Consider the following 285142-nt stretch of genomic DNA (forward strand, 5'->3'; position numbering starts at 1 on the left):
CACTAACTTCACACGTGCCTCATATCCCTCATCCCTTAATCGTCCCTTAAACGACGGGGCGCGCCAAAAGTGCCTCAGGGGTTCTTCCGATCGCGAAAATAATGGTCCCAGGCGATTCCCCGGGTCTATATCTAGCCGCACCACCACTAACTTCACACGTGCCTCATATCCCTTATCCCTTAATCGTCCCTTAAATGACGGGGCGCGCCAAAAGTGCCTCAGGGGTTCTTCCGATCGCGAAAAGAATGGTCCCAGGCGATTCCCCGGGTCGATATCTAGCCGCACCACCACTAACTTCACACGTGCCTCATATCCCTTATCCCTTAATCGTCCCTTAAATGACGGGGCGCGCCAAAAGTGCCTCAGGGGTTCTTCCGATCGCGAAAAGAATGGTCCCAGGCGATTCCCCGGGTCGATATCTAGCCGCACCACCACTAACTTCACACGTGCCTCATATCCCTTATCCCTTAATCGTCCCTTAAATGACGGGGCGCGCCAAAAGTGCCTCAGGGGTTCTTCCGATCGCGAAAAGAATGGTCCCAGGCGATTCCCCGGGTCGATATCTAGCCGCACCACCACTAACTTCACACGTGCCTCATATCCCTTATCCCTTAATCGTCCCTTAAATGACGGGGCGCGCCAAAAGTGCCTCAGGGGCTCTTCCGATCGCGAAAATAATGGTCCCAGGCGATTCCCCGGGTCGATATCTTGCCGCACCACCACTAACTTCACACGTGCCTCATTTCCCTTATCCCTTAATCGTCCCTTAAATGACGGGGCGCGCCAAAAGTGCCTCAGGGGTTCTTCCGATCGCGAAAATAATGGTCCCAGGCAATTCCCCGGGTCGATATCTAGCCGCACCACCACTAACTTCACACGTGCCTCACATCCCTCATCCCTTAATCGTCCCTTAAACGACGGGGCGCGCCAAAAGTGCCTCAGGGGTTCTTCCGATCGCGAAAAGAATGGTCCCAGGCGATTCCCCGGGTCGATATCTAGCCGCACCACCACTAACTTCACACGTGCCTCATATCCCTTATCCCTTAATCGTCCCTTAAATGACGGGGCGCGCCAAAAGTGCCTCAGGGGTTCTTCCGATCGCGAAAATAATGGTCCCAGGCAATTCCCCGGGTCGATATCTAGCCGCACCACCACTAACTTCACACGTGCCTCACATCCCTCATCCCTTAATCGTCCCTTAAACGACGGGGCGCGCCAAAAGTGCCTCAGGGGTTCTTCTGATCGCGAAAATAATGGTCCCAGGCGATTCCCCGGGTCGATATCTAGCCGCACCACCACTAACTTCACACGTGCCTCATATCCCTCATCCCTTAATCGTCCCTTAAACGACGGGGCGCGCCAAAAGTGCCTCAGGGGTTCTTCCGATCGCGAAAATAATGGTCCCAGGCGATTCCCCGGGTCTATATCTAGCCGCACCACCACTAACTTCACACGTGCCTCATATCCCTTATCCCTTAATCGTCCCTTAAATGACGGGGCGCGCCAAAAGTGCCTCAGGGGTTCTTCCGATCGCGAAAAGAATGGTCCCAGGCGATTCCCCGGGTCGATATCTAGCCGCACCACCACTAACTTCACACGTGCCTCATATCCCTTATCCCTTAATCGTCCCTTAAATGACGGGGCGCGCCAAAAGTGCCTCAGGGGTTCTTCCGATCGCGAAAAGAATGGTCCCAGGCGATTCCCCGGGTCGATATCTAGCCGCACCACCACTAACTTCACACGTGCCTCATATCCCTTATCCCTTAATCGTCCCTTAAATGACGGGGCGCGCCAAAAGTGCCTCAGGGGTTCTTCCGATCGCGAAAAGAATGGTCCCAGGCGATTCCCCGGGTCGATATCTAGCCGCACCACCACTAACTTCACACGTGCCTCATATCCCTTATCCCTTAATCGTCCCTTAAATGACGGGGCGCGCCAAAAGTGCCTCAGGGGCTCTTCCGATCGCGAAAATAATGGTCCCAGGCGATTCCCCGGGTCGATATCTTGCCGCACCACCACTAACTTCACACGTGCCTCATTTCCCTTATCCCTTAATCGTCCCTTAAATGACGGGGCGCGCCAAAAGTGCCTCAGGGGTTCTTCCGATCGCGAAAATAATGGTCCCAGGCAATTCCCCGGGTCGATATCTAGCCGCACCACCACTAACTTCACACGTGCCTCACATCCCTCATCCCTTAATCGTCCCTTAAACGACGGGGCGCGCCAAAAGTGCCTCAGGGGTTCTTCCGATCGCGAAAAGAATGGTCCCAGGCGATTCCCCGGGTCGATATCTAGCCGCACCACCACTAACTTCACACGTGCCTCATATCCCTTATCCCTTAATCGTCCCTTAAATGACGGGGCGCGCCAAAAGTGCCTCAGGGGCTCTTCCGATCGCGAAAATAATGGTCCCAGGCGATTCCCCGGGTCGATATCTAGCCGCACCACCACTAACTTCACACGTGCCTCATATCCCTTATCCCTTAATCGTCCCTTAAATGACGGGGCGCGCCAAAAGTGCCTCAGGGGTTCTTCCGATCGCGAAAATAATGGTCCCAGGCAATTCCCCGGGTCGATATCTAGCCGCACCACCACTAACTTCACACGTGCCTCACATCCCTCATCCCTTAATCGTCCCTTAAACGACGGGGCGCGCCAAAAGTGTCTCAGGGGTTCTTCTGATCGCGAAAATAATGGTCCCAGGCGATTCCCCGGGTCGATATCTAGCCGCACCACCACTAACTTCACACGTGATTAAGGGATAAGGACGATTAAGGGATAAGGGATATGAGGCACGTGTGAAGTTAGTGGTGGTGCGGCAAGATATCGACCCGGGGAATCGCCTGGGACCATTATTTTCGCGATCGGAAGAGCCCCTGAGGCACTTTTGGCGCGCCCCGTCATTTAAGGGACGATTAAGGGATAAGGGATATGAGGCACGTGTGAAGTTAGTGGTGGTGCGGCTAGATATCGACCCGGGGAATCGCCTGGGACCATTATTTTCGCGATCGGAAGAGCCCCTGAGGCACTTTTGGCGCGCCCCGTCATTTAAGGGACGATTAAGGGATAAGGGATATGAGGCACGTGTGAAGTTAGTGGTGGTGCGGCTAGATATCGACCCGGGGAATCGCCTGGGACCATTCTTTTCGCGATCGGAAGAACCCCTGAGGCACTTTTGGCGCGCCCCGTCATTTAAGGGACGATTAAGGGATAAGGGATATGAGGCACGTGTGAAGTTAGTGGTGGTGCGGCTAGATATCGACCCGGGGAATCGCCTGGGACCATTCTTTTCGCGATCGGAAGAACCCCTGAGGCACTTTTGGCGCGCCCCGTCATTTAAGGGACGATTAAGGGATAAGGGATATGAGGCACGTGTGAAGTTAGTGGTGGTGCGGCTAGATATCGACCCGGGGAATCGCCTGGGACCATTCTTTTCGCGATCGGAAGAACCCTTGAGGCACTTTTGGCGCGCCCCGTCATTTAAGGGACGATTAAGGGATAAGGGATATGAGGCACGTGTGAAGTTAGTGGTGGTGCGGCTAGATATCGACCCGGGGAATCGCCTGGGACCATTGTTTTCGCGATCGGAAGAACCCCTGAGGCACTTTTGGCGCGCCCCGTCATTTAAGGGACGATTAAGGGATAAGGGATATGAGGCACGTGTGAAGTTAGTGGTGGTGCGGCTAGATATCGACCCGGGGAATCGCCTGGGACCATTATTTTCGCGATCAGAAGAACCCCTGAGGCACTTTTGGCGCGCCCCGTCGTTTAAGGGACGATTAAGGGATGAGGGATGTGAGGCACGTGTGAAGTTAGTGGTGGTGCGGCTAGATATCGACCCGGGGAATCGCCTGGGACCATTATTTTCGCGATCGGAAGAACCCCTGAGGCACTTTTGGCGCGCCCCGTCATTTACTTTTGGCGCGCCCCGTCATTTAAGGGACGATTAAGGGATAAGGGATATGAGGCACGTGTGAAGTTAGTGGTGGTGCGGCTAGATATCGACCCGGGGAATCGCCTGGGACCATTATTTTCGTGATCGGAAGAGCCCCTGAGGCACTTTTGGCGCGCTCCGTCGTTTAAGGGACGATTAAGGGATAAGGGATACCTGCTAGGGCAAAATTAATGTCATATTCGTGCTCCCCGTCCCCGAATTGACCAGATATGACGTTTTCAAGTGATTCGATACTCGACGCTGAATACGAATCCGAATCCGACGCCAACTTCACGCACATATTGTTCATCATAAGACAAAAATTTAAATTCATATTTGATCAGACCCAACTTTTTTTTTTTAAATTTAGTCTTCCCGGCATGCCTAAGGCAACCGCCAGGGAAGGGGAAATTACTAAGGCTGGCAATGAGCCAGATCTTTCGTTTTACTTTACTTTACTGTCAGCTTTACTGCTCAGATACCCTAAGTTACCCGATTTATGTGATTTTCACCCGATCGCTCTCGGAAGGTTTAGTTCCAAGCGCCTGGAAGAGATCCACTGTTGTTCCGCTGTTTAAGAAAGGTAGTCGCTATGACCCTCTCAATTATAGGCCAGTGAGTCTCACTGCTGTGTGTTGCAAAACGTTGGAGCGCCTTATTGTGAAGCACATCTACTCGTATTTAGAAGCCAACGAACTACTGTCTGTTCACCAGTTCGGGTTTAGACAGGGTAGATCCACGATGGAGCAGCTTATTCTTGTATATGAGGATATCTCAGCCAAAGTAGATGCAGGGCAAACAGTGGATCTTGTGCTTTTTGATTATTCAAAGGCTTTCGATGTAGTATGCCACCAAGTTTTGCTTACAAAACTAGAACTCATAGGCATTAAAGGTCAACTTTTATCATGGATCTCTTCTTTTCTCTCTGACCGTCTGATGCAAGTGTGTGTTAATGGACTTAACAGTAGCACCAGAAATGTCTACAGCGGTGTTCCACAAGGCTCCGTGTTGGGACCTTTGTTGTTCTTAATTTATATTAACTTTATAGGTTCTAAACTGTCCTGTTGTTACAAAATATTCGCCGACGATTTAAAATTGTACGCTTCAGTTACTGCTAACTCGATGTCGAATCCCCACACTGATGGAGTGTTACAGAATGACATTGATGTGCTGCACAAGACATCTGTGTCTTGGGGCTTGAGGATGAACAAGGAAAAGTGCGTTGTGTTACGTTTTTCCCGCAAATCTAAAAATCAGTCTGTTCCTATGTATACTATGGATGGAACTCCACTTCCTGTGTGCCGTTCACAACGCGATTTAGGTGTATTAGTTGATGTCTCGTTAAAGTTCCATGATCATATTGCTTCTGTGGCTCATAAGGCTTCTGGATTGTCTTATAATTTTGCTAAATCTACGGTATGTCGTTCTCGAGACTTTATGTTGTTTTTGCTTAAGACGCACATAAGACCTATACTGGAGTACGCTTCCTGTGTGTGGTGTACAGGCTTCATTGACGACATGCGTAGGCTTGAAGGCGTTCAGCGCAGATGGACAAAGCAGATAGAAGGCCTTGAGAATCTGACCTACTTGGAGAGGCTGAAGGAACTGGACCTATTCTCAGTGCAAGGGCGCCTTCTTCGTGCTGATCTCATTGAATACTGGAAAATTTTCCATGGGAAGAGTTCAATTGCCCCTGGGAATATGTTCGTTCAGCCTCTACATCGGGGAACGCGTGGACATAGTTTAAAGATTCATGTGTCGCGCACTCTATCTGACCTGCGTCAGCGCTCTTTCTCGCAACGTAGAGTCACTGTGTGGAACAGCCTGCCAGATGATGTCGTGACTTCAGTAGATGTATCCACATTTAAACGGCTGCTGGCCAGAACGTTAGGCGATCTGCTATATGATTATGTTTAGTTACACCTACTAGAACTGATAATGCTATTGTGATATAAATGTAAACACTCCGTATTGATGCATTATTCCTGTATTACACACTTAGGACACACATTTCCAGTTTTGGAGTTGAGTAGTTGTATTTACCGTCTTGTTCATCTTGAAAACTGGCGTGTCCCTTTGTACACGGGTTTCCTTCTACCTCATCCCTTGCCTGACCTGAGCTGCGAGGTGGAGGAAACCCCACCAGGTAAGAATACCAGGTAAGAAGCTATTTAATTCTGACCCAAGCAAGAGAGAGAAGCAAACTTTACTTTAATTCGGCTCATGTGGCGTCCGATTAACAAGGCAAGGGTGTCCAGAAAGGGGTAGAATATTCATACTTGCTGCTGTAAATCTTGCTGCTGATGGTGTGAGGTGTTGCAATGTGTGATGTTTGTTGTGGGATGTATTTACCAGGAAAAGTCCTAACTAGAAAAAACCTGGTGCCTAAGTCAAGGGGCAAAAACTGTCGAGTACAGTAAAAATCCCCGCAATAGTTACGTTACGTTATATCTCTAATGTGGACAGTGAAAGTGTAATTGCGCAGGCTGTTCGCAGGGATCGGCCAAAATAAAAACCGGCCTACCGAGTGAGACAGCCAGCGGGTTATGGCAGCCGGTGTGACCCGGGTGCCCCAGTCATGTCCCGCCCGTCTCAGGGGTACAACTTTGACTGGAATTTGGTGGCTCTGGAGGAGTAGCCGTGAGGCATAGCTCGACTCCTAGGCAGCGATGTTGGTAGGGCTAGTGGTTACCCGTTGGAGGAATTCTCTGAAGGAAGATACGGCGTCCGTGGTGAGGGGGTCCGTCAAAATAGAAGCCAGCCACGGCTGCCCTGTACGCTTTGGATTCTGGGCGAAGGTCAAGGTCGTATAGTCGGATTTCATGGTCAAACCAGTAGAGGGTGGAGGGAGGGTAGGAAAGTCGCCTGCCGCTGGCGTACTCAAACTTCAGCGACCCGATGTCAGGTGGAGGGATCTCACCCCTGGGACGTCTCTTCGGGATCAGGTCTGGATCGGGATCGTCGGTGTCGTTTCGGGGGCTGTCAGGCTGGAAGCTCGCCGTGTAGCCTCGGGTGAACGGCCTGCTTCGAGAGCAGCCGAAGTCGTCGGGGTCCGTGGTTGGTGTCGGTGAGTCGGGGGTGTCAGTCTGGACTTCGGCAGAGACCAGTCGGGCGGGTCGAGTTTGAGAGGTCGAGTCGAAGGTGGTCAGTTTGGTCGTTTGGGTGCTGGCGTCGGTCGTCTGAGAGCTGGCTGTCTCGGTCTGGGTCTGAACAGGGACTGCGGTCGCGTTAGGGGCCATGACCTCACCATCTGTCTGGACAGAGGCGTCTGTGCGAGCCGGAGGGGGCTGCATCGTTCGGTGCTGACTCTCAAGTGGAGGCCAAGCTGTGGAGTTGAGCGGCGGGGGTTGGAATGGCGCTCGCTCTCGAGTGTCTCGTTTGGTGGTTTTCCAGACGGGGCAGCTGTTTCGGTCCCATGCTGGGTGTGGACCAGAGCAGAGAGGGCACTTTGGGACCGAGGTACAGTCACCTGTGGGGTGGCTGTCCCTGGCAGAGCACTGCCCGCAGACTGTCTCTTTTCGTCGGCAAGAGCGCATAGAGTGGCCTAGCTTCCAGCACCTACGGCATTGCCTTGGCAGCTGGATCCAGGGTCGAACAGGGACGGAGAGGTACCCGCAGAGGAGCTTTCTTGGGAGATCGAGTCCTTTAAAGCGAAGTCGAATCAGGGGGTTTGGAGTTCGATCCTTGGATTTGAGCCTCTGCACCTCGATAACACCCTGCGGGGCTAGTTCGGTGAGGAGCTCTTCGTCAGAGAGGTCGCTGAGGTCCGGACAGTGAATGAGACCCTGCGATGACATCAGGTTGGTTGCAAGAACAGCCGAAACAGGTTTTCCGAGCATGGTTTGGCAGGAGAGAAGGGCAGAGCTTTGGTCTTTGTTGAAGGTCGAGATGAGAATTTTGCCAGATCCGAGTTGTTTGGTTTTTTCGACTTCCGAGTCACAGATCGAGCGGATTTCCCTGATGATGGCGAACGGGTTCCCTCGCAGTGGAGTGCCATCAGGCCGGCTCATCAGGATGAGAGCGCGGCCTTCTGGTGGGTCAAGGTCGGGTGGGAGACGCGCCCCTGGAGGCGGTCCGGTCGAGTCCATGGCCATGATCGGGGTCTGTTACAGGCAAAGATAAATAGTCCGTCTCAATGGTAAGCACTTAGCAGAGCTTTGTGCGTACTGCACAGTGCACATGCCATTATTTCGCCAGATTTGCCTTTGGGAAGCCGTACTTCCACCGATTGCCGACTGCGGATGTTCCCAACCTCAATACACCTACCCTGGTTCCCACCAACCCCGCCCCATTCCCGCCAGTGCTTCCATCCCCAGCGAGCTCTTCGTCAATCTGCTGCTGGCAGTCAAATATTCGGCCGTGCCGGATATGCTGCCCTGGCAGCAGGGTTGTGCTTGACTCATGAGTCGAGTCAGAAATTTGACTCAACTCTGACTCAAATGAGTCAGATTTGAGTCGAGTCGGATAAAATGTTGAGCTGTTGAGTTGAGTCAGAGTTGAGTCAGACAAAAATATTAAGGCGTTGAGTTGAGTCAGAGTTGAGTCAGTAAAATAACTTGACATTGACTTGAGTCAAACCCCCCCCCCCCGCTTAACAACTTAGCCCTGGCCCTGCTGCTGGATTTTTTTTCACCCCCCCCGCTCAACAACTTTTTTATCTGAGTCAATTTTGAGTCAACTCATTTGACTCAACAAAAAATTTGAGTCAAGTTTGAGTCAACTCATATTTTCATTGAGCCGCTTGAGTCAAGAGTCGAGTCAAGGGAAAAAATCAGCTCCTTGTTTGAGTCAGAGTTGAGTCAGGGCTTTCTGAAGTTGAATGATGAGTCGAGTCGGCAAATTTTTTTTGAGTCGAGCACAACCCTGCCTGGCAGCCGATTCGCCGAACGGGCCATGTAATGCTACAATAAAATGAATGTAAAGGCAGGCTTCACAGACATGTAACCTCAGACTCCTGAGGCCCATAATTCGGGACGCCGGAGAGGTGTATGCGTTTACACTAGTTAGTAGTTCGCATTATAATGAATGAGCTAGCGAAGTAGATGCCATCTAGGACCGGAAGCTGGACTGTGTCGCTCTTTCTTTCCAGTACCGCATTTCCTTGGGGCCTTTGCAAAGCCCCAAGACTTACCTCGCACTTTCTCACAGCGCACGAACACATTTTCTAGCGTTTTATTTTCGCACATAATTTTACGTGAGGTCTACATGATAACACATACATAATCACCATGCACAAAGGCAGTGAGTGTGTGGAATACACAAACACCCGCCGACGGCGCTGCTGCCGGGACAGTTTCGGCGCACGTGCCACACTACTCGTCGCTTCATCGCTGCACGAATCGCACTCTGGCTGCCCGGCTAACATCGCTCTGCACGCTCGCGCACGAAGGCAGAGAAAATGCGCGAAACACGCACCTGACGCACCCTTCGGACGAACACGACAGGCGACGCATGGACCAGGCGGGTCTGCGAAGGGGACTGAACACATACACACATATATCGACGAAGTCGGGAGTTCAAACTCACTCTGCTCCCGGCGCGCCCTTGTTCGTTCTCGTCCAGTTGAGGTATCCACATTCTCATGCACATCGATTCCGAAGAAAACTTGGAAACGATAAAAGTAAAGACCGAACTTGTTGTACAACGTGCATTTCGGAAGTCCGTACGTAAAAGAACACAAGCGAGAAGCTACTCAAGAGTTATTGTCTCATTAAGTACTGAACTAACAGCTGAAATCCTTTGGTCCCCGACAGGTCCAAACTATTCTATTCACGGCAACACGATACTATAGGACTGCCGGACGATCGTGAAAGCAACGCGGTAAAAGTACGCCATAAAACCAGATCATGCGTGTCTACTACGGTACCTTGCTTCTTCGATAGACAATCATCAGGCTCAAATAAACAGACACGCTCTCAGCCGGCAACTATGCTAAAATCGTCCCAAAATATGAAGAAGTGCAAATGCTCGCTGACGAAATTCGGGCTACAGAACCATAACATTTTAATTTGCAAGCAAGACATGTGTAACATCGTATTTCGTAAACAGTTTAATTTTCTAAAAGCCGGAAAAGTGCCTTGCCAAACCTGTCAGCCATGCTGCCAAATCCCAGTCTAATGCCAGATAACTTGATCACTGTTTGGACATTGGATATGCGACCGCTTCACTGGCAGTGGAAGCTGCGGCGGCGCTAGCTCTAACAGTTAATATGGGAAACCACACAACGGCTGAAGCTGACACCACCGGACGCCTTATCCTATCGCGGTTGCTCTACTCGCTCTCACACCAGCAGCCAACTGAGACGTTGTACTTAGCTAAGCATCGGGCGCGCGCCACCGACCGCCTGCGCTGCGCGTGTCGCGGTGTGCGGCGCGGGCCCTCCTGTGCGCCGGGTGGCGGTGCGCGGCCGGGCCGCCCGTCCGCGGCCACCTGCCGGCGCCGCCGGCCGCCGCGCGCCACTCCACCCAGCGCCGCGCCGGCCCCGGAGACGGTCCCTGGCCCGGCTCCGGCGGCGGCCCAATGTCTCGCGAGGGCGCGGGCGCGGGCCACGGCGGCGCCCTGTGGAGATCTGCGGCCGGTCGGCACGGGCTGGGCGGCACCGGAGCGGCGGGCGGCCCCGCGCGCCACCCAGCGCACGCCTGCTAGTTGGGACGACGTTGAGACACTATCTCGATGTATTCCTGGAACGGATGGCCGGGTCAGTGACCTTTGGTTGGGAGCCGGCTGAGAATAACTGCACTCAGCTGTCACTAAAAACAACGAAACGACCCGAGTTTAATTGCTTTCCGACTGAAGACCGACCAACAAAGCGCAGCTGCGGCGCGCCCGGCATTTCGCCGAAAACTGTTGAAGACGACAAACACTCAAGCACAAGATCTTAAGTTCGTAGTCTTATAGCGTATGCACAGCGAATTGCGGTCATTAAAAATATCTGTCAATTTAAGTTTAACAGAGTATTTAACAATGGATAAAAAGGACAACAGAGACTGAATTACTACATCAGATTCTACCTAATAGGTACACAACTCAAAGCGGAGCCGAGCAGTCGCCGGGCGGCGTTTCTGACTCACGTCGTATCCCATGCCGAGCTTGCAGCTCTGGTAGCGGGTGAGTTTGATGCTCTGTCGCACCTCCTCCGTGATGGCGCCCCTCCAGCCGCCCTTGTTCAGCAGGGAGTCGATGGTGCGCACGTGGTCCCAGCCTGGAGCGCACAGAGAGTCAGTCAGGTCGGTGGGTGTGTCAGGTGGCGGAACAGCGACAATGTTAGGAACGGATATTGAAAGGCATAAAAGCTACAGCATGTTCTTTCATTAATTTCTTGCTAAACGTCCTGCGATGACGATTTAATTCATAACGAAGAAACTGTCTGACGTGTTACATTAAGCGTACTCCAGTAAACGATAAAAACAAAAGCAGCTAAACGATAGGTCTTCGCCGCTCCGCACACGTCCCCACCCCAAATAAACATTCACCACCCTTATACAAGTATGTACTGCTTACCTCAACTACATCCCCACAAAACGCTATCCTCGTCCCAGCTCGCCGGTCCTTTGGCGGCGCGTCTCACCCTGATCGGGCGCCACCTCCGGCAGGTAGGTGGAGGTGCGCCGTCGGCCGGCACACACAAACTCTATCCGAATGCCGTGCTTGCCCAGCTCCCAGTCGCGGTAGTCGCGCGCCGGCTCGAAGTTGGTCAGCAGCGACACATTCAGGTGCAGGCGCGGCATCTCGTCGCGGGTGATCGGCTGGAACCGACGGTCCCGGAACGCGCTGCCGGGGAGAGGTGCAGAGGTCAGCGGGGTGGGTGATTGCCGCTACAAATACGTAACTTAGAAAAATATCGAGCCGGAGTATGTATATACTAGGTATCTACAAAAGGGAAGCATCGCCGTTCGGCGACGAAATGACAATCAAATGTTACAAAAACACTACATCATTTGCAGAAACGGACTCCGATCGTTACAAGTACACCATTCATATAACTAGCAGTAGCTCTACCCAATGCCTAAGTATCACGCACCTTCTTTTCAGCTATCCAGCTCACCTAGTGAGAGCGTAATCCTTGAGGCCGGTATGAAGGTCCATCGAGTCGAAGGTGCCGATACAGCCCCGCAGGCGTCGGTCCCGGCCGATCTGCCACGTCACGAACAGCGGACTGCCGAGCGAGAGGCGACGCGGAAAAAGGTTAGAAAATGGTCGACAAGCTGCCGAGCGACAGGAGCGGCGGAAAAAAGAACGAGGTGACAAACGGCTTACGGCAATGTCAATACCACAGTCGGCAAGGCTTTAGTTCCAATCTTAATATGGAAAGATGTAAATTCAGATGTGTCCGAAAATCATATCGGATTTTGTGAGTGTTAAGCAGAGAGATTACAAGAGCAGTTCAACAAAAGCGATTGCATGATGACTTGATAAGTCAGCACATAATGCATACGTTTTTTTTGCAGCAGAGAAAACTCGAAACCAGTCTACGTCAGTCGACGTACTCGTATTTTTCTTAAATATTCCCGAGAGAAAAATGCGAGGCATTATCGCCGAGGTGCTAGCTAAATGTTGCGTAAATCTTCACCATCCCTCATTGGAAGCGTACCCACTACCCAGTCAGTCGTCTGAACTGGGAAATGAACTTACTAAGAGTCATTTGGGAAGTTCGGCGTCGGGGGCGAGTCATTGTGCAGAGAAGCGTAGAGGACATCGAAGCAGTAGACACACATTTCCTTGGTGACTGCCGAGCGGTTTTCATGGTAGCCGTTACAGGCCATTCCCGAATTCATCTTCTGCTTCTTTGTCCCACAGCAGCTGGTGGACATCATCACTGAAAGACCTGGAACAAATTGGCGACACAGTCTTGAATATGTTTCAACGCTAACTTGAGAGACATTGTAACAAATAGTAAGAAAATTAACCTCACTCTCATTCTATCTAAAAGTAAATTCCGGATTCGAAATAAAACAAACTTTTTGAGAAGCTTTCGGCATTGCGCCATCATCAGCTCTGCTGATGATGGCGCAGAGCTGATGATGGCGCAATGCCGAAAGCTTCTCAAAAAGTTTGTTTTATTTCGAATCCGGAATTTACTTTTAGATAGAATGAGAGTGAGGTTAATTTTCTTACTATTTGTTACAAATTGGCGACACCTTCAAATTAAGGGAACAGCTGTCCATAGGTAGAAGCTACAATGCTAACAAAGCGAGTTATGCAGGTGAGATAGACAGCATTCTTTTTTATGGTTTGTCTACATCAGACTTCAAAATGCTGTGATCACAGCCAAGGTAATAAAAAGATTCCTGCATATAATTAAGACCTGTAAATTTGAAGTACCGTAAGGAAGGGCTATTTGAGACAGTGGGCTATTTGAGACAGTATTTAAAATTGCTATAAAATAAAAACCACTTAAAATTTATGCTGAATTTTTTGCTCAGGCCATTTACTGCTCGATTCCACACCTCCCTGAGCAAAAATATCACACAAAAATCAAACGATCTTCATTTTATAGCGATTTTAAATACTGTCTCAAATAGCCCCACTGTCTCAAATAGCCCCACTTTACGGTACCTATCTAATTGTCTCAGCAAAGACAATAGTGTTCAGTGTGCCTTATCCATTCCCTGCTCCTGAATTGTAAAGATAAAATAGAAATACAAAATGAGGACATGGAAATGTCATTCCCATCATGTTATAGTGGCAAAGGTGATACAAATATACGGGCTAAATGTTCATAATCACAATGAGACAATGAAGTTGTTTTGAAAGCGCTTTTTCTGCTATGAGCTAATGACCCTAAATAATACATCAGAAAGCACAGCAGCATCAATGTCAGGTCTCAGGAGCTACTGATCTTATTGCACTGTTAAGTAAAATTTAATTTATGATAGCAGATTCCTTCAAGCTCATCAATGAAAAGCCTGAAATGAACAAAAGAAATGAACAAACTGAGGTTCACAAGCAGAATGAAATTTCATCAATGCTTTAGAGTTTTAAAAGTTCTGCCATCATCAAATAAAAAGACTAGGTAGGTACCAATAGACATCTTTGGGCATTAGTAAAGCAGATGTCACATGGAGGTTTTATAACCAAAGAGAGGTACTGTAGATTTGTAGGTTTGTAGGTTGTGGGTTGTAGGATAGGTTAGGTTAGGTTAGGTCAGGTCAGGTCAGGTCAGGTCAGGTCCAGTTAGGTTTGTTTTGGTTTGGTTAGAAGGAAGCATCACTGAGTATAGTGCCTCTTCTTTGTTAAAAACATTTCTGTAACGTCTGCTCTACCAATAACCATATTTGTTACCTAGGTAACAAAGATAGTTACATTACAAGCAATTGCCAATACCGACACCATTAATGACCGACTATTCAACAGACATCAATAAAGTTAAAAACAATACCCTTTATATGACCAAGCTCAGGACTAAAAATGAAAAATAAGGAAAATAATGATGGGATTGATTTAAGGACATATGAAAGACAAAGAGCCACACCAACACAAAGGAATGGGACAAAGAAAAAAGATAAACAGAGTAACTCAGAGTAACTTCTGATTGCAATTCAGTGCAAAGCATCCAACAAATCTGTTTGATGTTAGCATAGAAATAAATTGCTAATTTCAATATAATCAGTGCAACACCAAGCAAGATCCACGCAAGACGAACCTGACAAAAAATTGCAAAATGGAAATGAAAATAAAGCTGCTTCTTCTCCCAGATGTTCTGTCAGCATGAAATCTTGAGATGTTGAAAAGTTAACAGAATCATCTATGGAATTCACTGTAAATATTCATCTAAATGTAGGTCTCCAACCGGAGACCTAGAAGTCAAGAAAAATGTAAGAGAAAACTCGTCAACACACCACCCACTTGATTCTCCACCTCGGTAGAAGCGGGTAGAATGTCCCTGCGGGGCAGTAGACTTTCTACCGTTGTCATATTTCTACAAACATGACGCTTATTTTTATTTGGTTTTTGATTTGAAAAGTTTGAGCAGCAATCAAACATAAAAAAGCTCCTTTTTACCCTCATCGTTGTCATATTTACAGCTACACATGATAAAATTATCCTTTACGATCTATAAGCAATCACTGTTTAGTATTGACGTCAGTAAAAAATAATAAATCGAAATGGCTAGTTTGCTTCATAAATGACGCGTTTCGGACAAACATAATGCTGTTTGATACGTTTTTTATTAACGTAAAAAAGATATTAAATGACGTATTATATTGCAAGCAAACATTTATTTCCTTGATATTTAAAAATAATTCTTGTTTGAAATTTTGACTTTGATGATTCACACAAAATAAGTTTACAATTAGGAATCGTATGGATACTGCTGGCCCAAAAAGTACAATATTGAACATTTGACGTCATTTCTACCGTAAAAAATCAAATAACAAACGGAGATCAAGCCTAGGATTTCATGGGGGATTTAGGCCTTCCGTTCATGGAGCCCTCGCTATTTTCGATCTTTCTGAAAATTGGGTTGCGCCCAAATGATCCTCTCGATCCTCTCCCTTTCCACGCGTTACGCCGGCAGCTTGAGGAGTGCCATCAAAATGCAGCGTCCGATTTCTACCGTTATCAAGGGGCCTTTCAACTTCGTTGAGAACGCACGATGCGAACCAGTTGACAAATTCAACGACGTCGATAATCTGGAGCCATCCTCGGGGAAGGTCTTGCATAAGTTTGGAAGTTCCGGAGCCAACGAAGTGAACCGGGCTGTCGAGGCTGCTAAGAATGCTTATGAAGAATGGAGCAAAGTAAGTGGACCCTTGCAGTGGGTCGCATGGGCGGGCCGTACTATTTTCTGTCCAAAACGCCAGCTAGCTCCGTATGGTGGTGCTAGCAAAGCTTGTTTTATATCAATACCAGAGACGAATAACTTAATATCCATCTTTTAATGTTTCTATGAGTGCCATTCTACGTGTTCATGTTCATTTCGTACCGTGTTTATATCAATAAATAACATAGCTGTCGTACATCACCAGCTGGCCAGCCAGCTGATTTTATCCAGTTGTTAGTAAGGCCAGCCTGGGCCCTTATCTTGAGACCAATTTGAAGATTGGTGTTCTGTTATGGAGTGATCATATGTGAGGCCTTGCATGAATCTCTGTTTGCTAATTCTTCCATTGTTAACTTTTTGTTCTATGGTTGCAGCTGACTGCTGGTGAAAGAGGTGTTTTTCTGAAGAAGGCTGCCAACATAATAGAGAGCAATGTGGAAGCTATTGCCAAGATGGAGGTTCAAGACTCAGGAAAACCTATTTGGGAGGCCAGGATTGATGTGCAGTCTGTGGCAGACACACTTAATTATTTTGCTTCCGTGGTCCCAGAAGCTATGAAGGGTAAGTTGTAGCTTAAAGTGTGGCTCAAAATCATGTGTATGGTGATTGGGATTGAGTAGGTGTTAAGGATATAGCTGCATGCTTAGTTTATACAATCCCATACAGCTAAATACTGACACTGCTTGTGTGCACACAATAGATGAAACATTTGCTTGAATATGGCTTCAGTGCATCAGAAATCACAACATTTTATGCATTGCAATTTGAAAGCTGGATTATCTGACAAGGTGGCCTGATTTCTGTTCCAGGAACCTACAGTCCTCAGCCAGGTGGCTCATATGCCCTTGTCCAGAGGGAGCCTGTTGGAGTCTGTGTGGGAGTGGGAGCCTGGAACTATCCCATCCAGACCTGTGTCTGGAAGGTGAGTGAGCAGCAGCCATTGGCTATTTTACTGTGGCACCTTTTCTTCTTTACGTCAGTTTCCAGTTTTGTTTATCTTCTGTGAACAGCTTTAAAGATTATAGATTGCTTTGATTTTCGAATAAATAAAGCTAATGTTTACTTAGATTAAATGTGGAACTTTCTTTTATTAAGTCTTATTGGCTCCTAGAACTTCTGACAACTCTATGATTCTATCTAAGACACGACACACAATCATGAAGCATCTGCCTGCCGAATGCGCCCCTCACTGACCCGACCCTCGTCGTGTGACCCTGCCCCGGCCGTGACCGCAGACGGCGCCGGCTCTGGCCTGCGGTAACACGTTCGTGTACAAGCCGTCGCCGCTGACCCCGGTCACCGCCGTGGTGCTGGGAGAGGCGCTGGCCGCCGCCGGAGTTCCCTCAGGAGTCTATGGTGTGGTCCAGGTCAGTGGGTGCCTTCGGAAAGGTGTTGGGGTGGAGATGCGAGGTTCGACATGTGTGGGGTCGCTTTCTCCAAAGTAAGCTCCGCAATACGTTACTTCTACCGATAATCACAACTGCAAGTGAAAGGCACCGGGTAATCGCCAGTGCTTTACATGCCTGACATGGCATCGATTTCCAACGCAATAGGTGACTTACAAACATATTTATATGCATCATCAAATGCCGGAAATTCATTATCGGCAAGCAGAGTAGCCGTATCTCTCGCCAAATTACTGACGGAGAACACGTGGACATCGTCACCCTGACCGTCAATACCCATCCACACTCCACAGGGCGAGGGGGAGACGGGCCATCTGCTCTGCTCGCACCCCGACGTGGCCAAGGTCTCCTTCACCGGCTCCGTGCCGACCGGCAGCAAAATCATGACAGACGCCGCGGCATCCATCAAAAAGGTTCGTGTTCATCGGGCTTGGATAAAGCCGGGAGCGCCGCTGAAGTTGTTAATAGGGTTGGTGGTAGCAACCGAATGGGGAGTCCAGATTGCGGTAGGTTTGGGAGGGGTTTCACAAAAACACTAATGATCTTTTTTTTCCACTCTTGCGCTCGGCCTCTAGGCGATGAATGATGCATTCGTTTCATACCTCTGACAATGTACAAAAGCTATAAATGTACTACATAATAGTCCCTCTGGACCATCCCCGTATGAGCTCTGTTTCATTCCATTCTGACACGCCGCCGGACACTCCGCTGTCGCCGACCAGACGCGGACACTCCTTGTCATAAATCAGAGACACATTCCGAGCTGAGTCCCGCCAGACGCCCAGTTACTGTAGCTGCAGTGTCCTGGTCAGCGGGCATACAGCGTAGGGTTCTGGTCGGCGGGCAGAGTCCATTATTACCACATACAGCGGGTACCATGCGTCATATGTGTGACCAAGGTCACACAGATGGTAACTGTGAATAGCCGAGAGAAAAGAAAAGCGGAAAGGGACAGCTGAATGATGCGGAGGAGTCAAGCCGTTTTTATTCGTCGAATTTAATCGATAGTCTTTCAAGTTTGTTTCAAGCGTTTTATCATGATGCTTTGGGCAGTCATAAATGTACCGGGAACTACGTGATACACAGTTTTCAATTTTGCCAATATTTTAAATCAATTTCACTGTTGCGGCGTTTTGCGACGCACAAGGAAGTCAAAACCCTAAAATGTTGAGCAATGCCCAGTCTTCCGATAATATTTTTTCAGAACCTAGCTCCATAGCCCCAACACTCAGAGGCCCAATTGTCTAGTTTGTGTCCGTCTAACCCGGCTCTCCTCGGGCCATCCCGCCAGGTCACCATGGAGCTGGGCGGTAAGTCGCCTCTCATCATCTTCGAGGACGCCGACATCACCAACGCCGTCAGAGGAGCCATGCTGGCCAACTTCCTCTCCCAGGGACAGGTGGGTGCAGTCAGAATTTGGTTCATTTGTGGCATCAATGTACAGAACAGCAGTTAAAACTGTCCTATGGAAAGCAGTCTCGACGTTTCTCATTGACCGTTTAATTTGGATACGTCGTGCAAAGGAAAAATGAGTCATAACAACAGGTTTTACGCCTATGATTCGGTAGTGGAGCTTCTAAAAGCTTCACTTCTATCAATGTGCGACACCCGACACTCTAACTGGCCAGCAGGACAATATCTCTGGAGCCCGTTGTCGGCCTTTGCCTCGGGTCTGTGTTACGGTCCACAGCCAGACCTGCGGCACATGTGTTGCCTCTCACAACACATATAAACACTTGGCCGAGTGTAAACAAAGGCTAGATGGTGTCCGAGCGACCTCCCACCACAGGCCTAGGAACACTGGGTCCGCTTTTCGGAGAATGTTACCAAGTTTAGCGACCGGCTGTAGCAGAATGGAAACCAATAATAAATGTTTGTAATTGTAATTTTTTTTCAATGTTCCCCGATTATCGTGTCCGCAGGTCTGTAACAATGGCACTCGGGTGTTTGTGCAAAAGTCGATCAAAGAGAAGTTCACCGCCGCCCTGGTGGAGGCGTGTAAGAAGCTCAGAGTCGGCGACCCGATGCTAGATGACACCACCGTCGGCGCCACCGTCTGCAGGCAGCAGTTCGACAAGGTGCTCGGCTTCATCGAACGCGCCAAGAAAGAGGTAAATGGCGTACGATGTTCGTCGAAACATGGAGTATTGATTGTATGATCAAATTATGATGGGAATGATTGCAAGGGGACCGAGAAACCAGGTGTGGTTGGGTCTGGCGGATAGCGGGACACGGCGCCAAAAACTGCGATGTTTTAGTGCGCCCGCTCTTTTGTGGTGATTTGACCGGTACGTCTCTCGTGTCGTGCAGGATGCTATCGTACCCTCGGGCTAGACAGGTGGTGGTGTGACCTGAGCTGAAGTTTCTGGGCGGTGGGGTGTTTTGCGGCTTGCGGTTTGTATGAGATGACCTGACACGTCTCTTGCGTCCCTCCCCCAGGGCGCTATATGGTGTAATGCGGCGGTAAGCAGGTGACCTGACAATTCTTTCTCTCCCTCAGGGCGGTAAGATTCTCTGCGGCGGTGAGCAGGTGACCCTGCCTGGCGACCTGTCGGGCGGCTGCTACCTGCAGCCCTGCATCGTCGACTGCCCGTCGGACTCGATGGAGCTGGTCAGAGAGGAGGTGTTCGGCGCCGTGCTCGCGCTGCTCGAGTTCTCCACAGAAGAGGAGGTGGTGCGGCGCGCCAACGACACGCGCTACGGACTCTCGGCAGGACTGTTCACGCGGTGAGAGACGCGCGTGCGAGCCCCGAGGGGATGCTGGAGGGTTTGGGCCTTGGGGTTGGCGGTGCTGACAGGCAGGGCGAATGGATTTGTTCACCACCAAGATAAGAAAGAGGTTCTTAAGTTCACTGAGCTAATTGCATCTTGTTTTGAATGAAGATCAATGCCATAATTGCCATAGTTTTTGTGACTAAAGGGCAGGTGTCCGTATGAATCAACTGTGGATGTTTTTGTACTCTTTTATCGTTGATAGTTGTCCTTCCATTATCAACTTTGAGTTGTAGGAAGGTCACACGTTCCCATTTATTGACAACCTCTCCCCGTCCGTTCCCAGGGACCTGTCGCGGGCGCACCGCGTCATGTCTCGGCTGCAGGCGGGCGCCTGCTTCATCAACACCTACAACGTGATGCCGGTGGGCGTGCCGTTCGGCGGCTACAAGATGTCCGGCTTCGGCCGCGAGAACGGGGTCGAGGCCGTGGCCAGCTACACCCAGCTCAAGTCCGTGTACGTCGAGACGGGCGACGTGGACGCCGCGCCGCTCTGCGATTAGGCGGCGCAGGGAGCTGAAAATGTGGGCGCCGCTCTGCCAAGGAGGGGATGCTCCAGGCCAGTGGTTACCCATTACACTCATCAGGGCAGTGTGCAGGGGAGGTGCAAGAATGATGGCTTGGGGATTAAGAGGTGAATGTCATTGGAGGCAAGATGGCATGGCTAATGGAGGAGAGACATATGAGAAGTGGTGACCGACCAGTTTCTGTGGCAGTGTGTTATGGGGACCAGTGGGTAGATGAAGGGGTAGTTGGCCATATGTTCACTGGGATAGATGGTGTGTAAAACCTGTGCCATGGTGGTATTAGTTAAAGTGGGGTGTTAGGGGCAGTGTAGTTTATTTTGCATTGAGTTTCTGGAAGCTAGGATATCATAGCTCAATTAGCTTAATGCAAATATCTTTTTTACTCATTTTATTTGAGTTCATTTTATTGATTTGGCATCGCAAGCAGTGAATAACTGCTGTATTATTATGGACACACTTTCAGCAAGTGTCTTGAGCAGGCTTTGTGACCTGTAGAACTATGATATGTTTTTTCACTGTTACCAATGCCTAGCAAGTACTCTATAGCATGTAATGCATCTCTCAGGTTACTAGCTTTGCTTCTTATTATTTGCTTGTTTTCCAAACCTTGTGTCATTATCTCTATGATTATTACCATGTGCAATGTTGGGTTGAATTGTGCAATATGGTTTATTTGCTTCAGCCTTGCCAGTGCATCTATCTATACTACAGTATAAAACAAAGGGGCGCAGATGACAGGTGCACCTTGCTCTGCTGTTTTGCTTTTGCGCAGTGGGCCATACTCGCAGGCTTTGTTATACTTGTAGAGAGCATCAGCAACTAAGCATACTTGTCTCTATTGTGAGAAGTGTTCAATGTGAAATAATGCATAGTGAATGTCTCTGCTCACAATAGCATGCATAAAGAAATACATCCTTGTTTTTCTTTCATTTTGGTTCATAACATACTAGTGCAATTTCCCACTTGTATTTAAGGGCCATGTAGTGGTTCACACATGGCATTGAAAATCCTCACCAGATATGCTCAATAATAAGATGTCATCAAAGCGAAGCAATGCACAATTTATTTTGTTCAACTTGGTTTATGCAAACATTATGAATTCTGAGTGAAATTGAACCCTACCTCACTATCAACCCTTATTGTTGACAAAAAAGGGAAAACAGTGGCAACTTCACCTGACTTTCAGCGAAAAAAGAAACTAACAGCCAAGTGCCAACAGTCCTCCCACAAAGAATAGGAGCATTCCACCAAATATCATTCTTGGAGACTAGCTTATGTCATGAAATAGCTACCTTCAGTCACTCAGAAATACTCAGAAATATCACAATACAACCTTACGACCTTACACATTACAACCTTACGAAATCCACCTGTAAAATAAAATATCACGATATACGACTTCGATCACGATTCGGACGCCGGTGAAAACAGGGCGCCGGAGGGCATATTAGTCACGTGACATTTGGAGCTTCTCCCCCCTCCAAGGGCCTTCAAGATGCTAAATGTCACGTGTGAATTTCACGAACCTTGATCAAATCGCCCCAGGCGCCCTGTTTTCACCGTCGTCCCACGATTCTTGCGTGCCAGTGCTAGCTGCTAAGGTGCTAAGCACGGTATGTGCTAAGGGTGCTAAGCACGATGCTAAGGCAGTCATTTTCGCGAATCGTGACAGATTAGACAAGTATTTGGCGCAGTACATCTTGACCATCTCTATTCCCGAAATACTTTTATCAAAATGACGTATATAAAATGAAAGTGAAATTTGAATAAAAAATTGATATCTTTATATTTTCTGTTGTTTTTAACAATATACAAATAGAAAACAAGAACAAATATGATTGATAAAACGCAAAAAAGACAGCAAAAAGTTTGATATGACGTCAGATTTATTGTCGACTTTTACTTCTGCTGGCTGTCTGCTTGTTGTGTTGGAGACAATTATTGCGCAGACTCAGTGTTGTGGCGGGAGCCGTGCGGGGAGGTTGTGTTACGCGTCGCTCGTGGCAGTGCTGGTTTTATGTCGATTAGTTTATGGACGTTGATCATCGTGGGACTGGTGTCAGGGCAAGCAGATTGTGGCTGTAGCCTGGAAACTGAAAACTGGCTCTAATTACGTCCAGGGTGAAAAATACCATTGCGTCTACCGTTCGCCCGCTTCAGCTTGCACCAGCACCGTTTTGCGCTTGAGGCCGGAAGGAACCGTGCTGCCTTCTGGTTCTAGCAGAACCTGGACCTTTATATCCATATATGCGTGTGTGGTGACTGGTGCTCTATAACTTAAGTTTTATCGAATCTTGATTTGTCATCGTTTCACGCGCTTCCTAAGGGGATGACTTGTTCTCTGCATGAGGTATCACAAACAACAATATTTGTACATTAAGACCATCTTGATATTATCTGTGCATCATGGGTAATGCTGAAAGCATAGCTGAAAGAGAAGAATACAGAAGAACAATGGAGAAACGTTTGAATAACTACTCGTCCAGTATTGTGCCGGGCACTGTCGCCACGTCAATCTCGATGAAGGTCCCGATGCCTGACCAGGAGACGCTCGAGGAGAGGTTCAATCGAGTTTTGGTAAGTTAAAACTATGCTCCGGACGAAAGGATTTATTGTGTTGCAGGGTTCAAATGGACATTTTACGGGATATTTGAATATCTGCTCGATATGAACTGGCCGTTTTTTTATTTTTATGTCTGTTGACTGTTGGTGTCCGTCTGTTGTTTTTCCCGACCGTAGCTGAACACCGACTGCCCGCTGCATCCAAGTAGGGATTATTTAATTTGTCCTTAACAAGTTATTGGATTCGAAAATGATGTGTAAATGAACTTACCTATTTCCTGGGTTAGAATCTACGCTAAGTAGAGCTTGGATCGGGATTGCGAAGCTGAAGTACGCACCAGTATTTATCATTAGTCTGTGTCACATTGAGTCTGCGGGAACCCATAACTCAACACCTACAGACTTTAATCGGTATTAGTGCTTGAGACATAACGGGCATATTATTGTCCACAAGTCAAGCTCACGAGAACAGCCCGGCAGGGTCGTTTAGGGCCGTGCGGCTGCGGCATGGACGGGGGAGCTGCGTCACATGTCAGCTGCGTCAGCGCGGGTTCTAAGATAACCCGCTTCATTTGATCTTTTCAACAATCAACACGGGTCGTATCGTAAGATGGCCCCCTTATTTGACCTTTTCAACAGGGGTTTTACGCCCTACGGTGGCCGGCTGAGACTGCACGGGTCTCAGAAACCGATGCTGAACTCCGATCGGGCTCCGATCTGTAACATTACGCCCCGCCTGGGCCGGCCGATGTTGTGATGAGCGCTGACAGGAGGTCGACCGATACCATCAGCTATTTCGGCGCCCGGCCGGCTCAGCTCAGCAGCTCAGCACCGGTCAGCGCTGACCGCGCGGCACCGGAGCCGCTCGCCGGCGGTCAGCGGCCGGTCAGCGGGAACTCGGGGCTGTTGTTGTTCCTCTCCACCGCCCAAGACGAAACCAGACACCGCCGAGGGGCTTTGTCCGGCCGTGAGCTGCCAAGCTTTGTCCGGGTGCCGAGCTTTGTTTGCCTTGCGAAAGCTTTGTCAGCCTCGCTGTGGGCCGTAGCGTTTTGTTCGGCCTTGCGTTCAACTGCGGAGGACGGGTGCGCTGGACGAAGAAAAGCAAACATGTTGCGTCCTGGTGGTGGTGGTGGGACGGACTGCGCTGCGGTCTGCAGAGCTCCACGAGCCGGGAGGATTAGCGGGAGAGTTGGAGAGAGGCAGACAGATGGAGAGAGGAGAGAGGGACGTTCTGGGAGCAGAGGGATGCTTTGACCTAGCGCGGCGGTATTTCGGCCGACACACGATCTTGCGGTAACTGCTGCGAACATTCTGCGTGCGGTGCTGTTACACTCAACTATGGGAGTCAGAGGGGCCGTGGGATCGCCCCCAGCGCCCGGCCACCGACCTGGCCCTGGCCGGGGTTCTCACTAGTTCACTGCTACTGACACCGGCTCGTTAGCGGGTACCTTACAGCCTCGGGGACGCGCCTATAACAGCCCCCAGTCAAGCTTCGCTCGCTGGTTCGACGCATTGGTTCAAAACGCACTCAAATGAGCTCATGGCAACAACGAATGGGTGGTCTATCTGAAGAGTCGATAGTCAGCCAAGCCTGACATTCTCCCCAGATTTTCTTAAGCCATCCGGCTTTCAGTTATTTCACTGTCACCGAATCGCACCGTCCAATTTGCGGCCTCAGGCTCCGGATTTAGCCCACAAATGCCGGTGGTGAGAGGTGCCCATCCAAATCCCGCGGCGCTGAGCGGATTGTCGACTTGTCAGCCAGTGGACAGGTGCTTACCAAGGCCGGGCAGCCGCTTAACGGGAGGTTTTCACTAATCTGAGGGTGTGGGCCATCCGAGGGGTGGCGCGGGGTGGGGTTTGCCCGCGCGCTGCAGCGCCCCTGACCCCGTGTCGGCGAACCGCTATTCACGCTGTTCGACAGAGAGTCATGGCTCAGCCGGTGCCGATTTTCAGAAGTGATCCGACCCTGCACCCGTGCCCAGCTTTGATGGCTCCGTTACTGAGCGCTAGTGTTTGGCTTCAGTGCCGACTTCAGAGAGATATCTGCTCGTGGTTGCACGGAATGAGGCGTGGTTGGCAGCGAACGAGTGATATTGGTTAAACACGGGTCGGGTTTATGCCAATATGACTCGTTTGTGTTAGATGTGAGATCCAGCAAAGCGGACGCATCTTTCAATGCCGTGCTGCTTATTGACCGTGGCCTGACATTGAACACTCGTTCGTCCACCTTTCATCTAATCCAGCCGAGCTGAGCAACGCTCGCCGTCTATGGAAACCGCACAAAAAACACGTGCGCTTGTGAAAGCATTCAGCCGCCGTGTCATCTGGCCGGCCTGCCAGGGGCCGCTGTGGAGCCACCTGGCTCATCCGTTGTGTCACAGAACTTGTGTCACTTCATTGTCACTCTTTGGACTGCCGGCTGGACGCTGATGACAAGCAGTAAGAATTCACCGAACTTAGCTGGTGTCGGAGGCGGTCGGCCTCGTTAGTGACATGGGCGGGCGAAGATGATTGCCGTCTTCATTCCGTCTCGTTAGGGAGCACGATCCCGCCCGCCCATCTGCAGGGCGAGCCAGTGTTCCTTACAACTCCCGCCATGCTGGGGCGTGGGGTACGGAGGCTGAGACACGCTGTGGTTCGCCATGAAAGGCACGGGCTCAGGGCTGACGGAGGGGTCAGGGGTGGCATTCCTTGCCGACTGCAGGGTCGAGGTTAGAGCCAACTCGCTCACCGTGAGCCGGTTTCACGTGCATTCCAGGCCGTGCACGGCGGTCACGTGCCGTCACGTGCAGGAGGCACGTGCGGCGCGGTTTACCTGCATTGTCCGTGCCGGCATCTTGGGAGGACCGACCATGGAGCTCAATCGGAAATCGGAAATCGGTGCAAAGCTTTTACTGGAATATGGAATGGGGATTGATTGTGGTATGGTGGTGAAATGAACATTGATTGACGTTTTTCAATGGCTCGACTGTCGTCGCTAACTGGCGAAAACAGTAACTGGTTACTTTGAGTATACATAGACTGGTTGCTTTCTAGCAGAATCCTGCGTCTGAAGTCTGAACTATACATGAATGCTTGTGGAGCTCAGCGCAAGCTTTGGTATATTCTCCTCATACCGTGGACTCACTATGGGTTTTCCTAGCCTACACTAGCCCAGCTGGGGAACAAGATCTGCTCGTTCGGTTGACTGCCGATTTGTTTTCCAGTCTGCTGCTGATCTTGTTTTTATTGTTTACCGTGCCTGCAGTTGGTTAGTTTTGTAGCTGCTAGTTGCAACGTGGCTACTGCAGCATCTGCTTGTACAACGGGTGCTGCTTGAAATATTTGTCCTTGTGATGGCATTGGGGCAGTGGCGGCGGAAGCGGGGGGGGGGCAGCGGGGGCACGGCGCCCCCCCATCTTCCAGGGTGGGGGTGCAAACATATCTTTTTGCCCCCCCAAATTGTTATCGACGAAGTAGGGGAGAGCGGGGAGAGTTGTATCATGTCCAAGTTGTATCAGGGCGAATTGTGCCAAACTTATCCAATGGATGGCGCTCGCGACACGACCAGCCGACGAGGTTTCCCGGGCGCCATCTTTCCCTGTTCTGTCTTGTGGCTGAGTGGACGCGTCTCGAGGTGAGAGCCGATTTTATGTTTTTTTAATGTCATTCTAAAAAAATAAGTTGCAAGAAAATGTGTGTTCTGGGCATTTAGATGTGCACGAATTTGAAAGATCTCCGTAGCGGTGGTGAGGGTAGGTTCTAAGGCTGCGTGAGTGAAAACGGATTTCTCCATGGCTGTCCGCTGTTTTTTTAGCACGAGGATGTTTTTTCCAAGATGGCGGCTAGGTACATGTTGTATCAGAGCCGGGTGGGGTATGTTGTAACATGTATGTATGTATGTATGTATGGGTATGTTGCTTTTGATCGCGAAAGCTAAGCCCTGGCTCGCCTTTGTAGGTAGCTAGTCAATGCTCGTTCCATTTCGGCACAATGTGTTGGCTTCTTTGCTCTTAACGGGCCACTTTTGCGTCTAGTCTGTTGATGTTTCGTTCGGATTGCATTGACCTAAGTTTGGTCTAATAAAGTGAAGCCTTTGAGCATACCTATATATTGTATTAACCCCATTTAATGTTGTTGTTATGTTCAAAACCAGTAGCAAGCACACTCCCTGAAACGTGAAATAGTGATACAAATTACCCCACCATGTGATACAACTCACCCAAGCCATGGGGCAAGTTGTATCAAAAACATTGTTCTATTCGGGAGACCGTAGAAGAAAAACTGGTAGAGGTAGCGGAAAAGTTACTTTGCACAAAAAAGCAGAAGAATCAAGGAAGGGGATAGTATGGAAATAATGAGTTTATCACGGATAGTTACGAGGTTATGGGTCTCGGAGTAAAAACTGATACAACCCACCCCACTCTCCCCTACCACAATACTTCCATACTACGTCATGAACATATGCCAGTTTGGCTGAGTACCTTTTTAAGTTAATAGAGCGAGTAATTTGGAATGGATTGATATTGTTGTCAATGTCGTCGTACATATTTTGATCACATTGGCTAGCATTTTGCAGTGCGAGTGTTACCAACCAAAAAGGTTTGCAATAGCCAATAATTGGCTAACTTTAATGACGTCATTGGTTTAAAGGAAGCAAGTTGTTCAACGCGAACAACAGTCACGGTGACAGCCACAGCGTGCTACACGTATTTGAACTGGACTTGCCGCAGTGGCGCGGGAACCAGAGGGGCGGTTCCCGGGAACCGGCTGGAGGGGCTAGCGGGGGCTGAGCCCCTCCAACTTTTCGGCGGGGGGAGGGCTCGTAATGTAGGTATTTGAGACCCTCCAACCGGAGGAATCGAAATCGGAAATCTACCAACATAATTTCATAGATTTATTACCTTTTCGAAATGTTAACCAGAAACAACCTTCATTATGGAGCGTTCTAACGCAGAAGACTGTGACAACATGTAAGCACATATTCATTCTCTAAATATCATACATTTCCACCAAACGCCCTCCACACATAATGCTCAGAAATCAAGCAGCTATCTACGAGCTACCGGTAACCGGAAGAGTAGGACGGAACGCGAGTGGCCCGGCATGCGGACGTCACAGAAGCGCGTCTGAGCGTGCCACAGGCCTTTCCCCGCGACTCTGCCAGACGCCAGCCGGCATAGACTCGTGAGCCGGGGGGCAGCATGGGGGTAGCCTGCCCCCACAACTCTGGGGCCGTGGGGGGCGCAGGCGCTGCCCCCACAAAGTTTCATAGGGCCAGGAACCGTCGGGGCAGCTTGTCCTCCCTATATTAGCGGCCGTGGGCCTCAAAGAAAAGCTGAATGGAAGACAATACCTATTTAAGTAAAAAAATCCCCCTCTATACCTGATTTGACAGCTCATGTGTGAAAGCTTTAAACGTTTATTCCAAGTTACCAAAAAGGTAGTTCCTTGACTCAGATGAGACGGGATATCTCACTTTTTGCAAATGTTTTCGTTTCGATTTTTCGTTGTAAAGGCCAAGGGGTGAAAAATAAGTGGCCTAAAACCGGTGAGAAAACTAGATTTGGGGGTACCCTAGGTTCCGGGAAGGATCAGGTGTGCCCCCCCATCCCAAAATACCTTCCGCCGCCTCTGCATTGGGGTATAAAAGTTGGGGTACTGGGGTAACTGACAACGGGTGACCGTCACCAGGTTATGAGAAGGATATTCTGCAAAGTCGAATATTCCTGTTTCCTGCATGATCCTGTCGGAACACGGGCAGTTGGTGTCGACTTCGTTGGTTTGGTGACATACATTTGGTGCTTGGGCAGCTAGCTTAGTGACCAGTGCAGTGTGTTGATACTGGTGTAGACGTTGCTAGTTGGTGACAGAATATCGGGCTGCTGGTGCCCGGAGACTGGTGGTGGTGCGGTCGTCGCTGGTCAGTTACATCGGGCTTCTGGTGCCCGGAGACTGGTGCTGGTGCACCGTCGTTGCACGCCCGGTGACGGGTCGGCAGAGCCGTGCCGTACCGTTGGACGCTGGTGCCTTGACTCGCTGCACGCCGCTCCGGTCCCGTTTGTATAAACATAAGACCACCTCAGCACGCCGGGCCCGTCTCATCTAGAGATAAGACGGCTCGAAACTACGCTCTCCACGTCCTCCTCGAGCCAGTTCATACTGAAAACCAGTCCGCCCCTACGGTGACTTCCATTTTTGGGCATGTTTCCTGCCCTCTTGCAGAAATGTATTACAGATGAGAAGAGAATGGAAACGTCTCTGGCCAGCTTTGCTCGGCTTAGTGCGTATTTCGAGTCTCTATCCGTGATCAGTATCGGGGCTATAGCTGAGCTGAGTAACCCGGCAGTTGCTGGGGTATTTCGCCATCCACCGTTTGCTGGGGGGGGGGGGGGGGGGGCGTTTAACGCCCCCAGCCGATAACTCGAGAACCAATAGGCGCAGCGAAACGCACGAGGCGGCAAACGAAAGAACGCGACGAGACGCTTCAGATGAGTACTTTAAAGTTGAATTTTGAGGTCACAGGTCAGGTGAAGGTCAGGTCAAACACCTGAAATCGGGCTTTCAGTAGCATGGACTTTAGGACTTCGCAATGGGCGCCTCTCGTCATAAACTCTGTCAAAACGGTGCACAATCCATCATATAAGGCCTACAAGAGTGTCAGCTCCATGCAGGGGTCAGTCAAGCATAGGTCAGGGTCAAGGTCAGGTCAACCGGGCAGGCACATATCCCCGAAAATAAAAACTGATATTCGCAGCCTGTAACACATGTTTTATGGGTAATTTGGGGCGTAGAACACGATGGTGACATTCATTTTATCATATGTGTACGTGTTTGGCTAAAAAAGTTCAATTTAAGAAATTCATGTATCATGGTCGTTAAGTAGTCACGAGAAATTGCCAAGATTCAGTTCAAGATTTTGGAAAATGCGGAACGATAATCAATAATCGAAGATAGCCATTTGATTCTCCATGGTATTGGCAGTCTAATGGCGTTTACGGTATGTCTATATGTCTATTCTGTGATTTTATATGATTTTTTGAACATATGCCGTTTTTGGTCGAAAACTCAGAAATCATGACGTCACTAAAACCTCGATATCTCAAAAATTTTCCGACCGATTTTTTTGAAACTTTGTCACAATAAACTTCAGTCAATTCCCTACAGGTACCCAAAATTTGGCGCGCCTGCGGCGCGCCGTTTTTATGCTATGGCCCGGCGAAAAAAAGTGGGGGCGTTTAACGCCCCCCCCCAGCAACTCGCGGGGTAACGCTTAAATCGGACGTGAGCTTAGGCCGTTGCTCAATCCGTACCCAAAGGTCACAGGGACGTCACGTTTATACCGTGTGGCAAGCATCGCCGGCTGCGAATGTGCACGGACAGCCTGCACTTTGGCCGGTGCGGTCTGCAATTTGCGCTGTTTGGTGGCATTTTGCTGGGAATGGTGGCGTCAGACTGAGCGTTGGGCGGTGGGGCGGGCACGTCAGCCATGATGTCACCGCAACATCCGCCAGCGCTAGCTCCCTCCACAGCTACCCCCTCTCTGTCCGGGCCTCCCCGGTAACTCCCTCCCGAGCCGCCGCCCCTAACTCCCTCCCGAGCCCCGCCCCGCCCTAGCCTGCATTATTCCCGCTCTGACCGTTTTCCATCGTTCCCTGGCTCCCGGCTGCAGCTCTCACGCCACAAATGTCCAAGCGGGTGTCTCTTTTCGGTTCGTCAGTTTGTCGTTGCTCGATCAAAGGTCAGATGTTGACTATGGGCTATACCTACTCTTATCCCATCCCAGCTAGGAATGACTGCTCCTCGACTGTTCTTCATGTTATTATTCTGTTTCCTCGCTCTTCCCTTAACCCTATTAGTGGCAGGCTCCTGGCTACCCCTATTAGTGGCAGGGGGGGGGGCTGTTTACGACCCCCCCTTGATATCTCGAGATCTAACGGGCCGATTTTCAAAATTCAAACGGCATTCGATTTCGCTCAATGTGATCTACTTTTCTAAAAAAATAAAAATTAAGAAAATGTCAATAGGGGGGTAGAGGGGGGTAAAAACGGGCAAATTGCAGATACATTTTAGACTGTTTATCACGGCCAGGTTTCTGAACCAATCTTAACGCAACTTTTGCCGATCGATAGAGAATGAACCAGGAATTCACATGGATCCTAAAAATATGCATTTTCAAAAATCATAGGCGGATACAGATCATTGAGATTGGGGGTACACAAAAACTATAGTAAATAAGGTTTTTGTTGGTACTGTTTCTAAAAAGGGTGGTAATGGTCTTGTTATGTTACAATTTTCTTATGAGAGAACGACTACAATTGTATTGGTCATGCATAGGCGGTGTCAGTGCACCTATATTGGGAGGTAAAACATAACCCCCCTTTTTGGACGCCTGGATCCGCCTATTATAGCAAAAACGTGTCAAAAGAGGATGCACAAAAACTTTGTATATGTTATCACATGATACCTTTCATTCACTGTTCGTAAAACTGGTGCATACAGTTATAATACATCAGCATCGTGATCTTCGCCCAAATGACTCGCTTCACGAATAGGACCCCCAATTCCCAGTGCTCTGGAGCCGCCCCTGGTAAAGTTATGAACTTGAAATTTTCAGGGAATGTGCCCAATTTAGTCTTAGGAAAAGTCAGAAAAATTCAGCATCGTAGCTTCAGCGGTTTCGGAGATATTCCCGAAAAACCTGAGGGGTGGATGAAAACAACCCCCCCCCTGCCACTAATAGGGTTAACCCTTTCAGCCGTTACCTCTCCGTATGTCATCTCCCTCGTTCCTCCCTGCGGCGCTGTCCTCCCTCTCTGTGCTCCTCCCTGTCCTCCCTGTCCTTCTCCCTGTCCCCTCGACCCCGTCCCCCTCCCTCTGTGCAACCGGTCGCACTCATTGACCGATCTGTCATCAGTCTCCGAGAAGTCGCCTGGTGATGACAGCGGTCGTCCCCCGTCACTGGACGTTCCCCGTCCACCTTATACGGAGCGCCAGTTCCCTGGGTCTCCGTCCCCGGCCGTGGGGGACACTGGAAACGCCGCAGTCACCACTAGCAGCGCCGATTTACTTTCATTTGCAATAATCGGCGTTGCGAAGGGCGCGGGCCCGAACGCGGTCCTCAAAGGAAGGGGCCCACTGAGAGCGAAATGGGCGACGGGGCTCGGCCTCTGCAGCAGCGCTGCCGCTCGCTGGAGTTATCCTCTCAGAGAGCGGGCTGCGGGAGACGGCCGAGGCGCGATGACCTCATCTGACGCGGAGGCGTCCCGGCGTGTCGCGGGGCCGCTGCACTGCACCCAATCGGCCAATCGCTGGTCACCCTTCACCCTGTCACCCGCCGGGCGCGAGGGGCAGTGGGAGGGATTCGGCGGACTGGACAGGGGATGACTGGGGTGGGAGATGATCGGGGTGGATGATCGGGCCATATTGAGCCGCAGAATGATCGGGCTGAGTTGCAGAATGATGTGCTGCAAATTGCCGGCGTATTAGTTCACGCTTTGTCACCGTAGATAATCTCTTAGGTCACGAGGTCGTGTGGTGATGTAAAAACGTGCTGTTTACCACTGGTACGATCATTGGACATTGTAAAAACGCACCAGCACTGTCCCTTCCAATTGAACAGAGCGCGCCGCATCACTATGCTCAGCTGGCGGCGGACAACGGGACTGATAAAGACGCACGGAGATGCATCTCTCCATGATGGATGAGTGGATGGTGGGTAGGGGTTCTGTGCACTTCTGCGTGCGCGGGAGGTCGTCTTTGTCACCGGCCACGTCATGGGGACCTTGCAGCTCGTTAGGGGGCGTATTTATGGGCTGCGTGCTCGGTCCCGCACACTTCTGGCGCGCGTCTGGCCGTCGCTTCCAGCTGCAATCGTGGTTTATGGCTGTCATATAACTGGGGTACCGGGACTAGAGGAGGCTCAAATGATCATCTGCACGGCTCGGAGGATCATGCCACGTGTCGGCGAGGTCTGAAAGGACCACCGTGTCTGTAGGAGTTTGCTGCTTCGCCTCCCCTCCGACCTCACTCCTTCTTTGGGTAACTACCCCTTACTGGAAGAGCATGTCTACATGGGTATCAGTTTCATCGCATCAGTTGTAAAGTGTAAAGTATTCGGGGTCCTAATTCCATTCACAGGTGGCCTTGCCATGTTTGGACTGGCTACATGCCGAAGATATTTGGCGTGCCCTGCCAAGTTGAACGGTTATTGCACGCCTAAGGTTCCCAGGAGGCTGGTAACCCCATGTCCGATCTCATTTAACACTTGATGAATTCCGATTTGTTTCCATTATAGTCTCGTAATCGTCGAAGGCACGCGATAGCGAACGCCTGGTTATGGCCATGGGAATAATGTTGATCCTTTGTTGAATGTCGATAACTCTCCTGGCTAAGCACACTTGACAAATGATGCGTCTTATCATAAGGAAGATCATCTGTTCAATCATTGGCGCTGATTAATCTGCATTGCGAAACATGGTTGGTGTTTTACCGGTAGGCCAGCGCTCAGCGACGGTGAGCCTATAAACTGATCAATCACCCGGCCATCGTTCTGATGTCCTGTATTCTATATCCTGAAAAGCCTAGCATTGAGCCCGTATACTGGTGCCCGTTACCATCGGCCGAATCAGGTCATTAGTCTGCCGTCTCACCCCTATCGATGCGGGAGAGTCGCTGATGTTACATCACATTTGACCCAGACCCGCGGCAAGTTGGAATTTTGGTCACCCATGGAGCACTGACTAAGATGAGATTGTCGAACGCCCTCAGTGATGTAGTCACTAGTCGAGGTATCATCTCAGGGACACCGGACAGGCGGATCCGCTTCAAATGTCTTACACGTGTCTGCATGTGTTCAAGGAACCTCTCGGCTCGGACACGCGTTGAGCAACCGCAGACATATCATTTTCATGCAGCTTAAGCAGCTGACGTTTGTCTCCGAACTAGAAGGCGACGTGCTTTGACACATTAACATATTTTACGGTAATGCCGGCTACGATTCCAGCTGAGTGAGCCAAGAAATCAGAAACCCGGCGACTTGGCACGCTAGGTGGCTGCTTGGCTCTTTGTCCAGTGAAAAACGTATGAAGTGCTCGCCAGCTTCCACACGCATACCATGCAACACGCATGTCATGTAATACCCTTGAAGCAACAAGCAGTATTGATGTAAGTATGCATTAACATCGCCTACACTGGCCTTTGATCCATATAGCTGGCTTTGTACCGGCATTCTGGCGACCTTCACACGTCTGCGCGCCCACCTGTCATCCGACCTGTCATCCTGCCGGTCCGGCCATCACGCCGTCACTCAGACGTCATGTTCACGTGGCGGATCAGTCACCCGACCTCGTCGGCCGCCTCTGAACTGAACACGCACACCCTGACGCCCAGCACTCGGGGCTAATTGGTGCGGCCTGTTGGAGGTCGGCTGATCAGCGTTGGCTGGAGGAAGTGGGTGGTAGTCTTGGCCTGCTGATGTTGGTTTTGGTTAGGGGCTTGATACTTGACTGCCGCTGTGGGTGGTTAATGTTATTGGAGAGGAGATCTAAAGCAGCATACGAGCATTATCACCTACTCTGGAAGCCTCAAGAACTCCAAGTTCCTTAGCCTGGCTGGGCCTTAGTTTGACAGTCCCTTAGTGGTGTCTGTTCTTTATGACCGGTAAGGCGAAGATAGGGTGTCCAACTGTTCTCACAGTGCACACGTCTATCTCTGTCTGCTGTTCAGAATTTATCCGCATGCATGTCCAGGCTCCAGCTGTCCACAACCTGTCCGCATATTTTATCAGCTCGCCCGCCCGTCTACGCTTCTGTTTCAAACATATTCTCAACCTATGCACCATTCACACCTGCTCACAAATTTCACCCATTCGCCAGCAGCACGTCGACAGCCCCATCTGATGTCATCTCACCATACGCCCATCACATCACATTGACTCACTTATTCTTCAAGCTCTTCAGTAATCCGCGCAATGTCACTCCGCAGAAGTCGGTACCTCAAAATCATGTCGGATAGGATCAGAGGGTACGGTTCGGTGCGGTGCGACTCGGTCTAGGGGCATGTCACAATCACTTATCAGGCGAGGCCAGTCTGAGAAAGGCTCCCCGGAGCCCAGACGGACGCATTCCAGTCTGAGGCAGACTTCGCGAACCAGACAGACGGATCCACACCAGTCTGATGCAGACTGCCCTCACGGAACACTCGACAGACGGACCTGGTCTGATGCTGGCTGTTTTAACCAGCGGTACGTTCTCAGCCTGAGGAATGTGCTGGCCGACTGAGGTGCGCCACGTTGTTCACACACCCTGCAGCTGATGCGCCAGATACGTCTACCTAACGGGATCGCGCGGCGCGGCGGCTCGAGGCGTTATTTATCAACCTGCAGACGCGGCCGCTCTGGCGGCGCGCCACAGACGTTTATCGAGATCGGAGATATTTTACGGGATGGGGTGGCGCACTGCGGTGGTTTATTACGGCGTCCACAGGTGTAGGTGGGGTGAGTGGTGAGCGACTGATACGGATCACCGGTATTTGACAACTGTCCACACCTGGGCAGCTGTGCAGTGTGCAATTGTGCAGGATGGTGCGGTGACTGATGGACATTGGGCATTGATGCCGACTTCCTGGCATGTGGACATGTAGCTTACTTGCTGGTGTGATTCATCGTTAGTTTTCATGTTTCGTTGTACAGGAACGCCGAAGGTGCTGGAACCGGGAATTGGATTTTGGGTCACGCTACATACATTACAGCTTCACGAAAGCGTAATATGATTAAACTAAACAAGTTTTGGGTGTGTCACGCATTCATATTGCATTTGCATTCAAGAACAGGGAATGTTTCCTCAAGGTACCTTTTCGTCCTTCTCTAGGATGATGCACGTAGTTCCCATTGTCAAAACTGGCCAACGCGCTATGCGACAGTGTTTTCGGAAGGTGCTTAGATGAGAGGGGCGACTTCTTTCGTCTCCCCTGCTGCACAGTTTCTTGACAGCAAATCATTGGCTCTGTATGCATCATCGACCCATGTTCTTCCCTGTCTACCGTCCGCTCTGAGTCTCCGCGTCTCTCCGTGTCTCACCACCTTACGTAACTCTAAATGTTACCATTATTTTATATGAATGTCTTGTCTTTCCTGTACGTCTCACCATTCTCTTTTCTCTGTGTTTCCCCAGGCTTCCATGGACCTGCCGCCGGACAAGGCCAAGGTCTTGCGTCAGTACGACTGCGAGAGGAAGTGGGAGATGATCTGCGACCAGGTGAGTGACGATCCTCTGATCTCTGACGTCTGAGGCTGACAGAGATCATAGAAAAAGCAGAGAGAATAACGAAGAAATTAGTCGAGGAAGGCTTTGGGCTTTGGGCTCACTTATGGGATGGACCGGCTTTGGACTCACTCATGGGGTTGGGGAGAACCGTAGAAGTCCCATGCGGTGGAGGGTGACCGTAGACCAGTCCAGTGACCGGGACAGTTCATGGCACGGATATACCTCCGCCGCCGCTCAGCTGGACCGGAGTGTTGCGGTGTGGCCAGGGGTCAGCGATTCCGTAAATACCTGCGGCCACCGCGCCGTCACGGCATTCCCTGGAATACGGGAAACGCAAAACGTGATGTGGTTTAGTCATCAGACGTCATTTGTCGGCGGGAAAACCCGTATTACTATTTTTCCATCGTAGCTTGTTGGCTGACAGTACACCTCACACCAAGCATCATCTGTCGGCTCGCGCCGCAGTCCCAATCACCCATAAGAATGCTGTTAAAATTCAATGTGTTCATAATGCGTTAAAAAATCAGCGAAATACCTTTCACAGTAGCCTGTTCTTTAACTGTCATTAACTATTACCAGTATAACGCCTTTTGGGGCGAGTAACGGAGCGAGCGAGAGGGTGAGCCTTGCACGTGCGAAATTTCGAGGGGTACCTCCAATTGACTTGTGCACGGCACCCTACTAACCGGTCTCTAGCGATGTGCCAAATTTGAGCACAATCGGCCCAGCCGTTCTCGAGATCTGGAAGCGGCACCCTGCACGTGCGCACGTGCAAAATGGGTCCCAACTGACTTGTGCACGGCACCCTACTAACTGGTCCCTAACCGTGTACCAAATTTGAGCGCAATCGGTCCAGCCGTTCTCGATATCTGGAATCGACCCCTGCACGTGCGCACGTGCAGCAACACCCCAACTCTGGCACATGGATATGCAGTGCCTAGTGGGTGCCTACCTACATGCCAACTTTCAGCGCAATCGGCCAAGTAGTTACCGAGATATTGCAACAATTACAAAACTGACACCTCTTCGTTTTGCACGTGGCACGTGCATAAGGGGTCACCCACATGCATCGGGAATAGTCCAATACTTGGTAGAAGGAATGAAGCTACCCTACAAAAATTACCCCGTGTAAATCGGTCAAGTAGTTGCTGAGATATAAGCCTCGCAAAAGCGTCCGCACGGCCGGCCGGCCGGCCGGCCGGCCGGCCGGCCGCTCATACTCAGAAATTTCCGTTAATCTAAGGAAAGACTACGCTCGCTTCGCTCGCTCCGTAATCAATTCATCATCAACTTTTGTTTCTGCATCGGCGGAAATGCCTACTGATCGTGACATTAAACACTTTATGACTGTGACATTTTAAACGTTGTTGAATGCTTCAGTGACATTTAGGGTCTTGCTTCTGCCGAACTGTTAGTAATGACGTAACGTTTCTTAGGATGACGTCACTTTATGTTGGGTGTCGAGACACTGTGTAGTTAACATTGACTAGCTCAAGATGAACTAAGTTACGAATACCTTGGCCTGACTAATTGGTTGAAAAAAAATCAGTCACTAGAGACCTCAGTGGTTTCCGTGGGCGCTTGGTGGTTCATCAAATTCCCTTTTGCATCACCGTTTTGCGTAATAATATAAGGAATTTGTCACACCATGACGTTCGCCGCACTAAAATGTCCAATGTTCATGCTGCCTTTGCCTATCAGCAGAAACGAACCACTCTGCCTCACACTACATGTGACAGCGCAGAGCGCCACAGGTAGCTGCTAGTCCGGGCTCCCTCAGAGCCTAACCGGTATTATGTCTACCGTGCGGTCCCACGACACTGGTTGCCACCGTACACGGCTCACGAGTCACGGATCGGCATCCGTGACTATGCGGTCGGGAGAGCGGACTTCGGCACTGTCCGGGGAGTGGGAACGACCGTGGCTGGTGGCCGGTGGATGATGGATCACGGACGATGGACCATGGACAGTAGGCGATGGGACGGATGGTGGCTGGTGGTCGGTGGATGATAAATGATGGTGTGAGGGCTGGATGCAGTGCAAAGGGATAGAAAGGACGGTTAACGGCGGATATTGGGGAAGAGGACGGTATATAGTGAACATGAGGACAGACTAGACAGTGGATTGTTAGTCGTGAATCGTGTTTGTTGCTTGATGACCGAGAGATAGTGAATCGTGATCGTGAACTCTTGAATGGTGATCGGTGCCCAAATGTCCTTATGTTCGATACTCAATGCTCAATGTTCAACGCTCATTGTTCGATCGATAGTTGACCGCGTTCGAGCCGTGTTCGTCTGTTGGGTGGATATCAAACGTTACAAGATGATGGCGGCAGAGGGATTTTCTCACGGGCCTGGCAACTAATTGCGCTTCTGTGTTCAGCGAGAGGGCAGGAAATGCTGCGGTTACCGAACAATTTGCGGCGGAAGTTGGAATATTGATAGTTGCAGTCACGATACAGCTGACTATGGTTATCTCACCGTTGAATTCCAGGCATTAATTTGATTAATTCAACGAAAACATGCTATCCGCGAGCAGCCATGAGAACTGCATCTTTTAAAGGGACCCTCCCACCTTCAAAAAAGTTAATGAATTGGCATGAAAGTGATGTCGCTCGGTTCAGAAAGAGCAAAAACGAATATCTACCAAATTTCATCGAAAAATATTCACCGGTTTTCAAGATATTAGACTTTTACTTTTGTTTACTTTTTGGGATCTCCGCTGTTCCTTGCGACTTTATTTGAAAGTGCGGCATTTGTTGCGCGCAAAGCAGCGTATACCACCGCGTGCTACAAAACGTTTTAGTCAAACATTTAACAGACGTTCGAAAGCCTGATGACGTCATCAGATTCCCGTAATGGTTAAGAGATAGGGACCACGCTGGTCCCACCCTGCAAGTAAAGGGAAGAAATTTCTTGAACACCATAAAGCTGCGGGGGTTGCGACCAGGATAAATGGTGGTTTCTGAGCCTGGCCGCAAACTTGGCTATCTCAACTCAAAACTAATGTTAAAGGGACCCTCCCACCTTCAAAAAAGTTAATGAATTGGCACGAAAGTGATGTCGCTCGGTTCAGAAAGAGCGAAAACGAATATCTACCAAATTTCATCGAAAAATATTCACCGGTTTTCAAGATATTAGACTTTTACTTTTGTTTACTTTTTGGGATCTCCGCTGTTCCTAGCAACTTTATTTGAAAGTGCGGCATTTGTTGCGCGCAAAGCAGCATATACCACCGCGTGCTACCAAACGTTTTAGTAAAAGATTTAAAAATCGTTAGATCTCCGCTGACGTCACAAATTCTAAGGGGGCATACCAATGCACTAGCCCCTTAGAATCCGAAAACTGCAAGTTTGAAATTCCATATCTCCGAATTAAAGCATTTGTCGATATTGTGAGTGCCCAAACCGGTATTTGCAGGCCATGGCCACCAATTTGGCTATCTCAACTCAAAACTAATGTTAAGGTGGGAGTGTCCCTTTAAGGTGGGAGGGTCCCTTTAACCCTCGCCCTGGCAGGGGGGGGTCGATGCGACCCCCCCTAAGGTTTTTCGAAGATAGCGTAAAAACGGCGGCGCGCAGCGCCGCCAAATTTGGCACAGCCTATGGGGCAACCTTTTTACATATGACCTGAAAATTTCAGGTCCGGGTGACCTTGGGTCAGGTCACCAGGTCAGAAAAACCGGTACAAGGTCATGGTCAAATTTCAATTTTCTTTTTGCACCTGTCCAACTCACAGTTTTGTACTGATTTCCTTCAAACTTTCAGAATGTGCTAAGTTCACCGAGTTGTATAACATATAGTTCGGGTTTTTTGAGGTCACTGACCTGAGGTCAGTTAGAGGTCATTACGTCGTAATGTTAAGCCTATGGGAAAATACTAAATTCGGAAAATAATGGAGATATCCGCTTCTTTCTATCACTTTTGTCCTTTGAAACCACAGTACTTAGCAGCAGGTCACTTGGTGCTTCTTTGCTCGGTGTACTTATCCATGGGTCAGGTCAAATGAGGTCAACTGAGGTCAAATGACGTTTTTGCCAATAACTTGGCACATAATGACGCTAGAGCTTAAAAAATGGTATCATTGTGTTCCTGGTGATCAGCCGAATCGAATGATATGCGATATGATGCAATTTGGTTAACTAGAACTTAATTTTTTAAGTTAAGTTTACTTAAAATTTAAGAAAAACTTTAAGTACACTTAAGCAAGCTAAAAAGTATATCATTCGACGCGCCTTGACATGCTGAGTTCACTGGTGCTTTTCTTTTTGCTCTATCTTAATTAGATCAAAAGTTATAAGCGAAAAACGTTTGACCTGTTTTTAGCGAAATTTTTACATTTATACCCCCCAAAACCCCCCTAAATATTGACCTAGAGCAACCAAATTTGCACAGGGGCGAGAACTCATGGGGGCCCACCTACCTACCAAATTTGGTGTTTCTAGGTGCCATAGGAGCCAATCGCGAGGGGGGGGGGGGGTCGCATCGACCCCCCCCCCCTGCCAGGCCGTGTTATGAAAAATGCCCTGCCAGGGCGAGGGTTAAACTGGTCGCTGAAAAAATGTGTTGTTTTAATTAAGATAATATAGATTTGTTAATTTTGTTGGCGTTTTTTTCCGGCTTGTTGGTAGCTGATAATATTTGAACCCGCGAGTGATTGGGAGCTGTAATTTTATCGAAGGACTCTATCATATCCGCATGTCTTGCGTCCGACTGCCCGTCCGTCCATCCGTCAGTAAGTCCATCCCTCCGTGCGTCTGTCCGTCCGTCAGTCCGTCTAGCTTGTCTCCGTCTGTTCCTCCGTTCGTCACATCCGTTAGGCGACTCGTCTTTGATTCAACCGTCCACCGTCACCCTCGCCATTCCGTCCGTCCGTCCCTCTGTCCATCCGTCCGTTCCATCTCTCCGATCTTCTGTTCATCCGTTCGTCACGTCCGTCAGACGACTCGTCTTTGATCCACTCGCCCATCAACCGTCTACCGTCACCCTCGCCGTATCGTCCGCCGGACGCGTCTCCCTCGTCGTTTTTTGCCTCCCCTGCGCCTTCCCTCGGCCGGTCTCGGCTCGATGCACCATCTGTTCGCCACTCAAAGGAGAGTATTGATTGAATTTAATCATTTTTATTGCGGTCTCCCCCGGCTCGTAAACCTCCGAGTGGCCCATCCTGGATGCCGAATTGGCCGCGATGCGGCAATATTTTGGATTCCTGCTGGTCTAGCTATATGGAAAGTCAATTTACGCTAGCCAATATCACTGAGAGTCAATTGATATCTAACTGGCAGTCAAATGCTAATTTATTTGAATTTTGTAACACCTTTTGGAAGGGTTTGATAGCTACATACATTTTATTCTCACCTTACCCTTATGTTAGGTGAATAAAGCACATCCAATCCTCTTTCGCTAGTACCCGTATGTGTGTGGTATAGCCATTCCTCAGTGCCCCTCCTTTGTCTGTGAGGTGGAGTTTGGCGGCGGCGGTAGCGGCGGGCAGTGCCGGTCGGCTGCCGCCGGATCCACTCAGATCCGGCGGCAGCGGCCGCTCGACTCGTGGGAACCGCCACCCGTGGACGCTCCATGGGCCGCGTCACGGACACGGCTCACAGACCGCCGTCACGGAATAGTCACGGACTGCCGTCACGGAATAGTCACGGAACGGTCACGGTTGGTGTACAGACAGGCGTCACGGTTGGAGTCACGAAACAGTCACGAAATAGGCTCACAGTGCAGTCACAGATGAACGTCACGGTGCAGAATCACAGGTAACATCAGTGACAAGTGTTACACAACAGACGTCATGGATCGCCATCACTGACCGCATCTGAACTGATGCCATGAGCTGTTCGTGATATATTATATTTCATAGCATGTCACGGGAAGGTCACGAATGCCTCACGGATACCGACTGGATACGTTGCGATGCTGTGTTCTGCTGGATGACTTCAAAGTGTCATGGTTACGGCATGTAACATCACAAAAGCGTCTCCGTGGGACGCGGGATCTTTTGCGAAACAGCTCGTCACATCGTCACTCTCTTGCATCACGGACTATAGTTTTGTCTACACATCACAGTGCCACGTGAGCTTTATAAAGCCACGTCAGCTTTTATCAAGACAAGAATGGTTGTTGTAACTTGGGCATTGGCGAAGGCTTCCTTGCCATCTTCTTTCAGGGCAATCAACATCATGAAGCGATCTAAAACGCGCCTGAATGGTGAAAAGAAGGAACACGCTTCTGGTAAACGCCAAAGTCTCATAATTCCGCCTATATTGTACGGATGCACTCGAGCACGGATGATTTCCATATGCCAGTGAAAGGCGTAACTCATTGTTCGTATCGGGTGAATGGGACCATGACATCCCAGGCGCCTTTTTGTGTGTCGTCCATTTTCCGACATTATAGTGTGTGAAACGCCCCATGCTGCGGCTAGATGCGCTCCTTTACATTTCAATGGATGGCAAACTCCGATTCTAAATCCGGCATTTGACACGCTTTTGCAGCGTGTTTGAACAGGATATTCAGCTTCTCTGTAATAGGTACAACTGAAGCCGTTGACATACGAGTAGGTATGCTATGATACTGAATATGCATATTTTACATATGTATATCTTTTAAGACTTGAAGATGAGGGCCATATAACATTCTGCCTTGAAACGTCGGTAACATGTGTAACTACTTGACAAACTTTTTGTCAAACCATGAGTGGCATGGTGGTTAGTAAACTCTATGGAATGGTATGCAATGAGCGTGACCGGTGTGAGCGCTATGGGTGCGCCGTAATGTCTGCTCCACCAGGCTGCCTTTGCTGTGGTTGCGTGGACCATTGGGTTGCGTGCTGGTCTCTTTCTGCTCGCGCAATGTGATGTCTGACAAGTCAGCGCTTTCCTCTCTCGTCTTTGTGTGAGCTTGTTAACGACGTGTGCCTTTGTTGCGTTCATATTGTCTTGTTTTCCCTACTGGGTTGCGTTTTTGTTGTTAATTGGTCTGTGTTTGTGTGCTGTTCTGGTCTTGCGCTGTTCTTCGTTCGTTTGTCCTTTCAGTTATTGTCTTGTTCATGAAACATTTCTTTAAAGTAAAATTGTTCAACGTGTGAGATAGATAATATGTCACCTGCAACCCTCGTTAACTTCACAGCTGCGACCTTAACAGTCCACACTAAAATGCGTCGTGATATGTAATTAGCACGTTTTGCAGATACGACTACAGACAAGAGTTACGGACGCGAGGAAAGTACTGTGTCCCCTCCCCTTCTCATTCTCTCACTGTGTGTTTCAGGAGCGGGTATCGGCGCGAGAGCCGCCCTCGTTCTACCTGGCCAAGCTGCGCACCTACCTGGACCCCAAGGCGTCACGCAGTCATCGGGTGAGTCTTCTTTCGACCCGCGCGTACGTGTGTTCCTTCGCCTCATCGTCTCCTTTTCCGCTCCATTGGCTACCCTTCATTCATCCACTCTGCTTGTCTTCCTGATGATTACCGCCTCGCTCCCTAGTATTCCCCTTCTTTTCCCTCGCCTCTCGACAGTGTCTCGACCCTCTGAGTGGTCTGAGAGACGTCTCCTACCCCTCCCCTCCGAGTCCGTTACCGGCTATTCCCTGGCTGCGCTACCTCCTGTCTGCATTTATCCCTCCCTCTCCCTCTCTCTTACCCCCCCCCCCCTCTCTCTCTCTCTCTCTCTCCCCTCTCCCCTCTCCCTCTCTCCTCACCGACTCCGTCTCTCACCACTGCACTGGCGCCCCAGACCAGGCTGCCGCTGAGCCTGCGTCCCGTGCGGTGGCGAGGAACGGTGCAGACGGAGCCCAACCGCCCCGCGCCCCGCGCCGCTGTACTGGCTGCCGGGGGTCGTTGACGCCCAGAGCCGGAGCGTATGTGGTGTGCGCGGCTGTCACCTGTACCCCAGCGGCCGCCGTCGGCACGTGACAAACGGTCTCCAGCCGCCGCCGCCACCGCTGCCGCCACCGCCGCGCCGTCGCCGTCGGGGCAGCCGCCGACTACGACGGGGGAGGGGGAGGGATACACGGCGGCGGCGACGGGTGATGTGTGACCTGACGGAAGAGGCAGCGGTTGGTGACGGAGGGGAGGGGCGGGTCACCGTTTCCAGATGCTGTCTGTCGGATGTTGCGGTCGTCCTGGCCTGGTGTCTGCACCGGCGAATGGAATCGCCAGAGACTGCGGTCTGTTGTGGAAATGGCTCGGGCGAACACGGGAAACATGGTGGATGCGTTTTGTGATGAAGTCATCAAACAAGCCAAATGTATCGGTTCATTGGATCGTCGTGCGCCATACCAGATATTCAAAGTGAAGAACAGTGTTCAGAGTGGGATATACTAAATTAACATTTTGACTCGCACCACTGAATGCCTTACATCGTCCGGTATAGGAATCGGTTTATAGGTTAATACTTGAACGTCCAAGCTCAGCCAGTGCGTTTTATGTATAGTTATCATGTTTCCTGCCGTAAGACATATTTCTGTGGGAACGTCCGTTCGGACAGTGGGTAGCGTTTTTCGCGGAATGATTCGCCGGCGAACCGACCGCGGTATGCGGGGGGCGGGCCGGTACCGGTGGAAGTTTTACACACGGAGAGCCGATCGGCGGCGATAAGGCGCGGGTTCGGCGCCCGGTCCGGCTCCCGGCCCGTTCAGTGCCGATACCCGGTTCAGAGTTCCCATGGATAGGGATTAAGGTTATGTGTTTATCTTAACAATTCGTGACTTTGTGCGAGTTTTTTTTTGTGATTGTGTGAGGTAAGGAGAGCTAATAGTGATTGGGATCGGTTGGTTTTGAGATTAGTGACGCCACGTGGTGGGGTCTGGGGAGAATTTTGATCCCTTGAAGGGCGCTGATTCGATGGACCGTGAACTATGGAGTCTGGCAAATTGACTACATACATGTAGGAGGGTGACATGACAACTTTTTCGGAAGTCTGATATACTCGTAGTGACTGTGTCAGGAGTCTGGCATGGCGACCAGAGCCACCCAGTGCGTTCAGGCGGACATCCAAACTGACTCAGGCAGGACTGAATCACAGACCGCGTCACCGTCTACGCCTGTCCGTTCACTAATGGCTTGTTTAAGGGGAATATTTGTTTCTGGTCCCTAAAAAGCTGTTTCTGGCACCTAATTGCTGATCAGCCCCAAAATGCTTATTCGACCCTAATATCTGAATCTGGCACCTAATTGCTTCCACACAGCCTAAAGTTGCCAGATCGTCTAGTTGAACTCCGTATTTGCTGTTTGCTGATTCAGCACCAAAACCAAAACATCCAGCACCTATTTTATTCCACGTTTGCCTACCTAATTCGCGTAATCTTCCTGATTTTATGTATCCTAACAACATGAACGTTGCATTCGGTGATGTCAAGTGCCATTTTCGCCAGTGGAGATAGTGATTAATGCCATTTCTAGCCAAAAGAGAATCACTAGCCAGCTATGGTGCAGCATAGCAAGACGCTCCTATACCAGCCCGCTATGTAGAGAAGAGACTAGAGATTATTCACCCTCAGCCATTTTAACGTGAAAAGTTTGGATCCGTCACTTCCAGCCAGGCTCTCAGGTCATAAACTGGAGTAAAGCAAAATGTCAACTCTGAACAGACATGCCACGCAACCGGCCCTCTTTTCAATATTATTAGCTTTCTGCAATCATCGTCTGACTCCATCTCGATCAAACGCAGCATCCGGTTTCTACAGGGGCGTTTGACTGACCGGCCACACAATAACCAAAAACAAAATCAAAGCTTCATGCACACATATGACATAAGTAAGAAACGGATGAAAAAGGCACAACCACGGCACAACTCTGCGCGGCAAACAACGGACAATGTCCCACGCAAGATCCCGCGTTTCTTCAGCGGCCTTGAACGGAATGAAAACATTACATTTCTTTTTTGGAGCTATTGGATGACGTCAAGAAATACAATATCCGTTTTAATGGTCAAAATCGAGACAATTACTCACAAAAATGTTTCCCTTTAAGCATTACAAATAAATACTTTTAAATATTTAAATGACATTGTTTTTTTTCAAACAAATCAATATTATTTGCTTACTTAAACGTCATATACAATGCTGAGATCACTACGGGGCTGTCTTAGAGTGTAGCTGCACTGGCAACCTTTAGGCTAGACTCCATGGGTCATTATACCAGAACAACATGATTCTACCAGCCAGTAGTTCATTTTTCTACTAGATTGGTGCTACGCTCAGCATTTAGGTGCCAGATTCAGAAAAAAGAGTAAGGCGTACCGATGAATAGGTGCCAGAAACAGCTAATTAAGGTCATTTTCCATGATTGGTGCTGGCATGGATGATATAACACTGGATTGGTGTCTCGTGGAAATTAACATTGGGATCCGCGACATTGGGATCAGGCCTGCCATCTAGCGAGAGAATTGTCGTAAGTTAGGAGCAAGCCGAGTAAACGCCATCTCTCAGCATTATGACACACGTGGGTGTGGTGTGTTAGTTGGCTTGAAGTGCATATTCCCACGAGTTGGAGGTAATCTTACTTGACCTGAGACGACAAAAAACGTCTTAAATGCTTGAAAGCCAAAAACGTCAAGCAGCCTTTAGGTAATAACGAAAATAAAATGCGTAAGACGGTGTGTATTGAAACGCCCAGTCCCATCGGCTTGTACGACCTTTTATATGGTCATTTACTCACAATGGTACAGCAGTTTGACAATATGTCACTTACATATTTGGTAGGCTTATTCCTTCTTCTCCGAATTTCGCCCGATTTTCTTCATCTTAGTTAATGTTACGGCACGTGTCACGTGCCAACTTAGGGGTGTCGAAATTGTTCCACATAAAGTAACTCCGCAATGGCTGGGCCAATTACAGTAAAACTTCGTCAATAGTTAGGCACCCAGTGGCCAATGCATTTCCATGTGTCACTATGGGGGTGCTACTGCACGCGCGCACGTGCGGGGTGCCGCGCTTCCATATCTCAAGAACGGCTGGGCGGATAACACTCAAACTTGGTACATGAATGTCACATCGATGCTCGCACTGCATTGATCAGTGCTTACATTGGTGCAGAGCTGTTAGGAAAACGATGAAATGAGATGCGTGGTGTTTATGCCTTTCTTTTCCAGCAGCTGATTGATTCGCAACAGGAGATCCTTGTTTGCGAAGGCTTCGTCTCCCTTTTCCACCCCTTGTTTAAAATAACATTAACAATGTACGAAGAAGATCACACATAAAAGTTGTTTTAGGCGGCTATCTTGGGCCAGGGCTGCGAAGTTGTAGTCAGAGCCAGCGGTTCTGTTCCGACTCGGAGTCGGTTGATTTTTAAAAGCTGTAGCCCGAGTATGAGTCGAACGTCACCGAAAAGGCATCACTCCACAGACTTACCAGGGCTGCAGAGTCGGAGTCAGAGTCGGAGTCTGTGTGAATTGACAGTTCTGCCCGGAGGAGTCGGAGTCGATATTTGGATACCGGAATCGGAGTTGGAGCCAAAGTTACTGAAATTTCATCGACTACGCACCACCGGTTGGGTCCTTTTCATAGAGCGTCTTGAATGACATATTGAGCGGCAATGACGTTAGCAATTCCGCTTAAGTTTTTCATTAGACTTATAGATAGTACTTAGTACTTACGTTCGTTTTGTTCTTTGATCGGACAATTTGTTTGATTTAGGCCAAGTAAAGACTCATGTGAAAAATAGCGAAAACGACACGTGCTGGCGAAGTCTCCAATAACTCCCTGTTTCACGATTTAATGAGGAAATAACATGGAACTGCTTATCTTATTACTGACCCTGCATATAAATCTATTAATTTCTTCGCTTTTTCTGACATATGAAGACATAACCTTTTGAAAAATTGCACAACAAGCCTGCTACTGCACCACACTCCCGTGTGTCACAATGCTAATCAGCGGCGTTCACTCGGCTTGCTCCTAACTTACGACAATTCTCCCGCTAGATGGCAGGCCTGAGCTCAATGTCGCCAAAAACTGCGAAGACACCAATCCATTATTATCTCATCCATGGTGCTGGTATCCACCAAATAGGTGCTGAGGACCAATTTTGGGGCGAGTCAGCTTTTAGGTGCCAGAAATAGCTTTTCTGGGACGCAATTAAATGGCGTCCCTTGTTTAACCTCTTCGCACGCAACTCTGCAATGCCTCCCCGTTCCCCGCGGCCAGCTGTCGACTGAGTCCACAGGCTCGTTCCGTTCTGTTGACGGTATGACTGGCGAAAGGGTTGGCGGCGGTGACTGGCGGCTCGACCGGCGTGTTCCGTGCAGCCTGTTTGCCTCCGCTGTCTGCCAAACAGAGCTGCCGGCCGCCTCCACCGCCGAGTCACCGGCCTCGCGCATTCTTTCCGTGCCGCCGGCTGTGTGACGTGACCCTGGTGGATGTAAGAGCCGCTACTGGAAACGGAGGTCGTCTAGGTGCGCGGGGGCTGGGTGGGGAGACTGTAAGGGGATTCAATTGTTTGGGTGGTTTGGGGGATCGTTAGCCCGTACAATACGTCAAGAGGTGTCATTCAAGCTGCAGTGCGACTTCCCATTGTTTCTTCCATTGTTAGTAAGCTCGCGCAAACACTCAATTCTGGTAACTCGCGTCATCGTGCGATGCTACAGTTATACTCAGCCACCAGCAGGTGCCACAACCGTCTTACACCTTACGAGGCGTCTGTGTAGGGCGGCCTCGGTGCGGCTCCCCGAACCGGGCTGTGACCGGGTCCAAACAATGGCAGGTGGCCGAAACCGGACCGCGGCGGTGTCAGAACACGGTCCTGCTGTCCATTTGTGCACGCGATCGCCGAGCGTGCAGTGATTGATGGCCAAAGAGGATGTCGCCGACAGGGATTCGATGGTCCAGGAGACGGGATGGGGCTGAGAAGTAGAACGTTGAGTGGTGATAGGTGTGATGCACCATTTGGTCTTCCGTATTTTGTTAAATACTGAACAGTTTAAGTTGTGCTTAATTGCAATAATTGCTGCCTGCTGATTGAATGTTAGAAGCAGCCTTGCCTTGCTTGTAATCTCTTCAGTGGAAGCTGAGCAGCAGCGCTGCAGAAGTTTTTTTTTTGTAGGTAGATTTTATTTTGCGGTCCGTGTGATGGTATGTGTATGCGGTAGGACGTGACCGAGCAGTATGCTTGTTACATCAGCGAAACAAGACTTAACGCCGGCTGAGGTGATATTTTTGTCGTGGTGATGACATCATCGATCACTTGTGTGTGATCACTAAAAAAATGATATCAGCGACGTAACGGCTTCTGCGAGATGCAAGATTTACGTCCAGTTGTACCTGCTCCCCTAAAAATATAGCCTGTTCCCGAAGAGTCGTTCTGTGTCTTATTATCCAATACCGGAAGCTTTTGTCAGGTCGCCGGACAGGTAAATCACGTTCTGCTGCGCTAGGTCAGGTCTGTATGGCCAAGTTGTCCTTTCCGCTCACATGTAAAGGATCGGTCGCTGCCTATCGGTCGTTGCTCTGATCGTCTGCACTGCCTTGCCCTGCACTACCGCCGCTGCTGGGGGTGCACCCATTACCGGATGCAGTCCCCCTGACACTTGTTTATAGTTGCGCTACCTGCCCGACTCAGCTGTTTATAATCTCCGTTCATCGGGACCATAAACTCAGGCATCAGGACGCCGTATTCGAAATCTGCACGTGCAGTTTTTTGCCCCGACGTTTCTGCTCTCTTTGTGTAATGAGCTGGCGATAAAAGGATACATCCCGGCTTTCCTCGTGGAATCGCATCGCATGATGGCTGGTATTAAATTTCACCCAATTCTCTGCGTTCTGACCGGGCCATTATTCAGTTCGAGGTCGGTGACTATTGTCACGAGTCGAATCTGCAGTCACGGAGCTGACTTTCTGGCAGCAAAAGTCCAGGGCAGCGTGGCGTGGTGGCAGCCCGTACATAGTCGAGCTTTCCAGCACGGGGACGGAACTGCACGTCTTCAAGCCTGCAATCTGTTCAGTGTGTCCCGTGCAACTGGCGCATACCTGTGGCGCACGTGACTGTGACGCGGATGGCAGCGGTGTGGGCCGGTCCCGGGGTGGGCGGGATGCGCGTGCTTTTGTGCGTGTGTGCGCAGACAGAGTCCCTCGCCTCCGACCTGCACGGACCGGTCCGGCCGTCCGGCCGGCCGCGGTCGGCGCGGTCAGATCAGGAATGCGGGGCCACCGACCCGGCATTCTGAACGCGCACAGCCGCCACAGATGCTGCTTTACATGATAAAGCCGAGCGGGCCGGCGTCTGTGGCCTGTAGCGGTGCTGTGACAGGAGCAGCTGCAGAGGTGGAGCGACCGGCACAATACCCTCCTCACTCCTGTCAGCGCGACCCTCCCCTGTCATGCACCTCACTTCTTATGTGGAACTCTGCCATAGACTGGCATAGATTCTCACTATACTTTGATTCCGCCCAACAGACTGTTACCTGTATGGCGATGCCACATGATTATTGATTACGCCCATGGCCCGTCAAAAGTTCAACCACCTTGCTGACGAGTCTGCCCTCCACGCCTGCGACGTTCCCTCCCTTACGTGGTCTCCTGTCGTGTTGTCTTTGGCCCGACTCCTGCATGAGCCGCCTCCCTGCCTTACGGCCCTGCTCTTCTGCCGCCGCTGGGCGCTGACTTCCAGTTTTTGTCCGCGCGCCGGACTATTGTTGATCGCACCTTTTTAGGGCACGTTCGGCATGTTGTCGGCCAAGTGGACCGCTTACCGATGGCTCCTGCTAAGAGAACATACACCCCAGTTTGTAACTGTAGTCTCGGGTCTAGTGAGGACCTGTTAGGCGCTTGTCAGTTGGTGATGCCGGGCTAGTTTGTATGCTGGAGTATGGTTGTTGTGTGGGTTTCAATGCAATTGTTTTATAATATGAATAATATGAATATGTGGACTTATGATACGTGGGCTTTGATATTTGTTCACGTGAGCGCAGCGTTACGTCTCATGCCGGTTCTGACGACGTTTGTTTCCCCGGCAGAAACGGAAACTGATGGGCGACGCCACGTCAACACAAGTGCTTCGAGACCTGGAAATATCGCTGCGCACCAACCACATTGAGTGAGTACAGATTGCTATTTCCCTTTTTAATCCACCTACACTTCAACTGGTAGGGTAGGGTGGGGTAATTTGAACATGTGGGGCAATTTGAACATAGTGTGAATAACAGAAAATTGCGGAAAATCCATAAGTGGCATGACAATAAGACCTATGAGAGAAATTATCGTAACTAAAAGGGCTATCATATGAACGGAGTTTAAAGTTTCAGGGAATAAAGATGTTGACGCACAGTGTAAAAAATCAATTTCGCAAGGAAAAACGCCTAACAACACGTCATTGCAACTTCATTGCAGCGCAAAATCTTGCATTGCTAGCGCCTAATACGCAACGGCTTTTGTTGTATAATGACCTAATCAGTGCCGTAAATCCAAGAAATTTGCTTTTAAACCCTGTTTTTTAAAATGGCAAAATAACTTTTAGCGTGGGGTAATTTGAACATAGTGTGAGAATTTGAATGAAGACAGGGATAGCTCCGAAACAACAACGCTCCCAGTTTTTTTTTTTGCCAATATTTTCGACCCAAGGCAGTAGCAGATAAGTGATGCCAGTTTTAGAAAATTTACGTCTAATATCCGTCTAATGTCCGGCATTTTTGTTGATTTTCCGTCCAAAAATGTTTAAGTCAACTATTTGTCCAAATATATCCAAAAATTATGCAGCTATCAACACTCAAAACCGTCATTTATATCGCTTATCATGTAATTTTACCAGCCGAAAAGTGTTCATTATATTGAGAGCTTAACAAGCTTTCCATTCGCCAATCAATCGTATGCACGATTACTTTATAAAAAGCGCTGAAGTGTAGCAAGCCATCGTCCAATGTTGTCCAGTCTGCTACCTTTGTCCAACCAATTCCGAATTGGACATTGGACAAAATCAGAACTCCAAATGTCCAGGTTTCGATTGGCACCACTTTAACAGATGTAGTACGGTTGGGAGAGTTTTTATCGAACAAAAATGATAGACGTTCTGTTAATTGAAGAGGGGCGAATTCTGTCAACTGACCGGTGTGCAGCGTGCAGATATTGATACTCTGCAACTGTTATTTTTGCTGTTGTGTTGATTTTTCAAGTGAAGGTATGTTTAGAATTGTTCTGCCTATTTGTTTATGGGTCAAACAACATCGGTGCTGGCGAGACTATCGTTTTTATGACAGGTAAAGGCAGTATGTTCAAATTACCCCACGGTGGGGCAATTTGAACACACCGTGACTTGGTGGAGAAGTGAGGCTATGCTATTCAAGGTATGCTCGGCTCGTCCAAAAATGAGGCTTGCATGGTGAAAGCAAGTGACACTTGCGCTACTGAAGCAGTTTTTCTTCATCCACGGTTGAACTGGAATTTGGTACAACGGAGAAGACGTAAAAATATGTTCAAATTACCCCACACTACCCTACTCCCGTTCGGTATCCTAATCAGAGTCAGCCGATCCCCGTTTTGTGTGACAGCCTGGTGAGATTCCAAATACCACCACCATCTTCGGCGGCCTCTCAGTTTGGAATGCCCACGTCCCCTGCCGATTTTTGCGAGGTCCCGCTACTTTTACGTCTCAATCCTGGCTGGCTGCCACGTTACCACAGCGGTGGTGATGCTCGCTGGATATGGTGCGTCCTGTTGGCTCACCGCAGCGCCACGAGCTCCGTGTTGCGCCACCGTCTTCATTACGGCAGCGCCACCGGGGCTGCCTCGGTCTCAGGCTCCCACGACGGCGGCAGCGCTCCTGGTGGGGCCGTGGCGGCGACTCGGCCGCGCGGGCCCGTTTGTGAATGGACTCACTACGGCGGTCCGGCCGTCGCCGTCGCTCCGGTAATGACCTCGGAGCGTGGACCGCCCCCGCGGCGCGGCGCCGAGCGGCGGCGGCTGTCATCACACGGCCGGGACGGCGCGCCGGCCGCTATAAACTGTAAAGTGACTCCGACCGGCCGGTCGGGGATGCGACCGAGGACTGGGCGGCTCTCGGTCGGCCACCGCCGCCGGCCGGAAGCGGTCCCTTCCGGTGAGGATCGGACGCTGACCGCCCTATGGGTGAGCGGACAGGGTATGGTGAGCGCACCGGCCACACGGGTGTGATGTCAGCACTCGCCGTGAGGGGAACAAGGACCGGGATGAGTGTGTGGTAGGATGGAGATGATAATTTTTGGAGGTTTGTTAGGTTTCTCCTCGCCTTCGTCATGTTCGGAATGTTAAGACTGGGAGATGGGCCATCTTTACGGGCACAAGTAACCATATCTTGACTCGGTTGGTTGTGAATCTTCATTTTTACCTTCCAAATGATGTTTCAAGCCGCATTTTGGGGCTTGGCTACATACGTCCAGCATAGCTGTCTCGTTTTTCGTCGCTGATTCTTGGTCAAACGTCACGGCATCTGTGTTCATCTCTCCGCCGATGCGATGCGCGGCGGTGTATCTTGACTAGAGCTGGACAAATCCATGACAGCACCGTCTGTCGATGGCCGTGGGATCCTCCCTCCGGTTTGCCGGACGCTGATTGGCCAATGAACATGACCTCTGACCTTTGGACGTCTGAGTCAGCCCCGGTGGGATTCCGGCTTGGGACACCGTCCCGGCGGGTCGTCTGGGACGAGCTGCGGTGATGAGCCGTGGAATGCGCTGGATGTTGGATGTCACTCGACGGGAGCAGACTTCCTGACATGGTCTGGATGGCTTCGGCATGCAGCATAGGATGCAACTGGGCAACCCGCAGCAATCGTCTGTTCGCGATAGCTTCTCAAAGCTGGGTATCGATTGTTGGGTTATTGCTATGTCATTGTTCCCCAGCAGCTCTTTGTCATTTCAACTGAACAAGCATCACTTCGTGGAAGTTGTCATGTAACAGTTTGGAAATAGAGGACAAATACTAGCGGGTCGACATAGAAACGACCTCGAAGATGCTTGAAACAGCACTGATTAGTGATTCGTAGTCCAGATTAGTGCAGGAAAGCGTCAGGAAAAGACGTCACATGTCGAGACTCAAACTCTCCTTGTGCCGTATGAAGGTGTGGCGGAATGTCCACGGTTATCTCCTCTCTGTGCAGCATGTTCAGAGTCAGCTCGAGATGCCTACTCCGTCAGTCAGCAGTTGTCTTTACTCTTTGTCCCAGTATTTTGGAAGTGGTTCTGTGTAGTGGTTCTCGATGTCGTGCCGTGTCTGAGGCGATCCTCCTCACGCGAGGGTGGGCGGATGGAAAGGGCCGCTCTGCAGGAAAACTGACCGAGTGGCGGGTATATCAGAGTGCCTGATCGGGAGTGCCGACTGGGACGTGCCAGTTGAGAGGCAATGTATCCGGGAGCGGGACTGTCGGGGAAGAGTTGAGGCTGTGATCTTCGGTGTTTCCCAGCGACTTTACATTCACCGACTGAAGAACCTGTTGAAGAACCTGCTCAATATCGAGCGTTGTTGGTCAGACAGTGATGGGGCCAGCAACTTGCCAAGATGGGAGGCTCGGGCCTGGGGAGGGAATACAAATTGGGGAGTTAAAGCTTTCGTCGGTCGTCATTTAGCTTCCTGTCCATTCGTCGACCCATCGTCGCAATGTCATGCAGCGCCACTCGCATTATTTCCACTGTGTAGCGACCTGCGCCGTTCTACTGACGCCATGTCTCCTGCCACTGACACCGTGTCACCGACTACTGACATCGTGTCACCCACCGCTGACACCGTGTCAACACGTCTTCTCCGCGCTAACGGATGAGGTGCGCAGTGCGCACCCACTGTCGTGCGCCGTGCCCGGATGAAGGAGCGCCTGTCTCGCGCGTCGTCGCGTCCTGCTGCGCCGCAGACTGGAGGGTGTTTGTGTCCGGAGCGGCGGGGTGCCTCCGCGGTGGTCGGCGACCCACCCCCGCTGGGCTTTGTCCACGGCCAACGCACGCTGACTCGTGGTCTGTAGGGTGTCAAAACGAATGACTCGAGGATGTGGTGGAGGCGGAAGGCGTGAGAGACGCTTTTCATGAAGAATGAGAGGACGCAAATGTGAAGTGAATTATGATACATCCCTCCGGTGGTTCTCGCCATCATATGTAATGCCTTTGCTGTCAATATCGCCCACTATTGCTTTCTGCCGATCCTCTGTCCATTAGCTAAGAGGGTAGCCCGAGCCACCAACTGCCGCTGGTCGCCCGCCTTCTGCGGTCCAACCCTTGCCATCGCCCGGCCGTTTCCTACGCCGCCGTCCCCGCCACGCGGGCGCCGTGTGAGCTCGGACTGTTTGTTATGGTTTGTGAGTGCGGAGGGGCGGCCGTCGGCCGCTGCACGGCAGGGTCCTCCAACGGCTCTGGGGCCGACGAACGGGGCACAGAGTCAGACGTGTGTGGCTTCGTCTTTCCTGAAAGACTGCTGTCTGATTGCAAAGCCTGCAACCTGTTTTCCACAATCTGCTGTCGCGTTGTCCGTATGCAGTTTTAATACCTCTTCATCAATACTGTCCGACTGAAGTCAATCGCCTTTTGTATTGTATTGTATTGTATTGTATTGTATTGAACAATCATGAGCGATCCACATTCTGGAAGTGCGTGGCGATTACTGCTTTTGAGATCCTCACACTTCTGCTCGCCGGTTGGGTCCTTCGATGACTTTTTCTTCTACGGAAAAGGAGCATCGTTGGCTTTGGTCTGCAGGAACAGACCACGTTGCACGGAAGCAGCCAGAGTTGCCAAGGGCTGATGACTGCGGATAAAAGCTGCTCGTCACCGCTGGACGTTGGACCATGGCTAGCTGACCCGATTTGGAATCATTTGCTCTGAATGTTTGGAGAGGGTCATTAACTGCGTGTGACATTTGGCGTGCGTCCGCGGCGTGCCGTAAACGCACACGTGTCAGACTAAGCCCTACATGAATTAGTCGCTCCATCACTGCCACTTGTGCAAATAAGCACCGCGATCGTCATTGCACGCGATCCGTTCAATGTTGTATGTGTTTCTGTGGTGAGTTTACTGAGCTTTCAAATACTGACCGGAAGTTAACTGGTTGTCTCATTTCCTTCATTACAATGCAGAATGAATAGAACGTCAAAGGCAGTAATCGCCACGCACATCGTATGTGGATCGCTCTTAAATGTAAATACAATACAATACAAATACAAGGCTCTTGAATGATTGCATCGAGTACTCAAGTAGTTCTTGCTAAGAATGACATTTATTCCATCAGTTTATAACATAATATGTTTTGAGCAGTGCAACGTGAATTGAATGTTACACATTCAATTTGCTTTGCCTTTTGGCAGCTGGGCTATGCAAGTTACGTCGACTTAGTTACGTCTTGTTACCGAACTTCGGTAATCTTGCCGAAAACATCTCGCTCTCATCAGCATTTTGCATCCTTCTTGCATCCTTCGCGTGTCCTGTGCGGAATCCGGCCCAATCGGCTTATTGAAATCCTGTGACTATGCAACTGCATTAATTTCTGCACATACATCGACTCGAGATAACAAACAGGCGGAGAACTGGCTCGTCTTAGAGTTGGACTCAACGCATTTGCTCGGCTGTGACATCGCCGGAACAATGTGTCCCTAGGTGGTTCATACTTGGTGACGGACAAGGTCGTTTTTGACGGCTAGAAACGTGAGTCTGATCCCGTTCGATCGACGCCTGACCGAGAGACGCGTCTCCTTCTGAGTGCCGAGATTGGGATGGTATCTCTACCCGGGCAGACGATAGGATCGACACCGACACCGATTCCGACATCGACGACGAAATCTGTGCCTGTGCCGGGATGTGGGGCGAGGATGTGTCTGCATCTCGGTCAGGATCGAGATCCTGACACCGATCTGGCCGGGGAACTGATGATCTTTGCGCGATACGTCCCATCGCTCTCAGAGACAGAAGATGAGCTTGGTTCTTCAAAGTCATTTCTACCTGAACCATTCCGGTCTCCGTATCTCAGAGAGCGACGTCTGTCAGCACCGGTCAAACGAGTGCAGATTTAAGCCGCCTCTTTAAAAGGTTCGTCCGGAGAGGCTTTCAGGGATGTCTCCAAACCGGACGCTTTCGTCACGGCCGTGTTATTGGGCACGCGGTGAGGTCGAATTCCTCCTAAAACAATGATCCCGCAGCGCTCTCCTCTGCTCCACGCTCCGAGATTGTCTTCCCAGGCGAAATGTCCGTAAATGAACCGTGGAAATTCCGCCGGACTACCTATTATGAGCCGCAGGATGTCCGCGGCTCGTTATTTCTCCTGAATGAGTGGAATGTTTGTGTCTTTCTCTCTCTCTGTCCGTGATTCACCTGACGTCCTTGGTCGGTACCGGCCAGGTGACTGGCGCCCGTACCGGGTAACCGCGCCGGTCAGCGCGCTGAGTCGCTCTTCCACGAACCGACGCCCCGACGATCCGCATGTCTCTGCCACACTCGTGTCGCGCTAGCCTTTCGGTACAGGAATAGTGGTGTTAATTTGGCGCCGGAGATGACATTGCGCGATAAAGGATAGATCGTTGCCAAGGATGGGCGTTTCAGCAGCCTGTCATAAGCACTGGCATATGCTATAACGGTATAGTTTTGTTCAGGGAGGACGTTTGAACTCGACTGGCCTCGTGTTCATCATTTCATGCTGTCGTTACCTGCATCATTTACCTCGTCACCTCCTCATCCCTGGGGGCGATTGTGAGGCAGGCGCGTGGCCCTGGGCGCATGCTTAGCTGGGGTGAGTGTAACCTCGGCGGCACGCACCGCTACTCCCTCGGCACGCCGACTCGCCGCTCACCGGCTACCGGCTGGCTGCCGTCTGATGGTTGCCGACTACCGGCTGTTGGCTGAGCTGGCTTCCGGGGTCTTTGTCCAGACACTGCTTCATGATGGTGGTTTACCGGTGGCTGAAAGTTGGTGGTGGCACCAGACTTAGCTTCGTGGATGAGGCAGGATCCCAGTTAAAACTCGTGTCTTCCACGGTCGATACAGGCTCGATCTCTTCTGATCCTAATTGAATCCCTAGATCTCGGCCCTGGTTTGCCAGGGGCTCAACTCCAATAAGTCCCTTCCGGCAGCCTCGCGGACAGTCTGAGATGTTGATAGATGGATAGGCGTAGAAGAGGATAATTCGGAAGGTAACGGACTGAGGTAATCATTCAAGACGGTATGGGTAGGCTAGGATCAACTGGCAGCTGTTGGCAGATGCCTGGATCTCAAGCTGAATGGGATGACTGACGTGACCTTCATCAAAGTGCATACAGGGACGGTACTATGCAACGAGGAATTGTATTGTGAAGCGGGCTTTAATCCTCAACGTAGAATGATCCGATATGTGCGATGCTACGCTGTCAGCGATTTCCACATTTATGCGAAAATTCTTGAAATGATTTTGCTCTTTATGCAGAAGGGCCGAGGTTATGGAGGCTGAGCTTTTCGCAGCCCAACGTTCTTTGTCTTGGTTTTGTAACATCACTCAATAATTCTTCCGCAATTTTTCATCATCGGATGTCAGAACTCCCCTTTGCTATTAATAAAAAGACAGGAGAAAAAATCAGAGAGCGGTAGCTGCAAAAAGCGCCCCAATTGGACGATGGATGTTGCTTTAACTCGTCTCTTTAGTTCCCAATCACTAATGACGTGACTGCGATGTTCGCTTCTTCTGTCCCTGTTCCCTTGGCATAATTCCGTCACATTTCCATCCCCCGTGCTGTCACTCTGTGTTAGTCAGAGGCTCTTCTTTCAGCTCCGCCGGCCTTCCGTTCGACGAACGGCGCAGCGGCGCAGCGCGGGCCCCTCGTCTGTGAGTTTTTGTCGGTCTCGGTCTGCCATCCGGAGGGTGTGTCAAGTGCGCGAGACGCGGCCGCCGTGCTGGGAGGACGAGGGAGACGCCCCTGGTCACCCCTGCTCCGCCGCCGGCACCGCCGCCACCCTCGCAGTCGGCACTGATTAAACGCCCCAGCGCGGCGTCCTGGGGAGAGGGACAGGGATGGCTCCCTGATGACAGAAGAGATCCCCGGAGACCGGGCCGTCACTGGGCTGAAATGGACCCGGGGTGGGGACGGCGCGGTGACGGGGTTTGGTGTTATCTTTGAAATGTCAACGGGTAAGGGCTGGCCGGATTTTACAGATGGGTGATTTGAGGATGTGATTTTCAAGCAGGTTTAGGTTCTTCATTGCTCAAATTTAATGATTATCGGTATATCGCCGGTAGCTGATTGACAGAACAGCAGCTGCTTAGCTGGTGTGCAAATTTCCTCCCAGCTACCACGAGTTTTGTGCCTGCGGCGGTGGTCCAGCAATGGTCCACTGTTTTCCTCATCACCCAACAGCTGGGTGTGGACCAGCAGGCTCCTTCTGTTCATGCACACCGGCTCCGATGGATTAGTGCCGCTGTCGCCATCTGGTCGCAGCGGCACTTCGATCCCCCGCCCGGCAGAAGGTCTGTCTGGGTCCGCCGGCAGGCCCCGGAGCTAGGGACGGGGACTGCGGACGGGTGGTCATGGGTTTGGGACAGGCGACTGGACCCCCTGCCGAGCCGCCAGCGTCTGTACTACCCCAACCGACGACGTCTTGGCGCCTCTGTCTGAAGGACGGATGGGATAGACCATCAGCATCAGGTTCAACTGAATGCATGCGATGCTTCCAATATTTTGGAAGAAAATAATTTGTGTTGTAGGGCTACCAAGTTCTCGGGATTCAAGCTCTTCCCGAAACTACCTTTTCACCTTAACCTATTTGTCATTTTAAGTTTTACAACGAATGCATTATCGATGGTCTATTGCTGTGTTGTAAACCCTGTCGTTACCTGACAGTTAAAGCTGATAATGGCATATTATTTCGTAACATTCACTACCTACACCTGTCACCAGCGCCCGATAATGTATCAGAGTGCATCGAGACCTGTCGCAGACGCGGCTTGCTATTAGTGTCAAAAGCCGGCGTTTAGCTATTTGTAGGGAGTTTCTCCGACCGATACTGTCAAACGCCCACTTTCATCGTTCGAGCCTCTCTCAGTCTATTTTGTGTGGATCACTTCTCTTACCGAGTCACTTGTGAGTCAACTCCTCGGCTCATCGTTGTTCGACTCACCTGGACTCATTAGCTGAGTCGCTCGGCCACAGGAAATCCGGTCGCAGCGGCTCACAGGCCGGCCGGACCTCTTTGTCCACTGTGCGACCTTGACGCGGGCGTATGGGGAGGGAACTCACAACGGGGCCGTCGAGCGCCGACCGACCGTCCGCGATGACTCGTCGGTCGTCGCTCGCTCTTCCGCAGAAGAGCTACCGGCTGCTACCTGGACGGTTGGTAAGCGCAGTGGACAGGCTCGTTTTTGTCGGAGAAGCTATGTAGTCTCTGCCGGTGTACTACATAGATGTTCAGCCGGTCGGGCGGGAGGCTGGTCCTGCCGGTTTATGCGTCTTTTTGCCGCCGTGTTTCGTCGAGTTGGTGATAGGACCGATGGGGCGGTATCTTCGGCAGCGTGTTCGGTTAGATTGGTGTGTTACAGTGATAGAGCTAGTGTCGTACTTCTGGTTTCGCATGTATCCTTTCATGTAGCTGTGGAGTCCGCTGGGGGATAACTGTAGCCCTCGCCGAAACACGGCTTCGCCACACCCCGTAACATCAATAACGGTAAACAGACACGACTCAGTACAGCACCTCCCTCATCTCAGCTGACCCGTGCCCAGATAGGGTCTCTCGACGACGGTCGGTCCTTCTACCAGCTACACGGACAGAAACATTGATAAAACACAGCCTGAACAGCTGACTGACCTGGCGCACCAGACGCGCGGGGGACGCATGGTGGCCTTCTCAGCTCCCTCCTCATGTGACGTGTGTAGTGAGCCTCTCCACTGTGGACAGAGCCCAACGGTCCGTGAACTGGAACGAGCTGCCCGGACCGCTCCGGGGTAGTGATGCCGATCGTCCGCGACGCCCCTCCGCCGCCCCTGACGCCCCTCTGCCGCCCCTGACGCCCTCGTCTGGGATTGACGCACCCTCGTGGACCCACAGTCCTGCGATAGACGCATGACGCCTGCTCCCGTCGTGCCTATCGCCAGTAATACCAAGCGTAACGCTGTCCAATGTCCCTCCCTCTGTTCTGTCGATGGCCGCTGGCTCTCATTCCCTTCCATTCTCCCCTGAACGCTCCGGTGTCGCTGACGGCTCCGCCCATGCGCGGGGTCCAGTCCGCACCCCGCCGCGCCCGCCGGTCCCTTTGATGACGCCCCCGCTGCCGGCCGGACCGGGACGGTGACGGTGGCTGAGCGTGACGCTTTGTTTCGACCGTCACGGACGGATAACGCCGTGACTAGCCGCGGGGTGCCCCGGCACTTATTCAGTCCTGCGGTCAGTCTTCAGTTGAAGCAGGCGGAGGCGATGGACGAACGAATCAGACAGCTTGTAACCGATAGGCTCCGGTATACGGAACACGCATCCGGCAGATGCTGCTTATTTGATCGGCAGGTGCATTCGTTGGTCGTGTTTAGTTAGCTGTGTGTGGGAGCATCTGCCTGGGGGAGGCAGGTGGGCGGCTGGACCCTCCCCTCCCTCCCTCCCCCCACTGACCACCCACCGGGGCACGTGCCTCTTCTATCGGCGCCTCCCCCTCCTCCTCCTCCGCCCTGCCGTCAGCTGGCTGGCCATGAGGAGGACCCCCACCCCACCCCCACCCCATCCCCAGGGACGCGCCGTCCCGGTCCAGGTGTGGTGCGGGAAACCCGAAATTGGCCGACCAAATTGGCCCGGGTGGCGTGCTGCCGACTGGAAGGGCACCGCCGTGCTGTCCGTGGAGCGACTGGCTTGTGTTTTTTGAAACCTCGTCATGCTGGACAGACGGGCTAGCAATGAATCCATATGAATAAACCCTGAAATAAACCACCACCTTCTGGTGGTCAGTTGCGCTTTAGAGAAGCGAAATTTTGTTGGTAAAGGAGTGGCAATATTGGAAGTGTTTCGCCGTTTAGCAATGCTCGGTCTGTTTGAAGTCGGACCTAATCTAGCAGCCCGTTGGATGTTTGATGTTGTGATTGGGACCGGTCGTGGCCGTGATTGGTTTCTCCCGACCCCGTTGGTGAGGTATGTGACCCGGCCGCGCTCTAACCGGACCAGGTGAGATTGGAGCGAACCGCCCGGCCGATAATGGAGCGGACCAATCGACCGCCAGTTATCGACCATCGACCACCGTCCGGCGGCTATTGGTCGCCAATCCGCGGACCGTGTTATTTGAACCCTTTTAGCGGGTCACATGTCTCCTCAAATCTCGAAGTCTTCAAAGACACGCCGTCAATGGGTTTCTGTCGACTGCGTGTAAAAAAAGGAACTCTCGGTCAGAATGTGAATGGATTGGCTAGCGTCTGATCTGAACACGTAGGCGGCGCATGGACTCAAAGTCGCACATAGGGTCATACATTATGAGTAAAAAGAGACCTCCGAACAACTGAGCTGCAACTTGAGGAGAGGCGCGTGACTTCCCTCATGTTTGACCTCACTTCTTCATTGTTTTTCTCTCTTGGTGGGCGCAAAACATAGTGGCGCGTCTGTTGATGGAAGTGTGGCTCGATTGTTCACTCTGCGTTCCTCGGGCGTGACTCCCGTGTTCTCACGGCGTCACACGGCGTTAACTCGTGACGCTCTCATTGTGTGACTGCGTCACCTCGTGATGTGTCCATCGGGAGCTGCGCTGTGAACAGTAACTGGCTGAGGAGACGTGACGTCTCGGCTGGTCTGGGCGGCTGTTTTTTTGTTGTTTTGTCTGAGAGGGACGTATTAGTTCAGTGTTCGAAGAGGTTGGATACTTGTTCTGTATTGCAGACTGCAGTTACTGCTGGATTCAGAAGAGAAGATAGCAGTGAAAAGGTCACTCACCTGCCTTTCAAAGCTAGCAAAATTTGTACTTTGTAGGTACTTGTATTTATTCAGCTCGACACGAGCAGTAGACCCGCTGCTTAACGTGTTTCTTTTGCGTACACGGATGTTCATTGTACACGGATGTGCCTACGTAGATGGTATCTGTTCCACTGTCCTGGTTTAAGTAATTCTAAGTAGCAGTTTCTGTCGCCGGGAAGTGTCTGAAAGTGCCTGAATTGGAGTCTGATAGATTGTCCTGTCAACAGAACGATAATAGAGACCAGTGTGAAAGTCCCGTTCCCGAGTGCCAGTTTCCATTATGCGGCAGTCTGCCCGTGCGTTTTGATAGACTTACCGATGTTCAAGCCGTATTTGGCCCCAACTGCTTCCGTACCGTATAAGTCGAATCGTGCTGCATAGTGCACTTTGTGCCGGTGCATTTAGCTCACCCGGTCCTTGCCACCTTGCCACTCGCCAGGTAGCTGCCGGACCCTCGCAGTGACTCGACCAGACCTTCCTTATTCAAACTCATTCTCTGAAAGCATGACATGAAAATATGCGCCAGAACAATAAAATGTGTCAGTGTTTGGAAACTATCGCGCGAGTTTTAGCAGTGGTATGGTTTCGTGCTGTGTGAATTATGAAATATTGTCGAGGATGGGAAACGCGTGACAGTAGAATGTTGTGTATTGTTTAAATAGTTAAATGTAATATGAGGGTGGGAAATAAAACGTATGTGTCGTTTTAGGTGTCATTACCGAATGTCATTTGATGTGTGGTGTTTGTCGTTCGTTCACAGATGGGTGCAGGAGTTCCTCAGCGATCAGAATAGCGGACTGGAGGTGCTGGTGGACTACCTGACCTTCCGGCTGATGCTGATGAGGTGGGTCTTAGAGAGACGGGGCTGTAAGGCGGGGCTGGAGTTAAGTGTCCGAGAGTGACGTCGCTGCAGGAAAGGATGAGATGTAGTGGCGCGTGATGGGGTATTGGGAGTTAGGACTGGAGCCAAACAATGAATGCTGATGACGATGGCAATTTGATGTGCCAAGCTGAGGTGGTTGTGGATGTCAGCCTTACCTTGAGTAGTAACCTGGCTGGAGCCCTCTGTATACCGGTTCGCCTGCTTTGCCGGTAATTGCCGGACGTCTCCACCTCAAATGACCCAAGGTCAGGTCACGGCCGTGGCCACATGAGTAGATGTTTGTATGAATGAAGGCATGCATGCCAAGATGAGTCATCAGCAGACATCTGCACTTGCAGGATATGAACTAGGTCGTAACTGCAGTGGTGTTGATGAGTCTAATCATGACTTTCGGTGCTATTCTCATTCTGGTCTCAGGGCCAGTTCTTGTCGGGGTTTCGTACCCTTGGGCTTTGGGACACAGTCACGTAAAGAGTAACGGTGCTCCAGCCTCGACGATGTGCTGATGGCTTCAAACCGGTGTGACAGGGTTGCGAGAGCCCCAATTTGTATGCAACGCTGTGAACTGTGAACTGTGAAGCGTCATTCTTTTGTGAAAGGTCTCTCGAGAGTCTTACCTTGTTTGAAGAGCTAGTCGGTCTTGGTTTGAAGAGCCGAAAATAAAGCGTATTTTCAGTGAATGGGGCACGTCAGAGACAAAAGGGACGCCGAGTGAAGCGTTTGTGAGGCCTGTCGCGTACGGAGGGTTGTAAAGTAATTATTCGTAACTGGCTTGTGATTGTTCCCTCACAAAGATGACGGCAATCTGGCGGAGATAGTATCGCTAGCACGTGGTGACCCTTTGTTGGTGCGCGGCCGGCACCAGCTGCCCTGGGATGCTATCAGTGGGTGCTGGGAGCGGGCGCACTATCCGTTCCCGTTCATTGTTCATTCATTGGACCAGGTTACCGCTGATTATGTGTACACGTTTTATGGCCTAGCAGCCGTGCTCTTGGTTGAGGTCGCGTCAGGTGAGTGATGGCGTTAATTAGAGCGCATTATCCGTGATTTGCTCGCACGAGGATAACTGGATGATGCAATGAGCCATTCATTCAAGGAGACGGGTTATGGGTGTGGGTAGCCAATCAACTTTTGTTTTAGGTATATGCAGGTGTCCCATTCATAAGGATGGGAGTGTTTGCATTGTGACAAACCCGATGGCAGCTAGAAGGCAGCGCCACGAATGTGATCCAAAATAATGAATTAGACTATTATCCAAATAATTGATGGTTTTATCTTGCGAAAGGAAGTAGTCATGCTAATTCAGCTGGCAATCGACTTCTAGTCATCATTGCCTTTCAATTTGTATCCTGTTCCGCCACTGCACACCTGCGCTGGTGATTCGGCCTGGACAAGGCAACTGATAATTAACCCTCGCATGTGTGCGGCGTTTTACAGCTTCTAATGTGTAGGGGGGGGGGGGCGGTTGGACCCCCCCCCTTGCCGTTTGGCCCCTGATCGAGCTAGAGCTTCGCGGAAAAAACGAGCGTGTTGCCCGTGACGAGAGGAAGCCGATGATACCCAATTTTAAGGTCCTAGGTCATTGGTTGACCTTCCAGGTCAGGTCAATGACCCAAAGTCGGGAAAATGGGGACCTATTAGAAAGTCGTAAAATGTGGCTGCTAATGGGTTTTTCGGGGTGCTGATCACGAATATCGTGTTAGTTTTGATCACAGATTATGTCTTTAAGCATTTAGACCAGGTCGGGTCAGGTCAGGTCAGGTCAACCATTAGGCGTCGTGACGGGTATTCGTAGTACGTGTCAACCGCCTCTGACAGCTTCGTAACATGTTACGAAGGCACCAAAACTACTTCGTAAAAGTTCAAATGGTTGCTAAATTCGAATTCAGCTCCAAAAACTAGCCTAGAAACATGTAAAACTCGAAAAAGTGAACCGAGGTCACCCGAGGTCACCAAAGGTCAATGACCTGACCTGACCTTCGGGTGACATTGACACCCACCCTAATGCATGGAAGCAACATCAAATCACATGTTTGAACGTTTGAAACCACGAAAAGCTTGCAAACGCGCGGCTAATGCGAGCCGACGTACGCCGAATCGCGATTCCGGCCAAACATGGTCTCGGAAAAGAGGTCACAGGTCAAAGGTCATTTGGGTCAGGGTCATGAAATTTTCAGGGTAGGTGTCAAATTGATCAATGCGAGGGTACTGAAAGTTTCGTCGCGATCGGCCGCTTTTTACGCGAGTTATTCGCGAAAAACCATGGGGGGGGGGTCCATCCGACCCCCCCCTACACATGCGAGGGTTAAGACGCATTGCTGCAGCGCTGCAGCCTCTGCCAGTCATGCTCGCCTTGGCGCTGTCCTTGCCTCATGCCGAGGCTGACTTCACCTCTGAGCCAGCGATAACCACCGTAATCCAAACAGGATGCTGTGCACTGGTGCGCCGCACAAGTCATGAATGCGCGCACTTTCTGTGTGCGCGGGTCATGACGCCTGCGTTTCCGGTTCGATATGAACTCTGATCGCGGCGCATATCGACCGTTTGTTCCGGTTTCACCCCCCCCCCCTCCGGTTTTACCCTCCACACCCCACTCGTGTTCTCCGCTACCGTGCTGTTATCTGGGCCACCTATCTCAACCGTCTCAACCGGCCGGTAATTGCTAGCGGAGGGCGTCGTTAAATCACCACTGGGGCGTGTTTAGAGTGCACGACACGTGCTCGGGTGTCCGTGGGACCTCCGGTAGCGGTGGACCACCATTGTGAGACCGCCAGCCGCGTCTGGTCTGGCCGGAGATACCATCTGACCGTGTGTATGTTCGTGTGTTGGTGCGAGTTTGTGGGGGCAGCTGGCGGACGCTACTCCTCCCCTCTCGGACCGCCGCCGGTGTGGGGTCAGCTGCCGGTCGCTGCGGCCCGTGCTTCCCTCCACTCAGGTGTCCATCCCCCGGACGTGTGTGACCCCCCCCCCTAAACTCCCTCCAGCTGTCCCCCCCCCCCGGACAACTGACGTGCCGCCGACCTCCCGCTCGGCTGCTCGCTCCCAGCTGTCGACTTGGCGCCTCTGCTCTTCTGCGCAGTCATTGTGTGCAGCCTGTCAGTGTGGTGTGTCGTGACTAGCAAAAGGCTGTCAGTCGGGGGGGGTGAGGGGAAGGGGAGGGGAGGTGATTGACGTGTCATGACTGATGAACCGGGCGGCTGGGCAGTCCAATTTACCGTGTTTGCATTCGGAGATAAGACATGCCGCTAACGGATAACAGGAGAGCTGTGACCTGTGTTCGACCTGGTCCAACTCGTTCTGTGACGTCAGCGTTGACCCCTGAATGACCCCTAGGTGACCCCGGAGTGACCCCAGTCGCAGTGCTCAGCTGACTGTGTTTAGAGGTTCATGGGATCGTGCGACCTGATTGGTCCGTGACGAGTAATTGGCCAGGCGATGATAATGTGAATGTCGGGGTTGATTTGTATTTGATGACCGATTCATCGGACGCCTACGGTTATTTGATGTGGTGCTTGATTCCAATTATGTACGATAAAATGCGGGCAATGGTAGTTACGTGGTGTGAACATGGAATGGTTGTTGTTCTTTGGGCGCTGAAGGTTGTGAAGGCTTGGAGGCTTTTAAAGTAACTTGCCGTATGCCTCTGTCGTGGTTTGAATGCGGTTATTTACACATTGTCGTCCTTTGTGCACTTGTGTGTCTCCATCCTTACGGTTTTGCTGTGGTGAGACTGGTCACATGCGCTGAGAAAATGTGGCTATTAAATGCTCCTGTTCGTTGTCACCCAACCGATTTGTTTGATTCGCGTTAGCTAATGTGCTGACCCGTCGTCGGTACTGCTCTCCAGGCACGAGCAGCGAGCGAAGCAGCAGCGCGAGGACGAGGCTCTGGAGCACGAGCGGTGCGGCAGCGGAGAGGTGGCACCACCGCCTCTCCGGCACCACAACCACCATCACCACGAGCACCGCGACCCGCCGGCGCCCCGGATCGAGAGGACCTCCTGGTCACGGCAGAGCTTCATCGGCCAACTGGACACGCCGCGACTGAAGAGGGCCTCCCGGCACATCGCCAAGCTGAACATGGGGGATACCAAGGACGACATCCACGTCTGCATCATGTGTCTCAGGGCCATCATGAACAACAAGGTGGGTGGTGGGAGAGTGAGAGGGAGGGAAGGGGAGAGAGAGAGAGAGAGAGAGAGAGAGAGAGAGAGAGAGAGAGAGAGAGAGAGAGAGAGAGAGAGAGAGAGAGAGAGAGAGAGAGAGAGAGAGAGAGGCGGGAGGGGGTGTGGCTCGTCCCAGTTTTGACTGGATGTTTGTAATTCGGTAGCTGCTTACCGCGACTGTTTGATGATTCGGTTGGGCGGCTCTAAATGGACTGAGAAGGAGAATGAGTCGGTGCGGAGCACCGGTGGCTGTCTGATGACCGGTCTAAGGTGGAGATGTTTGTAAACCGCCCAGGGAATGGCTCATTTTCTCTTGTCGGCTATGTGGGGTAGCAGAAGCACCGACATGGATGATGGAAAAGTCTTGGTGTTAAGATTTAGTTGTTAAGATCTCACTAGAGCCTCACGTGCGCATTACTGAGACACGAGTAATGCGTGTCTCGGTAATGCGAGACACGCATTACTCGTGCATCCTTTTGATGCAGATTTTCTGCCCTGTCCCTGTTAAGCACAAATTTATATAAAAAACGTATTTGTGCATCATCGCAGTAAGTGAGGGCAAGAGAGGAACGGGCTGCTCTTCACCCTTTGAGTGTCCTCACGAGCCCCCTCGGGGCGGGGCGGGGCGTGGGGAAGGGAAGGGGGCGTGAGGCGTGCATGTGCAGACCCAGTTGCTGGGAGAAGGAAGCTGGGGAGTGGCGGAGGATGAGGGGCGGATGCACCGCCCCCGCTCCGGCGTTTAACGAGCTTGCCTCACAGCCACCCCCGCCCCCTCCCTCCCCCGGAAATGCTGCCCGAGGCGGGCCCAGGGATGAACTTATCCGACTAGGAATGTAGGGCTTAATGTTATCCAGCTAACTAGGAATGTAATTGACTTTATGACGAGCTTGGATGTCACTGCTGCTATGAACATCACATTTCTTAGTAAATAAACTATATCGTATGACGAGAAAATGTCAAACCGCCAGCCTCCACCTCTAACCACTTCGCTCGTCTCCGCTGTCGCCGCTGCTGGTGCGGCCGTCATCCGTGGTATACAGAGCTGCAGGGCTGGGCTGGGCGTCTCACTGGAGCCTGCACACACGAGCTGAACTGTGACGAATGGCAGGCGACTGGCGGCTGCACTGGAGTGCTCTGGATGGGCAGAGACGTCGTAGGAAGGGAAGTGGGAGTAGGCGACCGCAGGCTCGTGCGGAGAACGAGACAGCAGCGCTCTCAGACATATAAATTACTCGAACTTTGAGACGGAATAGACGAGAAGATGCCCGAAATAAACGGCAATGACCGATGAAAGTTGTAAACATGTACGTTTGTGAGTGATGTGAGAATGGAATGGGTAAGATGTGGCTATTTAGCTACATTTGGAGGGTTTAGCTTTATCTTTCCAAGCGTCATTTGATATAAGTCATGCAACAGACTAGCATAGCGTGCGGGATAATCATTGGGGGTGTCTGGTGCTGCTCAAATGACTCATCTGGCTACCAAGTGCATGAGCGCAATGACTTAATGAGTGTGACTCCAATGATCTGGTACAGTCATAGTGGTACAGTCAATGGTAGAGTCATGGAGTTTTGCTGTGACGTCTTCGGTGCGGCGAACTCAACATATGAGCAGCTGGGTGACTGCCGTTTTCTGGGATTTTCTGTGATCAGTAGATGCGCAAGTGGTCGATTTGCTCATAAACAAATGTGGTACGCGGTCGATGTCTGACGAATGCAGCTAGAAATGTTCCAGAAATATCGATATGACATCAGAAGATCCATGTGCAAGTCATATTTGTGAGCTGTGATTGTCAGGGTTCATTACATCACGTCAAGTCCCCGGGAAATTCTGTTATCTGAGAATCGACTTGGTCAAAATAGAACAAACAAATCGTAACCAGGCATTTCCCTTCATATTTTTTTTAAGAGGGAAGGCTCGTTGTTGGTGAGGTCTCTTGTCACCGGGAAATGGTGACCCCGAGGCCCGAGACATTGGCCAGGTAACACCGCCCCTGGCGCTCGGCATGGCTGAACGATGACCCTTTCATTTCCCCACCACCGACCGCGCTTCCTCGCCTCTCGGGTCAGGTCCCCTGCTGTGCCGCGGCTGTTGCAGGAGGGGGGAGGGGTCAGTCAGCTGCCGGTGGGGAGGGGGTGGTAAACAGGGGGAGGGGGACCTCCATCGATTTCGCAGGAGCAAACGAGGGGTGGAGTTGAGTGAGGACAGCTGTCTGTGCTCCACATTTCCTGTCTCTCTCCTCTCTCTCTCTCTCTCTCTCTCTCTCTCTCTCTCTCTCTCTCTCTCTCTCTCTCTCTCTCTCTCTCTCTCTCTCTCTCTCTCTCTCTCTCTCTCTCTCTCTCTCTCTCTCCCTTTTTCTCTCTCCACTTACGGCTTCATATCCACGTCCCCTTCACTTCGTATCAGTCCTCTCTTGTCCATCCACCTCCATTCCACCTCCATCCAGGTTATTGAATCTCCTACCGTTTGTCCTGTCTTTTCCACCGCGCTGTCCACTATTTTACTGCTATCCCCTATTCTATTCCTGACCTCAGTTGCACTCCAGTGTCTTTCCCTCATCCTCTCCTCTGTCATCTACCGTTCCTCCCTAATCCCCATCTCACACCACATAAACCCAACCGTCAGCCGCCCGATCGCCAGGGTGGCGCCACTCTGTTTTAGTTTAGACTGCAGCACGGTGGTCATTGGTCAACTCACTGGTGCTGAATATTATGGCAATCGTCAGTGATGTCAGTTATAGATTGGACTGGCGACAGCGGCGCCTTCCCGGGCGGTCAACGGCCAGTCATTTGCAGATGGCGATACAGAGATGTGTTTGAGCTCTTTGAGCTCCGCCAGTCCAACCGCTTGACCACCAACAAATATTGTAATCTCGCTGCATAGATACTTTATATAAATGTTCTGATCATTTTGTAGCTAGTATCCGTATAATAAGTCAGTATTTTGCACACAGCCGAGTTATGTACTAAATTTTAGATCAACCGGCGATTGAGTACCTACACAGAAGCAGCACTATTCAATGCTTCCCTATCAGTTATTCGCGACCGAGCCAAGATGCATTTATGCGGCCTGTTCTCACCTTTGGCGCTGAGTGAGGGCCGCTTTCGGTGCTCCCTCTCCTAATGATGGGCCGTGATCCCCGCGCTCAGTCTTCCCTGATCGATGGCTGTTGATCCTGTGCGATTTATCTAGCCCCGTCTCCCGCCGCCGCACCTGGGTGACACGTGGGCCCCGCCTGTTTCCACCCCCTTTGTCGGTAATGCGCGGCAAATGAACCATGGGTGGGGCCTCTCGCGTTTTGAGCGCTGATGGCTCGCCTTTGCCCCTCGCATTTTGGGCGCTGATGACTCATCTTTGCGCCTATCTGGGGTCGTGATTATCGGGTGCGTGATCTATGATTTTCTTTCTCCCCCGGACTGTCAGAGTTGACGAGCCGTTAATGCAGTGAATTAATGAAAGGGTGGCGACTATCATTACCAAGCGTGGAAGCTCTCGGGGAGCTAGCAATCGATCCACGGAAGAGGGGGCTCAGTATTTGCATTCGGACTAACTGAGAGCCACATTGAGCCGAGATGGAAGCGGGGTCAATGACATTGCAGATGTCCATCTTCCTCAATCTGCATTTGACCTGCACATCAGCTATCGCACGATCCGTTCCTGCAGTAGACCACTGAGTTCCCACTGGGACTGCATGCCAAAGTAGGGTTTTGCCGATCCCGTGACTTGGCCCGTGTCCAGTGCCGCCTACCGGGCCCGAGGTCACCTGTTGATCACGAGTTCTTACTGCACTGCCGGTATTTTGCACCGTGCTCTGCTGCCGGTATGAGTTGTACTTTAAATACATTGTACTGCACTGCCGGCGGGTGACGTAGGCTATGTGAGGGGTGGGGACATATTGATGATCACGAGGTCATCGCACCGGCATTGCTGTCTGTCTGTCTGACCGACTGACCGACTGGCCAGCACTCCGTAAGGCGCCACCGGCAGACCGGTCCTTGAGTCACCGCCACCCCCATTCGTAGTAGCGGTAGGCCGCCGTACTGAGCCGGTGATCGCTGGGTCGCGGTGGTCGCCCCAGTGGGGGGTTAAACCGGTAGGGAGGGGGGACCCACGCGACACAGCGCCCCCGCAGACTGTGGCGACGGTGACAGCACTGTCACTGTCATGTGCAGGTGGAGCTGTCAGTTCAGTGGTGACGTATTGGGGTTACGCTAATGTGCCGCGTTGACAGTCGCTCTGTCATTGCGCGCCTGTGAGCGTCCCATGAGGGGGGGGCTCCTTCGCCAGACAATCGCTGCTCTAAGCTGTTCTCACTTCCGCTATACCATAGCGATCTAATATGCAAGTTTATGTCGTTATCCACCATTAGGGTTGGAAAAAGTCCAGACAAATGATGTTTTGCGGTATAATATGGAATTTCGTTGATAGACGGTCCCGGCCATTGGTCTTTGTCCGGGCGCAGGTACACTTTGGTACCTACCCAAGGCGGAAAGTGTGGCCGTCTATTGTCCCGAGTTTTCAATGGAGTAATTTGTGCAGCTCGTCCTATGGGACATTGTTCGTGGTGTAAATATATCGCTCCCTGCCGTCTCTGCGGTCTGCAATATGTCCATCGTCGTGTGCAGAGTCCATTAGTTTGTGCCGCGGCTCCGCTGAAGGACAGAGTTATGAGGCGCGGTGGTGCGGAGCAGAGTCCCCAGGCGACGATCAGTGGGTAACGCTTGATGCAGTTAGAGTTACGCCGAGCACGCTGGTACCTATATGTACATATGTGTAACACGTATCACAGCGACGCAATGGGTATGACTGCGATTATGCTGAACCTTTGATCACCATTCTCTAGTGCTCAAAAATAATTCTGTGTTTGAGTGATAGTAGCCAACAATAAGCTTTTTCAGTATTCTGACGGCTGCGCCTTTCCTCTTTGTTACAGTTCGGCTTCAACATGATCATCGAACACCTCGAGGCCATCAACAGCATAGCGCTCAGCCTCAACCACAAGAGCTTACGGTAAGGATCATCTTCAACTCTTCTAGGCCTTCTCCCTGCACCTATAGTCCTACGCTTTGTGCTCAGCTCGCTCAGTCGCATTACAGCCCAGTCGCTGCAAGGCCTTCGCTCCTAGCCTTCGTCACATACGGCTTGGTATAGTTTATTTCGGGAGGCCTCATTACGATCAACAGTGCCGAGACGGAAGTTTATTGAAGATACGGACGTGGGATGGATGGCGGCCGCGGACGGGCGGGTCGTCCTGCAGACGGCGGCGTTATGAATACCCCCGGTGTGCGCCGGGGAGAGGGAGGGGTACTGCGGTGGGTAGTGGAGGCTGGCAGGGAGGCTCTGACAGTCGCTCGGGCCACTACTGCTTGTTTATGGAGCGACTGCCGTTTAGGATGCAGCAGTCGGGCGACGGGGCTCGCTACCGCCCCCGCTGTGGTCCTTTCCAGTGTGCTGGATCCCATAACCCGAAAACAGTCTCAGGAATCAATGCGACTGGGTCGGAACAGAGCGACCTTCCCTGGCACATCACAAGACCTAGCAGTGTGTACTTGTGCAAAAGAAGAAGGATGGTGCTGCTGATGTAGGGTAAAACAGTAATAAGTTATCCTTTGAGCATGTTAGCTGCGCTGCGGCTGGGTCAGTCTTCAGTACTGTGTGCACTGTGCAATGGGGCCGTTTGCACTATGAACTGCAGGGCGGCTGCAGGATCCGTCAAAGAGAACCTAGCTGGGGTTATCAAGAACCCCCGCTGATCATTCAGCGATCTGTCCGCCCCAACGGTCTGCACCGTCAAACAGAGCCGGTCGGTCGGTCGGTCGGTCGGTCGGTCAGTCGGTCGGTTGGTCAAAGAGTGGGAGATGTCACTCATCACTATGCTGCAGCTGGGACTGTATCCAGGCGGTGATGGTTCGCGAGAGGTCAATGGTGTGTCAGGGGTCATCAGAGGAGTGTTTCAATGAAAGGCAGGTCATGATACATGTTATATAAGCAAGTTTATTCTACAAAGTTCGTCACAGAACTGTGTTTATGAAACGAACAATTTTGAAAGAAGCGTATGTAAGAAGAGGCTGGATGAAACGATATTTCTGGCGCGCTACGGTGCTCGGTTGTAGTGAATGTAGTGACTTGTTGGTTTTGCAAACATCCCAACACAATGAGTTTGTTTTGTTTGGCGATCGGCGTCGTTACTGGAATGCAGTTGCGAGGCCAGCGTGTCGATTGACCTCTGATGATAGGTGGTGTGAGCTGATGACCCCTGCTGCCGACTGACATAATCAAAGACCAGAGACGTGATTTTATAAATATTTACCGACTACATATTGCAGGTCCTTTGAGTGGCGGCTCCTACAACCCTATTACCGATGACTAGGCTCCTTCTAATTTCATGTTTTCAGTTTGAGTGCAACATAATGTGATCTGTCTTACGGACTGCTTATGTCGTGTATAGTGTCTATGTAGTTCCTGTGGTCGGTGTCGTGTTTAATTGGACTGAACATTCCTTCAGCTACAGATGTATCAGCATTGAAATCCTGCCTGTCATTCCAGAGACTTGTCATCGCTGCCTGAATTTCAGTGCAAATTGCAAAGTATCACCACACTGTCGTCTGTGCCGTGCCTCATTTGACACTAGTGACACACCCAATGGTAACACCCCTTGATGACACTTTTGAATTCCTATGGCTGGTGCAACTGCACATCCACTGAATAGTGATACACCCATAAATAACACCGACCCCTCCCCCGCTGTCCACAGGACGAAGGCGCTGGTACTGGAACTACTAGCCGCCATCTGCCTGGTCAAAGGCGGCCACCAGATCATCCTGGGCGCGTTCACAAAGTTCAAGGAAGTCTGCTCGGAGGACCGGCGCTTCCAGACGCTGATGAAGTACTTTGTTCACTACGACATCTTTCACATTGAGTTCATGGTCAGTGCGCGGGCGAGTGACTCGGCGGCCGGCGGCAAAAACTGCCGCCGCGTGGTTATATGACGGGGTTCATGTTCAAATGTCCTTGCGTGATGGGTCGCCGACTTCGTGACAGGGTTGGGAAATATATGTTGTGACTGGGAACGGCCGGTAACCGCTAGTCATGAGCGCCTAGAACTTTCTGACTGTGTCGTGGAAACATAAAGGCGATTCATCTTAATGTGTGCGGTTTTTTCGCGTTTCTCATGGTCTTTTATTCATCCGTTCACCTAGTTTCTTAGTTTTCTTTTTAGCATTATAAGCTACGTGGTTCGTCTTTCGATATTATCTGCGGAGTACCTCGACGAAAACCACAGCGCTGGATAATGACTCTCTTTTGTTCTCTCAGGTGGCATGTATGCAGTTCATCAACATCGTGGTGCACTCTGTGGAGGACATGAACTTCCGCGTGCACCTGCAGTACGAGTTCTCCATGCTGGGACTGGACGAGTACCTGGAGAAACTGAGGCATACGGAGAGCGAGGAACTGCAGGTGGGGAACGGGAGGACCGGATGGGAGGGGAGGAATGAAGAGACGGGAGGACGAAAGGGAGGGAAAAGTTGGGAACGGAAGATAGCGATGCTAGAGGAATAGGAGGAAGGGGGAGAAGAGAGGGACGGGAGGCAGGGAGAAAAAAGGACATGAAGGGAGGAGAAAGATTTGAGGGAATAAAAGCAGCAAGGTAGGGTGGCACTGAGGGGAGAGATAAATGAAAACCAGACGCAACGGTTGATGTATACGTAGCAGACACGAGTGACGGGACAGTATATCAACACTTTTGGCTCCAATTTTGATTATCCAGTGCTGTCAGTTTTCGTACCTAACCTCCTTCCCCTCGACTTTCCTGCAGGTCCAGATCTCGGCCTACCTGGACAACGTGTTCGACGTGGGTGCTCTGATGGAGGACTCGATGACCAAGGCCGTGTACATCGAGCGTGCCGAGGAGCTCGAGTCGGAGCTGGCCCAGGCCCAGGAGGAGATGCAGGAGGTCGAGGCTGAGGCCATGCACAAAGTGTGCGACCTCGAACAGGCCATGGCCGACGTCCGGAGGGAGCGGGACGAGCTGATGGAGAAAATGCAACAGGTCGGTGCCGGTGGTGGTGATGAGGGGCGAGGACAGGGACGGGATTTGAAGTGGGATGTGTGAATGTTGGAATTATAGTGATTGTAGGGTATTTTGAAGAGTCTGAAGGAATATTGTATAGCTTAGCTAGTCATAAGTTGCCGTCTTTGCTATATTTTGCTTCCCTGAGCTGAAACGTTATATTTCTATGATTTATGACGAAGCCAGTTCCCTGTATCTGCCTCATTCTGCGGAGTGTGACGCCGTGTGTTTCTCTGTCTGCAGTTCACTGAGGAGGTGTCGGCGCTGCGGCGCGTGGCCTCGGAGAAGGAGGCCGAGTCGATGCGCCGCCAGTCCATGCTCGAGGGAAAGATCCAGGAACTGGAGACGTTCGCCCTCTCCATCCCCCAGACGGGAGGCGGCGGCGGCGGCGGCGGCTCGGGCCCGGCCTCCGCTCCGGCCGGCGCTCCCCCGCCGCCACCGCCGCCACCGCCCCCGCCGCCGCCCCCGCCCGGCGGCCGGATCCCGCCGGCTCCGTCGCTGCCGCCCGGTATGGGCGGTCCGCCGCCGCCGCCGCCTCCGCCCGGGCAGCTGGTACTGCCGCAGGACGGCTCGTTCACCATCAAACGCCGCCTTCAGACCAAGTACAAACTGCCGACCCTCAACTGGATCGCGCTCAAACCGAACCAGGTGAGGCTGGGATCGCGCTCAAACCGAACCAGGTGAGGCTGGGATCGCGCTCAAACCGAACCAGGTGAGGCTGGATCGCGCTCAAACCCAACCAGGTGAGGCTGGGATCGCGCTCAAACCGAACCAGGTGAGGCTGGATCGCGCTCAAACCCAACCAGGTGAGGCTGGGATCGCGCTCAAACCGAACCAGGTGGGACTGGGGCCCGACGCCGCGCGAGTAGCAGACGAAAGTCCGGACGTATAGGACTGAGGGCGCGACGAACGGAGACGATGTAGGCAGTTCACATGGTCGGGAAGGGTTGTGTAACGTTAATTTGCTACTGTTTATGTTATAATATCGCAGCAATAGACGGTTGCATTTTGCAGATAAACATTTGACGAATAACCTTACTGTTTTATCTCGGGCACATGCACGGTCTGATTTTGTCAAAATAATTCACAGAATAATCTGTTTTGGTGGCTTCATCTTTGGGTAAACGTTAGATATTGATATGTTTGGTGCCACTGGTGGCCCTCTGCGTCACGTTCTTCATAGAAATACGTGTAGCATGTTGTGTTCCACGTATGCCCGTCCATTCTGCACGCTCGGTCGCTAACGATAGTTTACACCACCTCAGCCGCGACATCTCCCGGCCTTGCGCTTTCACCTATTCTTTCTTACCGTTTCCACTGTCTTTCCAAGCTTCCTGTCACAATTGCCTATCCTCTCCTCATTTCTTCTGTTCTTTCATTCTCATCGCCTATCACGACCTTCGGATCTCACCGCCTCTCCTCTTCTCACCGTCTTCCCCGCCCTCAGGTACGTGGCACCGTCTTCAACGAGCTCGACGATGACCGGCTGATGAACGTCATCGACTTTGGCGACTTCGAGGAGCACTTTAAGATCGGCACCAGCCTGCTGCCGAACGGAACACTGGACAGCCGAGACGGGCAGTACGGCACGCTGAGCAGCAAACGCTTCAAACGGCCCGAGAAAACATCGCTGCTTGAGCACAACCGGCTGAGGAACATCGGTGAGTTGGGGCGGGGTGTGTGCGTGACTTCAGATGAGATACTGCTGCCTTTTCTCGGCCTGAGAAGGCTGAATCTTATTATAGCACACACTTCCCTAGGTTGCGCTGCGTTTAAAACTTGTAACAAATGTGATCCCAACGTCGTTACTTGAATCATGACTGTCTGTATGTGAATCAGCCATCGAGTAGATCCGTCATGAATGTTCCAGCGTGTAATCTATTTATCGGTTGTTTTCATTTCGATGGCCATGAGACTCGTCACGTTCGTAAACTCCCGGGGATGATCTGTGAGTGTATATGGCTGATACGATGTGAGGCGGGGCACCGCGGTGGGCAGGCATATGTTACTCGTCTATGACGGATGGTCCAGTCAGGCTACAGACGGCAGTATAAGCGTTAGGGTCGGGTAAGGGGTGGGGGCCAATGATGACAGCTGCGGAGTAAGGACCGGGGATGGGAGAATGGATGATGCGACTTATCTAGGAAGGGACACTCAGGCAACTAGTTCTTGTTCAGAATCTGGTTTCTCCCAGCTGAGATGTATATGTTGAAGATGATTGACACTAAGTAGTTATATGACCGAGTTATACAGACGAAAAAATGTGGTAAACGCAGTCGTGGGACTGCGGTTCGTGTCTCTGCCCTGGCTTATGTTCTGTCTCCTGCTCTGGTCTCATCACCGACCGCAGTTGCAGCGCGCTCCTACATTCCCCGTAACGCTCCAGTCGGCAGCACCACCCGGTCCTTACCGCGTAACGCCGCCGTGCAGCACACTTCTAGCAGCGGTCGGCTCCGTGCGCCGGCCGGTGACTCAGAGGTCGGCGGTGTCCTGCGGCCTGCCGTGGTCCGCTCATCTGCCGGCCGCGGTCGCCGCGGGGATAAACAGACTCGTGTCGCCGGCTCCGACGCCGGTGACTCATGCGTCCAGCAATGTGTCCTCTGGCGGAGCGGTCGGCGACGGGAGACAGCCGCTTGGAGACGCCGGAGGGGCGGGAGGGCTGGGGTGGGGTGGATTCCGTGGAGAGATGAATGGCTTTCGCAAGTGGTGACTCGGATGCCCAAGGACGGTCCCAGCTCTTGACCGTTTTGAAAGAGGCTTTCACCTTACGACTCGCAAAACTGGCATTTTTTAGGGTAAATGCTGACATCACCCTTTTTCTGACATATTTGATACGCAGCTGTTTGGTTAAGCTGTTTAATTTGGGTGCTTAGCTGACTGGTTAGTCTGACGTGACCCAGCTCCAGCGGTGACGGTGTCTTCACGATCTGACCTGACTTGAACTAACCCTACGTATCTTGACCTGCCGCTTCCCTGCCGACAGCGATCTCCCGTCGGAAGCTGGAGCGTCCCGTCGAGGAGGTGATCCGAGCCATCAACATGCTGGACCTGAAGGCGCTGCCCCTGGAGATGGTGGAGCTGCTTCAGAGGATGGTCCCCACCGAGGCCGAGGTGTGTGAACGTGCCGTCAGTGCTGCTGTTGCTAAGGGCGTGGAATGAGTGGCGACGATTAATGATGGCTATGGACGGCTGTGGGATGTCGGGGCGCGGTGCAGTATGTGATTTATTATGGGCTTCTGTTGGGTGTAGTATGCTCACTGATGCAATGCCTTTGAAATGTTTGATGTCGAGTTGATTGGGTGCGTGAGATGATTGATGACGCCAAGTTCGTACTCGGTAGTCAGACACGTGGTCCCCAGTAGCCGAATAGATTGCATCCTACCCTCCCAGAAATATCTCCCGCCGTCCACCGGTCCGACACATTGTAATTATTATTGTCTTTTCTTCGCCGTCTTGCCACTCCAGTCTTCGCTTCGCATAGCAAACCGTGCCCTTCCTTTCGTCGCATTACCCCGGCGCCTTTATGAATTAACATTCTCACCCTTTACAGACGAAGCTCTACCGCGAGTACGAGGCCGAGCGGAAGGACGTCTCTGCCCTCACCGACGAGGACCAGTACCTGATGCAGCTGACCAGGGTCGAGAGGCTCGCCAACAAGCTCTCCGTCATGGCCTACATGGGCAACTTCTTCGACAACATCCACCTAGTACAGCCGGTCAGTGGAGAGACGGTTGAATACGGAGTGGGTTGGAGTGTGTGGGAGGGGAGGGAGAAATAGAAATATGTCGCAATCTTGTTGAGACGACTAAACTCATGACTGTCGATCTTGATTCTTGACTCAACTTGGTTTGACCATTTTGACATATTGAGAAACGGTTATCAAAGCTCGCCTGTTACTTTCGGCAACCTTCCGTCATCTCATCACGTTTATCTAACCGCCACCTCTCCGCGCAGCAAATCCACGCGGTCATCAGCGCCTCCAACTCGATCGTGGCCTCCAAGCGTCTACGGCGGGTGCTGGAGGTGATCCTGGCGTTCGGTAACTACATGAACAGCGCCAAGCGCGGTCCAGCCTACGGCTTCCGCCTGCAGTCGCTGGATAACCTGACCGACACCAAGACGACCGATAAGAAGCGCTGTCTGATGCACTACATCGCGCAGACGATCCACGAGAGGGTGCCAGAGGCGGTCGGCGTGGAGTCCGAGCTGCGGTTTGTGGAGAAGGCCGCCCAGGGTGAGTGGTGGGCGGTGTGGGGAAGGTGGCGAGGGTATCTTGTGTAGCACCCAGATGTCATGTGAAGTTTCTGGGGAGTCCGGTGGAGGTTTGGTCGCTGCCATCTAAAAAGTGCGGCTTCGAGATCAACTTCAGCTCAAAATGTATTACTCGTTCGCCATAAAGTGGGTCATCTTTGACTGGGCGGATGGTTGAAAATCTGACATGATGTGTATCAGTGTATGTTCGTGTGCCATCGGTATCTATCCCATGTCAATGCTGTAACTTCCTTGTCTTTACGAAACTCTGTGCTACCTCCGGCACTATCTAATTGGGTACCCCTTCCAGAGACTACCCCGTGCCTCTGGCGCCACCTCATGTCTCTCAGAGCTACCATTGTAACCCTCCCATCTCTCTCCGCTTCGCCAGTGTCTCTGGAGAACATCATGACGGATGTCTCGGAGCTGGAAAAGGGCATGGAGGCGACGCGGCGAGAGATGTACGTCAGACAGAACGTCAAGGACGACTCGATGAAGACGGCGCTCAGGGATTTCCTCGGCGGTGCGGACGACAAACTCAGGTAGGTGTGGGAGGGGACGGACGTGGGGCGAGGGGGTCGGGGGAGGCGGCTCATCAACGTTTTGATGGGTTGCTGTGCTTATTGGGGAACGAATTCGCGAACCCGCTTACTTTGTCAAGTCGGACATCGAGAGCACATGATAAAAACATGATATAGATGCCACCTTAATTGTGTATCTGATGATTTTGTCCATTTTCGTACCGGAATCCACCTGAATCTCGCTACGCTCGATCTGAATGCTGACCCACCCTCTCGGTGCCCTCCCCAGGCGTCTGCGGGTGGAGAGTAAGTCGGCGCAGGAGGCCTACCAGCGAGCCGTCGAGTACTTCGGCGAGAGCAGCCGCACCATCGCCGCCAACACGTTCTTCGCCATCTTCGCCCGCTTCCTCAAAGCGCTCAAGGTCAGTTCGGCCCTAGCGTGTGTGACTAAATTTGCTAAATTGGCTAACTGCCACCTGTCTTTTTGCCTGCGTTGTGTGAAACTTTTGCGCTTCTTGGTAGGCAATTTGATCACGCATATCTAGTCTAGCATCATTAAAGAGCACACACGACAGGTCCGTGGGTATGTGACCTAACTTGGGGACCTTTGACCTTTTCCAGCAAGCTGAGCAGGAGAACGAGCACCGACGGAAGATGGAGCGAGCGGCAGCGGCGGCTGCGTCCGAGCGAGAAAACAACAACGTCGCCGTCAACAAACGGAACAAGATCAACGCCAAAAAGCAACAGGTCAGCTGGATAAATAGGCACAGTCGATACTTCGGTATACATCGGTATAAGTGATGTGTCGCAGTTGATATCTTTTCTGATCACCGATTTTTCTTTTTTACCTTTTGCCTGTTCAACGTAGGGCTTGCCTAGTGTTTATTGTGGCGTGGTTCTTCTGCTATCGTTTGGCGACACTGACACCTTCTCCTCTCTGTCTCCCGTCAGGCGGAGGTGATCCAAGAACTCAAATCCAAGTCATCCCCTCACGGCGGCTCTGTGCAGGAGAAGAAGCTGCTCGGCCAGGAGGAGGTCTACCACGGCGCGCTGGAGGATATCCTCCTCGGTCTGAAGAACGAACCGTACCGGCGGGCCGACGCTGTCCGTCGCAGCCAGCGCAAACGTACCGAGACACAGAGGCTGTCGCGGACTCTGGACGAGCTCGACGTGTGACCGCGAGGGGAATGCGGGTGTGAAGTGGGTGATTAGACGAGCAGGGCGGGGGAGACGGGACGATGTGGGACACCGGAGCGTGGGGCGAGGATGGCGAGGCGTCAAGTGGTTAGTTTTATGAAGAAATGTTTGTTTAAGAAGCAAGTTTTAAGTTTTAATTCGCGTTTTACTTCGTTATTGTTCCTGTCGTTTTAAATATGTACTCAAAGAGCTTAGCGCTACCAAAAACCCTCGAGAATGACTCTCGAAAATGTTTGACGTTCTCGCACGTTGCCGAATGTGTTACACATCAGGATTCGTTCGTAGTTCCGCTGGTGATCCCGCCTTATCCCATCTCCGCCCGCCTGCTGTAAACTGTGATATTCTCTTCTCCGATGTGCCGCGGCGCTCGGCTGGGGTGCTGCTGGGCCCGCTGGACCACGAGGAACCTCGGCTGGTCCGGCCCGCTCGGCGCCTCACTCCTGAAAGGAGCTAGCTGCCATCGGGACGCTGCGTCTCTCGTAGATCTGATACCGAGTCGTTTTATTTTGGTTACAAGTGTTTTGTGAGCTCGGCGCGAAGGCCCTGGCGATTCCGGGTCCGCGCTAGTGTGGTTGTTTTGCATGTTACGGCATACCGCCTGTTGTCTGCCTGTTTGTGTGCGATCAGTGGAACTACTGCAATATCTGGTGACGCGTAGCGCGTCAGTGCCAGTCGGGACCAGGGGGCGACGTGTCGCGCCGCCGCGGCGCGCGCCCAGCCGTATCGTTACCGGTGCCTTTAGAGGGTGCCTCCAGTCACTGGCGAGCGGAGGGCGGCCGGCGGTGTCAGACCCAGCAGTGTCCCTCGGAGCGGGCTCTGCCCGACGGCCGCCGCCGGCGACGCCCCCCGTTCAATATTCTTATTTTTGTATTTATAAGCAAATACATCGGGTGACACTTTGGACGAGCGTGTTTTCACGTAATGGTGTTATGATAGTGTTTTTCCGGGGGAGGGGGGGGGGGGGTGCATGGCGATTACGAAAGCTCAGGGCATTTTGCGTCCATGGGGTTCCTTTCAAAAGCATGAATGTCGAGTATGACCACGAACATGGTCTGCTGCGTGGCCTGTCGGTAAGGTGTCCGACTGGTCAGTCAGTGGCAGGCAGTTCGAGCCTAGAAGAGCGCTCACTGTAACGCGCGCCACTGCAGATCGAAGACTGTTGCCAGTTATTTGCAATATTGGCTCAGTCTTACTTTTCCGGTAGAACCGTGCGCGGGCGATGTGGCTGGGTACAGTCACGACTCACGTGATGCTTCGACGCAAGTCCCGTTTTGCGAGCACCCGAACCCGTAACCACCTATTCAACCCTTCGGAATAAATAGCTTAACATGCTTGGTAGTAAATGCAGTGTAACTAGAGGTTAATAATCAGCTGGCGCCTGGCGTCCATCAGACAGTAGTTTCGAGATCACCCGAGAAACTCCACCAGTCCTCATAAACCACAAGGTGAAAAACAGCGGTATATTCATACAGAAAAGCACGTATCATCAGCGAAATAATCACCTCACATCGCCGGTCATCTGACAGCCTCGCTCTCCAGTCTCAGTCCTTTCCACCATCCTCCCAATCTCGGTCCTTCCTCCCCACTCAGCGGGCGCCGCGCGCCGGGCCCCGTCCGCGCGGCCCGCGGCTGCGACGGGCGCGGCCGGCGCCGCGGCTCGGGGACGGCGCCGCCGGCTGCTCCCGGGAGCTGTGCCGGTCCCAGACGATCGGCTGCGGCCGCTGGAGACGGGGCGCCGAGCGTCGGCGGGTCGGCGCCGGCTGCTGGGGGACCGCCGCCGGCTGCTCGCCTGTCGGGAGAGAGGGGGTTAGACAGGAGATGGGCACAAGGAAGGGAGAAAATCTAAAAAAAAAATCGTGGTCTGTACACTCCAATGGCGACCAAAATGCATGAGAAACGTTTAAGTGACTGGGCAGGAAGTTATGTATGGTAGACAATCGGTTACAACAATATACCAGAATTATCCATTCACAATTTAAAACGCGTTAAGTAATGGCATCTTTTGAACATTTAACTACCTCTGTCTCCAGCATCCACAAATGCATTCACCGAGCACTAAATCGCTCTGCTCCTCTCCCTCTTAACCCAGTACCCCGCTCGTGCCCCCTCCCACCGGTACGTACCGGCCGCCTGCAGCGGGTCCTGGTCGCCGCCGCGGCTGTTCAGCTGGGTGATATCCATCCGCGTGTCATCCAGACCCGCCGCTGAGGCCAGCGGCGCCTGCTGGTCCCCGCCGGACGGCCCGGCGCCGGCGCCCCCCGCCACCGGCTGCAACGCACCACAGCGACATCTTTAGATGGACGACAGCTGGGGTGGCACGTGGAGCAGCACGGAATGGGTCGGAGCGGTGAGCGACCAAGGCTCATATCTCGTGAAAACATTGCTGAAGATCATATTGTATCAAAAATAAGAAGCCAAGAAAAGCGTTCATTACTGCCACAAGTTGACAAATCTTCCCATTTTGTTAAAGAACCACATCACCGCACAGGTGCACAAACGGTGCACAAACTTTCCCAGCCTGCCACCCTTAAACATATGACTACAGCACCTCGCCTCCCCTCTGACGCACCTGCGGCGACGGGACGGACTCGGCGAAGGCGTCGCCGCGCCGGGGCACCATCAGCGTCGGCGTGCTCGGCACGATGCTGTCGCCGTCGTCGAACTGCCCGGTGGCGGTCGAGCCGGCGCCGGCGGTCGCCGACGCCCCGCCGAACGGCTGCAGGTGGGGCCGGCCGGCCGAGCCAGCGGCGGCGGCGGCCCCCGCGCGGCCGGCCGCCGCACCCTGGCTGGCGTCCTCCTCCTCAACGTCCCCCACCTCGTCCTCCTCGTCCCCGTCCTCGTCTTCGGGGACGTCCTCCTCCTGACTGATCTCGTCCATGGGCTCGGCGGCGCCCGAGTCGCCGGCCTCCTCGCCGCGCGGCACGTACTCCACCGTCTGAGGGAGGGAGGAGTGGTGTTAGAACGGTCCGTGCTCCACCGTCTGAGGTAGGCGGGAAATGGTGTTAGAACGGCACGTACTCCACCGTCTGAGGTAGGGAGGAATGGTGTTAGAACGGTCCGTACCCCACCGTCTGAGGGAGGGAGAAAAGGTGTTAGAACGGTCCGTACTCCACCGGAGGGAGAAAAGGTGTTAGAACGGTCCGTACTCCACCGGAGGGAGAAAAGGTGTTAGAACGGTCCGTACTTCACCGGAAGGAGAAAAGGTGTTAGAACGGTCCGTACTCCACCAGAGGGAGAAATGGTGTTAGAACGGTCCGTACTCCACCGGAGGGAGAAATGGTGTTAGAACGGTCCGTACTCCACCGTCTGAGGAAGGAAGAAATGGTATTAGAACGGTCCGTAATCGACCTCTGAGGGAGGGATGGAATGGTGTTAGAATGGGAGCGAATGCTGTCTGAGGAGCGCGTACGTCACAGTCTCCAACAAGGGAGACGCTGTTACAACGGTGCGTTCTTCACTGTCTATATGGGAGAAGAAATCACAGTCACATTATTTTGGCCTTCGTTCACCCGCCTTGGCGGAGTTCATGCAGCCATTACTGCTGGTAGGATGAGCCTACGACAGCCTCCACTGTCAAATCAAATGAACGGTGAGCTGACATGGCTGGCCTCTCCTCTCCTAGAAACAAACACACGACCAAGCAGCGTATGTCCTAGGCCTGTATGAGGGCAAAGGCGTCTCGTATCGCTGGTAAATCGCCGCTTGGGGACTCCCGACGGCACTATTTATAGTGAAAACGTGCTGGTGACCTAGGAAGAAGCTATAACCGTTTGTCGCATGAAGTATGTGGAATATGTCCACATGTGAAGGTCAATAGTACGCTAATACCTAGTACCCTGATATCACACTCCGACCTTTGATGCACGGTGACTCTATCCATTGGTTATCGTTTATTGACATTGATCTTCAGTTCATACAAAAGAGCTAAATCCTGTCGGGCTATCCATCGATAGATGCTCTGTTTGGAGATTCGAGATTGAGCGAACGTTGCTTTGTTTATTGATGAATCCTCGGGCTCCGGCCTGCCGGCGGCGGTGGTCGTCGGGATATTCCCCGTCCCTGCCGACGCGCTGTGACATGTCACCTCGGCGATAGGCCCGGCACCAACTCACAGGTCGGCGGACCGGGGTGCTCTCCGACCTCGGGTGTCTGACGGTGAATCCCGAATACTGGCCCGCTCAGGAGGGAGGGAAAGTTCTGTCGGCAGCGGTCAGAACTCGGGCATTATCCGGCCAGTAGCGGTGGAGGTGGCTGTGCTGTGAAGCTGTGCGATTAGGACGGTCCGACGCGGACAGAGGTGACGGAAATTCGATTGAAGTTCAGTGCCAACTACCGCATATTATTAGAAGACATATTATCATATATAGTGTAGTTTCATCAAAGGTGGCTGGCGTTGGTGGCGTATCCAGCTCGACACCACCAAGTCAGAAAACACCGAGGAAATATTTGCTGAGAGTCCCCGGCCCAGAGACTCGTCCAAAGGAGCGATATCTATACTGAGCACACATCAGTTGTCGGGCTGACCGGACGTCAGCCATCACAACCAACGCCGTGCCAAACCGAGCGGCAGTCTCTGCAGAGGTTTGGTAGGTACCAGCCGACCATACGCCATGTCCATGACCAGCAGTGGCACAGCCGAGGACCGCGCGATCCCGCTGTTCGCCCTGTCTCCTAAGGAAGGTCCGCAGCTAATGGCGGCGCAGGGCGCGCAGACCGCCGCGCTCCGAGCCTTTGTCGAACGGCTGAACGCTGCCACAGTTACCGGAGACCCGCTGACAGACGAGGAGCTCCAACAGACGCACAGAGCGGCACTGAGCGAGTCCCGCCGCGCGTTCAGAGCCGCCGGCGGACGTGGCGAGCCGACCGCCTACCAACAGCTAACGACAGCCCTCACAGAGCACTACGGACGCGCGGAGAGCCTAAACCGGCGGCGCCGGGAGCTGGTAGACGGCCGAGCCGCCTCCCAGAGCGCGGCGCTGGCGGCCGCCTGCTGGGACCAGTACGGGGCCGAGATGCGGCGCGCCGTGGCGAGCCCCGCCGTCACTGAACAGCGGCTCCGTGAACTGCACACCGCTGCCGCCCGGAGAGCGCTACAACGCTACGAGCGCGGTCAGATCAGCGCCGGTGGGGCAGCCGCCGCGCCGCGTCAGGAGCTACAGCAGTGGATCGAGGGACGACTGAGCACGTGCCTCGTCAGGAGCGCGGCCCGGGCGGCGTCCGCCGAGCGGCGCCAGCGCGATCGGGACGCAGCCGCTGCCGAGCAGGCGCGGGCGGAGCGGGAGCGGACCGAGCAGCGGGAGCGGGAGGAGTCCGACACCACCGCTGCCGCGGAGCTACCATCCCAGCAGGGGGCGGTGCGCCACGCCGATTCGAAGCTAGTTCAAACTCTCGCTGGCCACCGGGAGGTCACACATTTAGTAGAGAGGGTCATGTTAGAGCATGTAGAACATGTTAAGGAGGCGGTAGTTTCCGTAGTGCCGCGAGCCGAGCGGGTTTGGCACGAGGCAGCTGAGGGTGTGGCTAAGACCACTCAAACTGTGGCGCGGGCCGTTGGTAGCCTGTTTAGACGGTGAGCAGTCAAAGCGAGAAATAAACAGAACACCCTGCAATGGAACGGCTGCCACCTGTCGCAGACAGAACCAGAGGAAATAACCCACCGTTTCCATCAGAAAATGGCTGTGAGCTTACAACAGTGAATGCTAATGGCTGTGTGGTTATGGCGGTGAATGACAGTCGCTGTCATAAAGACGGTGAAAATTGGATTGAGGGCGAATGAGGCAAAATACATGTGATGGATAATAAACCGAGGCCTCTGCTGAATGTAGAGTTGTATGAAGGAATACCATAAAACATGAGATGTTTTCTATGTTTATAATATAAAACACGCTTTCAATTTCAATTGAATTACATGCCCATATCTTTATCAAGCAATCCAGCTTACTTTCCAGTCGGTTCGATCCACCTGGTACTGAACAATGGTCATGTCATCACAGCGCAATTCTGGAAAAGCGGACAAAAGTTTGATGGCAATTCGCCATATTCTCCAGTTAGAAGTTCATCCTTTCTCAATGCTCACAAAACCCTCATGAAGCCGGAGCAGCCTCCTGCTCTTTCGTGGAATGATGAGTCTTCCCATCTGGTGAGCAGGGAGTAGAGAGCCACACTGCTGGTGCCATTGCCACACGGCCCAATAATGGGCCATGCATTCAGCCTCAATATAAGTGACGCGGTTGCCAGTCTAACAAAGACAAAATCTCCTTCAGATAAGGCTGAGCCATCCCCGAGGTACGAGAACGGGGGACTATCTTGGCCAGCCAGCTCACATCCTGTTGACAGCTACGAGTACAGTTTGGTGGACTTAACGGTCTTAGTTGTCACCTGTCACCGCCTCGTGACGTCATCACCACTCAACAAACAGACAGGCGCTCTCAGGAACCCCAGCTTTCTTTATAAACATCATCGAAGGATGCATCCGTCCACAAACATCTGAACGTATCTGCACCATATATTGTATATTCAAGCGTATTTTAGCACACAAACACCCAACATTTCAACTTTCCGGGACGATCCCCACCTCAAATCAACAAACTCATCCTGGTAATCTAAGCATAAGACTATCAATCAACGATGAACACTAACAAACCACTTCATTTGGCGACTGTAGGCCTGATGACACATGGACAGTCTTTCCTGCTCCGAAGATAATATAAGCGCAGTCACAAGCAGTTCCCCACTCCAAAGCGAGCACGACGGACGGTGGAGCGCTGGGAAGCGCAGATACCGTGCAGCGACTAAAACATTTGGTTGTGCTGCTGTGTACTGTGTTGTGCTGCAGCTGTGGTAACTCGGTGGAATAGTGGGAAAGCCGACAGTTTTCACCAAATAGTTACCATAAGAGAGGAACGCTTGCTCGGCGCTAGGAAATTCATATCAGGAGAAGAAAATCACAAGTGGAGGCGTCCACCGACGACCAGCCTACGCGACAAAGCCCGAAGTGGACAGATCGCACTAAAAACCAAACAACAAGCATGTCTGACAAGGGTGAGAGCGGAGCCGTTGCCCAAGTGGTCACGAACGTCGGCAAAGTAGCCACCAGCGCCACAGTTGAAACGGGCAAGACGGTAGCGCGCACGGCCACCAAGACGGCCATCGCCGGGGTGGACGCGACAGTCGACTCGACAGCACAGGTTGTCGAAACTGTGACTGCCGTTACTGGGCTCGAAGTGGACATATCAGCCGTACGGGACGCAACCAAAGCAGCCACCGCTGCGGCCGACCAGCTAGTGGAACAGACGACGGAAGAGGTCGGCAAAATAGTCACCAACGTGGCTGACGGGGTAGTCGGAGCGACTGCTAGCGCCTTGGACAGCGTGATCGGCAGCTTCTGGAAGTGAGAGCGGATCGTCGTCCACCGCCAGTGTCGTGGCCTCCATCGGCTGGACGCGTGGCCCGGTGTCGAGAACGGCTTTCAGCAGTAAATTTAGGGAGATGTTGGACTGCTAATAGCATGTAGAAAAGTAAAGACCGGTTCGTGTTGGATTGTTATATCAGGATCAGCTCGATTGTGATAATTCCGAAGTGAGATGTAATGCAATTATTAGAGCCAGATTCGGTGTGCGCCAGTGACTTAATGATATGATACAGAATGGTCAGCAACAATACCAATGCCTTGTGCTAATTTAGCCTACGTATCTAATAAGACGCTATAAAAAATTTGCAAAAAAATAAGAGAAAAGGAAGAAACAAAGATATTAACTCGGATGCTGTTCATTGCTTAGTCAACACAGAGCGAAGATAAGAAGCGCGTATGTGTATGATGAGATCACATCCAAACTAGCCACCTCAGCCTGTTCTTTCCACCGAATATTTACAAGCTGAGGCGCCAAGTAAATTACGCAGTAGCACATGCAGCAAATAACTCACACCGGTCACGACGGATACACACACCATAAAAATACCTTATCATCCCTGCATTTAAACAGTGAGTGAAGAGCTGTCCCACCGAAAACAAACGCCGTTAGTCACAACCGGCATGGCCAGGATTACCTTGATTTACTTCGGTTTTCTTTTTCACTTGCCGATCATCTCACTTTTCATCATTTCATACCACACATTTTGACTGCTGGATGATGGATTGACATACTTGAAACCGGAAACTTCAGACCAATTGTGTAAAAGATTTAAACCAATAAGACAAAGCAGACTTCAGCGCACCAGACGATCGCTGAAACCTGTCGCGCGCCTATTCGAACAGTGGAACCTGCCAACCTCTATGTGAAGCCGTTCCCAAAACCACAAGGTTCACTTCGAACACTTCGAACAAGACTCGACATCCTCACAGGTTGAGGGGATCCCCTTAATCGACTCGGGCACACTGTGTGGCCGACCAGACGCCATCCGGGATTTTACGTGAGCTCATCCAAGGCTTCGTGATGTTACTCGAGACTCATCAATATGTAACTGACCCGAACTAGTAGAGTACATTACTGGTAATCATAGCACGATAAAACCGTAAGTAAAGCTATAGATACACAAACGCCATCAATCAATGACAGGACATGTGATATCACCCGCAGCTGATGTCACATTTTCCTGCTCTGATAAATATGGACTGTTTTCGGGTCAGGCGCGCCCAGCATGCGTTTGCCATGGGCGCCTGGAGGATACCCATAAAAGCGGATGACGCCACCGTCCTTCAGTCACACGGCGACCCAACGGTCGGGGGGCGCCGAGAGGTGCGTGACCAGACGAAACACCGCGCAGTGGCAGAGACGGTGCGCCGGACTCCCGTTATTCTCAAGTGGCAGGGTCAGAGACAGACGACCACTTTCCCCAAGGAATCGGTCACACAACGGCACACTCGGCGCTAAAAACTCTCTGAGAAGAAAAGTACAAGTGATACAGCTTCAAAAATCCCACCGAAGGGCTTTCATCCGTAATGAAGCGGAAGCGTCCAGCAAAGTCACCTCAGAATCCCAGCATGTCTGGCAAGGGTGTGGGTTCGTCGGCCGGCGGAGGGGCTGTGGCCCGGACCATCACACAGGTCAGGCAGAAAGTCACAGATGTCGCATTCGGGGTCAGTAAGACGGCAGTGCGCACCACCACCAAGGCAGCTAGCTATCCCCTGTCCTGTGAGGTCGAGTTCTCTCAAGCTGGTACGATCCTCCGGAATCAGTACCTATTCCACTTACGTTCAGTTCGGAAAACACATGTCATTCAGCTGGAAGCTGATTGATGTAGTTACATCGAAAAACGTCATGAAGGCCGCGCTGTCTTCCTCGTCAAAAGCTGGACATCCTGAGTACCTACTTCTCGGAATTCTTGCATTAGTTGTAATACTGTTTGTCGAGCATTGATGCCATTTTACTTGCAAAGCTCATTTTCGACAGTCGCGACTTGTACGAACAATCTGTACAAGTTTTCGGACCTTCCAAAACTTGTACGGATCCTGTCCGTAGTGTCCGTAGTGGTGGCGACGCCCATATCTTAGAGTGCATAGTCGAGTGTGCATGCAATTGCAAGTTTGATAAGCGCTGCATGTGCATTGCACAAGCGTTGCACCTCATCACCAGGGCCAATTGGCATTTGTGATATTCACTACATGAATGCATGAATATAGTTCCCCACTCTCAAGTGAGCACGACGGACGGCGGAGCGCTGGGAAGCGCAGATACCGTGCAGCGACTAAAACATTTGGTTGTGCTGCTGTGTACTGTGTTGTGTTGCAGCTGTGGTAACTCGGTGGAATAGTGGGAAAGCCGACAGTTTTCACCAAATAGTTACCATAAGAGAGGAACGCTTGCTCGGCGCTAGGAAATTTACATCAAGAGAAGAAAATCACACGTGGAAACGTCCACCGACGGCCAGCCTACGAGACAAATCCCAAAGTCGACAGATCGCACTGAAAACAAAACAACAAGCATGTCTGACAAGAGTGAGAGCGGAGCCGTTGCCCAGGTGATCACGAACGTCGGCAAAAAAGTAACTACCGTCGCTGTCGAAACGGGTAAGACGGCAGCGCGCAACGCCCCCAAAACAGCCATCGCTCAGGTGAATATGACGATCGACACGACGGCACAGGTTGTCGAAGCTGTGACTGCCGTTACTGGGCTCGAAGTGGACATATCAGCCGTACGGGACGCAACCAAAGCAGCCACCGCTGCGGCCGACCAGATAGTGGAACAGACGACCGAGGAGGTCGGCAAAATAGTCACCAGCGTGGCTGACGGGGTAGTCGGAGCGACTGCCAGCGCCTTCGACAGCGTGATCGGCATCTTCTGGAAGTGATGGCACATCCTGTCTATCGCCCAAGACGGTGCGCGCCGGGGGCGGTTTGAACAGTGAGGTGGGGGGGGGGGGGGGCAACGGGGATTGCGATTAACCTGAAATAACGCGTGATTATTGCTTAAGCGAATTCCACTTCGCGCTTGTACTTCCTAATAACATTTTAGCACTAACTAACGAAGGTGCTTTGTGGTCGAGATGTCACTGGATTCTGGGAAACTGGCAGGGCTGATATTAATAAAATAATTAATGGGGCTCACAAATGAAATCTTTTAATCGATTGACTCTGACAGAATGACTGAAAATATTATGAGTCTGACGATGACTGTACATCCTCGCGAAACAGCATACATAGCGAATCACTCCGATGAACATTTAGCAAATAATTCGCTGCGGTCACAACAATCCCGTGCTTTCCAGAATCGCATTTTCTTCGACGCAGCTGATAATAAATTCATCCACCGTGACTGGGCAACAGGAAACAATAATGCTCTCACATCAGGTGGCTGTGTGGAACTGAGATAAGGACAGATTAGAACCCCGGGGGCGGCGTCCCATTGCCGTGCCTCTACTCACGTCATCATCGTCGTTGAGCTCTGTCTCGGCTGCCGGCTCGTCCTCTGCATCCTCCTCGTAATCGTCCTCCTCCTCCTCTTCTGCCTCCTCGTCGCCCGCCATCTCCTCCTCTTCTTCCTCCGCCTCTTCCTCTATCTCCGGTTCCTCGCCGTCGTCTTCCTCCTGTGATACACCGTGTTACACCGTGAGCGAGACATCCTTGGCGACTTAATATGTATAAATAGCGAGACGGTGAAATAGAAATATAATAATAGTAGCAGCCTGCCATAAACATAAATATGCAATAAGAAGCATCTCCTCTTAGGGTGGTATTTGCGTCGAGTGAAATACTTATTTTTAAGCATATTGCTATTTGGAGACTGAGCCGAGGGTACGATAATAATAACTGTAACTAACTAAAACAAAACTTGAGCAGAAAGACGTCGAGCGTTATTAGACAGTTTGACGAAATACGAACCATTACTGTGCGACAATCCAAAGATCCCAGCGTTTACCAGAGTCAATCCCTGCGCTCCCCAGACAATTCCTGTTGACTCGCCCGATGATCTCAGTCTCAGAGCTCAGCAGAGACAACCCCTGCACTGATCGGATATAATCGCCATATTCACATGATACAATCCCTGCACTCGAACGAGACAATCCCAGCACTTACCTGCTTCTCGTCATCCGATAAAAGCACGATGATCGGAGAGTCTGCCCCCGACGGAGCCGCGGTAGCGGCCGGGGCGGCAAGGGCGGCGGCAGCGGCGGTGGCGGCGGCAGCGGGGGCGGGGGCGGCGACAGTCTCCCCAGCAGGAGCGAGGGCGGCGGCTGTCGGCGGCTGGCTGTCCGTTCCAGAACCACTCTCAGACGCAGTCGATTCCTCTGTGCGAGGACGTTTCACCTGAGGGGTATTTCTGGTCAACTTCAGTCCTTACAAACAGCTAACCGTATTTGAAAACGATTTGATATTCACCTCTTCCATCTCCTCTCAAATCTCCTCAAATCTCCTCCACTCTCCTCCCAGGCCCAGCCCTTTTCCTCAGGTCAGTCCCACCTACACTCGCCCCAGCTGAGCCCCACCATACGTTCTCCTTTCTGTAACCACTTCGCTTCCCAAGTCCACCATCACGCCCCACTCACCGCCTGCACGGCTGCCTCTCCGGGGGCTGAGCCAGAGCCCGACGCCGCACTGGTGCCCGCCACCACTGCGAACGCCCGCTTCCCCGCCTGCGGAGGCTGCTGCGGCTGCTGGGACTGCTGTGGCTGCTGGGACTGCTGGGGCGGCTGGGCAGGCTGGCTCGGCTCCTGCTGCTGCTGTGCCGGGCTCTCCGGCGGCGCGCCAGCCGCCGGCTGGGACTGGACCGGCGCCGCGGCGGCCGCCGGGGCCGCAGCTGTGGCAGTGACCGCAGCGGTCGCAGTGGGGGCGGCAGAGACGGGCGGGACGCGTGGCGATGTCTCGGCCGGCGCCGTCTGACTGCGGGGGGTGACGGTGGCCTGGGGCAGTGTCTCGGTGACCTGGGCCGGGGTCGGAGCCACCGTGGCCACAGTCACAGTGGAGGTGGAGGCGACCGGCTCGCTGGTCACGCTGCGGAAACAAAGCATGGCGGGGGTAGGGTTATACGTCGGGATACGAAACCCCTAGGACGACAGGTGGAGGCGACTCAGAAGCGACAGATGGGATGGAGAATCAAAAAGACCAAGCAATACAGTTGTTATTCATATTCAATCACGATGCATCTGCCTGTCCAAAGCCATCACGTACCACCGCCTGAAAACTTGTCCGCATCGCATTTCTCCACTCACAACTTGGCATCGGGTGTCTCTCCCGTGAGCGTCCTACGCAAACCATCCAGCACCCCCTCCCTTCCCCTTCATCAACACTATTTCGCCGCCCTACCTGCCGGTGACGCTGGGCGGCACGGTGGCCGTCGTTTTGGCCGGCTGCACGGCCATTGGTCGGATGCTGGCGGTGGGCGTGGTGCGACTGGGCGTGGCCGGGCCCGGGTGGGGCGCCGGCAGCTGCGCGGCCCCGCCCGCGCCCCCGCCGCCGGCCATCGGACGGATGTTGGCGGTCGGCGTGCGGCCCGACTGGTCACCGGCACAGTCGGGGGCCGCCGCCGGCTTGGCCTGCTGCTGAGGGAGGGGGAGGAGTCAGGTTAACACCCCGCGGGACAGGTCAGAGGACGGCTGGGTTGGGTCTCGTCGTCACACTAACTGCAATACATTCGTTCTTAAAATGTCATATTGCATCAACACCTCGACCAGACACTGCCTTAGTCACCTATTTGAATCGGGCCAAACATCGATTCCAGTCGCTTACCTGTTTGACGGTCATTTGTTTCTCGAGCGCCTGCAGCCGTTTCTTGGCCTCGGATAACTCCCGCTCGAGCTGCTGCTGTTTGTTGTCGTACTGAGACTTTAAAGCGGCCACCCGCATCTCTGCCTCGTCCTGGGCCGCTGAAGACGCGCCCTCTGCGTGGGGAGGGCGAGGTCAGGTCAGGTGAGGGTGGGAGGAGAATGAGAAGCTGTGGCGGGATACAGCTGCTGTGCGAGATAATGAGCTCGAATCGTAACTAAACAAGACGGTCGTTCAATGGTTTTTGACGAGTTTTTCTCAGTGCTCAGTCTCATCATCGTCCAACTAATAGCCAAATAATAAGCCAATTAAAATACCAAACCTTTTGCCAACAGTTCTCTGCCCATCCCTTACTTAACCTTGATGAATACTCGTCACCCCGCTTGCGCCCTCCTCTCCCATCCCTCTCCATCATTCTACCCCTTCCCTGTCCCCCATCCCACCTCTCTACTCTCCCCTCCTCCCTGCGCCGTACCATTGTCGGCTCTCTCCCGCAGGTCCTTGTTCTCCTGTGTCAGCTGGGAGACCTTCTGGCGGAACTTCTGCAGCAGGGTGCGGGTCTTCTCCTCGTGCTGGCGGGACGTGGCGCGCACCTGTTCCAGCTCAGTGCGCGCCGCCGTCAGGTCGGCCTGGGTCGACGTCAGACTCTCGCGCGCCGTCTCCAGCTCGGCGGCCTGCTGGGAGGTGCGCGCAGCGTCGGCGGCCGGCGCGGCGGCGGCGGCCGTCTGGGCGGCCGCCAGCTCCTCCTTCAGCTTGGTGTGCTCCGTCTGCAGCTCCTCGAACTGGGACTTGTACCGGCGGCCGATCTTCTTCACCTGAGAGGACGTGAAGAGCAGTCAGATGGCGATGGAAAATATGACAGCGATTGGTGGTTACGGAAGCCGAGCACTCAAGTCTTGTGGGACACTATACTTCAATGTGAGAAAAGCAGCGAAATCAACGTCACAGACAAAAAAAAAAAAAAAAATGCAGCAGCGAAAGATGAGTCAAGCTCTAACATCCTAATGGGGGTGGATGGTTCGAATGGAAACGGACGACGCAACCCAGAGCATCATTGGGTATAATGATAAATCGTTTTCAGCACACTTCTCCCGATGAACACATCACGTGTCCCCGCATTTTACCTGCACCATGCTGGTCCGCATCTCGTTCAGCTGGGCGTCCCGTTTGGCAGTCTCCGCATTAGCCTTCTCCACGTCACCCTTCAGCTGTTCAGCCTGCTGCTCGGCCTGCTGCTGCGCCTGCTGGAGCTGCTGCTGCACCTGCTGCAGCTGCTGCTGCGCTCCCGAGGTCGCCTGCTGCGCGGCCGTCATCTGCTGCTGCGATGTCTTCAGCTGAGCCTGCAGCTGCGTCACCTGATCAGACACGGGCGGAAGGAAGGAAGATCAGTCATCGAACTAACTGCTACCGTAATAATATGACTTTGTCTGATAGTTCACGATACTTGTAATATTACTGAGCCAACGAAACAAGACCTCCGCATATATGCTGCCCATTTAATTACAAAAAAAAACACGAGGATACTCTCGGAGACAAAGACAGCCACAGGGAGAAAAACATCGGCGTACCAAACACGTCGCAGCGTCTATGCACGACCAGCCTTCCTGTTTTATACGCTCACCATTCATTCGTCTCACTCACCATCTGTTTGTTGCGCTCGGCCTCCTGTTTGTGTTTCTCGGTCTCCTGTTTGAGCTGCGACAGCTCGCTGGTCAGCTGGCGCAGCCGCTCTGTCAGCTGCGCGCGCTGCTCGGTGACCGCCTGGGACGACTGCCGGACGCGGCTCAGCTCTCCCTGCAGCCGGGTCAGCTGCTGCTGCTGCTCCTCGGTACGCTTCGTCAGCGCCTCCTTGTCCTGTCTGTGAGCGACGGCCGGGGGAGAGGAGATTAGTGAAAGGACCGAGGATAATTAGTCTAAGATATGCAGCAAAACATAGCGTAACACGAGCGACCATGACCATCATACAGTCGTTCAGAGCTGAATAAGCAGCTGCAGCTGTGCTAACGCACAAAAAAGGTAAGTTCATAGCTCAAGTCCATAGCCTAGCTAGCAGAAATCGAGTGTCGCTGTACCACCTGTCAAACATGGGGTAAGATCCGGTGCACCAGAGCAGGCTCCCGATTTTCCAAATCCGACAACAAACATTCTGACAAGTATGAAAAAGCGTCAGTCGCCGCGCCGGCCGAACTCACTGTAGCTTCTTCATTTCCTCGGGGTTGGCCTTGTTGGCCCTCTCGGTGAGCTGGGCGGTCCGCTGCCGCCAACGGGCCACCTCGCCCCTCAGCGTCGTACACTCGCTGTCCAGGACGTCAATCCGGCACTGCTGATCGCGGTTCTTCTCCTGGGGAGGAACGATGCTGGTCAGCAAAATAGGAGCATAATGGATCGAAATGCTAATAGCAGATAAACATGCCTGGAACTGAGATGTTTGTTTGTTTTGTTGGGTTAGGCCCTTTCGGTCTGACAAGACCATTTCAGAGCCGGGAGGATGACAGGATATAGCCCGGGAGACATTGGTCTGGGCAGGCACCCTAGTGAGTCGCCGGGGCTGAGCCCGTCCAGAGGACAGGCCACCCAGCCCCAAGGTACTCACTGCACCCGGCTACGGGTGCGCTCCCTCGGGAGCAGCGGTGCCGCTCCAAGGGAGTAGCCCGCATGAGATAAAGTTGCCTGTCCAGCCCGGAAGGGGTTGCGGCGTGGAGGAGAAGGATTTCAGTATTCTGAGGATAGAAGCACGGAACGGTGTGGAAACCGAGATACGCCTGCGAACCATATGGTGAACGTTTGGAAAAGCTTAGGATCCCGAAAAAAAGTAAATTTACTTCAACATCACTTACAGCCATCAGCTTATAAAGCTGATTGAAACACTTCTAACACATAGCCGCATCAAGCATGGTCATTAATTACTTAGCAGTGTCTTCCCTTCGCAGCCTTCCCAATAAATACCCAGGGCCCAGACCGGCCTACCTGCAGCGGCTCGATCTCGACCCTGGTGGTGTCCAGCTGCACTTGCAGTTCCTGACAGCGCCGCGAGAGGTCGTCCCGCTCGACCCGCAGCACCCGGTTACTATCAGTGAGCGCGTTGAGCGTCTCCACCTTCCTGAGAAGCTCTGCCAGTCGCGCCGAGGACTCCACCGAGGCCTGCGAGCTCTGTCGCTCCTGGTCGAGCCGCGTCTGACTGGCCTCCAGCTGCTGTTTGGTGAGCTGCAGCTGCGCGCGCAGCCGCGCCGTCTCCGCCCCGGCAGTCTCCGCGCGCGTCTCGGCGATCTCGCGCTGACGGCGCAGGTAGCGGATGATCTCGAGCAGCTGTTCCGAGGTGCGCGCGTCCGCCTCGGAGAAGGAGGTGTTGAGGGAGCCGCCGGTGGTGTTTGCGTCCGGCTCGGCGGGCGCCAGCCGCGCCTGCACGGCAGTCAGCTGGGAGTTGAGCTGCTCCAGCTGGTCGTGCAGCAGGCTGTTCTGCTGCAGCAGCTCGTCGTGCTGCTGCCGCTGCTGGGTGGCCTGCTGATCGAGCAGCGCCTGGCGCTCCTTCCAGCCGGCCTCCGCCTCGGCCAGGCGGGCGACGGCGGCGCGGCGCTCGTCCTCCGCCGCCGCCAGCTTAGCGGTCGTCTCGTCCAGCTGGGCGCGCGCCTGTTTGAGCGCCTCCAGATCAGCCGCGTGCAGGATCACCTCGTGCTGGTACTTGTCCTGCGCCTCGGCGCGCGTGGCTGCCTCCTTCTGGGCGTTCTCGCGCGCCTCCTTCTCCAGGCTCTGGGCTGTCTCCAGACGTGTCGTCAGCTCCTGCAGCTCCTGACGCGTCTTCTCCAGGTTGGCCTTCAACCGGGTGCTACCGGCCTTGACCTCAGCGGTGGCGGCCAGCTGCGTCTCCAGCTGCTGCTTCTCGGCGGAGAGGGTCTCCACCACCTGCTGCAGCTCAGAGAGCATCGCCTGGCTCTCCTGCAGCCTGCAGAGGACGGGTACTTCGATCAGCGCAGCTATAATGTACGGCAAACCGGAAAACTGGCTAGTGAGCACTATTATAATTTATAGGTGATGTTTGCTTCAATAGCTTAACAGCATTACACCATTTGACCAGTGACTACTCACCGCGTCTCCATGGTGGTCTGGCACTCCTGTACGGTGCGCTGCGACTCCATGAGCCGCTGTTCGGCCGCCTCCGTCAGTCCGCGCTGCTGCTGCGCGCGCTGCTGCGCCGCCTCCGCCTGCTGCTTGGCTGTTTCCAGCTGCGCCCGCGCCTGCTGCAGCTGCAGGCGCGTCTCGCGCAGCTCGGCGGAGGGAGCTGCAGGTGAGGAGGCAGCGGCGGCCGGCGGCGGCGCAGCCGCTGCCGTCGTCTGTGCCTCAGTCAGCTGCTGTTTGAGCTGCTGGACACGCGCCTCGGCGGCCACCTCCGCCTCGCGCGCCTTCCGCACCACCACGGCCTCCTCCTCTGTGGAGAGGGAGAGTAAATGTCAAACTCCTCGGCAAAAACATTGGCATGTTTATATCATCATGTAGTTCAACAGAGCTGCGAAAGTCGATACAATACTAATACTACGATGAAACCCTACTAAATTCAGCCACGAAATGCATGGAAACTTGCTAACGTTGTAACTTATCCCTCAGAACGAGCAATTCAAACAAAAATAACTGGGAAGAAACGATGCACCGAGACTTACTGATGCAGACAACCCACCACCCGGCTCGTCCTCTTACACATTTACGACCAGAAGTCGACAGGCTCTGTCCCTAGAATACTGACCGAGTTTGTGTCTGAGCTTAGCCACCTCGGCCTCCCACAGTTTGATGGCCTTATTGTGCGTATCGGCGTCCGTCTCCAGCTTACGGGTCAGCGCCGCCACCTCGCGCTTCAAGGTGTCGTTCTGAAGCGGCGAACGGGCAAGGTCCGGAAACAATGAAGATGAGGGCTTCGGACAGAGAAAGCTTTCCGTCCACTGCCGAGTATAATCCTAGTTGCCTAGCCCACTCACTTTTTAGACTTCGGTTGTCTTCCACCACACAAATGTTGGAAGTTTTCACAAAACATCTCACACTTAACAAATTAGTTTTAGTCTCAGGATGTCATCGCATAGCCGATACCCGCATCTTCATCACACCTTTAACCACTTAACTTTTCTACCAAGACCCTCCCGACTTCACCAAAGTCCAGCCACCCCCTTATTACTCCCACGCCATTCCAGCGTACCTGGTTCTCCAGTTGGGCCGCCGCGCTGGTCTGCGCCCGCTCCAGGTTATTCTTGATCGCCTCCATGTTCGAGAGCAGCAGCGAGGTCTGAGTTCGCTCGCGCTGCGCCGCCTCTCGTTCAGCGAGCAGCCGCGCCTCGGACTCTCTGAGCATGGTGCGCTCCTGCTGGAGGTGTTCGCAGCGCACCTCTGCTCGGGAGAGACGCTCCTGGGCTGAGCTGACACTCTGACGGGTGGAAAGGGTAGACTGTCACAGGGGAGCTGAGAGGAGATGTCTATGGGACAAGTAGAGACACATACGGGGGAGTAAAGAAAAGTGACATTGGAAATATTGTAAAAAAAAGAAAGAAGAATAAATGGTCTCATATGCAGGGTGGATACTCTGGACCAGAATGTTCATAAAACATACTAGATCGCCTAGGCATTACCGGTAGCAGAGTGAATTGATTCACGAGTCATGGGCTGGAAGTCATCGAGCAGAGATTCGGAGAATGGATTCAATCAGCTTCAGCAGACGCCCCACAGCTCTCAAACCTCCAACCCCTGTAGGCCAAACCCTCCCATCCCGTGTCTCATCTCACCTCTCGCAGTGTAGCGATCGTTTCCTCGTACTTGGCCACGGTGACGGCGGCCTTCTTATACTTGTCCTCGAGCGCCGCCGCCTGTCGCTTGTACTGGTCGCTGTTACTCTGAGCGATCGCGAAACGCTCGTCGTTGTACTCGAGACGCGACACGAGCTTCGTGTTCTGTACCCTGTAAACGGAAAGGGCTAGTGTGAATCGTTCAGGTACAGATATGTATGTCATACGGCGCGTGGTTGTCGGTTAAATAGCCACACGTTGTAATGTAACTGAGCTTTCTGTATCTGACAGAACTTTGTAGCCAATTGTAACAACTTTATTCGAAACCCCACAACTTTAAGTAATGCATTGCCACCAAATCAATTATCATAAACAACAACGCAGTCTACCTTAATTCTCCCCGGTGAGCACTCAGTCTGTATTCCCACCTGTGCTCGGTCAGCTGGTCCGTCAGCTTCTGTGTCTGCTCGGTCAGCATTTTGACGTTCTCGGCCTGCTCCTTCTTGTAGAAGTCGTACTCCTCGCGCAGTTCCTGTAACTGCTTCTGTAGCATCTCCACCCGGGCGGCGTCTTCTGCTGACGGCAGGGCGGCCACGGGGGAGGACTTGGCTGCCGGACTCTTGGCCGGGCTGGCCGCCACAGGTGACTTGCCGGTGACAGACTGGTCGGCGAGCTCCTGGGAAATGAGCCAGGGGGAGGTGAGGTACTTCACTCATGTTTCAGACACAGAGCCCCAGAATAAGTAGCGCCAGCAGAAGCTCCTAGAGATCAAATTAAAGTTTCAAGTAGCAGTTGAAGAGAATCAATTTTCAAAAATTAACGAGTACGACACGCGCATTACTGTTTATCCATGGTTTAATCGTGCAAGCCATTTTCCTCACACTACTTTAACGCTCAGCCTCACTCACCACAAAGCATATCACCCTCCCTCCCCCGTCACCGACACCGACTAACCTGTGACTGTGTCTGCTGATGCAGCAGCGACCGATACATGTCCCTCTGCCTGACGATGCTCTCCACCATACTCTCCTGACGGAGACGCGCCACCCGCAGCTCCTCGAGCTCCTCCTGAGCGGCGCTCAGCTCCGCCTGCAGGCGCACGTGCGACTCGGAGCGGGTCACGTCGGCACCGTCAGCCTCCTCCTGCTGGATGCTCAGCTCGCGCACCACAGCCAGCAGCTCCTGGTTGCGCGCCTGCAGCTCCTCCATGTCACGGAAGGTGACCAGACGCTGCGCGATCAGCTGGCGGAGGGACAGGAGGGGTGTGATGAAAGAGCTGATTAGATTAGAGTCGAGCGTGATGCGACAAGAAAATCGTTAACGTTGCTGAGCTTACTCGCAGGATGTTGACTGTTGAGCAACTAAATCTAGGCTTTTAATTCAATCCAAAACAAGACACGCAGCTATTTCAATGGCAGTATAAATTACAATAATGTGTCATTACAAATGATGTTCACAGTGTAGTCTGTTTCACTTCCCGCTCATATAAGCAGCTCCCCCTGTCCCCGGTTTTTGTCTCACCCGTCCGGCGGATGATGTGTCCAGCTCGAGCTCGTCCCGTGGTGTGGTGACGAACCCGCCGCGAGCCTCCTCCACCTCCTTCAGCAGCACCCGCACCTGACGGACGAAGGCAGCATGTTAATTCCATGTAGACTGGCTGTGCGTCGGTGCGAGGATCTGGTGACGATCTGGGGATTAGGGCCCTTAAGTTTATCGTGTAAATATTTTGATGTTTTGAATCTTCAAGACTGGAGGCTGTGGATGACAATCAAACGTCTACGCACGCACGTGCAGCCACCATTTCAAATATCCCTTCCCTCCACACAGCCCTCCCCGCTCTCCCTCTCGCCCCTCTCACCTGCGTGGCCAGGTCGGCCGTCTGGGCGGCCAGCCGGTCCCGCTCGTGCTGAACGGTGCGCAGCTGCCGTCGGGCGTCGTCAGACTCGGCGCGCGCCGTCTCCAGCTCCCGTAGCGCCTCGTCGTTGCTGTCAGTGAGGGCGTCGATAGTCTGCACCGCCGCCTGGTGGAGACGGGGAGAAACAGTCATAGGACGTCAAACGAAAACAAAGTTAAGTTTCATCATTGAGTCAGCCTATGCAAAAAGTCATGATGCGCCTGAGACTAGGTCGCGTATAGTTGCAAAATGTATTACAAAATTGAATCACCCAGCCTGCTGTTATATCATATTCCCAACTATGAACTCGCCTGTTCTGGCATTGTGAATTATTACTACCATCCACCCCACTCATCCATTCACCTTTCGTCACACCTCCCTCGCTTCCCTTCCCTCTATCCCCGCACCTCGTAATCCTCGCGCTGTCTCTGGATGGCCGGCGTGCGCTCCTCGATATCCTTCAGGATCTGGTCGAGGCACAGTTTGAGCTGTTTGCTCTCGGCCTGTGCGGCCGTCAGCTGCTCCTTGGCCTCACAGAACTCGGTGAATATCTGAGTGAGCGTCATGCCCTGCCGCAGGAGGCGGCTGACGGCGGCGGCGGACGGCGACATGGCTTCCACCGCCTCGTCCGTCAGGTTACCTGACGGGGAGAGTATATGGTGATTCGTGGTGGCACAGAAACACTGCACAGTGCACAGTCTGGTATGATGCACGGACTGCTGTATTGGGAGCGAGAAAAAACAAAACAATGATTCACAAAAATGTTGACAACATGAGAACAGTTCAAGAAACGTTCTGGTTGAACCATACGCTAGTGACTACACTCTCTAGTCTTGTGCCATCCCACCCAAAACGTGGCACACCAGTCTTCCCATCTCCCCGTTGACGCACCTCTGCGTGTGATGGCCTGCAGCTGCTCCTCGCACGTTTCCAGCTGGTTGCGCAGCTGGCGGATCACCTCGTCCCTCTCGACCAGCTGCTGACCGTGCTGGGAGCGCGTCTCGTCCAGCTGCGCCTCCAGCTGGCTCTGCTGCTCGCTGGCCGAGCTCAGCAGCGACCGCAGCTCGTCCACCGAGCGCAGCATCTCGCTCGACTTGGCCTCCGCCTCCTCGGCGCCCTCTGCATGGAAGCGAAACGTAACGGCGGTTAGTGAGTGGAGTATGTTGTGAAAGACCTATCACTTCGTAGGCTTATGTATATCTCAAGTGGATAAGCACACTTCATGAGGGGCGTCACATTTTTCAACAAGGCGTCTCATGACGTTTGCAGATTCACCGTAACTATGTACAGTATATCTAAAAAGTATGTCCCCTGGTTTGGCTCTCCCACAGGAGGCGAATCGGTAACTTGGCTGAATCCCAGTTGCGGCATCCGGCCGCCAGGGTCGCTGCCGCGCGAGCGGCCTTGACCGCTCGCATGTCATTGGCAGTTCGGTCCCTCCCCATCTATCCCGAGGTGGGGAGGGGAGAAGAGGGGAAGAGAGGGGAGGGAGCGGCATCCGCTCGGCACTTGGCGATACCTGGCTGACCCCGCGCTCCCTCGCTGACCTTTGTCCTGCCCTCAGGCGAAGACCGACTTCCTGGCCTGTAGCGGCCCAGCGGAAAACCGAGCTCGCGAGGCGCGACTCCATTGGCCCAATCTTATAAATGGAATGCTGTCGTATTCACGGCATTAGATAATATTAATAGTGATACCAGCAGTGTCTGGATGTGGTAAAATACAGTCCAAAATAAACGAAAGCACTCAATTCGTGCATAATGCGCCCTCCCATTCAAATAAGCCCGCCCACTTCGATAGATGGTGTAGTTTCTTAGGGCGTAAAAGATGCAAAACACTACCGATTTTTTTTTTTTAGCTCGGCCACTGGGACCGACAATATACAATTGGCTGAAATGCATGAAAACCATTTTGCATTTAGGTAATAGCCGTTTTCTGCACCCAAACTTTAGCCAGTGACGCCCTGTCCATTCTAAAGCGTTTATAAGATTGGTCCCAGCACCCGATTTTATATGAGGAAGTCGTAACATCTTATTTCTAACGAATTTATTATTATGGCCACTTTTACAGGACGTCTATATGTAGAGCTTTGACTTTTACATTTCTTCCTCGTTCAGGAGAAACGTTTTAACCCTCACCGGACCTTCAGGTTTTCTGAATACCGAGGGACGTTGGGGGTTGGAAATGAGGAAACAACCCCCTTCGCCGATTCGCCCCTAATTGAGCTAGAGCCTCACGAAAGAAACGATCGTGTGCGTCGTTACGAAATGCAGCGATTGGTCTCCGATTTAAGGACCAGGGTCAGCCGATGACTTCGGAGGTCAGGTCAAGTGACCCAAGGCACAGGTTCGGTTTTTGGTAAATAACTTCGCTAAAAATGATCACAGATCCGCGATTTTAGCAGCATCGTGTTTGTCTAGCTCAGGCGTGTCGAATGGTATACTTTTTCTTCGGGTGAGATCAACTTAACCCTCGCCCGTATAGCGGGGGGGGGGGAGGTCGAACGGACCCCCCTCCCTCGGTTTTTCGCGAATAACTCGCGTAAAAAGCGGCCGATCGCGACGAAACTTTTGTTACCCTCGCGTTAATCAATTTTACACCCACCCTGAAATTGTCATGACCCTGACCTTAATGACCTTTGACCTGCGACCTACTTTTCGAGACCATGTTTGGCCGGAATCGCGATTCGGCGTATGTCGGCTCGCATTAGCGGCGCGTTTGCAGTCTTTTCGTGGTTTTAAGCGTTCAAACATGGGATATGATGTTGCTTCCATGCATTAGGGTGGGTGTCAAGGTCACCGGAAAGTCAGGTCAGGTCATTGACCTTTGATGACCTCGGTTCACTTTTTCGAGTTTTACATGTTTCTAGGCCAGTTTTAGGAGCTGAATTCGAATTTAGCAGCCATATGAACATTTACGAAGTAGTTTTGGTGCCCTCGTAACATGTTGCGAAGCTGTCAGAGGCGGTTGCCACCTACTACGAATACCCTTACTGGTTGACCTGACCTGACCCGACCTGGCCTAAATGCATAAAGACATCATCTGTGATCAAAACTAACATGATATTCGTGATCAGCACCCCGAAAACCCCATAGCAGCCACGCTTTACGACTTTCTAACAGGCCCGATTTTCCCGACTTTTGGGTCATTGACCTGACCTGGAAAGTCAACCGATGACCTAGGACCTTAAAATTGGGTATCATCGACTTCCTCTCGTCACGGCCAACACGCTCGTTTTTTCCGCGAAGCTCTAGCTCGATCAGGGGCGAAACGGCAAGGAAGGGTCCAACGGACCCCCCCCCCCCCTTATACGTTTGCGGCTGGAAAAACACCAATATGGGCGAGAGTTAAGGTGTTAACCTCGGGTCAAGGTCAGGTCACAGCCCGTCAGGTCACGAAGCTGGTCAAAGGAGGTCATATTGCATATCAATCGATTCGGCAGGTCTTTTCATGTCCATTAGTGGCTTTATCGACTCGGTAGCTTTACATAGTTGATCGGGAGTTATTGACGTGACGAAAAACTGATACCCTTGGTTACGTGATAAATGACGTCACGCAAGATCAACAAAGCAAAATTAAAGCATCAGACCTTGCAAGGAGCGCATGAAATCACGATTCCGTGTGCTTGAGAATTTGAGATAGTTGTATATCATTTCCGGACCAAACTAGCGATTTCCATATTCCCCTGACTTTTAATGGTGAGAGACTGACCTGATCTCAGGCGACCCTTCAGAAAATCCGAGATATACATTTATACAAGCTGTGAGACTCTCGATCATACTATAAGATCCTGTAAGTTTCATCTCCCTATGAAAGCTCTGCACTGAGGGTGTAGCGAGGTTGAACATTTTAGGAGTGTGCACACAGTCCTAAAATGTTGAGGACAGTTTAGGACAGTTTCACACAGTTCATTTTAGGACTGCTCATTTATGACGTCATAGATCAGTGACCTGACTTGACGTAAAAATGCGGTTGGCGTAAAAAAATCTGACTTATCAAATCCCGACTAAAACAAAAATCGACTTATAATCCGGTTAATCAAATCCCGACCATGTTTTTACCTGGCCATTAATGTTCTAGCCTTACAGGTGATTGTTTGAACGCGGAAGATGCTGAATCTTGGTTAACCCCATACTTATCGTATGATAAAGAACGTCAGTGTTAGAAAGTTAATTAACAATTTTATTTAGGATAGTTTAATTCAAGTGGGTATAATCCGACTTGACAATTTACTAGGAGGGTTTTGCAGCGCTATTAGTTCGGCATTTAATTATAAATCATTGCTAAGTTCGATCCGGATATCGTTATTCAATGCTGGCCTTTGCGTCCTCAGAAAGTTGTTTATAGTCATGAAGGCTTGCATTGACCCATACTTTCCATTTTTCAGCACTATTATTCGCCGTAGTTGACCAGGTGTTTTCTTCAGCTCTCCCCTGAATCCTTTGGCTTAGACCTGGCGTATCACCCGTGCATCGCAAGACGCACCTACCACACACAAGTTCATGATCCCCACGAACCCACATCAGCGTCCGTTCGCTTGGTGTGTGACCCCTTGACCTTTGGCCGCGACAACTGCCAGCCTGCTGGAGCACCCCTCCCTACACGCGCTGCCCCGCCCGCTCCCCTCCCTCCCCCCCCCCCCCGGGGTCGTGTCACGAAGGTTCGGGCTTACGCTACTACCGGCCGCTGCGCAGCTGTCACCTAGCGCCTGGGAATGTGTGGTCTGGTGCGGATTCAGCCAACTACCGGCTCGCGACACCAGCGCCACGTAGTGGCGACGGTACATTCTTTTTAGACACACTGTACATGTCAGTTACTAACGCTTCGCGAGATCGGAAACTTTTTTTTTAAATCGGAATCGCCCCGTCTCCAGCCTTTCAAAACGTGAATTCACAGTCTCGAACGAGGCACACACGCATCCCATATCCAAAATATTTAGCCGATATCTCCGGCCCTCCTCGTTTTCCCGCCCGCACCTTTGTAGAGCTGCGCTAGCCGCTCCTGAGACCGCAGCTGCTGCCGGTAGTTCTCCTCCTGCTCAATCTCGGCCTCTCGCTGCAGACGGAGCTTCTCCGCCAGCTCGGTGAGCCGCTGCTCCAGGTCGGCCGCCTGCTGCGCCAGTCGCTCCTTTTCGGCCTGCTCCGTCTCCAGCTGCGGGGAGGATGGGAGGGAAGGGGGAGGTGGTTAGATGGTGGGAAAGCCTAGTGAGGTGCGGGATCAGCTGGCTCGGGGAAATGGTGTTGGGGCAGCTCGATATTTTTGTTGGGCAATGCATGTATGTCATGGCAGAATGGCGCAAGTTGATTCAGGCATGCAATGTTTTGTTCTGGGTTGAAGACGACTTAATATTCTGGATCGTGGATGACGGTGTGCTAAATTGGAAACCGGTGACGAGATAAAGGGGTCCGTGAGCGACGTTTGACAAGTATGCCCCGAACAAGCACGCCATTGTACCGCACACCGCCCGATCGTTAAGGCGAGGCGTCTGACCTGGTCAATCTTGCTGGCGAGGTCGGCCTGCAGCTGGATGATCTGCGAGCTGTTCTGGCGGCGCAGCGTGGAGAGCTCCTCGGTGCGCGACTCCAGGCTCTCCCGCAACAGCGACATCTGCTTCTCCAGCAGCTCCTTCTCGCTCACCATCCTCTTCTCCCTGACACGCACAGAACGGGTCAGGTCTAAACATCAGGGATTTTTTGGTCGTGATATGACGATGCAAGACATTTCATCCAGGACGAAATGTGGAAATGTGAAAATTTCATCAAGGATGAAATGTGAATAAAGACAAAATAATTCATTACTGATGTAAAACATCAGAACATTCAACTCTGGCCAGCACCGATAACGACGTTTCGGATCGACGGGCGAGAGGAATGCCGGTGTCGTCGATGTTCGGGAAGCACCGTCAGTATATACTTAGATTAAGTCCTACCTCCTCATCTAATAACTCTCCCTTCATAAGTCTGTGTCTCATTCATTCCCACCTGTACTGTATGCTGATCTCCTTGGCAGCTATCTCCTCCACCTGAACCAGCGCCTGGCACTTGGCCGCGTTGGCCGCGGCCAGTTCGGCGCCGCGGTCGGCCAGCTCCGCCGTCAGCCGGGCCACCTCGGCCGCGCGCCGCTCCAGCTGCTGCACCAGACTCGCCTTGTCTGAGAGCACCTGGTCGCGCTCCCGACAGGTGGCCAGCTCAGCGGCCAGTGCCCTGCAGAAGGGGTTGTTGTTGTTGTTTGTTGTTAAGAAGGGGCATGGGTGGTCAGACTCTGTGATATTTGGGGAACAATAAAATGGATGTTTGTTTAGAATTCTATTGGCAAATTACATTTTTCAATTGTGTTGGAACAAGCACTACAGAAGGAATAGAAGTTTTAATAGCATCCTGAAAAACTGCAAAAATTGTTCCAAAATATTTATTGATCCAAAAGCGCCTTGAAAAGGCTCCCAATCAGTCCTGAGAGCTACCTGGTGAGGTCAGCATCTGCCTTCCTGTAGTCTGCAGTGATTGTGGTCAGCTGCTCCTCCAGTTTGGCAGCAGACTGCTGCTGCTCCTCCAGCTGGCTGGACTGCTTCTGCAGCTCCTGCTGGGCCTCCTGCAGCTGTTCGCCCAGCTCAAACTCATCCTGCTCTGTAACATGATAAGTGGTGCAGTGTTCTGGTCAGGTAAGTGGTCCAGGGTTAGGGAGTGCCTGAGAGCAGTCCTTCCTACAAGGAGATATGGACAAATAGTCCAAAACTGATGAATTGGAAAGCATACTTTAGTATGCTCTTTTATTGTGAAATTTTCATTGAAGAGGGACTAAAACTATAGCTGGCTTGGACCTGTGTGTGTTCAACATTTTTGCATCTGGAGGACAGCTGATTTGGATAAAAGTGGTACCAGTTGATGCACAGGTCTATCTGCCTTAAAGGTGATGGTATCAGTTCCTATCAATTAATACCATGGGCCTCCAAGCTGAACACTGCCCCATGTCTTGTTAAGGCTTCAGGCAGCTAAATACCCAGAACAAAAGTTCAAAACTCAAAACATGCCTACCTTCCACCATGTAATATAACCCTTTAGGGTTTACCATCACTAGGGATCCACACAGCAAGTGTTCAAAGCTGAAACACTTTATGACAGATTCTCTGGTTCCCCATAAACATTGAGCTAGCGGCAGCAATTTGAGACACTAGCAGGGCTCAATGAGTACTACAAGGCGCAATGAATATGGCATGATGGGGTGCAGGTGCACATGCAATATTTGCTCTCATTTACAAGCACACAAATTGTTCCCATTCTGCGGAATCTGTTCTGGTCTTTAAACACATTCCGATTCCTGTGCTTCCTTGCAGGACGGAACTTCACCAATCAATTTAAAATAGCCCATTATCAGATCATCAGTCAGATAATTTAAACAATTTATTCAGAGTCAAATCACCCTTCATTCATTCGATTTCCTCACCTTTAAGCACTTTGAAATCGTCATATTCTCTCTTCAGGGACTTCACTGAAGTGTTAAACGTATCAAAAGACTGTGACAACTTATTTCTGACTTCGACCGGTATCAAAACGATTTCACTCTCTTCCAAAAAAGCCTCAAGCTTTGCTTCAACTTCCATATTTATGCCGGTCAACACATATCACTGCTCCACCATAAATATTTTCAAGCCGGGAAGCTAAAGCAAGATACCTATAATTAACTAAAGAGCTAAAGAGCCGGCGTCGTTGTTTCAAGTACTTGTTTCAAAGTTCTTGCCCATCACTACTCAACAAGTCATAAACTGCGCATCTGCTACAAAAGGGCGACGCCCAAAATTGAGAGTTGAGGCCACTAAAAAGCAGTGTCTAACAGGCGTGAAGCGAGTTTGCATGTTATTCAAAACAAGAGTCCTCTGTTACGCACGCCCGAGCGATAATTCTAAAGAAAAGGCCTGGGTCATTTATGTCAAGATTCTTATATATGTGAGAACCTTTGATCACATTGGATCAGGTGAGTAATAGGTGAGATCACAGTTCACACGGAGGCCGCATCTACGATAAATCATACGTAAGGAAGTCCATATGCCTCGTCTCGCATTACCTACCTCAACCTATGTCATCTCAATCTTCTGAAAAAGTGAGGCGGAGGGCTCTGGGATATTTTATTTTGTATTCCAATTCAAATGTTGATGTCCTAACACTCCTAACCTTGTTCTGCTGCTTCGCCTGGTCTGTGATCCATAGGGCCCTGCCTGTGACACCAACACTGACACTGACAAATGAGAAATCCAGTATGCAAAGTAAAGGGTATATGTCAAGTTATATATGTATATACAAATATACAATAGGCATCAGTTACTGATGTTGTGCTCAATTTGTTTGCAGGCTCATTCGCACAGCACCATCTGCCGGATTTGGGCTGTAACGAGTTGAGGTGACCAGCTGACACCATGGATCGCCGCCTGGAGTCACACCACATGTACACACCGGCTGGAGCGGACTACGCTGGCTCTGAGTCACAGTCGAGCACTGCCACCTCCAAGGGACTTGACTCGAGCAAGGGCTCTCACTCCCCGTCCAAGTCGCTCTGCTCTGCCAGCTCGAGCTCCTCGGAGCAGCTGGCCGCAGACGCTAAGGCCAAGGCGAAGGCTGCATCTGCCCGTGAACAGAGTCAGACGCTGCGCGCCGATGACCCTCCGCTGGTGCGCGGCGAAACGGTTCAGATCGCCGAGCGCGGGGTGACCTACCTGTGCCCATACAGCGGCCCGGTGCGCGGCACCCTCACCGTTACCGACTACCGCATCTTCTTCCGCGCCGACGAGAAGGAAAAGTGCCTGGAGCTGGACGTGCCGCTGGGCGTCATCAGCCGCGTGGAAAAGGTCGGCAGGGCCAACACCAGCCGTGACGAGAACTCGTATGGCATCGAGCTCTTCTGCAAGGACATGAGAAACCTGCGCTTCGCGCACAAACAGGAAAACCACTCACGACGCAATGTGTTTGCCAAGCTGAAAGAAAACACGTTCAGCCCTCAGCTGTTTGCCTTCAAGAACGAAGAGAAGTACGCAGATAACGGCTGGAACGTCTACGAGCCGATCCAGGAGCTGAAGCGCCAGGGTCTGCCCACCGAGTCGTGGCGCATCACAAAGATCAACGATCAGTACGAGGTGTGCGACAGCTACCCGGCCGTGTGGGCGGTGCCGACCACCGCTACGGACGAGGATCTGCGCTCAGTGGCGGCGTTCCGCAGCCGCGGCCGGCTGCCGATCCTCTCCTGGATCCACCCCGAGTCGCAGGCCACCATCACCCGCTGCTCGCAGCCCATGGTCGGCGTGTCGCAGAAACGCTCCCGCGAGGACGAGACCTACCTGCAGAACATCATCGACGCCAACGCCCAGAGTCACAAACTCTACATCATGGACGCGCGGCCCAGCGTCAATGCCGTGGCCAACAAGGCCAAGGGAGGTGGTTACGAGATGGATGACTACTACGAGAACGCCGAGCTGGTCTTCCTCGACATACACAACATCCACGTGATGCGCGAGTCGCTGCGCAAGCTGAAGGAGATGCTGTTCCCCAACATTGACGAGGCGCACTACTACAGTAACCTGGAGGCCACCAACTGGCTGGAGCACATCAAGTGCATCCTGACGGGCGCGCTGAAGATTGTCGACAAGGTGGAGTACAACAAGACGTCGGTGGTGGTGCACTGTTCGGACGGCTGGGACCGCACGGCGCAGCTCACCGCGCTGGCCATGCTCCTGCTCGACCCCTACTACCGGACCATTCGTGGATTCCAGGTGAGATGATCTGCCGGTTGGATGATCTGACCGATCTGACTATTAACGGTGTGTTGTGTTCGTTTGTGCGCTGCATTCTTGGACTGTTGAATGCACAAATGTTTTTAATGCTTATTTAGGTTTGGTGATTCATATTTTGACATTTTAGTTATGTGACCTCTATTACCTGTAAACGAATCGGATATGTGCCCTTGTAGCCACATGTGAAGTAAATCGTACCGGCATGTATTCTGCGTTGGCTCCGACGGCTTAACTTTTTACCAGTTTGTCATGCAGTGATTTTATCGGATAAGATCGTTGGACGAAGTTCTGTCTATGATAAACAATTTAATCTCAATGATGTGTATTCATTGAATGATAACCACCTGAACACGCACCATATAACCCCTCCTCCGCCCCGCCTCGCACTGTCTCAGGTGCTGATTGAGAAGGAGTGGCTGAGTTTCGGCCACAAGTTCCAGCAGCGGGTCGGTCACGGCGATGACCGACACTCGGACGCCGATCGGTCGCCCGTCTTCGCCCAGTTCGTCGACTGTGTCTGGCAGGTCGGTGGAGCGGGGCAGGAATGATTGGTTTTTACTTTTTGGTGGGGTTTGTGGTGGGCTGGGTGCTTGAAACATGGGTATGTTATCCCCGACATTTTATCGATACTTATGAACTATCATTCGGTTACAGAGCGTCATGATTACCACATGAAAACATCATTTTAGTACTCTTGATTGGACATTGCGCTGCTTGGGACACGTTCCAAATAAAGAAATGATTTCGTGAACTAACTGAATTATTTTATTATAGTGCATGTATGGCCTAAACTTTTGAACTCATTTTAAAAGGGGAAAAACGCAAGAAATTTTTTTCCCCTTTTAAAATGAGTTCAAAAGTTTAGGCCATACATGCACTATAATATGTCACACAGGTGTGACATATTATGGTGCTTCATGATATAATAATTCATGTTGAGGATTATCAATAGACAGGTCTGTCTATTGATAATCCTCAACATGAATTATTTTGTCGAGCTGACTGCTGACGTTTCCCGTTGTCTCCCCGCCCCAGGTGATGCAGCACTTTGCCAACGCATTCGAGTTCACCGAGGAGCTGCTGCTGCAGATCATGAAGCACCTCTACTCCAACCTGTTCGGCACCTTCCTCTGCAACAGCGAGCGCGAGCGCGTCAAGGATGAGCTGAAGCGCCGCACCGTCTCGCTCTGGTCGTACATCAACGCCAACGTGGAGGACTACACGAACCCGCTGTACGTGCCGGAGTTGTACACGGGCGCGCTGTTCTTCAGTCCCTCTCTGCGCCAGCTGCGGCCGTGGCTCAACTACTACTGTCAGTGGAACCCGCGCATGATGCCACAGGAGCCCGTGCATGTGCGCCAGCACGAGCTCCTCCTGCTGAAGAAGCAGCTGGCCGCGCGAGTGCGAGAGCTGCAGAAGGAACTGGAGACGCGCAGCACGCGCAACCAGCGAGTGGCGTCGCCCGTGCCCGCCTAGGCGGCGCCACGGGGCCGATGGCATGGTAAAACATCCACCGGTGGCTGAAGATTTCGCACTGGTGTGCGCAAATGCTGTGGACACAGTGGTGTGACAGTGGTGGCAACTGGCGAGTGGCAACAACGTTGATGAGGTAAGCATGTCGGCGACATTTGCAGTTTCTCAGACCAACTCGAGTGGAATGTCATGATTGTCATGGTTGAAGGATGCTACCTAGTGTTCAACCCAGTCACCGCCGCTTAGAAGTCTCACTAGCTGAGACCTTCCTCCGAGCTTTCGTCGTTTTCCCGAACTAATGGCGAGGAGTAGGGACCAAACGTGTGTCGTGCAAACATTCTTACCATTCAGTTACCAGACTGTGAATGGGAAGGGAAGCTTACGACGGACTTGGTCCGTTTTTTGGCGGCAACTCCGTGTAGCCCGATTATACCGTGCAGTGCGATCAGTTCCACTCGTAATGCGATAAGACATTATATCGTAGGCTGCATGCTACGCCAGTGTAACTGTTGCCTATGGACGTGAGCGTTTGTGTGAAAGGATAGTGGCTTCAGAATGAACGTTTGATGCACGGTACCATATTTTGGATGTGGGTCAACAGCTGTGTGTATACTTCCAAAGACAGTGCTTGCTATTGCATAGATACATAGATTATTGTATATGTGCGTGCAGTGGGTCGAAGATGGGTGGTACATAAAAGCACAAATGGTGATAAATGATATAGCCATTTACTGCAGCATTGTATTTAATCTTTCCTTTTGCGCTCTAAGTTGTTGGTTTGCGGTCATTTTGGCTTTAGTCAAACTTCCTCTTCGGTGGTGCGCTGCTTGAAGAAGAGAACGTTAAGCGTGTGCGGAACTAAATAATTTCCAGCGCTGCCTTGTAAAATCGCAAACCGTTACCGTATGCCACGTATTTTTGGTATATGTGTTCTTTTGTCCTTGCGTGATTTTGGATACCATAAATTACTTTTCTCTCATTGCTTGTTGCGAAGGGTTTTCTAACCGTTTTATATATCGAGTGATGCGTCACTTTCCCGGGACCTCACCGTCGCCGTCATCCTCGGGTTTGTCCCGATCCCGAAGTCGCTAAAGATGTCACACGTTGGCGCGTAAATCAGATTATAGGCGGGAAATCTAAAAGAAACGGATCTCAATTGCATTTGCTCATTGACGCACGAGTCCGGTACCGCTCCTCGTTATCACGTTTCAGATGCCTAGTTAATTATGGTGCGGGTTCATAATCATGATGAGCTGGAAATACCATCCTGAGGTTTGGCTATTCAGCGCTTGTTGCTAAGGACTCTTACGAGGCTCCATGCTTCGTTCACTGTCGTGCCGGTATCGACTGTTGCACGGAATATATGCGCCGCATTGTTCCTATGCACTGCCTAGCCTGGTATGGTGGCATTTTGTCGGCTGCCTGTTGCCAAACTAGCGTCTATTAGCCCGCTAGGGCTGCGTTTTCAGAATACATAATGAGACACTAACAAAAATTATTGAAATTAAAACTAGGATCCACCGAACTCCGTTCAGCTTTTGCACCGACCGCACCCTAGCAGCGTTCCTGTGGCAATATCCTAGATCGCGGTTGTGAATATGATCGCAAGTATCTCCGTTCACGAATCGCATGCATTAGAGCAATGAATTTGCCGATGGCCGTTCATGCGTTCATTTCAAGCACTGTAATTGTGTGTCTAATTTGTCCCTTGCTACCTGCTCACTATTTGCAAATATTCTGAAATTTACATGGAGATGATAAATAATTCTACTCTTGATGTCAGTCAAGCTACTCTTGAAGGCATAAAATGTGGCTGACGTCCGTCTATAACATTAATTCGCCCCCTCCGATAAACAAAAACATAATCATTGTTGCTTTTGTGCTTTATCAATTTTGTGGACGGTTAAAAATTTATCACAGGCTCACGACGATGGGGTACCGCTTTGGTTCAGACGGACGAGATGTAATTCGCTGTTGGCTGGGTTTGTCTGAGCTTCGTGTGAGATTCGTTCTCGCCCGTGTCGGGTGATGGCACTCCAGGTCACGTCACTCATTACCCACTGCTCCACCCTGTGCAGTAGGCTAATCTTACATAATCTAGTCAGCTCCGCCCTACCCTCAGCCAACGTTCTTCATTGCAACGGCTGCCCGCCCCAGCCTTCCAACTTTATACTCTCTATGGTCAGTGATATCCACTGCCCGGCGGCGTTTGTACCCGAGCATCCTACCGGCCGGTAGGGCGGCACCCACCGGCGGGCTCTCACGTCCCAGCCGTCACTTTGTTAGTGCGGCGTCCGCCGGGCTCTCACGCGCGCTAGACGCCGGCCGCTTGTTATCGTAAAGGGCGAGGGAGTCGACGGAGAACGGCCCTCGGTTTCACGGGTTTCCCGCCGGTTCAGCGGTGGAATGGTCCGTCACCAGGCGCCCCGGCGGCGAGGTAGGCACGGGAGGGGTCGTGCATCACGAAAACGCGCTGTGAGCAAGGCATACGAATACACTGGGGAGTGGCCGGTGCTTGATTTTGAGCTGGGAGTGGCCCAGCTTGTGGCTCTTTAACTGCAGATGCGGCGAGCTATCTCGAACTAAATCAAGCACACGCGGTCCATTTAACCACGCCTGTCAATTACAGATTACATTGCAAGTATGATTCTAACCGTTTCAAGCTCTATAGAATCCCCAGTTGAGGAGGTCCTTGCAGCTGTTTTCACTATTTTAATCCAACCGTGCCGCTGTCCGGTAGCCCTGTTAATTTAAGAACGGTTGTAAAATTTAATGACAATTCATCTGGGCTCTATCATACCAATAGACCTTGTAAAAAATCAGGTGAAATACCTAATTAAGTGCTTGTGTAACAGTATCGCACAATAGGCAATATAACAGCAGCATCTTCGATTGTGCTCGTATATTCCAAAGTTATGTACGAACGTCACGTGTGCTCTCGAAAATTCGTCTACGGAAGGCCATTGGTCGAATCGCGAGAAGAGATCACTGCGTAGAACCGTCTCTCTCTGGGCCAATAACGTCCTCCGTAGTTGTCAGTCGACAGTCCGTTGCGAGACGACGTCGGGTGTGTTTTCTTCAAAGTTTCACGGCTAAATCAGGTCGTCGGGCTAGTGACAGCTAGTGCGCTGCTGAGCTGCTTTGTCAGCGGTACAGGCCGTAGAGCCCGCGCTACGCAGCAATTCAAGAATGGAACGTAAACGTACCACTACCCCCTCTCACAATCGTAGCATTAGTGAGAAATATCACGCACGACCGCCTTTTCATTGAACTTTATCGTTTTTCCATCCCAAGCGCAATAACTGACGAAGATCATGCAATCTTTAAACGTGCTTTAACACTTATTCGCGTCCTTTAACATTATACATCCGTATTTATTGTGTATTCGTCAAGTTACATGTCATTTGTTCCTCATTTTCTAATAGACATATTATAAAAAGCACAGTCAACCAACAAACACAGTCTGCAGGAGCAAAAGATCGCTCCTCCAGGCTGGCTCTGGCTGGCCAGTGGCCATGGCCGTCGCCGTGAGCTCCGTGGCGCCTGTCGAGGCAGTGCGGGTCAGTCTACCTTTCAGGCGTTACACTGCGCCGCACAGCTGCCGCGTCATGCGGTACAGCCTACCTCACAGGCAAACCGGCTCATGCCGTTAGTCACGCAGCGGAGAGGAGCTGATTTCCATAAGTCAGGGAATGTCACCATGAGCCTGAATCGGACTTTTTTGTTACACATGACAACCATTACTTTTTAGCACGAAATGACATCTACGTCTCGATGCCTCTACGAATGACATCTACGAATCGATACCTACGTCTCGATGGTATGATAAACGGGCATGGGACTGAAGTCTACAGAGAACATTTTATCAACCATTTTACGTAGGTAGGTACGCGCCATACGGCATACCTATTTATTGAGACACCATACCAGTACGAGTTAATAGATTTATATCAAACTTGTGTAGTGTACCCACACGGACACTGTTTCGATAATCATGCTTGTCTATCTTACATCTCCAATTATTTTAGCTTATTGTTAACCACCGGGCTAGGACAACGTCTGTAAGCAACGCAGCCTCTACCATACTTCCAGTTGAAAGTCCTTTACAAAACACAGCACTGAGGGCTTATAATCCAGTACAACAGTGGGCGTGCAGCCGCTCCCACACAAAAGCTGACGTGACTCCAGCCTTTGATAAAGGCGACTGGTGATGCAACAAAAACGTCTGCCGCTGCGGGGGGGGGGGCGCCGATGGCCCGCCGATGCGCGTCCACCGCCCGCTGGGTGTTTGTCGCTCCGCGGCCCGGCCCTGCCTTGTCATCGTGCCACGGATGCACATGCACTGTGCAGTGGAGGTGACAGTAGTCATTCCATGCAAACATCGGACTGTGATCGAATAAATGGAGTGGTTGATTGACAAGCTAAGCGATACGTATATGCTTATAATGTGCTACCGGTGGTATTTTTCTGCACAATTATGATATAGTATTTAGCTAATTTATGTAGCTGCCGACCAAGTTTTTTGTGTCCGTACTGATCGGCATATGCACGGTCGTGGAATGGTTGATGTGGGCGCCCAACTTCACCGTCTTCATTCAAGCACTGAATATGTGAGTACGTCTATCGTCCGAGACCACGCTGGAGTTAACGGCCCTCCGTTCCCAGATAAGCTGTTTGTTGACAGTGTGCCGGGACGTGCACTGTCCGTCACTATCAGCTCCCTGTGCGTCGGCAGCGCTCCCCGCTCGATTTCACCCCGCGATGACACGCTACACGAGGCGGGGCCATTCAATGCCGACTCAACTGGCCCCGATGATGTGTTCAAGTAGCTGGAATGGATTGTGCAATCCACAGAGTAACGTGTTCATCGGAGGGAAGATGCGAACCTGCATTTGCCATATCCATTTGCCCACCCATGCTGCGAATTTCCCAATCGCATTGGGTTGGACGAGATTTAGGCGCTATTTTTCATTTAAAGTCATAGACGAAATGGAAAAAGAGAACCACCGCCAACCGGTGCATGGCGATGGTTTCCCTACTTGGAAATGCCGGTGTCACAGGGAGCCGGCTTAGGTCGAAGCCCCCGGTTGTCTGCTTTTAAAGAGTGGATTTTAGAAACACAATGGATAGTCATTTGGTACATATATGCTTTAAAGAATTAAAGATCACGAAATGGTGGCGGCAAATGGTTGTTGTTAGAACCGTTGGTAATAAGTGTCATTTACGATGATATCGATTCCACGATGTTTCTAGCAAGAGGTGCAGTGACTTATTGGAATTTGTATCTGGGGCTGCAGATTTACCAAGCAGGGTACAAGAATATAGGTTCCGGTCCCGTAGCTCAGTCGGTAGAGCGTTGGACTCCACGTGGTGAGAGCACGCGTTCCCGGTTACAACAGTACGGGTTCGAAGCGCGACGGGCGCTTAACATTTATGGGCCTCCTGACAGGTATGGTTGTAGTTTGTGGCAGGCCGTAGCCAGGCAAAGTCAGTGAGGGGACCGGCCGTGCGCAGCTTTGTGCGCACGTTTAACTTTGGACTCTAAATCTGTCATACTCGTAGAACCGGAATTACGCGATCGGAGGGTAGAGGGCAGGGTCAACGCAACAGGCTCCGCTTAGCGGGGGCTCTGTCCTTGAGTCCTTCCAATCAAAGGCTCGGACTAAATTTATAAAAAAAAGAATTCTGTTTTAACCCTATTAGTGGCAGGCTCCTGGCTACCCCATATTAGTGGCAGGGCGGGGGGGGGGCTGTTTACGACCCCCCCTTGATATCTCGAGATCTAACCGGCCGATTTTCAAAATTCAAAAGGCATTCGATTTGGCTCAACGAGATCTACATTTCTAAAAAAAAATTAAAAATGTCAATAGGGGGGTAGAGGGGGGTAAAAACGGGCAAATTGCAGATACATTTTAGACTGTTTATCACGGTTAGGTTTCTGAACCAATCTTAACGCAACTTTTGCCGATCGATAGAGCATGAACCAGGAATTCACATGGATCCTAAAAATATGCATTTTAAAAAATCATAGGCGGATACAGATCATTGAGATTGGGGGTACACAAAAAGTATAGTAAATAAGGTTTTTGTTGGTACTGTTTCTAAAAAGGGTGGCAATGGTCTTGTTATGTTACAATTTTCTTATGAGAGAACGACTAAAATTGTATTGGTCATGCATAGGCGGTGTCAGGGCACCTATGTTGGGAGGTAAAAAATAACCCCCCTTTTTGGACGCCTGGATCCGCCTATTATAGCAAAAACGTGTCAAAAGAGGATGCACAATAACTTTGTATATGTTATCACATGATACCTTTCATTCACTGTTCGTAAAACTGGTGCAGCATCGTGATCTTCGCCCAAATGACTCGCTTCACGAATAGGACCCCCAATTCCCAGTACTCTGGAGCCGCCCCTGGTAAAGTTATGAACTTGAAATTTTCAGGGAATGTGCCCAATTTAGTTTAAGGAAAAGTCAGAAAATTTCAGCATCGTAGCTTCAGCGGTTTCGGAGATATTCCCGAAAAACCTGAGGGGTGGATAAAAACAACCCCCCCCCTGCCACTAATAGGGTTAAACACGATAAAAAAGCAGTTATGATATGGCTAAATATATTATACATTTACATGAAAGCCGACACAAGGCACTCTGTTATGCATTGCATACACGTTGTAGCGATATGGTTAAAATAATCGCATTTATGTGCAGAATATAGGTATAAAACATGATTGATTTATCTAACCGGAAGGCCGTCTAAACCGGTCTAAACAAACAGGAAGAAACGGTCCAGACTTGTCTTCATGTTCCGACCTTCAGGCTTCAAGTACTACATGGGAAAATGTTATCGGTTGACTGATAGGTACCTGGAATAATGCACAGCTTTGTCGCGTTTAATTATTTCCCTTTACGTCTCAATAATGCTAGGACGACTGGCTAAACCGAGGTGCATTAGGGTAATGTCATAGGTCTGCTTCTATTTATGACTGCACTAATATGGGTGACTTTTAGCTAACGAGCACCCGCTATTTGATCAGATTTCAGCAACACCTATACGCCCGGCAGAGTCCAGTCCTCGTTATAGGATGACCAAAGTTACGCACCTTGTCAGCTCAACCAGCACCATTGGACAGGATCGGCCCACGCTACGATCAACTAACGAGTCTCTCGGAGACCGAACCGACTCGTGGGTGGAGCTGATAAGTGACTGTGCAGGGGCTATCCTGTGCAGGACGGAGCATAACGAGCTTTTGCGCAAAGAACATCGGTGTCTGACCACTTAGTGTGCATCTCAATAATGTGACCGATCCCGTAAGATAGTATTTGGAAACAGCTGGAGAACTAAAATAGCACCGCGTCTTGTTATCGATCATTATATGAACGGTTAAGATTTGGGTGCAAACGGCCAACAATATCCAACTTGTGACGACAAATCTGAGGACGATATGCCTAACACTTTTTCTGAATGGGATGCAATGTTCGATCCACATACGATTGATAAAACAAAGCACACATGAGACGTGAAGCAAGCTGCGACAATTATCTGGCTGCAGAGGTAGCCCTGGCGAGCGGTCAAAACCTACGGATGGTTTTCGTGATGGGCTTGGACAACGAGCTTTATACCAAATGCTGATTGATGTTCCCACTTCATGCAGTTAACAGCAGTTCGTTCAATGCATTCCTATGTTTATTCTCCAAACATTATCGATATTTTGGTTTTATTGTATCAAGATATTTATGATAAGAAAGTTTAGATGCCTTAACATGTTTTTTTTTTTTTTTTAGTTTCGATATCCGAAAAGGTGTGTTACGAAATGATTAAATTGTGATTTTCAACATTTTCTCAGCTGTTGTCACAGCAGAAAACTAACCTGCGTGCCTGGAAATATTCATATAATGCATACCTATAGCATTCTCCCACACCTTCCTACGCAATGCATGTGCTCGTATGCGAGCTTCCTCCCCTCTGCAACTGAGCCCTCGCCCTCCCACCGTCGGAGGGGTCACAACAACACCACGCCGGCACGTGGCTGCCCGCCGCAGGCTCCACGGCCGTCAAACGCGCGACAAATCGACCCCGGCCGTGCGCACTGACGGTGGTAAACAGCTTTTTCAACGGCGCGGCGGCGTGGCGGCGGCAGCGGCGGCGCTGCGGGGGAGGGCAGGGCGACAGGCTGACGAGCTGGCGCTGCGCTGTGTGCGAGCGAGGCGACCGCGACCGCTGCGAGCCCAGTTGGGCGCACGGGAGCACGCGGTGAGGGGGACAGGACAGGTTAGGGAGCCCTGGCGCTGAGACGCGGAGGCGAGTGATTAGTGGGGTCGCGGCGACGGGACCGACGGCGGATGGGTCACATCTGGCTCCGGTGAAGCGGAAACTGGAAACGCAGACGGATCTTTCAAAGGTAAGTGACCAGTTTTATTTTTTATTGACCCGATAAAACCAACGATATAGAAGGAAAACTGTTTAAAGTTCTTTTAGTTAAGTTCCTTGTCGTAGAATTTTATTTTAGAAATAGAATATAATTACATTTTAAAGCATGACAAAGGCACCTACTAGTTTGACTAATTCTCTGCGTTCCTTGAGTGTAATCGATGTTACGTTTAATCAACGCACTTCCTTGTGCCAAGGTCCTGAAACTGCCTGGGGTACCGTCTACATACATCAGCCGTTTTCAGGATGGGCTATCTGGCGAATGCACCTGCTTTGACCAAATCTGCACCAATTCTTTTATACAACAAATATTTTCATATATTTAAATTATTTAAGTGTGTTAATAGAAAATAATGTTTACAACCTTACGCTGGTAGCGGTAGGTAGAAAAATATTGTTTTGATGATTGTTATTGATAAATTGTTTTCTAAACACCAATCGACCTATTGGGTTCACAGAAAATGATGAGGGCGCAATGAGGAGACCGGGCGCAGATTGGGCACTCTCCCCTAAAGAGAAACGGGTAACTAAAGAAATATTCTGGAAGACGGCAGGGTCGTAGAAAACGATTTATAAAGTACCCATAAGTTTCGACAAGTGACCAAGGCTTTTCGATTGATTTTAATGAAAAAACTGTCCTTGCACTCCGTCGTTCTCCAATTCCAATTATTTCGCGCAAACATAGTTAAAGTCGATAGGTGAATCTGTCTACAAACACCGTTTAGACATACGTTAGGTCTACATAGGTGTTAACATTACGAGTAGTTTCATTTCTTTGGAATGCACGGTCGTATGATGAAACTTGAGTGAAGTCACGACGGTTTTCACATGGTTCTATGTACGTGCAATCACTTGAGCCAAAAATAGCAGTGACCTTTCTGCGTTCCATGAGCAAATAGTGTCACATACGGTACGACACAGCAATGGCATTTGTGCAGAAGTAACAGCAAACCGAGCCGCGTGTCTTCTTCGGATTGCAGTTTACGTTCATGATATCATTACTCCGTCGACGGAAGCTCATGCCTTCTGTACAGTGCTGTACAATGAAGTAATCACTCTATTTTTATCTCCATGCAGACAGTTTGTTGCAATGACATGGCGCGAAAACATTGAAACGTTATACTGCTGTCGACTGAAAGAGAATGCCTTTGATCTCGAATCAGATGTGAGAGAATACACGATAGACACTTTAGATATCTGATAGACCTCCGCGAGATAGTCTATTATTTTGATGAAGCGCATTAGGTATAACACAAAACCGTTACCGAAATACCTGATGGCTAGTGGAGTGCTGAGTTGTATTTCAGCGCCCACACAGATCAGTCAGGAAGAGTATTGAAAGCATTATCTATTTAAGATAATCCTTTCAATAGGTACTCTATAAGTGTGGATTATCTATTTTTAATGGAAGTTCGATTGTAAACGCATTAGTATTGGAGAACAATAACACCAATGATAAATTATTTTCCAGATTGTCATGTAGATACTTTCGAAAATGAGCTTAAATATGGGACTGGGAGTGTATTAAAATAAAATGTTACCCCATATACAGTTAGTCAATTTCGCAAACATAATGCGAAACACCAATTACAGAGATATCAGAATTACAGGCAGCATAAATAATCCAACTTTAACCAATTCCAATCGCCAGTAAACTTTGATCCATTTTTCAGACCTTCCACCATGTTGGAGTGGTTAGCGGCCTGCCTCGTGGTTGTTATGCTGGCGATGATTGTTCGGGAAATCTTCCGGAAGCCGGCGAACTTTCCACCAGGTAAGTAAAAGAGAAACGTGGACGATCGCAATCAGCTTTGTTTGGATCATTCATTAGTTATCTTGCATATTTAGTCACATTACACTAACAGGCATAGGTATGAACCCTTCAGGAGTGAAGTCAATCGATCAAACAATCGATATAATAATTAAAGAGCTCATTTACCCTCAATCACCATGATTATTTAAAAAGACAACACTAAAAAGAAGTGTAAAAAGGTCAGTTCCATCAGGTAGAGGGCAGCGCAATGCGCTTTGTATCAATCATATTATTTTCTTCATGTTGACATGAGTCACCGTGAACGTTCCGATCACTCACGTGGGTGCTTTCCAGCTGGACTCAGCAGCAGACTATCACGTTTTGTGCGTGCTGCAGGTCCTCCGGTAGTCCCGCTCCTTGGAAGCTCGGTGGCGATCAAGCTTGGGTCGACTCTCCCGCATCTGGTGTTCGAGAGCCTCGGCAAGATATACGGAAAAATCATTGGTAAGGACGTGTCATGAATGAATGAATGAATGAATGAATGAATGAATGAATGAATGAATGAATGAATAAATAAATGAATGAATAAATGAATGAATGGATGAATGAATGAATGAGCGAGCGAATGAATGAATGGATGGATGGATGAATGAAGAAACGGAGGAGCAAACGAACAAACCAACTAAATGAATGAGGGGATGGATAGAACTTGAACAAACAAACGAATACATTGAATGATTGAATGAGCGAATCACAGCCTGACTGGTATAGGTATCAGCAAAACATAAAACAATATCTTAATTCACGGATTTAATAAATTAAATACACCAGGGTCAAATGCATTATATGGCATACTGGAGTCTAGGAAACACGTATCGGCGGTACATCAATGATAACTGATATCGTTTTTGATGCTCCAGGCTTCTACCTGTTTGGACAGCCCGTGATCATTCTGCGGGACTACGATCTGATACACGAAGCATTCAGCAAGACAGAGTTTTCCGGTCGTGAGCAGACGTTTGTCATACAAAACCGGTCCTTCTTCATGGGAAACGGTAAGTGCCAAGTGGAACGGTCTGCGGTTGGCTGGGGCTCTCAGCAATATAGGCATTGCAGCATGTTTGACTATTTATTCACTGTTGTTCATTGCACGATAGGGATTTGCTTGTGAACGGCCGAAACGCGTTGTAACTTGTATGTTCCACGCGGCACGCAGTGTGGGACAGAATCATATCTAATCGTTGGTTTGTTGCCGGACAGTAGCTGATTTGTCGTTCATTACTTCGCAAGCGCATAAACATTGCCTCACTTTGTATTGCTGAGCAAAAATATGCCTCATCTATTCCGTAACAAGATTGTGTGTATTGCGGAACAGTATCATGTGTATAGCGGTACAGTATCCTGTGTGCATTGTGGTACAGTCGTGTACAGGTTGATGGTCCCCTACTCTTTATCCACCGGGTTCCTATGGCTCAGCATTGGCAGCAGCCGCCTGGTACCGGTAGGCTGTGCCGCATGACCCGAGAGTGAAGCGGCACAGCCTACCCACACTGTATGACACCGGCTCGGGTCGCCTGGTAGAGCGATTTGACCGGACGCTGCGTTACACCGGCTGGGGGGAGGGGGTAAAGGTCAGGCCTGTCTATTTGGCTCGGCTCGGTGGATGAGGCGGGCTGGAGTGTGGTGTGGGGCGGGGGTGATGTGGGGAGGGAGTGAGCGGACCTGGGGCTGGGTGTGAGTGGTCACTTGTCGCGTAGAACCGATCGTAATCCACCCTCCAAAAATTCGCTTTAGAGATATTCACAAAACCCAGGGGGGTTCAAACACCCATCTCCCAAGTGGGGTGCCGAAGGACAGGTAAGGGTCCATACGGTCTCCTCATGATTTGCAGCAAAGAAAGAAAACAGACCTGTCACCAAATAATCTTTCTGAAAAGTGGACTAATCGCATAGCCTCGGACACAGAAATAAACATCCAGCACGCGAAGCGTCTCGAACCGGGCCTCTCACTACCGGTCAGTTTGACAGTCTAGCACTCCTACGCTGAGCTACACCGGATCGTGGCCACGGCCGGGGCAAAGTCTGGCCGGGCGGGCGGCGGGGCCGGGAGGTCGGCAGCAAAGTCAATAAATGTTTTTTGTGGTTTCGGGTGTCGGTCGCTCTAGCTTGGTGGAATGATGATGGATCATTGGCAAAACTTTCAACGTGGAGTCCCGGTTCGAGCCTCATCGGGGCTCCGGCTACTTTTCCGAGGTAGGATCTGGTTTGATTTTAGTGGTTGCGAGCCATTTATACGGTTTTATATCTACATGTCGATTGTCGATTGATTGATTGATTCATTCATTCGTTCATTTAATACATGTCGACATTTAGCATACGAATTGACATCCAGGACCAATCCGATCAATCTACTATTTTCATAAGCGTATTGCCTAAATATCATGCATATATGTGGCACAAGACCTATGGTTGCCTCGATACCGTGCCAAATCACGTTTTGCACAATGCACAAGTAAATTATATTCGCTGGGTCTTCCGTGCATTGTGCTTAGCAAAAACAGGAATGCAATTGTTACAGTGGCGGCGGAAGCGGGGGGGCAGCGGGGGCACGGCGCCCCCTATCTTCCAGGGTGGGGGGGCAAACATATCTTTTTGCCCCCCCAAAATTGTTATCGACGAAGTACCACAATACTTCCATACTACCTACGTCAGGAACATATGCCAGTTTGGCTGAGTACCTTTTTATTAAGTTGATATAGCGAGTAACTTGGATTGATAATAGCCGTTTTCACGACGGGCTATCCGGCGAGCTAGTCCGTGACGGACTATTTCCACCAAACGCCCTCCACACATAATGCTCAGAAATCAAGCAGAGCTATCTACGAGCTACCGGTAACCGAAGTCTGGAAGAGTAGGACGGAACGCGAGTGGCCCGGCAGGCGGCACGGACGTCACGAAAGTGCGTCTGAGCGTGCCACAGGCCTTTCCCCGCGACTCTGCCAGACGCCAGCCGGCATAGGCGCGTGAGCCGGGGGGCAGCATGGGGGCAGCCTGCCCCCACAACTCTGGGGCCGTGGGGGTCTCTGCCCCCGCAAAGTTTCAAAGGGCCAGGAACCGTCGGGGCAGCTTGTCCTCCCCATATTAGCGGCCGAGGGCCTCAAAGAAAAGCTGAATGGAAGACAATACCTATTTAAGTAAAAAAATCCCCCTCTGTACGGGGACCCGCAGTTGCTATTGTACACGAACCCCAACTCTAGCCGTCTGTCCTGTCCAGTAACAACCGATAACATTGATATCGACTGCCGGTCCCTGCACAAGAGCAGCTGAGGTTTTCTGTGCGTGCCCTCTGACAGCTTATCGTTGTTCCCTGTGAGGGTGCTGGGACAATTTACTCAGGGTCGCTGTACAGTAGCAACTGCGGGTCCCCGTACCTGACTTGACAGCTCATGTGTGGAAGCTTTAAACGTTTATTCCAGGTTACCAAAAAGGTAGTTTCTTGACTCAGATGAGACTAATTATCTCACTTATTTGCAAATGTTTTATTTTTTATTTTTGTTGTAAAGGCCAAGAGGTGAAAAATAAGTGGCCTAAAACCGGTGAGAAAACTAGATTTGGGGGTACCCTAGGTTCCGGGAAGGATCAGGTGTGCCCCCCCATCCCAAAATACCTTCCGCCGCCACTGAATTGTTAAGCGACGCAAAATGTGCAATGCAGCAAGTGACCACACACACCCGCCCAGCCCCCATGGTCCACCAACACGCCCCACACCACTCGCCAGCCCACGCCAACCACCGAGACGAGCCCCTCCCCCCGCGCTGGTCTGACGCGACAGCTGGTCTACAAAGCGCTCCACCCGGCGACCCGAGCCGATGTCAAACAGCGTGGGTAGACTGTGCCGCTTCACTCTCGGGTCTTGCGGCACAGCCTACCGGTACCAGGCGGCTGCTGCCAATGCTGAGCCATAGGAACCCGATGGATAAAGAGAAGGGGACCATCAACCTGTACACGACTGTACAGTATCAATCGTGCATTGCGATTATACGGTATCATATGTGCATTGCGGAACAGTATCTGTGTGCATTGCGGCACAGTATCCTGTGTGCATTGCGGAACAGTATCGTGTGGTTCGCAGGCCAGTAATAAATCGCACACGTCAGTTACACGATAAAATGCGTAGAATGCGTGGCACTACCGTGCATTAGTTTTGGAACAGAGTCGGACCGTGTGTGTGAGTCTCCTTAATTAAACATTTTCCCCAGTGCCAGCGTCTGCCTTACTTTGAGCTGTAACCCCGTCACCACACCCCGGCCCTGCTCCCTCCCGCAGGCATCATATTCGGCCAGGGCGGCGGCTGGTCACTGCACCGTCGGTTCGCGCTGCAGCAGCTGCACGACCTGGGTGTCGGCCGGCCACGCTCCGAGCTGCTCGTTCAACTGGAGGTGGACGCACTGGTGCGCCGGCTGACCGCCTCCGGGGGCGACCTGGAGGTCAACACCACCTTCTGCATGAGCGGCTGCAACGCACTCCTGCAGCTGGTCGCCGGAAAACGGTACGGAGGAGGGAATATAGGCATTTGGGTGGGTGGGATGGGATGTTGGAGGTAACAGGATGGAGCCCGGTCAGTGAGTAGGTGATCTGTGGGGTAGGTGGTACAGGTCTCGCGGGTTTTAACGGTAGGTTTTGCACCTAGAAAATTTAGTGTACTTCAGGCTATATCTTCGTCGTCTTAAGCTTTTAAGTGTTTTGAAGATGCGATCGACTTGTTGGTTCACAAGCCGGCCATGATCGTGTAAAATGGTTTCATCGTAGATCGATTAGTTTCTGAGATATAATAACCGGAAATGTAAAAGTGAAAAACCTACCGCTTAATCTCGCGAGAGCCGTACATATGACCGTGGGGTAGGGAGTGGATTGTGGACGTAATATGGTTGTCATGACGGAAAGAACTGAGCGTATGCTGAGTTTAGTGGGTATTGGGTTCGACTGGGTTTTAATTTGGTCGTATGCGATGGTAATGGGATGCAATAATTGTCTGGGGAATTAGGCTACAGCTCCATGGTTATGCCACCTACGACCTTACGCTGCGCATTATGGCAAAAATAAAACGGACTCCGTCACCAGAATTACGATTCAGGCTACGTTGTACGTCAACTATATCGGCTCATCAAATTTAAATCTCACGGAACCGGCTGTCATTGTCAGTGGACGGAGTACCAAAATAGCCGGCGGAAACCCGGGACACGTTTGACGTAGGCACCCTTCAATGTATGGGCCGGTCATTGAGTAATCCTTAATGCATTACTCTGAACGTCGTAATAGCGTCTGCGAACTGCGTGACATACTTTAATCAATGCCAGGCATTTGTGATATAAAAGACTCGGATCCGGAGGGGCAATGACACCTATTGGAACAATATGGGCCACAGCATGCACACCCTGGGTCCTGAACGACTTTTGTTCTCCGATTTGTGATATAGACATGCCTCAATAGCTATAAAAAATAGCTAGACATGCCTCAATAGCTATAGCTATTATAGCTTACATGAGCAGTAGACATTGAACACTAATGTTCTCGAACGTTTTCAATGTCTTATATTTATAGGAAGTACAAGTTTCTCTCTACTGCACTAAGCTGCTTAGCATGCCATATAATTTAACAGTTATAATGAAAAAATAATGACAATACCACAAACCCGTATTTGTTCGTCACCCTCTGACGGGTCTGACCCCTCCCCCCAATCGCCCCTCTTCAGGTACGAGCTGGACGATCCCGTGTTTGCCCAGCTGGTGAACGACACGGACCGAGTGATGCGCTTGGCCGGTCCGGGTAACATCCTCTCTCTGCTGCCGTGGGCCCGGCACCTGGCGCCGAGCGCCACCGGCTTCAGGGCCCTCTGCGCCCTGCGCGACACCACCTGCAGTCTGTTCGGGGAGATTGTCGAGGAGCACCGGCGAACGCTGAACGCCGGGAAACCCAGGGACTATGTGGACGCGTTCCTGATTGAAATGGAGAAGGAGGGCGCTAAGGAGAAGGACTTTACGAGTGAGTCGTATGCTCGCCATCTGTAGTACATTTTTTACTCACAGTAAATATCCATTCTTATTTTACTTTTGTTCCACTCTTAATTATCATCGCCACTCTTGTACGGTTTTACTGTGCTTTACTGTGTGTTTTTTTTCGAGTAGGTTTGTGCTGTATGCGTGTTTGATTTTATGAATTGACTTCGTCTTTCAATGGGAATCCCGTCGACGATCTTGGTAAATAAAAAAATAAAAAATAAAATAAATAATGATCTTCACATTTTGATACCACGATTCGGGTATAAGTAACGGGATTGTACAGCACGACTAAAACGTTAGGGTTGAAAAGTGAGCAACAATAAGAATTGCGACCGAATGATAAACGGAAACGCCATTCCTCCATCTGACAACGGTTCCGTATCTCCTTTCAGAGCAGCACCTGGAGATCCTGCTGATGGACCTCTTCCAGGCGGGGATCGAGACCATCAACTCGACGCTGTGCTGGGCGGTGCTGCTGCTGGCCCGCCACCCGGAGGTGCAGGCGCGGCTGCACGCCGAGCTGGACGAGCTGCTGGGTGCCAACTCACTGCGCTGGTCCGATAGACAGAGGTGGGGCCGATGGTGCCCGGCGGTTCAATCACATTTAATGACAGAGATTCACAATGTAAATGTCACATCTGTTCAGTGTTCTTCACCAACGACTCAAGACCACTACATAATGACTAGAAACATGATCATTCATTTATTTCCATTCCACGATAATTGTCCAAAGTGCATGCGATGTCTTATGTAGGTAGGTATTACTGACAGACGACAGTGCTTATAAGACATGTCGCGTCTGACATGTCATGACACTGTTTCAGCCTGCCGTACCTGCAGGCCACCATCAACGAGGTGCACCGGTTCGGCACAGTGACGAACGTATCTGTGCCTCACTTCACCTCCTTCCAGCCGGTCGTCTTCAACGGTGAGTCGGGTGCCCACTGCCCACCCGCGGCGGTAACTTTGATCCGTGATCGCCCGGTAACAGTCGACGTGTACTTAGTGACAAGGGCAGGAACGGAAGATTGTGTTTTGCTGAGTGACTAGCGCAAGTAAGCAGGACTAACTACTCCGGGAAGTAAAGCTAGAAACAAAGGAGCTTTCAGTCACTTCTAACTGTTCATTTTGTTGGCACTTATGGGATCGTTGTAGAAAGAAGGCTCTCGAAATAAAAAGAATCAAATACACATATGTGGGTAACTATAATATCAAACTGGGGAGCGTTTAAATCAACTTATATAAGCCAGTGGCGGCGGATTCGATTTTGGCGTGGGGGGGGGGGGGGGCAAGATCCCAGTCGAGATGATGTCATAGGCGGATCCAGAAAGACGTTTTCGACGCTGTAGGGGACATACCCCCCAAAAAAGTGTCTTAAAATCCAAAAACTACTCGGATTTCGATTCCTTTATACTGCTGATTGCTGAACAGTATAAAGCAAAAACATTCCTGATAAAAGTTTTATTATTAGGAAACATAAGGTAGGTACATACATTTTGTCTATTTCGGGCGATGCAGGGGAAGGGGGAGTAGAGTACATATTTGCTTTAAATGCCCGCTCCCTGGATCCGCCAGTGGACGATGTAACGATTTTCGTATTGCTATATCAGAAAAAAGCTCCAATGGGAAAAATAGTGCCATAACCCGATCGCATATCAGATGTTGAAGAACGGTGCCAAACCTTTTGAAGTAGGCGAGCGCTTTTCTTCAATGAGGTAACTCGTTATTCCTCTGTTCATTTTACGTTCGATTTCCGTTTACCCTTCCTTTAAAAAGTATTTCTGAGACAGATATCAATCCCGCTCACAGCGGGAGGAGACCGCTCAAACATTCAGAGACAGTCGGTCGCATCTAAACCTATTGGGACAGCGATCCGCCAGAAACCCACCCCAAGGCAGTAGTTCGCCAACTAAGCTCACCGAGACGGGCTGGCTCGATGGGTTTATACAGTAAGCCTACAGCAAGGCCTAACTAAGGCCCAAACGCTCGTCAAGCTGGGAACGGAGGTATGAGGTGAGGGAGCGCGGCGGCAGGCTAGGGTGAAGGAGCGGTGGACTGGAGCGAGAATCCAGAAGCTCTGGGTGGGACGTTTCTTTATTAGCGCTTTAGGGTGCGCAGCGCTGACTGCGGTAAGGTCCAAAAAATCACACCAAATTTTGCCACATCTACCGGTTCAGGCACTCGAGAATCAGCGGCCAGTGATATCTACAAAGACAAAGCATTTCCAACCCAGCTTCAACCTGGTGTCAGGGCGTCCCAGGTGGCTTTAATTACAGTTACACATACCAAACGGCCTCAGTGCAGCCAGTCTGTGGCCGAAACCATTCGGAACAGAATTCAACGAAAAGTGAGACAAGGTTAGTGCTATCGTTATGTGCCATTATAGACTTGGACCCCGTTGGCTTGACCCACTGGAAGGTGTTAGTTATCGGACGCTGCGGGGCATACTCATTTTTCCAAAATGCCTTAGATTTTCCTTTCGTGTTCGATGCTCTGTATTCTACATATAGCCAGCCTTTAGCCAGAGGGGGCCCACTAATGATCAGTGCCCTAACCCTCAAAAGTTTCCAACATTAATTTTTACTTATTTAATAGTGAAAACTGAAATAAAGCGGATACTGAACTGTATACATCCAGTTTTTACACTGGCCCCACACAAGCCTCCGAATGCCCAAAGCAGATCTCTGATGACTGGCCTTTGGGTGTTATACCGTGCATTGGTCAATGTGTTCAATGTGTACGACCTCGGCGTTACCATTTTATGCACTGGAAACTGTTGCGCTAAAAAAAATCAGGGGAGTGGCTTATTACGAGCGCTCATCAGTCAACTACCCGCAAGCGAATGGCTAGCCCTTCCGTTTCCGCTCGCTTGCGATTTGGCATTTATGTACAAAAATAGCGGCAAACGACCACTGAAAGTATGAGTTGCGTCTCTTGCGCACTTAAAATATCTCTAAATCGAATCTGAAAAGACAAAAAAAAAGCTATAAAGCGGAAATGGTTAGCATTTACACATATTCAAAAGGCACCGTTGGACAAACTGTAGGAGCGCATAGCTGCAATATCAGGTTATGGAAAATTTCCTCATGTTTAGGGCACAAATTATGGAGGGGCAAGAATACTACGTTTGCCCCTCCTCCAAAAGTTTCTTAGGGATCGATGCCTCCTCTGCCGCCCCGTATCCGTCGCCCCTGTAAGCGGTCACTGAAGGCCTGGGTTGCCGCTGCGTCACGTTGACGCTTATGATGTCTCCAAAACTAGGTTGAAGAGAGGAAAACTTCAAATGAACGCGAACGCTTGTCATTTAAGAAAGGCAACGTATGATTAAGTATAGTTAATCTGGTTACATCTTCAGATGATCGAACAGAATAATCAGGTATATGGTTTCTTGTCTAAGTTTAGTCACAAATTATGGGGGGGCAAAAAGATACTTTTGCCCCCCAAGAGTTTGCCAGGGGGGCAGCTGCCCCCCCTGCCCCCCCCGAATCCGCCGCCCCTGATATAAGCATTGACAGTAAACACTGATTCAAATAGTCACAGTCACCTCAGGTCGTTCGGTCGAAGTCCCGATGAAGTTTTACCATTCAGCAGACTTCTGAGCTCTAAACATAGGCGCCATCATTCCGAACCCACCACCGAAAATAAGCCTGACATCTGAAACGACGTTCCCATTCATCGAAAAAGCGACACAATGTCGTATCACCGTAATGAAACGCTCGTAAATAAGGACCATCTCTGAGAACCGTTGACCGGAAAGGGCCCGTTTCCTGTCGAGGCCACGTGACGTGGGAGGGGAGCGACTGTCGCGATCTCCAGCTCAGCACGTGCCATCGTCAGTCCTGGATAGCCCGTCCGCGCCACAGTTGAGATGACAAGCTCCGGTAGTGGTCTCACACCAGGTATTTTTGACCGAATCGTTCCGTTCCCCGGTGCGAACTAACTAGACAGGCTGAGCCGCTGAACTGCATTTGCCTCTGCATAGTTGGTCGCATAAAAACATCTTTTTAAATAATTGAATCATACATCAGATATCCATCAATCGAAGTCAGTCATCTGCAAGGCTAGTTTGTTTCTCTTTCTCGTCAATGATGGTAACACGCACCGAACTTGAACGCTTGAAATACACAATGACTAACCCATAGGCCTTCCATGCTTGAAGAATAGGTAATACAATATAAAAGACAGTTTCGAAGTTCATGAGGAACTCATGAAAACCCTATTGCATGCCCACATTTTGTAGATATTATACATTGCTGCATCGGATATCCCAGCCTCAGTTGCTCATCACGAGTCTCCATTACAGGGCCATGCGGTACAGCATAACTTCAGGCGTTCGACACCACTGCCATCTATCGACTGAAGAAGTAAACTGGTAACACAGGGGCACCAACCAAACAGACATCATTCCTAGGCTAAAATTTCTCAATAAAGGCTACGTGTCTAGCGTAACGTTCCAACACAAAGCAGCAGCACAGGTTCTCCGAGCACCAAATGACAATCATACCTGCCCGCAGATTACGTGATTCCGCGCAACAGTCTGATCCTACCGGACATTTACCACGTGCACCACGACCCGAGCTACTGGAGCGAGCCGGAGCGGTTCCGACCTGACCGCTTCATCGACCAGAACGGCCAGCTGGTGCACGAGCCGCGACTGCTCATGTTCGGCACCGGTGAGTCGTCGGGGCTCGTGGAGGCTCGGACGAGTCGGTGGCTCACGAGTCACGAATCATTGCTGGGTCGGGCGGTTAGCGAGTCGCGACGGCTGAGCCGTGGGGCTCACGCGAGGCGTTGAGCCAGTCGGCTCATTACGCTTAAAACAGGGCACACCGGTACTCGGTTGCCAATAGTTACTCTTATGAGCCAGGACAGCCAAGTCATTAGCTCGAAGCATTTCTGTTCTTGCCTCAAATGCACTAAAATCATAACACCAAAAGGTCTATTTGAGACCTCCTTTCACGATCTCGGTCTGTGTGCGCAGGTCGCCGCTCCTGCCTGGGCGAGTTGTTTCACGATCCCCGTCTGTGCGCGCAGGTCGCCGCTCCTGCCTGGGCGAGTCGCTGGCCCGGATGGAGGTGTTCCTGTTCGTGGGCGGCCTTCTGCAGGCGTTCCACCTGGAGCTGCCCCCGGACGCGCCGCCGGCCGACCTCAGTCCACAGGCAGGCGTCACGTACAAACCGCGTCCCTTCCGACTGCGGTTCCGACCGCGCCGGCCGGCAGCTCCCGAGCTGAACGTGGCCGCGCTGGCGCTGCGCAGCGAGCAGAACAGCTACTGCATCAAACGCAGCAGCTTCAGCTCCAAGGTGCACTTCAAGGAGGAGCGAGAGATCTGAGCCGGCGGCGGCTGGAGTTGCTGCAACAAATGCTGGTCATGGAGTTGTATGCCAAGTTACCCGTTGTGGCTGAAGTCTGGTACACGCCGTGTATGCGCCTCGTAAGCAGTCGATACGAAGACGATCATTCCGAGATAAGGACAACTTGTGGGATCTTGTGTTCTGTGTCGCTCTCTACAATTATAGACATTAGGTCTCGTAGAGGGTGCTAGTGCTACAAGCCTTCGATATTTGAAGCTTGACCCGTATTTGATCGTACGGACGCACAAGTGTTGAATTTGTGCAGGATCTGTGTGTGAGGTTGTCTGCCCACCCTAGGGACCTGAGCCGTCTTGGGAAGGGACGCCAAAGTGCAGTGCAGTGTCGGCCAAGGGCCGTTCGCTTAGTTATTTCACATGCGCTGGTCGCATTGCTATCCGTTTTTACTTGAACCTTGTATCGCACTGATTCCCTTTGATGAGCTCTTTGTTACGAGTTCAAGACCAAACATTTATCAACCATGCGCTCGAGTAGACTGCAATCACCAGTGCCGCGCACAAGGTTATTATTCAGACTAGCTGAGTCTGCAAAGACATAGTCCAAGCGGGTCCTTGACTCCAGCAGCCATTCAGCAGCGCCGCCCCTATAATTGCTGAACCCCTGCCGTGTAGTGTCATACTCGCCCGCCAGGCGGCACCACCACCGATACCGCGTGACGATCACGGAACAAAGCCTGTTTGTGACGACTGGCCTGTCTGCGGGACGAGCAGTCGTCGCGCACAAAGGCGCTGTCGGCTCTGACTCGGTGGCCGTGTGACACAGACGGTAGTCTGTTCCAGCGGTGTAACTTTCTATATGTATGGGGGTGCAGGTGCACCCCCATCCCCTGAAAGTGCACCCCCATCACGTTAAAGTGCACCCCCATAGGCTAAGCGGCGCCCCACACGCCGCCCGACACCGATAAGCTCTTGATCAAATGGCGAATGTGATTTCCCGGCTACATTCCGTCTCGTGACCGGCGTCGTGCTGCTTGTGGGCTTGGGAAGCGTCCAGTCGTATCGTTCCCCCAAAAAAATGGATGAAAGGGGCACCCCGGCAAAAACGGGACTTTCTCAGCAAAAGTGGAGCGCCCGAGGCAGAAGTGGGGCACCTCCAGGCTCCAACGTAGGTTGGGATCGTCAAGCATAAGACTGGCGCCCCAGCGGAGGAGAGGCGCCCCCAGTAGGAATGAGGCACCTCAAGCATAACTTGCGGTTCGCCCAGTAGAAGAGCGCCCTCAGTAGAATACGGGCGACCCCAGCAGAAACGGGCGCCTCACCAGAAGAAGGGCACCCCAGCGCTAGAAGAGCACCCCAGCAGAAAGGGGCGCCCCACCAGAAGAGAGCTGTCTCCAACAGAAAAGGAGCGCCCTCAGCACAAGAAGGGCTCCCCAACAGAAAGGGGGCGCCCCAGCAGGAGAGGGATGCTTCCAGAAGAAGAGAGGCACTCCAATATCAATGGGGCACCTCAAGCAAAAGTTGGGCTCGTCCAGCAGTAGTGGGGCGCCCCTAGCAGAAGAGGAGTGTCCCCAGCATAGGACCGCCCCAGCAGAAAGGGGCGCCACACCAGAAAGGGGCGCCCTACCAGGAGAGGGATGCCTACAGAAGAGAGGCACCCCAATACAAAAGGGGCACCTGGAGCAAAAGTTGGGTTCGTCCAGCAGCAGTGGGGCCGGGGCGCCCTCAGCAGAGGTGGGGCGCCCCTAGCGGCCCCGGCGGAAGTGGGGCGTCCCAGCAGAACAGGGGCTCCCCAGCAAAAGAGCAATGCCCCCAACAGACCTACCCGAGCACCTTCAGCAGAAGTTGGGCGCCCGGCAGAAGAGGGACGCCTCTAGCAAAAATAGAGCATATCAGGGAAGGGAAATGTCAGACTCCAGCAGAAAAGTGAGACCCCAGCAGAGGAGGAGCGCCCATCAGCAGTAAGTCCCGCCGAGCAGAAGAGGGGTGACCTCAGCAGGAGAGAGGCGACCCCAGCAGTAGAAAGGCGCCCAATAAAAAAGGTGATTCCAGCAAAAGTGGGTGTCGCCAGTCGCCGAGCATAAAAAGGGCACACCCCGATTCTATAAAAGGTTGGAATAAAAAAGTAAAATGCAATTTCGTTATAAATTCAATTAATTGATTGAAATTCGTGCGAATGAATCTAATGTCAATTCGTAATACCCAACTTTATGCCATTGGACTGTGGCATTGGGTGTTTAGTGTTCATAGGTACAATTAAAATTGTACATGCAAAAAAAATATTCATTTTATTTCAAAAGTTATTGTAAGTTGTACCTACAAGCAGAAACATCGACTTCCGTTTATCGCTGCGCCAGTTAGGGGGCCTTGGTTTAATATAAATGAATTTCAATCCCATTTGCAACATCAGGCTGTGTTCAAACTAAATCGGAGGAACGTAAAATGGTGATCACTCTCAACTCTCAAGTCTGAATTTCGAAATATACCTACAAAGCATTTTACCGAAATTGAGAGACAAGGACGCACACAAGAGGAGGGGGGGGGGGGGTACACGGGCCCGTGCCCCCCCCCATTCGAAAGGGGGCCCATCTCAAATGGTTCTCAAATGGGCCCCTACTCAAGACCGCCGAAGACTGTCTAAAATGAGCTAAATGGCGATTAAAAAGACCAGGAAAGCCCATCTCGGGCCCCGGCCATACAAGGTCCAGATGAGGCCATACAAGGTCCAGCGCAGTCAAGGGGATGGTGATAGATGTGAAATTTCAACAACCTTCAAAAGGTCCCAAAGCGCCTCCAACTGGCGTCAAAGGGCCCTCAGAATGCCTTAAAGGGCCCTCAGAAGGGCTAGAAGGCCCTCAGTTGGCCGTAAAGGGTCCTCAGGTGGCGTCAAAGGCCCCTCAGATGGCGTCAAAGGGCCCTCAAAAGGCCTGAAAGAACCCTCAGCCGACATCAAACGGCCCTCAGAAGGTCTTAAAAGGCGCCAATGGGCCCAGTGCCGGCGTCAAACGCCCCCAAAAGTGTCAAAGGGCCCTTAGCTGGCGTCAGAGGGCCCCCAGCTGGTGTCAAAGGGCCCCTAGCTGGTGTCAGAGGGCCCTCAACTGGCGTCAGAGGGCCCTAAGCTAGCGTCAAATGGCCCTCCGAATACCTCAAAGGGCCCTCAGCTGGGTCAAAGGGTCCTCAGAAGGCCTTGAAGGGCGTCAAAGGACCATGAGATGGCGCCAAACAGCCCTCCGAAGGCCTCAAAGGGCCCTTAACTGGCGTCAGAGGGCCCCCAGCTGGTGTCAGAGGGCTCTCAGATGACGTCGAAGGGTCCTCAGCTGGTGTCAAACGGCCCTCAGAGGGCCTCAAAGGGCCCTCGGCTGGCGTCAAAGGGTTCTTAAAGGCCTCAAAGGGCCCTCAGGTGGCGTCGAAGGACCCTCAGCAGGCCTCAAAGGGCCCTCAACTGACGTCAAACGGCCCTCCGAAGGTCTCAAAGGGCCCATAGTTGGTGTCAGAGGGCCCCCAGCAGGTGTCAGAGGGCCCTCAGCTGACATCAAAGGGCCCTCATCTGACGTCAAACGGCCCTCAGAAGGCCTCAAAAGGCCCTCGGATCTTCGGGCCCTTTGAGGGCTTCTTCGTTGTGACAGTGCTGCTTTGTCGGTGAGGTGCGCGGTCGCCGTGGGTCCCTCGCTCGCCGCCGGGACAGCGAAAGGTGGGTGATCGGGGCCGTCGTCGGCCGTACATACGTGCCCTGGTACGGGCTTCCTGAATATCTGTTACGACTGGTACCTACTAGGAAAGTGGGCATGCGCCTGAAAATTGTGTCCTTGTAGTTTGTGGTATAAAAGTGAGAAAAGTTAAACCTCTGGTCTGTGATCTCGCTACGAATCATTGTAATTATTTTTCATGTCTACTCGTATGTGGCTAAATAAATATGCGTATTGACAAAGGGGGTGCTTCCCCGCTCATACACATCCGGGCTTACCCGTGACTAGCCTCCGCTTCTAGCTAGCCAGTAGCCGGGGTCGGTCGGCCGGCTGGCAGTCAGGCGCTACCCGGGCTGATTTTTGAGGGCCTTGCATCCACGCTTATTAATCGAATATTTTACGTGATTGTTAAGATGGTGATTACTAATCACTGAATCGTAGTTGAATGAAACATGCTGCGTAAACAAAAATAGAACATTCAATGCTTTGAAAATTGAACGGGTACTGAAGCAATTGTTTTATCATGTATCGACAAAAGCCAACTTTCAAGTCAACCGAAATATAATCGCGTTGGGGAACTTTTTCGGCTGGGGCCTGGGGCCCTTCGTCATGGGGGGGGGGGGCAGTTTGAAGGTCGTGCCCACCCCGTTCAAAAATCCTGTGTGCGCGCCTATTGAGAGATATGCACCATCTATGCTCCTTGGAAGCGCCCCTATATCCTCATTGAATGTCGCCCCCATCACCAAGTGCACCCCCATCTCAAAAGCAAAAGTTACACCCCTGGTCTGTTCCGCCTGATCGGCGCCCACTTCCGAGTAGGAAACGCGGAGACGGCGTTGCGAAGTGTGTTACCAATCGTGTTCTGCGAGATAGCGTGAATGGTGCGGGAGCTTATGTTGACGTCCATGTGTGAAGATGTAATATATGCATAAAGATATGCAGCCTCATTTGTCTTGGCAGTCCACGTAAGACACGGATATCAGAGCACCTAAAACTACTGCTTACTTTGCCACCGACTTAAACGGCAACCACCCAAAGTTCTATGCCTCGGTCGGACATCCCCAAACAGGCACTACAACAGACCCACATCAAATTCCATTTCGTCATAAACCAATTTGCACCTCATGAGCTGTCTCGCCAGTCATCGCCATCCCCACCCATCCTCAAACGCATCATTTGTGTTCATATTCTTTCCTTGTATTTCAATGGTGTGGCGAGCCTCCACCTGCGTCCGGTCTCCCGCGGACAGCAGGTGGACAGTTGGTTGCTCGGTCTGTGTTCGCCTCTGGGCCCAGCGGCGGGCGGCGTCGGCCGCCGCCCGCCGCGCCTCCTTTCCTCCCTCGCGCCGGCACGCCCGGTTACGCAGCACAAAGTAACGGCAGTCGGTCTCCTTCAGTCCCACACACGTCAGATTACGCTCCGGCGCGCAAAAATAGGTTCACAATTTGTTATACAGGACTTTCTCTCGTCTCGGACGGCGCCGGACGCAGCCGGCGCGGTGACAGCCGCCCCTTTTGGACACGCGCAAGTCAAGTGTATAACGTGTAAGGTACCCTCGGCTGGAGGGCGCAGTATAACGCCCCTCCAACAGAGGCTACAAAGTATAAACGAAGCAAACTGGTCGTCAGAACCTGCAGCGCTTCAAGTGAATCTGGAAAATCCTAAGACATTCACGCACCAAATTGCGACCGACAGCCCGCGACACAATTTGTACTGTTCCCTAAAAGATATTGCCACGCACACAATCACGCATGGAGACTAGACTGGATCAGAAGTCGCGGGCTTGAGACCGCCGGGCCGGCACACGGAGGGCGCTGCCGCTGCCGCGGCCCTCGTGGCGGCGGGCCCGGCGCCAGTCCTGAGATCAGCGCCGGCGACCGCCCGGCCGCCCAGCACCCTTGCATCAGTGGAAGAATGCGTGCGCGAATCGTGTGCGTGGCCCGGCGCGGCCGGCCCGGACCCCAGGTCGGGCCGAAGCCGCCCGCCGGTACAGGAAACAGACAGACAGAACAGACGCGCGCTCCGTGCGCACCGGGCCGCGCCTTCGGTCCGTTCGCCAGTCGTCAGTCCAGCTCCACACTGCTCTCCGTAACGCTACTAATAAATAACCAGAGGCGCGTGCTGCGCGCGGGCCGGCCGGCCCACCGGCCCCCGCCGGCGGCCGGCCGGTCAGTCTCAGATCGCACGCTGTCCCGCGGCGCGGCGCGCCGGCCAGCCCGGCCGCGCGCCGACGCCCGAAGGAGGGACCTGGGGCGGAGATACCGGCCGTCCGTGTCACCGGACGCCGTCACATAGTCGGTCCTGTTCTCCAGCTCTCTCTCGCGCGCGCACAGCTCACACGAGCGCGCGCTTACATCACACCGGCTCGGCTCGCGATTTGGGCACGCCAGCTGACAATTTCGGCCCAGGAAAGAATACAACAGTTTACCATATTTACCTCTAAACGACGCACCAGCTCCCCGGGTTGGCCCGACCGTGAGGGAACATGGAAAGAAAACACCTAAGCGCCGTCCGCCGCGCCTCTGTGAACTCTCGGATAGGGGATTAACTCTTGAGTAATGCTGTTGTTCTAAGCACACAAACGCACAAGAAAACAAACGAAACACTCAGTTTCCTACGCAGCGGAATGATAACTTTAAAACGTCGTAAAACACACACCCACACACACGCACGCCCAGTGCTGCGAGGCGATCGCGCCTCGGCTGGGGCGCGTCCGGCACGGCCGGGGAGCGAGGCCCGCTCCCACCGGCCTCAGGCGGCCGGGCTGGGCGCCGGGGGCGGGCCGGCGGCGCCACCCCCGGCCCTATCACAATGTGTTGCGTGTGGGGAGTGAGCACCTGTCGGCGTGCGGCGGCAGCGGCGGCGGCGGCGGCGGAGAGCTGCAGGCGCCCGGGGCGCTGCAAAACGGGAACTACGACAGAGACAGTGACAGTCGGTCGGCCGGGGGCGGCCACTGGGGTGGCCGGGGAGCTGACCGGCGGCCTTAGTTGCCGCCCCACCAGCTGTCGCTGGAGCCGCCGCCGCCGCCGCCCGGAGCCGCCGCGTACGTGCCCCCGTAGCCGCCCATGGGCTGGTAGCCGCCGTAGCCGCCCATCTGACCGTACGGCTGGTAGCCGCCGCCGCCGCCGCCCATCTTACCGCCCTGGTAGCCGCCGCCGCCACCGCCGCCGCCCTTGCTGTAACCGCCGTTGCGGTTCTGTTGACGCACGTCGCGGCCGCCAAAACCGCCGCCGAACCTGCACACACACAGACGCGAGGGAGAGTGTCAGTTGCAGGACGCGGAAAACGCTCCGGTGAGGCAATAGCAGACGCAGATCAGTTATATCGAGAACAGCTCACAGCGTTGGTTTGAGCGTCTGCCAACAAGATACCAGTCACCACAACACAGATGAAACACTGGGAGGTTTGGGACCGAGCATTGAGCATTATCATGCACGAACGCAAGCACCATAAAGCAATGGAAACTCGTTAATAGCCGTAAATAGTGTCGCAGTACTTATATTGACAAGAAGCTTTAGACCAAGCTGACACTGACTATAATTCTAAAGCGGATGATGCAATGCCAAAGCATAATCTACTTTCACAATCAGTTGCATATCGTAAGCTCATTAGGTTGCAACATTATCGCATTGTCTTAAAATCCGTTAGCAAATATTAACGGGTACACTGAAAAGGAAAACAGTCTGTCTCATCCGCAGCAATAAATACACAGAGAATGGAAGCAATTGGAGCACTATAACCGCTCGATGGCCTATGACAACCATCCCTCCCCGACCCCCACCCCGCCCACTGCCTCTCCAGTCCCCACTCACCGTTTTCCGCCGCCGCGCCGGCCTCCTCCGCCGTGCATCCTGTGCACCTCCATGCTGTAGTTCTCCAGCCAGTCGGGTACCACCTGCTTCGTCTCCGTCAGCAGCTCCTGCAGGTCGCGCACCAGGCCACGGTTGCCCTCGTTGAAGAAGCTCGTGGCACGTCCCGTGTTTCCCATGCGTCCTGTGCGACCGATACGGTGCACGTACTCCTCAATATCGGACGGCAGGTCAAAGTTGATAACGTGCTTGACGTGCGGGATGTCCAGACCACGCGCCGCCACCGCCGTGGCCACCAGGATCGGACAGCGGCCGCTGCGGAAGTGTTTGAGCGCCAGCTCGCGCTCGCCCTGGGAGCGGTCGCCGTGGATCGAGGTGACCGGGTAGTTGTTGCGGTAGAGGAAGTCCTCCAGATGGTCGGCGCCGCGCTTCGTCTCGACGAACACCAGCGTCAGCGACTCGCCGGCTGGTGGAGAAAGGGGGGAGGGTCAGAACAGGGTGGGGACACATTACAACACAACAGCAGTGGAGAGATAGGAGACGGCGGACGCAGGTGACGCCACGGTAGCCGGCGCGGCCGACAGAAAGATCCATCAGATACGGCATACGAGGATAGTCCGGTCCGCTATACGAGTGCAGATAACATAGGATGTATGTACCCTCACGAAAATCCCATGGTGTAGCTGCTTTGAAATGCGGTTTTATACAAAGAGCCCAGGATTGAATGTTCTATTCTTGGTAAACACCATATTTAATGTGTCTGATTTTTTTTTTTCCAGCAAAGGCAGCATGCCTCAAAATACATGCCAATGTAGTATGCACATCACTACATGCTAAAATCGATTGAAAAAAGCACGGCAGCCACCATTATTCCTGTCTTACCCAGCAAGCCCCACAAGTATGGAACCAATCTCGACTCACGGACCGAACACTACTCGACTCCCCCGCGCGTCCACTCACGTTTCTCCTCGCCGTCCTGCGGCGTCTCCTGCAGCAGGTCGAGCAGATGAGACTTCTTCTGGTGATCGTCCACCCAGATGATGGTCTGGGTGATGTTCTCAGACGTCGAGCCCACGCGGCCCACCGCCAGGAAAATGTAGTCGTGCAGGAAGTCCTGGGCCAGACGCTGTCGAAACAGAGACAAAATATAGGTTAGAGTGGTTCAGGGGTGGTGTAAAATAACGGACGAAACGCCTACGGGCATTTTGTTTTACCGAAAACGCAATGGCTGAAAAGTAAATATGGAGCTTAGCGATAAAAAACTGGCAAATTAATCTCTGCTCAACACATGAACTCCCATAAATCTCGTTCTTACTTTTGAAAAGAAAGACAGACACTATAGCTCTATTTACGGATTTCATATTATCACAGGATGAACTGCAACAAACGCCCTAAGCCCGCTATCCTATGCCGCTGTGTGCACGGCGCACGCACCTGGATCTCCTTGGGGAAGGTGGCCGAGAACATCATGGTGTGCCGGTCCTGCGTTCTCGGCATCGTGTCCTGCTCCACGATCCGACGAATCTGCGGCTCGAAACCCATGTCCAACATCCTGTAAACAGAGAGATCAGGCGGGGATCAGTGATCGCGTCATGACCAGGCCAAGACCGAGTCTGCTGCGCAAAACCTGACCTCTACCATCCGCTCCCCAAATAGCGCCAAAGTAGAGCTGCAGAAAACAAGTTCAACTTTGCGGAGCGCCCGGCAGCCGGGTCCGCTTTACTCTCAGGCTGTCTCATAACAGACCAGCTGTTCAACAAACTGCGCAACCCAGCGGAGAGTTATGTCTCGGAAAGTCAGCCACTCCTAGAAAGGAATTTCATCGGTTGAGTCAGGAGTATGTAACTATGAGCTGACTAAATTACATGACAGTGAATGCACAATATTGACATCCAAAGTTATGAGTTCCCTCGCCCAATCTAGCCTTTTTACGTCCTTTAAACCTACTGTATCTCTCGACGGATAAACGAGCATCAGTCACCATCCCAGCCTATCCCATATCCTAATTCTCTCCCGTCCATCCACTCTCACCTGTCGGCCTCGTCGAGCACCAGATAGCGGCAGTTGTCGAGGCCGACCTTGCCTCGCTCCAGCATGTCCACCAGTCGGCCGGGGGTGGCCACCAGTAGATGGCAGCCCCGCTCCAGGTCGCGCATCTGACTGCCCACATCAGCGCCTCCGTACACGACACACGGGCGCACCCGGGAGCGGTACGAGAACTTGCGCGCCTCGTTGTAGATCTGTGTGGCCAGCTCGCGGGTCGGCGCCAGCACCAGGGCGAGCGGGAACTGCTTCCTGCGGCCGCCCATCGGACGCTGTGAAGGGGAGAAACAACGCCGGTGAAAAAGGTGACGTAGCGGGAAATTCGAGACAACAAAATCTATGATAGAATATACAGTTCCACAAAATGGTGTCAAGGATACATACAAAAGATAATTAAAACAAGTTCTTCTATGGAAAAAAGACCTATCAACCACAAAAGCGCGGCACCTCTTCCTTCAGTCCTACATCCTCTGCCCAGCACATAGCCACCGCCGTCACCACTGAGGCGCTCACTCACCTTGGGGTCTTGGCTGGCCAGCTGCGGTCCAACCAGGAAGATCTGGTTCAGTACGGGCACCAGGAAGGCGGCCGTCTTGCCCGAGCCCGTCTGGGCGCAGGCCATCAGATCTCGCTGCTTGAGAATAATCGGGAACGAGTACTTTTGCACCGGCGTCGGCGTGGTGTACTTGGCCAGTGTGATGTTCTCCACGATGATGGGCGTGAGGTCCAGCTCGTTGAACGACTTGATGCAGTCGGGTACGTCGTTACCGGTGGCGTCCACCGGAATGTCGTCGTACTTGTCAAAGTTGATGCCGGTCGTCGCCTGTAGGAAGGGTAGGGAGGGGAGGGGAGGTGTCAGAAGCCGACAGACGCCACCCGGCCGCCGGCAGAAAGTTGTAACCGCGCCCAGAGACGGCCGGGGGCTATACGGTTGGCGGCCGGCGGTCATTCGGAGCGGAGACGAGCCGCTAAAACTAGCCGCGCCGACGGTCAGTGAAAGGGCAGCGTCAAATTCAGAACACCAGCTACACCTAATTCCATTAGTGAAATACCACCAAAGCTTTCTAATGGGTAGCCGAAATGAGTCTTTCAGACTTGCCTTTCAGCAAATTGTTATATCCCCCAACAGCGTCTTTACTTTCTAACGCTACCTGAGAAACGTATTTCGGAGGATTTTATACACAGTACACGATACAACAATAACACACCAATCTCATCTACTCCGTCGATATGGGTTGCTCACCGACTTGAAGAGCTCCTCCTCGATCCGCGAGTCGCGCGGCATCGGCGTGGTCCAGTCCTGGTCGCTCACGCTCGGCTCCTTCCAGCGGTCGTTACGCTGCAGCTGGTCCCCCTCTCGGTCCCCGCCCCAGCGGTCACCGCCACTGTGGGAGGGGGGGGGGAGGGCGGGGGTCAGACAGTGACCTTCACAGCAGGTGCCACCGAGCAGCGTCAGCCGCCCGCCGGCAATCACACACAGACGCGGTCTGCTTGTACAGACAGACGAAACAGATCATGTTACAAGTCGGTGTGCCATTACCACCACTGCGTCGGACCGCGGCAGGGTGTCATATTGCGATGGCAATTAACGTGATTATTTTGCATTCTGGACGGTATGCGTGAGGAATTTGACACCTAACTCCCAGCTGCGATCGATGTGACGGCTAAGACAGCGCGACTACCGAGCGATCTAACAGTAACACCCAGGGACTAAGGTAGCAGGCTGACACGTGCCGGGACGGACGGTGGGGGAGCCAGAGACGGCGGGGGACGAGCGAACGAGTCATGCGATACCGCCGACATAACATACTAGGAGCGGGCACAAGGAAAACTGGCGCCGTGACGGCTCATCAGTGGGGTGAGACGGGCCGCCCCGCGGGCTATCTGAGCCCCTCCGCGGGCACCAGAGCCGATAGTGGGAGCCTGACACGGGCTATCGCACTTCCCACACGACCGGCCGACGGGAGGGCAGGCGGCGGGGTCACCCGTGCCCAGTGGTATCGGCAGTCGGCAAACTAGCGTTCCACCAGATTGAAACTGAGTCCCTTCCCAGTGGGGAAAGCTTTGCAGAATGTAACGTACCGTACTAATCGGGAAGTAATGGCACATCAATACTAGCAACTCTAAACTGGCTACCTTCGTGAGGTTCATAATAAATCTCATGTAACTCTTGCAACTCATAAATAGGTCCCAAATGCCGTTGTGTAGGCGGTCCCTACGACCATCGCATCAAACATGCCCGGAAGGAGATTAGGCTCGAGGCGAAGGTCAAGAAGGCTTCCTTGTTCGTGAACTTCAAATGAGTCAGCCTGTCGGATAGCTGAAAAGTTAACCCATACAGGAAACTTGGCGAATTATTCGCAAAGCTACAGCTCGCATGGGAAATAGTTGAAATGCAGTCCGGCAAAGTTTAGGCAAGTTGCGGAATGCCGTCCGAGCCGAGACAAGCCCACGGCAAACATAATGGCCCAGGAGACTGCCTAGTCATGGTGACCTCGTTAAATCTTACCGCAGCACATGAGACTCGTCTCCCAACCGGAGCTTAGAGAGGCATGATGACGAGTGATGTGATAAACGCCATGGCCGGGAACCCCCGCTCTACCCCCGCGGCAGAACACTAAGCTGACCCTGTGATCTCCGCTCCCCTCCCCAGCGAGCTCATCAAGGTACAGAGAGCGAGCGGCAGAGGCGACGTCTGGTCCCTGTCACGGTCAGACTGATCATCGGGGCTTCCCGGTCGCCCCTCCCCCGCACCGACCGTCTGGCAGAGTGCCGGCGGCACACCGCGGGGGCGAGGTCGGTGGCCGGTGTCCGGGGGCGAGGGCGGGGGCGGGGGCGGCGTGAGTCAGCTGTGACGGCCGCCCCCGCCGCCAGCACACGATGGCGGGCTCCAACACGTCACAACAGGCGGCGGCAGCGCTCGACCCCCGGTCTCGGCACGCCGCAGGAGAGCCGGCAATCTCGGGAGTCGGGACCACCGCGGCGGCGGCCGCTCGGAGCCGGACGTTACGGGAGTCCCCGGGAGGGATCAGCCGCATACAGACACTACTCCCCCGGCCGTGATGACAGGCCACTCACCGGTTATTGTTCCAGGTGTTGCCGCCGCGCCGGTCGCCAAATCCGCGGTCGCCACGGTCGTACCGTCCTCCGCCATATCTGTGGGTGAGGGACGACCGACGGCCGTCAGCTGAGGTTCAGAGGCTGGGACAGCAGCGGCAGCGGGCTGGGCTGCCGGTGCTGTCCGGTTACAGCGGCGGCCGGATTTAATTACAGACCGCACTCGGCGGATTACAGAAGTGAGCCGGTTCAAAGACGGCTCACGTAACTCACAAAGAGTTATCAAAATTTGACAGCACTAGATGCCGGGTGAAGCCCGACAGAGCTGTTTCGTAAACAAACGTCATCCACGTCGGTAGTAGCATGCAACAGCTCATAATCGTTGACATGCATGAATAAAAACGTTAACTGAACTGAACTAATTAGTCATGCACAAAAATGCTCGCATAGAATCACGGAAAATACCAGGCGCATAGAGTTTAACAGACTCATGAGATTCTGATGGCCTAAGAAACGCACCATATGCAGCCCTCGGGACAACCTGGCACTTTCCGCAAATCCCTAGAGGCGATCATGCAAGCTACGGTATTCCGGGCAGAATAAATTTTGAAAAGACTGGAATGGCATTTGAAAAATTCAGCAGCGTTCACCAAAGATCCTTCCGTCATTGGAAAATACCATGAATCACGAGTCGATTGCGAAATGAAATTTGGTAATAATATCCAAGGGCGAATAACATGCGATAATCAACATCGCATATATCGTTACCGTGATCACTAAGCCATTGCTTCCAAATGCCTTGACCTTGTCCGGAAAAAATCTACCGGCTGATAAGTCCGACATCTGATTAACAAGCTGAATATGCTAGACTGCCAGCGTAATTCGCCAGTCATGAGTGATCGGCCAGCAGCTTAGCTGACTTCTGCCAAAATATCCGGATATCACAAAACTGCCGTGCACGCCAAGAACGGTGCATAACGTTTGTGATGATTAGCACCGATTACACAGATAACATAAAGAAAAATAGAGTCCTAGCGAGCCGGACTGCGACTCTCGGCCGCGGCCTGCACGGCGGGCCGCCCGCGCTGGCGGACGGAGCAGAAATTTCGCTGGGAGCCCGGAGTGGTGAGTGATAGCTGGCAGCGCGGCGCGCCCCGATCCAGTCACTGTTGCACTGCACTGGCCGCGCGCGACCGCGCCGCCGCCGGCGCAGTGCCGGCGGCGGTGCGGGCGCGCGCCCGAAATTGGTGCCCTGTCGGCGGGCGGAGCGGACCCGTTGGATGGCCGGTCCGAGAAGCCGTAGCCGCGGTCTCTGTCGCCGTACCCGCCGCCGCCGCCGCGGTTATAGCCGCGGTCGAACGAGGACGGCATGGGCGGCGGCGGGCCGCGGGGGTCGTAGCCGCCGCCATAGCCGGGCCGGCCGCCGCCGCCGCCCCCGTACCCGCCACCCGGACGGCCGCCGCCGCCTGCAACACGCACCAGACACAACGGGGCGTCACAACAGCAGTGGCACAGACATGTGGAACTGTTCATACCACACATGACCTACATAATAGATACAACTGAGTACTGACTTTGATAAAAGCAGCATAGCAAACACTAAGCCCAGCATGCCCAAAACAAATTTATGATCACATCAAATTCAAGCAGGTCCATATTAGAAAATTATGTAACCTAAGAAATTAGAATAACCTAAGCAAGCTGAACTCATGCAGCCAGAACTCTCAACATTTCCACTCACTATGAGTGACAGCTATATTACATAACTATCCACAAAACGCATTTCTTTTGACACCAGATTGTCCAAATGTACACCTGTAAATGAACTCTATGCTATCATCTGCCATGTCATTAACAGACATAGATAAGCAAAGTAGATCATTCACATACAATAGTTGCCTTGCCCGATTACTACTCTATTTATGAAAAAAACTGAAGATCAAACGACTGAAAAATACCTAACAAGATAAATTTAGAACTGATAAAAACTGGAAGTATCTATGACATCAGCAGATGAAGCAGCTGAGTTGAACTGCTCAACTTAATAATGCAGTTCTCATAACATAACTTCAAAAATAGATAACTTCAACAAAATTGAACAATTTCACAATTTGCAAGGTTATATAACCTTGGTATTTTATCAAGCATTCTAGATACTCCTTCAACTCTCCTTATAAACCTGCCAAATGGCTTAACTTTTACAACCAGTTAAACAAAACCAAATTAAGCTTGGTGAAACTCTGAGATTCCGCTTGTCCTTGAACATCACAGGAAAATTTAGTGGCAAGAAACCATTAATGCTATTATATTAGCACTTACCTCTGTAATTTCCAAAGCTTGCTCCACCTCCATCCATCCCACCACCTTCCATTCGACGGTTTGGTGGGACATATCTGTTTGTGTTCTGTTGAGGGGGACCACCTTGACCACCTCCGCGGATGTCTAACCCAGCAAACTGGAAAGATCAAATGCAAATAAATCAAACAATGCACAGCTTCTGGCCCAACACCATTGCTTGACAGAAAATAGCAAAAACAAAGCATAAATCAACAAATATTAACGCTTTGGTTGCGCCATTGGATGACGAAAATCACCGGTAGGCAATAGTGGCGCAATAAAGAAAACTCACCTGCTGATCTAGACCAATCCCATTTTGGTTAGGTACATTACTCATAGCACAAAGTTATTGAAAAAGGTTCCTTTAACCACCTTAGCTTCTTGTTTGTTTCAGAATGCTTGATAAAGCTAAGTGAATCAGTAACAAAGGATAGTAACGGTTCCCCGTCCGGCTTCCCCGTAACACCAGCGCCGCCGTTTCAATCAAAATGATTCTTAAGTGTATACTCTTTTCACAGAATTTAATAAACTAGAAACGCTTTTTGTATTTTCGAAACGTTAAAATTTTAAGTAATTTAGAAAATACTTGCTTTGAAAACTATCCTGAAAAATTAATTTATTTCATCACAGACAGCGTTGCGATTAGCGTCCTTTTCCGTTTTGTATGACCTGCGATTTAGGTGAATTTGTTTTTACAATCGGTTTTTGGTGTTGGTATTGGAATTATCAAATTTCATCTTCAGTTATTCATGTTTCAGCTTCTATTTAACGATTTTTTCCGGCCCAGAAATGTCGCTTGATATATCTTTGTCGCTGCGTTGCAGGTCATCATGGGACGCGTCATCCGCGCCCAGCGTAAGGGAAGGGGGTCAATTTTCACGGCCCATACCAAGCACAGGAAGGGTGCCCCTAAGCTGCGTAGTTTGGACTATGCTGAACGTCATGGCTACATCAAGGGAGTGGTCAAGGTAAGTCAATTGTTTTCTAATTGTAATTTGAATTGAAATTAATCTGCATATCCTTGCAAAACAGGGCAGTTTCACGGCCCAACACTGCTGCGTTGGTGTGGCATTTGAGACTAATTCCGTTAGGCGCTCCAGCGTCATGGGCGTCTGGGTTTGTTGATGTTTCAATGGAAACCCAGTCGGGCGCACTGTGGTATCTCAGATTCATTTATGGAGACGTTTCTATTATTGGAAACGTTTCCAATTTTGACTACTCTTCAGTTCCAAAAATGGAAACGCTCGTTCCATAAATAGAAACGCTAACATCTCCGCACATATTTTCTTGCCAAGGGTGGCTGGATTCGATGTATAACAACTGTTTCGCGTAAAACAAGCTCAGATACACCAAAAGCACTTGTCTTCTTGCATGGAAAGCTGTCGTATGCATTAAAATTCACGTCTTTAAAATGCTCCTGAATCGTATCCATTTATGGAGACTTAGTTTCCAAAAATGGAAACGCTGATGTTCCAAAAATAGAAACGCTGAAGTTCAAATGTGTGCAAACTTAGCTTAAATGTGTTTTTGAAATTCACATGCGACTAAAAATTTGATGTTTTGGGACTGGTTTAGCATCTTGGCTCTCGGCAGTTACCTTGGACGTCGGGTTCGATAATAATACCTTACGCGCCGCAACTTGAGCACATTCAAAAGTCAACTAAAACTAAGATTTCCCAGAAACTACTGGACAGATGTGGTCCAAAGTGGGCAATACATAAAGCGTAGATATCATTTCAATATATAAAATTAATATCAATGTTACACATGAGCTAGAATGAATAAATTCATCGTCAGAATACAACGGTATTTGGTGTGACGACGGTGCAGACCTTATTTCCATCCTGCTTTTTACGTATTTGCACGGAGATTTACGTTGATCCGAGCCTACGATCATATTCAGCACATTTGAAATATCATAAAATGCCCACTTAAGTCTCCAAATAGGGCTTTGCAACAACTTTCATGCGATTTAATCAAAGATTGACGACCACCAGGCCGCTGGTACACCGGAAAACGCAGCGTGAAAATGAATGAAAAACTGAAGTTCCCGGTGATGTGGTTGTTCCAATCAATGGGTCAGTCTTTCAGTAGTCTGTTAAAAACGTTATTTTTTGTTCAAAACATTCATAAATGTTATTATTTTCGATTAGAAAAACGTGTGAATTTTTTATCACGTCAACATGTTATAAGCATCGCCTCGTTCGTCAACTTTCGGTTTTCTGATCGGAAAGTCGGAGAACAGGAACATAAACTAGAATGCTGGCTGTCGATTGGTGGCATCCTGCGCATGCCAAATTGCACCAATCAATGCCCAGTTTGCTTTAAAGGTAGCGATGCACACAGCGTCTCCATTTATGGAACAGATCGTTTCTATTTTTGGAAACGGCGTATCCATTTTAGGAACATTGTTCCAAAAATGGAAACGTTTCCATAAATGGATCGGAAATACCACAGTGTGCCCGACTGAACCCACAGCATGGCTGCGCACAGCGTGCTGCTGTGAAACACCACCCAGGTGGAAGTGTGCTGGATTGTTTCGCAGCACACCACTACATGACACTATCAGGTGCTGCTGCCAGGTTCCTGTGAAACCAAACTGCAATTCTGGTTATCGTATTTATGGGAGCTATCAATAATTATCTAAATAATGTGTGGTGCACAGTGAAATGGCCCCAAATGACTGGCACATGGTGATTAATGATTATTCACCTTTCTTTCTCATTGTAGGAAATGTATGGTTCCAAGTATTTTATGCTTGCTTATAGTGCAATTGGTCATTGCATCTCGACTCTAAATTCTCTAGTTCTAGTTTTGCAGAAGTTTCATGTTTTGAAATTGGATGCACAATTAACCTACATATCAAACAGATTCATAGATGATTTTGGATTATTGTGTTTTGTCATATAAAGTAAAAACTTATCTTTGAGCTCCCAGCTAGGCTGTGGTTAAGTTTGTTAGCTGTTAAGATATTATTTCAAACAGGTAACACTTAACTTTTACCTCATATAACCTGTTTGCTCAAGCATTTTAGTCTGATAAATCTGACCACTTGCATATCCAGGCTGTATTTTCTATTTGGGACAAACTGCTCACCCTTTCAACATCCAAAGTCTATGAAAATTTTGCTGTTTTTGCTGAATAGATCTGTCACAAAGTGTAAGCCAAATTTAAGCACCATCAGCTGCTCAGCTGTTCTCTACATGGGGAGCAGTCCTTGAACCGCATGAGCCATGCACTAATAGCCACTTTGACTTGCAAAGGCTTTATTCAACGAACAACAGGGCATGGCACCTGACAAAAGAAAAGCCAGTAAGCACGTGCCACAAACAGAAAAGTAGCTGCAGTATGCAGCAGTCACCCACATTATGCATCATGCAGATGGAACATGTTACATCAAAATTCTCTGTGTGGTGGGTGTTTCACTTTTGTCCACTTAATCTTTCAATGGGGGTGCTTTATTGACCATGTAATTGATCAGTACACTACACCCAGTCAATATGAACTAATAGCCTGAGGAACTTTACACATCTGATTTGGCATGTGACACATGCCATGCCAGTAGCCCATATGCATAAAAAAGTTAAACTCATGATTGAAAGGATTGGGTTATCCAATACAGAAGACTGTTTGTCGGTCGGCCAAGCAGCGTCCGAGATTAACAAGGCTGTGAAAAATGTCACTGGGTAGGATTTTCTGCTACTCATGTGCAATTGCGAGTAAACCCATAGAAATCTGGTAAACCAGCGAAAAATTGGCGCACTCGCTTGAAACACCTGCCAGTGTAATAAACAAATGCTTATATTTCATGTTTACCCCAAAATAACACACATTGTGGTCGGGCTTGGATGACATATTCGTCGACTGTAAAAGCAACAGCTGCATTACCTGCATGCACTGTCTTTGCTTCTGCTCTGACAAAGTGCACATGACACCATTTTCCACGGACAAACTGAATTTATTATAGCATTATTGTGCAGGAACTCAAACATGCTTATATAGTTACTCCCTTGTGTCTGTATAATCTGCCCTAACACCCACCCATGACATGATGATTTGATATCTCTGAAGCCAATGCTGAACCCCGCATTTTCGACCAAGAGGCTGTTTCTGATGTACCCATGACAAGTTGGTGTTATTGAAGTGTTTGTACGGACTTTTCACCCCCCCCCCCCTGTTATCTGACAGGAGCTGATCCACGACCCGGGCCGCGGCGCGCCGCTGGCCGTCGTCCACTTCCGCGACCCGTACCGCTACAAGACGCGCAAGGAGCTGCTGCTGGCCGCCGAGGGCATGCACACGGGCATGTTCATCTACTGCGGCGTCAAGGCGGCGCTGCAGATCGGCAACGTGCTGCCCGTCGGCCGCATGCCCGAGGGCACCATCATCTGCAACCTGGAGGAGAAGTCGGGCGACCGCGGCCGGCTCGCCAGGACATCCGGTGAGCGAGGCCGCGCCCGGCGGTGGATTTAGTCTGGCCGTGGGACGGGTTTTGCCGTTGCCGATAATTTAATTTTGAAATTTTACGATATTTTTGCCAAATGTGATAAATGCCAGAGGTTATCGAAGATCCTTGACTTGTGTAGTTGCAAAATCTCCTATTGTAAATTAGCACAAGGTCAGACAGCACATCAGAATGCGAGTTCACATGTATGCAGTTTTGTGGTTTGAAGTTATTTAATTGCTGCTACTCCGATTCCTCGGTTGAATCCTTATACTATATCGTGTATGATGATTCGTTTTGTCTGAAGCTAATGCTGAAACTCTCCGCATTATCGACCAAGAGGCTGTTTCTGACTGCGTCCCCTCCCACCCAAACACGGCCGGGTCTGCGTCCCTCCCTGACACATCTCCGCTATGCCTCTTGGCAGGCAACTACGCCACGGTTGTGTCGCACAACCCGGACACGAAGAAGACGCGCATCAAGCTGCCGTCCGGCTCCAAGAAGGTGATCCCGTCGGCCAACCGCGCCATGGTCGGTGAGTGACCACCTGCTGACGAGAGGGAGACAGCTGACTGGAGGGGGAGGAAGCCAACCCCGGGAGGGGCCTGATGAAACAGGTTACTGAGTGGCGCTGGCTGGATGGAGCTGAGTCGAGGGTGGGTTGTGACGGAAACGTGGAGGGATGAAGACGGGATTTGAATATTTGGGTTGTGGGGTGGAAGACCGTTTTACAGTTCAGCAGGTCCAGCTTGTTGTTTAAGTGTTGCTTTAGAACAACTTTGCTCGTTATGGTATTCTGGAAGTAATTTGTCTCGATCTTTGTTTCCTTTGATGCCGTAGTGCTCTTGCCAAGAAATGACACCCAATTTCTCTATTTATAATTCATTGTCAATTTCTCGGCACGTCAATGTTATGTTTTGCGATCTATGCACCTTCTGACTGGCCATCCTGGTCGGCTGCAGGCATCATCGCCGGCGGCGGCCGTACCGACAAGCCCATCATGAAGGCCGGCCGTGCCTTCCACAAGTACCGCGCCAAGCGCAACGCCTGGCCCACCGTGCGTGGTGTGTGCATGAACCCCGTCGAGCACCCCCACGGAGGAGGAAACCACCAGCATATCGGCAAGGCGTCCACCATTGCGCGTGGCAAGTCGCCCGGAAAGAAGGTGAGATATGGGCAAAGAGGATTGAGTTTGGAGAGGGGACTGCGTTTTTGTAATGCTAATGATTCGAGTAGTAATGTTGCAAGCTACGTTTGCTTGTTTACCGTACATTGCGATCAGCTTGTGGTTGATTTGTGTTTTGCCTGTTCCGTTGTAAATGATGATTGTTCATGTCTGAAGCTAATGCTGAAATCTCTGCATTATCGACCAAGAGGCTGTTTCTGACGTTCCGGCCCGTGCTATGTACCGCCGTGTCGTCCCGCCGTGTGCTGACCCGGCCCGGCCCCCGTTCCAGGTCGGTCTCATCGCCGCCCGGCGGACCGGTCGTATCCGCGGAGGAAAGAAACTGGTCAAGGACTCCGACTAAACCAAACATCATTGACTCGAGAATATACGCTCCGTGGAAACTCATGTCTTTCGGGCCTGAGGCCATTTGGGAGAGTGCAGCTGGATGGAATGGCAGTTTTAGTGAGGGTTTTATGAAGATGCAATTGAATATGCTGAGAGCTAATATGATTGAAACTGTCATTATCAAACGAAGGAAAAGAGATACGAATGCGAAATGTGATACATGGATTGGATATGTCGTTTGAATGAATGCTCATTGAATGGATGAATGAACGAATTAAGATTAAAAATGTGGCTGAGATGTGCCGTGCTGTTTCCAGTCATTGAGCTTGATTGACTGCACGTCAGTTCTAAACGTTATGTTTGGTGGGCCGTGTAGATCATATAAACTGCTTCAGCCGAAATCTTCCCACAGAAATCAATGGTAATAACGGGGGCTAGAAAGCCGTTAGGCTACGGTCGGCGGCATGCGACCAGTGAACAATGGCACGGAGAATGGCAAACATTTTCAAGAATCGCCCTTTTTTACGCCAGGATTACTCATCAGAAGCAAACGAAGTTTTAGAGAATTGCACTCACTTCCGCCTTTTTTTCGAAAGCTACCAAAAGTTATGAAACTGTCCATAAATTGATTAACCACAGGTTATGTTACGGACCATGCGAAGGAGTCTTGAACCGCACAACAGAAAAAGCAGCAGCCTTTATAGGAATACGAAACTAATCCCCAAATCCAGGTGGATTTTGCTGTTTGACAGGTAGTTGTTAGAGAGCACTGCCGTCGCTACAATAGATGGCAGGCTTGTCGCTCAATCTTTCAGTTTTCCTTCATAATACTAGTGTTGATTAACCCTCGCCCGCACATGCCATTTTCCCATCCTAGAACGCACATGGGGGGGGGGGGTGGTTGCCACCCCCCCCGCGCCATTTCGTTCCTGTTGGAGATAGAGCTTAGCAGTTAAGACCAAAAAGATTCTTTGGGAAGAGACGAATCCAATGATACCCAGTTTTACCTTCTCAGGTCAATCATTGACCTTCCAGGTCAGGTCAAACTAAAAAATATTGCTGTTTTGGGTCACCGTTGGATATCAAGTGCGCTGCTTATCAAATACCGATGACGATGCTGTTTTCTGGTGCCAAGCCAGCTAGAACCTCTTTGTCACACTATCCGACCAGAATTTTGCTGCTGAGGTCATTCCAGGTCAAGTTAGGTCAAGGTCAATTATATGTGTTTGTATGTCTGTGTGTGTCTGTGTGTATACTGATGTGTGCAACGATTGTTTTTGGGTCCATATCACATGAAATCATGATCTGAGAAGCTTTTACCAAAAATGCAGTCAAAAAACTTCACAAAAAAATAAATTCAGCTTGCCTAAAACGCAATTATCTTAGATGACCTAGGTTGACCTTGACCCTGACCTTGACCCCTGTACATCGTCGAACAACATGTTCCATGATAGGTGGTAGGTAAGACTGGCAAAAAAGGCCGAAATCAGGTTGTCAAAAGCTCACAAGGCCCATGGCAAACGCAAGATGTTGAGAATTGGCCATTTGGGTCATGACATGACCTGAAAAACAAGGTCATATCTCCGAAACCAAAAATCACAGAAACTTGAAATTTTCAGTGGACATCAAGAAAGGATAGACGAGCAGCTATACGAAAAATCAGCCTTCTAGCTCTAAAAATGTTGAGTGCAGAGCAGAAAGACTGCCTGGGGGGGGTGGCAACCACCCCCCCATGTGCGGGCGAGGGTTAATTCGGCACAAGCTGCTGCCCTGATCATTCGCATTCGACTGGCCAGCTGGCAACTACATTCATTCGAAATCAAATTTTGGAAACGTGAAAAGAGGCCGAATTTATTGACTTAACTTATCATACATATTGCTCAAAACATTTTATTATTCATGCACAAACACGTCAACGCGGACAATCGGGCGCAAAAGCGTAGCAGTCGTGAGCGTAGCGAGCGTAGTTGACGAAGGCGCGGATGTGATGCTCGTCTTTGGTCTCCGACGTTTTTTTTTGTGGCTGGAGTCAAATTTCATTCATTTCATTAGTGACACTGTGTCGGCGCTGCGAAGGGTGCAGGTGAGAAGGGGAAAATAAGGATAAAAGCATCCATAACTGTTTCAATAATGCCCCGGATTTTGAACTGCAGAGGGCTGCGATTTCGCTTCATAGTGTTTGAGCTTTTAGGGTGCCTTTGTGTTTATTTTTGTACTTTTCTCTCACGGATCGCCTTCGGTGCTGTCGCCTGACACTGCCCAATTTTGCATAATTGGATTTTCTTTGACCGACTGGCGACTACCCACACATGTCCCTATTGCCGTTTTCGGTGCCACACCGGCCATGTCAGTTCCGAGTTTATCGCTTGTGTTTTGTAATGGATTCGCCCTCTTACAGCGTGGCCGGCCTTGTTGTTTGATACCGTCTTCTATGACCGCAGGGCCTTGCTGCGAGCCATCTGCAGTCTCCGATCTCTCCAGTTTCCAGTCTCCAATCTCAATCATCTCCAGTCTCCAGTCTCCAATCCATCCAAAACTCGACCATCCTGATCGCGGACGTGCGATGCTCCTTTGATGCTAAATATCTACTCCAGAGTCTCCAGACCAACTGAGCAGCATTGGTGAGTGCCTACCCGTTCGAGCAAGACCTTGCTCAGCTGGTGCAAATCTTTTGCTGCGTTGCTTCGCCTTCCACTAAGTCATTGCCACATACTTTCGGTTACATTTTTAGTTGACTGTCTTCTTTAGCGCTCTCCGCTACCATATAAATCTGCTCGCACTTACTGCAATCTCCAAACCACGAGAATATCACGGCCCACAGTCCGTGAGTCGTCAATCTCGTCATTTGTCGAACCGCGGCTCATCTGATAGTGCAGCGACCGGGCTACGATCAGGGTGCGTCGTTATGGTCTCTGAGGAGGCAGTAGGTATTGGCGACTGACAGGTTGTGGAACTGACTGAGGCCATACAACTGCGTCATAGCACAGCTTTAAGACAAGAGTGGGGGTGGGGGAGGGGAGGGTAGGACCGGGAAAGGTGAATGGGTACGTCCGTGGTTACAGCGGCTCTGGATGCTGCCCTTGCAATTTATGTTTTTCTTGTTTTGAGATGGCGGCGATTTTCGTGTTATGTGATCGGTGCCTACCTACCTGCCTTTGTTGGAGCCCTCAGCCCGTTCTAAGTAAGAATTGAAGTTCCTAACTGCATCAGTCCTCAGGTGATGCGTGGTTATCCTCGACCGTTTTGAAGCACTGGATACCTATAATGTATACAGGGTGGACCAAAAAGGATGGAAACATTTTAAACTCGTATAAAACATGCAATTTTGCATGCAGGTGACTGAAAATGATACCAAACGAGAGTACATTTTGTGGAAATTCATAATGACATCATGCTCAGCTGCTTTCTCTCGTTTTCAGTCTCTCACAGTAGATATTCGAGGAGACCACCTTCGCGAGACAGGCACAGAGCGGCCCGCCTGGCGGCTGACGCGATAGCCCGACGACACAAGTCCTCTGGTATGACTCGCACAGCCTTGGTGATCGCTCTCTTCAGGTCACTAAAGCTTACAGAACCTTCTTTATAGACCTGACCGGTGACCCTTGAGATGACCCTACAGGAAAAAAATCCATAGGGTCAGGTCGGTTGAGCAGACAGGCCAGTTCCACTTCGGTTCGAGAGTGGGAGCGACATGGCTGACCTACCAAGCGACGCTAAAGAAGTTCTTGAAGTGAGATCAAGCGACGTATGGCAGTATCTTGGACCTCATGTGGCTCCAGCAAGGCGGTGCGTCCCCTCACATAGCAAAACAATGCTCAAGTGGATCGAGAACCACTCAGGTGACCGGCTGATATCCCGCGGTGCCAGTCGGAACTGGCCCGTCTGCTCACTTGACTTGACCCTTATGGATTTTTTTCCTGTAGCGTCATCTCAAGGGCTAGGTCTACAAAGAAGGTCCAGCAGGCCTCTGTGGCCTGAAGAGAGCGATCACCAAGGCTGTGGAGTGGAGTCATACCAGAGGACATGTGTCGTCGGGCTATCGCGTCAGCCGCCAGGCGGGCCGATCTGTGCCTGTCTCGCAAAGGTGGTCTCCTTGAACATCTACTGTGAGAGACTGAAAACGAGAGAAAGCAGCTGAGCATGATGTCATTATGAATTTCCACAAAATATACTCTCGTTTGGTATCATTTTCAGTCACCTGCATGCAATATTGTATGTTTTATGCGAGTTTAAAATGTTTCCATCCTTTTTGGTCCACCCTGTAGTTGGCATATGTTTTAAAAGTTAATGCTTTTTATCTCGCATCAATGACTATAGCATACGTTCTCCATTGAGCAAGCAGACTGGAACTACCAAGTACCAGTCATATATATTTTGCGTCTTAATTAGCATATCAGCTTTAATTGTCATTGCGACATATCACCGGTTGTAGGATTGAGGAATGCGGCTAAATTCAGGCCGACGGCACATATAGGTCCGTGTACCCGTTGTTTCAAACTCGGGTTCTCGATGTCGCAAAACCGAATATCTTTCTGTTATGCAGGCAATTTGCAAGAGGCGGTCTTATTTCGTTTTCAGTGTAAACGATCCGGACAATCGATTGCATTGGTTTCGAAATGGACCTTACCTATTCTCTAGCCTCTGCACATTTGCAATGGAATCACTCTTCTGCAGACTGCAACGGTCCCTACAACGCGTCAAAAATACTGCTGTCAATTGGGTTTTCTTCACCAGACCTGCCCCCAGCTAAGAGACATGTGTAGCACTTAACCATGACAGCGGCAGTAGTATCGGTAGAGTGGCGGTAGCGGCGACCGTGCGGCCACTCTCAGCGGGGAGCCGGCCCGGCCCGACCTGACCTCGATGGCACATCCTGCTCCGTTCGCCTGAGTCACTAATTGAAGCCAGACACTGCGGCGCCGCACCCCGCCAGAGGTGTCTGGGAGCGGAACGGACCTATATTCGCAGCTCCCTATAGTGGGGAGCTGGAGACTGGTCACGGTAATCGGATTCGGTGTCTGTGTTAGCAGTAGGCACTCAGTTTCCACAATTACGATGGAGACCGAGACTATGTAGTTGTTGATTGCCGATTGTGTATCCTTATGCAGCATGTATGTATTTGTATCCATTGTATAAATCCATCCATATCTATGGATTTATACAATGGAATAATTGTCTGGCTCCATTCTTGGCAGGATGTGCCAAGAATGGAGCCCAATCTTATAAAATGCCGTACTATTCTATTCACGGCATTTGGTAGCATTGACAGTCATACCAGTGCCGACAAACGGTTATCCGAGTTGACAAAATGATTCTTTGGACTATCAACCTATACGATGGACTGAAATGCGTGAAAACCATTTTGTATTTGATAGCCGTTTTCTGCAGCTTAACTTCAGCCAGTGCTGCCATATCCATTTCACGGCGTTTATAAGATTGGGCCCATGTGCGGTTATTCTCTAGACATTTACTTTATTAGCGGATGGATTATGTTTAGAAGTCGCCCTATTCGACATTGTGCTTGATATTCCTGCATTTTTGTTTCGTGAATTCATCCCACTATTTGTTCGGGGCCTACTTGAGTGAAACAGAAGCTCATATGTTACTTTGATGCTCAGATCGACTCTTGAATCTGATGGTTTATGCTAAAGCGGCACGATGACTTCAAAGCTACCTACTGAAGTAGACAGAAAATGCCAGCCCATAATGGCATCGATCTCGAGCTGACTCCACGCAGAGAAATGATATATGCCTGCTCAGTCGGTGGCAGTGATCTATCATGGTCAGCCTCGCCCCATGGTCTCCCCTGTGCGGGCAAAAACCTCATCGGCGATGCATTGTCTGATTTTCGGTGGCCGCCGATCCCATCAGAGCCGGTTACGTATAAGGGCGTGGCCGTCTCCCCCGCTGCGATCGCTCGTGTTACCGGGACAGGTCAGTACCTATCGCAGTTTCTTGACAGGTTCAGGGTATGCGTTATCTCCGTATTGGCAAAAATAGCCTGGTTATCATAACGATATCTGACATCCGTAAGAAGTGAGAAATTCGGTCTAGTGCGGTTTCTGGGTGAGAGGGAAACTAAGGAGAAATTGTCCGGTGATATTCAAGTGCGAGTCGTCTGCCGTCCTATCGTCCGTCGAACCGAATGATAATGACTCCAAACTAAGGATGTTTGTGGGTCGACCGATGATCAGTATGATAGTGGGAACTATTGTATCCTTGTTCCGATTTGGTAGACCCAAACTGCCAATTTTCCACGGTCTTCCTCCGCCCTCGTGCCGCCTCGTCGACATCGGTCAATCACAAATGCCCAATCGCGGCGACTGTGGCGCACTTTTCGCCGTAGCCTGCGCCGAACTAGACGCACCGCGCTCAAGGTAAGACAATCGTGGCGCGGCGCGGGGGGCAGGAGTGGCCGGTCAAGGCCCGCGCTGTCGTTAGACTCGACAAGGCCCCTCACGGCGTGAGGCACTTACGGGCCAGACGACGGGACAGCGGGCCGCGCGCGGCGTGTTGTCACAACAGGTGCGCTGACCGGGCTCTCCTGTGCCCCGGGCGCCGCAGCTCTGCGCGGCCGGCGGGCCAGGTGAAAGCGTGCCGCGTGCCGCGTGCCTCGGCTACCGCTGCACTGTGGGGTTTTTATCGATCCTAGCACGAATTTATTTATATCGCATCCTCCGCTACCTTAACTAATTTTATTTCACCTTCAAATGGTTAGGCTTAGGGTGTATGGTCCCTGACAACATGGTTGGCTCCCCTGCTTGACCCCATCCCTCCCCCGCCCCCTCCCCACGGACTTAGCACCGAAGCGTTTTCGGTTAGCAATGCATCGTGGGCGTGGAAGCGTTAAAAAAGTAGAACGAAACTACAATCGTTTTAGAAGTAGATATTTGTTCATGTCTAGCCCAATCACCAAAAGGCATTTCGGGCTTAACCTTTGCACTTTGTTAGTCCTTGCACTCAAAGGGGGAGGGGGTCGCACAGACTTCTGTCCTCGACTTTTCGCATACCTACTAACTCAAGCAAAACGTGGCGGATCACGACGAAACTTTCTATACCTTCGATTCGATCAATGTTACTCACACACTTAAAATTTCATGACCTTGACCTTAATAAAAATTTGACCTGTGACCTGTTTCACCAGACCATGTCAGGCTGGTATCGATTTGGCGCTTATCAGCGCACATTATCGGCGCGTTTTCAGTCTTGTTGTGGTTGTTAACTCTCCAAGGTATGAAATGCTGTTTGTTCTTTGCATTTTAAGGTCACGTTAAGGTCAAATCAAGGTCATTTTCCTTAGATGACCTTAGTTGAATTTTTCAAGTTATACGATTTTTCTAGATAAGTGCTTGGAGCTTATTTCGAACTTAACACCCATTTGAAGATTTAAGTAGTTTTGGTGCCTAACGGAACATGCTACGAAGCCGTCAAAGGTAATCGACGCCTACCTTCTATGGATAGCCGGCAAGACACCTACTGGTCGGGCTTGACCTGACCCGGCCTAGCATGAAAACATCATCGTTGATCAAAACTAGCTTGAAATTCGTGATTAGCACCCCAAAAACCTCCAACCTCACTTTACAAAGTTACAACATTTTTCGATTTACCTATATCAAAGCTCTGTACTGAAGTTCAATAAGGTGAACATTGGCGGCGATAGCCAATAAAATGGACGCAGCGTTGCAAGGGTGTTGTTGTTTTGTTCAAAAAGAACATTTGGCGATAGAAAAATAATGTCAACATGGTATCACCCCCTTCCTCCCTCCTCCCAACTCCTATACTGAGTACTGACCGGAAACCCCTCAGGCGGTGTGCTGCGGTCGGGTAACCCGCCGCGGCGCGGCCCGGCGGGGCGTAACTAACCACGCGGCACCGTCTGCTTTGACGTCTCATAGTGACTGGTTTAGGCAAATTTCGGCAAAAAATGAGAGCTGCCCCCGATGCAGAAATTATTGGAGAGCATTTTGATATACATTTCCACGCGTACCACCGCGTATCAAACTTTGTAAGGCAATAGTTTGCTTGTCAACTCTCTGAATCAAGAAGCATTTTAACATTTTTAGCATTTCGGTAAAAAATTACACATTTGGATGAATTTTGGAAATTTTCGAGCATACCATCATCTTCCTTATAAGTCAAAGATAATGAAAACATGTCGCAACTATAACCTGCTGTTCAGGGAAACGAGTGAGAGGGCGTTTTATTGTAGTGTGCTTTTTCGCTGTATGCAGGTAGCACGACGCTGGTCAGGACGAAGCTACACTTTGAGAGATTTTTTGAGGCATAAGCAATCATTTTACAGACGTTTTAAGGTGTGATTCGGATGCGCTGGACAATTCTACGTAGAATGAATAACAAAAAAGTGGAAATCGAAATACTTTGACTTGCCACTTAATGCGTGCTAGGATGGCATAAGTCCCCACGGTGCGCTGCTGCCTGGACCGCCGCGCTGGTGGGCTTGTAGTACGCACACCCCGCGCCGCTGTCGCCGCCGGCAGAGCCACAGTCTCCGGAGCAGCCGCCCCGATGTCGGGAGATACGACAGACCCCCGACGAGTCGTCCCTCCGCCGGCTATGTAAATTTCCCGCCGCCTGTGAATGAATCAGACACCGCTCGGCGCACCGGTGCCTGCCCCGGGCGGCGGACGTGCATCGCTTGCGAAGTGCGTGTCCTCTACTGGCCGGCCGGGCCGTTCTGCGAACATTCTAACGGCCTTTCTGCGCACATTCTAACGGCATCTGCGCAGTCTCTGAATAATTGGATTGTGAGAGTTTCAGCTCTACGGCATTAAAACTGAGAGCGTCACTGTAGCGCAAAACTCGTCATCGTTATTAGAGCCGTAAAGGTGACCTTTGCGCTCGGCTGTCGCTCCACATTCCGGCTCTAATAACTCTCTTTCGCGCTTTCCTATCCGGGTGTCTCGGTCGGCTGCAAACCGACACCGTTCTCTGCGGCGGTGTCGATTACTTTCCGTCCGTCCGTCCGGGGGGTGCCGGCGCTGTCGGCGCGTGTCGCCGGCAGGGACAGCGCTGCGCCGGGGGAGTCCGGCCCGGAGGCGGTGCTCCCCGCCGAGCCGCGCTGATCATGACCTAGAAACGGCTCCCCAGTGGCCTTGGCGGCCCGGAAGCCGCCTGGGAGCCGGCCGTCGACGTGGGAGTGTTCGCGAGGCGGCCGGGAGCGCGCCGGAAGCATCGCTCGACTCTCTGAAGGGCGCCCGGGCCGCGGGCCACGGAACACGCCGTCCGCTGTCACCTTCTGAAAGGGCTCAGTGGCGGCTCGGCACGGGACAGCCCGCAGCTGAGCCGTCGGTCAGGCCGAGACGACCATCGCCGGGCGCGGCGCGACCATCAATGAGAACCGGTCCCCGTCGGCGCCGGACAGGTTTTCGTCGAGGAAAAAGCGTCCGATGCGGTCGCGTGATGGCATGAGCGCTGTGAGGACGCTGAGGGGTATCTGCTCGCCTGGCGGCTGGGTGCGGCGGGGCTTAGGAGGATAAGACCCGTCAGTGCCTGGGTGTGATGAGGCCCCGACCGGGTGACACATGGCACCATGAACTGCGCATTGTTGGTGGCCTGATCTCCATTTATGGCCCATATGTGGGTATTTTTGGTGCGTAGCTCGTATCCTCTGTATGCGTAGAGCACACACACACGCCCTGTCCAAACATCAGCCGATGATAGTTATCTGCAATCTGCATCATACAGACCAAAACACCACTGGAAATCCCATCTATCCGCCCATCCGTCCTCTTGGGCTTCCCGTCCGTCGGCCTGTCCGTTTGTCCCATCCCGTTCAGTCGGCCAGTCCAGTCCGGCGGCCGGCCGGCGCGGCGCACAGCCGCGAGACCGGTACGTTGCCATGAGGCTGCCCCGGTCATGGTGGAGGTCACCCGCTTCAGCCGACCGCTCCGTCGGCCCTTCACTCACGCAGCGATGTTGCGAAACGCAGCCCGGAGTGCATTGCACTCGCAACATAGTAGTGTGTGGATCGATGGCAGGCTGTCTTCGCCGCGGCGGTTAGCTCTACTCCTTAACTCGGTCTCATTTGTGATTCTCTGAGCTGATATTGTGGTAAAATAAAAGTGTGTTCGCATTTTAACGGTCTTGATAGAAATCAAGCCCAGTGAAAGAGCATGTGCGATAAATAATACTTCATGTATTTCATTGCATCGACACTGATAAAATAACTGTACACTGTTACGCGCTTGTACTCCTACATTAGTTGTATCACATCTCATAGATAGCACATTACATACACACGATAGATAATATCTTAGACAGCCAGCGAGGACTGCGGCGGCCTCTCGCGTCATCCCGAGTTTCACTGTCGGCTGCGTCAGACCGGAGTCTGAATGTGGGCGAACGGTGTGCCCGCTGGCGATGGACGGCTCAGCAGAGCAGTGAAACAAGGATGAGCGAAGGCGCCAATAAATAGCACGGCGGTGCAGCGGGCCGACTCGGCCGGCGGCCGGTCGGGCTGACCTGTGGTGACCTCAGGTCGGCCCGGCCGCCGCCGACCGTCCGGCCTCGCTGCCGACCGGGGACTGCCGACGCGTCCTGGCCGCCTCGGACAGCCCGAGAGCGGCCCGACCCGCGACCTCCCGAATCCGACCGCCCGACAGACGGCTCGGAGTGAAGATTTGGCACGCAAATTCCTCGAGCGTCGCGCGGCGCCCCGACAACAACGAACGACACCCGCACAGGGGCGGGGGCGCTGACTAGACTGCGCGCGACCCAAGAACGGTCACGCGTCCGCTTGCACACAACATCTCAACACAACGACGACAAGCGACCGGCGCGGCGCCCTCAGGCCGCCCTCGTCACCTCCTCCGCGTAGCCGCTCTCGTCGCTAGCACTGTCATCGATGTCATCGTGCGACGCGCGCGTCCACTGATGGTGCATGGCTTCGTCGTCGAGCCGGCAGCGCACCTGGAGCCGGCAGTCGTTGAGGCGGCGCTCGACGGGCGAGCCGCGGCGCACGTGGTAGACGCGGCACGGCCCGTTCGACTGGAGCAGCACCGTGTCGGTCGTCTCGCAGTCCGAGTCGGCGGTCGGGTCGCTGGGCACGCTGGCGCCGCTGCGCTCCGAGCCCGTGTCCGACTCGGTGTCCGAGTCGGCGCCCGAGCCGGCGCCCGCCTGCGGGTGCGAGCACACGCTCGGCGGCGGCACCAGAGGCTCGCTGAGCGCGCGCGGCCGCGGCGGCATCGCCGACTGGTTGGCCGCGCGGCGGCGCTCCTCCTCGCGCGCCTCGCTCTCCTCTCCGTCGCGGTCCTCCTCGATGCTGCTGAGCTTGGGCGCGCTCTTGCTGCGCTCCAGGGGCGGCCGGTAGTTGGCGCCGCCGCTGGCCAGCGCCACCTTCCTGGCCGGGGTGCTGGGGTACAGCACGCTCACCACAGACAGCCGCGCGTTCTGCCGCAGCTGCTTCTCCTTCCTGAACTCGACGAACGCCTGGTGCAGTTTCTCGGTGAGCAGTCGCTGCATCAGGCGCGCCTTGGTCTCGGAGGAGCAGAGCACCGCGTGACAGCGCAGCTCCGGCTTCATCTTGCGTCCCTCGTGGCGGTACACCCAACAGAAGAGCTGCGGACAAAGGAGAGACCAGTCAGAATCACAGCGCTGGGAACTGTCGGCGTCTAAACAGTCGGCACTCAGGCAATGGCGAGAAGCCGGCGCGCGTGCCTGGGAAAGTGTCTCAGCCAAACAGGTACGGGTCTGAGCGCAGGTGGTGCGGACGGACATACGGCGCCCGGTGTCCGGTCCCAGTGTCCGGATTGGACAAGACGGGCAAACGCAGAACAGGATTGACAAGAATGCAGGGAAAACCGGCGCGCTTCAAAGAATGTGTGCACTCTCAGGTGGAACAGGTATGAACGAACCAAGGACGGGCAGATACATCTGCTAGAGAAGTTATGATCTAATCAAACGAGGATATTAAAACAGAACACATCACGACTGAGCCCTCGAGTGTCGATCTCACGTGAGACGGACCAACAGCAATGGTCAGTGGAGAGGTCATGACATGATGATGATGATGATGGTTTAGAGGATTTGCCTTTGCAACGGCTCCTCCTATTCTTTTAAACTGTACTTAAGCTATCGCGCTATGAGTTGGTATGGGGTGCATGATAGTATTGAGCTCTTTTTCTTTTTGCCTTCTATATCTTAACTTCCACATGCTGTATAGAATTTGTTTCTTATCTTCCATATGTTTCCTATTATCATCAAATAGAAATTTCATAATGACTTCTTCTTTATCTTCCCAGTATGGCTGTTGCAGTTCGGGACATTTCTCTCTAATCTCACTCAATATTGGACATTCCAACAAGAAGTGTTTTAGATCCTCATTTTGTTCATCACACAGAACACAGTTTGTTTTCTCTTTTGTAAACCTCTTCCTAGAGTTCAGAGGGAGAGTGTTCGTTCTTGCTTGAAAGAGGATTCTTGATTGTGGGGTGTTGTCATATACATCATCTTCTTTTACCTTCAGTTTCCATCTCTTGTATATCCTCAGACTTGTTTTGGTCTCTACTTCCTCTTTCCATCTTTTATCGTCCCACCTGATCATATTTTGGTTAAGTTCTTCTTTCTTCAAGTCTCTCAGGTCTTTTTGGCTTAGGTTTAGCGTTTCTAGGTGCGCGTTTATCATTTTTGCCCATTTCGTACTCTTCTCTTCTAATTGAGTTTCTATTACTTCCTTCAATAGTTGGTTATTTCCTTGAAGAGTGCATATGCACATATGCATTAGTCGAAACTCGTAAAACGGTCGTGTTCAGTATCGTGCGCCACACAAAGAGATGCTCCATCATTCGTCTGACGAACCAATCGATTTCAGCCTCAAGGACATCTACGCCTGAGGAGTTTGGCCTCACTTAACCATTTAACCAACGCCTCAGCTCCCACGATCTTAACGTCTCACCACTCAAGTTTGATCACTATCCTAAGGCCCTGAATCTGTCCAGCTACAGTCGCACACTGCATGCATTTCCCACAGCTTTTGACACGTTCCACCCATCAACGATTCTCGGCGGCGGCTGGCGGCGAATTCGGCGTTTCTCGGCGGACCACAGCGGCCTCGAGGTGGGGGCGACGCCCATACATAGACAGCCGCACGCGACCTTGGTCGCACCTTTCGCGGTGAGGCGTGCGTGCTCGGCGCTCGGGGTGGTGAGCCGCGGCTCGCCGCCGGCTGGCGGACCGGCCCGGCCTCCCCGGCGAGACGGGACAATGTGTCACCGGCTCTGCTCGGCGCCGGCAGACCGGACAGCCAGCCAAGGAGAAAGTCCCGGCATGTGGCGAGTCTGGAGCGAGCGCGGAACGACCACTCGCCCGCCTCCCGAGTGCGGACGTCTCGAACTGATAGAGAGGAGCATCAATCCACCTCGTGCGACCGGCGAACCGAAACGCGTTTGTCGAGCGGGCCGTGACGGCATGTCAGTCGACCAGCCGACCATATGGGGCGGGATAGACGACTATCTTTCCAGCTACCAGCCCACTCTGGTTTAGTGAGAGGTGGCGCGGGGCTTAGCGCAGCGGCTCACTGCTCATGGCGGTCGACCTGACCTAATTCTGAGGCCGTCACGGTGAATAGATACGTCTTGTGAGGCCGGAATGGAATAAAAACTCGCCGGCTCATGAATTTCTATGCATGTGATTTGGTCGCCGGACGAGGCAGGCGCGACTGGCACAAACCATGGATTGGACAGCCAGATAAGTTGCCAAACGTTTGCTGAATATCGTCTCGCGTGGGGGACATGTAAGCTGAATGTTTGTCAAATGACTGCTGAGTGTCTGCTGAGTGCCGGTCGTTGAGTTGGGCTGAATTAGGCTAACGGCCCACAGCCTGTCTCCGACATATTTACACTGTCACAGCCGCCTGTCTCCGACTGATATTTTCACTGCTACAGAGTCCGGACATATCTCCGCGCGGTGGTGCTATGCCGGCCGAAAGCCGGATCTCGTGACTCGTTAGGCGAAACAGCGCAGCGGCAGATGGACTGCAGTCTGGTCCGAGTCCCATGAGGAGGGGGACGGGAGGCCGGACCAGGGACCACACCATCGGCGAACCGGTCGAAACTGGTCGGTGGCGGACCGATGGGTTCGGCAGTCACGGACAGACGGACCGGGCCTGACGTTGTGCCGGTAAATACGATGGCTCGCCCCGGCGGAGTCGGTCGGTCCGTACCAGTCAACTGACCTATGTATATGATCGGCCAAAACCCGACGGCCATGGATGGGTACGACCGCCCGCTCTCCGGCCGAGCCACACCGTGCCAGTCAGCTGACCAGACGGCGAAGGTCCGTACCAGCTCACTGACCGGACGGAGCTGACTGAACAGTAGTATCGGCCGTACCCGAACTGTGCCCGAGCCGAGCCACGACCGGCACCCCGGCACTCGTCACGTCCGGCTTAGTACGGCCGCTCCGTGACCGCGGCGGCCGCTCGTGCCCGGCGTGGCCTCCTGGCCGCGCTGCCCGCCACCAGGCACAGCCGGACCGACTGAATGGTGCTCGAGCGGCGGTGACTCAGGGCCGGCGCGGACACATTTTACCCGCGCCTAGCACCAATTTGTCGCGCCAGCCGTCCGCACGATTGGCTGCCTGCGGAGTGCCATGGGTGCCGCCGCGTCGCCTCATGGAGGCGAAGGTTAACTCCGCGCCCTGCCGATCATGCCGTTGAAAAACGTCACAAAACCATCAAGGTCTGGCAAAACCATCGAGCGCGGGCGGTGACGGCGGCGCCGTTTGGGACCGGGGATATTAGGAGCGGGCGCCCGGGGCGGCTCGTGGTCCATCGGCGTGGGCGACTGACGGATGATGCTCTCAGCCGGGCAAGGTCCTGGCTGGGTGTTTGTTGGGCCGGCGCCGGCCCCGACTCTGTTGACAGAGCAGACAACCACTCCCCACAGCCGCGGGCGGACCTGACGTCAGCCAAATTCCGTTGCGAATTTGGTGTCGGCGCACCGCTGAATCAGCCCCAGGTGGTCTCTGCACGGCCGCTGGACAACAAACACCAGACACGCTATACTGACCAGTGCAAGAGCACTGCGCTATGTAGGCGGATGTGTGCAGTACATACTTGTGTCAGCTAACCGTACCTGGCTGTGCCAGGCATACGTCAGAGCGATCGAGTATCGGACATGGTTCAATCATTCTGAGCCACGTCTGATTGTGCCGTGCAAAGCTCACACGTGCACAATCAAATATCAACACCGGCCGTAGCTGCGCATCAGGCGTCAGCTAAGCCCTCGCTCCTGCCGGTACGGCACTCCCTCGGTGATAGGCGCCATGAGCCTACGACTGTCGTGCTGCTGTGGTTACAAAACCGGCACCGCATGACGCGCCTGACAACCGTCCCGTACCCAGGCACCACCGGCCCGACGACTCTGGACGTCTGATCTGCGCTTCAAAACCACCCGCCTGGGTGCATCTGCACCGAGCTGATGCCAAGCCCGCTTTCCGCAGCCGGTCACATCAGTGGCCGGTGTGCGTTTGATTCTGTCGGCATGACGACAGATCTGCGGCCGTGCATCTCGTGTCTGTCCCGGCTAAACGAGCACCGCATCCACCTTGATCCCAGTCATCACAGCGAGGAGAATGTTGGCAGGCGCTTTGGTCCGGCGGGCTGTTTTATGACACAAACTTGGCGGACACGGCCCGCTCGCACGGTACATTTGAATTGTGGTTCTGCGCAGGAGTCGGCTGCCGCCCAGGGACCGCCAAATGTCACGCAACATTTGTGGCCGCTAAAGTAAACCGACGGCTAAATAAAGTCGAGGATGACGGGGTAAATTTAGCACACGCCTGGCGCTGGCTCGTTCTGGAGCCTGTCATTCTTGGCTAGTGGTGTGGCGTGCCCGTCATTAGGTGGTCAACGGTCACTCCGCAGGGTGACCTAACCGAGTCTGGCCGCCCGCCCACGCGGCCCCAGCGGGGTGCAGGGGCGGAGGGTGTCGGGGCCGATCGAGGTGCCGGCCCCGCCCTCGGCTCCAATCAGAGCGGGGTGCCCGCCCACTGACCGGTCACAGAGCGGGGCGCGGCGCGTCGGCTCTGATCGTTCTCCGCCCACGCCACCTCCGGCAGATCAAACGGCATCGAACACGCAGCGCGCCGCTGCCCGACCTGACCTACATGCAACGAAAATAGAGCGTGCCAGTGCCACAACAAAGCCGCGCCGACGCGCCGCTCTTCGTGACCTTGCAAGTGCGCAAGGACGACAGCGCCAAGGTCTGGAGTTTTCGGGCGCGGCGCCGCCCTGCCCGCAGGCTCGCCGACGGTGGTATCAGAGTTCTCCATCACATGAAGAGAGCCGGTCGACAGGGCACACCGAACCGACACGGACCGGCCGACGAGCGAGCTCGCTGCGGCAATATTACCACGGCGACGCTATCGCTGCGCACACACAGACACGCGGCCCACACCTGGCAGACACGCGGCACACATGTGACTTACGCCGACGGGAGACTATGGCCCCCTCGAAGTCGTGACAGGCTGATATTTACCTGTACGTCGGCAGAACGGACAGCCCCGGTCATAGCGCGTCGGGGACTGCGACGGCTGTTCGGCCACTAACCCAGCCTTGCGATCGATCGTGGGGCAGCCCCGCGAACCGGGAGAGGCGGCTCGCGGCTCTGAAGCCCGGTGCATTATGCGCTCAACTCTTCCGTTCGGCTCTCTCCGGCTCTCAGTCTCTTGTTGCTGTCCGAGTCGCCGTCAGCCAGCACAAGGCGGACGGCGGGCTCTTAGAGCGCCTGTCACACCCGAGGTCAGGTGGAGAGGGACGGCAAGTTAAGGAGCCTATCACAGGGCCATAAACCAAGCCCTACCGGTCGCCGGGCCGGAGCCGCTCACCGATTGCGAATCAGCTGAAGTCAGCATGACGCTGCCTTCCTAGCTGCAGAGAGCAAGGCCATGACTTCCCCGAAGGGAACGGGCCCTGCTCTGTCTCGACATCAGCCAATCACCGGCCGCCTATCTCGAGCACGACGCTGATGGAGTTAACGTCTCCGGCTCCACAACCTGTTGTGCCGAGTCACGCTCGGATAGTGGAGTACCTCACGAAACATCGCGCGCAGAACACAGCGTAGGCAGCGACGCGTAACTCACGGCTCTCTGCTATAGGGAGCAGGACTTCGCTCGTTGCTACGTCAGCTCACCTTAGGGTAGTTGGGGTGTGCGTAGGCGTAGGTGACCCGATGACTCCAGTACTCGGTGAGACCGTGCTCCCGAGTGGTGGCCTTCAGACCGGAGACCGCGATGGTGACACGCATCTCGATGTCGGGTTTGGTTGACTGGCAGTAGTTTCGCCACAGCGTGGCCAGAGGCTTGTCAACGCTGCCACTGCCTGCAACACAAGGGACAACAATGAGCGTCAGCTGGTGGACGGCGAAAGGAGTCTCCATAGTAGATTACAGAGGTTTTGACACGCACGTAACAAAGCGTGTTGCGTTTGACGCTACACAACAGCTGTTGAATTCAACATAGTTGTTTTGTCAGTACTAGCGGGGAGCCAGTAAACAGCCAGGACCATCTCGCCGTCTGGGCTCGACATTAGAGTCGTGGCAAAAACTTGGAATTAGCGACGGGATAATCCAGCGTCACTTCCGCGCCATTCGCGGAAGTACACCGGTGTGCCTTGGAGCACATCACGCCATACGGGGAGCTGGCCTTGAGCCGACGGGTGCTCGAGAACACTTCTTGGACACCTCCGCGGGCCGTCCCAGGACCACCTTCCGCATCTCGGCGCACTTCCCAGGCAATGACCTCTGTCTCGGGGTGCGTCGCGCCAGACGGGAAGGCGTGGGTGGCGTGTGAGGCGCGGCGGGCGAGGCCGGTCGCGTGTCTCGCTCACACCCCGCGGTGGCGACAAACACAGCGAGGTGACACGCGGCGGGAAGTAGGCACACCAGGAAGTGAGACATGGGAACTGGCTCCTGGCTGCCCACGCCCAGACTCTCCAGAGCAACGTTCGTCATTTGACCGAACACCTGGCCGCTATGTGCGCTTTTGGGACCTGCTGAATAAATTTATAGACGCCCGAGGTCGCTTAGCACCGAGGCAGATGAGTGTCGTGGGGTGGTTGCTGCTGGTATTAACACACATGAATGACAATGGCGCTCGCGGGACGTATTTCCCACTATGTGATGGATGAGATCATCGAAGCGAACGGACAGGTGGGCAGCCGCGCGAGCCTGTCGGATCTCATCGGAGCCATCGTTGGACAATGGGATAAGCTCGCCTGAAATGTTCAGCAGGACGCACGCACCGAGACATGATTTATCTCTGTCAGGGAATATGGACAGAAAGTTTCAGAGAGCTGAGTCTCGTGCCGTGGAAAATCAGATTACCGGCGACATTTCCCTGACATCATTGACATTCATGAACAGGATGTAAGAACAATCACGAAGTGCAATTATGCCGCCACGACACCCAATCTCCCACTGCATTTCAACTTCAGCCGCATACCAATGGTATTATGACCTATCTGCACCGTGGGCTTATCGCCAAAGTGCGGCGGCACGCCTCTTCACAACACTGCATACGGCGCGCTGCCGCCTGTCGGCCGCCTCTGCAGCGCTGCAGGCGGGTGCCTGCAATCCCAGCAGCAGAGACGTGCCCGGTTACTCGTCCGACTGCATTCTGCCCTCTTGCGCGGCGCGCGGCACGGTGACCGATTGGACGCTGGTGTCGGAGCCGGGCGAGAGACGGTCGATGTCGACCGGCGACAGTTCAGGGCGACGTACGGCCCTGTTGTCGCCGCCGGTCACGCCGAGGGTCGCGCGGCACGGCGCCGAGGCGTGCCACTGTCGTCGGTTACCACACCGACAAACGGGGGCCGCGGTGAGGCAACACGCCCCTTTGGCGGTGAGGCAAGGGGCGGATCGGTAAACACGCCGGTGTCACGAGTCCGAGCGGCAGCTGCCGTCCGGCCATTCACGAGAGGACGCAGACGACGGGCTCGTGAGTGTCGACAGAGTCGGCTTTGGTCACGAGCGTGACTCCCGGCTTAGCTCGGCGTGTGGCCAATGCCATGGGCCGGCACAACCGCCGAGCAACGGCTCATAGCGGCGTGCGGGTCGATCGGACGGCCGATCCGTCACCCAGAGCCTCGGGTCAATAGGAGTTGCCAGTTTGGCTGTCAAATAAATTGGCCGAGACTGTGGGATACCGCGCCGCTTCGTGCCTGATGCGGCTGAAGAGGTACCCAGAGACAGTCTGCAATATCTGCCTCCGGCTGGTTGCATGATTCATCGATAGCCACTCTGAGGCCAAATCAATAGCGTTCAGGCTTCCTGTCTGGAATAGGTTAAGCCAGTCTGGATGAACCCAGCTGGTAGCTGTCATTGAGACTCAGAGGACCGCCCCGGGGCGCGGAGGCAGGTGGACATGAACCCTGCGCCTCTATTTGTAATTCAGGAGGATCACTTCCTGTTCAGATCGCGAGATAGCGGCACAGATCGGGAAGTACTATCCGGGACTGGTTTCAGCCGCTGACCTTGCCAGAGCGGACATTTGACCGTCTCAGGACGACAGTCTGTTCCCATGAGCAGCTCAGAGGCACCGGTGCTAGCGGGGAAAAACGCCTCGCCTAGAGCTCATCAGTGTGTTTGTCCTCCCGACTAGCTCAAGCAGTCGCCGGGAAGGAAAGTGAGCACCGGCTCACCTTGGCCTTGCGCGAACATGCCGAACTGACTGCCTTCCGCCTCTCGAGGGGACGCGGAAAGTCGTTACGCACTCGGAAAGCGGGTCATAACTGCGCAGCACCGCTGGTTCTCGTAGCAAACATTGCGCTCTCGCAGCCAACAATATTTACATTTTACACCATCGGTGCTGTTGCGAACCCACACTACTGCGTAGCCCAGTGCTGTTTCCAAGGCCTAATCCGACGTACCACAGCCCGCTGAGTCTGGCCCTCGTGACCACAGGCCTGTATCTGCTCACATCTCCCCATGTTGACCGCCCGACTCGCCACGGCACGGCACGGCTTCACGGGGGTGACGTCACGTCCGTTCTGCGAAGCCACATCGGTGACGCGAGGCTTGCCTTTTCGGGCACACAACTCGCCCACCGCCCGACTGGTCAGCGAACTGAGCGTGCGTGGGACCGAATGACCTGCCGAGCAGCCAGGCGAACGTCCGAGCGAGCAAATTGAGCGATACAGATGGCTTTGGGAAGCTCGACGGCGCGGTGAGACGATAAAGAAGACTTGCGTCACCGAAAACCTGTTGTCGTGAGAGCGTGCTCTGATGCTCGGACGATACGACGGCGGCACCACGACAGGCGCGGTGGGACGAGCGGCCGCGCTGCAACATTGACATCCCGGAGAGCACTGCTACAAGTACAGACCCAGGTGGCCTCTGTAAAATGGAGTACGGCCCGCTGAGTCCGTGCTGAGCAGATCATGTCCCATTCAGTGCCGATTCATGGATCACAGACAATGGACCGCATGAGACGATGAGTCAGTTCTGGTCAGCTGCGGGAGCGATTCATACTTTGCAAACTAGATGAGTGCTCACTTTCCGACGTGAGTCATACCGTGCTTTTCTTTTGTTGGCTACGTTCCGCTGCATTCTGCCATTTTACGTGTGAATCACTCGCCGCAAATGACAGGCATGACTCAGGACATACATGTCTGATGTCCTTGTAGGTACACAGCCGACTAGTTTTCCCTCGTCAGCAACACCTATTGAATGGACTGCCAATGATGCATTATATAAGCATGGCCTGTCCTTTATCAGTCCGTAAGTAGGTGTAATGGAACTAATGAACACCTGGCAACCGTTACCTACGATGGAACAATCAGTCGTCTTGCGCACTCTGCAGCATTCCCGTTCAGGCCCCGCAAAACAGATTTCGTTGGGCTTCGGTTAAAAGTTCTGCCCGTCGTCTGTATCACCACCCTTTTCGCTATCCTTTTTCGATGTGATGTCCTTTTAAAAGAACTCTTAGCGAACTCATCCGCTATGCTCGTCTCCGTTCCAAATCCTAACCACCACAGCAGCTGGTTCGCGGCTCCCCGCACCAGTCTTCGGCGACCACCCCGCTGCGATCGCCTCCTCCATCCAGTCGGCTCTCTGCGCACGGTGCATCCCCCACCTGGCCCGGTGCATCGTCTGCACCGTGCACACGATGCACACGGTGTGCACATGACAGGCGGCAGCCGAGCGGACCCGCCTGGGGCGGACGCCGGCCGGCGTTATACGACCGGCCCTAGCGTCTCTCTACCCGGCCCCCGCGGACCAGCTCGCCCATCCTGTCCTGATCACCAGGCGGCCGATTTACGGGCCAACAACTCGTACAAGCGCCGGACAGACAGCCCGAGGGCGGGAGAGTGCCAGGCACACGATGATGCCGCCTCGATGCGCCTTGACCCAGCACTCGCCCAGCTTGCACAAAAACGTCGCACCTAAGGCTTGAGCGATGTCCATATAGATCGATGTGGCGTGTTGCTTTTGGGCGGTGAACAATACAAGGGGAAAACTGGTGCGGGGGGCACCACCAGCCGAGTCGGCCATATAAAGGCGAACACGTGACGAGTCGATGGAGTCCTCGGAATTCGAGTGGCACATGTGCCGCTGCGAGCGATATGACAAAGCCCACATTCAGGGCAAAGAATTGCCACAAACGAGCGTTCGTGGTCGATGTAAGGCACTGCGCGCGATGACAACGGGAGCCACAAAGAACTGACCTCACGAAACGTTGATACAAGTTTCCTGCGATTTGTTGGAATGCCCAGTTCAAAAAAGATTTGCGGTTCAGCCTTACCATCAGCGTTGAGCCAACATTGTCAGTATAGGCCACTTTCACCTTGTGCTCGTCGGTGGTCAGCTTTAACATCAGGAGCAGTGTAACGTGTAACTTTCCAAACAACCGCATGCGATCCGCGTTCCAATTATGCTGGCGAGAAAATGGCGCCCCATAACCACCATAACTATCTCAGCATGAGGCTGCCCAAGGTTATTACAAGGTTGAGGGTTCGCGTTATGTAACTCACAAAACCTCATAGTATGTGCTATTGTCTTTTCAGGCGCCACGCCCAATCGAACTACAGAAAAGAGAGTGGTTAGCCTCCACTTGTCTTCTTCCTACTCTACCACACTTTCCAATTCTATGATCAAATACTACTTACTGGAGCTAGTTTCTAATCCGGGTGATGTCAGATGTGCGGTCGCCTCTCGGCTTACCTTTGGCCCACTGGGTGACGGTGTTGCCCAGGTAGACGGTTTTGAAGGTGGGGTCCTCCTCGGTAATGTCCACCGAGTTCTTCTTCCAGCGGCGCGTCAGCCGCGACATGAAGGAGCTAGCCATCTCGGATCAGGATGTCAGTCCGAAGACGCCAACGATCGAAATCCACTCGCTGTCTTTGCAGACGCGTTCACAATTCCTTCGCTTCACTGACGCTGGCTTTCTCACTGCGTCGCTCCGGGTTCGTCCCGAGAACTTCGCCTCACTAACGTCTCTCGTCGCTTTCGCTGCTCGCTCGGAGCTCTCGACCGGCGTCGGTGGTCGTGGCGCAGTAACTGACGACCGCCGGCGCGCCGCCCGCCTACCTGGCCGAGCGGACCAGCAGCGCCGCAACGGTGACGTCACACCGCCGCCCACTTCAGACCGGTGACGTCACACAGAGTGTCGCGGCTGGAGCGACTGGACGGACGGCGGCTCGAGATTCGGCTGTCCTTCCAGAGACTACGCTGTTACCTAATCTCACCAGCTGACAGCGCAGAGTTCTGCGGAGAAAGGACAGACGGTCAGACGGGCAGCGGTAAAGGACGGTGGAGATTTTGGCTGGTGAACCAAGCTTCAGACCATATCCCTTAGAATTCAGACCATGCGCTAACGGGACGTTTCACAAAGCTCAACTTATTAGGGTTTATTGACTTGCTCTAGTGGGCGGCGCTTTTCGACATATGTATACAAGAAATGCGTCGGGCAATCACGCCAGCTCGGTTTCCATGGAGGGGACATGCAAGTCCCCGAACTCAACTCCACTGATGGCGACGTGCCGGTCCAATCCGGTCCGGTCTCAGCAGGAAGGTCCGGCGTCAATGATGGGAAACTGACAGCACGAATCACCTGACAAAGCCGCCGGAAGCCGCCGTCACGATCACGGTGACCGTCCAAGGTGGTCGGTGTCCGGGCCCGGGCCGACTGGGCAGAGGAAAACTGACAGCCGTCGTGCGGCCCACGGCCCACGCGAACCTATTGCGCACGTCCGCCTCCCTGTGCGTTATGGAAGAAACCGCCAGAAAACGGTTTGGCGATGGGCAAAAAGTGGCGCGAAGACTGCTTGTAACAGGACACTGACTCATACAGGAGCGGCGGTCTGCGAGGGCAGTTAATTGACTATCGCTTGCTGCAATCAGTGAAAATAGTTCTGTGCGGTCGCCGTTGCTTTAGGAAACGTTGCTCGACATGCACGCATAATTCAGTTGTATGCCGAAAGCTAGAAAAAGTCGTGTTTTTGATGATCCGCTTTATGGCTTCACGCGACTGATGCAAATAAGCGTGAATCGCGACCAAGTGGGGTGACACGTGGCTCTTGTCTCGCAACGATAAACAATCTTTATCGTCACACATATTTGCACATTCTCCAGAACTTCGTCTAACAATAGCGCCACGGCAGCAGCACAATAGGCTTTCGTTCGCCCAGCTGTCCAGACATCAGAAAGCATTCCCATAGCGCTCGACTTTCGGATGGTTTCACTCAGATTGTGAATGCTCTTTACAGTCCAAAAAGCCGGGAATGTTGCCGCTATATCTGGAGCATTCAACCACCCGTGGAATGCACCGTCAGTTTCCCATTGCAAAACCCGAGAGCTCCCCTAATCGTGGTCGGCGGTGAGTCTAAACCGGTAAAAACAGCAAACCACCAGGGTTGCTACAGTTGTTGCATCCCTCTAAACCGATACTCGTCATGAGATTATAAAACTGTGCCTCTGGAGATATCTGCGTTGCGTAATCAAGGGGATGGCTGGGGTGCTACCACGGGCTCATAAGTTGGCATGATCCATTGCTGCATTGCAACGGACGTTGTAAATTGAACTCTGGATTCACTGTAAGACGACAGGATGGATCAACCACTCAGCCCAGGAACGGATAACGGATGCGGGAAGACTGAGTCATCGCGACTTTCGCTTGCATAGCTTCTTTAGACAAAAAAGAATGTGATTTGGTTCAAATGAGTATAATATTGTATCACTGATCAATAAGTTTCTCCCCAAAATGCCCTTATCAAACTTTGGTATAGGTTTCTCGAACAGTTGGAGTGTGATGACTTACGAGCATCTTAGCTGTCAAGTAACGTGTAAGTTGATCGTGGTCTGATTAATCCCATTAACCACCTACTTCGTCACGCAATGACAGCCAAGAAAGCTGCCGTGGCCATAATTGGCTACATACTACATAGTCACCGGACCTTGGTCCCCACACCTTTATCCAACTGACAGGTGACAGCACAGTGAATGCCTGACAGTTTTGTCCTTCGTATTTTAACCCATCTGGGCGATAGTGGCGACCCTAGCTTGCTGAGGTCACTGTCGGGCGGGGCAGGCGAGCTGTCGGAATAACTCACATCCCCGCTTTCTTTCAACTAGGTGGAGCTGTTGGGGGCTAGGGTTACGGATCTTTGCTGCGGCTGATTGCCCTTGCCTTGAGATACAGATATGCTCCCAGTTCTTTGTTTGCGTTGAGAAGAGAGACCGTTCCCCTGTTAGCAGGGATGCGGAGCCGTGGAAATTTCAGACGGCTCCGGCTCCGGCTCCGGCTCCGGAGAAAAAAATCGGCTCCGGCTCCGGCTCCGGCTCCGGGTGAAATGTCATGGCGGCTCCGGCTCCGGCTCCGGCTCCGAGTAAAATGATCCGGCTCCGGCGGCTCCGGCTCCGGCGGCTCCGGCTCCGGCTTCTACTCAGTACATCCCCCATGCGATCAATTAAATACGGGTGGAAGAAAAAAGGCGATGGGATTGGTACACGTTGCTTCTGTATTTGTATAACAAGGCTATTTTGAATACCACATTGTTTTACGCCTTGTACTGTCAAACCGAACTAGGTAAATAATTGTTTCCTCTTAACCCTCGCCGGACCTATTGGTTTTCTACATACGCGCCGGCCGAGGGGGGGGGGGGGCGGGTACGACCCCCCCCCTCGCCGTTTCGCCCCTGGTGGAGCTAGCGCGTCGCGGAAAAAAACGAGCGTGTGCGCCGTTACGAGACGCAGAGATTGGTACCCGATTTTAAGGTCCTAGGTCAACCGGTGACCTCTGAGGTCAGGTCAAGTGCCCCAAGGTACGGTTCAGTTTTTGGTGAATAACTTCGCAAAAAACGGCTGCAGAGCGCCGATTTTGGCAGCATCGTGTTCGTCTCGCTCAGGCGCGTCGAATGGTATACTTTTTGTCCGGGTCAGGTCAACTTGGGGTGTTGACCTCAGGTCAAGGTCAGGTCAGCACCCCCAGGTCACGAAGCTGGTCGAAAGAGGTCATGTCGCATATCATTCGATTCGGCAGGTCTTCCTGAGTCCATTGGTGGCTTTCCCGACTCGCTAGCTCAATTTGATCAAGAGTTATTGACGAAAAACTAATATGACCTTGATGACGTCATAAATGACGTCACGCAAGGTCAACATTGCAAAAGTGACGCATCTGACCTTGCAAGGAGTGCATCAAATCACGATTCTGTGTGCTTGAGATAGTTGGAGATCGTTCCCGGCGCCAGAATAGCAGTTTTCATTTTTCCCCATTGACTTATTATGGTGAGGTCACGAAAATGACCTGACCTCATATGACCTTTAGGAAAAATCCGAGATATACAAGTTGTGAAACTCATAATGGATACTAGATCCTGCAAGTTTCATTTCCCTGTGACATCTCCTCTGGCAGTGAGGGCGTTGCGAAGTTGCGACATCTGAAGACCGTGCAGAGGTTCACTTATGACGTCATAGGTCAGTGACCTGACCTGACCCAAAAATGCGGTTGGTGTTAAAAGATTCGGTTTAGATCAAAGGTCAGGTATGCCAAGTTTCAGCTCTCTATCGCCAGTGTGTTCGGAGCTATCGCGAAAAAACCCAATGGGGGGCGGCACCGCCCCCCCCCCTCGGCCGGCGAGGGTTAAGAAAAGGAGCCGGAGTCGCCCCCCTTTTTGGCGGCTCCGACTCCGGCTCCGGCTCCGGGCTATATTGTTTCACAGCTCCGGCTCCGGCTCCGGCTCCGGGCAAAATATGCCGGCTCCGGCGGCTCCGGCTCCGGCTCCGGCTCCGGCTCCGCATCCCTGCCTGTTAGGGATTTCTGAGCAGCCCAAGGGCTTTAGTGGCAATCTGGCTCGGGTTTATAACCTTTTCAGATGAAACTTCGAACTTTTATGGAGGCTGAACCTAGGTAGCTTGGAATTCATGATCTTGCTGAGCGGTTTCCTTTCATTTCTATCACAGACAGCATTTCACCTGTCGGTACTGTCCGTTTCCTCACTCGGCAGGCTAGTTCAGCTCCCCACTCATTTATTCCCTGATCACCCACACAGCGGGGAAGGGACGGGACGGGACGCCACGCCGCCCGAGGGTTCCTTTCGCGGCGTCGGGGACCAAGGCCATCCCATCTACCTGCTTGGGGCCAACCTCCACACGCGGAGGGTGATCCATCTCCGGGACCGGCAGCGTAACTGCTCTGTTTGTCGGCCTCTCTGGGGAGCGGTGACACGATAGTGGCGACCGAGACGGGCCCTCAGAGCCCACAGAGGGTCGGCCGTCCAACCGCTTACATAGTCTTCACAGCCTCGAGCTGCTAAGCTACCCAGCCGTTTAGCAGCTCACGAAGAGCCACCCGAGTCGCCCACCCGTTCACACCTCTGACTAGGCGTCACGAGCCGAGCGCGGCGCTCGCACCGGCGACTGGAGAGTGAAGATTGAGGCTAACCGTGGAATCTCGTCCCACTGGCCGCAGTCGCACGGCCTCTGTCGCCAGCTGAGCCTGCCTGCGCTGGCGGACAAAGTGCCGAGGCATTGACAATCGTGGCGCAGATCTCTGGTGTGTCACAGTTCACACGGCTGCTTAGCGTCGAGCACCTACGCAGCTTTGCAGAGAGCAGGAGTGAGTTGGTGCCGATTTTCCGTGAATGAGGTGAATCAGTGGCAAATGAATCGGGTTGTTAATCAGCTAAGAGGGTTGAGGTCAGGGTATTTAGTGTCGTAAAATAATGTGCGATTGACGTACCACCTAGGAACATATGCAATTTTCCTTGTTCGTCGCTTGTTTCTTTGTCGTTGATGGATATGGCTGTACCCTTTCACCCTGTCATTTCCAATTCAAATGAGGAAAGGAAATGTGACGGACTGAGGGACACTTCGAACGTCATTCACCGCAGAAAGTTTGCAGAAAGATGTTATAGTCTTTCTGGGAAGAAGAGAAAGAGGCGCCTTCCGCCTTGGAGGAAACCGCATCATTGTCAAGAGGAAGCTGCAAAGACCTATTCGACCTTTGACGCGGAAGTACCCGTATATAAGAAGGATGTTGACAAGCTGTTCCTCCTGCAGCGACTCGAGACGTAGCAAAGATGTTTGACAATGTCCGTTAATAGTCACATGTGCTAAGGGCGTAACTGCAAGATTCGAATTTATTTAGTGCGTTTTAGCATATAATCGACTGAGTCGATTCAACGTGTTAAACCGTTTGAAGTGCAGCCGTCCACGGCAAAAGGAACCCTGGATGCTTTATAACAGAATCACGACCTTGTCGCAAATTCGATGGCCTTCAAATCTGCCTCTTTAGATCTCCAATTTGGTTCCGACCTCCCACGATACTGGAATAATCCGGCCTGTCATCCTTCCTCATCATACCGTTCAAAGTCGTCACGCGCTCACATCTTTATCCTTCCTCACGGCAAAAGATGACGCAGTCGTCGTGTTCCGTCAAATCCAGTTCTATCCGGAAATTTCGTGCATTATTCCGCCACATCGAGTGCGTCTGTTTACACACAGACAGACGCAGGCGACCACGCACTTTCGCTCGATTGCGTCACAATGTGCGTACGTGCATTGAAGGACAAGGCAGGGGGGGGGGGACTAACGCGCCTGGGTCCAGAGCGAGAGCTTAGAGCCAGACTGCGTAACCGCCATATCTGTCGACAAGTTTGACGCTCAGCTGCGCTAAGCAGAGCTCTCAGCCCGCTGATGACCGGCCTGTGTGACAATCCGTCTGTGTCGTCAGCAGCCATCGGCCGTGCCGTCATCTGTGCGCAGATCTGCGGGCGGCTGGCTGGGTGACATTGGGAGCTCGGCGGGGAGTCGGCTGGAGCCGCTCGGAGTCACCGCCAGCGGTGCACTGTAGGCCGGCAGCCCGAAAAAGCGCTAGAAATTCCCCCAAACTGACTGTCTGCAATAGGAACAAAATAGGTATCATTTAATCCCAAATTGATCGAAGAATACGATTCCGATGCCATTTTTGCCCTAAGGTCGAAATTGAGGTGGTCAGTTGTCACCAAACACAAGACTATTTAGACTCGCTAGTGGCCACCACATTTGCCGATTTTAATGCTAATCTTTAGTTGATATTTATTAGTTGACCAGTTGTCGTTTTGAACGCAATTTTCTGTCAGACTAGTTCAGGGCACTGTTGTTCACTGTACCAACAACATTCTTACATATTGCATCGCTTTTCTGCAAGATAAGCTAGCTTTTTGCAAGCAGCTGCAAGACCTAAATAAAAATCATATCTAAATTTTTAAATAGACTTTTAAAAAAACGTTATTTCGAGCGGCTAAAAATAAACATCTTATACTAGCCGCTGATTACTCATCTTTCGTTCCATATAGGTACCTACTTTGCTGCTTTTCCCTGCTACTTTTCGAGATATGCGCCAGTAAACCACATGATGTAGGGGCAATTGTCACCTCGCCGCTCTACTGAATGCCCGGCGCTCTTTATAGCGCTGGAAGTTGTGAAAAACTAAGGCTTATAATCTGAATAAAATATATGTCCCTGAGCTCAGAATTGATCAACGCACACAATGCTGTCAAAATTTTTGGGCCAAACTAAAAAATTCAGTCATTATTAACCCCCAAACACAAGTAAGTGATAATCAACAACAACTTGCTCTTAAGTTAAACTTTTTGAGAAATGTTATTTCGAGCCGCTAAAAATGACCGTGCCATACAAACCACTAATCATCTTTCTGTCATGCCCTACTCGCAATTTTTGCTAATGCCTGCTACTCTTCGAGGTCACGTGACATCACCATTAAAAGTAAATGGGGAGATTAGGAAACTGTTGTTTTTGCGCATGGAATGATCTCAAACTATCTCAAGCACACGGAATCGTGATTTCATGCACTCCTTGCAAGATCCGATGCTTTACTTTTGCATTTTTGACCTTCCGTGACGTCATTTATGACGTCACTACGGTCATAGGAGTTTCTTGTCAATAACTCATGATCAAATTGAGCCAGCGACTCGGGAAAGCCACCAATGGACTCGGGAAGACCTCCCGAATCGAATGATATGCGACATGACCTCTTTCGACCAACTTCGTGACCTGGGGGTGCTGACCTGACCTTGACCTGAGGTCAACACCTTAAGTTGACCTCACCCGAACAAAAAGTATACCATTCGACGCGCCTGAGCCAGGCAAACACGATGGTGCCAAAATCGCTGCTCTGCGACCATTTTATGCGTAATTATTTACCAAAAACCAAACCCTACTTTGGGCTTTTTGACCTCACCTCAGAGGTTACCGGTTGACATGGGACCTTGAAATCGGGTATCAATCGTTCCGTCTTGAAACGGCGCACACGCTTGTTTTTTCCGCGAGGCTCTAGCTCCATTAGGGGCGAAACGGCGAAAAGGGGTCGTACCAACCCCCCCCCCCCTCGGCCGGCCGAGGGAGTGGGGGGTCCGACAACAGGTCCGGCGAGGGTTAAGCAGCCCCACTTCGTTTTTAGCATGTTTGCTTGTCGCTGAGATTAACAACTCAATCACAAATAATTTCTAGCACTTTTCCGGGCCCCCGGCCCAGTGTGCGGTGGGCCGGTGAGTCGCGTGCGCCCCAGATACGCCCCAGGGCTGACCGGACCGGCCGGCCTGGCCCGCGGCACGGACATCACGGCCCGCGGCACGGACCCGGCCGGCCGGCGCGGCGGGGGCGTGGCCGCCGCTCGGTAAACGCCGGAACACTGGCCCCGATTCAGAGACAAGTGGCGCACGGCGGCGGCGTGTGGCGCGCCTAATTGGTCACCTGGGCGCCACGAATGCCGCTCCTGCGCCCGGCTCACTGCCCGCCGCCCAGCCGTCCGACCGATCGGCGAGATCCCATCTGAAATTCTTAATACCTACCTATTCTTATCTCGGGATATTATGTTGTGATTTGTAACATTGCCACTGGAAAAGCAGGCGAGAGGAATTGATGCACCGCCTGATTTTGAACCCGTCTGTAGCTCATTCTGTTATTAACATCAACAATTATGCTTATGCCCCTGAATGCTGTTATGTCTGGGTACAAGCTACGTGTATGTGGTGTTTTATTACTTTATCCTCGCCAACAACCCGTGCGCTCATAACCTACGAGTGTCATAGTTACGATTGTTTTCCACAGTTCGGATTCAAATGAGTTGATACCTTGTACCGTTTCCTCGGTGGTATAAGGCCAATTGGTGCTCTGAGCCGCATCCAAGGTAATGGCCTAATGGCCTCACCAGGCAGCGGCTGAGGCGTCTGAACCGGCGCGGGCCTCAGCCAGTCTCCGACGGGGCGTTTCCCACAGTCACGGCGGTTTGGAGACGACCGAGCCCTACCAGTGCCGCCGTCCCATCGCAGCAGCAACGGCCCAGTCGGCTCTGCTCGGCGGCTCAGTGAGCGGTCCTAACGGGATGACACGCCTGACGAACGGGCGCCGAGAGCTGCGGAGAGGCCCGGAACCCGGGGAGGACGGGAACCGCGCCAGGAGACTGACGTGCAGACATGCAGGGGCAGTTGGATCGTCCATCCTCGGTCTTTTTGGTGGTCTTTTGGTTACACTGCTCAGCTCTGGTTGTCCCCTTCCTTGGTGACTAGCACGTCGCTAGTGCCATGGCACTGCCAGGCTGTCAGGGCTAGGCCATGACGGCACGGCGGCGTTTTGATGCTCGGGCTCCCCAGGGCCTGTTATTGTAATATAAACTATAAACCACCTGCGCTGGGCGCCACAGACCAGCTGGAATGGCCAGCGGGACTGCCAGACTGCCCCAGACCAACCCAGAGGCCTCCAGGCTGGGCGTGACGTCACAGCGGCTCGTGACGCGCCGTGGTGACCGAGCCAGACGGCCGGCCCGCCGTCACGTCACGCGGCACGCGGCGTGATGGCAGAGCTGTCGTGCGCACGTCACGTTGTGTCAGTGTCTCGACGTGACGCGTAGCGTTATAGGTTGTTTGTGTTCGGGATAAGTGGGCGTGAATGGTCTGAATCACGCCGGCATTCACGGGACTCTGAATCACGGTGCTGTTTGCGCATTGCGTGTGGATGTAGTGCGGGAGGTTCGATCGCGAACGTGAGGCGGATAAGGACTATCCTCCGGGCATGTAGCCGATATGCTAATGACACTCCCGGTCTAATGGAAAGCTGACGGCAGTTTAGTTTCGACACATCAAACACCATCTGCGATGAAAACTTGAGACGGTACTTTTACAAAAGACCGGACACTGGTTTCTCCTTCAGTGGGTTTTTACAGTCCGCCATTGGCTACAATGAATGGGACAAATTCTAACAACCACTTGTCACGCTAGCACATTAAACCTGCCTTCCTCAAAGCTGTATTTCAGCATGTGTCCTGCTGGGATCCGGGATCCGGTTATGTTCGCTCATGTCCGTGATGACGGTCAGGTCCGGCAGGAGCGGGGGGGGGGGGGAGTCTCGAAGCGCACTGAAACTGGTTCTCATCTTAGAGACAGTAACGCTTTCTCACGGCTGAGCTCCCTGTTCGGAGAGCTAATTCCGCCCTAAATGGCACTCTTGACTGGAATCCAGGGTATCTTTTGAGGTTATCATCCGCACCGTTCGCGTTAGCAGCTTTTCACTCGTTGTCTGCTTCTTATGTCGGCTTTTATCATGAAACGGATCAATCATCAGGTTGATGTGATCGATCAAGCTATGCGATTTAGTGATCATACGAAATATATCGCAGTCATATAATTCGTACTATATTACCATACACATGATTCATTCGAACGTTGTTGCTGCTTTATATGCTGTATTGCGATTGTAATTGTTTCTGCGTGAGAATCAGACCTAAATCCCAGCTCGGGGCCCGTCCCCTCATTCAGCGGTGTCGCTCCGACACTGAGAGCGCCCAGTGATGGCCAGCGAACCGAAACTCCCAGGGAGTTATCCAATCTCTCCCTGCCAGCCCACCAGCGGTGCTCCGAAATGGCTGACCGCCTCCGGCGCACAGCAACGTCCCATTGAGAGCACCGCTCTGAGCCCGCGCAGTAGGTACGGCCGGCCGCGACCTCGCCACGCCAGGAACCCTAAACGTGCCGTGCTGTGGCCTCATTGGAGAGCGAGAACGGCCGAGAAGGACGACGGAGACTGCCGCAACGGTCTCAGAGTCGCCTGGCAACGGTCGTCAGAGACGGCACGCTGTGACATTACCGGCGCTGGAAAGGTTCGCCGAAAATCCGCCAGGCCTATCACAGAGCGGTACCAAGCACCAGTGCAGCCAGCTCGTGGGCACGCCGAACACCACCTACGCAGCACCAACTCTCGGTCCCCCCCCCCCCCCCGGCCGCGGACCGTAAACCGACTCGGAAACAGCGAGCTGCACGCAACTCGTGACGAATCGAGCAGCCGATCCTCGGAAATGAACGTAAAAAGGTATTCCAGTCGCAGTTTGGTGAGATATAAACCTCGAAGTATTGCGATATTTAACCTTGTCTTGGTCAATTGCTAGCGGTTATCAGTGACCGGAGGTGTGGTTTTGTGACTTGCTGAATATTTATCGTTCTCGTATGGTACTAAACCCTTCCGTTCTCATGGTTTAGATCTATTCATTGAATTTTTAGCTAGCCCGGGCGATAGACATAAATAACACTGGCTAATGGCCATCGAAGCGAAATTAAGCCTCTTGGTCATGTAAGAAAATAATTGTCCTGTGTGAGTGGATGGCGTTGAAGATCATTTCCAATTATTGTTTAAAATTAATGTTACATTCAGTGCGTGCGACTAACGTGCTTCAAACGTGTCTCTTTGGGAGGCAACAAAGTTGCACGAGAATTGCGAAACTTTTAGAGAACCCAAAAATGAGCTTCAATTCTGGGTCCTCAATCATCAAAAGTCAAAACGATAGGATGTAACCGTGACCGGGAAACAGCGCAATGTCAACTGTAGGGCACAACATTTCTGGTCACGTTGTACCCATCCCTGGCTGTTGCTGAGTTCATAGGACAGCCCGCAATGCATCGCAACATTCCCCCTCGCTCTTTCATGAGGCCGACGACGTTTTATGTTTACGGTATCATTAGGTATAAGGTAAGGAAAACGGAACAGTTCAACAATTAGGAGATTGTCTGTCGTCTGTCGAAACCACATACACGTACAAAGAGCATCGTGTTTTACGCACGACTGCGTGCATTTTGCCTAGGAACGGCCCATGTGTTTTCATTGTCATTCACGCAATATTTTGTTGTACTCTTCTTTAAAACAGCATTCAACAAGGAAACATGAACACATCACCAACTAGCTTTGGCGGCAGCGGAGGAAGAATCAACGATAATTATAGTTCAATCAAACCACCGACGCGACGGGACCTTCCACATTCTCGTCATTATCAATAAAACAACACCACAAAACTTTCCTACACCCATCCCGGATGCAAGACATGCGTTAAATTCAGTGCCTCACTATCGCCTCTTCCGTCAGCCGTGCCCGGTCCCGAACTCCGGACCCTTTAGTCCGGATACCCCGGGGTAGAGTCGTGGGGAGCTCCCACGACCTTGGCCCTGCTGGGGACCGCAGGCCGGCACATGGTTTGAACCCCGTGACCTGCTGCAGGACTGGACGTGCGGGAACCGAGGGTGACCCTAGGAAAGGATGGGTGCCGTGAGGCGTTGGGGTGGAGGGCAAGAAAAACGTGTCCAGCAAGCATGACAACGGCATGGAAAACCGAATGAATTAATTTGAAGCTCTTCGCATTGTCATTCAGGATTGGACAGAAGTGGTCAGGTTGCTAATTGGAAAGCCAGTTTCATGTGCATTGTGCATTGTGTTTGACCGTTTGTCTAAAAGCAGGCCACAGACGGCGCTTTTTCACCGCGGGCCCTGTTTGCCCGGGCGCGATGACCTTTCAGAGGAGGTGGGTGCGCAATTAGTGGCGGACTTTCCGCGTGCTGTATTGACATCATGAATGGCTGTGGTGCCAACTGGGTGCGGCACAATCCGTCACAGGGAAGAACAAGGTAAAACGAACAACAGTGTGATCATCTAACGCCCTGCCGACAGCTGTGAGCGGTTGTGAAAGAATAATTATAATGAGCTGATGGCATTAATTAACGCTAGTTCACTTCCTGCACGTAGCTGAAGTCTAACGGATCTGGTAAGTGGGGGATGCCGGCATGGAACAGCCCAAAGCTGATGCAATCTCACTCCATAATCCACATTTACACTTGCCTGCCCGCAGGCTACACTGGGTTTTCCAGAAGTCTGTCGATGTACCTATTCAAACATTGGCAAACTCTCATCCCGGTTTGGTCCGTTTTCCAACTGGTGGTACGAATGATTCTGGTGTGGCGAAACCCGCCGTGCGCCGCTCACTCACCTGGTGTGGGGCCGAGTCGCGGCGACCCACGGGACTTCTATACAGGTCACTGGTCGGCGGTGGCTCCCTTCTGCCCGTCCCGCCACTCTCCTCTCTCCGTCTGGCGTCTCCGTCGATGTTTCGTTTGCGACTGCCTCCTCAGTCCCCCACGGTGCCCTCCACACATGGCCGGCCGGCCGGCCCGCATCCCCGGGGTACTTCCCGGAGACAAGCGCCCTGCCCAGCGAATCCCGGTACCTCCAGCCGGAGATACTGCAAACCGTTCGCCGAACACGACCTGATCGTGACCTGAACGGACCCCCTATGACGTCACACGAGATGGCTGCCGTGAAGCCGGCAGCGATTCCCGCGTAAGATGGTCACGATTCGACAAGGTTGCAGCCTCCGAATCTCTCCGGCGCCGCGCCGCGAGAGGCGCGGCTTCTTCGCAGAGGAGCAGCCTCGGGTCAGAAATCACGTGCTCTTAGCCGGTGTAGAGTGTCAGAATTAGGCTGCCGGTCACGACCGGTGGGCTCCGAAACAGCTGGCGGCTGCAGCCGTTCCAAGGTGAGCCGGGCGGCGCACCCTGAACCCTCCGTCCTGCCGAGTCACCGCGTGCTACGAGCGGCGCCGGGTGCCGGCGGTCCGGCGCGGCGGTCCGGCCGTGGCCAGAACACATGGGCACTCGTGTTTAGTTTGTAAGGCGACCGGGTGGCCTGCCCAAAATCCCCACTGTCGCTAATTTGATTATAACAAGAGTGCTGAAGGTCATTGGAAAGCCCATCGTATAGTGACCAACCAGCCGAGATGTCAGGGCTGTAAACACAGTCGGTCGTGCCATCGTTGAATGGAGATAATTATAAACACAGCACGCCGGCTCACTTAGCGGAATTATCCATCTCGAAATTCACACGGCATGTTCTCGCGGGCCGCCCGAGGACCTCCGTTCCCACGGGTCGTGTCGGCCGCATGTCAGGACAACGCCGCGGGCGACTCGGCTGACCCGTCCATCCGTCAGCGGCCCGGTCAGCCGGATCGCTCCCGACCTCAGCGGAACCCCAAACACCGGATGGGACCACTTATCGACGTGTCCTTCTCATATCCCTAACCACACCAGAGGCATTTCCGAGAGCGATTTCACCCTGGGCTGCACAGCGTGCGGCTAACGGCACCTCACTGTGGATGCCCGAGGACTTCAGTGACCCTCGGTGTCTGACCTAGGTCGAGGTTGCGTACAGGGTCAGATTGTGGCCCTAGAATACTGGGAGGTGTCAGTAGCGTCGTCCAGAATTCCGCAGATCGACAAACGACTTATATCGTCGATCGCTGACGGCTGAATGGACGATGATGGCATTTGACACGGCATGTTATTTGCAGGCATGGCTCAGGTAAGTATAGCAGGCGCTGCAGACGCCACCAGTGTAACTTAGGATCGACATCACAAGCTATATGTGAACATATCAAACTGGGAATACCTAGCTTTGGTTTGGTTATATTTTTAGGAAATTACAGTAACATGCAAATGTATCTAGCAACATCCAGTCAGACATTTAGGTGATGCTCGTAGGAGCGGGGAGAGGCATAGCCAAATTAGTTATGGCCTTTCATACGAACTGCTCATTTCAGTGGTCACTGTTCAGTCTCACTCGGTTTGGTTCCAGTCGCTCATCCCCCTCCCCTCTATTCCTGGCGAGAATTCGGAGTATTGTAAGTGCTCCACCGGCCGAGAGACCGTTGCGTGGTTCAGATGTGCCGTTACGTCATACGCCTCTCTGAGCGGCTTTGAATACACGGCTCAGTGGCACTGGGGCCGCGCCACAGCCGTCGTCAGAGCGCCAGAACCGCCGCCTCGCACCACAGACGCGCCGCGCCACGCCGGTTTGGAAACTGGCGCCGTGTTTCGTCAGCAGCTAGCCCAGCCGTGAATCTCCACATCTGATCTGGCTGCCCTGTGACCTGTCCCGTCGACACCGTGACCTTGACCCGGCGGCTGGCACGGCACGGGACGCCGGTGTAACTGTGCACGGGTCGTGATGTAATCGGGCCGGTCGGCGGCAGCAGCGAGCGGTGTCACGGGCCACTCACCATGGATGGTGTCTCACAATCCGCCGGACCTGCTAATTGGTGTCACCAATCACTCAGACAAGTGGTGCATGCGACGTGTTTATTATTATGTTGTTGGTTTATTGAATGGCAAATTGGAAGGGAAAGTGTGATATTTGTTCTAGTTTATTCCAGCGTGTCATTAGCTTCACTTAGGACATGTTAGGTAAAGACAACTGGAAATCACAAAACCAAGCGATCTTCGTAAGCCTTTGGCAATTTTCAGGTTCATGTTATTTCATTCAAAATCCCACATTCGAGGTAAATAGTGCCGCTGCTACATTTCTGGGTTGGACTGCTTAAAGGAAACTAGTGATCAGTGCAAACATCAGCGGGGATCTGCGCCAAAATTACATATTACCAACTACCAAGCCTGGCCAGGCCAAGTGCCAACTTGGGCAAAACTTTCATAGGTGATGCTCCATATGAGCCCAGTAAGCCCCTTCGTAAGGAAAGCAGCCCTCACGCCGACTGGTGAACAAATAATTAATAAGATGAGTATTAGGGTGCAAATGCAATGTTCATTGGGCGCATGCCGCGAAAAAATATATATTAACATTTTTGGAAATGATGTGATTGCCAGACACCAGTAGTGGTTCTGTTGTTGCACAAACGTTTTCCCTTTTCCTTTATGTTTCATAAAAAAATGTTTGGAGAAGACGGGCTTCCCCTTTACGCGTCTCCAGGCGGACCTGAAACTAAACCATGACGGCTCCGAGCCCATCCCCCTCATCTGGTTGACTTCCCGGAGGGATCTGCGAGGCCACGCGGCCATCTGTCCCACTGCATCTGCCGCCTCGGGCTTTCCTCCCCTCCCTCGATCAGAAACCCCCACTAATTACACATCGCCTCGTGCCGGGTAACCCCCTCATGCGCACTGCAGGGGGCTGTCATGTAACATAAAACAACAACCACAGAGTTGCATATCTGTATCGCAACACCCGACATGGTATGACGGAGTTATGAGATCGATTGCAAAGCCGTTGATGATAGGCTGTCTGATGTGTATTTAGCTCATCCGGCTTCACATACCGATGCGAAGCAGACCACTGCGGTCTCCATTCCCAAGTTATGATCGATCTAGCACCAGACTTCTGCGTCTCAGTAATTCCTCTCAAGCAATCAACCGATCGACCGACCGGTCTCATGAGTCCCTATGACGGCGCTGGGCGTTATTGCCTCTCCGAAGCCTCATTGCATCGACCGGAGTCGGAGACTCGTTTCATCAAGGGCGGTGTTAGGCAATCTCGCGGGTACCCGTCCCTGCCCGGCACCGTCAACAACCCGGGGCTCTGGCGCTCGTCCCCAGTGGGCGGTTGTCTGATTGCACAGGGAACTTGCGGTCAAGAGCGCTAGCTCCAAGCGGTGCTCCTAGCTCATCACTCGGCGTCTCATCGGTCTGTTGCCCGTTTCCCGTTGCCCGTCAGTAGTTTCCCATGGGTCTGTTACCGCTGTTCATCCCCGTTGGTCGAGAGCGACATTTCTTCATCGGCCGTCTGACCGCTGGCCACTGAGCGTTTGGGAAACCTTGGCACCGCCATCGCCACCCGAGCAGTGCGGTCGGAGCGGCGCGCCGGTCATCCGACCACCATGCACCCGGGGTCACCGGTCACTCCCGGAGGACCCGCGGCGGGCCACGGCAAACGCTGCCAGCGTCAATAAACGGGCCACCTCTTCAATTATCCGGGCTATTTACACACGACGCCGTTTAATCAGGTCACCGTTGCGCAACAAGATCTAAGGACTGCACACAAGGTGACTGCAAGGGCCGCTGGCTGTGGGCGTGTGGCCGCGGCGCGATTAGCTGGTTATGAAGCCCGGTCAGAGCGGCTCAGCGGGCCCCAATAGCAGTGCCAGGAGCGGTGTGTGCCCCTACGGGGACGCGGCTCGGCGCTGGGTCCATGTCCGCCGCGCCGGGCACGGTCGCGCGCCGGTTATTATGCGGCGTTAACCCGTTTGCCACCGGGTCCAGACATGATGGCTCGGTCCAACGTACCGGCGGGGACGCCGTGAACACCAAGGTCAAACGCCGCCCGATCTTGGTCTATGGATCGTAACTCGCTGATGACCATCTCAGATTTAGGTGTATGTAAGTACCTACCCGCCGGTGTTTCAGGTATCAGCTATCGTTTGCAGTGTTGAAATCCTGTCAGCTGCGTTTGAAAATTGAGGAGTTTCGTGAATGCATATCATCCCGCATCCGTTAACTTGTTCATACGTTAGCACGATTGATTTCTGTTCTGGTAATATCCCGTCTTCACCGATGAAGGCTACCATGCCCCTTTCAGCTGACTATTTCATACATCACGCCTTGGGTCTCTGACCGAACGGTGCCGCCAACCAAGGCTGGCGTAGATGAAGGACGCGGCTGTCCCGTCAGCTCTGCTCTTTATATCTTGTCATCACCTCCAAACAGAGAATGCACATTGGTGCACGAAGCTGACTTGGCAACTTTTCAGACGGGTCCGGATTCCAACAGGCTAGTTATGCTGTCGGCTCTCAGAGGACTCGTTAAAGCGACTAACTGAAGACCTGATAGACGGCTAGTAAAATCAGAGCATTCATGAAATAGCTGATCAATAGTTTGTAAAAAGACGACGTGCGAAAGGCTGGGAACGGCTCGAAGCTTGAAAAGGTGCGCTCCCCCAACCTCACTGCAGGTGAAGTTTGTAAAATGGAATTGCTTGACATATTTGTTTGATGTTATGTCAAACCCTTTAATTAGCTTGCCTACATACATATAACGATTTGATTGACATAAACAAACAAATCGGCAAAATGTTCATTATAATGCATGCCTTCAGCGGCAGCCATATTAGTAATCTCTTAGCTAACAGAAGTCCACTGTTGCTTGAAATTGGCCCTGATATGCGTAAAAGTTGCATGCAAACGTTACAATATTTTTTTTTCTGTGAACGAATGCAAAAAAAAAACTTCGAGCTGCAAATCGATTTGGCGCCCGTCAGTGTCATAGTCTTTTCACCTTATCTTAGTGCCATTTGTTTCCAGTGAGTGTGAATGGAAAAATTCTCATTCTCAGTCAACAAACTCATAGAAATCGAAAAGGACCCATAGAGTAGGTACATTCAAAGGCGCCAATTACGTTGGAAAGTGATATTATTGATATTACATTGTTACGTTACGGATGTATTTACGTCAGGCGTAACACAGCCGCGGCGTTGATCATGAGTGACGAACCGCTACCCATACCCGATGGCTGCTGCATTGAAGACATGGGGATCCCAGTCCTCAGAGTCCACCATTCCGATAAGGGACGTAACAGCATAAGACGACGGATGACTTTCGCGGTGCGTTTGAGCAGCAACATAAAAACACACACACACACAGTCAGCCCTTTTAAACCTATATAGGATCGAAATTAAATTGTCGCATCACCTCTGCACTTCAGCTGTCAAATAAAATTAGATAGTCATCCGTCCAGAATTAGCTATCACGCGAACTTGTTACAAATGTAAGCCTGATTTCGGAAGTTCCAACCTGATGGCTCTGCTGCTGCGCATTTTTTAGACGGTGTCTGGAGAAAACCGTGGGAAAACCGGATACGTTATGTAAAGAATCATCAATCAACTCAGGCTTCATCTGCAGATCACGCCGAGCAAGGTTAACTGAGTCGTCCTTGAGTGTATTGGTAGTGCCTCTTGCAATGGCGAGCCCTGCAGATCAATATGCAGGCCGTGTTTAGATAGATAAACGGACCGTAATTTTAGACGCCCCGTCGGATACCCGCTTCTAGCAGAACAATACAGCACCGAGCGTCAAATATGCCACCGCTTTCACCATCTCTCCGAGGTCTGGCAAAATAAACGACTGCAGTCGCCTGCCAATAAGGTCATGCGTGAATTGCAGTTGCCGGGTCGGACCCTGACCCACATGCCTCCACTTCGCTCCCGCTCTGATCAGGCTCTCCGTTTCACCTCGCGTTTCACCTCCCCGTCAACGGCAGGGAGCTTACGAGTTCAGCGGTTAGGAAGCAGCAGCAACCGCAGAAAAAGCGCTGCCGAAATTACATGTCGGTCGTTGCTCTTCGGATCAGCTCGTGATAAAGTCGCTCGTGCAGTTGCGTTGTGAAAAACCTCCTCTCGGCTCCGATCGTCTCATCTAAATGGATCGCGTCCGGTGGTCGCGCCGGTGAGAAGCCGACATGAGAGGGTCCCGCTCCCGGAGCGTCGAGCCCGACTACCATGTACTGACGATTGCCGGACCTCCAGCTGGCAGCCAGAGTCCCAGACTACTCGGTCCAGTGAGCCTGGGGCGACGGTCGAGCGGTCGGCAGCTGGCCGGTCAGCGGTTGTGTAATCTGTTCGATGGTAACAGACAGCAGGTCAGGTCGGGGCTCAACTCTGCAGCAGACTTGTCAGCCTGTCTGTACATTTGAGAGATGACAGGCTCGAGTCTGCCGGCATTGCGGACCCCACACGACGTCGTCTGTCATATACCCTAGGCGCCTGGGTTATCTGTGAATCTTCACAGTTTTATAAGGGCATGATTGCATTCATCCATCACTGGGACATTTCATCCTGCAAATGGCTACTATTCAAGCCCAACCTCACGTAGGAAACCTGTACATCGCCTAGATCGATAACGCCATTGTCCCCGCCACCTGCATCGTAATTCAAACCCGTCTGTGTTTGTGCAAGACCCCTGTCGACTGCAGCCTTCCAGCGCAGGTGCCGTTGTGACACCAGTTTGATGGTGAATCCCTCAATGGCGGGGCCGTTAGAGACTCCTCTGGAGAGCTCTCGACACGACACAATCCATGCAGACGCTTTATAAGCTGATCTGGCTCGGATCAGAAGCTCCGCAACTCCCCAGATCAGCCGGGGGTTTCGGACCGGCTCTGCCGCCCCGTGCCCTGCGGACGACCACCGCGTCTGCCGCGGACCGTGTCGGCTCCCGCGGCGCGCGCCGAGAGAAAGTGCTGGGTCAACACTCGCTGACGGCGGCGGCGGCGGCATGTCGACACCGGGCCGCCTCCGCCGGCGCCTGGCACACATCTGGCGGCCGCGGCGGTCTGGCGGTCAGATTGGTGCTGGTCTGACCGGCGGTGGTCTGACGGTCAGATCGGTGCCGGTCAGCGCCGGTATACAGCCATTGGTCATTACCAGCGCTGGCCATTGGTCAGTACCAGCGCTGGCCATTGGTCAGTGCCGTCAGGTGACCGGATCGGTCACATCCCAGCTCAGGGAATAGTGCTGGTACGGCCATTGGTCAGACTCAGTACCAGCGCTGGCCATTGGTCAGTTCAGTACCGTCATGTGACCGGATCGGTCACAGCTCAGCTCAGGGAATAGTGCCGGTACGGCCATTGGTCAGTACCAGCGCTGGCCATTGGTCAGTACCAGCGCTGGCCATTGGTCAGTGCCGTCATGTGACCGGATCGGTCACAGCTCAGCTCAGGGAATAGTGCTGGTACGGCCATTGGTCAGTATCAGCGCTGGCCATTGGTCAGTGCCGTCAGGTGACCGGATCGGTCACAGCTCAGCTCAGGGAATAGTGCTCGTACGGCCATTGGTCAGTACCAGCGCTGGCCATTGGTCAGTATCAGCGCTGGCCATTGGTCAGTGCCGTCAGGTGGCCGGATCGGTCACAGCTCAGCTCATGGCCATTGGTCAGTACCAGCGCTGGCCATTGGTCAGTGCCGTCAGGTGACCGCGGATTGGTCACAGCTCAGCTCAGGCCTCGGGGAATAGTGCTGGTAGGTACGGCCATTGGTCAGTACCAGCGCTGGCCATTGGTCAGTGCCGGCATGACCGGATCGGTCACATCTCAACTCAGGAAACAAGCTCCGTGATGCTTTCGTGAAGCATGGATTGAAAAATTTCCGTTTTGTTTATGAGCTCAACAGTTTTATAGGTATATTGAAAAGGAATATCTTGTTTAATGATTGATGATTTAATCCTGCAGAGCGCAGATGAAACAGGACAGATGTGGGTGGACCATGGATACACGAGTGCAATGTCCGGGGTGCATACCTGACTCGTGAACATGTGAAATATAATATAGTGGATACGATACCACATTACCCGAATGACCTTTCAGTGGATGTTATTAATGCCTCCATTCATATACTGTCGCTGTTATTCTACCTGTAATTTCACTCGAAGAGTGTACCTATATATGTAGGTCACCTTGGTGCTCCCCTTCAGCGCCCAAGCGTGCCATTTTCAGAATTCGCTGGTTGTTGATTCATAATCGCCCTCTAGCAGAGACATTTAGTGTGACGGGTTGTTTGAGGGTTGTGGTATATCTCATTTAACATTTTCTACAAGGATTCTGCCGCCGCGCTGATCACAGAGGTCGTCTGACACCGCCCGAGTTTCACGGACAAATTTCACGGTAACGTTGTGAGACATGCCACCTTCCTGTCGAGATCAGGGTTGTGCTCGACTCAAAAAATTTGCCGACTCGACTCAGCATTCAACTTCAGAAAGCCCTGACTCAACTCTGACTCAAACAAGGAGCTGATTTTTTCCCCTTGACTCGACTTATGACTCAAGCGGCTCAATGAAAATATGAGTTGACTCAAACTTGACTCAAATTTTTTGTTGAGTCAAGTGTGTTGACTCATAATTGACTCATATAAAAAAGCTGTTGAGCGGGGGGGGGGGGGGGTGAAAAAATTCGGCAGCAAGGCCAGGCCTAAGCTGTTAAGCGAGGGGAGAATGAAAAGCTTATATATTTATGTTTCTAGAAAGGTGAGTCAGCTGACTCATGTTCCTAAATGTTTTTGACTCAACTCAATGTCAAAAGTTATTTTACTGACTCAACTCTGACTCAACTCAACACCTTAATATTTTTGTCCGACTCAACTCTGACTCAACTCAACAGCTCAACATTTTATCCGACTCGACTCAACCCTGACTCATTTGAGTCAGAGTTGAGTCAAATTTCTGACTCGACTCATGAGTCAAGCACAACCCTGGTCGAGATGCAGGCGTCCATAAAGGACCCGGTGGAAACTGGAAACCGCCCGGAAACGGGCCGCGTGCACGACACCCTCCGATGTGGGTGGTGGAGACGGGCCAATTTTGGTAACACCCGTCAACGCGTGGTTTGGTAAGGCACGCTATATTGATAGATAATAGGGTAGTCACAACTAAGTGGGCATGTGGTTCAGGCTAACTAAGGGCAGGCAGCGATGTCCATATGGTCGCTAAGGTAGGATAGTCCAAGACGTGCAATATGTGCCTCGTTTCATAAAGCGAGTCCGTAACTTACGTCAGTTTTTGGGCTTGTATTGCAAGCACATGTGAAACGATGAATTTATTTATCCTTCTCCCTCCTGTTCTTGCTTGCAAGATAAATAAAATCAACGATTCAAAGTATCGTCATCGCTTCACATGCACTTGCAATACAAGAAAGAAAAAACGGCGTAAGTTGCGGTCGGCGGACTCGCTTTATAAAACGAGGCCCTGGCCCTCTATGTTTATCTGTTATTCCAACGTTTCTCCTATTTGAAGTGATGCAATGCGGGCTCATCTGTTTAACATACTAGAATGTAGAAGATTGTTAACCCGCGCCCCGTTGGGCTCTGCCGAGCAACGCGCCCGGTTGGGGGGGGCCATTTTGGCCCCCCCTAAGATCTCGAGAACCACGCAACATAGCGACAAGCGGTAAACGGCGTTGGATAGCCCCAACGGGGAACTACCTTGTGACCCAATTTTATTGACCTAGGTCAAACCGATGACGTCACAGGTCAGGTCAAAGGTCCAATTTTCACCGTTTACAGGTGTAACGGTGCTGCTGGGCGGCTTTGCGGTGCACATGTGCCGTGTGAGTGACGGGTGGCAGTTAGCGGTGTGATCGTCCGCCTCGGAGGACGACACCGGGTGGGCAGGTGGACCGTCTCCTCTTTAACGCCTGTCCGATTCCCACTTGGCACCAGCTCCGCCGTCGTGCAGTACAAATTTATTTGAGAGGCTTGCAATTTCCTTACAACATATAGCCTTCACTGCTCGGGGAGGAATGGGTTCAATTTGGAAGGGATGGGATTTGCCACCGGCTGCTGGAATTGCTTGGCTTTAAATCCCAGGGCAAGGCCTTCCCATGTTCCCATTTCGTATCCGTTCGATGCCAAGGGCTCTATCCCATCAGAGAAATAAATGCAATTCGAGCATGAGTGTCTAGCTCCCACTGGTCCTTAATATAACCATTCGTTACTCCCTTTCATCCGCGCACGCACATTTATTCGATCATGCATACATCTACGAAGAACATTCGGCTAGACAAACCGACCCTCCCGTTTCCATCTAATCCCCCCAGTGGCGCTGAAAATTGCATGGTTATCTCCTGAGGTGAGTTTATACCCTGCTTGGTACTTATGCGCGTATAATGAGGTGTTAACCCCTTTAAGTCCCTGAATTCTAAGCAAATTGGCACTGGGTGTCCTTCTGACCCCATTTACGTTGTAACTCTCTTCCGCTGAAGTTACGTTTCTCACGCACTCCCGGCCACCAGTGCATACATTTCCATCGACTACCTCTCTCTCGCTCGCGCGCACTGCCACAGTGCGGATAATTTCGCCCAAGCTCAAAGGAAACAACGGTTGTACGCACCTCTGCCGGTCTGTCGACTCGGTGTTGTGGGTGGTCCGGTTGTGCCTCAGTTGAGGGATCAGTTCCTAAATGATAATACCCTCGGCGGAGCCACTCCGCATAACAACTCTACATTTCCATCGACTACCTCTCTCTCGCTCGCGCGCACTGCCACAGTGCGGATGATTTCGCCAAAGCTCAAAGGAAACAGCGGTTGTACGCACCTCTGCCGGTCTGTCGACTCGGTGTTGTGGGTGGTCCGGTTGTGCTTCAGTTGAGGGATAAGTTCCTAAATGTTTATACTCTCGGCGGAGCCACTCCGCGAAACCATAACTCTGTGTTTCTTCTGAACACCTCGGCGGAGCCACTCCGCGACATTATGACTCGACAACCTTGCCCTCGTTTATCGCTCTTACACTCTTACATATTAGCCCTAGCCCTTCAAAGTCCGGCCGACACGGACGGCTAGCCGCTCGGTGCCTTTGCTATACTTCATGGGAATACGCAGTAGAATTCATCGAGTCACGGAATACTCATTTTCCATCTCGCAGTGATCGACGGCGTCAGCAGAGTCAAAACAGGCACAGGGGCCTGGCTCGAACCAGCCTCTTTCCGGCTAGTTGGATTGTCTCGGTCTTTATCCTACTTTGTTGTATGGTTTAGTGCAATCGCGTCGATATATGGTACAATCATTGGGAGCAATATAGAGAATACAGCAGAGGGAGAGAGAGAGAGAGAGAGAGAGAGAGAGAGGGAGAGAGAGAGAGAGGGAGAGGGAGAGGGAGAGGGAGAGAGAGAGGGAGAGAGGGAGAGGGAGAGGGAGAGGGAGAGGGAGAGAGAGAGAGAGAGAGAGAGAGAGAGAGAGAGAGAGAGAGAGAGAGAGAGAGAGAGAGAGAGAGAGAGAGAGAGAGAGAGAGAGAGAGAGAGAGAGAGAGAGAGAGAGAGAGAGAGAGAGAGAGAGAGACTGGATTATGAGAAAATTGTCATGGGGTGGTCCATTTCGATGTTTCCCCATACTCGCTCACATTTGGCTAGATGTTCATGCCCGTTAGATTTATCATCCCCTGCTGACCTTCCTTACACTCATGCCGATAAACTTTCAGAGTTTTTATTCACGCAATACACTTTGGAATAAAATAAGTTAGAATTCAAGCGGAGGCCTCATGATTACCAGACGTACCCTCGATTCGATTTTGTTTCAAAACAAGAATAGCATCGCGCATATCTGTTACCCAAATCTACACACCCGCGCAAACCCTTTCCATCGCGCAACATAATTCGTCATTTCCGACCAGCCCTGACGCAATGATTCGACAGCGATCCAATTAAAAACTGAGTCCCCGAGTCCTATTTGAGACACCCAATAAATTTACCCAATCAACGCTTTGCCCCCCCCCCTTTAAAAAAAGAAGCTTACATGGTGTTGTCGTTACGCCTAATCATCACGCTCAGCCCGAGAAAGGTAGCCCTGAACCATCAGCCGGTTGGTGCGAATCACGGAGTGAATATGTGAGGGACGGGAGCTGAATGATTGCATGTTGGCAAGGATTGAGCAGTCTTCCTTTCTGTGGCAATTCTTACTTGAACGGCGTTGTTGACCAAGCCGGTCACCGAGAGGTCGCTGATGATAGCAGTTCGTCCGTTGTCGATGGCTGAGAGCGTGCACTTTCCTCGATCCAGCTCTCGATCACTGTTGTACTGGATCTTCCCTCGTCAGCTGCCGCCCGTCGCGCTCCTCCCGTCGTACTCCATCCTCCGTGCACTGCCGTGTCCTCTGCGCTCCGCCCAGCCGGACTCGATGCTCCGTGCACTCCGGTGTCCTGTGCACTCCTCGATCGGACTAGATGCTCCGTGCACTCCGGTGCCCTGTGCACTCCTCGGTCGGACTAGATGCTCCGTGCACTCCGGTGCCCTGTGCACTCCTCGGTCGGACTAGATGCTCCGTGCACTCCTCGGTCGGACTAGATGCTCCGTGCACTCCGGTGCCCTGTGCACTCCTCGGTACCTCCTCCATGACTGCCTCGTTCCTTTATACCCAGATTACTATCGCGTTGGTGTTCCAGGTGTGATAAGCATGGCTAGATATTCGTCGGTGTGGCGTGATAGGCCTAGTATCTTTATCTGTATGATGACTCACGAGTGGCATCGGTCCTGGTTATCGACTTTCTCCCAGCTGGTTGTAATTGGGCCGGGTGCAGTGCTTATCACTTTTGCTATCTTCTTGCCATCTGTCGTGCACACCTTTGTTCTGCTGGGAAGCTGAGGTACCCTGTCCGGCGTCGGCGCTTATTGCTTGGTTTGGTTGTAATCACGATATCTCGGGTATTGGTTCATATGTATGGTCCGCCATGGTCATTGAACTTCCCAGCTGTTCCTGTTTTGGCCGAACGCTTGTGATATTAGCGAATTCGTCAGTTATTACTCTGTTTGCTGGACGCTCATTTGTCCCAGCTGCCGTCCAGTATCAGAAGTCCCCGACCGTCGGCGTCGCTGCTCGTCAGGTGAATGCCAGATATGGGCATTGGCGTGTCCCACTCTCGGCACGGAACATCTGCTCTTCTGGACGTACATATTTGCACCTCCGATTCCGCAGGGAGGGTGACTGGGACTTTTGGTTAGCATCTGTCGGCGGCTGATAACTTCGTCGGCGTGAGTGTAATTTTGATGGCTTGACGCCTTCTATTTGCGGCACTTGCGGCATGATACGGCCCGAGGGGTCCCTGCGTCAGCTGTTTCTTGTTTGACATGCTCACACCGGTGTCGATCCATGGTCGAGGCGGTGCCGGTGGCGATATCCCAGGCGCAGGTGCAGAGGGTTGGCGCACAGGATGCCGGCCGATTGCGCTTTGGAGAGATAAAGTTCCGTTATGAGCTTTTCCTGTAGATGCGGGCGGGGAGGCGGCAGTGTTTACACCTCTGCAGTGCCAGGTGTAGCCCGTTTTTGGCGTGGCCACCCAATTGGCGTGCGACCGATAAGAGGGGTCGGCGCTACGTCGGGTCCAGGTGGGGTAGGCCATCTGCCGCCTGCGCCCTGTTGACCCGCGTTATCCATGAAGGTGTCGGGAATTGAAGCGCCGTTCTTCTCAGATGATTTCACTTTTGCGTGTTTGGCTTTTAGTCTCACACCAATATGCATGCCTTATGATTCTGTCAATTCCTGTAAGCTGTGATTCGAAAAAATGTGGCTTCCGTCACATTTTCAGGCTCATTTCTTTTAAATTGTGCCCCCACAATTTTGTTTCTTCGTGTGTGTGTGTGTTTGTGTGCATGTGTGTGTGTTTGTGCGTATGTCCAATGCAGGCTGGGTTTCTTCAGTCATCGTCACGATTTATCTGTTTTTGACTCTTGTTGTGTTTTTTTCTCTTGTCTGTGTTTGTCCTTTGAGCATATTTTTTTTCATTGACTCCTTTCTTCTCTAGCTGTGTTCGTGTACACTAATCGTGGGCTGATGCCGGCTGATGGTTCATGTCTAGGGTTATTGTTTTTGGGCCAACATACAGACATAGTCAAACCATCTAAACATTGTTCACGCGATCGATTGTAACATTGCTTTTAACGCCGACGCAACGATAGAGAATGCCATTGTTCCTATGCTTTTACACGGAGCAAACAGTAGGTGTGTTTTACCTAGTAACAATAAAGCAAACATTATTTTACCTAATCTCCCTACAGCTCGCCTACACAAAGCCCCCTTATTTTTTACTACAACGCCGCAATGACATGTCACATGATTCTATCCTCGAACACTCCACCCCACCTACTGTTTGACCGCTGCTGCTCCAGCTTCCAAGAATGCAGGCTGGTGTCCGGTGTCCCCCCGGAGTGTTGAAGTCCAGCGATTCGGCGTGTGCCTTCTCTTGCTCGTACTGCATGCCGCATTCCGCCCCGTCTGTCGTCCTCGGCTCCAGTCGGCTCTCGTAGTGAGGCGGCAAGGCTTATGGTGACGCCCGTGCCTGCTGTTAGACATGAGAGAGGTATTCTGAGCGGACATTGAGCCGCGGTTCTTGATTGACGGATGGTTGGATATTCCTTAGGGTTGGAAGGGCTGGACCTTCGCATCGTGGGAAGGCTGGAATAATTGGAAAAGATGACAGATCAGTAAATTAATGATGACGTGTTCGGCTGAGCTGACTAGATGACTTGCTGTCAGGGCAGGTTGCTTCTTGATTTCCGTTCTTGTTCAAGAAAGACGGAAGGAATACTGTTTTTAAGGGACATTGCATTGAAGGGGAAAATTTGCTGCTTTCGCTGACCGAATCGGGATTTTGGTAATGAGTAGTGATTTTAGCAGAATGCGAGAGAGCTGCATTCCTGCCTATATATGGAGACTGCTTGCTTGTCTTTTCCAGTCGACTGTCATCGGAGCGGAGATATACTTTGCCTGCTCCATTTTTGCATCTCCTGCCTTCTCTCTTCTGTGTGAAGAGCCTCCGTATCCGGTTCCAGTCGATCGCTATGTCGGCGCTCTGCATTTTTCGTCTCGATGGTTTTTCAAGCATTGTTCAGTACATTTTCTTCCCCACATCTTGCTGTTTGTAGAATCTAATTTGCTTATCTTTCACTTTATTTGCGTCTTCCCTCAGCATGATACTTGTCTGCGTTTAGTGTCGTGTCTGCATCTTCGTTTTCTGGGTTCTTCGGTTCAAGCAACTCTGCTGACTTCGTGTTGAAAGATAATTGCAATGCCCCACGTTTAGGGCGCCAGTACTGTAGCGGTGCTGCTGGGCGGCTTTGCGGTGCACATGTGCCGTGTGAGTGACGGGTGGCAGTTAGCGGTGTGATCGTCCGCCTCGGAGGACGACACCGGGTGGGCAGGTGGACCGTCTCCTCTTTAACGCCTGTCCGATTCCCACTTGGCACCAGCTCCGCCGTCGTGCAGTACAAATTTATTTGAGAGGCTTACAATTTCCTTACAACATATAGCCTTCACTGCTCGGGGAGGAATGGGTTCAATTTGGAAGGGATGGGATTTGCCACCGGCTGCTGGAATTGCTTGGCTTTAAATCCCAGGGCAAGGCCTTCCCATGTTCCCATTTCGTATCCGTTCGATGCCAAGGGCTCTATCCCATCAGAGAAATAAATGCAATTCGAGCATGAGTGTCTAGCTCCCACTGGTCCTTAATATAACCATTCGTTACTCCCTTTCATCCGCGCACGCACATTTATTCGATCATGCATACATCTACGAAGAACATTCGGCTAGACAAACCGACCCTCCCGTTTCCATCTAATCCCCCCAGTGGCGCTGAAAATTGCATGGTTATCTCCTGAGGTGAGTTTATACCCTGCTTGGTACTTATGCGCGTATAATGAGGTGTTAACCCCTTTAAGTCCCCGAATTCTAAGCAAATTGGCACTGGGTGTCCTTCTGACCCCATTTACGTTGTAACTCTCTTCCGCTGAAGTTACGTTTCTCACGCACTCCCGGCCACCAGTGCATACATTTCCATCGACTACCTCTCTCTCGCTCGCGCGCACTGCCACAGTGCGGATAATTTCGCCCAAGCTCAAAGGAAACAACGGTTGTACGCACCTCTGCCGGTCTGTCGACTCGGTGTTGTGGGTGGTCCGGTTGTGCCTCAGTTGAGGGATCAGTTCCTAAATGATAATACCCTCGGCGGAGCCACTCCGCATAACAACTCTACATTTCCATCGACTACCTCTCTCTCGCTCGCGCGCACTGCCACAGTGCGGATGATTTCGCCAAAGCTCAAAGGAAACAGCGGTTGTACGCACCTCTGCCGGTCTGTCGACTCGGTGTTGTGGGTGGTCCGGTTGTGCTTCAGTTGAGGGATAAGTTCCTAAATGTTTATACTCTCGGCGGAGCCACTCCGCGAAACCATAACTCTGTGTTTCTTCTGAACACCTCGGCGGAGCCACTCCGCGACATTATGACTCGACAACCTTGCCCTCGTTTATCGCTCTTACACTCTTACATATTAGCCCTAGCCCTTCAAAGTCCGGCCGACACGGACGGCTAGCCGCTCGGTGCCTTTGCTATACTTCATGGGAATACGCAGTAGAATTCATCGAGTCACGGAATACTCATTTTCCATCTCGCAGTGATCGACGGCGTCAGCAGAGTCAAAACAGGCACAGGGGCCTGGCTCGAACCAGCCTCTTTCCGGCTAGTTGGATTGTCTCGGTCTTTATCCTACTTTGTTGTATGGTTTAGTGCAATCGCGTCGATATATGGTACAATCATTGGGAGCAATATAGAGAATACAGCAGAGGGAGAGAGAGAGAGAGAGAGAGAGAGAGAGAGAGAGAGAGAGAGAGAGAGAGAGAGAGAGAGAGAGAGAGAGAGAGGGAGAGAGAGAGAGAGGGAGAGGGAGAGGGAGAGGGAGAGAGAGAGGGAGAGAGGGAGAGGGAGAGGGAGAGGGAGAGGGAGAGAGAGAGAGAGAGAGAGAGAGAGAGAGAGAGAGAGAGAGAGAGAGAGAGAGAGAGAGAGAGAGAGAGAGAGAGAGAGAGAGAGAGAGAGAGAGAGAGAGAGAGAGAGAGAGAGAGAGAGAGAGAGAGAGAGAGAGAGAGAGAGAGAGAGAGAGAGAGAGAGAGAGAGAGAGAGAGAGACCGGATTATGAGAAAATTGTCATGGGGTGGTCCATTTCGATGTTTCCCCATACTCGCTCACATTTGGCTAGATGTTCATGCCCGTTAGATTTATCATCCCCTGCTGACCTTCCTTACACTCATGCCGATAAACTTTCAGAGTTTTTATTCACGCAATACACTTTGGAATAAAATAAGTTAGAATTCAAGCGGAGGCCTCATGATTACCAGACGTACCCTCGATTCGATTTTGTTTCAAAACAAGAATAGCATCGCGCATATCTGTTACCCAAATCTACACACCCGCGCAACCCTTTCCATCGCGCAACATAATTCGTCATTTCCGACCAGCCCTGACGCAATGATTCGACAGCGATCCAATTAAAAACTGAGTCCCCGAGTCCTATTTGAGACACCCAATAAATTTACCCAATCAACGCTTTGCCCCCCCCCCCCTTTAAAAAAGAAGCTTACATGGTGTTGTCGTTACGCCTAATCATCACGCTCAGCCCGAGAAAGGTAGCCCTGAACCATCAGCCGGTTGGTGCGAATCACGGAGTGAATATGTGAGGGACGGGAGCTGAATGATTGCATGTTGGCAAGGATTGAGCAGTCTTCCTTTCTGTGGCAATTCTTACTTGAACGGCGTTGTTGACCAAGCCGGTCACCGAGAGGTCGCTGATGATAGCAGTTCGTCCGTTGTCGATGGCTGAGAGCGTGCACTTTCCTCGATCCAGCTCTCGATCACTGTTGTACTGGATCTTCCCTCGTCAGCTGCCGCCCGTCGCGCTCCTCCCGTCGTACTCCATCCTCCGTGCACTGCCGTGTCCTCTGCGCTCCGCCCAGCCGGACTCGATGCTCCGTGCACTCCGGTGTCCTGTGCACTCCTCGATCGGACTAGATGCTCCGTGCACTCCGGTGCCCTGTGCACTCCTCGGTCGGACTAGATGCTCCGTGCACTCCGGTGCCCTGTGCACTCCTCGGTCGGACTAGATGCTCCGTGCACTCCTCGGTCGGACTAGATGCTCCGTGCACTCCGGTGCCCTGTGCACTCCTCGGTACCTCCTCCATGACTGCCTCGTTCCTTTATACCCAGATTACTATCGCGTTGGTGTTCCAGGTGTGATAAGCATGGCTAGATATTCGTCGGTGTGGCGTGATAGGCCTAGTATCTTTATCTGTATGATGACTCACGAGTGGCATCGGTCCTGGTTATCGACTTTCTCCCAGCTGGTTGTAATTGGGCCGGGTGCAGTGCTTATCACTTTTGCTATCTTCTTGCCATCTGTCGTGCACACCTTTGTTCTGCTGGGAAGCTGAGGTACCCTGTCCGGCGTCGGCGCTTATTGCTTGGTTTGGTTGTAATCACGATATCTCGGGTATTGGTTCATATGTATGGTCCGCCATGGTCATTGAACTTCCCAGCTGTTCCTGTTTTGGCCGAACGCTTGTGATATTAGCGAATTCGTCAGTTATTACTCTGTTTGCTGGACGCTCATTTGTCCCAGCTGCCGTCCAGTATCAGAAGTCCCCGACCGTCGGCGTCGCTGCTCGTCAGGTGAATGCCAGATATGGGCATTGGCGTGTCCCACTCTCGGCACGGAACATCTGCTCTTCTGGACGTACATATTTGCACCTCCGATTCCGCAGGGAGGGTGACTGGGACTTTTGGTTAGCATCTGTCGGCGGCTGATAACTTCGTCGGCGTGAGTGTAATTTTGATGGCTTGACGCCTTCTATTTGCGGCACTTGCGGCATGATACGGCCCGAGGGGTCCCTGCGTCAGCTGTTTCTTGTTTGACATGCTCACACCGGTGTCGATCCATGGTCGAGGCGGTGCCGGTGGCGATATCCCAGGCGCAGGTGCAGAGGGTTGGCGCACAGGATGCCGGCCGATTGCGCTTTGGAGAGATAAAGTTCCGTTATGAGCTTTTCCTGTAGATGCGGGCGGGGAGGCGGCAGTGTTTACACCTCTGCAGTGCCAGGTGTAGCACGTTTTTGGCGTGGCCACCCAATTGGCGTGCGACCGATAAGAGGGGTCGGCGCTACGTCGGGTCCAGGTGGGGTAGGCCATCTGCCGCCTGCGCCCTGTTGACCCGCGTTATCCATGAAGGTGTCGGGAATTGAAGCGCCGTTCTTCTCAGATGATTTCACTTTTGCGTGTTTGGCTTTTAGTCTCACACCAATATGCATGCCTTATGATTCTGTCAATTCCTGTAAGCTGTGATTCGAAAAAATGTGGCTTCCGTCACACAGGCACTTCAAGAAATGCGTTGTAAAATCGAGTAAAATGCATTTCATTGAAAATCATCGATGGGGAAATGTTCTTCAAACACATATTTTGCTATTTGAGGTCACTGATACCAGGTCAGGTCACAGAGGTCAGGTCACGGGGGGGTCACACTATGAAAGTGTCGTGTGATACATGTTTTATGGTCCATTTTGCATGACAAATGCGATTATATGGGTCAGGCAGGCTTTGGGGCCAGCTTAGATCACGTTTTGGTCAAGGTCAGGTCAAGGTCAGGTCAAGGTCAGGTCAAGGTCAGGTCAAATTAGGTCAAATTTCAAAGTTAATATTTTTGCATAAAATGGGTATCGAATCGATGCAGCTCGTCACGGGGAGTTCAATGGTGGTCTTTGTTTTGCCGTACGTGGTCTAGAATTGCTGAAAATTGAGTTCAAAAATTTGACGTCATCATTTTTGAACAGTTTTTTCGCTCTAACTTGGCCAAAAAACGAGATATCGATCTGAAATTTGGTATGTATATAGAAGAGCGCTGGAACTATCACATATATTCCGGTTTTTTCGAAATTCGGAAAAATTTTGGATTTTTTTCAAAGTTTTTCTAAAAAAATCAATTTTTTTGAATTTTTTTTGGTCAAAAACCAAAAAATTTGAAAATCCGAGATAGCAGTTTTGTAGCGCCGCTTTTTGTCTACTAGACCATATAAAGAACTTTGAAATTGCTTGATAACTGTAGATTTGGTGAGCGTTTCAAGATTGCATGTTTTTTGCTCATTTTTGCTCGAACATGACCTCAGTTTGACCTCAATAACTCCTGACCTAAGGTGACCTAAGACTTGAAATTTGGTGTGAAGGTGTCAAATTGATGCCCGGGAAGGTACTGAAAATTTGGCGGCGCTGCGCGCCGCCGTTTTCTTGCTATTCAGGAAAAACCACAGGGGGGGGGGGCCAAAATGGCCCCCCCCCAACGGGGCGAGGGTTAATACTGAAGGGAGAATGCTCAATGCTAAGGTATGAAATAGATTAGCGATGGCTGAGACCAGTCACCTCTAAACGGCCACTTTCACTTACAAGTTACAATCATGGACAATTTTCTGCTGTGACATGCGATACAGGGTTTGCGCAGACATCAGTTTTCGTAAAATAGTGAAGTAAATTGTAAAAACATGCATTTTGTTGCACAATATGTACGATGGACTTTAACCCTCGCACGACCAGGCCATTTCTCATAACACGAACGACCAGGGGGGGGGGGGTTGTTACGACCCCCCCTGGCGTTTCGAAACGGAAGGTCGTAGAGCTTAGCGGAAAAAAAACCAACGGATTGCTCTCAACGGGATCTCGCGATTGGTGGTATATTTTTTGGTCCTAGGTCAACATTTGACCTACTTATGACCGGTCAAAGGTCAAATTTTCCGAAAAAATCAAACTTTTTCAACTTTCCGCGGCGATTGCGGCAAAACGGTGGAAGATATCGACTTGAAACCTTCACTATCGTGTTCCTTGATCAATTCTCTATCGTTTGGTATGTATTTCGTTTCCCTAGCTCTAAAAATGGCGCGTTGGGAGCGCCGGAAGTCGGCAAGGTCACAGTCGGCGGCAGAAATTCGAAAAATCAAAATTTAAATTTTTGAAATCTGATTGTATTTTTGGATTTGGGAGGTCCATTTGCTCCCTATAGAAGCTAATATTGCTGCATATTCCCATTGAGGTGACAAGAATTAGCAAAATAGTGGTTCGGGCGCTTTTCAAAAATAGTACCGGACGCTGTTCCTCTTGTGACGTCATAGCTCCGTGACCTGACCTGACCCGGTCAATTTTCTTGCACCACACGATAGCCAATGCTTGCCCCAACATGCATGGGAAGTTTCATCATGATCCATCAAACAATGTGGGTATCACCGGCAGAAAACCTAGGGATTCGGCGCACACGTTTGGTAACTGTCGGCCGGAGGCTGTACCTCTTATGACGTCATAACTCCGTGACCTGACATGACCCGATCAATTTTTTTCGGCAAAAGATGCGCAAAGGCTGCCCCAGAGGGTATTGAAAATTTCAGCCCGCTACGACAAGCCGTTTAGCGTGCACTTCGAAAAACCTCAGGGGGGGGGGGGTTGATACAACCCCCCCCTAGGCGTTCTAGGGTTAAAACATGAACCTTTCCTCTTGCGAAGATTTTGATCTAAGCACTTTGTTTTCGTTTATTATCAAGCGATGCCGTTGTCTCAAAATGTTGTCTGCAAACAATGCACTGAAAAGCATTAATTTTATTATACCCGTGTATATACACATAACACAGTGAATATGATTAGGACTTCAGCGGGTTTATTATTGTTATGTTATTCAATAAGGATATATTTTGAACTGGCTTAGCTGTATGACTTGCGAAGACCGATCCCATTTTTATTTGTACACCATGGTCGGCTGAATGCAACTGAAGCGCCACGATCCAGCCGTCCTGACGGCCGCTGCCGGTGCTTTTGTTTCACTGCAGCTTTATGTCTATCACGCTCTAACGAGCAAGGTAAGCGAAATTAAATTTACGTGCACGGCCGACTCGACACACGGGTGGAATATAAATGCCGTTCAAATAGACGATGTATCTCTACTGCGGTCTGATAGCCTCGTCATGAACAAGCCAGCGAGGTAATTAACTAGAGTTTTCAGCACGCCGAAGCATGCTACAGTACTGCGCGGCCACACCTTATGAGGCGTCTAGCTAGAAATAGACCTCCGCGGGTAGGTAGTTTGTTAAATAATTTATTTTCATTTAGTTCATTATCAAGGCCGCATGAATACGGTGCCAGTGGCCTTCCTGTATGGGGTTTGTATTGGACCTTGACGATGAAGTGTTGGCTCTTAGATTTAAGGATTGGCTTTGTTGTGGAACGTTAGATGCAGCTATTTGCCGTATTCGTGGCAGCATCCGGCAAATTCAGCCGTTTTGAATGTTGTGCTAACATGATAAGCATAAATCAGTGATCATTTCATTTTATTTTTAGCTCATCATTATTTTAGCATGATTTTCTTAACGACGTGCGCCGTAGCTATGAGCACCTTCGCGGCACCACAAATCTTATCATTAACACGCCCAACAGTCTTGTGCGTTTCTTAGACACTCGAATGTGTCACCTAAGCGTCATGCTGGAACTGTCCCCAGCATAATGTCACTTAGGGTCCTCCAATGACGTCATTAATGAGTTGTCTATTAGCGTCACCACGACCGGATAAGATTCGGCCTTCTTTGAACTGACACCGCGTGCGAAATACGTCATTATATCATGACACACGAACGGGTAAATCAACAGACGCACGACCGTCGAACTCGACAAGGAAACAATACTCTCGTCACGTTTGTGACGGCTGAAACGGCCTTCCCTGGTAAGCATTTTCCCTTTTCTGAATTACTTCCGACGTTAAGTACAAAAGTTTCGCGGCTAATTCGGGAAAACATGTCTAATTGAACAATTCATCCTCTTCAGGTTGGGTTGGTTCCTCCACTCAGCGGTCAGAAGTGTCTTCCTTTGACGTGTCGGCATTTATGTGACTTCCCATGATTTGTCACGCAAGAGTGAGCACATTATTTTTATCCGACTGCTACGGTGGCCTGCATCATTCACTTCAAATGCTGAGATCACAGCGATGTGTTCTCGCTTGATGACAGACTGACACGTCGGATGTTTCAGTCATGTTAACAAAATATCCTCTTCATGTCATGGCGGTGACTGCTTTGATGGGCTATTTTTCGGACAGTTCTCATCACTCGGATGCTAGACAGCTCGGGAAAAGCGTGCCATGAGAACTGTGGGAAAATTTTACAGAGCAGAGCCGGACACCCACAAAGGCGACCGACCACCACTGGAGCACCTGTCACGGACGACCGGCCGTTCAGTTCAGTGACATGCCGTGCTCGTCTTAGTAATTCATTTACATGGAACATGCAGTACACACGCTGAAGAGTCAGCGTCAGTGCAATGACAAGCGCGATTAAAATACACTGAAATCGTTGAGCTATGCTCTCGACTCAGAACGTCGAATTCCATACTGATAAGGGCAAAGCTGTCCATTGTCCAATAAAAATACAATGGTCCAGCAATGGCCAAGAACGGTACAAACACACAGCACGGCTTGGTCCGTCAGTGTCCATTATAACGTGTTAGTTACATCATTACTGATGAGTGATGGCTCAGTTCTGCCGCGCGCGCCGTACGCACGTAGGCGTCAAACCCGTCTGGCTGCCCCGTGATGAACTGGTATGTCCTTTGGTGAACCTGTAAATCTTACTTTGGTGAATAGGTATGTATGTATCGTCGTGCCAGAACTGAAGAGAGTGGTGTCCTCATTCTCAGACAGGCATGAACGGACATTCAGTGGGACCCACTGCTCTTGAGAACAGTTGCCCAATTGATGTTGCTGGTCTCTGTATGCTGGACTACGTTACGTATTTTTGCGGTACGCGAATCGCTACAGCACTGGGCGGACCAACGGGAAAGCGCTGAGGCTTTAGTTCACGTTGTGACCAGCAGACGGCAGCACATGTCGAGCCCCGCTTAACTGCCTGTCGAAGGCTACAGAGTTCCCAGGGAACTGCGCAGACGGCAGGGCGCCGTTTGCCGCCGGGAACGGCCTCGACTCCGACAGAGCGGCCATCAGATAGCGTCCAGCCCTGAGTCAGAGCGGACAGAGAAACCGCTGAGGTCTCGGGGAGTGCCAGGACCGTTCACCGCGCCACGGATAATACGCAGTTAATGATTGTCGTTCCTGCCAGTGCCGGGCCTTTGTAGCTCCTTCCGCCGCCGATGGATTGCACAATGTCACAGCAGGCGTCGGCGACTTCATGGACGGGTGTTCGTAGGTCGAACTGAGAGGAAAATGGCTCCTGTCGCCTGGCGCTCCGGCCAGCATGCGTGGCTGAATGGCTAACCAGGCAATAAGTGTCAGGCTGAGTAGAGTAGCAGTTTACTGACCCATTCGGAAGCGATCACGGAAAGTGGTGATGATAAGATGTTCTCACGTCTATCAAAAAATATCCATCCCATTTCATGGTGGTAAGTAGAGATGTCGATCGGATACCAGCTTTTTGGTATACCGATAACCGCTCATCAAAAGGGCACTGAAGCCGTTCCTTTGCTGACCCCTCGTGCCATAATAGCCGTTTTCACGACGGGCTATCCGGCGAATGCACCTAATTCGACCAAATCTGCACCTAATCTCTTTTACAGCAAATATCTTTATTTTATGAATTTATTTCCGTGTTTTAATCGACGATACTCTCTGAAAATATTACAAAGCAGGCATATAAGCAATTATGAGCATATTTAATTGACCGAATCCTCAATTTAATCTGAATAAAATGACAAATAGCAAAAATTCGGGTACCTATATTCGATCACAGATCTTTGTCAACCCGGATAACCCGGGGTTGACAAAGATCTGTGATCGAATATACCCGAATTTTTGCTATTTGTCATTTTATTCAGATTAAATTGAGGATTCGGTCAATTAAATATGCTCATAATCATCATGATGATTTTCCTCACTACGCTAAACTCTCTTACATATAAGCAATTAGTGCAACCCTAGCTGATCGTTACTAAGAGACACACTGAACCTAATTTGACCAAATCTGCACCTATTCTGCACAAGATGTGCACCAAATGTGTACCAGATGGCCGTCGTGAAAACGGTTACTGTGCGCTAGGCCTTGCTATACTCGTACACTGAAGATCATTATGCTTAAAGAGGCTGTAGAAGCGTGGGTAAATAAATACATTTGGGACGGGGAGGAGGAGACTAGGGAGACGGGTATTTAGGAATATCAATGTCCTTATGACTACCTAACTCGCGACTCGTTGCATATTATAATGCACGTGTTGCTGCTGCTGTAGACGTTCGTGACCTGCAACATGCAGGTGATTGTGTACTTTGCAATGTGCATGCAGACGCATCAGTGATGAGGTCGAAGGAGGACATTTGATCCATAGCACGTCCTGTAAGTAAAATGAGGTCGTAAAGAATTTGTCCAGTAATTAGTTATGCTTTCATTATGTTCATATCTAGATTATGTTGGTCGGGAGGGCTTGATTACCTGACCATTCTTCATGGTAGACTATAGAGGCTCAATTGTCTCGGATGTAATTAGTGCGTCACGCGACTCGTGCAGGTCCTTTTCAATCGATTAATTTACAACATGTTTCACCGAATACAAACAGAATCATCAAGACGTCCCTTATTGAAGTTACCATGATCAAATGTCAAGTCTGTGTCGTTAATTTATTACCTGCACTGTGCTTGCCGATTGCCCTAGATGCGTCAAGTGCCATACACTCGTGAATAGCGCTGGGGACTCGCGATCGAATCCCTTATACTACCCGGTCAAAGCAGGTGAATGTTATCCCTTAAACTACCCGGTCAAAGCAGGTGAATGTTATCCCTTATAATACCCGGTCAAAGCAGGTGAATGTTATCCCTTATAATACCCGGTCAAAGCAGGTGAATGTTATCCCTTATAATACCCGGTCAAAGCAGGTGAATGTTTGTCGATAAATGCCAATTATACCTATAATCTACATCTTAGTTCAGATGACTTTTCTAAATGAGAAAGGAATTTTGATGTCGACACTGCATTTGCATTAGATTCACCCTCGCCCGTATAGGGGGAGGGGTCGAACAGACCCCCCTCGGTTTTTTTCGCGAATATCTCGCGTAAAAAGCGGCCGACCGCGACAAAACTTTCAGTACTCTCGAGTTGATCAATTTTACACCTACTCTGAAAATTTTATGACCTTGACCCAAATGACAGGGTGAATGTCAAGGTCATCTGAAGATCAGGTCAGGTCATTGACCTTTGATGACCTCGGTTCACTTTTCGAGTTTTACATGTTTCTAGGCCAGTTTTTGGAGCTGAATTCGAATTTAGCAACCATATGAACATTTACGAAGTGGTTTTGGTGCCTTCGTAACATGTTACAAAGCTGTCAGAGGAGGATTACACCTACTGCGAATGCCCGGCAGGACCCCTACTGGTTGACCTGACCTGACCTGACCCGACCTGGCCTAAATGCATGAAGACATTGTCTGTGATCAGAACTAACATGATATTCGTGATCAGCACCCCGAAAACCCCATTAGGAGCCACACTCTACGACGTTCTAACAGGTCCCGATTTTCCCGACTTTTGGGATATTGACCTGACCTGGAAGGTCAACCAATGACCTAGGACCTTAACCCGCGCACCGACGGGGTTCTGCGCCAACTTAGAACCGACGGGGGGGGGGGCGGATGACCGCCCCCCCCCTGAGATCTCGAGAACGAAGCAAGCTAGCGACAAGTGGTAAACGGCATGGGATACGCACGGACAAGGTCTACCATTTTTACAAAGTTCATTTTCAGGTCAGGTCAAAGATGACGTCACAGGGGTCAAAAAAGTCAAAATGGCGGCGCTAGATATGGAGAGTTTTTCTCAAATAACTTTCGAACTAGTCAAGATAGGAACAAACTAAGGGCATCATCGTGATCCTCTTGTCAATCCGCATCGAATCATATATATGTTGACCTCGAAGGTCAAGATCAAAGGTTGACCTCAGGTCATGTGACCTCGAGGTCATCATGTATATCATTCGATGCGCCTTGACGAGCTGAACACAATGAGACCATCCGCGTGGCTGTATCTTGTTCCCGTGCGGAGTTATTGGCAAAAAAAAACTTTGGTGACCTTTGGTGACGTCACATGACCTTACAGCTGCCCAACAGCAAAACAGAACTCAAGGTAGTGAAGGTTGATCGTATATGAAGTCATGTATGGTTTATGGGGCCATTCTGACCCGTTTTAGTGGTAAAAACAGGGAGTTTTTTCCCCCATTGACTTATAATGGGGAGGTCGAGAAATTGACCTGACCTTAGGTCATCGATATCAAAATTCTGAGATGTAGCTACTAATAACCTTATAACATCCTGCGACTTTCAAAGGCCTCCGACATCTACTGTAGCTCTGGCACGGTGACAAAGTTGCAAAAAAGTGACTTGAGGTTGGGTCATTCAAAGTGACCTGGTGACCTGACCTTAAAAGTTAGGAAGTGCAAACTTGCACACCATGTGTACAATTGATCAGAAAATATTCGTAACAAATTTCGCGGCGCTACGCACCGCGGTTTTCCCGCTATCTGCGAAAAACCTCAGGGGGCGGATATCCGCCCCTGTCGTGCGCGGGTTAAAAATTAAAAATGGGTACCATCGGGTTCCTCTCATCACGGGCAACACGCTCGTTTTTTTCTGCGAAGCTCTAGCTCGATCAGAGGCGAAACGGCGACCCCTCCCCCTGATACGTTCGCGGCTGGAAGAACACCATGAATACGGGCGAGGGTTAACCCTTCTCAGTATTGTTGAGTAGTTAGTTCAGCAGATAACATAAACAGAGGTTTGATAGTATGTACGCATAATGCTTATATTGCACATTTAATTTCGCTGGTCATTTCAGGCAATATGAGCGAAATGAGCAGGCAACACAATCTAGGAAACGACTCACCTCTAATTTGTGTGCGTACCCAATGGGAATGCCAACACGCGTCAAACAGTGTTGCTTACTAAGTAACAACTAGTAGGTAGGGATTCATTGAATCATAAACTGATTCTTACACTCACAATCTTACGATTTCGTACAATACATATATCCCTACAATTATGCTTTTCAGTCTTGTTCAATGACTATTGACTTATTCACTCATTGTTGTTGTTGTTTTGTTTTTGGCGCATTAAACAACAAAAGTATAGGTCGCCCGAACCCCACTCGATGTCTATTTTTGAGTGCCTATCTTTCGCTGCCTCCCATTACTGCCCCACGTTTTCGGTCGCCGGCCGCACAGTGCGCCGCCCCCACAGCCTCCTGCCGAGGCTCCAGCTACCCAGCAGCCTGCACGCGCGCCCGGCCAGCTCCTTGGCGCCGCTGAAGAGGGAGAGCAGCGACCAGCCGAGCAGGAGGCCGATGTAGCCGCCCATGTCTGCCAGCAGGTCCGGTGCCGAGTACGTCACGCTCGTCTCCATCACGCGGCGTACCTTCTCAAATGTCATTGTCAGAGTAAGCTTTTCGGCATCGCTCTCAAATATCCCGGGACGTACGAATATCCTGAAGCCGTCCTGGACACACGACGTCGGACACGCCTCATCCATCTGCTCTTGACGTCTGTCGAAGTCGTCCCCCGTGAAGTTGCGGATACGTGGATTGAAGCCCGTGATAGGGAGGGTTCCAAGAGTCTGTGTGGCCATGCAGAGTGGCCTCCCGTCAGGAGCAGCCTCTTCATCCAGACGGCATTTCAGCCACTTCAAATACCATCGCCGCTGGCAGGCAGCCCTGTTGTATGTCGGGTCCGGTTCGCACGGCGCTCGACGTAAGTTCGGGCTGATCTCGCGGTCAGCCGTGATGAACAGTTCCGTTCTAGTCGTACGGTTCGTAACGAAAAACATATCCGAGCCTCGAAATGAGTCGCCCCAGTATTCCGGGTTGCCGTGAACGATGATTTTGTAAGCGGTCTTTTCCAGTAATGTTTCTTGGCGGTACAGCCTCATAAGCACGACGGTTAGTTTGCTCCTCGGAATAAGAGTTGCAATGGTTCCTCCAAAAGCGTAGTTCAGGTTTTCTTTCCAAATGCCATGACGGTCGGTGAACACATATGTCTTGTTGTCTGTTTTGTACTCTCTGGTGTCGTTAAGACCTTCGACCATCTCGGTCGCCTTCAAGCCAGACCACCGGATAAGGTCTTGCAGAGAACGATTACCGACAACAGCTTGGCGATGCTCCATAGATCCATTATATAATAATGTTATCAAGGAGTCCTTCAGGAAGATTGTTGGTTCAACTGAAAACGCAGGAGGCTGGAAGTCTTTCTCCCAGCGTACTGTCGAAGCAGTGGGCTCCGAGAGGAACAATCTAACTCTGCTCCAGGTGATCGCCACCCACCCTGCCAGCAACCCCAGCACTACGGCGTGTTCCAGCAGACTGGAGAGGCTGGGGAGTCGGAAGTGGGCGACCTTTGCCGTCCAGGCGTGGTACGGACGCCTAGAACCGCTGCTGCTCTGAGCACCAGAAAACAAAGCAGGATCTGGAGTGTCCTGGTGCTCTGTTTTTTGGAACATTTCACTGCAACAGTTCACTGGACCTGACTATGAGCCAGGACTACCTGCTCTCTTCTCTGTTGGCTATATAATGATTAATGACAGTGGTCACAGCATATCAACGCACTCCTTCCAGCGTTAACAAGAAGTCTTAGGAGTCATGGACGACCACACGGAAGAGTCTTCGATTGAATACAAGGCACTGTTCGTATATAAATAAATCAGCACAAAGCAACCATTCGAATCCACTACCCTTCACCTATAGGCTAGGGGACCAGACAGAGTGGGCAGTGTTCTGCGCTGTTTGGCCTGCACCACACCTCACGAAGGTGAGACGGCCACTGTGCCGCTCGTGGCTGCCGGCGTGGCTGCTGCGAGGACTGTGCGTACTAAGTGCTTCAGCGCTGCTGCCACGTCGACCAGCCGTGCATTGCTAATTCGCTGCAATGCTTTTTCCGGCTGATAGCAAGCATGGTACGGTTAAATAACTTACTCAATGGAAGACAGCTTGACTCGATGTAATTCATAATGAAAATGTTCTGGGATATTTGATGACGATGACAATGCTGATGACATGCTATGACAAGCACAACGCACGGAACTTTGTGGACTTCCATGTTTTAACCAGTTCCATGGCTGAACGAGCTTGTAAATTATGCCAGTAGACGTTGATAACTGAATGCAGTTCATTTAAAACCATGAACGGGGTCATTTAGAACCTGAACGGTAGCGTTGGACTTGGGCTCATGAATAGTCGAAGCGAGTTTCATCGCCAGGAGAGTCTTGGCTCCTCCATGAAGCTGTTTTATGTGTGCGTTGATTCCAGTCTTGTTTTACTTTTATCTCGGCGGTCAGCGACGTGCTTAGGAAAGAACTGAGCAGCCCTTGACCATGGCGCCTAGTTATATCTTTCACGATCTCAGTAATTTTTTACCAGAGCCGTGCAGGACTGGTGCTACCGTGAGGGGGGGGGGGGGCAAGAATATCTTTTTGCCTCATTTTTTTTCAGGTCATTTCAGCTGCAAGCTGAGCGATATGAGCAGGCAATACAACCTAGGAAACGACTAACCTATAATTTGTTTGCTTGCGCAATGGGAATGTGAACACACGTCAAACAATGCTGCTTTCTAAGAAGCTAGGTAGGAATTCAGTGAATCGTAAATCTTATACGTAAATATTATACGTAATCGTAAACCCCTTACGATCTTATGAATCGATGTTCACAATAGCCATTTTCACGATGGGCTATCTGGCGAATGCACGTAATTTGACCAAATCTGTACCAAATTATACTTTTACAGCAAATATCTTTAAATAATGAATTCATTTCAGTGTTTTAGTCGATGATAGTGTCTGACAGTGTGACAAAGAAAGCATACAAGCAATAAGCGCAACCCTGGCTAATAGCTACGAAGAAACACACGGAACCTGATTTGACCAAATCTGCACCGAATCTGACCAAATGTATACCAAATGTGTACCAGATGACCGTAGTGACAACGGCTAATATAGACATACCTACAGTTATAGGTGGAACTTTGTGCCGAGCTGGGAGGGCCAGAGCTCTCCAAATTCGACATCGGCTTGGCTTTGGAGCCGCAACAGACCGCAGATGTCAAGGTCACCGTTAGGGTGGCGGTGGATTTGCTGCGCCCGGGCCCTCCCACCTCCGTTCGAAGTTCCACCCGTGCATACACTATACAGTTATGCATTTCAACCTCGTTTTATGACTTGACTCATTCACTCATTCATTCATTGTTGATACTTGTTTGGACGCAAAAATAGCAAAACTTTAGGCTGCCCGAACCCCACTCAGTATTTATTTTCAAGTGTCTATCCTTCGCTGCCTCCTATTACTGCCCCACGTTTTCGGTCGCCGGCCGCACAGTGCGCCGCCCCCACAGCCTCCTGCCGAGGCCCCAGCTACCCAGCAGCCTGCACGCGCGCCCGGCCAGCTCTTTGGCGCCGCTGAAGAGGGAGAGCAGCGACCAGCCGAGCAGGAGGCCGATGTAGCCGCCCATGTCTGCCAGCAGGTCCGGTGCCGAGTACGTCACGCTCGTCTCCATCACGCGGCGTACCTTCTCAAATGTCATCGTCAGAGTGAACTCATCGGCATCGCTCTCAAATGAGCCCGGCCGTATGTAGATTCTGAACCAGTCCTGGGTGCACGATAACGGACACGCCTTATCCATTTGTTCTTGACGTCTGTCGAAGTCATCGCCGGTGTAGTTGCGGATGTTCCAGTTGAACCCCGTGGTAGGGAAGGTGCCCAGGGTCTGTATGGCCATGCAGAGTGGCCTCCCGTCAGGAGCAGCCTCTTCATCCAGACGGCATTTCAGCCACTTCAAATACCATCGCCGCTGGCAGGCAGCCCTGCTGTACGTCGGGTCCGGTTCGCATGGCGCTCGACGTAAGTTCGGGCTAATCTCGCGGTCCGCTGTGATGAGCAGATCCGTTTTAGTTGTAGTGTTCTTAACAGAAAATGAATCTGAGCCAGATATAAAATATCCCCAGTATTCAGGGTCGCCGTGAACGATGATATCGTAAGCGTCTTCACCTAGTTCCTCCTCCTGCCGGTACAGACTCAAAAGCACACTCCTGCTGGGTTCGGTAATCGGAGTAAGCGTTGCTATGATTCCCCCAAAAACGTAATTCAAGTATTCTTTCCAAGTGCCACGATAATCGGTGAACACATTTGTGGCGCTGTCTACCTTATACTCATTGGTGTCATTGAGACCTTCGACCATCTCGGTCGCCTTCAAGCCAGACCACCGGATAAGCTCTTGAAGAGAACGATTTCTGAGGAAGGCCTGGCGATGCTCCATAGAGCTATGAAACAGCGAGTCTATCAGAGACTTCTTCGTGAAGAAAGATGGCTGAACTGAAAACGCAGGAGGCTGGAAGTCTTTCTCCCAGCGTACCGTCGAAGCGGTGGGCTCCGAGAGGAACAATCTAACTCTGCTCCAGGTGATCGCCACCCACCCTGCCAGCAACCCCAGCACTACGGCGTGTTCCAGCAGACTGGAGAGGCTGGGGAGTCGGAACTGGACGATCTTCGCCGTCCAGGCGTGGTACGGACGCCTAGAACCGCTGCTGCTCTGAGCACCAGTAGACAAAGCAGGATCTGGAGTGTCCTGGTGCTCTGTTTTTTGGAACATTTCACTGCAACAGTTCACTGGACCTGACTATGAGCCAGGACTACCTGCTCTCTTCTCTGTTGGCTATTGACAGTGGTCACAGAATATCAACGCACTCCTTCCAGCGTTAACAAGAAGTCTTAGGAGTCATGGACGACCACACGGAAGAGTCTTCGATTGAATACAAGGCACTGTTCGTATATAAATAAATCAGCACAAAGCAACCATTCGAATCCACTACCCTTCACCTATAGGCTGGGGGACCAGACAGAGTGGGCAGTGTTCTGCGCTGTTTGGCCTGCACCACACCTCACGAAGGTGAGACGGCCACTGTGCCGCTCGTGGCTGCCGGCGTTGCTGCTGCGAGGACTGCGCGTACTAAGTGCTTCAGCGCTGCTGCCACGTCGACCAGCCGTGCATCGCTTATCCGCTGCAATGCACTTTTTCGGCTGATAGCAAGCATGGTACGGTTAAATAACTTACTGTATGCCTGGCCTATTCAAATACATTAGCCAGAGGGGTGTGGTAATAACTGGTGTAAGCAAATTGACCACGGTCAAAAATGCATTACCAGAATGCACTTAAGCCAACATTTTGGGATAGTCTCGTTCCTAAGTCGGCTAAGAGCTTCGGTCCAGAAAATAAATTTATCGTTGGCATACAGTAAAATACATACCAAACTCGGCCGGTGATAAATTTTCAAGACCTCAGTCCTTACTGATTTTTGAACTCGGCCTTCGGCCTCGTTCAAAAATCCAGTAAGGACCTCGGTCTTGAAAATTTATTTACACCGGCCTCGTTCAGTATTATATATTACTCAATGGAAGACCGCTTGACTCGATGTAATTCATAATGAAAATGTTCTGGGATATTTAATGACGATGACAATGCTGGAAGCATGCTATGAGAAGCACAACGCACGGAACTTTGTGGACTTTCATGTTTTAACTAGTGCCATGACTGTACGAGCTTATAAATCATGCCAGTAGACGTTGATAACTGAATGAAGATCATTTAGAACCATGAACGGGCTCATTTAGAACCTGAACGGTAGCGTTGGGCTCATGAATAGTCGAAGCGAGTTTCATCGCCAGGAGAGTCTCGGCTCCTCCATGAAGCTGTTTTATGTGTGTATTGATTCCAGTCTTGTTTTACTTTTATCTCGGCGGTCAGCGACGTGCTTAGAAAAGACCTCAGCAGCCATGGCCATGGCCTAGCTATATCTTTCACGATCTCAGTAATTTTTTGACCAGAGCCGTGCAGGACCGGCGCTACCGGGGAGGGGGGGGGGAGCAGCTGCCACTGCACTGGCGTGGAACAGGGGGGGGGGACAAACATATCTTTTTGCTCCATTTTTTTTTTCAGGTCATTTCAGGACCGGCCTGCAAGCTGAGCGATATGAGCAGGCAATACAACCTAGGAAACGACTCACCTCCAATTTGTTTGCTTGCGCAATGGGAATGCGAACACGCGTCAAACAGTGCTGCTTTCTAAGGAGCTAGGTTAGGTAGGAATTCGGTGAATCGTAAATCTTATACGTAAATATTATACGTAATCGTAAACCCCTTACGATCTTATGAATCGATGTTCACAATAGCCATTTTTACGATGGGCTATCTGCAGCGAATGCACGTAATTTGACCAAATCTGTACCAAATCACTTTTACAGCAAATATCTTTAAATAATGAATTCATTTCAGTGTTTTAGTCGATGATAGTGTCTGACAGTATGACAAAGAAGGCATACAAGCAATAAGCGCAACCCTGGCTAATAGCTACGAAGAAACACACGGAACCTGATTTGACCAAATATGCACCGAAGCTGATCAAATGTATACCAAATGTGTACCAGATGACCGTAGCGAAAACGGCTTATATAGACATACAGTCATAGGTGGAACTTTGGAACTTTGTGCCGAGCTGGGGGGGGGGGGGGGGAGGCATAGGCGGCGGAACGGGGAGGGCACCGGAGCACCGTGCCCCGTTTGATTTAGGCATTTTAACATTAGCCCTATGGGCGTTGCATGGAAAGAATGGGACCAAAAGTCGGCAGTGCCCCCTTTTAACCCGGCAGTTGCTGGGGTGTTTCGCCACCCACCGTTTGCTGGGGGGGGGGGGGCGTTAGACGCCCCCAGCCGATAACTCGAGAACCAATAGGCGCAGCGAAACGCACGAGGCGGCAAACGAAAGAACGCGACGAGACGCTTCAGATGAGTACTTCAAAGTTGAATTTTAAGGTCACAGGTCGGGTCAAGGTCAGGTCAAACACCTGAAATCGGGCTTTCAGTAGCATGGACTTCAGGACTTCGCAATGGGCGCCTCTTGTCATAAACTCTGTCAAAACGGTGCACAATCCATCATAAAAGGCCTACAAGAGTGTCAGCTCCATGTAGGGGTCAGTCAAGCATAGGTCAGGGTCAAGGTCAGGTCAACCGGGTAGGCACATATCCCCGAAAATCAAAACTGATATTCGCAGCCTGTGACACATGTTTCATAGGTAATTTGGGGCGTAGAACACGATGGTGACATTCATTTTATCATATGTGTACGTGTTTGGCTCAAAAAGTTCAATTTAAGAAATGCATGTATCATGGTCGTGAAGTGGTCACGAGAAATTGCCAAGATTCAGTTCAAGATTATGGAAAATTCGGAACGATAATCAATAATCGAAGATAGCCATTTGATTGATCATGGTATTGGCAGTCTAATGGCGTTTACGGCATGTCTGTATGTCTATTCTGTGATTTTATATGATTTTTTGAACATATACCGTTTTTGGTCGAAAACTGAGAAATCATGACGTCACTAAAATCTCGATATCTCAAAAATTTTCCGACCGATTTTTTTTAAACTTTGTCACAATAAACTTCATATAATTCCCTACAGGTACGCAAAATTTGGCGCGCCTGCGGCGCGCCGTTTTTATGCTATGGCCCGGCGAAAAAAGTGGGGGCGTTTAACGCCCCCCCCCCGGCAACTCGCGGGTTAACACGCGCACCGACGGGGGTCTGCGCCAACTTAGTACCGACGGGGGGGGGGGGCGGATGACCGCCCCCCTGAGATCTCGAGAACGAAGCAAGATAGCGACAAGCGGTAAACGGCATCGGATACGCACGGACAAGGTCTACAATTTTTACCAAGGTCATTTTCAGGTCAGGTCAAAGATGACGTCACAGGGGTCGAAAAAGTCAAAATGGCGGCGCTAGAAATGGAGAGTTTTTCTCGAATAACTTTCGAATTAGTCAAGATAGGAACAAACTAAGGGCATCATCGTGATCCTCTCGTCAATCCGCATCGAATGATATACCTATATGTTGACCTCGAAAGGTCAAGGTCAAAGGTTGACCTCAGGTCACGTGACCTCTAGGTCATCATGTATATCATTCGATGCGTCTTGACGAGCTGAACACAATGAGACCATCCGCGTGGCTGTATCTTGTTCCTGTACGGAGTTATTGGCAAAAAACCTTTGGTGACCTTTGATGACGTCACATGACCTTACAGCTGCCCAACCGCAAAACAGACCTCAAGGTAGTGAAGGTTGATCGTATGTGAAGTCATGTATGGTATATGGGGTCATTCCGACCCGCTTTAGTGGTAAAAAGAGGGAGTTGGTTTTCCCCCCATTGACTTATACCTAATGGGGAGGTCGCGAAATTGACCTGACCTTAGGTCACTGATATCGAAATTCCGAGATAAACAAATTGTAGCTACTAATGACCTAATAACATCCTACGACTTTCAAAGGCCTCCGACATCTAGGTACTGTAGCTCTGGCACGATGACAAGGTTGCAAAAAAGTGACTAGAGGTTGGGTCATTCAAAGTGACCTGGTGACCTGACCTTAAAAGTTAAGGGGTTCAAACTTGCACATCATGTGTAAAATGGAAAGGAGAATAGTCGTACCGAATTTCGCTGCGCTACGCGCCGCCGTTTTCCCGCTATTTGCGAAAAACCTCAGGGGAGGGGGGGCGGATATCCGCCCTCCCCGTCGGTGCGCGTGTTAGTTGAAGGTGTTCCGCCGCTACTGGGGAGGGGGGGGGGGGCAGAGCTCTCCAAATTCGACGCCGGCTTGGCTTTGGAGCCGCAACAGATCGCGGAGGTCAAGGTCACCGCTAGGGCAGCGGTGGATTTGCTGTGCCCGGGCCCTCCCAGCTCCGCACAAAGTTCCACCCGTGCATACAGTTATGCATTTCAACCTCGTTTTATGACTTGACTCATTCACTCATTCATTCATTGTTGATACTTGTTTGGACGCAAAAATAGCAAACCTTTAGGCTGCCCGAACCCCACTCAATGTTTATTTTCAAGTTTCTATCCTTCGCTGCCTCCCATCACTGCCCCACGTTTTCGGTCGCCGGCCGCACAGTGCGCCGCCCCCACAGCCTCCTGCCGAGGCTCCAGCTACCCAGCAGCCTGCACGCGCGCCCGGCCAGCTCCTTGGCGCCGCTGAAGAGGGAGAGCAGCGACCAGCCGAGCAGGAGGCCGATGTAGCCGCCCATGTCTGCCAGCAGGTCCGGTGCCGAGTACGTCACGCTCGTCTCCATCACGCGGCGTACCTTCTCAAACGTCATCGTCAGAGTAAGCTTTTCGGCATCGCTCTCAAATACCCCGGGACGTACGAATATCCTGGAGCCGTCCTGGACACACGACGTCGGACACGCCTCATCCATCTGCTCTTGACGTCTGTCGAAGTCGTCCCCCGTGAAGTTGCGGATACGTGGATTGAAGCCTGTGATAGGGAGGGTTCCAAGAGTCTGTGTGGCCATGCAGAGTTGTTACGGGCGGCTGTGACCGCCCGTTGTGGCATGCCTGGCGCCGCCCGTGGCGCCTCCCCGGCTGGCCGCGCCCGGCGCCGCCCCTGCCGCGTGGCCCTCGGGCGGGGTCGAGGGCTGGCGCTGGCTGGGCGGTCGGCGGCTCGGGAGAGGCAGGGAGACCGTGGTTACGAGCGGTTGGCTCTGTGGTTCTTGTTTGGGCCTCTGCCGATAATACAGTAAAGCATCGAGTCTGAGTGTGTTCAGCTCCCGCAACATTTGGCGCGGTCGGTAGGACTGCAGAAGACGACAAAGGGTGAGTTCATTAATTTCATTTGATGATATTTATTGAAATTTAGTTCATGAATGTTGATTGTCGTAACTAGTCTGTGCTCGACAAAAAGCGGGCGGTTTGCTCGAAAATAGAACGCCGATATTTTCTGTTCTGAGGGGAACGTTAGGAATAAGGCGGTCCGCCTGGGTGCAGTTTTGAATAATTTGGTGAATTGTTTCCGCTGGCCATGGATTTCAACGACACTATTTTGGTATCGCGAACCCCTCGTTTTGCGGGTATAGAGACAGATGATTGGGAGCGGTGGATATCTCGTTTCGAGTCGTTAACGGTGGGACTCGGAGACGTTGAGCGAGTTAAGCGGCTGTTGCCTCTGCTGGATGGCGTCGCACTCGATTATGCGCATTCGCTGTATCAGGGTGACAGTTCGTACTCTGAGATAAAGTCAGGACTTGGGGTCCGGTTTGGTCGGTTAATCGAGCCCTTACAGGCGCAGGCCGAGCTGGGGCGCGCCTCCCAGTCGCCGGGGGAATCAGCTGAGAGCTTCGCTGACCGTATTAAGAGACTGGGGCGGGCTGCGTTCCCTCATTCTACCGGTCCGTCAGGGGAGGGAAAAGGTCCTGAGGAAACGTATGCAGAGAGGGCGTTCGTGATGAAAACCCTGACGAGTCGGTTCATATGTGGACTTCGGGATGAGTGGCTCCAGACGAAACTGTGCCACCGTAATCCTGAGTCACTGTCTGCGGCTGTAGCGGTGATCCGAGAGCTGCATAAACGCCAGGAGGTCGTCCAGGCGGTACGCGCTGCTAACCCATCGACGCATACAGGTACTGGGCCCCTTCCCCTGGGTGCTGTAGCGTCAGCTGTTCATGCAGAGGTAGGAGGTGGGTCGCAGCAGGATGCAAGGATAGCTCAGCTGCAGCAGGAGATCGGCCAGCTGCGGTCTTCGTTGGAGGCGTTCGCCGTTGCCAAGACGGACCACCTGCCTGAGGCTGTCAAATGTTACGGGTGTGGTGCCCCCGGCCATTTTCGGCGTGACTGCCCGGTGGTACGCCGTGGTCAGCCGAGAACTGGACCGAGAGCCACCAGGGTGAAATGTTTTTCGTGCGGGCAGGAGGGTCACATTCGGAGCAACTGTCAGTCGGCTGTACAAGCTGCCACCCCGCTCCAACCGTTTTGTTTATTCTGTGGCGAGGCTGGGCACTGGATGGCGGCATGCCATTCTCGCCTGCAGCAGGGGCCTCCAGCAATGGGTGGACGTCGGGGGCTGATGTCGAGGGAAGCCCTTCCATCTGATAAGCCGGCGGAAAACTAGGAGCAGCTGGCCCTGTGGGACAAGAGCCGGCTGCGTGTATCCAGTCCCGATTAACTGCAACAGCCATTCGAGTCCACTTGGGCAGCCTCGAAGTATGGGCGCTGGTCGATTCGGGTGCCGACTTTTCCATGGTCAGGGATGGGCTCCAGCAGCGGTTGAAAACGGAACTGGCTTGTCAGGCCACCACCCCGACGCGGTCCGCGAAGGGAGCTGGTGGTAGCCCCCTGAACATCGTTGAGGTGCTCCGTGATGTCCCTATCCAGGTGGAGGAGGAGTCGATTGTGTGTCCACGACTGGCTGTGGTGTCGGGGCTGGTCTATGACGTGATCCTTGGACGTGACTTCTGTTGCCAAAACAGAACTATCATTGACGATGAGAAGGGGGTGATCCGTATGAAAGGGATGACGATTCCACTTCCAACATACCCTGAGATCCGTCCCCCGCGGGCTAGAGTCATTCTTGGCGATGCAGTAACACTACCAGGTCGTTCGGTAACAACGGTAGCAGCAGTGGTGCAGCGACTTGATGGCCAGGGACCTTTTGTGACGTCAGCAGGCTCGGTAAGTGGGATGATGGAGCCAAGCCGCACGGCGGAGCGTGAGGATCTATTGATTCCACGGGCTGTGGTGGTGATCGCCTCCAATGGCACCATACCTATCCGGTTGACGAATGTCGGAGCGGAGGGCGTCCGTCTCTTGAAGGGCTCTGATGTCGGGACGTTCCTTGCGTTTGGGGGCGGTGAAGACGCCCTGTGTGTTTTGTGTCCCGGGGCAGACTGTGCCGATTGCAATGTGGCGAGCTGTGGAGATGGAGGTAATCCATCTCATGATCCTGGAGAGGTGGAACCGGAGGTGCAGCAAGCCCTGTCACCAGAACTGACAGACTTGAGTGAGAGAGGTCGTAACAAACTACGGGGTTTATTTGAGACCTACAGTGACGTCTTCAGTAAAAGACCGGGAGACATTGGTCGTACAGGTGTGACAAAACACAGGATTGACACGGGGGATGCGGTCCCAGTCAAACAACGTCCACGACGGATACCCATGAAAGTCCGAGACCAGGTAGAGAAACAAAAAGAAAAGATGTTACAGGATGGTGTCATTGAGGAAAGCGAAAGTCCGTGGTGTTCGCCGGTCGTGTTGGTGCGCAAGAAAGATGGATCCTTCCGCTTCTGCGTCGACCTGAGGGCTGTGAACGCAGTGACGAAGGGCTTCGCCATGCCGCTCCCACGAATCGACGACTCGCTCGATACCCTGTCAAGGGCGAGGTGGTTTACCACGCTGGACATGGCCACAGGGTATTGGCAGGTTGAACTGGCGGCTGAAGATCGAGAGAAGACGGCATTTTCGACTGGGAAAGGCCTCCATCAGTTCAGAGTCATGGCAATGGGTCTCAAGAACGCCAGCGGCACTTTCCAGAAGATGATGGAACTGATTCTCGCAGGCCTTGACACCAAAAGCTGTTTGGTGTACTTGGATGACGTCATCTTGTTCAACAGGACCGAGGAAGAACATCTGGCTACCCTGCAGGAGGTACTCCTGAGGATTCAGCAAGCCGGGCTGAAGCTAAAGGCACAGAAATGTCGATTCGCACGCAAGGAGGTGACTTTCCTTGGACATCTCGTCTCCGAGGAAGGGATACGTCCAGATCCGCATAACGTGGACAAGGTCCTGGCCTGGCCGCAGCCGTCATCTGAGGAGGAGATGAAAAGCTTCTTAGGCCTGTGCGGGTACTACGCGCGGTTTATTCAGGGGTATGCCGCGATTACAAAGCCACTTAGGGACGCCGCAGTAGAGGAGGGACGAATCAGGTGGTCCGAACCGATGCGCATTGCATTCGAGCTGTTGAAGTCCACTCTGTCCTCGCCTCCCGTACTGGCTTTGCCAACAGGTGAAGGGACGTTCGTCCTGTATACAGACGCATGCAACTCTGCCGTGGGTGTGGTGCTGGCTGAACGCATTGGAGATGAGGAAAAGGTGATCGCCTATGAGAGTAAGGCACTCACAAAGCAGCAGACGAGATGGCCGACTTACGATAAGGAACTCTGGGCGATCGTTCATGGCATCAGACATTTCCGTCAGTACACTGTTGGTGCCAGATTTGAAGTGGTGACCGACCACAAGCCGCTGGCAAACATACCGACATCGATCGCAGCAGAGCGAGACGGCACAGGACGTCGTGGTCGATGGGCGATCGAGCTGAGTTCTTTCGACTTCAATGTTCGGATCCGCAGCGGTCTGGCCCACGGGAACGCTGATGCGCTGTCTCGCAGACCACCAGATATGGCGTCTGCGGTCCGATCTGGTCAAGCCCAAGGCCAGGGGTGGTGTCCCGGTCGCTCTGTCTCAGAGAGAGGAGATAGAACGGAGACGGTGGGGTCAGTAGCGGGCGGCTCGCCCGCGCCGACGGAAGGCGGTTCGCCTGAGTCGGTTGTGACTCTTGTAGCTCCAACTGCTGTATTCTCAAGGCTTACGCAGGAACCGGCTGCTGTATCAGTCGCTGTGTCACAATCAGTCCAAGAACGGACCCTCCCTCCAATCGCCCAGGCGCAAGCCAGTGACGCGACGCTGTCGGCTCTCCGAAGAGCACACGAGAGGAAGGAGAAGCCAAGGCCTGCAGCGTTCGCTGGGTGGGGAGTGCTGCGAAAACACTGGAGCAAGGTGCGCGTCATGAATGGAGTAATCGGCATTGCCTCGGGTCGACAGTTCCAGGCGGCGGTGCCTCAAACTGAACGGGCCGAGATCATCCGACTGGCGCATGATGATCCATCGAGCGGGCACATGGGTCGCAGACGGACCATCGCCCGGGTGAAGGCTCGATTCGTCTGGCCGGGGATGAATGAGGACATCCGGAGCTTCTGTGCCTCGTGCACGCCGTGTCAGCGGCGGTACAGACCGGCACCCAAAAGACGAGCACCGATGGTTACCGAGGTTACCTCACGACCCTTCCAGAGAATAGCCATGGACATCACGGAGATGCCTGTGTCGAGAAGAGGCAACCGATATGTGCTCGTGATCATGGATTACTTCTCAAAGTTCGTACGAATCTTCCCGATGCCGAATCAGAAGACAGAAACGGTGATGGAGGCACTCCTTCACTGGGTTCAGGAGCTTGGTGTTCCCGAGAGGCTTCACACAGATCAGGGCGCTCAATTCGAATCTCTGATGATGCGTGAGCTGTATCAGAGGCTCGGCATCCACAAGACTAGAACAACGCCTTATCATCCTGAGAGCGACGGGATGGTGGAGCGCTTCATGAGGACCCTGAAAGACATGGTGTCGAAATACATCGACAGCCAGGGCCTTGACTGGGACGAAAGTACCAGATCATACGCCATGGCCTACAATTCTTCCCTCCACGAAACCACCGGTCACACACCTTTCTACATGATCCATGGCTTTGAGCCTCGGTTGCCTTTGGATGTAATGTACGGAACCGATGAAGTCGCAATACCAGCTGAAACCTTCCTGAACAAACGGCTGAAGAACATGAAGCGGGTCTTCGCACAGGTGAGGAGAGCCTCCTCCCAATCAGCTGCTCGAATGGCGGTTCGCCATGACAGCAAACTCAATTTTACCGCGTACCCAACGGGCTTGAAGGTGTGGGTACGAGACCACACTGCCGCTGTGGGAGGAAAACCGAAGCTGGGTCTGCCGTTTAAAGGACCGGTGACCATCGTCGAGAGAAGAGGCACACCGGGGGAGGAAGTTACCTACCGGATACAGGACGTCCGCGGCAAGACACGCGTCGTGCACCACAACGACCTCAAGGAGTTCATCCCTCGTCGGACCGACTTGCAGCCAGTTCAGGATCCGAGTGGTCCAAATGGACGTGGTGAGGCCGTGGGGGTGGATCCCGTGAGCGACTGTGGTAACGAGCATGGCGTTCTGCTCGAGGTGCCGCTAATGCACTTACTCGGGAGAGCTGGCCCATCTGGTGATGTGGGCGTCGCTCAGAGGGGAATGTTGCCGCCAATGTCATACGTGACCAGATCAGGCCGAGTGTCGCGACCACCTGAAAGGTTCCAGGCGGGACTATGAGTGTGGTGGAGGTGGTGAAGGCTGTGATTGTGTATATAGTTGTAATGTAAATAGCGTGTCGTAAGTGTCGCATTGTTCAATGTATGATTGTTTCCGTGAGGGGGGAGGGGTGTTACGGGCGGCTGTGACCGCCCGTTGTGGCATGCCTGGCGCCGCCCGTGGCGCCTCCCCGGCTGGCCGCGCCCGGCGCCGCCCCTGCCGCGTGGCCCTCGGGCGGGGTCGAGGGCTGGCGCTGGCTGGGCGGTCGGCGGCTCGGGAGAGGCAGGGAGACCGTGGTTACGAGCGGTTGGCTCTGTGGTTCTTGTTTGGGCCTCTGCCGATAATACAGTAAAGCATCGAGTCTGAGTGTGTTCAGCTCCCGCAACAGAGTGGCCTCCCGTCAGGAGCAGCCTCTTCATCCAGACGGCATTTCAGCCACTTCAAATACCATCGCTGCTGGCAGGCAGCCCTGTTGTATGTCGGGTCCGGTTCGCACGGCGCTCGACGTAAGTTCGGGCTGATCTCGCGGTCAGCCGTGATGAACAGTTCCGTTCTAGTCGTACGGTTCGTAACGAAAAACGTATCCGAGCCTCGAAATGAGTCGCCCCAGTATTCCGGGTTGCCGTGAACGATGATTTTGTAAGCGGTCTTTCCCAGTAACGTTTCTTGACGGTACAGCCTCATAAGCACGACGGTTAGTTTTCTCCTCGGAATAAGAGTTGCAATGGTTCCTCCGAAAGCGTAGTTCAAGTTTTCTTTCCAAATGCCACGACGGTCGGTGAACACATATGTCTTGTTGTCTGTTTTGTACTCTCTGGTGTCGTTAAGACCTTCGACCATCTCGGTCGCCTTCAAGCCAGACCACCGGATAAGGTCTTGCAAAGAACGATTACCGACAACAGCTTGACGATGCTCCATAGATCCATTATATAATAATGTTATCAGGGAGTCCTTCAGGAAGATTGTTGGTTCAACTGAAAACGCAGGAGGCTGGAAGTCTTTCTCCCAGCGTACCGTCGAAGCGGTGGGCTCCGAGAGGAACAGTCTAACTCTGCTCCAGGTGATCGCCACCCACCCTGCCAGCAACCCCAGCACTACGGCGTGTTCCAGCAGACTGGAGAGGCTGGGGAGTCGTAAGTGGACGATCTTGGTCGGCCAGGCGCGACATGAACGCCTAGGACCGCTGCTGCTCTGGGCACCAGAAGACACCGCAGAGCTTACGGGATCTGGGATGTCCCGGCGCTCTGTTTTCTGGAACATGGTAAATTGTTCACTACAGTAGTTCAACTGCACCTAGCTTTGAGCTAGGACTACGATCTGTTCTCTTTTCTTTTTCTTTTTTGTTGGCTAATCGACAGTGTTTGCAGAAGATCAACGCGCTCTTTCCACTGTTAACAAGACGTCTTTGGGGCTATGGACCACCACAGGAAGAGTGTCCGATATCCTAAAAGGTACTTCTGTTGCAAGTAAATCAGCACCAATCACCAATTCGAATCCACTAGCCCTCACAAACCGTTCTTTGCCTTCGAACCGCTGGGTGGGGACCCCACAGAGTGGGCAGTGTTCTGCGCTGTTGGCCTTCACACCTTCCACGACTGAAGTGTAGCGCCCACTGCCACTCTTGGCTTATACTGGGCCGACTTTGTTGGCGGCGACGAGCGGCGACTACATGCGTGCTAGCTTCGGCGCTGCTGCCACATCGACCAACCGTGCATCACTAATTTGCTGCAATTAACCACTTCGGCTGATTGCAGACATGACACGTAAATATATACCTACTCCATGCAAGACCACTTGACTCGATGTAGTTCACAAAGCCGACTCCTTTGCGATATTTAATGGCGATGACAGTATCAACATTGAAAGCAAAACGCCCAACGCGCGACACTTTGTGGACTTCGATGTTTGAACTTATTTCCATGACTGTATAGAGCTTATAAATCGTGCCAGCAGACGCTGATTATGAATGAAGTTCACTTAGAACCTCAGCGATGGCGCGATGGGTTGATGAATAGTTTAGTGAGTTTCATCGCCAAGCGGCATTAGAGTAGCAGTTCCATGAAGCTCATGTGTTCTATGTGTTATATTGATTCCAGTGCTCGCTTACTCATTTATCTCGGCCATCAGTGAGAAGACCTCAGCAGCGCCTGGCCATGGCCTTGTCTTCCGCACGATCGCAGTTATTTGCAGACCAGAGCCGGGCACGACAAGTGATACTTGCTGCACCGTAACAGAATCATTAAACGCTCCGAGTGTACGATTGAGGCGCACGGTAACATTCAAAAGGCGATTTGATCGTTATAGCACTTCATCATGCAACGGGTGAATGAAGATCGATGCATCCCGAAACTTAGTGTGGCTTACCGAAAGGGCCAATGTTCAGCTCCATACTGATTCCTCCATCTTTTCGGAAACTGAAAAAATTGCAAGCAAATACCATACAATGGGATTGACTGTCGACTGTCTACCCCATTCATCAATAAGCCTCCCCAAGTCCCCACGAATAATAATGCCTGTATCCATGGCAGTTCTGTGCCAGATGGGTGTGAATCGATATAAAGGGCACGAATTGCACCGTTCATTAGGGCATGAAGTACGGTTTTTCGTGACAAACCAAAAGCCGAACAAAGAAGGAAGTATGCGTCCTTCTGCTGTATATACCATCAAGTTACTGGAACGCCTGGCGCCGGTAGTCTGTTTGCGAACTGCATTAATATATATTTTTGATTATCGATTCCCGGATTAACCTGACACTGGGGATGACGCTTAGCAGGACTCATGTTTTCTGGTCACACCCTGGGTCAGAATAAATGCTGCATAGTTTTGCATGCCGTATGTATGTAAAAAAGCATCCAACATTAAAGGCATTGACAGCGTTTCCGTCCCCCGCCGGGCCTCCTAGGGTCGGCCGGGTCAGGGGCGAGCGGCAGCTCCATGGTCGCATGCCACCCAGATCCGGCTGCAGTCCAATGATGAACGGACAACACCACCAGGTGTGCAGGTGGCACGCAGCCTTGGGAACGGCAGAATGCCCGCTCGTTACCCTTCACCACAGTGAGGAATGTGTCACTCGGTAAATTAGATCAACACCTGAGCGGACCGGCTCATCATTGCACCACTTGGCTGGTTGGCTAATCTGGCAGTACGGCGTAGTCCTCACACGTCGTCAATGACACATTGCGGTGATCACCCCCCCCCCCCGTCTAACTCGGCTCCTGGGCCACGTAGCGACACGCAGTAAGCGACATTCGTAAGAGCGTCGAAAATCATTACGGCAATATTCCAGTCATGTTCTTAGGTCAGGTCAAGGGTCAGGTCAGCATAGCTTATCAAAGGTAAAATTTTGCGTATTTCAAAATTAAGTATAACGATTATTTCAAAATTTTCGAAAAACCGGCGCATAGCTCGGGAACCGATAGGGCTACAGTGCTGCAGAATTTCTGTAACAATTTTTGACTCAAGAAAGGCACGTTTGTATGTAGGCGATGAATATGAAATTAGACAGATGAGAGTGTTCGCCATTTTTCAAAATATCTGAATAAAAGCATCATGTTACACCAGTGGATTCATGGAGAGATATTTTGAAATTCATTGTTCTTCTTTTACATAGATCATTTTGGGCTAGAACTAGAACTGAAAAGATGTGATGCCCGTTGAGAACGCTGTTGAATACAATACTCAGTTGTTGACGTCAGCACCGCTTAGCATCCAATTTCCTCCCTGTTCAGCCGGGGAAAATGGATGACTAATGTCTGTGTCTATTATGATCAATGTTAGTGTGTGGTTAGTGACAAAATTGAGTGTGGTCAGACCACTGCACTACACATTAACGGCGACACCTTGCGAATCAGACGGTGATGTGGTATTTCACTGCATGTACTCATCGGCCGGTCAGTGTCATTTTACATGGCTTTTGTCGCGCATCAACCTACGACTAAACTTGTGACTGAACCATTAAGTTTGTGTTGGTTTTATCGCAATTCGCATGGTCCCGCACCGGGCATTGGGTAGCATGCGATGAGCTTGGAGTAAAGCCTCGCTAGCGCTTGACCTTTGAACAGCCTTTAAATAAGCGTTTTGGATTGTAAAGATAACATACATAAGTATGTATGTATATATTAAATAATTTTGTTCACAACTGACTCACGTTTCGCTTATGCGGCAAAGCTTGGCATCGCCATTTTTCCTACTTTATCTCCTGTTTGTTCTGGGAAATCTTTGTATCGCGGCGCAACGTCATTTCGACCATTGCGCTGCGCCCGCGTCACAAAGATACCGGTGGGCTAATGCTGTTATTGGGGTCGATAATCATAATAAGCAGGGGCGCGGCGCGGGAACTACTTTCCGACTGGGGGGGGGGGGCACACCATAATAGAGATCAACCTAGGGTACCCCCAAATCTAGTTTTCTCACCGGTTTTAGGCCACTTGTTTTTCATCCCTCGGCTTTTTCAACAAAAAAGAAAACATTTGCAAAAAAAGTGTGGAATTCCGTCTCAAAGCTGTGGGGGCACCGCCCCCACGGCCCCAGAGTTGGGGGGGGGGGGGGCAAGCTGCCCCCACTGCCCCCCGGCTCCCGCGCCATTAATAAGTTGTGAATCTCCCTATTTATAATTGACTGGGTTTGTCGGGCTTGCCTTGTGCAAATCCCATGCTGTTTTTTCGTGCTCAAAAAGCTTAGGTATTTATTTAGAAATCAACTGCCATCATTTCATGCATACCGGCTTGAGTTATTGCTTTCAGAGGCTCAAGAAGTTACAGGATAAGCTTTTAACTAGTAGGGCTTGTAGTGGAGAACTTATAAAGAAAAAGAGCAGGAATGGCTTGTCGACAATGGCACACATTTTGTCTAAGAAAATATTTCACGTTGAAACGCCGCATCCCACATCAACTGTACTGCGCCATTAGTTTCCGTACATTCCTGTCCTTTTGCCCTTGTTCTGACCCCCGGTGATGCCAAGGTTAGGTGCCATCTGTACTGGGCCCCTCGTGTCGTTCCGAAATGGATGTGTGACACAGCTGCCGCGTGACATGGCCGCGGGCAGCACAAAGGCCACCGCCCCGGTCGGGACACTATAAAATGGCCCGTACTGACACGAAAACGTAAAGCTGCACTGAGTAGGATCGCCAGATCAACTCGGCAGAAGGCTGCTGATCTAATGAAGCTTGCTGTAGCGGTGAGTTGACTCAACTGATCTGTATCTGCATCGATGCAATCGTGAAAAATGCGCGATGGACGTGAATGTAAAATACATAGACCTGTTTGTGGTTATGTGCTCTGCATGTTACCTACACATATTTCTTATCTCGCCCACTTTCAAAACCCATACATGAAGTTTCGATAACTATGCATAAATACGCTTGTCATTAGGTACTCATTTAGGGACCAGTGTCGTCTTAGATGGGTATGTATTAGATGTAGGTAATAGGTATGTCCGGCGTGGTATTTTCGGTAGGGACATTTTTCTCACCCTGTTTCACTTTTTTATTCTTGTTTTTATGCAAATAAATTAACCTAATTTTGAGGTCGACTGTATCGCGCCGTTTTTCTCCTGCAGCTTGTGGTGGTGGTGGCGGCCTCTGGTGCGAGGCATGGCCCTGGACAAGGTAATGGCGGTGGAGGCGGAGGCGGAGGCGGAGGCGGAGGTGGAGGCGGAGGCGGAGGCGGAGGTGGAGGTGGAGGCGGAGGCGGTAACGCCTGTCAGTGCACTCCGCCTTCTCAGTGCCGCCTGGCCACTGCCGGTGTGTCCCTGCGCAGCTGCTCCCTCGCCGACCAGTCAGCAGGAGTGTGCTGCCGCAAACCTCCAACAGTCAGCATTCCCGCAGGAACTCTCCCCGGCCTGCTCAGCCCCCAGCGGAACTACCGCAGGTCTGTGGAGTGTAGTTCCTCAGATAGCGCAGTTCTGGAGGACATTCTGGCTGAACAGGAGAAACTGGAGAATCGTCTGCTAGATCGTGGGATAGTGGCCCGAGGTGCGACACGGTCCCACCGTCGGCTGCAGATGGCCGGTCCCGAGCACCAGACGTCCGCCCGACGAGCGCTGCTCGACATTCTGAGCTCCAAGGTGTGCAGAGGCGGCGGTAACGGAAACGGTAACGGAAACAGTAACGGAAACGGTAACGGAAACGGTAACGGAAACGGTAACGGTAATGGAGGCGGAGATGGCAGCGAGTCGAACTGCCCTGATCCTGCGACCCCGGATTGTCCCTCCTCCCCATCCTTCCGCACCGCGGACGGTTCCTGCAACAACCCGACCAACCGGCAGCTAGGGATGTCAGGCCATGCGATGCTGCGCCTCCTGCCCAGCCGTTATGACGATGGCATATTTGAGCCGCGCAGCCGGCAGACAGACGGCTCGCCCCTGCCCTCCGCCCGCCTCGTCAGCTCGACGGTCACAGCCGACTCTGACGCAACTGACGACCGTTTCACCCTCTCGGTGATGCAGTGGGGACAGTTCGTCGACCATGACCTAGCGCTGACGCCCGTCTTTGCTCTGCCCCCATACGGTACTGCCATCGCGTGCTGCACGCCCAGCGGCCAGCCGCTGCCTGAAGCTGACACCCATCCCCAGTGTCTTGCCATCGAGGTACCTGCCAACGACTCGTTTTACGGCCCTCTGGGTGTGCGCTGTATGGATTTTGTTCGTTCTGTGCCGGCCGAAGCTCCCGATTGTGGCGCCACGGTCGATTTCCAGCAGCAGGATGTTCTCACCCACTTCCTGGACGGGTCGCAGATCTACGGCTCCGACGCCGATCAGCAGAGGCACCTCCGCGAGCTCAGCGGGGGACGCCTGAGGTCGCAGTCTGGGTCACTGCTCCCCGGCGATGGGGATACCTTCTGCTCCATCAGTGGCTCTTCCCAGCAGTGTTTCGAGGCTGGGGATGAGCGGGTCAACGAGCAGGTAGGGTTGACGCTGGCACACACCATCTGGCTTCGTGAGCACAACCGTATAGCGGCTGTGCTGGCAGGGAGACACCCAGACTGGGACGACGAGCGCCTTTTCCAGGAGGCGAGGCGCATAGTTATCGCTGAGTACCAGCATATAACTTATAATGAATGGCTGCCGACGATTCTTGATCTCGACTTCCTCACACGCAACGAGCTGCTTGTGGACAATGGCAGCACCTACTCAACAAAGTACAGCAGTGACGTGCAGACACTGGTCACCAACGCGTTCGCCACGGCGGCGCTGCGCTTCGGCCACAGTCTGGTCTCTGGAACGATCGGTTTGTTCTCTTCGCTCGGCGTTCAGGTCAGCAGCGTCATGCTTCGGGACGTCTTCTTCGACCCGCACCTCCTCTACGACCCGCAGCGTCTCACGCAGCTCGCCCGCGGTCTCACCAACCAGCGTACCCAGAAGCTGGACGGTAACTTCGCCTCGGATGTCACCGAGCATCTGTTCGAGGGTGACGGTGACTCTCATGGACTCGATCTAGTAGCGCTCAACATCCAGCGCGGTCGCGATCATGGTCTCGGCACGTACAACGACGCCCGCGTAGCCACCGGGCAGAGTCGTGTACCAACGTGGAACGCTTTGCGGAGAACCATGTCTGCGGAGGAGATCGAGGCACTGCGCAGCGTCTACGGCCACGTCGACGACGTGGACCTCTTCATTGCCGGGGTGCTGGAGCGTCCAATGCGGCACGTCGTGCTCGGCAAGACCTTCGGACGGCTCATCGGTGACCAGTTCATTCGCCTCCGACACGGCGACAACTTCTTCTACGACCTGGGCGGCTCGGAGCGGCCGTGGCGGCTGTCGGGCGCGCAGCTGGAGCAGGTGCGCCGCGCCAGCTGGGCCCGCGTGCTCTGCGACAACGTGGCGGACGTGACGCGCATCCAGCCGCTGGCGTTCCGCGTGGCGGACACCGGCTCCAACGCCGTCACCAGCTGCGACAGCGATGCCATTCCGCGTGTCAACCTGGACGCCTGGTAGCGAGTATCATGAACAAGGCGTGCCCTCTGGCCCTTGTTCAGCCCGCTGGCATAGGCGAACTCGAGATCTAAGTTTGTCTGCACGTAGGTCCACGTGCTCGACGTTTTCATTCGTTGTGTGTTTTCGGTGTTAAACAACATATCTCTTGTATCAAGGATGATCGCACGCGAAGCCGACAATCACGTTCGATCGTAAGTCGCGTTCGTAAGTCAGCGGGCTAACTAGACGTTTTAATTTGCTGTGTGTTTCGGTGTGTGGCATTACATGTATTGTACCGAAGATGAAAATAAATGGCATGGGAATGGTGTTACCTACGTCTTTCTTCTCCCATTGATAAATGATGATGGTTTGCACTTTGCATCAACCAAATATCTGACACGAGCATGATGATAATCGTAATTGGTCGGGAAAGATGGGTGAAATAAATGTGTTGTCGTGGCATATCGCTTTTATGTTATCCTTAATCAGCGAAGTCTATTGTCTATCCCATGGTTAACTTACCGTGACCTAACTTGACAAATAGGTAATCAACCCTAAACAAGGAGTTCAGAGTTATCATCAGACACCAATTTCGCTCTGGTGTTGCATTGCTGCAATGCACGGTTACATGTACCGGGTACCCGATAAGAGAAAACGATCTTAGAATCAATACCACTGCACATGCTAAATGAAAATGAACATAATTCGCTACAGATAACGATGAGCTAGTAAATGCATGCCTACTCGTAGATCTAATTTCGTCGTAATGGCGGTGCTCTTGCAACCAAGCTTGCAACTATACATATAACCCGCATCCCGTTGGGCTCTGCCGAGCAACGCGCCCTGTTGGGGGGGGGGGCAATTTGGCCCCCCTAAGATCTCGAGAACCACGCAACCTAGCGACAAGCAGCAAAGGGTGTTGGATAGCCCTATCAGAGAACTACCCTGTGACCCAATTTTATTGACCTAGGTCAAACCGATGACGTCACAGGTCAGGTCAAAGGTCGAATTTTCACCGTTTACAGGCATTTCAAGAAATGCGTTGTAAAATCGAGTAAAATGCATTTAATTGATAATCATCGATGGGGAAATGTTCTTCAAACACATATTTTGCTATTTGAGGTCACTGATACTAGGTCAGGTCACAGAGGTCAGGTCACTGAGGGTCACAATATAAAAATATCATGTGATGCATGTTTTATGGTCCATTTTATGTCAAATACGATTTTGTGGGTCAGGCAGCCTTTGGGGTCTGTTTAGATTATGTTCTGGTGAAGGTCAGGTCAAGGTCAGGTCAAATTAGGTCAAATTTCAAAGTTGATATTTTTGCATAAAATGGGTATCGATTCGATGCAGCTTGTCACGGGGAGTTCAATGGTGGTCTTTGTTTTGCCCTACGTGGTCTAGAATCGCTAAAAATGGAGTTCAAAAATTTGACGTCATCATTTTTGAACAGTTTTTTCGTTATAACTTGGCCAAAAAACGAGATATTGATCTGAAATTTGGTATGGATATAGAAGAGCGCAGGGACTATCACATATATTCCGTTTTTTTTCGAAAATCGGATTTTTTTTAGTTTTAAAAATCAATTTTTTGAAACTTTGGGGGTAAAAACCCAAAATTTTGAAAATCCGAGATAGCAGATTTGTAGCGCCGCTTTTTTGTCTACTAGACCATATAAAGAACTTTGAAATTGCTTGGTAACTGCAGCTTTGGTGAGCGTTTCAAGATTGCATGTTTTTTGCTCATTTTTGCTCTAACATGACCTCAGTTTGACCTCAATAACTCCTGACCTAAGGTGACCTAAGACTTGAAATTTTGTGTGAAGGTGTCAAATTGATGCCCGGGGAGGTACTGAAAATTTGGCGGCGCTGTGCGCCGCCGTTTTCTTGCTATTTAGGAAAAAACACAGGGGGGGGCAAATTGCCCCCCCCCCCCAACGGGGCGAGGGATAATAAATCACCACAAATTGAGTCACGAACTGTGTTATGTAATGCTGCATGAGTCTAGCCTGAGTCTTAGGCTGTATACACAACGCACATTGCACAAAATTTCCCTACTGGTGTGATGGTGGTACAGGTGGCGCTGAGGGAAGCGCCAGGCGTCGCTGTCGTACGCTCGGTCGGCCGCCGCCGCACCCCGGCTGCCACACGAGGGCCGAGGCACCGGGTGACGGTCAATGGGGCGATGAAATGGGGGACTCGTTTTGATGTGTGGCTGGTGGTGTCGGTGCCACGCTGGTGATGAATAGGATTGGAGGGTAGTGTTTGTTTTCATTTTGCCTTAGCGAACATCCAGCTCGACCAAAACAGACTTTGCAACTGTTCAAGTTGTCGATAATAAGATCACGTCTTTTTGGGGTGATCTCATCGGATGCTCGTTTGACTAGATGGTGACCTTATGTTCCCTCGTGCCGGAACAGCCAGTCCCACGGGGACGGGCTCAGCTCGTGGGTAAATCAGCTCAATGTTCCTCTCGATGACCTTATAAGCTCCGTGGTCCGTTCGTAGACGGTAGGTACTTGGTATTGTCTAAATAGACGGAAACGGCTTACCCCACTCCAAAGAAAAACAAAAGGAGCCTGAACTACACATTGCTGACGAATGCCAAGGTACGGGAACAGCGGGATTTGTATTTTTAAGACACGTGGAATCATTTTTGCCGCTTATCTTTGTTTGTATTTGCTATCACTGACATTTTGTTTCGAACGTTTTTAAGTTGCGTACTTGCCATCAGGTACCTACTTGCCTTTTAACTACAGCAATCTTTCGAACTTGTGATATCTCGTTCTGTACGGTCTCAAATCTGTGTGACTAACTGCCCTTGCCCTTTGTCTGATCGCTCATTTCTCGCTGACCCAATGACCGTCTCAACCCCTCCCCCCCCCCCCCCCACACACACATCGCAGCCGACCTGTTTGTTCGCGTCCGGCTCACATCAGCTCATCAGGTCAGATTGCGTCAGATCGGCCCGGCTTCATCACCCACCAGCGACCCAGACAGGAATCAGGTAGCCGCACCGCGTGCTATCGACTAAAAATCCCCGACAGTCCAACGCGCAAGTCACTGCACCGTCGCACCAACCCCGCGACCGCTCGTCCCTACTCTTCGGTGAATCTAAGAACAAAGTCCCTTGTCGTTTGCTGGTCGCATTGCAAGTAAGGTTCGTTGTTTGCTAAAGAGTAATGTGGACTGTTTTGTGTGTCTTCTGGCCGTTTCCATACTTGTTCGCTGTATTGTTTCGCTTCTAAAGCGTCGTTAGAGGGTTAGACCCTCGTTGTACCCATAACATAACACTGCCAAAATTAGTAGCCGTGTATCAAGTCACCAACTTCCGTTTTACTTCGGTAAACCGGCCTATATTTTCAACCATCACGGACAAGCAGATAGCGTGAAAACTACAGCTGACTCACCTATCAAACGGCCTGCATCCTCATCCTCTATACGGACATGGAAAGGGTTCAACCAGCTGACCCGCCAGTAAAACAACTCCCTCCCACATGGGGCGGGGTGTGACCAGGTGACCCACTGCGGGCACTGCTGGGTCGGGAGCGGCCGGCCGGCAAGGCCTCCTGCCACGCCGAGGCGTGGGCTGCCGCAGCTGACCGCCCTGCACCGGGGCGGGGGCGGGGGCGGGGGCGGCCAACTGGAGCGACACGCGGCCAGTCAGGCGTCGCGCCGATGCGGGATGGCACCGCACGACGGGGCCCGTGGCGGTGCGGTCAGCGGTGGCGGCGCGCCGCGGCCGGCTGACCGTCTGGAATGTGTCACCGTGGGAGAGACGGCCGCCGGTCCAGACAGGAACCGTGTCAGTCACCGCGGCGCGGCCCAGTGCCGCCACAAAACACTAGGGGATAGACTGATGGTGGCTTTAAACGACATTGACTTGTCCCCTGCTGAATAGACTGATATCACTAGAGGACACATCGGCATTGACACAGGACATGGCATACGACAACATTAGTCTGTGAACACCGATTATGTGCAATTGGCGTAAAACGCTAATAAGCTACCCCACTCCCGTTTATGGTTGGGGTTCCCGTCTTGTGGGCTTCTGCCATAGTTACAGTCTCCGGACGAACGAGTCACTGGCGTTGAGTTCCCTGTCTCTTCCGATGCTGAGGTTGTATTCTCCGACAGTCTGATGAGATTCAACCTCTACAGGGGTTCTATACCTTGGATTACACTATGGTCACAAATTTATAAACGGTGTCACATCTTTCAATGTGTATGAAGTACCTATATAGACTGGCAAAAAAGAGACCCTTTTAGTGGCATGCGTCGACTCTAGTGATGAATGTAGGATTGCGATGGGCTGATACTCAATGCAAATACCTACTTAGTCTGACCAGTCTGCCAATAGAACTAACAATCAAATTGAGAATGATTGATCGCCAGTAGGCGTATCTTGGTAAAGATAACGGACAATGCAGGTGACAGAGCCGACGGTTGAAAAATAATTCACTCAACCAGCCAGTCATTGACCTTATTAGTTTTAGAGTGCTACTGCAAAATAATTATATAGATTGCTTTCTACAATTTGCGTCCAGGCGCGTAACCACCACTGGGGACACTGGGGACCGGTCCCCAGTAACTTTTGGGTTACTGGGGACCGTCCCCAGTAAAACCGACGACCTCCTCAATTTGCTTGATTAGCGAAATATTGTCTCTAAATCAACGTGAAGAGTAATCTGTAGTCAACGGGAGACAAAACTATCCATAGTTTTGTCTTCCGTTAACAAAACAAAACATCCATGGATGGGACATTATGAACCCTGGCCTAAATAATACGCACCCGTTTTGTTTAGCCAGCGCCGGGTGGGTCTCTCAGCCAACTTCGCCATGGTGGGGGGAGGCTTTTTGGCCACACCAGATTATCTCGGTAAGTAAGCAAGCTAGAAAGATGCGGTAAAAAGCAACAGATAGCTTGCTACAGTATCTTTCAAAATTACCTATATCATTTTTATCAGGTCATCACTGAGGTCACTGGAGGTCATCAAATGTGAAATTTTCACGAACTTTTGTTCCTAATTTTGACAACTTTTCACAAAACAGCACGTAAGTCAGAAACCAATAGAGCTGCAGTGCTGCAGGAAAGCGCATTCGATAGCTCTTTCAAAGGTCTTTCTGAGTAGGTAATGTTCTCAGATTTGACCTAAGGTCAATGGTTTATCTTCCAGACTGGCGTTTTTGCGGACAAGCTTTTTGTATCATAACTTTGGACTCAAAACTTGTATGACGCTGATGTTACCGGCATCGCGGTTGTCTCGTCGAGACGCGTCGAATGAAAGAAGAGCATTTCAATTTTCTCCCAATGACTTGCCTATAATGAAGAGGTCGTAAAAATGACCTGACATTAGGTCACCGATGTGAAAACTTTGAGATATAAAAATTGTTAATACTGATTTCCTCATGCAAAAGCTCGAGTTTCAAACTTCTGGGATGTAAACTGTATGATTTTTTTTTAATTCTTTTAGTAAATTTAGTCCAATCAGTTATCCGAAAGGAATAACAGAGCCACATTTTTTTTAGAGGCATGGTTACTTTACTGACCTGGTGAGTGGTGACCTGAACTTAGGTGACCTGGGGTCAAAATTTTCACACACGATGCAAAGTTGAGATATCATAAGCTATACCAAGTTTCGCGGCGGTGCGCGCCGCGGTTTTCCCTACACGCGCAACAAAAACAACTGGCAGAAGTGGCCAAAAACGCCCCCGTCCTCTTCCCTCCCCGCACTCGGGCGAAGGCTGATCTTGAAATATGATATTTGGTCTCCGCGGCCCTTCATATGGTCCCCAGTAACTTCAGACTCGTGGTTACGCGCCTGTTTGCGTCCTTCACAGATTGCAGCACAATTTTGCAAAATTTGCCGCACAATAAATTTAAGACGATCAGTAGCGGCGGAACACCCTCAATTAAGGGGGGGGGGGCACTGCCGGCTTTTTGTCCCATTCTTTCCATGCAACGCCCATAGGGCTAATGTTAAAATTTCAAAATCAAAGGGGGCACGGTGCCCCGGTGCCCTCCCCGTTCCGCCGCCTATGAAGACGATCACACTTGGCGTTAACATGAAACGATACATAACTTTTTCTGTGGTGCGTTGAAATAATCAGTTCCAAAAAAAACTCATAATTGAACCGATGTCTAGCTTATCTAACATGCAGACCTCCTTGTCCCCATGTCAAGTGACGGCAGTGGCGGTGACACCACTGCCGGTGGTGTCACCAGCCGGCAGTGGCGGTGACACCACTTCTGTGACCCGGTCATTGCCCGGGGCAGCGGGCGGCGACCACGGCCGACTGGATACCGTCACCGTCATCCGATCAACCGTTTGACATCGAACTGGGACTGAGCAGTCACGCTGAAACATCGAACTGGGACTGAACAGTCACGCCGAACCGGCGGTGGCTGAGCTGAGCCTCGCCAACTGTAACTCTGAGTCCGTGACTGAGCTGAGTCGTTGACTGAAACTCCGGGCCGGTGACTGAGAGGTGACTGAAACTCCGAGCCGGTGACTGAGCTGAGTCGGCGGCTGAAACTTCAGGCCGGTGACTGAGTGGTGACTGAAACTCCGAGCCGGTGACTGAGCTGAGTCGGCGACCTGTCGCACGAGTAATTTCGATTCTGGCTGGGCGTCGTTGCAGGCTAGGCATGGATATAACTGGCAACTGCAGACTTAGGGCAAGACCTGACTAGGCACTACAAGTCCCACAAAAATATAAGAATCGCATCAACACTCCCGAGCATTTTCGATCTCGAGGAGTTCGATCATTGTGTTGTTTTCATTTCAAATAGGAATTTCGTACGATATGTTGCGGTAAGATATTTTGCCCGGACTCTGGCCAACGCGTTGTTGGCGGCAGCGACAGTGAATGTAGGTGGTGCCGGTCAATGAACTCGACAGACATGTAACGACCGAGTTGACCACGACGCAGAGCAGCGTGCAGGAAATGAACAAGATCGGCACGGCGATCTAAGGCGTTCGGCCGTGTGGCCTGCAGGCGGGCGGGGAAACAGATTTGAGTGACGTCAGTGGTGGGCCACGAGAAAAACAACGTGATATAAAGCTGAGGTCCAATAGCCAAGAATGGACCAGGGAGGAAACACTCGCATTGACATGTCTTGATGTTTTCTAAGTCAACATTTAACTAATAATTGTTGGCATTGTTAATACATATATTCGAGTAATTATTATTTTATTGTTTTTTTGTGTGTTTTACATTTCAATTTTAGTTTTTACCACGGCGTAGGTACATTGTGTAATGTGCAGTGTGCACTCAGTGCAGCCTACTGTAGAATTGATTGGTATCACCGCATATGATTCGTTGCCAAACTGGAACCATTATCGAATGCAAAATTATCACGAATAAGGCGCGTGAACCAAGATAAGCGCCGTCTTCCGCGTTGTGCAATAGGTCACCGCTTGTTTGTAAATTGGCTGCGGTCTCATAACCCAACGGTACCAAATCGTGCGTAGTACTCCGCCATATCTAATCGCACCTATCGATAGATCAAACTTATTCACGCTTGCAAACAAACTGCGAAACAATCGCTCACCAAGTAGCACGGTCCACGTGGTGCTGGGGCGGGAAGTCGCTCCCCGCTCCTGGTTCTTCCGATGACGCCGGCCGCGTGTGGCGGTGACACACTGGCTGCTGGACTGGTTGTTGACGAGGGCGCTGGGTGGGAACGGGTTACTCCTGTCCTCCCCGGCCGTTTGGCGGATTACTCGCACCGCCGCGCTGCCGCGTGTTGCAAGAGGTCAGTGACTGGCGCAGGGCCGCTGGTTTGTTGCGACATACAGAACAAACGCCAACGGTTTTCTGCAAACAAAACGGTATTCTTTTGATTTGAAGTGCGTATGTACTTACATGCGTGTTACCGTCGCTATAAAAATAATAGCGTGGAACTCTTGTATGTCAAAGGATATGTTTTTTAAGTCTTTCAATCGATTGAGTTATCATTTTAGTTGATATCATCTGGACATTGAACAGAACAGTGTTTGCGTTCTGTACCTCGTATCGTAGGTTTACTGTATAGGCATGTTAATCCGCCTAAGTCACCTTCGTCATGTGTTACCTCCCAAAACCATCGTATTATTGATAAATGCTCTAGTTCTTCCTCATCTTCGCTTCTGTGTGTCTCTTTGGGGCACATGTGGTCTGGCTCAGAGGAAGAGAATATCAAAAATTGTCAAATTTGCGCGGCGCATCGCAGGTAGAGAACATCAAAATATTGCATGGCGCGGTGACCTCGAGTTGGAATGCAACATTGCTGTCCTCACCGTTGTTCGCCAGTGCCTACTCTATCCAGAAACCATGTCGCCGTTACTTTCATCCCTCTTTAGGACCAGGAAATCGGAACGTAATACGAGACAGGCTTGTAACCTTGATCTTATTGCTCCTAAAACTGACTTCTTAAAACGCTCCTTATCATACCAGGGTTCAAAATTGTGGAACAGTTTGCCGACACAGATAAGAAGTGCATCTAAAAAGGAATTGATTAAATATCTTCAAACAAAGGAGCACACAGTTTAATTGTCATACATGGGACACATGGTTATTTATATCTCCGCGTATAATGGATTGCTTCACACTGCGCCGAATATTGTGTTAGTCGATTATGTGTTCATATATGAATATGTGTGAAATTGTATGCATGTGTGCGTCTGTTTGTGCTATGCCACCGTAATGCCCACTGTTCTGTGGTTGGTGGATGTTTGACATAATAATAATAATAATAATATAGGTTAAAGAGAAATTGGTAAAAAGACAAACTTTTTTGTGTGTGTATCCGGTATGGCAAAAAACTGGTTGCCAGGCTTCACTTCAAACTTCCTAACTCAGAAATCGTCAGTGAAAAGTTACGAAACATTCACCTTCATAATGTAATGTATGTATCGAAATGCTATTTCATATTTAGTCCGTTATAACATACTCGTATTGGGCATTGGCGTAACCAGTTTGCATTTTTGTTAGTAGAATCCAGAAAGCATCTGACCTCTTTTTGGAGAAAATGAAGAGCTTATCAAATCGCTGCTCGAAATTATCTCACGTCGCTGGGTGTTTTAGTCGTTCCGTCCTCTTCCCATCCACTTAGGAGCCTCTCAAATGACGACCATCTTCGGCATTTAGCGGAGAAAGTTGTGCGTCTGACGATCCATCCGCTGAATTTATTTATTTATTTATTTATTGCATGTCTTAGTGGGATCCAACAATGTTGGCTTTTACCGCCACAGTGTCAAAGTACATAAAGGACACGTATATCACACAGTCGTTGAAGCAGATTTCAGAGAACATGAGATAAAAATAGGTATGCCCACGCGAGTGTGATAAAACGTATAAAATTATATAAAAGTACGCACATGGCACAGCTTGGCTAAAAATCACAGACAAAAAAAAAACGGATGATAGGTGGCGCATCTATGACTGGCTCGCGTATGCTGCTCTTACGCTGGCTCGGGAAGTGGTCGGGTTGATGTTTTGTCGCTGCTCGTTGGGCAGACGGTTCCATGTCCGTAAAGCACGAACTGGCACGGTCTTGTGTGTGACCTCCATCCTGCATCGCGGTGCGTGTAGGACACCGTCGGTGGCCGAACGAGTGGTCCGCTCGGACACATCCGCTCGGGCACACACAAGCGATCTCAGGGCTTGTGGAGTGTCGGTGCAGTGCACAAGTCTGTGCACTAAAGCACAGTCTCTGAGCTCGATTATTTCGGCAAATTTCAACCAGCCCAGTTGTCTGCGAGCGGCTGAAACGTGATCGGTTTTCTTTTTACCGGTGATTATGCGGATGGCGAAGTTCAGCATCTTCTCGATGCGATGTTGTAGCTGATGCGTGGGCGGAGCCCATGCAGGCAGGCAGTAGGTGACGTGAGGCATGACCAGGGTTTGGATGAGCGTTGTCATGGTGGAGGGAGGCAGCGTGCCTCTCAGCTTCCTGAGCGTGACGAGGGTGCCATACCCGCGCTGCACGACACGGGCTGTCTGTCGTTCCATCGACAGAGTCTGATCAAGTAAGACGCCGAGAAACTTCATGTGTTCAGTGCGTTCCAACCTGATGCCGTCGAAGGTGATGTTGAAGTTGGTTACTTTTTTGACAGACGAGGTAGTTCCCACCAGTGTCATCTCTGTTTTGTCAGGGTTGACTTTCAGTCCGTTGCACCGGAACCATGCAGCCACCGCTCCCAGATCAGCCTCTACGTTCCGCTGAAGCTCAGCAAGACCGTCCGCGGTGGGGAGCGTGCTGTGCATAAGGACGGTGTCATCAGCATACGATACTACCTTGCAGTTGGCGGACAGATGACATGGCATGTCATTCGTGAGGGTGTTGAAGAGCCAGGGCCCCAGAGTGCTACCCTGTATCACGCCAAAATCGACCGTTGCCAGCTCGGTGCTACCCCGCACACCCTGTGTTCTGTCCTTAAAATAATATCGGAGCCAGTGGTCTGATATTCCGTACCAGTTGAGTTTTTGCAGCAGTCTTTCACGATCAACAGTGTCAAAAGCCTTGGAGAGGTCACAAGATGTCAGACATGTCACTTGGCCCTTGTCTCTGTTGGCAGCTATGGCGCTCACTACGTCTACCACAGCGTCCTCAGTCGAGTGCTTTGGGCGGTAGGCATATTGCGTTGGTGTTAGAAACTGAATCTGTCCAATCCGTCCAAATTAGGCATTCGGTTACGGGTTTGGCCAGTTCTGGTCGCCGGTGGACTTCACTAAAACCTTTGAATATTGAAATTGTTGTGACAATCTTGGGAAGACCTGCTATATTTCATCTGACAATTTAACCTTCGCCCCGCTGGGGGGGGGGGGTACCCTAGATTTGGCACCTGGAGTTTCCGCCCCCCCCCCCCAAGTGAAATTCCTTAGACGAGGCTCTGCATCCCACGCTTGGAGTTGAATACAGGGATGAGGAGTTTGCAGTGTTTGAGGCATGCCGTGATATGGCCGTGCCGCGCCTCCTCGCCCAAAGAGGGGCACTTTGGCCCCCTGTGGTTTTTCTTGAATAGCAAGAAAACGGCGGCGTGCAGCGCCGCCAAATTTTCGGTACCTTTCCGGGCATTAATTTGACATCTTCACACAAAATTTCAAGTCTTAGGTCATCTTAGGTCAGGATTTATTGAGGTCAAACTGAGGTCATGTTCGAGCAAAAATGAGCAAAAAACATGAAATCTTGAAACGCTCACAAAAGCTACAGTTACCAAGCAATTTCAAAGTTCTTTATAAGGTCATGTAGACAAAAACGGTGCTACGGTCGGAAACACGGAGGTCCCCAAGCGTTTTCGTTTTAATTATATGAATCCAATTAGTATCATAACATGCTATAATCCAACTATCTAACATTCCCTGCCAGTAAAATGCAACAGCTTACCATTTAAAGCTGGCAAAATTGACCCCAAAACACCACATGCCTCACCCCTCGCAACCGACGCTGACGCCATGCTGGTTACGGCGGATGAACACAATTTATAAACAATCAAGGCTGCAAAAATATCAGATGCGTTTCGCGTGCACAATTTTTTATCGCAGCCAGAAATAACAAACAATACCAAGTTATGTCTAAAGCGCGGACAACTTTAAATTTGAGGAAAGCGATTATTACTCGATGAAATTCAAAGAGGTGTCCTAACCTAACCTAACCTAACCTAACCTACTGATTTTTGCCTACCGAGCTTAAAGAAGCCTAACCTAACCTACTGATTTTGCCTACCAGGCATAAAGAAACCTAACCTAACCTAACCTAACCTAACCTAACCTACTGATTCTTGCTTACCGGGAATCCTAACCTAACCTAACCTAACCTAACCTAACCTACTGATTTTTGCCTACCAGGCATTAAGGAACCTAACCTAACCTAACCTAACCTAACCTACTGATTTTTGCCTACCGGGAATCCTAACCTAACCTAACCTAACCTAACCTAACCTACTGATTTTTGCCTACCAGGCATTAACCCTCGCCCGCACATGCCATTTTCCCATCCTAGAACGCACATGGGGGGGGTGGTTGCCACCCCCCCCGCGCCATTTCGTTCCTGTTGGAGATAGAGCTTAGCAGTAAAGACCAAAAAGATTCTTTGGGAAGAGACGAATCCAATGATACCCAGTTTTACCTTCTCAGGTCAGTCATTGACCTTCCAGGTCAGGTCAAACTAAAAAATGTTGCTGTTTTGGGTCACCGTTGGATATCAAGTGCGCTGCTTATCAAATACCGATGACGATGCTGTTTTCTGGTGCCAAGCCAGCTAGAACCTCTTTGTCACACTATCCGACCAGAATTTTGCTGCTGAGGTCATTTCAGGTCATGTTAGGTCAAGGTCAATTATATGTGTTTGTATGTCTGTGTGTGTCTGTGTGTATGCTGATGTGTGCACCGATTGTTTTTGGGTCCATATCACATGAAATCATGATCTGAGAAGCCTTTACCAAAAATGCAGTCAAAAAACTTCATAAAAAGTAAATTCAGCTTGCCTAAAACGCAATTATCTTAGATGACCTAGGTTGACCTTGACCCTGACCTTGACCCCTGTACATCGTCGAACAACATGTTCCATGATAGGTGGGAGGTAAGACTGGCAAAAAAGGCCGAAATCAGGGTGTCAAAAGCTCACAAGGCCCATGGCAAACGCAAGATGTTGAGAATTGGCCATTTGGGTCATGACATGACCTGAAAAACAAGGTCATATCTCCAAAACCAAAAATCACAGAAACTTGAAATTTTCAGTGGACATCAAGAAAGGATAGACGAGCAGCTATACGAAAAATCAGCCTTCTAGCTCTAAAAATGTTGAGTGCAGAGCAGAAAGACTGCCTGGGGGGGGTGGCAACCACCCCCCCATGTGCGGGCGAGGGTTAAGGAACCTAACCTAACCTAACCTAACCTAACCTACTGATTTTTGCCTACCGGGAATCCTAACCTAACCTAACCTAACCTAACCTAACCTACTGATTTTTGCCTACCGGATAAGGAAATAGTTACTTGCAGGAATAGATTGCAGGCAATAGTAAATCAAATATTTTCAGGTTAAGCGGTCATGCATCAGGCTTCAGGCCTTCGGCCTGAAGCCAGATACATAACCATTTAACCTAAAAATATTTGATTTACTATTGCCTGTAATCTCTCCTAAGGCATTGCCTTCGGCACTGCACTGCTTCGCCACGAGTTGGCCACCGACGAAAACATGCACAGTACAGGCGAAGAAATGTTGGACGAAGAATGAAAATATGTACAGACAAAAAAATGCACGGACCAAAAAACGATAATAAAGAAAATGCACGAACGAAAATATTTACGAGCGAAAAATTTCTGAAGACTTTTTCAGAAAAGTCGCTATCATTCGTCGACAGATCTGGCGCATCTCGTGAGGCGCTTTACCGAAAAAGAAAATTACCGAATTCTCTTCTATTAAAAATTAAAAATACAGAACCGTAACGTAATTCCAAAATTATTTGTGTATATCTATCACTTTTTCATAAAAATAGTACCCCCCCCCCCCCACCCAAAACCCCGGTTTCCCACAGTTCCCCTAGTGTGTTGGATTTTATGAAGATACTACATTTCTGCGTAATGGTATTTAACAACAATTGACATGTTGACAAGGGTGTGTATCAAATGTACCCAAGTACAGTCGGACCCAGAATCCAACGGGACCCAAGATTCATAAGTACCCAGGTGCCTCAGGCTATACGGAAGTACCATAGCGACGTTGGGTCCCAAGGTCCAAGGTTGCCAGAATATGATTGGCTGAGCAGGCAGACCAATCGAACGAGCTGTTAGAAACTACTGTACCTCAGTACACTCTCTGACAGTGGGCAAGTGCGGTGAAGAGTTCGCATACCGAAGTGACCCTTCCGGAGGACCGGCGGCCGGCGCCCAGTCAGGTAACAATGGGAAGGGTCGGAGGGACGGCCCGCCGCGCCGCACGGTGACAGCTGATTCCCGGGACGCTCAAGTGTCGCCTGTCAGACGCGTCGCCTGCCTCCCCCTCCCGCCCCGCCGAGCCGCACAAAGCAGCCGGACCCTGTCGCGGAACGAACCATCCGACCATGCTGTCATCATCGGCGGCGAACTGAACTGAATGTCTTTCTGAGTCGTGGCGCTGAGCAAGCCTGAATAACCGGTCATGCTTGCGTATTTCATGCTTCAGCCCTGCTGTGAGCCATATTTTATGATTGCGGATCTTTCGCCGGCACAGGGGGGGGGGGGGTTGATGAGGTTTTCGCGAATAACTCGCGTAAAAAGCGGCCGATCGCGACGAAACTTTCAGTACCCTCGCATTGATCAATTTTACACCTACCCTGAAAATTTCATGACCCTGACCCAAATGACCTTTGACCTGTGACCTCTTTTCCGAGACATTAGCCGCGCGTTTGCAAGCTTTTCGTGGTTTCCCGTTTCAAACGTTCAAACATGTGATTTGATGTTGCTCCCATACATTAGGGTGGGTGTCAAGGTCACCTGAAGGTCAGGTCAGGTCATTGACCTTTGGTGGCCTCGGGTGACCTCGGTTCACCTTTTCGAGTTTTACATGTTTCTAGCCTAGTTTTTGGAGCTGAATTCGAATTTAGCAATCATTTTAACATTTACGAAGTAGTTTTGGTGCCTTCCACGGGTGGAGAACGTTTGAAAAAGTTACCTCGGCCGGCGACCGAAAGTCAGAAAGACGATGATGCTCAAATATTTGTCAACGGTTATCAACAAACCTCTATTCTGTGGCATAGAATAATGGATGTCTGCCGTTTGTACGTTTTTAGAGAAAACTGCTGCACGCAGGTGCGGAAGATTTCGTAATTGTAACAACAATTTTGCAACGCGCCTTAAAATTTCGGACGCATGTCACCTAGTGCTAGGTCAGGTCATCAGGTCAAATTTGCTAGATGATCGTGCTAAAAATGCTAGCATGCCCTTTGCAAAGCTTATTCCGTGGAAGTTGCAACCTTCTAACGCAAAACAAAATGTCAAATTTGACCGTTTTGACCCTCTTATTGATTTGAGCTCGCACCTGAAATATTATTCGCGACCGATCCTTAAACGAGTAATCGAATGTTTTGTTTGCAGTGTTTAAGCTCCGTTATGTTCATGAACTGTGAGAAAAGTTGTCGGAGAACGCTAAAATCAGAGAAATTTGGCTTTTGATGATCTATGGTGATTTTATTATTGAGCTTGCCTAAAACATGACCAGATTTCTCTGGTCACGTTAGTCGTTCTTTCAAACGTCGTTCCGCTTCTCGCCTCGTAGCCCAGTAGCCGAGTTAGAAGGAGCGTGAAAAGCCCACCTCTCGACTCAACGTGTTACGATAAGAACACCACCCTGGCGGGGGTTAAGTTAGGGAGCCTTGAGCCCCAGCAGCTCGTCCTTCTATCTCACTGATATTACCCTAGTCCTGTCTTGTGATGTTATTTCAGTCCCATCTTACGATAACGGCCCTTAACCCTCGCATGTGTGCGGCGTTTTCCAGCTTCTAATGTGTAGGGGGGGGGGGGGTCGGTTGGACCCCCCCCCCCTTGCCGTTTGGCCCCTGATCGAGCTAGAGCTTCGCGGAAAAAACGAGCGTGTTGCCCGTGACGAGAGGAAGCCGATGATACCCAATTTTAAGGTCCTAGGTCATTGGTTGACCTTCCAGGTCAGGTCAATGACCCCAAAGTCGGGAGAATCGGGACCTATTAGAAAGTCGTAAAGTGTGGCTGCTAAGGGGTTTTTCGGGGTGCTGATCACGAATATCGTGTTAGTTTTGATCACAGATGATGTCTTTGAGCATTTAGACCAGGTCGGGTCAGGTCAGGTCAGGTCAACCAGTAGGCTCCGTGACGGGTATTCGTAGTACGTGACAACCGCCTCTGACAGCCTCGTAACATGTTACGAAGGCACCAAAACTACTTCGTAAATGTTCAAATGGTTGCTAAATTCGAATTCAGCTCCAAAAACTAGCCTAGAAACATGTAAAACTCGAAAAAGTGAACCGAGGTCACCCGAGGTCACCAAAGGTCAATGACCTGACCTGACCTTCAGGTGACCTTGACACCCACCCTAATGCATGGGAGCAACATCATATCACATGTTTGAACGTTTGAAACCACGAAAAGCTTGCAAACGCGCGGCTAATGCGAGCCGACGTACGCCGAATCGCGATTCCGGCCAAACATGGTCTCGGAAAAGAGGTCACAGGTCAAAGGTCATTTGGGTCAGGGTCATGAAATTTTCAGGGTAGGTGTAAAATGGATCAATGTGAGGGTACTGAAAGTTTCGCCGCGATCGGCCGCTTTTTACGCGAGTTATTCGCGAAAAACCATGGGGGGGGGGGGTCCATCCGACCTACACATGCGAGGGTTAAATATGATTTACTTCTGTTTGATGAAACATGTCGGGCTCCGCGATGAAAAGACTTAAAAACATACATACATAGAAGCTCCAAAATGAAAATAAAGTAAATTTTCAAGAACTTTTCAAGGTAGATAAGAATAATGAGAGACGCTTTTATACATAGATGGCAGTTCTTTTCGTATGGAGACAGCTTTTAGGATTTACAAAAGTGGAAAAGGTTACCCCGGCCGCGCCGGGGTCGGCTGAAAGTTACCCCGGCCACGGCCGGGGTGGCCGGGGCAGGTTCTCCACCCATGGTGCCTTCGTAACATGTTACGAAGCTGTCAGAGGCGGTTGACACGTATTACGAATACCCGTCACAACCCCTACCGGTTGACCTGACCTGACCTGACCCGAACTGGTCTAAATGCTTAAAGACATCATCTCTGATCAAAACTAACACGATATTCGTGATCGTGAAATTACAGGTATGGTAAAACGTCCCAACTTTGGTTGTCACCTGGGCCTCGTTTCATAAAACTCTGCCGTAACTTACACCTTTCCGTAATTCACACCCTTTCAAACTACGGAGCGCAAATAAATCCGTTTCACAAAGCCACAACTGGAATTGTTTACACCTCCGTAACTAAGCACATTTGCGTAGTTACCGTAATTTATCAAGCGTCCTACAAATTACAATTTCATGTCAACACTTATTTTTTTACGAGAATTTATAAAACAATTATGTTGAATTTAAATCTTAAAAATTATGTATGAAAAAACAAAATTGATATTGATGACCATCCTTTATTAAAACGAGATAGTGAGCCCTGCACGTGCGGAAGGGCGAGAGGGTACTTCCAACGGGCTTGTGCAAAGCACCCTTCTAACCGGTCGCTAGCGGTGTGCCAAATTTGAACGTAATCGGCCCAGCCGTTCCTGAGATCTGGAAGCGGCATTCTGCACGTGCGCACGTGCAAACGGGGTCCAAAATGACTTTTGCACGGCACCCTACTAACCGGTCCCCAACCGTGTACCAAATTTGAGCGCAATCGGCCCAGCCGTTCTCGAGATCTGGAAACGCCCCCTGCACGTGCGCACGTGCAGTAGCACCCTAACCGCAACACATGGGAATGCATTGCCTGGTGGGTGCCTACCTGTATGCCAAGTTTCAGCGAAGTCGCCCCAGTAATTACCGAGTTACTGAAATGGGAACAAATTTGGCACCTCTTATTGTTGTATTTTGCACGTGCAGTGGGGGTCACTCACATAGATGAAGAGTATCCGACCTTTGGTAGAAAGGATGCAGCTACCCTATAAAAATGACCGCAAGACAATCGCTCTAGCCGCTGCTGAGATATGGGCCTCTCAAAATCATTACTTTTGCAAAACTGCTTGAACACCCTTGACTTTTCACGTGGCACGTGCCACGACGGTCACTGAGATGTATCAAAAGTAGTCAATTACGGGGTAGAAGGGATGGGGCTACCCAGCAAAAAAGACCGCAGGCCAATCGGTCCAGCGGTTGCTGAGATATAAGCCTCTCAAAAGCGTTACAGGCCGGGCCGGGCCGGGCCGCTCATACTGAGATTTTCCCGTTATATTGAAAAGACTTCGCTTCGCTCGCTGCGCTCGCTCGCTCGTAACAATATATTAAAAACAGCAAAAAGCCAGCTAAGCAGAAGTGCCTAACTATGAAAGTGGTGCGGCGCGGCGAATAAACAAAATTCCGATAGTGGCCACAAAAAGCGACTGGTACAGAAGATTTGCAGTTTCTTTTTCTCATTTTGGCTGTTCTTTCTTCCTCACCGGGCTCAACATTATAAAATATATTAAAAATTAGCTTCGAATCTTCACATTAATTCAAAATCACGCAACATTTTTGTGCGTAGTTTACACCACTGATATCAAGAGCTTGATAAAATATTTGGCGTTAATTACGTCGTTTTATGAAACCCAAATGGTATCAATTGGTCCGGAATCGAGCATTTGCCGTAAATGAAGCTCCGTACTTTCGATGGCGTGAATTACTCCGGTCTCCGGCTTTATGAAACCGAATTGGCATCAAATACGCCAAATCTGGCATAATTGACGGAACGCCGTAAGTAATTCCTTTTATGAAACGAGGCCCAGAGGCCTCTTGCACCAAACTACCTACCTAGGTAAATTCCGATTATACCTAAATTCTCTTGCACCAAACTACCTACCAAAAAACGCTACCGTGAAAATTTACCTAGAAATTCCAACGAACGGCATCGGAACTTACCAGTTGTTAAAGTCCGACCGGCTGTTTTCCTCTTGCACCGAAAGCCGGAAAGAAGTACTCGCGGAGGAATTTTTGACGATTTGACGGTAAACTCGGGCTTCCAAAATAACTAGCAAAACCTTAGGTAAAATGATTCAATTAGTAATAATAGGCACAATACATGATAATCCACGGGTACTTTGATGTAAATTAGGCATTATAAAATGTTTAAGACAATGATAAATCAATCCTTTATGAGTGAATAATAATATAATTGACCACATACTCCATGGGTACACTGAGGTGCTTCTCCGTATCAAGGCGATAAACCTCCGTAACAAAACAGCCTCATTAAAGACTCACTCGTTGCCATGGAAACAAAGCCTATTTGTTCAAATAATTTGATATCTAGGCAGCTTTCATCGGTATTTACATAAATGAAAAATGATTTCATAATACCAAAATATATATTTATAGAAACAATATCCATTTATTAGTTTTCTTTGCTTACTATTTGTTTGCGCCCACGAATAATTCGTCGCCGAACAGCCAATCAAAACAAATCCTAAAAACGCGAGCTGTCAAGTTTACCTAGGTAGCTAGGTAGGATGGTGCAAGAGAAGTTACCGTCGTAGGTAGTTTTACTAGGTAGGTATTTTGCCGATTCTACCTAGCTAGGTAGTTTGGTGCAAGAGGCCTCAGGTTATGAGTATGAGTTCCGTTTGTATAGATAATGCATTTAATATTCCAGTTTCGGCGGTACTACTCTATTATTTAGGTAAGCAGAAACGTATTAACGTCAGTAACGTGCTTTGGGAGTATATGATTGGATGGAGAACCGTTAAAAAAACAATACTTCAGCATTTGCAAGCAAAGCTACCTAGCTCAATAAATTCACCCATTGCAAAAAAAATACTGTTTTCAATGTCTTCGTCATCTATTTACCCCAATCAGCAACAATGCATCACAATATAGCCATTTCTGGATTGTGGCAAGCAAATAAAATGGTCAAGGCTGAAACAGATTTTCCGCAGTCAGGAAATCGCATGCGAGAGCCTATTCAAATACATTACAATCCTTCCCGCATCAAACGCATGCGGGAGGTGCGTACGATTGATGCGAGCGTGATTTAATCAATTTGAATAGGCTCTCGCATGCGATTTCCTGACTGCGGAAAGAGTCTGTTTCAGCCTTATTAGAAACCATGCCGGTGCGTTTTGTGAATTTTACAATGCTTGTTTGTAGCGGTATATCTTATATCCCGCGTCATTTATCCCGCGTCGTAGTCAGTATTTTCAATTGCTTCACGTGCTAAGAGAGAAAATTATCAGATGTTGAGTAAATGATTTGTTTAACAGGTTCTAGACGTGTAACAGTTGTTAAACGTCTACTGTGACGATTAACAAACTGTTAAACGTCTAGTAGACACCAGTATAGCGCCTTTTGGGGCGACTAACGGAGCGAGCGAGGGGGGTGAGTCTTGCACGTGCGAAATTTCGAGGGGGTACCTCCAACTGACTTGTGCACGGCACCCTACTGACCGGTTTCTAGCGATGTGCCAAATTTGAGCACAATCGGCCCAGCCGTTCTCGAGATCTGGGAGCGGCACCCTGCACGTGCGCACGTGCAAAATGGGTCCCAACTGACTTATGCACGGCACCCTACTAACTGGTCCCTAACTGTGTACCAAAGTTGAGCGCCATCGGTCCAGCCGTTCTCGAGATCTGGAAACGACCCCTGCACGTGCGCACGTGCAGCAGCACCCCAACTCTGGCACATGAATATGCAGTGCCTAGTGGGTGCCTACCTACATGCCAACTTTCAGCGCAATCGGCCAAGTAGTTACCGAGATATTGCAACAATTACAAAACTGACACCTCTTCGTTTTGCACGTGGCACGCGCATAAGGGGTCACCCACATGCATCGGGAATAGTCCAATACTTGGTAGAAGGAATGAAGCTACCCTACAAAAATTACCGCATGTAAATCGGTCAAGTGGTTGCTGAGATATAAGCCTCGCAAAAGCGTCCGCACGGCCGGCCGGCCGGCCGGCCGCTCATATTCAGAAATTTCCGTTATTCTACGTAAGACTCCGCTCGCTTCGCTCGCTCCGTAATTACATGAAATATGTCGGCGGCACGGGATAAAATTATTAAACCGCTCGTAGGTAGAAAAATCTTTTAAACGTCTCGCCTATCGGCTCGACGTTTAAAAGATTTGTTGTAGGGGAGAGTGGGGCAAAGCGGCCACCCTAACGCTTCTCACAATGCCAACGCTTGATTTTTAAACTTGGAAAGATCGGTGGTCACGCTTTTGCGAGGCTTATATCTCAGCAACCACTTGACCGATTTACATGCGGTAATTAGTAAAGAAGCTTCATTCCTTCTATCAAGTATTGGATTATTCCTGATGAATGTGGGTGACCCCTTATGCACGTGCAAATTGCAAAACGAAGAGGTGTCAGTTTTGTAACAATTGCAATATCGGGCCGATTGCGCTGAAAGTTGGCATGTACAGTGTGTCCCATAAGATCGTTCTCACCTAAATTTTACTTTTAGGCGTACTCTTGTTTTACAACACGTTCAGCGTAACTCGCAAATTAACCCGCGCCCCACTGGGGTGGGGGGGGGGGGGGGCTATTCAATATTCATAGCCCCCTGCCGTTTTTCTACTGCAATAACTTCTAAACCGCTTGATGTATCGCCGCCACACTTTCAGTACCAATTCGGCTGCATCAATTTGACATCTTGTGTCAAAATTTGAACTTCGTATCCATCATAGGTCGGCCGGAAATGACGTCAGAGTGACGTCATGTTCAGCCGATTTCGACGCAAAACATTGAACCACGGGAATCGGTCCCAAGAGCTCAGTTTTTGAGCTAGATCCAATTTCTTTGCATGAGAGGACTCCGAATGGACTGCGCTATCAAACTGCCATCTCGAATTTTCAAAATTTTGAAAATTTTGAAAAATGTTAATATTTAAATTCAAAATTTGTATTTTTATCTTTTTCAAAAACTTTTTGACTTTTCGAAAAAAACGGAATACATATGATATAAAAAACGGAATATATGCTTATGACTTACCTACTCTATGCTTGAGGCTCAAAAAACGGAGCGCTGAGGACACCAGTAAGGTCATGTGGACTAATTCATGATCGAGATGAAACACTCGCCTAAATCCCAAAACGGTCTCATAAGCGCGAAAGACAGTGCCTCCTTTTCGCCCCTCTTGGTTCCTGTTCAAAAGGCCAAGGCCACGGTATTGTGGGGTTATAGGCGCCCAGGTGCTAACTAAAGTTGCACGAGGTACCCCAAAACTAGTTTTTTTTTTACGAAGACTGGTTCACCAGAAGATCTAGGGATCTAAGAGAAGCTTCTTAAAAAGCTCATATGTTTCTCTGTAATTATCGCTGACGAAGCTTCAGGAGCGAAATATTCGATAACTTTAGATATAACTTTTTGGCTCCTATTTCTGATTTATATTATGAGGTTACTGGTTATTCTTATATTATTATTATGATCTAAGAGAAGTCTCTACTTTTCAGCTTAACTCGAACCGCCAGTATGGGCTCAGTTTTGGAGGGGAAAATGGCATCAGGGAGATCGGTCGGTCGGTGATACATTAAAGCATTGAGGCAATGATGATGACTACACGTTGACGCTTTGATTTAAACATAAATTAATAGAGACTGATTCTATTCATGTCAATACCTTAATTGGTTTCACCTTGGTACGGCTACCTACCGTCAACCCCTACATCGTAGCAGGGCCTCGTCTAACATGTTAACTGGGGGTGGGGGGGGGGCAAACCCCCGCAGTCACCGGCCTGCCCCCCCCCCCAGTCAGGGAAAAAGTGTCACTACTGGGGGGGGGGGCGGCAAAAGTGAAAAGGCAAACGAATTTTTACTCCAAGGCGTCGATGCGCATAAAAACAAATGCGTAAACGAAACATGGATGCAATGTGAGCATATTGATATACCCGATTAGTACCTCTCACTGTTTTCACGTGTTTAGGTATCTTGTTTACCTAATAGCATTGTTTTTTTTCTTGGCTCACTGCTCAGCAATACGTTACATTTCGGGTTTTCAGGCGACCTGACTCCGTGTCCCGCATATTATCTTTCACGTATTCTCCTGTTGTTTCTGTCCTCGGGGCGTCAATCTATTGCTTCTACCCATCGTCGGCCTCACTACGCGACGTCGAACTTCTAGCTGAACGGTCACCGGTGTGCGGCAAGAGTAGCTCCTAATCGTAATGAAGCAGGCTCCCATTCTGGGTGATCGTAAGTTCAGCTTGGTGGTCTGTCTCTGGGGACAGGAAAGACTAGTGTGGGCTACCAGAGGTCAACGTGGGTCCAGAAGCTGGCATTGGCCATCAGAGCTCGGCACCTGACGCTCATAAGCCAGCGGGGCCCATTAGAACCGATCAAGGCCATATATACAGGGTGTCCCAGAATTACCCGAACATTGTTAATTAGCGTATAAAATAAGGCAAACATGATTGCGCTTTTTTCTTTTTACCGTCCTATATAGTCAACTAGGGTGGCTGTCAAATAGCACATGCAATAGATACGCTTGTTACAAGATCAGCCGACAATGATGGAAAATGCCAGCCATTGCTGGTCTCAGTTGTTTTACGGGTCTCCCGGAACTGGGTGTAGGGTAGATGGGGGCAAGTCGCCCCGCCGAGGTAAAACGCCTCACCGATGTTTCTCGGAACTGGCAAGGTTCTGGAGAAACATCATCTCTTCTATAAAACATGCACTATATGATCATTACATTAGCAGACTGGAAAGAAATTGTGATGACTCTTTAGGTATATATAGCCAAAAATGTGTTTTTGGAGTGATTTTTATGTTTTGTTGTCAGCTTATGCATCATGGCGTTCTTTTATGGTCCACATCAGGTTAACGACTTTTATGTATTTTGAACAACTTTATCCAACGCTTATAATGCCGGGTTGGTTCGTGTTAAATTATGCCTTGCTGGAGTGCAAGGCGTTGTTCTCTGACCGAACTACGTTATGGGGTAAAACGCCCCAGTAGGTCGCGGGGCAAAACGCCCCATGGGGCGTTTTACCTCATGTGTTGTTCGGACTACCCACTTCCTAATGTTTGGTAGCTGGCTAACAGTAAGTTTCTTTGCATTTATATGTACTTTTCTCAGCAACTGGATGGCAAAGGAAGTATTTTGTTAACATTTCCATAGCAATAATTTATTATTTGGCCTTATGAGGCAGGTGAAAAACCTGCTCATACAATAGTGTCATAGCTTAACACCTGATAGGATGGAAGGAGCTAACTTCAGTGCTGTGCTTCCCAAGGTCTAACAGACCTCTCATATAAGATTTAAGTCAACTAGTGTGTTAAATCTTTAATCTAGAGTATGGGGCTTCTTGCCCCAGGCCGTGGGGCGTTTTGCCCTGGGGTTGGGGCAAAATGCCCCATTTGCAGTTGCTTCACAAATCACTTCCTAGCTAGGAGTCCGATCATAAGTGAATGAATTTGAGGGGTGGAATTTAAAGTAAAATGTCAAAAGAACGCATTGAGCACACATTTGGCCTTCCAGGTGATGTGGGACAAAAGTTATGTAGCAAAATAAATTATCTGGGGCCTCTTGCCCCAGGCTACCCTAGGCCTGTTTTCTTTGACCTCTTGCCGGAGGATATTACGATCATATAAAGATAAACTTGACATCAAAGTGTTCCCAGGCCATAAGGTATTATATTATCCCCCAAAACAAAAATTTCTGCCTACACCACTTTTGCTGCGTTTTTTACATCTGGAGTGGAGAAGCTCCATGTCTGAACATGGCGCGACCTTTGGCTTCCAACAGATTTGGTTTCCAAAACAAACCCGTTCATGGCCACTTGGTTCACGGCATCCAGTTTTTGTACTGGTAGAGTATTACCGCAGTAGTACTCTGTGCTAACGGTTGTCTTTGGGCCATCATATCAAGCCCAATGAGTGCACGGTGGCTCAAAATGTCTCACAATATGATTTTCGACGGGTGCCTGGCCGTCTCTGCTGTTGGGGCGTTGTAGTCATCTGACGTTCACACACGCCTTTTTCGGGCGGTTCGAATGACATAATACCTTCGTTAGACCACAAAGTGTGCTTCAATATACTGTTTTGTTATACATATATGATATGTTTTTGGGATGAATTGTAGTGATTTGCGCTGCTTTTGCCTTTTCCCGTAGTTTTCGCATATTTTTCTGGCGAAGGACCCCAACTTCCAAAATTTTGTCGAAGATGGTGGTGCAAGGTAGACTGATGTTTTGTGGATAAACTTGATCTATTGCTTAACTAGTTTTTAGCTAGATCGGTGACGTTTGTTGTCTATGACAAGCAACCACCTGTTTGACAACTGGTGCATGGCCCTTTTTGGCCGAGCCCAAGCTTGTCAATCAGGTTTATCTCTTGCTCTCTCTCGCTTCGTTAGCTGATATAATTGCGCTTTGCTCAATCCTAACTGCATGCAGATGAGCTGCTGAAGCTCTCCAGCAAAAACCATGCCGAAAGTCCGTTTACAAAGTTGAGAACGGGAGTTGATTCACCATGGTTGCCTGTTAGTGGCTTAAGCTGAAAACGGAAAAGGACTACTCTTACTTGACTCTGGATAATAGGGGAAGCCGGGGGAAGCCCGGGCGCGGGGGAAGCCCGGCCACCCCGTTTCCGGCTAAATTATTCACAATAAAATGCTCAACTGTTTGTCCTTTCAGCGTGGCAGCTAAGGTAACGCCAGTAAAAAAGTTAAGGCTAACAAAAATTGCATATTGTTAAAGTTATAGAGCAGAAATGATATTTTAAGGGTTTTTAGCTAAAAAGTGAGATATGTTGCACTGTTAATGTTATACCATACAGTACTAATATTTATACGAATGTTATGTAAGGACCGTTTAAGTGTTTGTAGTGAGGGGTGACGAGGCAGGCTGGCTTAAAGGGACCCTCCCACTTTAACATTAGTTTTGAGTTGAGATAGCCAAGTTTGCGGCCAGGCTCAGAAACCACCATTTATCCTGGTCGCAACCCCCGCAGCTTTATGGTGTTCAAGAAATTTCTTCCCTTTACTTGCAGGGTGGGACCAGCGTGGTCCCTATCTCTTAACCATTACGGGAATCTGATGACGTCATCAGGCTTTCGAACGTCCGTTAAATGTTTGACTAAAACGTTTTGTAGCACGCGGTGGTATATGCTGCTTTGCGCGCAACAAATGCCGCACTTTCAAATTAAGTCGCTAGGAACAGCGGAAATCCCAAAAAGTAAACAAAAGTAAAAGTCTAATATCTTGAAAACCGGTGAATATTTTTCGATGAAATTTGGTAGATATTCATTTTTGCTCTTTCTGAACCGAGCGACATCACTTTCATGCCAATTCATTAACTTTTTTGAAGGTGGGAGGGTCCCTTTAAGTATGACATTTTTTCGAACATCGCAGTTCTAAAATAAAAATTAGCACATTGGGGTAACCCCGGGCGAGTGGCCAAGCTTACCCCAACCGAGAGCAATGCCACTAAACCACTGTTTTCCATGAGATAATAGGTAGGTACTGAGCAGGTTTGGTTTACACCTAGATCAAAGATAAATTTCGAAAATAAACATGTTATCATAGACAAAGCCAGTCATGTCACTTAAGGTCAACTAGGGTCAAACTACGTTTTTGCAGATAACGCGACAGACAATGAAGCTAGAGCTTCAAAAATGGTGTCGTTGTGTTCTTCTTCATCAGCCGAGTCGAATGATATGCAATATGATGCATTAAGGCAAAAAGAAAAAGAAATTTTAAGGAATTTTGAAATACACATTTTTTGTCAATTTTGCATCACGATTTTCATCGACCTGTACTGTATATGTGGTAGACGCTAGCTAAAATACCAGTAGTGACATAAACTCTAAGATGTCCAGAGCTAATCAGTACCTTAGTATTTCACTTTCCGTTAATATTTGGAAGACACATAATGGTTTCATCAACTCGTTGTAAAGCGCTGGGGAGGTGGCCGGCGTTACCCCTATGCCGGGCTTACCCCAGAAAAATCAACACTTTTTTAAAACTCGATTTTCTCAACCTTATACTTATTAGAGAGAGAAAATATATGAAAAATTGACCTCTCCTCGACATTTAAAATTATTTGAATAGCCAAATATTACTGTATTGATATTTCGACCAACAGGTCTTCTTCAGAATAAGACAGTGTACACAAGTGTACGAGAATACAATAATTGATGCAGCAGACTTATTCCCGCGGTTTTCAAATTCAAAAAATAGCGCGGTTTATCTCGCGCTCATAAAACAGTGGTACAACCAGTGGTACAAGAAGTTGTTAAAAAGGTTGTACCACTGTTTTATGAGCGCGAGATAAACCGCGCTAATTTTTGAATTTGAAAACCGCGGGAATAAGTTTGCTGTTGGTTTGCTGCATCAATTATTGTATTCTCGTACACTTGTGTACACTGTCTTATTCTGAAGAAGACCTGTTGGTCGAAATATCAATGCAGTAATATTTGGCTATTCAAATAATTTTAAATGTCGAGGAGAGGTCAATTTTTCATATATTTTCTCTCTCTAATATTCATAATGTTCCTCGCAAGAGCGCTCCAAAGAAAACCTTATACTTATTCCACGAAACCGAATTTTTGGGAAAACACGGCCAATGAACTTAGCTAGCTAACAGGATATCAACATTTTATACAGCACGTAGGGGAAAGTGGGGTAAGACGGGCACCTTAACTTTGGAGCCATTTTTCGGCCGGTTAGAAACATCATAGAAACGGGAAACTGAGTGAAAACCTTTTTTAGACATTTTACTTTCTTTTGCCAGAAGATGAGACTTAGACCTGATTCAACAAATAAACTGCAGCTATTTTTGCAAAACCTTGCAAAAACCCGTCTTACCCCACCCCATGGGGTAAGACGGTCACATGGGTAGGGCAAGACGGCCAGCTTCTTTCACCGTCCAGCACAGCTCGCAACAAATGCCCGAGATTAGCCGCATTTATACAGTCGCTCGTTGGTCTCAAGTGCTTCGGAAATGGCAGTATACGAGATTCGTGCAGAAGGCGTATGCTCCTATATAGGCCCTAGTTCAGAAGCCATGTAGAACCGTTTTTCACATTCATTATTCGAGAATAAACTGTGCCGAAGGAATATTGCTAACATGTCTGTGAGTATCGGAATCGAACATATTCTTATTAGAAATGCTTCTTTTTTCCTACAGCAACAAAAATATTTTCACCATTACAGACCCATTGGATTCATAGTTGCCCGTCTTACCCCAAACTCAATGTCAGGAGTTCAGCACGATTTTTCGCTGTGGACAATTTGATGCAGACAAAGCAAATCCGCGGTAAATGAACACTGTTGGCATATGAGTGTACCACAAGTGATTGCGAGTTTTTAACTCTATAGTGCTGTACACAAAAGCTTGCACAATACATTATGGATGTTTTCAATGAAATGAGTGTTTTAAAGAAATCAAAATAAAAGATTATCGACTGAACACAAATTCACCAGACTTGAATGGTGGTGTGTAGTGGGAAAGGCAATTCTGGTCCTAACTTTTCTTGCTCGTAGCGCTATTGGTTTGGTCTGCAGAAGGGGTGCCCGTCTTACCTACCCTGACCGTCTTACCCCACTTTCCCCTATGGTATGTAATAAAAATGAAAAAGAGCTTACTATGCCGGGCTTCCCCCGGCTTCCCCTAATTGATTCGAGTCGTTACCGGCCACCAAAAGCACACAGTCCCCAAGCTCGATAGCTAAGGGATATCTTATAAAAGTATGATGCTTGTATATCATTAGAAGCAGCGCAGTCGTACTTTTAGCCAGAAAATAAATGTTCGGGTAATTCTGGGACACCCTGTAGGAACCGATGTGGTTCGCAATAAAATATATGCGTTCGTAATAAAATGCTAAGATAAGGTCAATGTTCAGGTCATTCGAGGGCATCCATTGTCCATTTGGCTCCATTGACTCGATTGATGTCCGATTGACTCGATCGGGCGGCTCAAGCGAGAGGCATCGGCGTATGCGTCAACACTGGCGTGCGTTTATGTGACAGTCGGCCTCTGTCGGATGGATGCAAAGAAGTGGTTTGTGTGTGTGTGGGGGGGGGGGGGGGGTATTTATGCATGTTGATGTATGCGTGTGCGTGTGAGTTCACCTGTCATTGGGCGTAAGCCTGTTGGTGATTTATGAAAATACAAGATACAAGATACAAGATTATTCTAAAAAAATATTTGATTTCAACGTTTTAACTTTACCTTGCACGAACAGAGGAGCAGAAGCGCATACAAATAAGTGATGGCTCCCTTATAGCCATAACGGGAGTACGATTCTTAGATAAACGGAAATAAGTCGTTAAATTTGAACTCCGACGAACAGTAAAGCATCCATGAGAGGCTGAAATCGTTTACGAATGACCGACTTAAAAAAAAAGGTGCAGCGGGTCCAAAACTGCTACGGTTTCATTCTTTACATGCTTATTGCTGTCTGGTGGGGCAATGTGAGGGGGTTGTAAACTAATGCAAATGCATGGGTTGGATGGCCTACTTTTTACTTATTTAGTGTTAAAAAAGTTCATCAGGTTTCAGGATTTGTGGGCACAAACTATAGGTACACGCTATAACCCTCGCCCGCACATGGGGGGGGGGGGGTGGTTGCCACCCCCCCAGGCAGTCTTTCTGCTCTGCACTCAACATTTTTAGAGCTAGAAGGCTGATTTTTCGTACAGCTGCTCGTCTATCCTTTCTTGATGTCCACTGAAAATTTCAAGTTTCTGTGATTTTTGGTTTCGGAGATATGACCTTGTTTTTCAGGTCATGTCATGACCCAAATGGCCAATTCTCAACATCTTGCGTTTGCCATGGGCCTTGTGAGCTTTTGACACCCTGATTTCGGCCTTTTTTGCCAGTCTTACCTCCCACCTATCATGTAACATGTTGTTCGACGATGTACAGGGGTCAAGGTCAGGGTCAAGGTCAACCTAGGTCATCTAAGATAATTGCGTTTTAGGCAAGCTGAATTTATTTTTTGTGAAGTTTTTTGACTGCATTTTTGGTAAAAGCTTCTCAGATCATGATTTCATGTGATATGGACCCAAAAACAATCGGTGCACACATCAGTATACACACAGATACACACAGACATACAAACACATATAATTGACCTTGACCTAACTTGACCTGAAATGTCCTCAGCAGCAAAATTCTGGTCGGATAGTGTGACAAAGAGGTTCTAGCTGGCTTGGCACCAGAAAACAGCATCGTCATCGGTATTTGATAAGCAGCGCACTTGATATCCAACGGTGACCCAAAACAGCAACATTTTTTAGTTTGACCTGACCTGGAAGGTCAATGACTGACCTGAGAAGGTAAAACTGGGTATCATTGGATTCGTCTCTTCCCAAAGAATCTTTTTGGTCTTTACTGCTAAGCTCTATCTCCAACAGGAACGAAATGGCGCGGGGGGGTGGCAACCACCCCCCCCATGTGCGTTCTAGGATGGGAAAATGGCATGTGCGGGCGAGGGTTATATAAACAAGGTCATGTAAAGCGACTTGATTATGTCAACAGTGACACATGTATAGGTACGTCCAGCACTTTGCGGTCCAGCACCGGGAGCCCGGCCGCAGCCGGGAGGGCGGGGTGCAGGAGCGCCAGACCGTCTGGGAGGTGGCGCGCACCCCTCCTATTCACAGCGCAGGCCCGGCTCGCCTAACGGTCACCGCTGCCACTACCGTTCACATACTCCCCCTGTCATGAGACAGCAGGGATGGGAAGCTGATTGATGAGGATACCCTTGAGGTGGGTCCGAGATTTGCTCCGCTGCCCGGTACGCTCTTACAATGGGCACATCCGATGGTCGGCTCAGTGGCGGGGCCCGTCCCTTGCGCTGCCCCGGCCCACCGGGGGACCTCCTGTGGCGACACTCAGTCATCCATGAATTGAGCAACTGGTGCAGCCCAAGATGAAAGCTACTAAAAATCAGCTATAAACCTATTTTAACCAGATCGCACCGAATGTCACAAAATGTGTTCCAGATAACCGTTCTAAAAATGGGTATTATCTTGTCATCTACACACTTCTTTGGGATAAACTAACTACCTGTGTTTACTTGTTGATAGGGTGGGTGTCAAGGTCACATGAAGCTGCGGAGACGATGGATTTTAAGGTGACTCCGACTCAGGCTCAGACTCCGACTACGGCAAAAATTATCCGGCTTCAAAAATCGCCTCCAACTCCGACTCCGGACATTGCCCAGCAAGTCCATATAATGAAATAAAATTTATTGTCGGATATCTTTTTATCTTGCCTGAAGCGAACTTTTGCGCGTTCCAAGGCCAATGTTGCAAATAAGTGCCTACTTTTTAAATAGCATGCATAAATAAAAACAGGTTTTGACGCAGCAGCCTTCTTCAGTTTTTTTTTTCAATGAAAACGCTGGTCCAAAACGGGGGTATGTCCTTAGCTTCAACAAAATCAGATTTTGAAAGGTCAACAAGCAAAATATCATGAAGCAACCAGGTGTTGGGCATGACTTTGAGCAATGCAGTGTTAACTTCGGAGTCGGAGTCGGTAAGATTTTAGCGACTCCAACTCCGACTCAGGGCAAAACTTCCGACTCCGACCGACTCCGACTCCGACTCCGCAGCCCTGGGACTCAGGTCAAAGTTATTTTCCTTAGATGACCTCGTTTGGCGTTTCAAAACGTCTCAGCGTAGTTTTTATGAGCTGATTACAAATTAAGCACAGATATAAACATTCCGGAACTAGTTCTGGCAATATGTTACAAAACTGACAGCGATGGTTTATAGTTTATACCTAATGGATAGCCGTCGGGACGCCGGTTGACCTGACCTGACCTCGTTTGATCTATTCAAATGGATGAACACATCATCTTTGATCGTAATAATTCTGAAGTTCGAAATCAGGACTCCAGAAACATAAAGCATCACTTTTAGAAGTTCTACAAGATCTCGATTTTCCCGATATTTGGTCATTGACCTGACCTTCGGCTTCCAGGTCAGACTATGACCTATGTACCTACAGGGTGAGGCAGAAAGATTTACCTGTTTGTTTTCAGTCCATGACTGGAAAATGTATGAACGGATTTTATTAAAATTTTGCATGCGGCCTCCAAACTGACTTGTGCATTAACATTGATATCGTTTTTGCATTTTGTCATAATTTTTGATGAGCTATGGCGAAGATTATAATTAACCCTCGCCCTGGCAGGGCGCCCGAGCTTTTTTTGCGATGCAAACCGAACTATTAGTCGGATCGTGCTTAAATTTTAAATGGCCTCTGGGACATCCTTCGCGCAACTTTTGGTAAAAAAATAGGGTCATATCAGGTCACCGAGCGACCTCATAATAGTTACAACCTCCGACCGTTTGTAACAAAATCGCACATACCGTAACTGGGCTTGGTCTCATCGACAAGAACGAAACTATCCCGTGTAATTTATGCTAGAATTTGGCTATCAACTGACCGGTGTGCAACGAGCAGATATGTATTGATACTCGGCAATGGTTATTTTTGTTGTTTTGATTTTTTAATATAGGTATGTTTAGAGCTGTTGTGGCTATTTGTTTAGGCACCAAACAACATCAGTGATAGCGAGGTTATCGTTTTATTGCGTGCAAAGATATGTAGATTGTAGACTGTTCTAATTACCGCACGGTCGGGGGTAACACACCGTGACTTGGTGGAGAATTGAGGCTATACTTTTCCAGGTATGCTCAGCTCAGTTTAGTTTAGTTCATTCAATCAATCATCCATAGGCACACACCCAATGATGGATGAAGTCATAATATAAAACAAAGCTTGTCCAAAAATAAGGCTTGCATGGTGAAAGGAAGTAATATTTGCGCTACTGAAACAGTTTTTCTTTCTCCAGGGTTGAACTGGAATTTTGTGTGACAGAGTAAGCGTAAAAATATGTTACAAGTACCACACCTTACACTTCTCTTGATGCATCTAAAATGACCGTCGTGATGCGTGCCACGTGAAAAGTCAAGGCTGTTTAAGTCCTTCCAAGGACAATGAAAATGGATACCATCGGCTTCCACACGCCACGCCCGCTTTCCCTGTAGCTCAATCAGGGGACGAATCGCTGGTTGGTTCTTTTGACCCCTCCTTCCAGGGGCGTCGCCGACGGGGGGGGGGGGTCGCGGGGGTCGTGACCCCCCCCCCCCACTCGCGAGAACCGGGGTGTCGACCCCCCACTTTTGGCGATGCTGAGTTTTCTTTTTTAAGCTATCATGTCAGTGAAGTTGGCGTAAGCAACCTCGATAAATACAACGTCAGATTCAGAATCGCTTCAACAGCTCCGTAGCCCTATTGCTTATAGGTCAATAAGCGGTGGGCGTGGAACATCAGCATAACAATATTTTAACCCTCCCCAGGCGAGGGCCTTTTCCATAACACGGACGGCGAGGGGGGGTTGGTACGACCCCCCCTCGCGATTGGCTTCTATGGCACTAGAAACACTAAATGTACAGGGTAGGTGGGTCCATAGGAGATCTCGCCCCTGTAAAAGTTTGGTGACTCTAGGTCAATATTTAGGGGGGTTTTGGGGGGTATGAGTGCAAAAATTTTGCTTAAACATGTCAAACGTTTTTCGGTTATAACTTTTTACCTAGTAAAGATAGTGCAAAAATAAAAGCACCAGTGAACTCAGGACGTCCGTGCGCATCGAATGATATACTTTGTTACCCATTTAAGTGAACTCTGGAATTCAGTTGCCGCTAAGCTAGTCCAATTTTCCCCTGACCTTGTACAGGCTTTTGTGACCTGGTGACCTGACCTGAAAAGACTGGGACTTCAAATTTTCAGGATAGGTGCGAAAAGGTTGCCCCAGAAGGTATGCCAAATTTGGCGGCGCTACCCGCCGCCGTTTTTACGTTATTTGCGAAAAACCTTAGGGGGGGTTGCATCAACCCCCCTCGCCGGGCGAGGGGGGTTGACATGGGTGTCGATTTGTATACCTTTGGGGGTGCTGCAGCACCCCCAATGCTCAAATGAGCACCCCCAATGGTTTTCCGGGCACCCCCAATGATTTTGTCCCTCAATAACTCCCACTAACTCTGCTTGAGGAAAATAATTGTTCTGCAGTCTTTCACTACAAAAAATAAAACAATTACGCAATTTACAAGGCATGAAATAAAGATGTAAAGAAAAGAAAAGTTAGTTTTAAGAAGAAGGGCGAAAAAAGACGTTAAATTGTAAAGACACTTGTGTGGGTCCGTCGTACACGGGTGTCGGACTCTTAGAGCTGCTGGTGCGTACCCTTTACAAGCCGGCAGGGGGCTCCAGAGACCGGCGACGGGCCCTCAGAGGCCGGCAAAGGGCCATCAGAGGCCGGTGGTACCTTCAGAAACCCTGTGGGGTCGTTTTTAGAGACCGGAACGGACTCAGCCGCCGATGGGGGGCTCAGAGTCGCCGGTGTGGGGCCTTCAAATGTCACCGGTGGCAGGGTGGCCGTCACATGCGCACTAGTGGGGCCTTCAGAAGCTACGATGCTGGGCCCTCAGAGCCGCCGATATAGGGCCTTAAGAGGCACTAGTGTGGGGCCCTCAGATATAGCAATGTGGGGCCCTCGGACTGGAGGCGCCGGTGTGGGGGCTTCGCAGTCGCCGGTGACGGCCCTCACAGGCGCCGTTGTGGGGGCTCTCAGAGACACTGGTTTAGGGCCATCACAGGCGCGCGTGGGGCCCTCAGAACTGCTGTTACGGCACGGACCCTTCATAGGCCGACAAAAAGATATCAAGAGGTCACCGGTGCCTTCAGGAGCCTTGTGGGGTTCTCAGAGACTGGCATGGTGCGCTCAGACGCCGCTGGGACCCTCCGAGTCACCTGTGTGAGCCGTCAGGGTCGCTGGTAACTGACAATGGCCCTCAGAACCGCCCATGTAGGGTTTTTAAAAGCATTGGTGTAGGGCCTCAGAGTTAGGGGTGTGGGGCCCTCAGGGACGCCGGTGTGGCGCTCAGGGGCGCCGGTGAGGGCCCTTACAGTCGCCGTTATATGGGCCCTCAGAGAAATGGGTGTGGGGCCATTATAGGCGGGTGTGCAGCTCCTAGAGCTGGCCCCCTATAGGCCGGTTAAGACCCCCAGAGGCCGGCAAGTGGCCCTCAGAGGCTGGCTTGGGGCCCTTATGGAGATCTTAATGTTGGTACTTGTGGGCCCATGAGGTGTTCTTACGAGCCCTGTGGGGCCCTTCTGAGTCTAAATATAGCCAACGTGGACCCTCAGCGGCCAATTGGCGCCGCAGGGCCCCTCAGGCCCGAATAACCCGATGGGCCCCTGAACCTGATGGGGGGGGGGGGGGAAATCCCGTGATTATCAGTACCTTATGGGGATACCCAACCATACCTTGCACGGTTGTGCCCCATGGCCCATGGCAAAGCTGCAATCTTTCACCCGGTGCAGGGGTTGAGCACCCCCAACCATTTTGAAAAATCGACACCCCTGGGGGTTGATGCCACTATAGCCACTATTCTAGTCCCTTTTTATCCCTCAAACGAATGAGCGCGCCAAAACTGACCCAAGCGTTCGTCTGATTGTCAAAATAATGGTTGCAGTCGATTCGTCGGATGACATATCAGTAACTACGAGGTACCTAACTAGCCTCAGCAGCCCTGATTACCCTCGGACCTGCCTGAGGTAGCCGGGAAATGGGGTCAGATTGTGGACCCCTCTCGGGCTTTCCCAATAAGACGCGCAAAAATGAGCCTATATTGCAACGAAACTTCCTGTGACCTCGAGTTAATCAATTTTACACCTACTCTAAAAATTTATTGGCCATGATTCGAATATAGATGACCTTGGTTCACTTTTTTGAGTTTTATTTGCTTCCACTTACAAGTGAAGTTTTTGGAACTGATTTCGAGTTTAGCGCCCGTTTGAACTTAAAGAAGTAGTTTTGATAAATGGTGGTTATGTAGTAACATGTTACGAAGCTATCGTTGGTGGTTGTCACCCACTCTATGTAGATGGCCGGCAGGAAGCCTGCTGGTCGACCTGACCTGACCCGACCCGATCTACCCCAAATGCATGGAGTCATCATCTTTGTCCAAAACTAACATCGAACTCGTACCCGGAACCCCGATAACAGCTACGGCCCACAAAGTTCTAGCACACCGTTCCCTGCTTCTATCCTCAGGATACTGAAATCCTTCTCCTCCACGCCGCAACCCCCCTCCGGGCTGGACAGGCAACTTTATCTCATGCGGGCTGCTCCCTTGGAGCGGCACCGCTGCTCCTGAGGGAGCGCACCCCGTAGCCGGGTGCAATGAGTGCCTTGGGGCTGGGTGGCCTGTCCTCTGGACGGGCTCAGCCCCGGCGACTCACTAGTTTACCAATGTCTAATGTCACCAATGTCACTACCAATGTCTCCCCCTAATTCCTATCATCCTTCTCTATCACCCGGCTCTGCAATGGTCTTGTCAGACCGAAAGGGCCTAGCCCAACAAAACAAACAAACAAACAAACAAACAAACAAACAAACAAACAAACAAAGTTCTAGCAGGCCAGCTTTTTTCTACTTTTGGGAGTTGACCTAAGATGACCCGGCCAAGACCTTGAAATTGGGCATCATCCGCTTTCTCTCATCACGGGCAGCATCCTCGTTTTTCCGCGAAGCTCTACCTCGATCAGGGGCCGAAAGTATACCTTCAGCGTTGCGTCGGTAAACATTTTACCTTAGCGACCCGTAAAACACGAATAAGAGCTATAGTGACACAGAAAGCGTACTCGATAGCTTTTTTTATACGAATACTGCATGGGGGAGCGGGCAATAGCAAAAAATATTGCCCGATGTGACGTCACTGTCGCCCGAGGGTGAAGACCGAAACAAGTGCTATTGCCCGAGGCGAAGCCGAGGGCAATAGCACTTGTGGAGGTCTTCACCCGAGGGCGACAGTGACGTTACAGAGGGCAATATTTTTGCTATTGCCCGCTCCCCCATGTAGTATTCGTTTTATTACATGGCCAACTCTCGGAATCTTTACTTAGTACCTACTCATTCATCCCGTAATAAAAAAATATCCAAACACAAATATCATGGTACAATTGAATGTATTGGATATACAATCATAGCCACGTCATATGTCTACGGCACACACTTAGTTGTTTTCTGTTTTCTGTTTCTGTTTTCTGTTTCACGCCGTACTTGAGAGTGTGGAGACTCTTCGATTTGTAGCGTTCGCCGTCCTTGCGTTTTACAGTAATGAAGAACTCCTTCACAGCGTTGTCCAGGACATCGTTGCTGTGCATGCAGCTTTCAACAGATATGCCTTTTACTTGTAAGAACTCAATGAAGACGTCTTCTGCTGATTTAATCACCCTTTTAGTGCCCTGAGCCCAGCGCGATGAAAATAGCTCATCCAATTCATGCGGCTCCAACAAATTAAATCGGGGCATTTGAACGGACATGTTCAAATGACGGCCCAGTTCTAGATGACTTGACTAGCCAATCACGAAATCAAACTGAACTGTCTGAGAAAACGACGATAAAATTACGACATTTGAATTTTTGTTCAAACACCACTGCGCGAGCAACTTACTATTGACCGTTGACATGGCAACCGCTTCTCACCTTCAGAAAGGTCAGTAACCTGACACTGAAAGGTCAGTAACCTGATGCCGGGCAATAGTAAAAAATATCTCATGCCAAATTAACACAGGAGCCATGTAATAAAAAGCTCTTTCGCCAACTTCGCCTCAGATAGGTATGACTTCGTGTCTATGGCTTGTGTACCACAGAGGCCAAACAGTTAAACGGACGGATTTTGCCGAAACATTTGTTCTGTAACAACCTATATGATTCAGTGAATGTGTATGATATTCATGTTAGGTAGCACCATCGTGTTTGTTTCGTCGAAACACGTCGCATGGCTTACAATTTGAACTTAAGAACTTAACTAGAAAACTTGACATCAGGTAAAGGTTAATCAATGGTCATGTCCTGACCGGAAAAGAACCCGCTGCAAAAATGTGCGATCGATCTGTGTTGCTGAGCTGAACACACTTGACACTCCAGCACTGAACACTGAACACACACTGAACACACTCCAGGTGCTGTCATTGCTCTACAGCGTCTCCATCAAAAGTTGCTGTCGAAAATGTGTTAGAGACCTTTGATGACCTAACTAATAGTAATGACTGACCATTCGAGTCACCACTGGTCATTAACTGCACCTTGTCTCTTAAATGAGCAGAGGTGCCATGGCTACAAAAGTATCTTATAGCGTTTTTAGCATATTCGTTTAAAGCAGAGGGCATCTCGTGCATTTTCCCATATCTTATCATGATTGATTGGTGAGGTCACATATTTGACCTGACTTCACTTTTCAGATGTAACTCCCAGATTCATTAACTGTTGGCACTTATAATCCCATTCATTACAACAAATTTCAGACTTATAGGAGATAATCTTTTTTATAGATTTAGCTCGAATGTTTGAATGGACGGATTGACAGAGCCGGAGCCCACGCTAAGCAGAGCTTGTTGCGTAGACCCCGATCCCTACCGTCCGATCGCGCAATTCCGGGTATCGGGAGAATTTAGATGCCAAATTTAACGTGCCCTTCAAAGCCGGACACGGCCTGCCCCACTCAACTGACTTCAACTGGCTGCGGCTGCTCCCACCAACCGCAGACCATCCCCGTCAGGAGTCTCAAATATCGAGCGCCGGGGCGTCTCGAACCCGGGCTCTCACTACCGGGAGTCCAATGCTCTACCAACTGAGCTACGGGACAGGCAAATCTATAGGAATGACAAGATTGCAGCTTTTAGAGCAGTGGTCGGCAGGTCATTCGGGGTCGTGCCCCCTTTTTGGGCGCCAGGCAGGGCCATTACCCCCACCTACCAGACCCCATTGCTGACACAACCAAGTTTACTGAAATTCCATACCGTCCTGGAACTCTTTGGGTATTTGTGCATTTCCAATGCATCAAATTTAAAACATGACACTTCCTCCACAAAACATTTAATGCCTATATCCCAGTAGCGGCGGAACACCTTCAATTAAGGGGGAGGGGGAGCACTGCCGACTTTTGGTCCCATTCTTTCCATGCAACGCCCATAGGGCTAATGTTAAAATGCAAAAATCAAAGGGTGCACGGTGCCCCGGTGCCCTCCCCGTTCCGCCGCCTATGCTATATCCCATTTAACCCTTGTACGTATAGGGGCGGCGGGTGGTTTTTCGTTAAAAGCTCACGTAAAAGGCATTGGGTCACGACCAAATTGTACCCTCGAGCCCATCATTTTTTTTTCACCAGCCCGGAAAATATCATGACCTGAGACCAGTTTTACCAACAGAAAAATAACCGCCTGCCGGAATTTTTGCCTCAAGACCGCTTCACATACGGAGCGTAAACGCGATGGCCTCGTAAGCGGATAGGGCTTTACCGTTTACGCTCCATATGTGAAACGATCTTTAGGCAAAAATTCCGGCAGGCGCCTATTTTTCTGTTGGTAAAACTGGCCTCTGGACCCATAATGACCGTTGGCTTATGAGCTTTTTCTGGAGATCATCTTGAGCCATAAAATCTCACTTCAAGAAGTTATAGCGGGTCCCGATTTTCTCGACACTTATCATTGCCATCTTGAATGAGACGGAATGACCAAGGACCTTAAAAATGGGCAGCAGCGGCTTCCTATGGTCACGGGTAGCACGCTCGTCTTTTTTATGCACAGCTCCATATCAGAGTCCGAGAGGCCGCGGGGGTCCGATCGACTCCTCCCCCTTACGTTAGCGGCTGTTGAAACGCCAACAGACGGGCGACGGTTAAAAGTTGCAGCTGCTTTTGAACGACTGTACGGAGGGGTGAGATGGTGAGGCGAGCAGGTACGTGAAAATTGGTATCTAATCAATGTGTGCTGTGCCTTTGGCCTGGGCTAATCTTTGAACCCTGGGATGCAACAGTCACGATGGCTCCATCACTGGAGCTACAAACTCTAAAAAGATAGGCTTTCTCAGAATCCCTCATTACCCCCACCGAAAGGACTCCATTACCCCCAAAGGGGGCATGCCCCACCATTTGCCGACCCCTGTTTTAGAGGCATTAAAGCTGAACTGAACATGACATTGTGACCTGACCTCAGGTGGCCTGTGCTTGATTTTTATGCACGATGCAAAAGTGATGTATGTACTATGTACAGGTCTCGCGAGATTAAGCGGTAGGTTTTGCACTTTTACATTTCCGGTTATATCTCAGAAACTAATCGATCTACGATGAAGCCATTTTACACGATCATGGCCGGCTTGTTACCCAACAAGTCGATCGCATCTTCAACACTTTAAAGCTTAAGACAACGAAGATATAGCCTGAAGTACACTAAATTTTCTAGGTGCAAAACCTACCGCTAAAACCCCCGAGACCTGTACAATAAGATACACCGCTGCTTTCGTGGCGCTGCGCGCCGATATTTTTCTCAACACATGAAAAAACCGGGAGTGTGGCTAATAACACCTCTACCCATCAAGACGAAGACCGGAAACCCGACCCCACCCCACTCAAAAATCCTTGGCGACGCCCCTGCCTCCTCCCCCTCCTGCAATTTAAGTAGCCGCTGCGAACACTAATTCGTGCAAGGGGTCATTTTCACTTCTCCTTCGGACGCCGCAGCACGCTACTTCCCGCCGCGCGGGGGGCCGAGGGACGCTACCTCCCGCCACACCGGATGACCATCGGGCCTGGGCGCCGCCGCGGCGGGCGATGGACGGCGCTACCTCAATTCAATCTCGAGAAAATCAATCACAAGCACACTGCCAAGTAGTGTACCAAGGTGGTCCAAATTTGTATCCGCCCCTCCTATTGGTCAACGTCACGACCGCCACAGGGATGCATCACGTCATTCCCGTCTGCCAACGACCAATCACAGTATGGTACTTGCGTCTTCATGGTCCCTTCAAATCCTGGGGCCGAACGTAACCTGGGCCCCTGTGTAACCTTGGTCCCGGTGTAACCTGGGTACAATTGTACTCTGGTACTTATGAATGTCACCCGTTGACAACAGACCGTCGTGCGGCTCCACCGAGATCGTGGTAAGAATACGATTAGTTAGCTTTTGGTCTTAAAATTATCGATCAGATAACTGGAAACCACATTATTCTTACTAAACATGAGTTTCTCTATAGAATGATGTCTATATTATAGGGATTAACTAATTTTGAAGCGGGGACCTCCATGTGTACCGCCGGTGCTACAAAACTGCTGTCTCGGATTTTTAAAATTTTGGGATTTTGACCCCCCCCCAAAAAAAATGTTTTTTTTTTTACGAAAACGCAAAAAAAATCCCAAAATTTTTCCAAATTTCAAAAACCGGAATATATGTTATAGTCCCTGCGCTTTTCTATATACATACCAAATTTTTGATCGATACCTCCCTTTTTGGCCAAGGTATAGCGAAAAACTGTTCAAAATTGATAACGTCAAATTTTTGCACTCAATTTTTAGCAATTATAGACCACGTAGCGCAAAAAAAGACCAACATTGACCTCCCCGTGACGAACTGCATCGAATCGATAGGTACCCATTTTATGCAAAAATATCAACTTTGAACTTTGACCTAATTTGACCTGACCTTGACCTGACCTTGACCTGACCTTCACCAGAAAATAAGTTTAACTGACCTCAAAGGCTGCCTGACCCACATAATCGTATTTGGCATATAAAATGGACCATAAAATATGCATCACATATTTTCATATTGTGACCCTCAGTGACCTGACCGCTGCTACCTGACCTGGTATCAGTGACCTCAAATAGCAAAATATGTGTTTGGCGAATATTTCCCTATCGATATTTTTCAATGAAATGCATTTTACTCGATTTTACAACGCATTTCTTGAAATGCCTGTAAACGGTAAAAATTCGACCTTTGACCTGGCCTGTGACGTCATCGGTTTGACCTAGGCCAATGAAATTGGGTCACAAGGTAGTTCTTTATAGGGGCTATCCAACACCGTTTGCCGCTTGTCACTATGTTGCGTGGTTCTCGAGATCTTAGGGGTGGGGGCAAATTGCACCCCCCCCCCCCAGCAGGGCGCGCAGCTCGGCAGACCCCAACGGGGCGCGAGTTTAGTGACAATACATCTGCAGAAGTCGGTTTTGTAACTATGTATGGTTAATTCTTTCTTAATTAATGAGCTTGGAATTTAAGTGAGGTCAATCCATGAGCTTATTCGTTGTGTTGGCGTCCATACGCCTTTGCACCATTTTCACTTGTTTTTATTTGTGCGATGTACGTATTGTGCTATACCCCTTGGCTATACCGCTATACCTACATATGCTACTACATACATAGTGGTTTATCATACGCATGTGTTTACAGATGTATTATTGAGTATGTATGTTTATGTGCATCAATTATATGCATAAAAATGCTCCCTACGCATAAATAAGTGTATGGTTCTGCATACTGCTTCATTTGTAAGAAGCTTGTCAGTTTCGTCAATATGTTTGGTAAGCTTGCCTTTAGTAAAAGGCTCGAATGTAAGAGAGGTAGGTAGCGCCAATAAAGTGCAAATTGTCATCAATCTATAGCTGTTGTCAAGTTTTATTAGGCACAAACATCAGCGTTTATGAAATATAGGTAGATAAACAATGCTCATAAATCAAATGTTTTTTTTTCTAGTGGAATACGGAAACCATGATTCACCTACTTATGAGAACGATGTAAGCTCCGCCTGACGTTTCTAAATTTTAGCATCGTTGCAGTTCGAATTTTTATATCAACAGCAAAAGTGTTAATACCTATGCATAGCATTTAAAGTTAAATGTTCAAATTGTTTTTACCTAGATCAGTTTGTGATTTATTGTTTGACGTTGTGCTCGCGCTTATTCGACGCATCCTAAAAAATGTCAATGCTTGTTGAACATGCCTTTCCATATTCGGCGTTCGTGTTTCCATCCGTGTTATCCCGCGCCCCACTGGGGTCTGCGTATAACGCGCCAAACTGGGGGAGGCGCCCAACTGGCTCTTCATAGCCCCCCTCGTAACTCCGAAGCTACTGGACCGATCGTCAAATTTCAAACGGCGTCTGAAAGCCCCGGAATAGCTTTTAGATGAAACGTGATTTCATTGACCTCGAGGTCACCGATGACGTCGTCACAGGTCAGGTCACAGTAAAAATTATCAGTGTTTGGCTTATTCACATTTTGGACTCTGGCCGCCGTCTTACAACTCCGATCAGGCTCATTTTTGGTTTGCACACTCGT

General features: G+C 51.0%; 10 protein-coding genes across 16 annotated transcripts; 6 read left to right on the forward strand and 4 right to left on the reverse strand.

The window, feature by feature from the left end:
- Nucleotides 1–9094: 9094 nt before the first annotated feature.
- LOC122385053 (AMME syndrome candidate gene 1 protein homolog) lies at nucleotides 9095–21826 on the reverse strand. 3 transcript variants are annotated; one of them, XM_043373030.1, is made up of 7 exons: nucleotides 14577–14807; nucleotides 12566–12758; nucleotides 11979–12089; nucleotides 11502–11704; nucleotides 11005–11135; nucleotides 10560–10614; nucleotides 9095–10347 (listed from the first exon to the last, which is right to left on the reverse strand). In XM_043373030.1, the coding sequence occupies exons 1-6, from the start codon at nucleotides 14641–14643 to the stop codon at nucleotides 10576–10578; spliced, it is 744 nt and encodes a 247-aa protein (XP_043228965.1). In that variant the 5' UTR covers nucleotides 14644–14807; the 3' UTR covers nucleotides 9095–10347; nucleotides 10560–10575. The 3 variants fall into 3 exon arrangements, with proteins under 3 accessions (XP_043228965.1, XP_043228966.1, XP_043228967.1); XM_043373031.1 differs by lacking the exon at nucleotides 14577–14807 and adding an exon at nucleotides 21760–21826 and having other exon boundaries at nucleotides 9095–10614; XM_043373032.1 differs by having other exon boundaries at nucleotides 9095–10614; nucleotides 14577–14809.
- LOC122385052 (4-trimethylaminobutyraldehyde dehydrogenase-like) lies at nucleotides 15279–21332 on the forward strand. The gene is made up of 9 exons (XM_043373029.1): nucleotides 15279–15675; nucleotides 16073–16259; nucleotides 16508–16620; nucleotides 16934–17065; nucleotides 17398–17517; nucleotides 18396–18503; nucleotides 19027–19215; nucleotides 19605–19831; nucleotides 20163–21332. Exons 1-9 carry the CDS (start codon nucleotides 15409–15411, stop codon nucleotides 20377–20379), a joined length of 1560 nt encoding a protein of 519 aa, XP_043228964.1. The 5' UTR covers nucleotides 15279–15408; the 3' UTR covers nucleotides 20380–21332.
- A 518-nt stretch (nucleotides 21827–22344) lies between the features above and the next one.
- On the forward strand, nucleotides 22345–83016 carry LOC122385051 (formin-like protein). Its single transcript, XM_043373028.1, has 19 exons — nucleotides 22345–22980; nucleotides 36120–36203; nucleotides 43483–43569; nucleotides 51161–51240; nucleotides 63786–63869; nucleotides 67756–68053; nucleotides 73007–73083; nucleotides 74828–74999; nucleotides 75388–75531; nucleotides 75890–76123; nucleotides 76388–76792; nucleotides 77592–77805; nucleotides 79128–79255; nucleotides 79695–79859; nucleotides 80099–80378; nucleotides 80787–80937; nucleotides 81206–81338; nucleotides 81538–81663; nucleotides 81868–83016. Exons 1-19 carry the CDS (start codon nucleotides 22810–22812, stop codon nucleotides 82090–82092), a joined length of 3258 nt encoding a protein of 1085 aa, XP_043228963.1. The 5' UTR covers nucleotides 22345–22809; the 3' UTR covers nucleotides 82093–83016.
- A 543-nt stretch (nucleotides 83017–83559) lies between these two features.
- On the reverse strand, nucleotides 83560–110626 carry LOC122385054 (nucleoprotein TPR-like). Of its 2 annotated transcripts, none has more exons than XM_043373034.1 (28): nucleotides 110402–110626; nucleotides 109422–109584; nucleotides 108943–109164; nucleotides 108452–108611; nucleotides 107938–108112; nucleotides 103856–104083; nucleotides 103372–103604; nucleotides 102929–103090; nucleotides 102592–102687; nucleotides 102025–102312; nucleotides 101499–101746; nucleotides 101071–101242; nucleotides 100491–100715; nucleotides 100047–100167; nucleotides 99395–99734; nucleotides 98279–99251; nucleotides 97504–97652; nucleotides 96953–97169; nucleotides 96436–96666; nucleotides 95787–96126; nucleotides 95276–95427; nucleotides 94853–95085; nucleotides 94096–94540; nucleotides 93626–93856; nucleotides 92974–93135; nucleotides 84683–85048; nucleotides 84237–84381; nucleotides 83560–83902 (listed from the first exon to the last, which is right to left on the reverse strand). In XM_043373034.1, exons 1-28 carry the CDS (start codon nucleotides 110556–110558, stop codon nucleotides 83700–83702), a joined length of 6837 nt encoding a protein of 2278 aa, XP_043228969.1. In that variant the 5' UTR covers nucleotides 110559–110626; the 3' UTR covers nucleotides 83560–83699. The 2 variants fall into 2 exon arrangements, with proteins under 2 accessions (XP_043228969.1, XP_043228968.1); XM_043373033.1 differs by having other exon boundaries at nucleotides 94853–95088.
- A 182-nt stretch (nucleotides 110627–110808) lies between these two features.
- Nucleotides 110809–115188, forward strand: LOC122385055 (myotubularin-related protein 2-like). The gene is made up of 4 exons (XM_043373036.1): nucleotides 110809–110929; nucleotides 111304–112715; nucleotides 113132–113260; nucleotides 113772–115188. Exons 2-4 carry the CDS (start codon nucleotides 111369–111371, stop codon nucleotides 114210–114212), a joined length of 1917 nt encoding a protein of 638 aa, XP_043228971.1. The 5' UTR covers nucleotides 110809–110929; nucleotides 111304–111368; the 3' UTR covers nucleotides 114213–115188.
- A 7263-nt stretch (nucleotides 115189–122451) lies between these two features.
- On the forward strand, nucleotides 122452–137210 carry LOC122385067 (farnesoate epoxidase-like). Its single transcript, XM_043373056.1, has 10 exons — nucleotides 122452–122605; nucleotides 124308–124408; nucleotides 124784–124891; nucleotides 125308–125442; nucleotides 128713–128935; nucleotides 130139–130428; nucleotides 130838–131015; nucleotides 131270–131373; nucleotides 134960–135118; nucleotides 135480–137210. Exons 2-10 carry the CDS (start codon nucleotides 124318–124320, stop codon nucleotides 135776–135778), a joined length of 1587 nt encoding a protein of 528 aa, XP_043228991.1. The 5' UTR covers nucleotides 122452–122605; nucleotides 124308–124317; the 3' UTR covers nucleotides 135779–137210.
- Nucleotides 137211–140614: 3404 nt separating this feature from the next.
- LOC122385062 (ATP-dependent RNA helicase DDX3X-like) lies at nucleotides 140615–151153 on the reverse strand. 2 transcript variants are annotated; one of them, XM_043373046.1, is made up of 11 exons: nucleotides 150978–151153; nucleotides 150668–150803; nucleotides 149673–149814; nucleotides 148370–148447; nucleotides 146535–146676; nucleotides 145809–146114; nucleotides 145280–145563; nucleotides 144683–144800; nucleotides 144209–144374; nucleotides 143252–143714; nucleotides 140615–142675 (listed from the first exon to the last, which is right to left on the reverse strand). In XM_043373046.1, exons 1-11 carry the CDS (start codon nucleotides 151020–151022, stop codon nucleotides 142423–142425), a joined length of 2133 nt encoding a protein of 710 aa, XP_043228981.1. In that variant the 5' UTR covers nucleotides 151023–151153; the 3' UTR covers nucleotides 140615–142422. The 2 variants fall into 2 exon arrangements, with proteins under 2 accessions (XP_043228981.1, XP_043228980.1); XM_043373045.1 differs by having other exon boundaries at nucleotides 149622–149814.
- Nucleotides 151154–151301: 148 nt separating this feature from the next.
- Nucleotides 151302–156698, forward strand: LOC122385035 (60S ribosomal protein L8-like). Of its 3 annotated transcripts, none has more exons than XM_043372998.1 (6): nucleotides 151302–151365; nucleotides 151510–151653; nucleotides 154874–155126; nucleotides 155557–155664; nucleotides 156092–156294; nucleotides 156587–156698. In XM_043372998.1, the coding sequence occupies exons 2-6, from the start codon at nucleotides 151516–151518 to the stop codon at nucleotides 156656–156658; spliced, it is 774 nt and encodes a 257-aa protein (XP_043228933.1). In that variant the 5' UTR covers nucleotides 151302–151365; nucleotides 151510–151515; the 3' UTR covers nucleotides 156659–156698. The 3 variants fall into 3 exon arrangements, with proteins under 3 accessions (XP_043228933.1, XP_043228932.1, XP_043228931.1); XM_043372997.1 differs by having other exon boundaries at nucleotides 151306–151347; XM_043372996.1 differs by lacking the exon at nucleotides 151302–151365 and adding an exon at nucleotides 151367–151395.
- Nucleotides 156699–166778: 10080 nt separating this feature from the next.
- LOC122385064 (protein FAM43A-like) lies at nucleotides 166779–179165 on the reverse strand. Its single transcript, XM_043373050.1, has 3 exons — nucleotides 178821–179165; nucleotides 173793–173980; nucleotides 166779–168219 (listed from the first exon to the last, which is right to left on the reverse strand). The coding sequence occupies exons 1-3, from the start codon at nucleotides 178942–178944 to the stop codon at nucleotides 167449–167451; spliced, it is 1083 nt and encodes a 360-aa protein (XP_043228985.1). The 5' UTR covers nucleotides 178945–179165; the 3' UTR covers nucleotides 166779–167448.
- Nucleotides 179166–240132: 60967 nt separating this feature from the next.
- On the forward strand, nucleotides 240133–242696 carry LOC122385031 (chorion peroxidase-like). The gene has a single exon (XM_043372987.1). The coding sequence runs from the start codon at nucleotides 240458–240460 to the stop codon at nucleotides 242387–242389; it is 1932 nt and encodes a 643-aa protein (XP_043228922.1). The 5' UTR covers nucleotides 240133–240457; the 3' UTR covers nucleotides 242390–242696.
- Nucleotides 242697–285142: the final 42446 nt, after the last annotated feature.

Source organism: Amphibalanus amphitrite, unplaced genomic scaffold (genome assembly GCF_019059575.1).
Source record: "Amphibalanus amphitrite isolate SeventyFive unplaced genomic scaffold, NRLGWU_Aamphi_draft 000206F_arrow, whole genome shotgun sequence".
NCBI lineage: Eukaryota > Metazoa > Arthropoda > Thecostraca > Balanomorpha > Balanidae > Amphibalanus > Amphibalanus amphitrite.

What these genes read in the sequence shown, in the direction of transcription:
- LOC122385053 (XM_043373032.1), bottom strand. Translation starts at nt 14,643, where the DNA reads ATGCTGACAGAACATCTGGGAGAAGAAGCAGCTTTATTTTCATTTCCA. An exon ending in AAGGATTACGCTCTCACTAG is followed by an intron (nt 11,705 to 11,978) that starts GTGAGCTGGATA and finishes TCTCCCCGGCAG; the next exon opens with CGCGTTCCGGGACCGTCGGT. An exon ending in AGCTCGGCATGGGATACGAC is followed by an intron (nt 10,615 to 11,004) that starts GTGAGTCAGAAA and finishes CATCCGTTCCAG; the next exon opens with GAATACATCGAGATAGTGTC.
- LOC122385054 (XM_043373033.1), bottom strand. Translation starts at nt 110,558, where the DNA reads ATGGAAGTTGAAGCAAAGCTTGAGGCTTTTTTGGAAGAGAGTGAAATC. An exon ending in ATCAGCAGACACAGTCACAG is followed by an intron (nt 101,747 to 102,024) that starts GTTAGTCGGTGT and finishes CTCATTTCCCAG; the next exon opens with GAGCTCGCCGACCAGTCTGT. An exon ending in TCGAGATCGAGCCGCTGCAG is followed by an intron (nt 97,653 to 98,278) that starts GTAGGCCGGTCT and finishes GTTCCTCCCCAG; the next exon opens with GAGAAGAACCGCGATCAGCA.
- LOC122385052 (XM_043373029.1), top strand. Translation starts at nt 15,409, where the DNA reads ATGATCCTCTCGATCCTCTCCCTTTCCACGCGTTACGCCGGCAGCTTG. An exon ending in GGTCCCAGAAGCTATGAAGG is followed by an intron (nt 16,260 to 16,507) that starts GTAAGTTGTAGC and finishes TTTCTGTTCCAG; the next exon opens with GAACCTACAGTCCTCAGCCA. An exon ending in TCGGCAGGACTGTTCACGCG is followed by an intron (nt 19,832 to 20,162) that starts GTGAGAGACGCG and finishes GTCCGTTCCCAG; the next exon opens with GGACCTGTCGCGGGCGCACC.
- LOC122385055 (XM_043373036.1), top strand. Translation starts at nt 111,369, where the DNA reads ATGGATCGCCGCCTGGAGTCACACCACATGTACACACCGGCTGGAGCG. An exon ending in GGACCATTCGTGGATTCCAG is followed by an intron (nt 112,716 to 113,131) that starts GTGAGATGATCT and finishes GCACTGTCTCAG; the next exon opens with GTGCTGATTGAGAAGGAGTG. An exon ending in TCGTCGACTGTGTCTGGCAG is followed by an intron (nt 113,261 to 113,771) that starts GTCGGTGGAGCG and finishes TCCCCGCCCCAG; the next exon opens with GTGATGCAGCACTTTGCCAA.
- LOC122385031 (XM_043372987.1), top strand. Translation starts at nt 240,458, where the DNA reads ATGGCCGGTCCCGAGCACCAGACGTCCGCCCGACGAGCGCTGCTCGAC.
- LOC122385062 (XM_043373045.1), bottom strand. Translation starts at nt 151,022, where the DNA reads ATGAGTAATGTACCTAACCAAAATGGGATTGGTCTAGATCAGCAG. An exon ending in TCGGACCGGCCATCCAACGG is followed by an intron (nt 148,448 to 149,621) that starts GTCCGCTCCGCC and finishes CCTCACCCACAG; the next exon opens with ATATGGCGGAGGACGGTACG. An exon ending in AGGAGGAGCTCTTCAAGTCG is followed by an intron (nt 146,115 to 146,534) that starts GTGAGCAACCCA and finishes CCCTTCCTACAG; the next exon opens with GCGACGACCGGCATCAACTT.
- LOC122385035 (XM_043372998.1), top strand. Translation starts at nt 151,516, where the DNA reads ATGGGACGCGTCATCCGCGCCCAGCGTAAGGGAAGGGGGTCAATTTTC. An exon ending in CCGGCTCGCCAGGACATCCG is followed by an intron (nt 155,127 to 155,556) that starts GTGAGCGAGGCC and finishes GCCTCTTGGCAG; the next exon opens with GCAACTACGCCACGGTTGTG. An exon ending in GCAAGTCGCCCGGAAAGAAG is followed by an intron (nt 156,295 to 156,586) that starts GTGAGATATGGG and finishes CCCCCGTTCCAG; the next exon opens with GTCGGTCTCATCGCCGCCCG.
- LOC122385051 (XM_043373028.1), top strand. Translation starts at nt 22,810, where the DNA reads ATGGGTAATGCTGAAAGCATAGCTGAAAGAGAAGAATACAGAAGAACA. An exon ending in AGGCGTCACGCAGTCATCGG is followed by an intron (nt 43,570 to 51,160) that starts GTGAGTCTTCTT and finishes TTTCCCCGGCAG; the next exon opens with AAACGGAAACTGATGGGCGA. An exon ending in TGTGGAGAAGGCCGCCCAGG is followed by an intron (nt 80,379 to 80,786) that starts GTGAGTGGTGGG and finishes CCGCTTCGCCAG; the next exon opens with TGTCTCTGGAGAACATCATG.
- LOC122385064 (XM_043373050.1), bottom strand. Translation starts at nt 178,944, where the DNA reads ATGGCTAGCTCCTTCATGTCGCGGCTGACGCGCCGCTGGAAGAAGAAC. An exon ending in CGTCACCCAGTGGGCCAAAG is followed by an intron (nt 173,981 to 178,820) that starts GTAAGCCGAGAG and finishes CTTGTGTTGCAG; the next exon opens with GCAGTGGCAGCGTTGACAAG. An exon ending in CACACCCCAACTACCCTAAG is followed by an intron (nt 168,220 to 173,792) that starts GTGAGCTGACGT and finishes CTTTGTCCGCAG; the next exon opens with CTCTTCTGTTGGGTGTACCG.
- LOC122385067 (XM_043373056.1), top strand. Translation starts at nt 124,318, where the DNA reads ATGTTGGAGTGGTTAGCGGCCTGCCTCGTGGTTGTTATGCTGGCGATG. An exon ending in GTCCTTCTTCATGGGAAACG is followed by an intron (nt 125,443 to 128,712) that starts GTAAGTGCCAAG and finishes TCCCTCCCGCAG; the next exon opens with GCATCATATTCGGCCAGGGC. An exon ending in CAGCTGGTCGCCGGAAAACG is followed by an intron (nt 128,936 to 130,138) that starts GTACGGAGGAGG and finishes GCCCCTCTTCAG; the next exon opens with GTACGAGCTGGACGATCCCG.